This window comes from Cygnus olor, chromosome 1 (genome assembly GCF_009769625.2).
Source record: "Cygnus olor isolate bCygOlo1 chromosome 1, bCygOlo1.pri.v2, whole genome shotgun sequence".
NCBI lineage: Eukaryota > Metazoa > Chordata > Aves > Anseriformes > Anatidae > Cygnus > Cygnus olor.
Window position 1 is genome coordinate 55940774 of NC_049169.1, and position 283262 is coordinate 56224035.

The window sequence follows — 283262 nt, forward strand, 5'->3', positions numbered from 1 at the left end:
CCACCACGTTTTTGTCACCAGCCATGGGTGTCCCCTCCTGCATTTCACCCAGGAGGGTAGTGTTTTATTCTGGTTTGAAGCTACAGCCCCGCTCGCCTTCCTGCTCAGGAGGAGTAGGAGCCGGGGCTGGAAAACATGCCTAAATATGGCTGGGTTTCTGCAGCCCGCGGCGCCAGCAGCCGCAGCTGAGGTTCCCGAGGTTTGAGGAGCACCGAGAGGAGCTGCGGCTCCAGCCCCCCCGCCCCTTTTTGGGGCTTGTTTTCCCTGCAGAAATCCGCAGCCTATTGTCTGGGCTAGCAAACTTGGCACCCTTCGGCCGCCTATAAAATTGCATTAGGCGTTTATGTTTCCTGCAGTGGATTATGTGCCGTCTGGGTTTTCTGTAACTCGGGGGGAGAGGGTTAGGCTGCTGCGGTGGGGGCTCCAAATCGCATTTGAAATAATTGTGTTTTCCTGGAGATAAGAGAGCCCTGGCAATCAGCAGGGCAGGCTGGCGTGCTCGGAGCCTGCAACCCACCCGGCGCCGCACGCGAGGCACAGCCCCGGTTCAGCCCAGTATCGAAGCACCCACCTTGCCCAGAAGCCTGCCAATAACCTCACTGATTGCAATGATATTTCTTGGGTTAGGGAAGCACCTAAATGTCACGCTGAATCCCGAGAAAAGGATTTCTCTGTGCACTGACAATCGGTCCTCTTGACCCAGCTGGCTCCGTGCTCATGCACACATTAGGTTTTTATGCGAACTCTTAGGATCCGTGCAGATGTAGCACGTACAGGGGATTTTCCTTATTAAGAGGGGTTTGCCTAACTTTGAAAATATCCTTTTGGCTTGTACGCGGAGTATTTATTGTGTTTTTGTGACTCGGATACGAAGCCAAAGAGGCAGTAACTATTTCTAGTGCGGAGAAAAGACATTAAAAAAAAAAAAAAAAAAGAAGAAGAAAAATAAAGGAAAAAAAGTATGCTTTCAAATCTTATTTGAAATATGTGTTGTGCCAGCGACAAATAGCCTTATGAAAGGGTAAAATCAGATTACAAGTGCTTATTGGTGTGTCAGTACAATATTGGTGTGGTGCTATGATAAATTCACGCGGCACTTCTCTGTTCAAGGGAAAACCGATAATCTTCTCCAGAAAACACGCAATCCGAGGGTATGGGTTTGCGATGAGCGTGCGGGAAACATCTCCCAGTCCCTCTGGTAGCAATGCTGGACTGCTGAACAGCCAGCAGGTGGAGTCAGCCATAAGGCATGGGCCCCGAGCTGGAAAGTTGAGCAAGCCCGCCTGGACACGTGGAAATTTCAGTTGAAAGTTGAGACCAAGGAAAATCTGAGGAATGGAACTGGAAAAGCCTGCGAGCGCCGAGTGCACAAAGGGCTAAAACTTGAGCAGCAGCAGCAGAGGAGGGGCCTGCAAAATGTTTGGAATGGCGAAAAGCTGGAGCAAGCCTGGAGACACGGCTGCGGCTCGCGTCCCGAGGCGTAATCCGTGCTGTTGCAATTCGCACAGCCTCGAGGGAAGGCTCAGACAGCTGGGAAGCATCAGGGCGCACACGTTGCCTTATCCCGCCTCGGGAGCGGGAGGTGAGAGGGGGACTGCCGGAGGAAATACCTGTGGGCTCGTCTCGGTGCCGGGGCATCGCTCCTCTCGCTGGCTCGGCCTTGTTAAGGAGCAGCTTAGGTTGGCGTTTTGTGTCTAACAATGCGCTCCGAGGTGCTTTTCAATAAATCCATAAACCAGAAAGAATCAGCCTCGACTCCGGAGATCAGCCATGTAGCAAACTGAGTTGTAGTGAAGGGGCCCTAACAGACAGGGCGTTTCGCCGAAAACAAACAGGAGTTACACGATAAAAACCATTCTGTTCCCAGGATGGGTGTTTTGCTTTGTCCTTTGCTTTGTCTGCCTGCTCTGCTGCGAATGCAAGCTGTCCCCGGCTGGGCACTTGCCCTTCTTCAGCGGCACGGCCTCCGGCACATGTGGAAACAAGCAGTTGCAAATAATGATTAGTGCTGCCTGCTTGTTTGCCCGCATCACCCAGCACCCAGAGCAGCAGGGCAGGAGCCCCTCCAGTGCTGCAGACTGTGCAAAGGGCTGGGGGGGGTCCCAGCCGTGCCGTGCTGACACCGCACCAGGCGTTGCCCCGCCAGCCGTCACCACCAGCCTCTTGTTGTGAGCCTGAGACCCCCACAGGCTCCACTGTGCTTTTGACAGGCAGCCGGGGGAATAAATGCCAGGTATTTCCCTGCTGCACGAGCGCTGGCACCCAGAAGGCCAGGGAGAGCCAATGTTGTTTTGCTGGTCTGCGTCCCCGTGCGCTCCCTGCGGCACCTCTGCAGGTCACGCTATTTATTGGCCCCGTTGTCTCAACACGAAAGCAAAAGACCTTTTGTTTCCTAGGCATGGTCCCCACACAGTTTCCTATATGTTTTAGGGAGACCATGGCTCTCACGGAAGCAGTTATAAGGCCCCTTTGTATTAGAGGTGCTGAAGCACCTGCTTTTTTCCCTGTCTTACAAGCAGAAGCAGGGCAGGCAGAAGACATTTTTATGTTATCCGCGTGGAAGTAGATAACTGCATCTGCACTGCAGGTGTCATGCAGCTTTAGCAGCATCGGCGTACTCAAAACGACACAAACTTAGTACACGATGACACCCCACGGAAGCACAGCCCAGTCGAAGCAGGCAGGAAAACAACGAGGCTTGGCGAGGCAGGGAAGGTTTGCTTTGAGCTCCTGGCGATGGAGGTAGGTCGCTGAGGTGCTGGGTGCTCGCTGAAGCCAGGTGTCCTTAGTGCAAGCAGCGGCACTGGCAAAAGACCGGGTGCCCCGTGGGTGCTGACCTGCTGAGCGATGGCTGTGTGAGCCCGGGATCGATACTGGCCTCCCGCCACCGCTTGAGGACAGGCATCCTTCAGGCAGATGGTTTAAGTCTGGCAACAAAATGACAAAGCCTTTGCTTGCTGTTGACTTACGTTATGTATTTTTAAAAAAAAAAAAGCAACTTGTGCAAACAAAATTTCGTGCCAAAGGGCCAGCCCAGAGATAAGCAAGGAGAAACGCTCGCTGCTAGGGAAAGCTCTATCACCGCTTCCTGCGAAGCCAGGACCAAAGGGCAGGCTGGAGCTGCACCTAGGCAGCACTTCATTACCTGTGGGAGTACGGCTGTCAGGGGGAAAGTATGGCTCCCGAAGCTTGGCTGCCAGGAGAGAAACAGAAAAAATGGACAGGGTTGGGCAAGCCGCTGAATCTCCCCGACCCTCTCAGCGGAGAGGCAGACCCAGCGGGAAGGAGAGGGGCAAAGCTGCAAGGAGGCTGCAAGGGCGAGAGGGAGCCGCTGCGGTCAGCAGGACGAGACGTGATGCGTAGACCATAGCAGCAGCGAGAAACCTTTCTCAGTTGTGGTGGCGGGGAGGAGAGGCTTGCTTTGAAGTGTCTCCTAATGATTTCTATGCCTTTGGGTCAAAGACTAATAGCTGCGTTTGTGCCTCATTTCATGCCCGTGCCTTACGGCTCGCATGAGTCATCGCCTCTGCTCCATCAGAGCATGCAGTGGACCCAGCTCTTTGTACTCCATGGACCTTTCACACCCCGAGCCCTGATGGCACCTGGACTCCAGCCCAGGGGGAGCACCAGCACATACTCACTCCTTCAAGGAATTCCTTCACAGGGTGTCTTTCTGGGGAAAAAAAAGGCAAACCAAACCAAATCAGGTTTAATCTAAAATGATATGAATTTGTTCATGTAGACGCTCTTCACATCAACTTCTGAGAGGTAACATTTCTTATAGTTGCCTCTCGTTGACCTGCCAAAGTCCAGGCACTGACAAGTGCTCTGCAAACTCATGCATAAAATCATGGTGAGTAGGAGTCGTAGGCAGGAGCGCTGTGCGGCAGAGAGAAAGGGTTAAGAGAAGAGTCAGCTGTCTGTTTAGTATGTCTCAGATGTCACATACAAATACCTAAAAGGCAGCTGGGTTGTGTGAAAGGAAACCAACAGATTAAGTTTGTAGTCCCAGCTCAAAAGCTTTTTTGTGACTTCAGGAATGCCTCATATCCCTTCTGTTAAATGGAGATAATACCTACCCCACGCGCATACTGTGAAGATTAATTCATTAATCTTTTTTTTTTTTTTTTAAGTGGAAATGGAAAGAGCCAGAGAAAACAATGAGATGAAGTATCACGGCGGTCATCTCAGAGAGCAAGCAAGGCGTGCAGCAGCTGCAGGTCTGTTTGGTTGTGGGGTCGTGGCAGCTCTCCTCGGCTCTTTGTGGGCACCCCATCCCAGAGCTGGGGGCTCTGTGCGGAGAACACCAGCCGAAAACAACTCGCCGAGGGACCTGCGTGCTCTGGGCGCCCACCAGGGCTGGCGGAGGTGGGAGCAGAGGACAGAGGGAAATGCCTTCCTCCAGCGGTCCTCGAGGAGAGCATCGGGCATCACAGGGCGAGAGGAGTGCCCCTGGGTGGTGCCTCCGAGCCGTTTACTGCTGGCTTTGATCCAGGCTGGCTCCCCAGAGAGACCAGCCGAAGTTTCTGGGGGTCTCTGGGGGGTCCCCTGCAACCTCCATCTCCCACGAGGATGAGGATGGGAATGCTTTTCCCTGAACGAGCGGCACGAATAAGACATTCCCCTGCCACTGGAGGAGACGAGCCTCTGTTTTCTGTCACCCCGTGACAGGAACACCCCACTTTAAGCGCCTTTTAATGATAAACACCGCACTTTAACCGCTGCCCGCCCCCTGCCCACGCCGTGCCCGCAGCCGGCCCCCGGCGGCCATTTTCGCGGCCTCGCTCCCGGCCGCCCTGCTCCCCGCGGCGGCCCCGCCCCTTTCGTATAACCACGCCCCCTTTTCCCTATGGCCCCGCCCCTCTCGCCCCGCCCGCCTCCTCCTCCTCCTCCTCCGAAGGTTGCCGAGCGGGGGTCGCGCGGCTTCGGCTCCCCGGGCGGGCGCTTCCGGAGATTGCCGAGGGGCTTCGGCCCCTCCCCGTGCCCGAGCCGCTCCGGTGGCTCCGAGCCCGCCGCGCCCGCGCCGCCTCCGGGGCCGCGGCGCCCCCCCCCCCCCCCTCCCCGTCCCCTTCCCCGATCCTCCTCCTCCTCCTCGTCGTCGTCGTCGTCGTCGTCGTCGTCGTCCTCCGGCGGGGCCGGGCGCCGTGCTGACAGCGGGGCCACCGCGGCGGGGGGCGGCCGGGGCTCCGGCGGCGCGGATGGCGGAGGGCGGCCAGCCCCCGCAGCAGCAGCAGCAGCAGCAGCAGCCGCAGCAGCAGCCGCAGCTCCTGGCCGCCGGCGGTAACGGCGGGGCCGCCCGCGGCGTGAAGCGGGAGCCGGAGCCGGAGCAGCCCATGCCCGGCGGGGACGGCGCCGAGGGCGGCCACAGCAAGAGGCTGCGGACCGAGGCGGAGGCCGAGGGCGGCGGCATGCAGGTAGCCGGGGGTACGGGGGGAGGATCGGGCTGGGCAGCGGAGACGCAGCCCCCCCCCCCCCCCCGGGCACCCCTCGTGGGGGTCGCCTTTGTCCGCTTTCGGGGTGCTTCGCCCGCAGGGATGCGGCGTGGTTCGCCCATCCCGGCTCCTTGCACCCCTTTGGGTCAGGTCGAGGCCAGGTGCCACCCAAAAGACCTCCCGCTGGAGGTGCCAACAGGGTGGGTGTCCCCATGGCGTCGCCGCGTCCCGCCTTGGCCTCACACCCCGCGTGGAGCTCGCCCGGCTCCGACGTCCCTGGAGCCAACGCTTCTCTGACACCCCGCTCCCAGAAGGAGCCCAGGGAGCACCCACACCTTGTGCGGTTGGGAATTACGATGGGCAAAAGCACGGTGGTGTGAGGTCTGCCCAGCTCTGGGGGCACGCATCCCGCAGGAGATGCACCCATTGACCTGCGGAGGAGATGCACCCATTTATTGCAACTGGTGCTAAACCCTCTGGTATCGACACAGGCCGGTACATCCACTGGAGATCCCTACAAAGGGACTTCAGCTGGTCTTAAAATTATTATTTTTTTTTTTCCACGTAAGCTGGCACCGTTTCTATACCCAGCAAAGGCTCTGCTCAGTACTGAAACGAAGGAAAGCGTTTTGCTCTCTGCTCAGTGGATGCTACGCGGTAGTAAGATCGCAGCGTTCAGACGTGGGACTCCCACAGCAGGCACACGCAGCAGTGTGCAGCCCTGTTAGCAGTAGCAGGGATTAGTTGTGGCTCCGAGCAGAACATCAGGCTGGGTTTCCATGTCAAACGCTGGCAAACAGCAGAGAAATTATGCAGAGAAATGCGATGAATAAAGTCCAGGTTTAAAATGAAACGTTTATGGTCAATATAACCGGTCTTCAGACCAGGATCCCCATACTGTAGTTACTTGATGTTCTTGGTGTAATTGTCATCTTTCTGTATGTATGCACATGAAAAGATTCTTCAGTCTTTTCAACGTAAAGGATGAACATCTGATATGTATGTGTACATAGGCAATGGAGCACCCATGCGCTCTATTTTGGCCAGAAGTTTCACTTGACGTTTTTTAGGGCTAAGGAGAGTGGTTGGTTTGTTTGGAGAATCTGGTCCAGGTTGTAAGCACAAAACGCCGAAGTCGAAGCCAGTCGTACGAACAATTTCTGCGCCAGGAAGATGTGTTCTCTAATGTTTTGAAATCCTATATCTTTGTACCTTAAAGTCAAAGCGTAACATAAGGTGGCCTTTCATGAGGATTTCTGTTCAGATAGTGTTGACTTTAGAAGTACTTCATTTGAAAATAACGGGTTCTTTTTTAGCAAATTCTCTACGTTTAACTGTACGTAATGCTTACGAGAGGAATAAAGAGCCTATTCTTTTTTTTTTTTTTTTTCATATGTACTAGAGGCTTTCTGGAAGCTGGAAATAACACCAGCAACTGTTGTACCTTGTTTTTCCTGCAGATCCTGTCAATTTTCTACTTCCTGCTCCAGAGCCACAGGCTGCTGCTGTGTAAACTCCGTGACCTCGTGTTTCGAGGCTGATTGGGAGGAATCCCGGGGTGCCGTGCTTGCTACGGTTCCTTCCATGCATAACTCGTACATACTGATGGCTCAGGACATGTGTACGGCTTCTATTGCTGAAAGAAATCGTTTAGCTATAGCAATTAGTGATGCAACTGTAAGACTAATAGTGGTGTTTTCTTAGTCTGTTAACACGAAATATCAAACCTAGCCCGCAGGAAGACAAGATAGTAGCTGGTTACTAAGATCTTGGAGCAGAGCGTGCTTTTAAGCTTGAAGTATCCCTTAAATGTTTTGGGCTGCTTGTTTTCTGCTGTCTCAGGCGAGCGTGCTCAGACAGCTTATGCAGTTAGGGTTTCATTATCTAATCCATCTCTGATCAGGCTGGATAAACGGTGCTTGGCCAGTGCTGATCTTGTTAGGAGGGTGGTGTAAAGCTGCTTGAGTTGGGATTGGGACAAATCGGATCATGGCTGCTATCTGCTTCTGGGACATACTTTAGTTAATCGTGGCGTGGGAGGAATAGGTCCAGCGCAAGCTGCTGCTTTTTAGCTCCCTGAGGTCTGTAAGTGGCAAAAATCGAATACCACCAGCCAGGAATGTCTCCTGGAAGTATTTGGATGTGTTTGTAAGCTTTGGAAAAGAACAGCCCCAAAGGTACTGCTGCTTCTTAACTGTTTAGATACTAGCTAGGTGCTGGCTCTGTTTGCTGGCTTGGATGAGTTGAATCATTTGGATCAGCTTGCTGGTCTGGGTAAAAATAGACCCTAACAGAGGGGAAGAAAGTTATATTGGCTTAAGTCACTGCACCCAAATGCAGTTGTTGATGCAGCTGTGTTTGCTGCTTTTCGGAAGAGGTCAACTGCTGCACAGATGGAAGTACCCTTGCGAGGATCTCGTCTTTGAAAGTCTCTTAGAGGAGGAGACTTAGAGGAGGAAAGAAATGTTGTGGTTAGCTGGAACGGGTCCCTTCTTTCTCTTTGGAGCTGCAGATGAGGGTGTCATGCCTCGGTGCAGTGTTCACCTTCGCCATCAGGGTGCTGGAAGCGTACCAGCCAGCTTACGCTGCTGTAGGAAGTTGCTATTGAATTATTTTCTGGTTGTATCGCACAAGGCTGAACGAGTTGATCAACTGACCATTCAGTACCCAAGGTGAATTTTGATTTGGCTTTGTTATGAGGTCTAGTCTGGCTGGTGAATTAAAGCTGTGTCTGAGAGCAGTGTGGTAGGACTGAGATGCAAAGTGTGAGCCGATCCTTGTTCCTCTTCCAAGAATGACTTGTGTTTGGTACCCTTGAGTACCTGGGGGAAAATTGCTCTTCTGCAGTGGTAAACATGACTGGTCAGGGAAGGCTGTTAGTGCAGCTTCAGGTCTATACCTTATCTAGTCCCTGTCAACTTCTAAAGGCAGTGACGAGTGACTTTGTGTTGCCATTCAGGCAGGTCTGCGTAGGGTTCATAAAAATGACTGGTGTTGCTGAGATCAGTCCCCCGCGACTGTAAATAATGATGTAATAGACCATAAGTCTTTGCTCTGCAAGAAAATCCACGCTGTTTCTCCTCCTGCTGTGAGCCAGAAGACGCTCTTTAACACCCTCTACCAGTTTGAATCCCTCTAGGATGAAGGTGGGAAACCTTGGACTGAAGGGAGGAGCAGGGTCGTTGCCGGTGCTGTGGTGGGAGGTTGGGGAGATGGAGATTCCTGGTTGATCCCAGGATGAGAGCGAAGGCTTCTGCAGCGGGAGAGGGCAGGGATCCAGCAGCTATTGCCAATTTGACTGGGGAGAAAATTCCTGTTTGGTCTGAAATCTAGCCGTCTGCTTAACCTCAAGCAAAGCACACTAGCTACATACCCAGGAGGGATATCAATACAAGCAAGAGCACCAGCATGCTCCACTTGTTGTCCCAGTTCAAGCTATGGCCCTTTAATGGTGCTTCAGAGGAGGGCAAGAAACAAATCCGCTAATAGTTTCCAAAGATGGGTTTGGGTTTTACAAGTAAGAGGGCTGACGGGGACCATAAAGCAGAAGGGGTCTGTGAATAACAGCTTTTGCACTGCGAGTGACCCTGTGGAAATCTGTATGTTTAAATCTCACGGAGGAGAACGTCTAGTTCCAGTAAATCACGGAAACGCTGTGCAGTCAGGTTAGTTTTTCCTCCCTCTTATTATTCACAGTGTGGCCATTTTCATAAAGACATGTGGAGCCACATTTCAGAAAAGAAATGCAGTTCCAGTCTTTAAAAGCTGACCCCTGCCTCGGACCCAGGATGAGGTTTCCTGGGATGCTGTTTGGACAGACTATTGCCAGGGTGCTGAGGCATAATGAATCAATCACCTTCTAGCTTGTTGTTGCTTCTCTGTTTGCTTTTGTCTTACTTATTTTTTTTTCCTAAATATTTGAGTGTTAGGAGTTACCTGAGACAGTCTGGGAGGACTTAGAAAATCTCCGGTTCAAAGAAAACTTTTGGTGCGCAGGCTTGGAGTTGGGATTACAGAGATGCTGAGAGCACTTTAAAGTTGGCTCTTTTCCTGCCATACTCAGGAAAATGGAAAGCTCGAGTAAAGTATTCAGGATACTTTAGTACCCCTACAGGCTCTGTCGGTATTTCTCTTTGGGTTTCAGAGGTTTGTGTTCAAAGGTGATGGCCGGAGTTGAGAGGCTGGAAGCCGAACAGAGGTCTGGCTCTACAGGAGATGGTTTCCTTCTGAGCGCGTGTACCAGCTGTACACATATGCTGGTTAATTTGTCCTTTTCAGAGTTCCCGTTGAGAAACACGAGCGCGCTGGCATTGTGCAGAAAGCCTGGGCTCTCCCTGCCCTTTTTGCTGGGGCTGCCGACCTCGCTGTCGCAGCTGAGCTCAGACCGGCGTGCTGCTCTCCGGGGCACGTCCCATGAAGTACTCTCCGTCCTCTTTTCCACCCAGCGACCTCGCCAGGAGGCCTCCCACCTCGTCCTTTGTCATTTGGGGTTCACACCTCTGCTTTCAGGGGGGCAGCTGGGTGCTACGTGGTGGCTGCACCGAGGGCTGCCAGCCGCTCTCCTGCAGGGAGCCTGGTGGCAGCGGGAAAACCAGGGCGCAGGAGAGGCAAAGGAGGCAGCGGTAATAGAAATAAAATAAAACAAAAAATTAACTGCTTCATTTGCATTAGTGGGAGGGAAGCCAAAGCCAGGTTGGGCAGTGGTGGGAGACGTGTGGAAGTGATACTGAGCTGGGCTTTGCGTGTGGTCCAGGCCCCCCGGAGACCGCAGCCGAAGGACGGGTCGCTGGTAGCTTGCAAAATAAGCCTATCGCTAGCAGCTGCTGGGCTGCTGGGCAGGGACCTCTGCCCCTCGGGAGGGTGTTTGGGGTCACATCGGTTGGAAGTGCTCTAAAACCCGTCGGTGTGTGCTGCTGGCTTGTCTCCTGACGCGGGGCAAACCCAAACTTTCATACAAAGTAAAAGAGAAGGGCCGGTGTTTTGGCCGACTGGAAACCTGTTATTTGATTTGCCCGTCTTGCGTATTACTTGACCTCTCCGTGTGTGCTTTTGAAACGATGTGGATAAGGGATCAGAGGGACGTCCAGAAGTGAAGTGAGAGAAGCAATTAGAGGTAACGAGTTCCAGTTCATTGAAGCATCCTGTTGATCTACATTTTACAGTGCTATTGAATGGAGGCTGGAGTGTAGCTGTCATGAGATAATCCCGGATGTTTAGGGATTAGAGCTGCTTGACCGTGTTTTGGGCCTTAGCTGCCTTTGCTCTCCAGTAAATTTAATTTTGCCTGCAATCTTTTCTAAACTCAGGAAAGTGCTATTTTGAGAGAGACGTGATATTCTTTGAGAATACGAGCTATTCTTCCCCAGGATGCTCCCCACTGCCCCTGTTTCTCTTTCACAAGCAAGCCTCTGTTCCTGCAGGACGTTTTGGAAAGGCTGCAACACGCCAGGCCTTGGTCCTTGCGGGGTTTGGACTGTACGGCCATCCTGGCCCGCAGCGCCCCTTGTCACGCCGTTGCTGGGCTGTGCTGCAAAATCCTGCTGGGGTACCTCTGGGACCGTGTCCCTGGTTTCTCTGAGAAGGGGCCATTGCATCTTGACATTTCCAGGATGAGTTCTCGCTTCTGGATGATGCCCGGGATGTTTAGGAAGACGCTTGTGAGCCGTTCCCATTTGGCTCGTCATGCGTACGTATGGCATGTGTTGAAACCACCCGCAGCAGCTCGGAGGTTGGACCGAGGGAAACGAGACTCTACGATGTGATGCATTTAAGTAGCTGCAAAGTAGGAAAGGTTGTATAGAAAAGTCCCGTTGTTTAATGAGGGACAGCAGCTGAATTTGAGCCCGATCCAGCGTCTGTTTGGGTAGAGCAGTGCCGTTTCCGCTAGCTCACCCAGCGAGGCATTGATGTTCAATCAGCTCTACCACTGCCACCTACTAACCTTCGGAGCGTGGGCAAGGCGGGCCTGTGATTCACAGCAATTGGAAAAGAGGCCGTGAGATCTCGCGCTCGCATCTCTTGTGTAGGACAGTGGGATGTTGGTAAAGTGGCTGCGCCTTCCCGTTGCCGTTGCTTGTCGCCGCCTTTGTCTAGGAGAGTTCGCTGTGCAGGAAAATTGGATGCTTGCTTCAAAGAGTGTGGGCTAGAAGCGGTTGTTGCTTTTTTTCTTTATGACTTTCTTGGGTTTTATCTGCTCGTAATTACCTCGGCAATAATGCTAAGTATTACTTAGCATAGAAATGGGGAAAAACACGCGCCATTTAAGGGGAGGGGAAGGGGAAAAAAAAAAAAAGCGGCGGCGCTTTTTACCCTGTGGCTGTATGTAGCTAAATTTCCTTTAATAGCGAGGCTAAAGAAGCAACCTTATGTGGCGTTCCTGCGTGTTGCAAATATCAAAATATTCTCCCTTGAGGCCTTGAGGCCCTGGGATCTGGATGCAGCTCAGGTTTCTTGCAGCGCGCTCCTTTTCGCCGCGGCTTTCCACAGAGCTCTGCCCCTGCTGCTGCCGGAGGGGGGATCCTCGCGGGCACCCGGGGCGGCCCTCGCCGCGGGGTGCGATGCCCCGGAGTGAGACCCCGCCAAGGCTTCACGTGCAAGGCCTGATTTACTGCCGTGTGGGCTGGGAAGGGGCTGGAGCTGCGATCCCGGGCCTATAATTTGCTGCTGGAGGTTGCCGTTTCCGCGCTGGCGGCGGGGTGGGAAATGTCGGTTTTACGAGAGTCTCTGCTGCCCACGGCGGGCTGGCGAGGCGCTGGGAGAGCCGGGCTCTGCTGGGTGCCTTCTCCCTCCAGCCCTGGGTTTTGTAGGCGGTGTAGGCAGATGGGATGCTGCTCTTGGACGGCAGCACATGGGAGGGTGCTTCTGAGCAGTTCCTGCCCCGCTTTGGTTTTTTTTTTTTTGTTCTCTTTTGTGGCTTTGCATCCTTCTCATGGGAAGAAGAAATGAAGGGAAGAGCGTGCGTTAAAGGACTTCTCCATTTCCTTTCTTATTCTCCTATCCCAGACTAAAATTCTTTCCAAGAGGCCCCTTTCCTGTGTTTGCTTCCAGTCCAAAGCCCTGCGTAGCCTTGGAGTGAAGCTGGATGGGGATGGAGTAAGTTTGTAGGTGCTTCGCCTTGTCCTTGGGCTCTAGGCACTTGGGGAAGCTCAGCTTTTGAGGGAGCTGTGGTGGCTTCTGGGATCAAAGACAACTTTTAAGTGATGCTTCTCTTGGTCCCGTGAGTGGGACCAGGCACACAACCTGGGGTAACACGTAGGAATCCAAAAGGCTCGGCTGGGGAAGGAGCACTGGGTCGTGCTGTGGTCACAGCAGAGTCTGATTCAACCATGGGGCATCCCAAAGGACATGGAAGGTGGCTGCACAGTGTGGCAGATGTTGTCCTGGGGCTGGTGGGACATAGGAGAGGAAGCAGGAGCTTCTGTGATGTTGATCCAGATCATGGGGGAAACTGAGGCAGTGAAACATGGACCTCGCTTCTGCTGTTCTGTCAAGATCTGAATGTCTCTTGTGATGTGACAAGAAGGCACCGCGTGGGGTCTGAATCTTGCGGTCGCACGCTTTAGGTTTTTGTAGATGACTTCATCTCTAAGGGCTTCAAATGGATAGCACTCACCGAAGCGCTATTAAATCTAGCAGGAGTTTTGTTATCGCTTAAAATGGGTGTGAGTTCAGGCTTGGGATTGAGAGCTGTTCAATATTTCATTTCTTCTTTTCATCTAATGCATGACCCCGAACCGTATTTACTGCAGATAATCTAAACCATGCGCTGAATACAAAACTATTAATTTTTAATGGTCTTTTCTGTGGTACTCACCACTGTAGCGTGGGTGCTTCAGAGATACTAATGATCTTATTTTTGCTGTTTTCCTCAGAGGTAGGAAAGGTATATTATCTTTTATTGTAGGAAATGAGGAGCCGAGGTACTGGTAATGCGGCCAGTTTTGCAAAAATCCTATTGACACCTGCAACCTGATTTTTTTCATTACTATTTTTATTTGTTTTTACTGTAGCTGATGGGTTTCTTTTGATGTTTAAACACTTGATCTGCAGCTCTCTACAGCTTCCACCATTGCCACAGGCTGATCTCTAAACGTGTCATGTTAGGCAAATAAAAAGTGATGTAGTCTTCATCTGAAAAAAAAAAGTGGAAAAGCTTGAACTAAGTTACTTGGTCAGCATCGTAAAGAAACTGACCTTATAGGATGAGTGAGGTTTGAAATCAAACTTTCTAAGTAGAAGGGATGTTGCTGGCCTTTAGCTCCAAACCCCTGTGGCTCTCAGTTTCTGCAGTGATGGAGAAGCATGTTGCACAGCCACTGTTTCTTCTCAGAGCTGGGCTTGAATCAGGTGTGAGTCAGGAAAAATTACATATAATCTTATTTGCTTATAGGAAACCGAATGGAGTTGCACGGATAGCTGTAACTGGTGTTTTTAAATGCGGAGCTCTCGACTTTCGCAATTGAAATGCTATTCTAGCAGAGAATGTAGCTACCTTGCCTTTTAAGTAAACCAAATAAATAAATAAATATTTTTTGCTCTTCTAATGAGCAGCAAGCTGCTGTGCAGACAGGAGGGATGGGGACCAGCTCCCCATCCTGGCTGCGAGGAGGACCAGGACCGGCACCTCTGGTCTTCAAGGCACTTTGAGCTGGCCATGACGGGTGCCAGCAATGGGTGCTTCTTCCGTGGGGACCCAGGTCCTGGCGTGGGTGCTTGTGGGGCTAGCAGGAGGAGACGGGAGCGACCTGAAGCACGTTCAGACAGCAAAACGATTCTACTACTTGGGATTCGGATGTCTTGGGTGAGGAGTACTTGAGTGATCATGGACTTGATATCTCCCTCCTTGCTGGCGCATCCCATCAGTGCCTGCTTTTTGCTGCTCTGCGCGAGCGTTTGGTTCTGTTCTCTTCTTCTTGTTACCTGAGGATGGTACTGAGAAAATGAGGTATAGAAATGTGCCGTGCGGCTGGGACTCTGCCATCTGCAGAGAGCCCTGGAGAACAGGGTGAGGGTTTTGGACTGGATGCCTGCTCTTGTGGCCTGGATTGTCAGACTACAGCACTGAAAGTAGTATAAAGCTGCAACGGAAGAAAAACCACCCCATCCCACTGCCTTTTCCCAGGAGGAGGTAAAGACCAACCTGGCAGTGCCTTCTTTGTGCATCAACATGTGTTTCAGGAACTCTTGTTGCCTTGAAGAGAAGAGGAGAAGATGGGGCAGGAGGCCTCCCAGTGCTCATGTGTAGCCAGTGAGTGAAGATCTGGCACCTGCTAATGTCAGCAGGGGGATCTAACAGCTTTTTCTCCCCATCCCCTTTATACCTAAGCACTTCTTGGAGACTTCTGACTTCCTGGGCTAGTTCAAATCCCCTAAGAGTAAAGGCCTTCAAGCCAAGTACCTCATGTTGTGGGCTGAGATGTCACAGCCACCAGTCACAGAGGCAAGACCATCGTTTGCCAGGGTGGGATGGATTCAGCAGGAGGTGACAGCAGCGTTCGTGAATAGTGCTGGCCACGTCGTGGTTAAACATCCATTGTGGGTCAGAGGAAACTTCATAAAAGAGGAGAGGGAGAGGAAAAAAAAGTCAATTTTGATTGTTTTTTTTTTTTTTTTAAAAAAAAAAGAAGGTTATAGTGTGACTTAACTTGTCTTAACGTTCCCATCTCTCCATCCATCCTTCCAGTTCCCACTTCTGACCCACAAGTTAGTCTTGTCTGAGAACTGGGCTGTTGTGATGGGCTTGGATGTGGTGAAGAAGACCAAGGCTAACATTTGAGTGTGTGTTCCAGTTATCCATTTATGAGACGTATGTGTGTGTGTGTGGAACATGCCAGGAAGTTGAAATAATGCATATAATTAGGTCTGTGTTGTCGGTGTGTCACTATCTGCTGACTGCATCCTTCCAGAAGGGAATTCTTGCCTTTCACCACCATCTTCTCATCTCTTCTGTCTTTTTTTCAAGTTTAACAGGGGTGTCATGTGGTCGTGCTAAATATTGCAGATTTGGAAGAATAACTCTTCTCTATCTGTTGATAAATCACAAAGTTACATCACTAAAAATTGTTGGTGCTTTATTATGTTTTGGCCTGCAATCTCTCTCTCTGTTGGCTTGGGAACATATCTGAGCTTTCTTTAAATCAGACTTTTTGACGGATGTGCAGATGCTCTCAGGGATGGGTGTTCTCCATGGGGAAGGCGTTGACTAGAATAGATGGAGGCACTGTGAGGCTTTTTCTGTGTTTTTCTTTTTTTTTTTTTCCTCCTATTACTCAGGGCTGAAGCGGGTAAGTAAAGATTCCTCCTCCTCTACTGGTCAGTGAATTGCCGTGTTGATGTTGAGTAGTATCAGTTATTCCTGACTGCTTTGCTTGCCAGGAGGAGCACGGGTTGGATTCAGAGCTCAGACCACGACTGTTTTAAGGACCGGGAATTTTTTGATGAGTGACTGCAGTTAACTCTGGGCTGTTAGTTGATGGATGTCGATGGAGCATGTCCATGTTGCTTGGGAAGGTTTCCTTAAATAGGCATGACCTTTCCAGTGAAAACAGGAAGATAGTTTTTGCTTTTTTTTTTTTTTTTTTTTTGAGCTTGGCGTTTGTTTCATTTTTGGAATTCATGATTACTGCAGGCACTTACCATAGAAGAAGTAACTTCCAGTCTTGGTAGCCTCATGGGACAGGGTTTGGCAGGTTTCTTGGAGTTTGGTAGGGGGATTGGCTTGCTTTGCAGTGCAGCTTTCTGTAGTGTGTGTGCTCATCCTTCCTGCACCAGCTGCTATTTTTCACCTTTGGTCATCCGGTTCTCTTTCCTTTTCACGCTGGCATCTGAAAATCGACGTAAAAGGAAAAGACTAGCCAGCCCATATTTTAACACGTGGGCGGGGAATGCGCAGCGCTTCGCCAGGTCTTTTTTATCATCCTATGGTAAAAAAGCTCTTGTTTCTGTCGGCTTTCAGTAGCTGTCGGTGTGGGTGTTGCAGTCGAGTGGCGGTGGTCCTGTCCCCGCAGAGCGAGGATCCTCTAGTGGTGCAGTGGACGTGGTGACAACCCGCTGCCCGAAGCAGCACCAGTCCCCGGGAGCAGGCGTTACGCGAGGTGCGTGCTTTCGGGGCTCTCAGCTCCGGTGTGCGCTCAGTTTTTCCAGGATGCCAAATGTCTGCCTTTTCATCGTTGTTGCTGACGAGGTCTTAGCAAGCTCTTCTGTGATCTCTGTAGTGTGTCTGTCTCTAAATAAACGGAAAATCTCTATGCTTGGGATCCTACTGTAAGGTAGCATGTGGGGTTTCTTCTCTTGGATTTGATGCTTGGTAAGGACATGGTGCAAAAACTCTGAAAAAGATGTAGTACAGTGGAGGAATTGACCAGCCTTGATGGCACAGTGGTGTCAAGTGTTTCTATTTGGTTTGTGTGCTTTACTTGATCGTCAGGGTTTGTCTGAAATGCAGTTCATGTGGCCATCCTACTGAGCAGTTTCTTATTGCAGGTTGCTGGTTTGAATCCTGATTTCTGAGATTTTCCAATGAAGATTGAGGGGTTGCGTAATCTGTCTGCTTCGTTCTGGGATTAGCAATTTTTACTTTTGTTCCCAGAATGGGATTTTAAAGACCGTCCCTGAATCTCTGGGCCCTTTGAGCAAGAGTAAACATGTGGCATTGTTCCTCTGCTATGGGTGAATTCCTACCATTGTAAGGCTCGCTCTGGCTCTGACTTCCTGGGCAGGATTTTGATGATGAATACGGTCACACTAAGTAGTGGAGAACTTTCTAATAGGCCACTGCTCAACTTTAATTCCTAGGTAAGTATTGTTCTGTCTCGTAAGGGTGCTCCTGGGGTGCAGAGGCTGTTGGGTGAGCAGCTTCCCCCTTGGGAAGGTCTGTTTCTATGTAGTTACTGCGTAGTGCTCATCGCGGAGGCAACTCTGCACGAAGTTACTGCCGGAAAATGCAGTGATTTTCATACAGGCTGCATTCGAACAGCTGCTGTGTGGAAATAAGGCTGCACTGGGAAGCAAGGATGGGATAAGACACCTCTGATCTCCGTTCCAGCAGAAGAGGTGCTGCTTCCCTGGGGGCCTCAACGGCGACTTCCCCCTCTATTGAATTATGCCTGGGTCAGGAGTCACTGGAAGTCATCTTGTCGAATGCTAATTCAGCGTCTTACATGTGAATATAGTTGGCTGGGTAGAGCACCCGATGTGCCTGTGTGGTACTTTCCTCTCACCTGGAGGAGCTTAAACAGTAAAAAAGTAAAACATCCGGCAGGAAAATTTCCTCTTCCTTGCGCGGTTGGCAGCAGTAACCAAAAGCAAATTATACAATGGTGTGTTCAGAGCCCTCTGATAGCATTGTCATGGCTTCTGCTTCTGTTTACAGATTTCCCACGTAGCTGAATTAAATTAACAGGACTGGTCAATTCATTGTTGCTGTATTTAACCCCCTGGGCAGCAATGAATCTGGCAAGGATGCAGCATCATTTTCACGTGCTGCTCGGAAAGGGAGGATGTACAGCAAAATGAGGCAGTGTTGTTGCTTGAGGGAGAGGTTCAGTCACAGCTGGGATGTCAGGGAAAAGGGAACAGAGGACATTTCCAACAGCTCCTTTTCCTCCACCGCTTCCACGGTGGTCAGACAGTAGGTGGCCCGAGTTGTTTTTGTCATGTATTGCTAGACGGAGACTAATGTATCCACAGAGTTTATTCAAGGCAGATAGCTTTACAGGAATCAAAGCAGATCTCTTGGTTCCTGTCCATAGATTTAATCCTTTGTTTTTAGCAGTTAAACATCCCTGTATTCTTTAGCCTAGCCTCCGTTATCATAGAATGGAGCCCTTCCTAAGTCCTTGTGCATGTAATCACATAACACCGATGCTAGGAAGAGAAATTATGGTGAGAGATCACGCACAGAGGGACGAAACAACTCCGCTGGGCCGTTTGCAGAGGAGCAGAGATCTTAGAGCGCTGGTTCAGTGGGCCCTCCTTCCTCTGGTTTGAACTAGATGGCCTCCTTGCTTAATTGCCCCCTATCTCATCAAAGAGGATAGTCCTCAGAGGGTGTTTTGGGAATGCCAGATGAGCTGCTCGCTGCCACCATCTTGTGCTACAGCAGCCCCGTGCCTTAACAGGAGGGACGCTCGGCAGCATTTCAACTGCAGCATCCTTCCCTAGCCCCAGAGCTCACTGAAACACAGGTAGGGGTCTGCATCCTGTTGTTAGACGTGGCTTCATGATTTCTTGTGTAAAATAAGTGGTACAGTGGAAAAGGCGGTAGAGATTTCTCTTTTTTTTAATGCCTTCTCCCACGAGTCAGGGCTTGTGTCCATTGTGAGCTCCCACTCTGGTGTGATCTCAGAGAAGGTGTGGGGCCCCACCTGGAGCACTGTGGCCAGGTCCGGGCCCCCAGCACGAGGAGGATGTGGAGCTGGTAGAAGAGGTCCAGAGGAGGGCCACAAAGATGATCAGATGGCTGGAGCACCTCTCCTATGAAGAAAAGCTGAGAGAGCTGGGGATGTTCAGCCTGGAGAAGAGGAGGTTCCAGGGAGACCTCATTGCAGCCTTTCAGTACTTAAAGGGGGCTTATAAAAAAGATGGAGAGCGACTCTTTGCTGCGTCAGATAATGACAGGATGAGGGGGAATGGTTTTCAACTAAAAGAGGGGAGATTTAGATTAGAGGTTAGGAGGAAATTCTTTACTCCTGGTGAGGTGGTGAGGCACTGGCACAGGCTGCCCAGAGAAGCTGTGGATGCCCCATCCCTGGAGGCGTTCAAGGCCAGGTTAGATGAGGCCCTGGGCAACCTGACCTAGCGGGTGGCATCCCTGCCTATGGGACTAGGTGCTCTTCAAGGCCCCTTCCAACCCGAGACATGATTCTATGAAGATGAATTTGCCTTCAAATCCAGCTGACTCTGCTGGGGTGGGTCTTGTGGCTGCCTGCTTGCTGGGTCACCTGTAAAAAGAGGGGATGGCTCACGAACCTGCGGTTTGTTTGGGGGAGGTTGTAGGACCATGCCTTCTGGCTCCTGCTAGGTATTGGGCTAGTTTGTCTGTAACGTGAAGCTTTCCCCACACACAACTTAAGCAGACCTGAAATGGAGAAGCTGTGATGCCTCCCAGCAGAGTGCTGGGGGATGTGCTGTGCTGGGTGTGGGAGGGCTGGGCTCTGTGTGGGGAGCTGTGAGGTGACAGCGTGGGCCTGGGGAGCTGCCGTGTCCCCGGGGATGCCGTGTGGCCGGGCAGGTCCCCTGCCAGCAGGCGGGAGGAGAGGGGCTGTGAGGGGGCGAGGAGGGGGATGCGTGTTCGCCCGCCCCGACGAGCCGAGTTTTGAAGTCACCCCCTCGGCGTGAGCCGGCACGCGCGTGCCGCCCTTGAAAACGGACCGAACTTAGGAAAGTCGTCCCCGGTTGCCATGGCAGCCGATGGCGCCGCGGGCGAAGGGGAAAGGCAATTACTCGCTGTGGCCGAGGGGTGTGCGGGGCCGGGGGGAGAGAGGCCAAACATGGCTTGTAATAAGGTTTGGCCAAACACGCCGTGTTTCCACCTCCTGGGCAGGCTCACCGAGGGATTCACACCCTTCCTTTTATTGTCCGGGGAGGTGTCTCGTTTTAGATTGATGTTCTCAGCTGAAGGCAGCAGAGATCCGCGTGGTGGCTCTGAGCTGTCCCAGAAACCGAAACTGGGAGCTGGAGAACTTCCTCCACGTTGAAGAAACTCCTCTGGCCCCTTGCCAGCTGTTTCCTCTCTGTAAATATTCCTTCTCCACTCTTACCTTGCCATTTCCTGCAGGCTGAAGGTCACGGTGTAAAGTAACTCCTATTTTCTTGGAGCGAAGAGGGTTGGTTACGGAAACGGAGGCTAGCTCTGCATCAGGACGCTCACTTAATTCTTCTTCTTTGCTGTGGCGCTAGCAGAAGGCCAAAACCTTACGGTTGCTGCCTTGTGTGCAGACCTCTGTGGGTCTGCAGGTGTCGGGGTGTAATGAAGGCAGCAGATGCTGGTTTCTTGTGCTTTTCACGGTGCGTCCGAAGCTAAAGGAGAGCTGCATCCTTTATCTTTTTTCGCTCAATCAGGTAGCGTGTGCTAAAGTACAACCAGTGCAAACAGCACAATGCAAACACAATGCAAGCGTGGGGAAAATTATATAGTGAAGAGCTGCTAGGAAATCAATAAATTCCTTGAAAGGTTTCAGTCAGGAGCCTGGTGAGAGCTCTAAGTCCCCTGCTTATGTTAAAACTCAGGGATACCAAAGTGTGCGTGCCCAGATGGCATCCCTTTGTCCCTTCCAGTCTGTGTGTCTTTCCTTTCCCCATGTAATGGGATGTGGCCTGAGACCTGGCTGTGGGGCAGCTCATCCCAGGGCCTCCCCATCCAGCACGAGCACGTTGCTTCAGCTTCTCCCAGCTTTGGGAACCACCAGCAGAGCTCAAACGTGCCCTTCAGTCCCCTTCGATGGGGAGGCGGTGCTGGGGATGCAGGGAGGTGTACGGTCCTGTCGAAGTGAGAGGGGTAAACCAGCTGTCTGGGTGCTCAATGTCAGGATCTCGTCCGAACACCTCTGCCCCTTTGGGTTGATCTCAGCAGCTGTTTCCAGCTGCCCTGGGATCGTGCCCCGCTGGGACGGTGGCGGCGGCGACTCACCCGGTGGCTTCCGCAGCGCGCGGGAGCCTGGCGTCCCGGGGAGCCCAGGCACCGGTGTGTTTGATCCCTCGGTAAAGATTATTCTGCCTCTGTTTAATTGGGGACCGCTGCTATCTTTGCTGTTGTACTAAATATAAATGGAGGAGCCGGTCTAATATACTCCAGGTTGCAAATGTCAGGAGTCAATCGCTTTGTTTTCCTCTCACCAAATCCGATTTGTTTTTAAGTACTGCCGCCAAATCTAATGATGCAGTAATTCTTGTTTGTTAAAAAGGACGTGTGATTGAGGCTAAGTGAGGCTGCGTATTCTTCTCCCCTCTCTCTCTTCCCACCTTTTTACAAAGGAAGAGCCACTGGCACGCGTATGTTGGTGCACTGCCATCTGAAGTGTCAAAAGGCTTGATCTAAATATGCCCTGAACCAAGTTTGTATTCAGCTAAAATACAGTTAAAGTTTTCCCTCTGTGCATTTTTTTTTGCATGGATTTGTACATTTCAAACCTTACGCTTGCAACAGTCAGCAGAGTGCAAAAATTACAATCAGAAAAGCAGTGAGGATAATGAAGCTGCTGCTGGAGCCCCGGCTTGCAGGGATTTCCTTGCGGCTTCGTGTTGGGTTTGGGATTCTTTGTCTGCTGAGCTGCAGTCTGAGCCCTCGTGGGCCCCAGGGAGATCCGTAACGGGACAGACATCTGTGCATAAGATGCCTCGCCCTGTCCGTCTGCCCCTGCAGCAAAAAGAGTGCTAGTGAGTGAGATATCTTTTTTTTATTTCGTTTTCCACTCACCCCCCTGGTCTATACGCTTCCATGTGCCTGTCCAGCAGAACTCATGCGGTACCACAGCATGGACCAGAGCCAGCAGCAGCAGCATGGAGGGCCCGAGAGGCCCATCTCACAGAGATGGGGGTGCTGCCACTGCGGTTTCAGCACCCAGCCCTGGCTCAGACAGATGGGAAGTCCTTGGGAGCACGAGTGGTGGTGGTGGAAGGAACCGCGCTGGGTGCTGGCTGACTCAGAGCTGTTATCAGCTGCCCGGGATGTGCTGAGGCTCTGCTTCTTGCCGTCGGCTGCTGCAACTGCCGTCTGCTCGTGCCCCGGCTGATTCGGCGTGCTTTTGTTCAGCCGGCGTGGTAATGTGGGGTACCCGTTGTCGGGGCACATCTGGCCGCGGGGCTGGGGTAGGAGGGAGCTCCGGTGGTGTGCCCGAGGCATCTTTGTCGTGTTGCAGCCTGTGCTGCGGGAGTCATGCCTTAAAAACAGGAGCACCCAGCTCACCGGGTGGGTCTGCCAGGACTTCTCTAGCCTTGAGGATCACAGCCTAGCACAGCAGTTTCGACATTAGGTGTGGTTTTTTGGGGCTGGGGGAGCCTGAAGAGATTCTTGAGGTCTTTCTGTTCCTAGTGGTGGTGAGAGTAAATGTGCTTCTGGGGCATGCTGAGTTTTTGTCAGTGTCTTTTCTCAGCCTGGGTGGGGAAGACGGAGGGCTGGCCCTGCTGCCTGTGTGTCTGTGGTCATCTGTAGATGTTGCTGACCAGCACAGAGGATTTTTTCCAAAAGCTGTTTCCTCTGATGCATGACACAACGTTGAGTCAACAGCCGTGTCTCTTTGAAGGTTAACATTTTTCATGTCCCCAAGCACTTTTGTATTGTCTTTTGTTATTCCTTTTCCCCTCGTCCTCCCCAGCTTTTCCCATTTCTGATAATCCACCGCCGGCCACTCCTACAGAAGACGAGGCTGCCGGAGATCTGCCCATATCCTCGTCAGCTTCAGCCTGGGGGCCGGGCCGCTGGCGAGCACATGACGGTCCCGGCGCCGGTCCCCGTGCAGCGGCACACAGGGAGCTGTGTGCGGGAACAAGCGACCCTGTGTGGCTCCCGCTCCGCTGGTGGCACCCGCGGGGTGGCTTTGCCTTTCCTTAGCTCCATGTAAGTGATCGGGGCCTGAATTATTCACTGCTGTGGGTATCGAGTTCCCTAGGGCTGTGGGTGCCCTGGGGCATCTGCGAGCCTTGTGGCTCTGAGTCCATGAAAGCAGGTTGCCCTGCGGTCTGTCCGTCTGTGGCCTTTTTGCTGTTTAAACAGCTGTCAGCAGGTTTGCTTCGGTTTCCATCCACCTTCATGCTCCTCTCCTTCTGGAGCCTGCATGGATTCCCACGCTGTAATCGTTTTTTGACCTCTCTCTGTGTCTGGCATTTGCTGTCCTGCCTATATTTTGTCTGTGTGGCATGGGTTTCACTGTAAGCCACGTCCTTATTTTTTTACATCCAACTTAAGCCTCTCTTCGTTTGCATATCCTGCATTATCAGGGCTGTTGGTGCTAAAAAGCAATCACCTTTTTTTTTTTTTTTGAGGGGAAACATTTCCTTTATTGTCCTAATGGAAACTGTTTCCCATCTGCCTAAGATACTAGTTTTACTAATCTGAATAATTTTATTATTAAATGTTTAAAAAATCTGTACTGCTCATGTTATCTCAACTCCTAAGAGCTCATAAAGAGTGCTTTATACTTTTGGAGGAGTATTTTATACTTCTGTAAGAACTCCTGGATGGATGCTTGTTTGTTACCACCATCTTCAGTGCATTTATCCCAGCTCTGCATTGGTCTTTTCTTTTTTTTTTTTCTTTTTTTTTTTCCCCCCTAACAATTACAGCAGGTGGCGGGTCCCTGGGGAAGCTTTCTGTGACCAGAGTGCTCTTTGGTCCTGGCTGATGGTGCTGGGATGGAGTTTCAGGTCGTCCTCCTGCCTGCACAGAGCAATGTTTTTTCGCCTCTAATTGGATCATGTAAATCAGCCCTTTCTTTATCTCTTCCTCTTTGTCCAGAATCTCCTTCTGGTGATTTTGTTGAATAAATCAGCATCCTTTTTTGTTTTCCCTATTACTTCTGTTGATATTTAAAAACTAGTTTATCTGATGAGAGCAAAATAGGAGTATAGAGTTGTAGCCAATAATTTCCCTCAAAAACTGACTTATGTAGTAGAGGTGATAAATGATGGCAGATGCATTTTGTTTTTTAAATCCTGTGCTGTTACAGTCTGCTGGGATTTCAGTGTTTTATAAAGTGCCTTGAGGTCCCTTGGGCCTGACAGATGCTAGGGAAAGCGGAGCTCCCTCCCAGGGAGAAACCCGCTCCTTTCACACCAGCGCGGATGCTGGGTGCTTGCAGGGAGCCTTTCTGTGGGCGGGGGGAAATCCTTCCCTGCCAAAAATGCTCCACGCAGCCAAAGGTGAGGTCTTCCCTAGTCACTGCTTGTCTCCCCAGCTTCAGCTCATGGTACGTGGCTGTGGTGGGAGCCCAGGAAGGACATGCTGTTCCTCCTTCCCCCTTTTGAGCCGTGGGGCATGCTGAAGAGATGGTCGCAGCGTCCCTGCTGTGACTTCTCTGCAGCAAGTGGCAGAGGGGACGCAGCATGGTTCCGTGGAGCGAGAAGCAAATCACAAAGCCTGGGAAAGCCTGGATCATCGCGTGTGTCGGTGAACATTGACCGGTGATCGAATCAAAAAGGCTGGAAGCAAGGGAGCTGAGGGTGGTGATGCCCTTTATGTCCTTCATGCAGCCAGAGAGGCGATGTGTTCCCTGCCGACTGAGAAGAGCAAGAGGAGAGGGAAATGTCTGAAGCAAGCTTCCTACAAATACTTACAACACTGGGCGAGTGGAAGGGAGACAGCAAGCTGCAAAGGCTCTGTGAAGCCTGTGGTGGTGGCTGTGCAGCAGCTGACAGGAGGTGATGTGGGGCTGTGCTTCGCTGTTAGCACGCAGAGCATGGAAGCATGGTTTTGCTGAGGCCAAAAGCATTCAGTCCATCCAGAGGCAAACATAAAAGGGGGTGGACTGGGGCTCTTGGATGGCAAGGCCTAGATAAAGTGGGTTGAGAAGCTAAGTCTTGTTGTAACACTTAGCTCTCTCCTGCAGCCTGGGAGCCAGAATTTGCCATCCCCCATTTGGGTCCAGACGCTTTTATATTATCTTCCTGTTAGTAGAGATTTAAAGTTTTGGAACTTCTCATTTATATCCATTTTTGACTTTGATAACAGCAGTGAGAGAAACAGACCTTTTCTTCTTCCTTCCCTCTTTTTTTTTCTCCCCAGGAGATTTTTGACTGTTTGCAGAAAGCAGCAGATTTCCAGCTCCTTCCCTTGTGCTCCTGATCTGACTGAAGAGCAATGGGAGTGAAAAGCAAGCTCAGTCAATCTGTGATTTGCATGTGTTGAACCCTTCTGTCCCAAATATGTATAGTGCCTTTCTCTGCAGCTGACAACAGCTTTCCCATGCAGCAGCAGCAGCATCTGTGTGACATTCCAGCATCTTCTAATTTTTTTTCGCTGCCACTGCTTTAAAGCTGCAAGTAATCCTCCAGGCACCAGCGCTGTCTTTCAATAGACTCAGACTGATGCAATGCTGTCTTCGTGTTGGTTGGGATTTGGGAGGTTTGGTGTTTCACCCGGGAGGATTACAAGCTTCATTTTGACACAAACATTTATATGCTGCAAGCGGTAGTGTTGGTGCTTCAGTACTCGATTTTTGGCACTGGGAAGATGCTCTGTAAATTGGGCAGCTTTTCTAGGCCTTTCTTCTTTTCTGTGACGGCTTTAGCTGCAAATCCCCACTGGTGTTGGATGTTGCCCAGAAGGTTCATGGATCTGTTATGTTTCAGTTTTGGCCACGTTTATTTGCAGATATGTTCAATATGGGTATGCACATGTGTATTTAATGTACACAAACACTGTCTTCTGCAGTGATAGTTTGGGTATTTTCTTGTAATGCATTAAGCGATGTCACTAATACCATGAGAAGGTGTTTGTGTTTTCCTCTCCTCTCTAGGAAAAGCAGTATGTGTTCGTTCAAGATTTGTTTTTTGAAGAACTTTTGTTCACTTTTTAAGATGTGAACTCGAGGTTTCACTACATGTTTTTGTTAGAGGATGTGAAATCTGCAGGTGACTACCACTCCTGGAAAGTGATGAAGGTTGCGATGCTCCTGGGCTTCAAGAGCAGCATGTTTTGCACCACGAACTGTGTGAAAGCTCACACTGAGATGTGCTCAGCCATTTGCATGGAGAACCACAGTGTGCCAGGGGATGAAGTTGTCAGCTCCAGTTCCTTTGAGATTTGGAGTTTCCTAAAAGCTGAAGCCTTGTGCTGTCACTGTGTCACCACACTGTATGTAGTCCTGCTGGGAGGTAATGAAAGCATTAATAATTGAAGCCGGGTCGTATTCTGTGTTGAGGTTAAGTCTCTCAGCTCTAGGATGTGTGTGGCTCTTGGATGTCGCAGATCTTGTTGGAGGCTGTGGCATCAGGAAGAGATGTGGGAATACTTATAAGGATAGCTCTGGTGACTGGAGATGTGTACTTTTAGAGTGCTTAATAGTGAAATCTGCAACATGCCTCATTTTACCATCAACATCCTCCCCAGAATCAGTGTCAGCCAATGCTTCTGCAGTTGGGCTCGTCAAATCCTTGGCACCTCTTTGTGACAGTAGTGTGTGGTCCTGCTGTGAAGACCAATGACTTTGGTCTGAAAGTCACAAATAGAAGCCCTTAAAAAAATAAAGGGGCTTATGCACGTTTTTCTAAATACAACGTGGGGAAAAAAATTAGCATCTGTTTCTATATGTCCTTAGTAATTACTGATCTGAAAACTAGCTACCAAGTGGGGATGGATTTAGTTGATAGAAATGCCTTTTTTCTCCTGGATTCTCCCTGCTTTGTCAGTAACTACTGGAATGAGCACGATGGCTTGGCTTTTCATACCTGTTGCTACTATCTATGTAGCACCCCTTTGCTCATGGAAAAGTCACTTAAATGCCTCCACTCTTTGGTAGAATGGCAGCAGACTGGAGTTGCTGCCTCCTGAGGGATGAAGACAGGAGAAGAGTGTGAGTGAGCAAACATCACCATCTATCTATCTAGTTAGATAGTTGTTATCTAGTTAGGTTGTACGGTACCAGGGATGTTTTGGCATCTGGAAGAGAAGCCGTGAAATGTGACCAGAAACAAGACTTTCTGCTGCCGCCTCAGATGAGTGCTTGATGTTGCTCGTGATCAGCTTTTCATTAGCATAAAACCTCTGAGTCTTAAAGGGCTGTTAAAGATGCCTGTGTGTGAGACTGAAATGCTTGGAGGTCAGGATGGATAATTTGTAAGGAGGCAGCTCACTCTGTTGCAGTTTCATTATTGGCTTAACCTGGCCCAAGACTATGCTTCTTTCACTGAAAGAGAAGCCCTGCCTTCTCCCTGTCTCCAACCATGTGGACCTACAACCCTCTGTGTCCACTGAGGGATTACGTGGCCTTTAGCGACCACCTTTGTACATGAAGCTAATCCTTTTCCTTTTTGAGGGATTAGAGTCCAGGAGGACGTGCAAGCTGATCTGATCTGCTGTATTCTGATGTGGTCTGTATCACACGTGCAAGAGGTGAAGTGCGGATGCATGCTTGAGAGCAGGAGGAGAAAAACAGGGCGATCCCTTTTCCTGGCAGCATCATCTTGAGGTTGGCTTAATCTGGCTCTAAAAACCGTGCTCTTAGAAGAAGGTGTTTCATATCACTGTGTAGCTCAAGAGGGCCGAGGCTTAATCTCTTTACACCTGGGCCGAGCAGTTGTTACCAAGTGTGCAGCAAGAAGGAACAAGTAGAGCTGAATTCATGGGGCTGCAACGAGAGCGCTGAATACAAATGCTGGCTGTGTTTACAAAGAAACCTTGAAAGAACAAAACAAAAAAGTCAATGGTACTTTGGCACGGTTTGAAACTTTGACTAGCCCTCCTGTCTGCTTCTTGTCGTGGTTCCTTTGGTCTGCTCTGGTTCAGGAGACTGCTGCACTGACACTTTCTCTACCTAATTTAAGATGTTTGTGTGTGGTGGGAGGGTAGCTCCCTTTTTTGTTTCCTTCACATGGATGTGCCGCATAGGAAGAAATGCGATGCGGTGATTTCGGGAGCTGAGTGTTTTCAGATCTCTGCTGTTCTGCATTTCATCTCTAGACTTGGGGAGGGAGATGGAACTTCTTAATGCAAATAAGTCTCCCGGGACCGCACACGGAAGAGGTTTTTAGACTAAATTGTGAAGGAAACAAGATTTACGTGAATGTGCCGTGATAATCCCTTCCCACGCGTGCATGCTTGCGAACCAAGTGGTAATTTCCATCGCATTTACAAGTTGGTAGAATTGCAATGCTGCCACACTCCTAAAAGCTTTGTGGAAAAAATGGAGACGGGGTCGGGGAGACCTTGAGGGAAAGGCGGTCGGGATCAGGGGTTATGCTCCTGGTCCGGCTCCTGCATGAGACGTGCTGGGGGCTGTGGTTAGTGCTGCAGGCGGCCTGGCTAGTCCGAGGGCACGGGTCTGTGAGGAACTAGTTTGGGTTAGCTCCTTTGCTGGACCAGCAGCTGGCTTATGGCATTGTCTCACAGGCAGGGAGTGGATGGGGCTTTGATGCCTTTGTGTGGTGCTCGCAGGAATGTGTGGTTCCGGGGCGTTGATTCCTCTGGGGGGTGTGTGTCTCTTTCCAGTGGCTTTAGGCGATCTGTAGAGGCAATAGGGTGGAGCTGAGGCTCTCTGAGGAGACTGTCCGCTGTTTCTGAGGACTTCCTGGGCTCTAACGGACCTTTAAGCTGTTAAAATGAGAGAGAAACGCACTGCAGGATTGTGGGGTGCTGCAGGCAGGAGCTGTGTCCGTGTCCTGCCTGGTCAGCAGACGTAGGCCTCGCAGGGTGCAGCAGCCTGGTGTTTCAGCGCTGCCATGGCCACAAAGGCCTCTGACACCTGCCCTGATCTATCCAGGGCTTGATTTATTCCTATGACCTCTTGTTTAATTGCAGTCTTATTTTTGTGGTTGATGGCTGCATTTAAACTCGGGCTGTACAATAATGGTATAAGAATATCCAGTGCCTGAGACTGCTGGCAGTCTCTCACTTCATTTTTCCATTAATACATAAGGTTCTTGGCCTTTCGGGGTGGAATACAAGCAGCAGCAGCTTTTCCCTTATAAGCAGGACTCGTGCTCTGATCTGGGCCAAACGTAAGAATTCACACCCCTTACAGACACCTCTCTGGATAACTGTGCTCTCTGCAGTAACACGATCTTTCTTAGGAACGCCTTCGGAGCGGCTTGCCTCGTGTCTGCGTGCAACGAAATGGGAACAACAACTTACTGTAACTCCCTCGTTTTGTCCCTCTAGCAGGGCTGGGTTTTGTTTTGTTTTTCATCTTCCTTTCTTTGCAGAGTGCTCTCCAAACTTTTTGGATGCGGCCTTCCGAATGAAGGGCAGGTCTTTCCTCCTTTCTCTTAAAGTTTTGAAACAGAGCATCTACTGAAACTCCTCTCAGAACTAGCCTAGAGGAGGTGTCCTTCTGGGAGGGAAGGAGGCTCATGGCTTAATGTGCCCTTTCTCCTCATTTTAACCCCTTTCTCCCTCTGATTATTGTCTGCACTGTGACGCTTTGTTTTTCCCTTAAAGCAAGGACAAGCTGGGCTGGGGCATTGGCTACAGTCTGCCACACTGGGCAACTTGTCTAGGATGGGTGTTTCTGGTGACTTAGGTAGGATTTTTCTCTTTCATGTATTTGGCAGAGAGGCATGGCCACATCTACCATGCTGGCGTCTCAGGGCAGCTGTGTTTAGCTGTGTTAGTTAGCTTTGCAGGAGCAGCGAGGAGGTTTGTATAAAAAGTGGATTCCAAGGAGTCCTCGGTTAGCGGTTGCGAAAACCTGTTATTTTAAGACTTCTTATTTTTATGAATTGTCCTCTGATTATAGAGGGCCTTGGCGTGTGGCCACATCTCGTCCAGCCTGCCTGCGGCCCATAAAGAGATGGCACTGGGTTATAGGGTGGATGTGAGACGAAAAGCAAAGGCGTGTTTTCTGTAGTGCAACGGCATTGTGTTGTAGCAGGAATCAGTCATGTTACTCTTCGTATGTAATTGCTTAATTGGGATGTTGAAAGGTTAGCTTTGATTTTGTTTTGATATGTTTCTACGTTTTTGTAGGCAAGCGTGTAGCACTTGGGTGTCTAATTAGAGGAAAAACCCTGAAAAATGCTGATGTGTGGGAGAGAGGCGAATAAAGGTAAAGGCAAGGAAGGAAGGGTAGGAGCCCTGCGGGCTTTACTTGGTTGTGGAGGTGGCAGCCGCTACAAGCTGTGTGCAGGGGCGTACCTCTGTAATAAACCGTTCCTGGGTGATTTACTCTGGTAAAATTCAACAGTCCTGACCTCTCCTTTTCCCTTTTGAAATACCAGCACGTGTCATTTAGGCGACAGACAACCTCTTTGTCTCCAGAGCATGTGCTGAAGCCCGGGCGGGCTGTGGCAGCCCTTCAGGGTGGAAGCTGCTTCTCCTGTCCGGGGCCCCCACGATTCCTGGTACCCCCGAGGCAGGGGGGGAGCATTTCCCTAAGGGTGTGCTCTGCATTGGTGTCTTCCCATCCTCTTCAGAGGGGATTAAAGCTCATGCATGCCTCTCAAGTATTTGTCGGCATCCCTCCTGTTGGGGGATATTCTAGCTGCAGAGGGACTGGGTGCCCAAGCCAGTCTCGTTAGGCATGATTAGTGCCCTGGGTACTCTTTCACAGTGCTGCTCATGAAACATTGTGCTGCCCGGATGCTGGGGGGGTTGGATCTTCCCATGCCCCTTGCGATGCCACCTTGGGACACCTATAGTGAGCAGGGAGAGCTGCTGCATGTGTGTGGGTTTCCTTCTCCGTTATGGATGCCCTTTTGTTCACTGCTGTTGCAGGGAGAGGAGCTTTCCAGGAGGGGGATGAAGGGGCCAGGCTTAATGGTCTTAAGAGTGATTTTTTTTTTTTTTTTTTGAGGGAAGGCCTGGGAGTTGTTTCTCTCTAACTGTTTCCAGATGGTGCTGCTGGAACACAAAGATTACCAGTGTGTTTGGGATGGCGATGACTGAGACCCCCCCCACCCCCAGCGCTTCCTGTGCAGCTCCACAATCGTGCAGGCTTAATCAGAACCAGCCGTGGCCGCGGGGCTCGGATGAAGCCCGCCTTTTCTTCACCCTGAGTCCCACTGCCTGCATCCCCTGGGCTTTTTTTTAACCCCTCAACATTCCAGCTCTGGCCCTTCTGGCTTATGCCCTTCTCCTGGGCTGACCAGTGGCTGCAGGCACTGGTATCCGGGAGATGGAGCTGTGATTGCCTGGACAATCCTAGCAATGATGTGTGTGGGGAAGGAAAGCCGGTTTGTAAAGCAAACCTGGGAAAATCATTTCTGTAGCTATCTAGGGCAGCTTATGCAATCAGGTCAGGATGTCCAGGGCACAGAAAACTTATCTTGCACCTATTAGCCTCCAGGACTTTTGGTATACAGCATGATTTTGGCCAAATCATGTGCTGTTGTGCCACTCTTTTTCGTGCCAATTTCCCTAGAAGTAAGGCAGATTTAATTTTATGTTGCAGCCTCTTCACAGCCAACCAAAAAATTAGTTTCAGCCTTCTCTTCTGAAGGTAATATAACAACTATAATTTCTTTCTGCAAAGTAAGAGTAGACCTCTTTCCTTTTAGCCTCTGAGAAACAATCTCTGAATATCTGCAAAGTCAACCAACAAGTTTGTGATCCGCTGGCTTCTCTTCTGCATCTGAGATTTGTCTTCTCCCTTGCTCTGTTTACTTCCATATTTTCCATCCTGTGGTTCTGAGAAAGCATAGGCAGTGAAGCTGTCTGCTAAGGCAGAACTCTTTCGTTCTCTTTACCTTGCAAAAGCTTACAGCTGTCGTGTTAGAGCAAGCTGGATTTTCATGCCATGGGCGTGTTGCCTTCTAATGAGTGGCTTAGCGTGTGTGAAATGCTTCCTCAGCTGCATGTGGTAATTGTGGCATGCAAAGGTGCCCCCACTGCTGGATTTTAAAGCCTTACTAGGAGCCCTGTTCGGTTCCTGTTGAGTAAGAGTGGAAGGGAAGATGAGCTGCCATTTTAAAATGCTTCTGCCTACTAAAAGAGGGAAATCAATATTCTGTGCTATTGACTTCTGTGCATGCAGATTGTCCTTGTATTTGCTGGATCATAGACGTCACGCTGTGCACAGTATTCCCAGGGGCTTTAACTTGCACTGGATCTATTGTTGCCAGCATAGGTCATGGAGCAGCAGAGGCAGGCTGTATTTCCTTTATGCCCGGAGCAGTATGAAGATGCTGCCTTATGTCATCCAAAAAAAGTGTACACTTTCAACATTTAAATTACTTAAATTACATTAAATTACATTAAATTAATGAAATCTCATCTCTTTGAGAAGCTGAAAACACCCCTTGGCTGATCTGGAAAATGAAAACCTGGTTGGTGGAAAGCGGATTCTAACCTTCAGAAAGCCACTTCGATTATTCAAAAAGAAAAAAAGAAAAGTCAGAGGAGAATCTGAATTGTTATAAATCTCAGTAATATGCTTCGATTTTAGCTCTTCCATTTTAGCTGTGGAAGTGCTTTCTGTGTATGAAAGTCTCCATTCTGCAAAATTACAGATGTCTGTATTGTAATGTCATATAGATGCTGTCAGCTTAAAACCCGCATGTGTATTTGTAAACTTCTTGAATACTATGTTTTTAAGACTCAAAAGTTTAAATGCTGTCTTTATGTATGGTTTGGTCAAACATATGTGTGTGCATTCAGTTCTGCAGCTTCTGCTCTACCAGCTAATTGCTGTTCCTTAGTATATGCAGGATTTCTCCAATCAGAAGTGCCCCAAGGGTGGAGCTAAGAAGATATATATTTTGAATGAGTATGATTAAAAACATGACTTTAAGAAGCAGAAATCATGGGGCTGTTTTTTTTTTTTGGGGGGGGGGGCAGGGGGGGAAGAGGTGGGGGAGTTAAGCTTTTACTTTTATTTGGGATCCATCTGTAGCTGTAGGATTTGGTAAGGGAAGCTAGGAAGACAGGAGGAAATGCCGTGGTAAAGCAAGGAATAGCAAAGATGTGGTAATGCTTCCTTCTGGCCAGAAAATCGCACCAATTTTGGGTGATTTCACCATTGCTTTCTTCATTGTGCTCCCCTGAAACTCACCCTGTTTTGTCTTACTGTCTATCTCATAGGCTTGCCTGGCTAATTCCTCCAAACTATTCAAATTCTGATCAGGGCAGAAGGCTATTTTTATTAATCTGACATCACCTTCCTTTCTCGTCTACGCTATGTCACTGGGTAGCAAAACAACCTCGGGCTGGGTCTCTGCCTCGGAGAGTGCGTGTCTCTTGGCGTGCTGTTTCATAGCCTGCTTCCTGCTAGGGGAGCCCTGGCGGGACTGGGCTCCCTTCTGCTGGCCCCGACTCATGTCCTGCCTGCTGATTATGGCCGAGAAGGGAGTCTGGGAGCTCCGTGGCGAGTTACGGGCTACAGGGAACTCCGGGTTGTTGTACGGTGATCACAGAGGCGGGAGATGGGCGTGTAGGCTGCTAAAGCCTCTGCACCATGTGGGTCTGCAGCAGGGACTGTCTCCTCCTCATGCCTCTGTCTGCATCCCCCGGTTGTCCCCATGGCCATACAGTCAGACAGGATAAGGAGCAGATTCAGCTGAAAGCACACAGGCAGAAAACTATATGGTTATTATTTTTTTCTTTATCATCTGCCTCAGTTGCCTGACCCAGCTCAGCGCGCAGGGAAAGTGAGTGCTTGTACTGGCACAAGGGAACCAAGGGGGGGAGGTGAGTGGCTGGGGCTGCCTCTTTTTATTTTATTTTCTCTATTTTTCCTGGCAGCATGTCTCAGCCTACCACCTTCAGCATGCCTTGAGTTGCGTCCCGATGGGAAGTGTGTGGCGAGACGGCCGCCACGCGGGGGAAATGCACGGCCCTCATGGCGCCGCTTCCCAGCCAAGTGCCCGGGGACGAGAGGGAAGGCCAAATACCTTTTCAGGCTGTTTTGGGAATCTTGAAAAACGCCTGTCCCAGGTGGAAGACCCCAGTGCTGCTCCCCGAGGGAGCCATGGCGCTGTGAGGAGGCAGGAGACCTGCTGCAGCCTCCTCCCACAAGGGGCAGCCTCGCTGCCTGCTCTCCCTTCCCACCCACTCTGGCTCCTCCTGAAAATGCTATATTTTTAGGAAAAGGGGAAACCTTGCAGGGGGGGCCCAGCCGGAGGCTGCTGTTGCCATGGCAACGTGGCCAGAATTCCAGGAAGGAAGAGGGCCCGGATGGGCCTCCGGCCTCCAGGCCCTGGGGATGCAAGGCCAGCCTCCGGGCCCTCGCGGCTGGAGCATGGCGCTGGTGGCGGTGCCCCTGGAGGTCCGTCTGTCCCTAGAGACACGGCCTCAGTAATTTGGGCGTGGAAAGATGGGGCCGTGCCAACCAGCACGAGTTTTCCGAGCGATCACAAGGACAGCAGTGCGCAGCCTACTTGGCGTGGTGCCTTTTATCAAAATCTTTTGTCAAAATTGCTTTGAGCCCCCCAAATACGCTCTATAATAAAAGAGGATGAGCAAGGAGTAAAGACTTAAGTCCTGTTACTCGCGTCTCCGTCAGCACGGGTTGTTGATGTCGGGACGCTAACGAGGAAGTGGATAAATGGAAGTCCTCTGCTGGATGACGTCTGCGTGGTTGGAGCCCGGCCAAAGCCGAGAACCAAATTTAATTGAAAGTGAAGACAGCTGAAGGGAAGTGTCCCACACTATAGATGCAGTTATTGGAACTGCAGAGTGATTAGCGAGAGCTATATATCAAATTAGGGTAAGTATCAAGGGAGAAGGGTGACATTAAGATCCATTTAAAAACTACTTTAGTTCAGTTTTTTTTCATTAATAATCGGTAGTTCAGACGTAGATGCTGCTTTTCCCATTAATGTTATCCACAGATAATTTGAGGTAGGGAGACGGCACAAACAATCGGAGGCAAACTGACTGCATCAGATGCACTTGGGCAAAGAAACAGCTATTTTCTGTTTGCTTATATGCAGTGATCTGTACAGGGAAGGGTCTAATGAAGACATACCTGTTTTCCCAGGAGCTGGTAATAAGGTCAAGGTATTTACAGTTTTACTAGTGCACTGCCACAGGTGAAGTACTAAAATGTCTTTTTAGAGCTCGCCCTCCTCAAAGCCCAGATTTGCTGTCTTTTGTACTGTGCAAGATGTATAGCAAAAAGGACAGTGAAACCACTGAGCTGCGGAGAGGAGTGCTGGGATTTCTGCCTGGCTCACAAGCTTTACTTTTTCGCAGCTGTCACTTTCAGATTAATAGCTTAGTTGCCAGTTTTTTTGCAGCCTCTTTTTGTAAACATCTTATTCTTGGTGTTCTGGAAAAGTGGCTTCTGTTTGTCTAGCTCAAGTCTCTGATAAATGTGTAGCTTGTGCTATCTCACCACTTCAAAATCCCATTTTGCTTTCAGGAGGAACAAGTAACTTTTTGTCACCTTTATTTCGCTGCTCTGTGTAGCTCCAAGGTTTCTGGCTTCCCGGAGCTCTCCCTCTCCGTGTCTGTCCAAGACACCAGGCTGCTGTGCTGGTGGTAACTCCTGGGGGCAGCCAGAGCAGAGGGGAATGAGCTGTTCTCATCTACTGCTGTCATCGCCCAGACCCTGGGAGGTCGTTGTGAAACTTGAAAAAAATTGCATTAACTTCACTCTGAAGTTTTTCCCAGCACCGTCATGAAGCCAGGCATCCTGCAAACCCAGTGAAGAGAGATCACTTGGTCTCATTTCTGAGGCTGTCTTTGCAACCAAAAGGGCTCACTCAGTGCTTCGAGTTGAAGTTTGGATTCAACAGGAATTGATTCTCTGGCTGGAGAAATATGGATGAATTTACTGAGCTAATGGTTCCTAGTAGTGCAATTTTAACCTGCAGGCTTTAGGCTTAGTTTGGCAGTCAAGGAACAATTGCTAATCAGGCTTCTCTGATTGAGTCTAGCAAAATGACTCTGAGATGTAAAACTAATTTGTTCTGGGGTCAAGTTAGGTCAAAGAGAATTATTTCCTCTTTAAGCTAAATTTTAGCTTTACTTTTAAGGAAAGGGTGAGGAGACTTTTAGACCTCTCATTATCCATTGCAGCTATGACATTTCTTCTAGATGATTGACTATGCTCCGGTCCTCTGTGGCCTTTCATAAGCCAGCAGAACGTGCAGAGCCAGTCATTTCTTACTGCTGTCCTGGCTGATGGAAAACTCCATCTGTTTTCAAGTTTTGTTGAGTTCAGTGATTTCTAAAATTTCTCAAGTTGAGAGGAAAAAACAGACATTGTCCAACTCCCCCCCCCAGAAAAAAAAAAAAAAAAAAGCAAAACAAAACCCACCCACAACAAAAGCCAAACCCTAACAGCGTCAAAGGCCGGGTGCTCTGCAGTGCAGGATCATCTCCTTTGCTCTTGAGTGATCGGCAGTCGGCCGTGCTGATCTTACTTCATGACCCAGGGGCTTGCACTTTGTGGCAGACCCTACTATTGCAAATGCCGGTGGAATTGAACTTGTGTTAATGACGCTGGGATATTCAAAGGTGGGGAATATTTGAAGTGAAGAGAGCATTTAAGGCTTAGTGGACTTGACTGAGTTGTGACTTTTATTCCTGTTAAATCCCCTTGGCCAGCCCAGAGAGACTGTTACCAGAGTACAGCAGCAATGCTCACATGTCCTATGGAAGTGTGGAAGCACGTGTGAGGTTGTCAGTACGGTTTGAATAAAATCACAACGTGAGCTGCAGAAATCTGATCTGCTGTATTATCATCTATTTTTCTCTCCTCTCTCTAAAGCAAATTGCAAGTACCTGAGAAATGCCTTTCAGTGGTAAACAAAGTAATGAAACATCCCGGTGGCAGCTTGATTTGATTTGGCAGGCTAGCGCTGCCTAACTCAATTTCTTTATGAACGTCTGGTTGCATGTTGGTAGCGAAAGAGAAAAGTAGTTGCCGGGAGAAACGGAGTTAGCTGGAGCTTCCCTCTCCCACCAGGCCATTAGGGGAAGGGGGAGTCCCTGCGTGCTTGAGGGCAGGGTATTTATCTGTGATAAATATTCCCCCCTTCTCTTTTCACTTCCATTTTGTGAGATTAGTTTTGTGTGCGTGCAGGTGGAGGAGATGCTGCTGTATCCCCAGTCTCAGCTGCCTCAGATCCCCTTTCTCTCTGGATGTGTTGGACTGTCCTGTTCCAGTCGTGAGTTTAACTCCTTCACTTCTTGCTCCGTTTAGATTTCAACAAAAGCACGCCCCGTATGGAATAATCGTGCAGCAGGCCCCGGATTCACCATTAGTGACCTGTAAAATTGGCAGCGCTGGAGATTATTGGCGGGAGACGGTTTCCCTAGGCGCTCGCTGCCTTCTCTTGGAGAGCGAAGTTCAATTAGAGCAATGATATGCACAGCAGGGATTTTGCAAATAGCCCAGTACTTCGTGGCAGCGTTGCTGTACGAAAGGCAGAGATATCTTTGGCCCTTGTGTGACCTGACTGCTCCAGCTGCTACCCTCTTTCTAACCTCCACTTTTTCCAAGCTCTTGCTTCCTGAAGTAACCTTCTTTCACCTCTCCCTTTACCTTCTGTTGAAATGGTATCCCTCAAACATTTTTAGTTGCAGTTTGTGGGTTTTGTCTTCCAAAAAGCAAAGTAGGGTTTGCCAGCTGTGTTTTCTTTCTTCCACTTAATTTTTTTTTCTTCTTGTTTCTTTCAGACATCTTACAGAATGTCCGTACGTCTCTCTAGTCATCTTTCTCTTCCTTTTCACACTCTTGGGATTTGCTTGTACTTATAAAACCATTCTGTTTCTGGAGGTGATTTCTGTGCATCCAGGGCCTTCGGTTTCAGGAAACCCACAAAGTTTTTAGTTTTGTCTCTTTTCTGCCACTGCTTTGTGGTGACAGGTCCTTTCCTCAGTCCCTGATGTGTTGAAGACCATCATCCTCAAAATAACGATTTCTTTTTTCCTTTCTTCATTATTACTTTCTGCTTATGTTCACCGTCCATATCTTCAGCATCTGCAGTGGTACCTTCTCCATTTATTCCTTATTCACCGTGTGGAAACCTTCCTGGTTTCCAAGGTGTTGTTGAAAGAGATTGCCGGCACACGAGCATGTTTAGGGTACAGACCTTGCATACACGTGTACAACGTGCCGTTCAAACCAGACCTGGAATGATCTAGCAGGAGAAGAGAAATAGGAGGTGGACGTTTATTGCAGTCATTTAGGTTGGTAAACTGTTGTGTGTGGGAGGAACAGCAATCAAAGTGTTTTCTTACAATGTGTACTTACACTGAGGATGCGGGGGGAGTAATAGCTGTGCATTTCCATCGTGATGTTGCTTGGTTTTTAATTAGGTTCACGGGTAAAACTCAGAAGCTAGGTTACACTGTAGTACCGCAGCTGTCAGTCTCCGCTTGCTTCTTCCAGCCTGAGTGTGCTTTCTGCTGTTTCTGTGTTCGTGGAGTTTTGTGCTTTACCTGCTTGTTGGCTGTCAGTGCTTGAGAAGAATGTACTCGCAGGGTGGTCAACTTAATGACTGTTAATCCCCCAAACCGGCTGCCAGGAGTTGTGCTGTCCTTGAAGCTCTCATACCGCCTGCGCTACCCGAGCTTAGCGTGAGAGCCTGGAGATGAAGTTTGATGTTTCCTGGCAAGTTTCCGCGGAGAATCCCCTGGGCAGGTCTGAGGTAAAAAGGAAGAGAGGGGAGGACAAATACAAATTTAAAATAGCATTGCTAGGCCCTGTATAAGATTATTTGCGTCTTGCTTTTTCGAAGAAGTTGCACTTAAGTGTTCGTGTGTCAACTGAAACTATCCCCACGGTCGCATGCCCGGCAGAAGACTTCTCTCTGGTGGGAGCTGGCCACTTTGAGCTGAATAGCCCAGCAACACTAAAAGCAGAACCCAAAACATCTCAACCAAAACCCGTCGTAAGGTCTGAAGGTAGCTGGGATACATGATCGCTGTCAGCTGCAGGCCCAGCGTATCTTTGCTTTTGATCATTTGGGGTTGTTTTGCTGTGTTTTGTCAGGGTCTCTCCCCTCTGCAAGAGCTGCTGGAGAAAGCACAGGGCTGGCTTAGGAGTTCCTCCTTGTCAGCCATAACAAGAGATAGGAACGGACTTAAAAACTGATTGCGGAGGACTGCTGGCCTCCTTTCCTCCTAGCCCTCTGCAGGGAGGTGCTCACGGGTGAGGAGGGGTACCAGGGTGGAATTGAAATAGGCTTTGTCTGGTTTAGTTTAGTCTCTACCCAGGGAGGAGGATGCATGGGGCACCTGAGTGCCCTTTCCCTGTTTTGAATAGGGAGCATTGGAGGGAGAGAAACGGAGAAGAAATTAAGACGTAGAAATAAACAGAAATGAATGTTTAGAAATTATTATGAGCTGTGCTATCTTAATCTCCAACGCACTGCTAAAATAGAGGAGAATCTGGGGATTTCGTGGAGAAATTCCAGAAGTGCTGGAGGTTCACATGCTCCAAAGAGCAAGGTGACAGGGCTGCCAGTAACACAAGGAGCGTAGGCTTAGGGTCCTTTCTGGGGTGAAGGAAGAAAATCTAAAGGATTGGTTTCCTATCGTGTGAGGTATTGTTCAGGCTTGCCAGGGTAATTGAAGTTACGCTGACTGCTTTTTAAGTTCACGTTAAACAATTAGTCTAGTTTTGAAAAGGGGAAAATTAACACTTTTATGGCTAATGTTTAGGGAAACATTTCGTCAGGACTGGCGAGGTGGGCAGCAACTTCTGTAATTTCTTGTTCTATTTTGTTCAGTTTTCATGATGGTAAATGATGTTTGCATATAAAAAATTCTTTGGAAAATTACAAGAATTATACACAACTGAAATTATAGGGGGTGAGGTAGGATTAGTTTATACTTATTTTGTGGCTTTGATTTCTTTTTTTCTTTTCCTTCTGCACAACTTGGCATACGAAGGTGAAAATGAATCTTAGGTGTATTGGCTTACATGGATAATAGGAAGTTAGCAGAATGCTTTAATCTTGGCTCTTTCTTCCCCCCTTTCATGCAGGTTCTTCTTTTTGGCTGAGTTAAGACAGACCTATAATTCCTTGCTTTCCATTCCTTGTAACCACTACATTCAATCTTTGTTTTCTTGTCTTGCAGAACGAGCCTCTGACTTCAGGTTATCATGGATACCCAGCAAGAGACAATCAAGTAAGAGTCTGATTGCAGTAAATGTGTCTGCGTGAATCTTGTACGCTTAGGGATGTTTTGTCCGATAGCTTCCTGACCATCTTGTTAAGGAGTGGAAATTTTGTTCTGTTGTGCAATGCTTGTGGAGATATATATGGTGAGCGGAATGCTTTTTAATGGCCTCCAGCACTATGTGGCAATGTGCCTAGTAAGGGGTTAAAAATGTTCCACATTACCAACGGCTCAGGAAATTCTTTATTCTTAAAAAATCTTGTAACATAAAATCCCTATCCTAAGCTCCCACTATATCTCCTCAGCGTTAATGAATGTAGATGTTCAGTGCCAGTGCATGCTTGGCCCTGTTTTATTGCGGTAATTCTAGCATCTGGGGAGCAAAACAACATTTACTTTTTGTGAGAGCCTGCTTTGCTAGCTTTGCCGGTGTGGTGGGGAATGACGTGCCCCATTGGGTTGTTTCTAGTGTCTGTGAACTTCTCTTGCCTTCCTTTCAAGTCCTTCAGGGCCCCTGCCCCTTGCTCTTATCCAGGATGTTCTCATTCTACAGCAGTAAAAAATTACGCTGTTTAGTGCATTGCATCTGTAAGCATTCTCTCGCGTCCTAACAGAAGACAGAGAAATCCCAGTTGATGGATTTGTGCAAAGGAAGGAGGAGATGCTTTGGAACAAATGAAATTTAATGGATTACAAGATACAACTGTCACACATTAAATCTCCCTTCTTGGAATGGAGGTTTTTTTTTTTTTTTTTCAGTTTTATGCACTGCTACTGCGTAGCAGGATATGAGCCAGTGTAACATGAGATTAATATGCAAAGAAAATCAATAATGCGTCACGTTTCAGTAATGAACAAACAGCAAAGCTAAAATCAAATTCTTTAATACTCAGGTACTCCTGTCTAAAGAAAGGGATTTTTATTTTGTCTTGGTGAGGCCTGTGTGTGTGTAGCAACAGCTCAAAGGGAGATGTTTTTACGAAGGTAGGGCAGCGTACTGCAGCATCAGCAGTTGAAGAGCTTAAGCCTCTGGTGCTTGCAATGTGTGTATGAATTTCTGTATAGGAGGGAGTTGCTCAGAATGTGCATTGGGATATACTAAACTGTTAACCAGCAGAAACAGATAATACGTGCTGCAGTGCTATGGGAGTTGGGTTCCTACTCTGTCCAGGCTAAGTAAGAAACACAACTTTTGAGAGCCAGAGCCAGTCCCAGGTCCTTAGAAATATTCCTATCTGCTTTCAGTTTTTCCATTCTGGTAGCACCGTCTGCACCGTATTTTGTGTTTCGCTGTTCCCATTTAGGGCTGGTTTGGGGTTGTCTTGGTGTTTCGTTTTGATGTCCTGCTTCACAAGTTTCCTCTTTTTCATCCCTTAATAACTCTTCTGATGTGAAAGTCCAGAGCTGCTGTTGCTGACGGGTCACCAGAGCAGTGGCGATGGGCTCAGGAAGCTGTGCTATGAGTCCATAGCAGCTCCAGAGGGCTCTGTATGGGTGAGCAGGAAGGGATGGATGTATGTTAGCCGGTGTCCGTACGTATTTCAGGTGGCACGTAGCTTCACAGAGATTTCCCAGTGGGCAAACAGCATCAGCAACACTTGGGTGTTTTCATTTTAGCAAATATTTGTTTAAGATAAATAATTAAATCTCTTCTTGGTGACATCTTGATCTGTGGTAAAGGTTTTTTCCTTCCTTCTTGCTTTTGGCCCTGAAACGGATTAAGTTCAGGTCTGGTTTTCACTAATGAGGTTTCAAGGCTTTTAGCTAATCTGATTGGGAGCCTCTAACACGATAGCAGCAGAAAGAAGCCCTCTGTTGCTACAGATGGGCTGGTGTGGGAGAGAGAGCACTGCCTGATGCATCACCTGCTTTTCCGCACTGGGGAGGGAGGAAGGAAGTGGTGTGGGATTGTGTGCAGTAATCCTGACCCTGTAACAAAGTTAATTAAGAGATGCAGGAGCAATTGTGTCAGATTTCTCCTTTTCATCAGATTAGGAGCCGGATTTGAGTTGGAGAGTGTAAATCTGTGTATCGTGCTCTTTGCAATTGCACTTATTTATTGCAAATCCCTGTACTGTGCTTTTTACCACAATGTTTTCCTTAGCAGAAGTAGCAGAGCGGAGGTTTATTTTCAGGCACCTCATCGTTTGACCACAGCAGTCCTACTAGAAATTCTCTGGATATAACCTACCCTTTCTTTCACCTTACTTAGCATCCTACTCCTTCACTTATTTGTAAGTCCTTCTCGCTCCTTCCAGCTCTCTTTGCCACTAATTGCTGGCTGCAAACCTTTCACTATGCTGTTTTTACACCCTCTAGTGGTTAAAGCGTACCCAGATGTTCCAGATTATTACAGTTTTCTTTCTGCTAGCGGGGATATGTGATTGGTTTGAGTCCTTGCTTTGGCCGTTTGGGAGCACTTAGGTCTACAGTCCAAAGTTTATCGTGTGTGCTCTCCCAAATATTTAAGTGTTCTGTCATCATCACGCAAGGGCAGCAGCACTGAGGCAAGGGAGATGAGTTCATGTCGAGGCTGTATTTCTCTTCATTTGGTGTTGCATGATTGCTTTATGATAACGCACAGCACAGCCCCCCTGCTCCTTGCCTGTCCTGCCAGGATGCTGTCCTGCTGGGCTTTTTGTGGTGGCAGGGCTCGAGGAGCATGTGTGCTAAATCAGTATGGTAACAGTTTGCCTAAAACGAGAGAGCTTTCTGCTGCTGTTAGTGCGGCACTGCTGGGGCTGGTACAGCTGTATAAGGAGCTGCAGAGCTCTCTGGGACTGTTCTCAAGAATTCGAGGTTTGCTCTGTGGATCCGTAATGCTCATGCAGGCACAGCAGGATGTCCCTGCATTTCTGCAGTGCTAGGATGACAGCACAAATGAAGGCCTCCATAAAGGGAGAATACGGGAAGCGTTAACGTAAGGCTGTTAACCGAGATGAGAACTGAGTCTTTTGGTGAGGAGAGCTTATTCTCTGGAGGCTATTCAGTGCTGTATCCCTCTGTTGGGCCTGCTAGCAAAATGGTGTTTCTTTTTTTGTAACATGAGTGCCTGCCTGAAATGCAGTGAACCAAGACTTCTTTGCTTCATTTCCCAAGCTGTGACAAACAGCTCTGAGATCCTAGGAGTTTGTCTCCATGTGGAAAATGGCCAGTACAGCTATACTGACACAACTTTTATATACAAACTCGTCAAGAATAAATACTCTGGCTCTGGAAAGTTATTCCGTGCTAACTATGCCAGCTTGTTTTATATATAGCCAAGGTCTATGTCGTATTGCTCTAGTGCTTTTCATGTGTATTAGAAGTGATATCTAAAATTCATTTGAATTGCTGCTGAATACTGGCACTTCTGTGGCAGCGTTTGGCAGCTGCACAAAATAAATATGTTCTCCAACAGGAAATGAAATGAGCAAGAACACCTTGTTCGGCTCCCACTGAAGGGACGAGAGGAGGAGAGAGAGTTTATGCAAGCAGGAGGTAATTGCACACACCAGAACTGGGTCAGGATGTTAGAGCTGTTACACCTCTTCTGTTATGGAAAGTGATCCGCAGCTATCATAACAGGTTAGAATGTTGGTTTGAAGCCTCTTTTTAAAGCTTACACTTCTGTGAGTGCCATTCTTAAATTAAACTGGGCCATTGGCTCGGTACTAATGTGGTGGAAATGTCATTACCTGTCACAAATGACACTTCCTTCAGTGGTGTAATTTCGGTGGCTGGTTTGCCATCCGAGCACTCACCGGGCCTGACCTGTTGTTCTCATCTATGTAGATGAGCCTGCAGCCCTGGGTAGCCTGGGTGCCCATGGCAACTACTAGGAACAGCTTTATCACTAGCCCCTCAGTTCGAGTTCAGGCTTGAGGTGAAATGCTGTTAAATCCTCTCCAATTGTCAGCCTGTTCCCCTGGGCTGCTGCTCGCTTGCTGCTTTGGCCTATCTGGTGGAGCACCGCGGGAAGCAGCAGGCTGCGTGCGCTCCCTCACTGTGGCTGTGGGGCTGCTCTGGGTGAGCGGTGCCGGCAGGCTGTGACAACAGGAAGCCTCCCCTCTTGCTTTCTTTCTGTTCATTTTCCTTGTGTGGGGAGCTCAGCGAGGAGGCCCTTCATCCCAAGATGTGAGGGGTGTGCGTGAGCCCCTGTGGGAGGCAGGATGGTGGGCAAGGGGCTTCCTCTTGCAGCCGGCTGCAGGCAGGCACTGCTGCTCCCCTCCCTTGGTGCTGTCTGCCCCGAGCAGCAGGCTTTTGGCAGGGAGCTCACACAGGGAAACCTCCGTCCTCTCCTCTGGGTGGTCTGGGTCTCCTTTGTCTGTCTCCCTCCTCTCCATCACATGGATGAAGCATGAATTTGGGGATGTTGCCTCAACTTGGTTAGCAGCTTGGAGTTTCAGCATGGATTAGGGTATCCACAAAAATCTCTTGGTTTAGTGCAGTGTTAACATATCAAGCTGCCCTCGTCATAAAATAGTAACCTTCTGGAGGAAAATGGCTTGGTTACTTCTCTGCTCTTACTTGTACCATGGTTGCACCAGCCGTGGTCTCTCCAGTTATAAAGACTTCTTGTCTCAAGAGTTCAAATCTTTAAGTAGTATTCCTGAAAAGCATTTTGGTTTTTAATTTGTTTCCCTCCATGTAACTGGCCATGGAAATACACCCTCTAGTGAGTATGCTAACTTGCTGGGTAAATGGTAAGATTGTGGCAGCAGAAGTGTTGTTATTAGGGAGCTGGAAGGGAGGGTTAATGTTTGTGGGTTTTTAGTTTGTTTGCCACCTTATTTGCACTTTTGGTTTGAATGAAGTATATTTAATGCAAATCCTTAAACTGAGCGACTGAGAGAGGGAGAAAGGCCTTCAATAAAATTTTAAAACCGTTCTCTTTGAGCGAAGAGCCAGGACAAAGATCAGGAAGTGTCTGAAGTCCTCTGTATAAAATGGAGAAGGCTTGGTATTCCTGGTGCTTTTGGGGAGTATTTCTTTACCTGAAAGTAAACAACCCAAGGCTTGGGATGGAACCAAGCTAATGAGGGGGGACTGGTCTAAACATCTTTCGTATGTCTAAGATTGGGTGAATTAAGGGTAAGACTGCCAAATCTTCTGCTTCCTGGCTTCCACAACCTCTCTTCAGGCAAGCAGTGAAATATTTCCACTCTGTGCTAGACGGGACCGATGGGATGTTCTGTTATTGGCCTAACTGCAATGTCCCATAAAAAATAACAAGCTTCATTTTAAAGAATGCAGTCTGAGCAAAAATCTAAGATAATCAAGAGATGGGAAGTATCTGTGAAGCAGTTGCACACGGAGGGACCTGGTGATGTGTACTGGGGTAACTGCTGGGGGTTACTGTTTAGCACCTAGGCAGTAAGCAGTGTGGGGATAGTTTAAGGTGTGCTATAGGAAGATGGTTACCACTGCAGCAGCGGGGGACTTGCAGAGACATCTTTTACAGAATTGCATCCAACTCTAACTCTCAGTGTTCAGAGGGGAAAACGTTGATGATGGAAAGAATTTAGTGAAAAGCAATGTAAATTGAGATACTTGGGTAGGAAAAAAGAAAGCAGAGTGGAAGCAAAGTTGAAGGAGGAGTTGGTTACAGACTCAAGTTCAAGCAGATCCAATCACGGATGAGTTGGAAGAGGAAAGATGAGCTCCAAGACCACTCTAGTAACCTCTGTCCTCCGAATTCAGAACCGTCTCGGGAAGACACTTGTCTGGTCATTTGAAGTGATAAGAAATGGTTCTTTCTCAAGGTCCAACTATATCCCTATAAGAAACTTCAGGAAAGATACAGGAGTTGGGATTAGAAAAAGTTGTAGCGTGTACACTGCCAAGTACTGAGCTTGTTAAAAAACTGCTTTCTACAATTATATTCTGAACTGAGACATGATGGCCACATTCCCTAGATCTCTCCTTTCTGTACAGCTGATCTCTTACTATCAAGACCCATCCAAAGGGTTAAGTAGTACATGAAGCGTACTGTCGTGCACTTGACACAAGTCCTGTAAATGGATCACTCTGACTGTATGTTTATTTCTCCTTTCCATCATGTCTGTTGCTTTCCTAGCCTCTGAATACAAGGCAGGGAATCGTCTTCTTGTAGAACTTTGAATATCTTTCACAAACTCCTTCAGCAAGCTCCATATCAATGTGCGCCTCACTGTTACTCAATAGCGAAACAAAAACAAAGAAAGGAGAAAAGTTATATGAGAAGATGAAATTAGGAAAGGGAGTGCATCTAATTCGAATACATGGGAAGACTTCCTGACAATAAGATCCTTTAGCCCTATAAGCAGTCTCTCAAGGGAAGTAACGATTACCTTGCTGATGAATAGTCCGGCCAAATTCTGGGGTTGTAAGGCGTTGGCAGGAAATGGGCTGGATGATGTAATATAAATTCCTTTCATGTTTGAGTTGTCCGATTCAAGCGATTTCTCATCTCTTCTCGGGGTTAAAGAGAGGAGATATGAGTCATCCTTCTTGGGAGAGGACCAGGAGACCACTTTTTCGTTCTCTGATGTACTTTTTGACCGTTGAAGTGTTACCCAATGCCTGCAAGAGTCTTGGAGACTCCCGACCCCCTGAGGTATTTGCGCTAGAGGGGCAGTATTTTTTTAGATTTCCCTCTCTGAACAGTTACAGGGGTGCTAGAGCCTACGGCGCGTGTATTAGAAGCAGTCAGTAAAATGATCGGTTGGAGGACTGCACGGTAAAACCAAATGGTGTAGAGAAAACAGCTAGTTTGTGGGTATTAGATCATACTGAAGAGCATAAGCACGGCTATTCTGGGTCGGGCAGAAGGTCTCTGCGTTCCAGCGTCGTGTCTTTGACAGTGTCTAATGGCAAGTACTTAAAGCACAGGGAGCAGCGCCAAGATTCGGTGATACTTCCCCTACTATATACTCTTTAAGCAGTCTGGTGGCTTTGGGATTTCCTGGCCATAGATTCCTTTTTTATTTTTAAGGTCACCTGTGATAGATTTTTCTTTATTGAACCTGTTTAAATGATTTCTGAGGCTGTCTTTGGCATCCACAACATCCTGTGGCAACGAGTCCTGCACTTTAGGTACGTTTTATGAGGGGGGGAAAAAAAAGTCCTTCTGTGCACAGCTAATTTAAAACTGAATTGTTTGGGGAGCTGTCGGGGGGGGGGGGGGGGGGGGAGTGGAACAACCTGTGGGCTCAAGGCCTCAGTTCCTACTGCATCCACAGCTGCACTGATACCTACGGATTAGGATTTTCTTCTTAACTGGGGGAAAAAAAATCGCAGCAGAGAGCAGAAAGAAAATGTGAATAGTTTGTGTGTATTTAACACCTTTTTCTTCCTGAAAGGCTGCACTGCCTTTGCAGAAGCGACTCCCAGGTCCCCCCAGGCAGGTGTACGTGCTGATGAAGGACAGGCCAGGTTTCTGAAGCATCCTGGTGTGGTGTGGTGGTGAGCGATGGGATTTGGGGCTCTGTGGAGGGCCCAGGAGGAGCAGGGAGGGTGCCCCGGTACCTGGGCAGCCTGGCCGGGCCCAGGGCCTCTGGGTGCCCGGGTCGGGGCTGGCCCTGCAGCTCGGGCTGTGGGCTGCCAGAAGAGGGCACCCAGCGCTCAGCCAGCGCCTTTCTCCTGCCTCCGCTCGTTTTCCAGAGAGTGTCTTTGGGGTTATCTCCTGGCAGCGGTTTCCAACCCTTGCCGTGAAGCAGGAACACCTCGTGCTTCGGGGAGAGCAGGGGAGGGCAATTCGGTGCCCTGTGTCCAGCTTGGTTTTGGCCTCTCCGTGTTCCCTGGAGGCTGTCGTCCTCAGCCAGCAGGGATCCCTTGGGAGGGCCGGGGAGTGAACGTGTGGCTGAGCGCTGCGACCAGCCCTGTGTCCCATCGTGATGCTCGCCCAGTGCTCAGCTTCTGCTCGGCGTCCCGCTGAAGAGGCACAGGGGATAGGGGCTTCATAGTGCGAGTCTTCCTTCCATTCCAAAAATCTCACCTGGGGGAAATAACGGGGGGATATTTGATGAGGAGTGCAGCTTGTCTCCAGTCTCTGTTCTGCAGAGCAGGAAATCTGACAGAACCACGGGATGGCTGGGGTGGGAAGGGACATGGTGGCCCCCTGCTTCAAGGCCTGCTCCAGCTGGGCCACCCTGAGCAGGCTGCCCAGGACCACGTCCAGGTGGCTTTTGGAGGTCTCCAAGCAAGGAGAGTCCATAGCCTCTCTGGGCAAGCTGTTCAATCTCAGAGTCTTCAGGGAAACGAAGGATGTATAAGTATATAAACATTATTTCTCCATCCTTTTTTCTGTCTTTTATTTTTTTAAAGGGAGTGTAGAGACCTCAAGGAATAAAACCAGTCAGCGTAGTTACAGAACCTAGGAAGATGTTGAAAAAGATCGGATGCTTACAGTCAGATGCTTTACCAAAGGAAATTAAGGCAACAGCAGACATAGATTGCTAATTTTTAAGGACCAATCATGTCAGATGAATTTAATTTTCTCCTTTGACATGGCAGCAGGCCTGGCAGATGGAGAAAGCTACTGGCTTCGGATCTAGTCCGGCCTGACCTTTACTTAAACTAGGCAAATGAAAGGTGAAATTAAGAAGCGGCTGAGCACCTCATTGGAAAACTATGTCTGGAGTAATTATGTCATACTTTTCTGTGTGTGTGGTATCTGGAGTCTTAACATGGTCTGTCCTGGCTGCTGTGCTCTTCTGTGCTTCTCATCGAACATCAGGGTAATTCAGTGACTGAATATATACGTGTGTATACTTACACATGCATGCGTGTGTGGAGGTCTGGCAGCCTTTGGAAGGCAGCAGTAGGTGTCAAAAAGATCACGGTAAGTTGAAGAAATGGATTGAATTTCAACAAAACCAAGCTGTATTAATGAAGGGAACTGACTTCACAATGTAAAATGGAGAGTAGCTGGCTAAGCAGGAGTATTGAAGGAAACATCTGGGGTAACAGGAGATAACAAACTGAATACGCGGTGCTGTTTTTTGTGGTCTTAAGAATTTGGAATGTATTTCCAGGTGTGTCAAGTAACTACGGAAGGTAATTATTCTTCAGAGCTCAGCACGGTGCGTGGAGCACTGTACCCAGTTATAGGTGCTTCAGGAAAGATGCTGGCAGAATTTGGAAAAAGTCCAGGGAAACAGAAAAAGGAGGCTTCGATAGCATGATATATGAGGGAAAACATTTTTTTAAAAGCAGGAAAAAAATTGAAAGAAGAAAGAACAGAGAAGTGTGGAGGATGGGGACTGATTATTTACTGTGTCCATTAAAGACAGCATAGTTTGCATTAAAGAAGACCTAAATTGTATATTATGGGGTGAAACATTTTCTGTTCTGAGTGTAGTGAAGCACTGAAGCAGGGTAATTTTAGGGGACCAGAGTTCCTGCTTCTCGGAGTCTGTAATAACAAGTTAGGCAATTCCTGATGGATGCTTGTCTAAACATGCTCTGCATTGCCTCTAAGCACGGAGGACCTCTCGTCTCCCCTGCCCTGTACTCATATTATTCTGTGACAGTAAAAAAAAAAACACAACAGTTGTTACCACATGCATAATTCCACAGCTGTATGACTGCTGATATATTGGATCTTTCTCTTTTTTGTGGGGGGGTCTAAATTGTAAAATAAGGAGTCTTCTGTGCTGCTGTATGATCTTACAAGTGCCAGAGGTCCTTTCTTTGTGACATCTGTCTCATAGCTCTGTTTCTTCCTCATCTTGCTTATTACTCAAAGGGTGCAGGATGTTCAGCATCTCTGAGTCAGTCCTTCCCTCTGCCTCGCTGTAATAACAGGTATCGTGTATGAGCCTCGGAGCTGTTTGCTATCTTGATTTCTCTTTAAGTTCTCTGGCCAGATCTCCTTCTCTGGTGCTTAGAGATTTCCTGTTTTCTTTACATAAACACCTTCTTGCTACCCTACCTGCAGCTCCCGCTGCACTAAAAGAGGACCGAGAGAATTGGGCAGGAGCCTCCCTGCTGTCGGGAAGTGCTGTGGGAGGGCAGCCTGCGCGTTAACTGCTTCGCTGCCCGGCTCGTGCTGGCCGCTTCAGCGGGACCCCGAGTCAATGAATGGGATCGCTCGCTCTTCTGCCGCCTTCTCCTGCACGGTGAGTGAGCAGCTCTGCATTCGCTGCTGAAGGATGCTGCAGGCAAGCAGGCTTCCTCAGCAAGCTAAGCAGATACTCCCCGGAATAGCTGGTGGAGGGAAGATGGTTTCGTTCTCCTCAGTGTTAAGGGAGAGGTGTTTCCAGCAGTAGCATAACGTTGCTTGGAGCAGGCATTTGCCAGATGGTTTCAGCTCCCCGGAGGCTTTGGGATGTGAAAGGAGAAGGGCCAGGAACACACTTTTGATTCATTCCATTAGTAGATTAATCGGCACTGTCCTGGCTTAATAAGTCTCTTAGATTTCCCAGTGGAAATGGCACATGTAATTCTGCCCAGGTCACGCTCTGCACACCTGTGTTGAAACTTGCACAGCAAGGAGCTGCACTGCTGCAGGCGACATCTGCACGAGAAGGCTTTGCGGGAAGGGCAGGCTTGTCGGTGGGGGGAAAGGTGAGAGAAAATGTTTTTAATGAGTACTGTTAGGTAATGCTAGTGGGAGTGAGATGGCTTGTGAGAACATGCTTGAATTCTTCTGCCATTTTGGTGGGGGGTGTATTTAAAAATGTTGCAGTGCTAATACGATGATACGGAGCATTTTTTATTTTTTTTTCATTTTGTATTAATTGCTGGCTAGATTGCATTTTCCAGGAAGTCTGTGATTAGAGGACAAGGGTGCTCTTCCTGATAAAGGTCAGAGGCTGCTGTCTCCAGAGGCTGGTGGAGAAATGAAGGGACCCGACTGACAGATTTCAGCCGAAAACCTGAGCAGATGCTGTGCTGCTATTTACTTGGGGGGGTGGGGGGGCTCCCCCATGACCCGTCTCTTCCCCGCCTCTCTTTCCGCAGGCCAGCCAATTGTTGGGGAGTGGATTTAGTTGCTGCTGCCGCCCACACAGGAGAAGGTTTGTAGCTCTTGGCAGTTTTAGCAGGAATCTGCGTTTTTAACTCTTCTGGTGCCTGCGGATTGCGACGAGCCGCTCTGCGATGTCACGGCAGCTCCGAGCTGCGCTTTCCGCGATGCCTAATAAAGTTTTACTGGTAGGATTGTTTCTGATGAGACCCATTAAATTCCTTCACGGCTGGGTTTTAATGAGGAGAAACTTGAATTACTGCCAGCAAACACATCCTGTCCTTTTCTGATCCGTCATTTCCCTGTTACACCTGGGGAGCACAGGCTGCCCTTTCTCACAGGTCAACAGGACAGCAGTGACTAATGTTGGCAACAGCTTCATCATCATCTCCATTTCTGGGGCACCTGTCACCCTGGCTCCTCGCCACTGTTTCCCTAAGCTAAAACAGTGCTCCTCAATTTCAAGTGCTTGGAGAACATGTTGTTTTCCAACCATTTATGGCAACTAGCTCCAATCCTCTGCAGGGTCTGCAGAAAGACTGACGGGGCCAAAGGAGTAAATGTCATGAGACTCCGGAGCTTTCTGCTGAAAGCTGAGATAGAGATATTTTACGTCCCGCGGTATATGTAGCCGGATTTAGGCTCTCTGGTATTTCCAGTAGAATGGCATTTCAGAACTGGGAGCTGAACTCTGACAGCAGCGTTGTCCCCAGTTGCTGCCAACTTCACCCCAGACAGAGAACTGCTGTATTTCTTGAGCAGCTGTTGCTGTGGAACAGAGCAGGGGAAGAGTGCTAGTCTCTGAAATAATTTGAAATATACTGGCACAATAGACAGATAGAGCCAGCCCTCTGAATTTCACTCAAGAATTAATCTAATCACTGTGTAATATGTTCTTACTGGTCTATCCTACCTAAAGGGCAAAGTTAACTACATTAGGCACAATTTGGAGCATTTGATTTCCTTCAGACTTAGAATTAGGATACAGCTGACTATCCATGTACATATTTTGAGGTTTCTGGGCGTCTCTAATCCAGTTTGTAGTGACATTAGCATTAGATAACCATAGCAAGGCCTTTATCTGAGAGGAAACATGCATTCTTCAGGTCACACAAGGATGAAAAAAAGATTGTTCTGGTCACTGTTGCTCTCTGGGAATTTGGGAGCAGAGAGGAATTTCGTATTCTGTTGTTGCTGGTGGCTTTGATAACAAAGCAAATAGTTTCTGTGAATGGTACAGGAGTTGTCAAAGGGTATGTCTACACTTCAAAGCTTAAATTTGGATTAAGAGAAGTTGAGAATCTATTGCGTAGGACCTTTGGCACAATAATGCCATGCGTTGACTGGTCATAGTCACTTCACACCATTCATCTCATCTGAACTGAATGTGAGAGAGCTGCTACTCTTGCAATTTGTCTGCCTTAAAAAGGGATTAGAAGAGTAAGGAAGTTGTAATCAATCTGTAATGGAAGAGCCTAATTTTGCCAGGATTTCGTCAGAAAAGGCAGCAGAATGGAATTTACAGTACTTTTTTTTTTTTTTGTGATGGTAGGGAGTGGGGAAAAAGGGAAGGTGGAACAACCTTAATATGAGTTCAGCTGGAAGTGTTTGAGAGGCCCAGTATTTTTGTACCCGGCAGACTGCAATGATGCTGAAGACCAGATCAGTCTGCTCATGCAAGAGCCAAAAGCTTCCTGATGCAAGTACATTTTCTTGGCACTTGTGTCAACTATATATTTGAATATCCCATGGAATATCCTGTGTTACCAGTTCTGGGTGTTTCAAGTACCCAGTGTCTGTGAAATCTGCAGAATGGCACAATGTCCTCTTAAAAGGTACAGGTAGATGCCTAGCCAAGTGTCTTTTTGGAAGCCTCCCATATTAAATATATACACTAAAAAGACTTTGACCCGTGGAGTATCTTTTGTGGGTCTATCAGAAAACAAGTAACATAGTTAGCCTTTATACATACACACACAGATTTCTAAATCTTCTCGTGCTCATCATACAGCGAGGAGCCAGGCGGATGGCAGGAGCTGCTTTCTGCAGCCATTAGAATAATCCGGCTCGATGGTGGTGGCAGAGGTATTGTTAAGGACTGCTTTGCTCAGGATGAGATCAGAAGCAGAATTGCTTTTCTGACAACTGACCTTTTCTGATCATTCTGAATTGAAGTTTGGGATATTCTATTCTATAACATTTTTTTTCCAGTAGCATTTCTGTCCTCTAGAAATCTTCCTCTGTATTTTATATTTGTTTATGCCTTTTGTCTTAGGCCTTATTAATGCCTTTTACATTTGAGCAGCCTGCTGTTCCTTTATGTGGTTTGACAACTGCCAATACTCCCGCTGAAATATTTTGCTTTTAGTTCTGTTAATGGCGATTTCGCCTGGATTTTCTTACTGCCGTTATGTAATGGAAGTATCTGCAGTCCCCTGACACGTGTGTTTGGTCTCTTTTCACCCACCCTTATTTATCTTGCTGATGCTGTGTTCCACCAAAGTCTTTTAGCAATTTAGTTTTGTTGTTTCTCAGGAGATGTCTTTCAGTGTTTATCAGTGTTACCTCTTCATTAGTTGGAGTCATTCCTCTCTTCTTTGCTGATAATATGCTCGTGCCATTTCTCGTACTGAGACCGTACTTCAGGCATTCAGCTAACAAAAACATCATAAATTTAAGATATTTTATCTTCATTAGGTGCATAAGGCTCCTATGTAATGTTAAGGATTATTTTTCTTCTCACAGTGTCAACTGGAATAATGTTATTTGAATAAAAGAAGAAATAAAGCTCCTATGATGACAAGATTAAAAAAAAAAATTGCACGATGTATAATTTGTTAAGCTGATTCCTTCACTCTCATCGGTGTATTTGCAGTCTCCTTGTGGGGCTTATTAGTCTTTCAGTTTTTCTGAGTTGGAGAGAATGCATTTTATACTCTTTAGGAGAAAAAAGGGATGTTAAAATCTTGTCTTCAAGTGGTACAAGAGAGAATTTCATTCTTCAGGTCTCTAGCAATTTTACTATCCTAGGATTTGTAAACTGCTTTCTAAGCTGTACTAAATTAGATCCCAGCAGTACAGGGCCTATGTAGATAAATATAGTAGCCATTATACCTTGATATAGTTGTATTGTCTAGGAAATTACTACTGTTATTGAAAAGGAATTTGCTCAGGGCAAGAGAGTATCCATTACTTCCTGAATAACTCGCTAATATTGTTAACCTTCCTTTGCACAACAAGCCAAAAGGAGTCCCTTTCTGCGAGGGACTGCAGGGTTTTGTCCTTGGTTTGCATTTCCCATTATCAGCAGCAAGCCTAACCCAAAGTTTCACCATGTTAATAAGCCCCTGTGTGGTCTAGGGAAGGGAGCTATGCCCCGTCTTCTCCTTTTCCCACTGTTGCAATACTCTCACCTTCGTATTGTTTCTCAATTTGCTGGATTGTTGCAGTGCTGGTGGATCGCTCACGCGGTACAGCCACTTGACATGGTAAGCGCGGAGACAAAAAATGGCGTAACGATGCTGCAGCTCTATTGATGAGATACTTGAAGCAGTTTTTCTTGTTACTTGGAGCCTTATACTTTGAATAGGATAACACTTGGATGCCATCAGCTCATCCTTTGGTGTAACTACCACTGTGAACTGTGATGAGGCAGGAGCTGAGTTCAGGCTTTTAATTATGGCTTCCTCTTCAGAACCCACAACCAATAGGTATCCTACTTAGCACTGACATAAGTCTGGGGCACAAAGAATCTTTCTGCTCTTTATCAGTTCAATGGGATGTTGTACTCCCGCTTTGATACTAAAAAATGACTTTTTCAGAGTTTGATACTGTTTAATACTTTGTGCTATTTCATAGCGGCTGGAAAAACTGAAGGGATATGAATCTTTGATTTCTGGACCTTGCTAGTGAAGATATTAAACATTGGGGTTAAAGTTTACCTGACTAAACTTAAGATTAAGTAAGTGTTGGAGCTTATTTTGATTCCTTCTTAAGATTGCCTAAATATATTTGCCGTATGCCAGTTCAATATGGACCTCAGACTTTATCCAGGAATGAGAGAAGGGTAAAGATGTGGCTTGAAAATACAGCTGTGTTACCACCCTTGGCTTTAGAGATGCAGACCTTAAGCTTGCTAGTTTTTCTTCAGAAGGTGGTGGAGGATTGCAAATTTTAATCCTGCTCCTCCATGGTAAGACCGACAGGTGTAATCCATGGAAGTTCCCAGGTGGCTGCCCAAACTCATGTTTGCTGTATCCTGGGAGCAGTTGCATCACGACTTCATTTCTGCTGATGAATGTCCAAACCAGTATACCACAGCTTTCTGATATCTGAGAGTTTGCATGGTCTTGAACGTTTAACTTTGAATTCTCTGGCTTCTTGGTTTAGTTTTGTTGATGTGGGTGTTCTTTGTTTTAATTCAAAAGCATATTTTTGTGTGGGAACACATTCTTAGCAAAATACTTTTTATAGTTACTGAGCTCATAGGGCTTCTCTTAAAGGATTGACAGTGCCTTCCAGAATAGTGCTCTTGAACATACTTGTGAGAAGAGGAAAATCCCAAACAGAGTCTAAAAAGCTTTTCTTGGTACCCATTTCCTTTTTCTCTGCTATGTACTTGCCTGTGAATTAAGACCTTCTGAAGTTTGTTTAATGACTTAAATTTAATTACTACGTGAAGTCAGCAGCAGGACAGTCCCTGAGAATCGTTGGTTTTGTTTGCATGTCAAGGTGTTTTACTGCTTCAGGCTTTCTGCTTATTTTTTTTATCTTTTTTTTTTTTTGTGTGTGTGTGGAAGATAAACTAACCCTTGATCGTTTGCTTTTAAACAAGTAATCTCTTTTCAGGAGCCTCTTTGAGCATAGCCAAACCATACCTGCTGGAGGTGGAATAGGGAATCCAGTTTTCCAGTAAATAAGTGAGTTGCTCTGTAACAAAATGGCTTTTTTTTTCTTGTCATATGCCAATGTTGGGCTCATTTGCTTGGCAAAACATCTAAAAGGGATTGTGGTGTTTTTCTGGGTGATTTATTGTATGCATTTTGTATTTGTGTTACTTCCTTTCACAAACAGGATAGTGGAGGAAGAGGCTTCCTGGAGTCCTTTTGGATTTTGAGAGGAAATCTATGTTGCGGTTCAGCAATTCTGATAATCAGAGATAACGCCAGGATCTTGAGTGGAGGGAACCTTCACAAATGAGCAGTAGTCTGTCACAAGGGTAGTCTCCAGCAGCACCCAAAGGAGTAAACCAACCTCAAAGAAGATCCTCTTATCTCCATAGGAACTGCAAGTGTGCCCAGAGCAGCCTTCTGTGCCTCTCCCCGGGTAGTTCCCAGCCCCATCTCTAATCTTCTTTATAACAAACAAACGAAAAACCAAAACACGAGGCATGCCCAAACCCCCCAAATAGCGGGAGTCAGATTCCCATATTTTCTTGCGGGGACATTCTGCCAGAGTCAGATAAGTGGTGGAACACAGCCATTTTGTCAGAGAAATCTGCCTTTGAGCATCGCAGAGCACGTCTCCCTTCCCATCTCTAGTCAGACCTTTGTGGGTAGCCCTTGAAGTTTTTACCGTGGTGGGACAGCGAGCGAGTCTTCATCCTCAGTCTGAATTCATGTTCTGCGTACAACGCGAATGCCCAGTTTGCCTTTTGGCTGAAAACAACTGTTTTCCTTTGGTTTGAAATGAAATTTCCTTCTTCAGCCTGTCCCAACCTCAGAATACCTCCCCTCCCGCTTTTTAGCCAAGGAGAGCTGCACAATGAAGAGGAACACATGCATTCAGTAGCACTTATCGATCATAAAAGAACTTCATCTTATCTTAGAGTTCAGGCTGTTTTTAAAAGCTCTTTTACAGTTCTGTTTTATAGGACAGGTTGCCAGAAGACACATTAAACTTCAGGAGTAGATATTTTTATGATCAGTATTCTTCATTCATGTATCCGAGCGCCCTCCTAGATGTGTTCAGGTGCACAGGCCTTCAGCCTGCATCTTCGTTCTGTGAAACTCCTGCTATCAGACCCCACGTTGGTGTATTTTTTGCTTTGCTCTGCACTTGGATGTTATTTGAGATCTCATTAGAGGAAGAGTTCCCGACTGGATGCTTCTAGGAAAATTCAGATGCTGTGAAAATTTGTATTGGTGACTTCATCGGTAGCACTGCTTCCCTGATGTAGTATTCTGGAGTTGACAGAGGAGTAATCTTTTGGCCAGGCTCAGCTAACTGCAGCAGGGCTTTCACAATGCAGGTTCCAACAAACACCTGCGTTTGGGGATGTCATTGCATCATGGTTGTGCTTTTGGCCTTACAGCAAGATCAACGTTAGTACCAGAGTTAGGGCTTGTTAGTGCTGAGAATGCAGACCAAGCAATTAGACGCAGACTGCAAGCCTTTTGAAGTGTCCACACCTGAAAATGTTCACAGCTGTAGTTTGGTTAAAACCCACTTGTTATCTGGTTACATTCCTCCTGTTTGTAAGCTCTAGCTAGATAAGAGGACAACGGCGCTGTTTGTTGGGAAGCTGTTGGAACATCTTCCGTAGTTACTGCTGGAATGGAAAGCATTCTGTTATCACAGGGCCGCAACAGCTGACTTTTCTTCCAAATATAGAACAGAAATACGTATTGAACGCTTTAGCTCTTCCTTCAGTATTGGTGATGTTTCTACCTTTTTCCCATAGTAGCAGGTCAAGCTGATTGCTGGGGTTGCTGCTCCTGAGAACCCTTGACAATCTTGTTATTGTTCTTCAGCTCTGGCTGTGAATTTCTCCTCCTGTCTTTAGGGCTCCCTTGTCATTTTTTTTTTCTTGCCCTTCCTAGTTTCCTTTCTATTTCCTTGTCTCAGCTTTTCTTTTTTTTTCACTTGTTAGAATATGTAGCAGTGGTCAAGTGTGGGGATGTGACTGGGAAGCCCAATAAGTGATCTGTTTGTCCAGGAAAAAACATGCCAATGTATCTCTGGTCCCACTCGAATGCCAAGTATGTAAGTAGATGCACTGGCTTGGTCTCTATTCTCCTTCCATATATCAAAATGTGATTGTCACAATCATTTTTACCTAAGCTGCCACTAATTTCTATTTTTACAATTGATTGCTCTTTTCTGTCAAGATGAAATCTAATGCGAAATTGCTCATTTTGAATGTAACACTTCTTGAACTAAGAAATTGTTTTCTATAATTTAGAAATTTCAAGGGTGTTCTTTGGCATTAGCTCCATGACGCCTCCTGCGTGTGTCATTCCATTTGAAATTCTTGGTGATCGTATGGGTTTTTTTCCTCCGTTATGAAGAGGCGCTTAGCTAGCCACTCATCCTGCTTGCTATCTAATGTGATTTCAGTAGTGTGTAGCAGACACACTAGCTCATACCCTGTCTCGAGCTTTATCTGCTAGAATGTTAATCCACAAGCATTTGAAATCATACGCCTCTGAGACACAATCAGCTAGAAACAGATAATGTCAGTTTGAAATGGTGCCATACCTGCTCCCCGTTGGCCCACTCAGATTGTTCCTGAATAGGTTAGAACTTATTAAAATTATTATTTTTTTTAACATTTGGCTTATTTGAAACTTCTCTACCAGCAGTATCTTGGGGTTGAATGTATGCACATAATTGAGCAACCACAACTCTTCTATATGCTCAGGACTCTTGATACAGAAGGAGGTAGATTTTTTTTTGTTGTTGTTTTACCAGTGCCTCTTATTTTGCCAAATACTATAATATTAAATGTCTGGTTACTTGTTCCCTTTCTTTCTCTCTCCCCTTTTGTTATTTGCTAACACCTTCCTTACCTCCCTAGCAAGCATTAGTGTCTTTGCAGGCTGTGTTTTCCCCTTTCACTTTGATTTACACAACAGCCTTCCCTCGGAGATAGGCACATGTTTCATTAGGCTAAAGCTCTCTGAACATTCTTCTCTTAGCTCAGTCTATATTAATTTTAAAATGTTTTTCCTTCTCTTTTTAATCCTTTCTGAGACAGGAAAGATCCCCAAGAGATCATGTGTATTTCCACAGACAGCAGCCTTCCAAGTTTCCTGGCATATACATCCTGTAAAGCGCTGTCGTTAGGATTAAGACAAAGCATTTGCCAAGGATCCTAGCTACCTGTTTCTGAAGCCTGTCTTAGTGATGTCTTGCTTTGTGTTTTTCTGGAATTAGACTCATTAACATCGTGTTGTCCTCTTGCTACTTACAGAATATTTTGTGTCTTAGTATAAATTTTCCAGCCAAAAAAAAAAAAGTTTTCCGTGGGTGTCTCTTACAGACCAGCTAATATAGCTGAAATTCGGTATACTCTGGGAGAAAAAAAAAAAAGCTTAAGTTTGGCCTATTAGCTCATCCGCTCCCCCCACTCTCAGCCAAATAATGCTTTATTTTGCTTATAATCTGAAGCTAGCGTGGCTGCCCAGCTGCCACCAATGCTGTCTGCAGCAGCGGACAGCCTTGGGAGCACCCTCCGTGTTCTTAGGTATTGCTTTGAGCATCTGGGCAGCGCTGGGCTGAATCAGAGCAGCGGTGCTGCTGGAGGCATCCTGCAGCTTTGTTTCCCGACTGGTCGCTACCCTCTCATTGCTTGAGCATATTGAACGTTGAGAAACCTGCTCCTGCAGTTCATCCACAAGTGCCCCAGGTCCGGGGTATTTCATCACCAGATGAGTACTGCTCTCAGTAATCTTCTCCTGTAGCTTCCATGGAGAGGTGATGGCTCACCAGCAGTGGTGGCTGGTGAGTTCTAAGCCGGTATTTGGATGATTCGAGGAGAGTTCGTAACCCTTGCTTCACTTTGGGGAGCCCGAGTGCAACCTGTCCAGCTGTGGAGCAGCTGGGATGACTTCTAACCAGTCCCTGAAGCTGAAACTAAACTTACAGAGTAAGGCTGTTCTTTCTCTTTTCTCTCCCTTGGAAGAGCCTAAAGGATGAGAGAAAGGGGAAGGACTGTGTGTGTGTGTGTGTGCGTGTGCTAGGGAGCTTGTTGCCCACTCTTCAGCTCAGTTCTAAGCACTCATCTTTTTCAAGTCTTTTATGGAAATACACATGAAGTAAGATTAATTTGGGTTTGCTTGCCTAGTCCACGTGTCTTCTCACTTTCTTCTCTGCACACAAGGAATCTCAGCTTTCATTAAAATGATAGTAAGATCGTTTTTGAATCAGGATCCCGGATCAGAAGAAAATCTTGAAAATCTCAGAGTATATTGGGTGCAGAAGTGCCTGCCTGAGTCTGCAGGTGACCTGAACTAGGAGCTACCACTGGCGTGAGAGCTTGCTGCTGAAACGTTAACTGAAGCGTCTAGTCGTGGCGTAAACGTCAGCCCTGCTGCTGTTTCGCTCCTTTTGGAGCATTTAAGAAAAGACATGTGGGCCACATGCGTCGCTCTTTGGAGACCGTGCATCAGCTTTGGTGCAGTAAGTGATTTTTGGGAACATTGCTTTTCACCTTCCTGACCCGAGCTGCCGTGCTGAGAGGTGAGAGCAGATGGGGAGGCCTGGGAGATGCCGGCATCGCCTGCTTGTGGCTGTGCCCCAGTGGAGCCCACTGGAGCGGGGCAGGCCGCGTTGCTGCCCCCTCTGCTCGCAGCCCGCTGCCATGACGTAATCTGGGAGCAAAAGGAGTGGAGGTGAGACGTGAAAGAGCACCCTTCCTCTCTCTTTGCCGGAGATAAAAATATTGCTTCAACGTTCATTTCCAAGGAGACCAGTGCCTCAATGAAAACACGATATTTTTTTTTTTTCTTTTTCTCTCCCCACTTGAGGAGAGGCCAATTTTAACTTAGCATTCAGAGCCCAGCGAGGCAAGTCGATTCTTCATTTTGAGGCAGGGAGGGAAGGGGTCACGAAACCCGTTCCCTGAGTGTGGCAGAGCCGTGTGTGTGGCTGACGAAGGGGACGAGAGGCGACGCTTGTCCCTCGGTGTGGGCCGAGGGCTCACGGGTGCAGGGCTGGGCATGTCGGGCCTTGTCGGCCTGGGGCAGGAGCTCCTCCGGCTGCCAGCGCCTGGCAGAGCCGAAAGGGGAAAAGGGGTGGGAAGGAGAAGGGTGGGAGCGCGGCGTGGTGAGGGGGTGCTGCCTCGGGGGAGCTCGCCCGGCCGCCAACACCCGATATGCTTGGGGGGACCGGAGCCAGCTGCTGCTTTCCCTCCGGCGGTACGGAGCCTGTAAAACTCTTGCAGGCAGAGCCACCTGCAGAAGCAGGTTAACCCCTTTATCTGAAAGCCGCTTCTCCCTCCGAGCTCGCCCCGATGGCGTTCGCCTCGCCCGTGGCAGCTCGGGGGCGAGCGGCGCGCCTCAGCCTTCCCCTCAGCGCCAGGAGCGCCTCGCTCCCTGCCAGGGGCTGGTGATTAAGTGCGGCTACCGAATCGTGACGGAGCGCTGGGTGGTGGCTGCCGGTGCAGGTGAAGACGTGCAGAAGCCCCGTACCGTGCTGCACGTGGCGCCCGGCTGCGGGGACGGGGCTCGGAGAAGCGTGAGCATGGGGACGGGGTCCGTCCCCCAGCCTCAGAGGACGGCTTTCTGCCTCCTTGACGCTTAGAGAGCCCTTTCCTAAGGGAAGCGCGCTTGGGCGCCGGGAGCTGGGCTGCATTTATTGCTAACCCCACCCATCCCTGCCTCTTGCAAGAATCTTGCGAGGCCGAGATCGTGTTTTCAGAAGTAGAATGACAGAGAGAAATTCCCTGGAGGCAAATGCAGAGTGTGTGCTGTGCACGCCAGTGCAGACACACGGGCTGGGAACTCCCAGGGAGAGATTAAGTGCGAGAGCGCAGCGCAGAGCAGCCAGAGCTGGAGGAGGGGGGAGGAGGAGGTGAGACGCTTTCTAAGCCTCAAACTGAGCCGTTCGGATTTTTTTTTTTTTTTTTTTCCTAAATCTCAGTCTCGACAATTTTCCTGAAGTGCCTCTCGCGTTCCCGGATCATCTCACTGCTGGGTTTGAGCGACCCAGGCTAACATGATGTACCTCTGGGTGAGTAGAGAGCTGTGTGTGCGGGCTTGCACACTTTGCACATATAAGGAATGGAAAGCTGAAGGGCTCCGCGCTAACACGAGCGGCCTTCTCTCTTCAGCTTAGCTCTCCCCAGCCTCTACACACAGCGGGCTTTAGTTTCCCCTTTAAAAAAAAATAAAAAATAAATAGTGTGTACTGTTAACCGGGTATTGAGCAGGCTTCTCCTGCAGTAAGTTCCTCTGGAGAGAACAGCTTTGGGCAGGTGCCCCACAGACAAAATTTTCTGTATAATGCTGCTCACTGGCTACCATCCGAGACCTGTATGTATTTTTTCCCCCCATCCCCCCCCCCCGTGCATGAGACTGCACCCATACGCCTCTGCTTTCTGGGCTTTTGGTGTTGCTGAGAGACATCCCAGGTAGAGGCAGAGCCCTGCTGAAGGGGCTCTGGGATCGCCGGGTGCGAGGAGAGGAGTGGGGCACGGGTAGTTTTGTGAGCTGGGGGCCCGGGGGCGGAGGGAGAAGCTGTTTTGACAAAAGTTGGACGCAAGGTTGTTTTTCCAGAAGTGGCACGTTTGCTCGAGTTTCTGGTGGAATATGGAAAATAATGTCAGGAAAAACATGTGTAAAATGTTATATAGATCCAGCAAGCAAAGTAAAAGCATACATAGGAGCATATGTATTTTCAGCCTTTGAGCAAGGACTGGAATTTCCTCTGGAGCAGCCAGCTGTTAGGCTGCTCAGTCAGTCTCCTGCGCGTAGCTTTGTCTGCTTCTGGGCACCCTTGAGATCAGAAGGTTGCCCTTGGGCTCCTCACCTAGATACACGGGGTTACGAGTAATCAATTCCAAAGTTTTTGCTTTTTTTTAACCTGTCCATAACTCCCAAGCTGGGGGCTCTGCTAGCTGTTGCTCGCAGAGCCTCGCCTCCCAGGAACAAACAGGGATTTATTTTAACAACAAAACGAGCCCTTGGAGCGCAGGCAGAGGGATTTTTACTTCCCTCCTTTGCGTGCACACACTCTATCTTTGTTGCAGGGTAACTTGACTCTGCGCCGGGGTATGCACAGTTGCTTGTTCGTGTACAGCAGCCCTGCTGGCAGGCACGTCGCCTCTTCGACTCCCCCCCCGCCCCCGCAGCCTCGCAGGCAGGACCCCGGGTTTGGATTTGGGTTTTGATCGGGGCTGGCTGGGCAGGCCCCTGTGGCTGGGCTAAGATTTGTGCTTACTGCGGTGGGTGGGGTGAGAAGAGGAGTAATTCAGCCACGCTGCTGCTGATTTGAGATAAGCAGAGATGTTCCTCACCGGGCTGAGAAGCGGAGGATGCCGGCCGGGTGTCCTTCCTCCTACTGCTGGCAAGGGGTGTGTGAGAGCCCCGCTGTGAAGCAGAGGTGTCAGCCAGCAGAGACCCTCTTCAGTGCAAAAGATGAAGTGCTGTCCTGATTCTTAAATCGGGTTTTGGAGCACTTTCCATTGAGTAAAGGAGGGTAGCCCCCTGCTACCCCCTGCACCCTAGACTTTGGGCAGCACTTCTGCCTTGCTCGCGTTGCAGTTAAACTTCCAGGGGAGTGGGGAAAATAAGTGTTAAATACCAGAATAGCTGAACGGGTTTTAAGGGCATCATCTGGGCACTGTGCCATGATAATTAAAAAAAATTAGTAAATCCGTGCTATCTGGGTAAGATCTTTCTCTTCCCAGCACAAGTTATCCTGCTACTTTCGGGGAATCTTCCTCTCCTGGCTCTTTTCAGGAACCTTTTCCTCTGTGCCCGTTTGTGTCTCTGCTTTAAGCTCTTTTTGTCCCGATGGGCCACGTAACCATTCGTGGTGAGAACAAGGAGCCCCGAGCGGCGTATCTGGTCTGGTGTGGGGTTTGCCGTGCCTCGGCTGTGCTACTTTCTTGCTTCCACGCTCACAGGTTCCCCTTCGCGCTCCCCGTGCTGCGGTGTTCCTGCTCCGAGCCTCTTGCCCTTGGGACGTCAGGACTTCGGTAGATGCATGGAGATTTGTACTGAGTCATTCCTTAATTCAGTGCATGAAGCTACATTAATGCAATGTTAAATTTGAGGTTTTAAATATGCAAGTCCTGAAATCCAGAATTAAGGTTCCCACAGCAACCGTACTGCTTCTCCCCCCCTTAGGGGTGCAAGTTACAGAATTATCTTCCTCGAAGAGACCGTGCGATACTGAAGGCTGTCACGCTTGACAAAGACTACAATAAAAAGGAGAATGCACCTTTCTTTGCAGCTGTAGCACGTTGCGGATCCTCGACCTAAAAGTACAGACTGCCTGCAACATCGGAGCCCCTTAATTATAGCGCTTGTTCTCTAAAATGAAGCAGCTTTGCATCCTGTGCTCAGGCTGACATTCCTGCTTGCTGAACTGTATTCCCTCGAGTGAAACTCGTTGCAGGATCCTCTAAATGAGGGCCTTGGAGGCTGCAGGGGATTGTGGGCCGTGCAGACCTGGAGAGTGGGAAACTTTAAAAATCTCTGTTGCGGTGACCTAATGCTTGGCATTGTGCGTGAAGTGAAGGCGGCAGACTAGCTGTGCCATTAAATATCAAGAGAGACTATTTATCTTAACACGTTTGTCGTGTAGGATGCAGTTGTACGAAGCCTTTCTGAGGCAGAGATGGTATGAGAGTCTCTTTCTGATGTTGCAAACTGTTCAAGTGTGTACATTCGGTCATCCGTGTTGAAACTCAAGGTGGGAAGTTCTTGCATATGGCAGCTCTGGTTTTGCAGAGTGTTTTGTTTGTAGGGGACCACCTAAATCTACCAGTGTCTCTGCTTCCCCTCATCTCCCTTCGTCTGCAGCTCTCTGGGCTCCTGAGTTGCTCAAAAAGGCTCCTACTCATCAGTTGTGTGGATGGGCTTTGGGGTAATTGGGGATGGGAAGGCGAGAGGGTCCTCGCCGGGCAGGAGGCATCCTGATGAGGCAGGGGCAGGCCTTCTGCTGGCAGCAGCCAGGAGCAGGCTGGTTTGGGTGTGGGAAAAGCATTCAGCCCTTCCGTGGATAAGAAAGCCCTCTTTTTTTTTTTTTTCATTTGCGAGCAGATGAATCTTTGTGTACTGTGAGTCATAAGATACAATCTAGAGTCATATCATTCCAAGTGTTTTCTAAAGAGCATGATGTGTTCTGAGGGTTGCATGTTTGAATGTTGCCTTGCTGGAGGTCTGTTGTTACAAGAAAGGTTAAAAGGAAGGGGCAGCAGCCCTAGCAAGCAATTTATCAACCATCCTTCTCCCGTGCTCAAAGGCTGCTGAAACCATCAAAGCCAGGAGGGACCAAGGTAGGGGAGGTCCATGCTGTTGCTAGGCTTCTGATAGGAAAGCGCTGGAGTCGTCCCTCTGATCTCAGATTATAGTGGGTATAGATAATTTCCTCGTTTCTCACAGCCATGTACAGAGTACATGCTGAGTGCTTGTGAGAGGGCTGCCTGCCTATTGCAAGTAGAAGCGATTTCTTTCTCCAGAGCCCTGTGAAAGTGAAGATCTTACCTAGACCTACTAATTATCTACTGTACAAGCAAGAATAGGGCTAGTAACCTTGCCAAGCGCATTTCGAATTATTTTTGTTGGTTTTCTTCTTGACCTGCCTTTTACTTGCCGTTTTGTCACTTAAAAGCCTCCCTTTGCATTCACTGGAATAAATTTTCCCTCTAGGCCCCGAGCTCATCAGCCTTACCACCAAGGGACTGGAAACCCAACCTTGCTGCCAAACCTGGGTCTTAGCAACGTGCTCTTCCTCACGCCACGTCCTTCTGTTATTATTATTATTATTATTTTTTGTTTCATGCGAGCTAGAGGCTGCCAGTGAGAAGTCAGGTCATTATGCCGTGGCTTTCAAAGCATGCGTTTGATAGCAGCAGAGCAAGTGGCTATCTGGGAAAATGTCCTGCCTGCTCTGTTCTGGTGCCAAGCCTGGGGCAGCTATTACGAGGGAAGTCTGGCTGTGCCTGTAGGTCTTTGGCTGGAACCTGTTTGGTAGGAATGGCAAACAAATGCTCCAGCTGTAAACTGAAGCCAGGAAGGGATGGAGAACGTGCAGTGTGGTCAGCACGAAGAGGTTAAGATGTGGTGGCCCCTAGGAGACTGCACGGAGGTTTCCCTGCGTACTGCGCTCTTCAGGGGTCAAATCTGGGTGGATTTCTGTGAAGGTGGCAAAAAGCACTTCTTTTTCATACAAACGCCAGATTTAGATTCTAGCTCCAGAACAGGGAAGCCCTGGAAAACAATAAATTGGAGCTCATGCAAAGATCCCCGAGCTAGGAGCCGGTAAGCCGATTCCCCAGCCTGCAAGTCCCCGCGGTGCCATACTGTGGCATGCATATGGAGCAGCTTGAATCCAGAAGTAATATAGTTGTGTTTGTCCAGCACTGCAACTGAGATAATGAGTTCTGCTGCTCGATAAGGTTTATTAGCTTTGGTGCAGCACCTCGTGAACACGCCCATACTGCTTCCAGACCCGAGCTGCTCTGTGCACGGCTTCTTTGGGGACGTCCGCGCTGCGTTCCCCTGGGAGGTGGTGTGACAAAGCAACTTGCGTCTGTTTGCATCTAGGGTTTTATGCAGGCTTTGGGGATCTGAGAAACGGAGAAAGAAGACTGTAGGAAAGAGACAGGCGGTCGCATTATACAGTGTTATTAGGGGACTAGAGTTGATAATCCAGGCGATCTTTTCCAGTTCAGTGTTCCTGCGGGCCTGTAATCCCAGAAGATGCCAAGGTCACTACTGAGACAAGAAAGCCCAGCGCAGCTCAGAGAGAGAAGGCATTGCACATTAAGATACCGTCCTCAGAGAAGGGAGATTGGGAATCATGATGATGTGTTCTGTACACTACACCTGATTAATATTAAAACCAGGTAAAAATGTCACATTGCCATAGCATTCAGGAATTTACTTCCTTGATGAGTCTAACCAAAAGAATCGCAGGGATGTAGGCTGGTTGAGCTGGTGTGAATTTCTCCTGCAGCTCTTCTGCCTGTCTGCTCTATTCCCTCCTGTCCAAACAGCGATGAGCACGGGGGACTCTGCCGTAAAACTGCCCAGGTCTTGTGAGACTGATAGGGACTGAGTTCTGTGTGTTAGTTTTCCACAAACGGCCTGTTTATCTTGGAAGGAAGAGAGGAAACCTTAAGAGAATAAACCTCAGCCTTCTAGTTCCCAGCTGAAGGCCTGAGGAAAAGCACAGATAATAGCGACTTGAGACTGAACATCTGTGTTTCTTGCACTTCCCATGGTGCTTATTTGCAAATCTTAATTCTTGCAGCACCAGAACTTCACTCCTGTCCTAAACTGCCAAGGTTACGGTGAAGGTCTTTGAGTGGATCTAGATTTGGACGACATTTTTGCAAAGTCCCAAGCAGTCCATTTGGTTATCAGCTGCATGTGTGTGTATGCTTCCCCAAAAGATGACTTGTGTGGTTAGCTGGAGGAGATATCACAGTCCTTCAGTGAGGGCTTCTTGGTGCAGCAGGAGTCCGAGTCAGGTTGTAGGGCCAGGCAAAATATTTTCTTTAGGGAGCTGTCTGTTTGGAGGAGGATCTGCAGTCTGTGTGCAGCAGGGCGGTTCTGAGTGGTGCCCCTGTACCTAGTACAAGATGCAGTACTAGTACACCCTGCAGCTGTTCACCGGGGAGGCTGGCTGTGTGGATGGACCAGTGCAGATAGTTCCACGCTGGAAGTGAAAACAGGTTTGCCAAAAATTAAGAAATCAGTTGAGCATTTGCATTGTGTCCTCTGGTGCTAAATTCTTCTGCCGAAAGTGTTAAGGATTCCTCAAAGCTGTGAAGAAGCTTAAGCAAGTAATTAAGTTTCCCTTGTCTGTCCCTCAAATTTAGGTTTCATTGTTCTCAGAGTCCTACGTCTCATGACTAATATGCTGCCTGCACAATGCTGTTGATGATTTTTTACCAGATGGTTCTTGGGTCTGTAGCTGAATCCAGGGCAAAGGCAGTTAGTTTTTCTCCTACCCGAGTGAAACATGCTGTCCCCCACACAATGCTCTAATTGAGTCTTGGACATTAAGACAACGATTATGTGAAAATATTTTGACCAGATGACAATTATTTTTTAGATATTCTTGGGGATTATTATTCATCGTGATTTAAGGAGCTGGCATTGGATGATACTGGAACACTCTTCTGTACTTTTTTGGTTTTTTATGATTTATAAATCATCTAGTGTTGAAACAGAGTTTAAATGCATAAAAATGCTGAAGTTCAAATATGTATACGTGGCTCAAAAGTAGAAAATGCGTGCAGTGTGATCTGCCTGCTGCTGTTTTTTAACTTTTAATTTCTGTCACAACAGCCTCCTTTCTAGTCCCGTCCTCAGTCACTGCGATGATGTCTGCTTGCATCTGTGCCGTACCTTCTGGGCTGAGAGCACTTCTGAGTAAAGGCAAAGCTCCTCTTGGGAAGGTGGCAAAGCCTCTTTGGCAGCCCAGGTTGGGTGCGTAGCTCCATCAGGACCGTCTCAGTAATGCTCCCCACTTCATTACACTGGGATTTTGAGGAGCAGTGAATGATGATTACCGTTTTTGTTGAACCAGCTGAAAAGGAGCAGCACGTTCAGCATAGATGAGGCTATTGATTGTGGCATCTCTCAAGAAATGAATGGTATCGAGGCCTTAAAGTCTTGGTGTTGGAGAAATTTCTCTTCAGATGGAGCACAGTGTCCAGCGCAAAGCGGACAGACTTTGCTGGAATGTATATAGTGTGTGTATAACTACTGGTTTTAAACATCTTTAGGCCTCAGAAGCGCTGTAGAAATATGAGATGCTTTAATGCTTTTTCCTTGCATGTGGAGCATGGCTCTCCAATGCAGCTGTTGGGAACAGGTGTGTGATAAACACTCCTTCCCTCTTCAGCGGAGCAGGGTGGTGATGGATACCGCCTAATTTAAACATACGTGTTTTTCCTCTCCTACGAGAAGAAGGACTTCAAAAATAGTACACGTGTCTAGAAAGAACCGAGTGCCTTGTCCTGTCTCCCTCCTTCCCTCCCCCCCGCTACCAACTCAAATTACCGGCAAGCTTTGGAAACTTCGGGGCGGTGGAATCGAGGTGCAGCTGGCCCGCATGTGTTTCACCAGCTGTAATGCAAATGCTACGTTCTGAAAGAGGCTTTTCTCACTTTTGTAATTCTTGGATATTGTTGTGCAATGGGGACGTGCGACAATTTGTCTTTAAATGTGTTTGCTGATACGTCCCGCGGAGTATACTGCTTCCTTTGTTCCTCTTCGGCAAGAGACAATATCAAAATCCAATTGCCCGTCTGCGGCGTGTCTGGCTGCAGCTGGGACCGTCCTCCTGGCTTTCCCCTCCGCCAGTCACCGGGTGATCCCCTCGCACTCCATACCAGTTCGTGGAGAGCTGGCCGGAGCCCTGCCTTGGTAAATCCTCAGCTTTCTTGCCCATTTGGGCCATTCGTGGCACACCGAGGTTCTCACCCTTTATTTCTTGAAACGGTGATGATGCTCTGGGTGGCAGGGCTGGAGCATGGAGGTGCCCGGCTGAGCGGCACGCGGACGGCCCAGGGATCCTGGTCAGCCCTTCTGCTCCTTATCCGCAGTGGTGAAAGTGCGGGCGCTGGGGCTGAGTTGTGCAAAAACAAAAGCTGATGCTGATTTAATCCCATTACATTACGTTGATCTCTCAACCACTGGACTCTTAGTAGGATTCCAGCTTTAATCCTGTAAGGATCAATCTGGCCTGTTGCTTTTCTGTCCTGATCCTAAATCCCCCTTTAATCTTGTTAATTACACCAGGCCTTCTTTGGTTTCATTTTTTTTCCCAGTGTGGACCAGCAAAACCGCATTATACTCCACGTTGCCATCTCTGACCTGGTGTTTTTACCCTTTGCCAGTCCCGTTGAGGAGCTGATGGCTGATTTCACCGTCACAGCTGTGCCACATCAGCGCGTTGTGGGCTGCTGCTTGCTGCTTCGGGCTCCCACAAAGCGAGGTGCTCACTGTGTTGCGCCGAATCCTTCCTGGTTCCCATCAGGATTTATTTTTTTTTTCTTGGCCCCATCTGTTTTTGATATTGTGCTGTCTGAAAGAGGGGGGCAGTTGTGGAACACCAGAGCCACTTTAACCTCTAAAAAATGGAAAGGGAAAGGTTTATCTGAACGGAATACCGTTAACTGGCACCGAGGGCTTTGGGGAGAAGGGAATTTCGGGAATATAGAGCAATCCTGGGGGGATGAGGCAAAGGCTCTGGGGGGTGCTGTCTTGGGATAAGGTGGTCTCGCGGCCTCCAGATCTATTCCGAGGGTCAAGGAGGAATTCAGCTGCTTAAATCGGCCTTTTTATCCGTACGCGGGTTCAGTGGCTTAAGGAGCAAGACGATGTGCCTTCAGACCCGAGGCTCTTTATCTTCCCCTCGCACCGTCTGCAGGCCTCCAAACCCGGCGCTGCCTTTTCTGCGTAATGCACAAGGCCAATTTCTCACTGTGACAATCTGCTCTTGGCACTCGCAATAATAGAAACTAGCTGCGCGTAATGTATTCATCGCTGGTATTTCCTATGCTGCAAAGAAGAAAACCAACCCCAAATTGCACCTCCATTTGTTGTAACTCGATCGAGAGCTGACAGATCATCGCCGGGACATGCCCGCGCTGGGATCGTGACCACCCTGCCAGATTTTCTTCCTTTATCTCGCAGCCCTGCTCTGCCTCGCGCAGCAAAATCTCCTGCTTTTCCACCCTTCCGGCCAGCTCCCGGCTTCCTCCCCTCTCGCCAAAGCACCGCGGGCCTCATCTCCCTCCCCGCGGGTGGCAGTGGCAGGTCTGCGGCACGAGCAGCCGAGCTAAATCCCTTCCAAACCGGAGAGAGGGAAACGGATTTGGGATCGCGGGGGATGAGCTCTCTCCCCCAGTGCTTGGTTTTTGGAAAACACTTAGAGCCGTGACAAGAGGTGGCAGTTGTCTTTAAGCAAACGCGGGCGTTTTCCCAGCAGCTGTAGGGTTAAGGGAATTGCAGGAGGGTGACACGGTGACTGTGTTCCATATTTTTGCGGGTTGCCAGTAGCGAGAAGGGGGAAACTTTGATTTCTAATCCGCTTTGGAGGAGGCTCCGTATCAGGGCTGCACAGAAACATCCAGTCAAGCAGCTCCTTTATCATAAAGGGGATTTTAATTAAAACTGTTCTCGCATCATGAGCGGAATGAGCGTCAGTGCCAGCCAGCCCTGTACTGGGCATTTATCTCCTTCAAACCACATTACCAGTAATTGCCGCATTAAATCAAAGTCGAGGGAGATTACAGGGCTGAATTGGGCGGGCGGCTGGTGCCGGTGCAGGGAGCTCCGTGCTGCCGAGGCGCTGATATGGGAACCCCCTCGCCCCCGGCCGCGGGCGAGGGTAGGAGGGCTGTAGGATCCCCAGCAGCCCTTCTCCTCGCCGTAATCTAGGAGGAGCTGGGCGCTTCGAGCCTCTGAAGCTGCCGCCGTTTTCCTATTAACTTCCTTCTAAAACAAACAAAGCGAAACAATAACAAAACAAACCCTCTGGCTTTGCTGTCCCACCCCCGGCCCCTGTTCGGATCCACCACAGCCGTTCCCTTTTGTTCGTCCTCTGCCTCCTGTTCCAACCCTGAAGCTCCAGAATAAATCCTCTCGGCGTGTCCCTGTCTCCCTCCCCTTGTCACAGCTCCGCTGTGGAGCTTGTAACTGGGTCCCCTTCTGCCTCGAAATGGGAGAGCCTCCCCCCCCACCGAGGACTTGTATCTTCCTTGACCCGTGGCTCCTTTGCCAGCTATGGCTCATTAGTTGGTTTAATTATTTTTCGAGGTTTCTAAGCATCCTGTTGTCTCGAGTTCAGGAGCAGATGTTTGCCGCCGCCTCGTCCCTACGCTGTGACCTTGTCACGCAGCTCCAAACCCCATCTGAGCGTCACGGCGTCGCCCTCGCCTCCGCTCTCCAGACCTCTGGCGGGCCGAGGCTGAGGAACGGCCCTGCCCGTGCCAGCTTTCGGGCACGTACGGACTGGCCGAGGTAACTGGATCTCTGTGGGCATCGCCTGAACTATCACGGTGCGACAGCTGGATTCTTAGGGGCTGTTATTGGATCTGCCCTGTGATTGTAGGGAAGGTAGGTCGGGAACAGAACATGCAGATAGCATGTTTTTTTTTTTTTTTTTTTTTCATTTAACCATCATTTTCTTTGCGTCTTAGGGTGGCCACGCATTTTCCTGTTCTGTTCCAGGTACCCTGGGGCATTCGGGTGGCAGTGTCGTTTTGCCTTCCTTTTGTCCAGAGATGCCTTTGGCATTCATCCATTCTGAAATTTGCTTCCTTTAGGGTTTCTGCATCCCCCATGCTCCTCTTCTGCGGAAAAGGGTCTTGTTCTCAGGGCTGCACTGAGGACCGGGTAATGTATACGGAAAAGGACACTGCAGCTCGACCTGCCTGCTATAGCCGTTCAGTCGCAGGCAGTTGAACTGTATTAGATTTTGAAGATTCACATACGTTTCTCCGAAGCTATCTGACTCTGAGCAGTTGCAGAAGGTGTGCCTGCTGTGCCCCTTAAGAGGCTGAAGTTGCAGCTTTCGCTTCATTACAGTGTGAGCTTGAGATGCAGCTTAAGTGTTGCCCTAGTTTGACTCTGGCCCACGCACAAATCTCTAGCTTGAGATAAGTGCTTCTCTTAAATTCGAGCTAAGAGACCCGTAAGGCTGCAGCCTGAGCGCTGCCGATACCCAAGCTGATAACCCAGTGGGGCTGCAGTTAATTTCTGCGGCGGCGGTCCAGTTACTGCGAGGCACGAGCAGCCCCGCTGCGGCGTAACTGGAGAGGCGTGCGGAGAGCACGAGCCAAGTCTTTGGTGAAGATTTCTTGACAGGGACAGAAAACAGAGGTGAGGGTTTTCATGCGAGCCAGGGAACCATCCCTACACCATCCGGCTTTTGGGGGAGTGGTTGCAGATGGTGGTAAATCAGGGTGAACGAACGTGTGAGAATAGTTGTACAGGTCACGGGGAGCTGCTGAGGAGGCTGTGTCTAGGTGGTACAACCAGAGAAGGCCCTCGGTGGTGGTTGTGCGGGGACTTCAGGTGCTTTGGCTTGTTTTAGAGCTGGCTGGGAGGCAGAGCCAGCCTGTGGGGAAGTGTTTTGGGCTGAGGGGCATCAGGCTGCCTTCTGTCCTCTTGGCTATTTGGGGAGAAGCGTGTGGAACCGCCGCCTTACATGCCAATAGAAGACTGCTAAGCCCACGTCTTGGGTCATTTTGAGAAAAGAAGATATCCGGAATTTTGGGTTTTGATCGTTCCTGCTTTCTCAGGAATAAGTAGGTTTCCAAAACAAACAAACAAAATCTAGGCCTCGCTGCCTTCTGCTATTTTTGTCTTTGAGACAGAAGGTGATGTGAAGACTGCTCCTTGCCGGTGTGCTGCCGTGGCCTCAGCGTACCTCTTCTCCTCGCCGCAGCTTTCTGCTTCTCGAGTAAAACCACCAGAGCGGGGACACAACATCCACAGCAGTAACTAGCACCTCTGCCCGAGAAGAGCAGTCCCTGGGGTGACTCCCTGCATTAAGGCATGGCTTGCTGCTGTCACCATTCATTTAGCAAGTCTGACTTTCCTCTTTCAGGGTAAACTGCGTCGTTCTTGCCAAACCTCGGCTCTGCGTGCTATTTCTGGATCCTTTCTGTGCACTCAGCAAATGCACCAAACTCTTAACTGCAGCACTTTGGGTATTTTGCTCTCGAATCTCTTCTAAGCTGGCTGCAAGTTTGAAGAGGTTGGGGTTTTTTTCGCTTTTTTAAATCGGAATGGAGAAAAAGCAGGATTCATCGGGAGCTTAGCCGTCGAGCAAGATTTTAAATAGGGGCTGTCAGAAATTAATGGACGGATGTAATTCCTCTCTCATGAAATTGTCTTTGCAGATTATGCTGAAGGTGTCATATTCTATATGCTGCCATGCTGGAACCGTTTCCAAACGATTTTCTGAGATTTACTCGGGACCTGCTGTTTCAGCAGCTGAAGGACCTGCCTGCACGGTGCTCTCCAATTCCTCAGCTCCCCCCAGTATCTCACGTGCTGCCTGTTTTGTACTTCTCTTTTACTTCCACTCAATTAAGAGCTGAGCTTAAATAATATTTTTGACGTGTTTTGTCTTTTGCTTGCGTGGTTACAGAGTGTGGGCAGCTGCTCTTCTATTCTGGTTGAACCGATTTGGGTACGGAATGCCTTTGCTCCTCCAGAAAAAGAACAAAGTGCTGCCTGGGAAAACCTTTCCCCCAAATTCTGGCTTGGTGCGTGCGGTAGGGAAGCCGTGCTGATCTAAGCCAACACCAGTGCGATTTCTGGTGTGGACGCTCTTTGTTTTTGACACAAGCACCTTCTTCTATTTTAGTTTGTCACGTGGGAGCAACTTGATAAGCCGGGAGGCGACGGGGGGAGGACCGCCCGTACCAAAACCCCTCTCCGTTAGGGCGATACGAGCGAGACACCGCCGCGTACTGAAACGCTCAGCGATAACCGATCACGTGCTGCCTTCGCCCCAGGCACAGGCGAGGTGGGACGTGTTGGCTCCAGCCCGCCGCGAAAGGCGGAGGTTGATCCGGCGTGCCACCGGCGAGCGTTTGCGAGGACCGGGAAAGGGGCAGCGCCTGAGGAACCTCCAGCGTAGCCCAGACCTAGTTTGTGATTCATTCAATTAAAAATACTCGGCGAGAGTATCTCCGATATTACCATCTGGTGACTTTTAATAATATTTATTCTTAGGAAGATAGTTCTTTAATTAAGGAATTAACCTTAATTTCTGTAGGCTTAGCATAGATCTGGAGGAACACTCAGGCTTAAGCTGGCTCCTTTTGTAGAAGAGCGAGGTCTTTCTCTTCTAGATCTCCCAGTTACCGTATAGGTAAATGTTGTCCCTCGAAGGATGATCGAATTGAACTGCTGCTGCCTGCTAAGGGAGAATCCAAGTGGGAGTATGGATTTTTTGGCAAATCCGCACTCCAAATGGGCAAAGCTGTTCTCTGTTTGAGGATCTGGAGCTAGCTGGTAGATTTAACACGCCTCTACAGCGATGAAAACCTCTTTGCTGTATTCTTTCTCTGTTTCCCCTTTTTTCCCCCGCCCCAAGGAATACAGAAAGGCAGTGTAGCTGTCCTGTAATGTCTAAACTATCAGGAGAAAACTCCTTCCCTTCTTTGATGTTGAAATCCTGCATCTGGAAGCCTTTTGTTTCTCATGTAACAGGCAAAAAGCATTTTGACGGACATCTAGCATTACCAAGATCAGTGCATACACAAGTGGTCCCTAAAGAAAGCTGTGCTATGATCACCTTCTTTGCCAAATGGCTTAGCCCAAAAGTACACTTATTTTCTTCCTGAAGCAATGCCAAGCACTTAGAGTTCTCCTTGAAAGGAGGCCCGGGCCCAACACATGGGTATTTTTTTTTCTGGAAAATATGTGTATATTTTCTTTTTTCCCCTTTATACTGTGCCTCTGGTAATAACTAAGGTGATGGAGTCTGTCTGGTTTTAGAAGCTCCTTTAGGGCTTGTCGCGTGTCATGCTCAGATGTGCTGGTGTTTTCTCAAGATAGCATAATTAAAAACTGTTTTGTAATGTGCGTAAAGCAGCGGGTTGGGGTAGGAATGAAAGTTGAAGTTGCCTTATGTATGCCGCTGGTATATCCAGACTGCTGTCAGCTTTATTTTGCAATTTAATCACTAATTATATTTTTGTGAGTTATTGTTCTGTTGAAGCTGCCTTCCTTGGTAGCTGGCTCCGTTAGCTAGCGTGATGCATAAAATGTAAGTTTTGGGAGCACAGTCTTCTGGCAGAGGATTTTTCAAACTTCACCTGGGCATTCATCACTGCCTTACATTTTTCCTTTGTAATAATTTCAGAGGCGGACTTTGGGCAATCTGAATTTTGCCTGAATAGACTCTGGGTCCCTGTTTGGCAGCTGAGGTTGTGTGGGCAGGATCTGTACTTGGATGGGGTCTCACCAACTTCAGGAAGATTCTGCCTACACGGATCTAACTTCAGGATCAAGAGACTTCACTCTGCAACTTCACCAAGAGCTTTGTCTTGACAACCATAACTGCGTAGATTGGGTATGCAGAAATCCTGGTTTCTGACTGAGAAAGATCCAAGCATTTTCATGAGTCCTGTTTTAGTTTGTAGGTTTCTGGAGTTTGCTCATGCTACTGTTCCACTGGCTGGCTGCGAGAAAGCTCTCCAGAACAAACAAGCCAGTTGTCCAGTAGGCAGAGGTCTCGCAATATGCTGCTTTAGCAGGCCCACACGGTATCCTGGCTCTGCCTTCATTTTCCGTGTCCTTCCCTAAAGCAGAGTTTGTTTAGGCTTTGAAAAGAAGTGGTACTTAAGAAACAATTTTCAATTCTGACCTATCCTTTCGTGCTGTGTATTTGTAATTGTGTTTTAGAACTGTGCTAGTTTTCCAGTCTAGACAAACCATTAATATTTAATAGCTAAGCGTAGCTGATGAAGGGAAGAGCAGAGGACAGTAACAGGATGCAGCTATCTTATGACCACAGTTCAGGGTGTGCACCTTGCCTAGCTGTTAAGCTCCTTTAGATCAGTTTCAGGACCACAAAGCTTCGTTTGGGAGTGTTTAGAGTACTAGAGGCAAACAAACTCCATCATGTGTGAGTAAATGTCTCTTACTGTCCATCAAACCTTGGCTTGAATCTGTCCAGTAGTTTCTTGGCCTCGTAAGACACCCGAGTCTCCTCAGCTGTCTGACCTGCGTGCAGATGCCATGGCACGAGGAAAGATGCTGCACCGGCTGTAGGAGCAGAGTTTGTGCTCTCCCCACCTCGCCTCCCGTGTAATGGTAGAAATGAGGACGTCTGAGCAATTGGGGAGATGATTTACAGAGGTAGGCAGCAGCAAGTTGCTTCTAGCTGGGGAGAGGACGGCTGCTGGACGTGTCCACAAAGGCCTGCGGAGCACAGTGGTGGCACAATGCCTTTAGGAAGGTTGGTTGCTTGCACTGACTGCACAGATGCCTGCAAATGGTTTGAGATGAGGCGTCGACAGTTCTGCAGTCAGTGCTGGCAACGTTGGGCTGGGTTCTGGTTTCTTCCTTTAAATGCTTTTCCCATCTTTTTTCTTTTAAGTGCCCTTAGTTTGAGGTTATAGGGAAAGTGGGTTTTTATTAGTTTTAAAAACCAGGCACAGATATTAAAGTTGGTATTGTGAGGGAAGCCGAAAGTTGAACATAACACTTCCTTAGGCGCATTGCCTTGTGAATGGAGAATGTGTAGCAGAAGATGATTGAAAAGGGAAATCTCCAGTGCTTTGAGGGGAAAGGAAATGAACAGGAACTACTTCAGAGCTTCCATTTTATTAAATAAGGTCTTTGGTATTTTTCTCTTTTACATTCTCTTGAAATCTTGAATTGTGTCCATGAAAGCTGGAGGAGGTAGTGACTGAGGTCCCATTGTCTGCCTGAGATCTTTCCTTGGCAGAAGCAGTGTGTGTGATGGGGCTGTCTTCTCTGCTACCAGTAACTTGATATTCGCCTCTTTCTTTAGCTTTGGGCTTCTTAGCTCTTCTGACAGAGGGATCTTAATTTCCTTGGATTCAAAGTGTATTTTTGGTAATTTCATTTGTGCTAATGTGGTTTAGCAACATTAATCCTAATGAATGTGAGGAATCAGTAGCACTAACTAATCAGACCAGGTTCAGGGAAGCAGTGGTTCCTATGGCTTTACCAGCGCATTCAAATTCCTGCCTGTGATGCCCTCATTACGCTAATCCAGCACACTCCTCTTTGCTTCTGCTGCCACCCCTCATCTCCCAGACCTGCTGGTTGCGTTCCCGCTTACTGCATCTCCATCCTGATCTCCAGCATTAGCATGCTTAACGTGTTTCACTGGCAAAAAAAACAACACAGTGGCTTGGTGCTGAGCTGCTCACTCTCCTGAATAGCTGATCTATCACCAGCTCTTTGTTCTAGTTATTGGTTATATTAAAAACTGGAAGAAAAAAATTGCGCAGCTTTTTGAAAAAAAGTTATGCCTCTTCACACCGAACAAATAAAAGATACAGACTGGAAAATGTAGCCCTGCATAGGAGCGATGGCTTTCCAAAATAATTCTCACCTGGAGTGAGCAAAAGGCACCTTTGTGCTCAAGATGCGGGACTTGCTTTGGTGCAAAACAAGAATCTCTTGCAGCTTCAAAGATGTAATCTTGGTACCGTGTGCTGTTTGTCTAACACCGGTACGAGCTGGCTGAGCTGCTTGATCTATTTAGCTGCTATGGAAATCAGTACATACCCAGCCAGAAAATGCATCCTTGCTTGCTGGCGTGTTTCCTACATTTACATCAGTCTTTAAAAAGCGGAGACATATTGTAAGCTGCTCATCAGATCCCTGATGACCCAGTTTAGCAGATGTAGTGATTGGCTAATTGTTAAAGATGCCATTTTTGGTGGGTGAGAGGAAGAGCATCAGCCAGGCTTCTAGAGATGAAGAGTTAGAATCAGCGGAGGTAAGAGCTCTTTAGTGGGAGTAACTAGATAAGGCTTGGATTAATTTGTCTGGAGAACAGAGAATTATGCTAAAGATTTTATAAATTCAGTTTATAAAATGAAACTGTTGGTGTAATTTCCTTAGTAAAGATCAGTGTGGTATAACAACTGTGCAGCATGGAGATATCTCAGGCTCCATGCTATATGGCTGTAGCCCCCCAGTACTACGTTTTTTATCAATTTAAAAAAAAAAAGCCCTTGGAAAATGTCTGCAGCTACCATGGATGCACTTCAAGCGTGGGGAGACCGTAGCTAGCTTCTGCTCATATAGCTGTACTTGTAATTGTGACTTAGCACGCTTGCTCTAAGCAGCCCGAAGAAAGCAGGCAAAGCAAAGCCCAGGGCTGTGGTCTTGCATTTTCCAAAAGTGCTCCTCAGTCTGCAGACATCAAAGAGAGCTGTGCATGTGAAGTAAAATCCTGGGTTTGGAGAACGTTGGGAAAAAACTTGTGTAATCGCCGTGCCTTGCTCTGTACACAGAAAGAGGAAAATTAGGTAAATGCTGCGAGAGTGGCATGTAAAACGGTGTCTCCAGGCAAAGTGATGGGTTGGTAGGAGATGGAAAATACTAAAATTCAATGTTATAGGACGAATAATAAAATCCAGCAGTAACTAGATGGGCGATACCGTTAGTTGAGGGAGCTGTGTGCTGTGTGATCGGTAAATATGCAAACATACTGCGTGCTTTTTTTTTTTTTTTTCTTGGGCTCCTGGCATTAGAAATAGCAAGTAGAGGAACCAGAGCTAGTGGTGCAGAACATGAAACTGGGTATTATAGGGATAATATCAATCTGCAAGAATAGTAATCTTGACTTTAACATGTTTTCAAGATTATGTGTGGTTCAGATAGGGTAGATGTGAAAGGAGATAGGCTGTATTGTATGCAGTAGACTGTAAAGAAGAAAAAAAGAGCAATACCGATAACACAGGATCTATTTCTGGTCAAATTTGCTGTGGGGAGGAATGGTAAAAGAGGTCCCAGAGGGAGCTCCGTGAGTCTGCTGTAATCTCTCATAGGATTGGATTCAGATACAAACTTGAGTCTCTGAAATGATATTATTCCCAGCACCATTATAGAGATAAATATTAGTATGAGAAACTTTAATTTCTCAGATACAGCTGGGGGACCAAATGCTGCTAATAATAATAGGGTCAAAAGACTCCTTCACTGTAGGATCATGTATTGTTGAGACAGTGCACGTACCGCAGCCGATACGACTAGTGCGGGAAAACAAGCTGCTCAGAAGCCTCCATGTCCTCAGCTTTGTGCTGGGTGGTGATGGTGATACAACCTTTGATACAAGAAGCAATGTATTTAGTGAAGTCAGTGAACTGGATTGAAAGCTCAGACGCTGGGGTGTGCGTGGTGGGTTTTCTCTTTCCCTTTTTTTTTTTTTTTTTTTTTGTCAGAGATGCTTCGGGTGCAGATTTCTGATGATGCGAATGAAAGGGAAAAAGCTTGTAAGGAAAAACATCCTCCTAAGTAGAGGCATAATCACCTTATAAACGATGCTAGGTGCAAAAAGAATTTATAAGGGATATAATAAGGAATCAGCAGAGACTGCTGTGCCTTTACGGTCAGGAAATGTGGGGACAAATGGGGACCTGCCAAAAAACAGGCTGAGTTAAACCTTGCAAATGTTACTAAGAAAATGGGCAACAGTTTCTCAGAATACAATTGCAGAGAAGGAAGGATGTGGGACCACATAGTGTTGGGGATAGGATAGTTAAAGAGGATGCTCCTGTTGTGGTGGCAGAATTGAACAAATCCTTGTTGTTGTTGTTGTAAGTAGAGTTGATAATGGGGGTAAAGGCAGGATGGTAACGGGCATGAAATTACTGTGGAAGCAACCAAGTTAGACATTTCAAAGACCACAGCGTGTGCAGGCTGGGCTGGGAAGCGGGTTGCCTGGGGAATGATGTTTCTGTTTCTGAAAGCAAAAGAACTGCCTCATGAAACTGCAGATCTAATGCAAGTTCTGATAAATCTATCAGATCAGGAGTGGTATAGTTTGCTTGGAGAACAGGAAACATCGTAGCTCTCTCGATGATGGGGCATGACCTGAGTAAGTACAGACCTGTTGGGCCAGCCTCAGTTGGGTGCAAAATCTGAGATGAAAACAGCCATTAAAGGCTTGGACACAAATGAAAAATGGGATAAAACGCAACGCAAATTCATCAGAATAGCATTGTGTCAGGTCAGCCTATCTGTCTTTAACGATTTTCTTTTTTTCTTAACTTGCCAACGTGCGTTTTTCTTAACAGGTTGACATGCCTTACTGTAGCACAGGTCCTACAGCATCTGATGTGACGCTGCAGAGGAAAGTGCAAATGAGGCTGGAGAAGATGCAGTTTAGTGCTGGAACTGTGAAACGGATTGGGAGCAACCGTCTTGTTCTGGCTGCTATATATATATTTAAATTTTATTTTTTATTTTATTTAGAAAAGACGAACACAGGCTAGATCAGGTGGAAGAAAGGTCTTCTGGAGACTGGGGACTAGGAAGCCTGTCGTGAGAAAAGACTGGAACAGCTGCTTGTTTAAAGGGGTAGAGGGGGCATACATCAGGGAGGTTAATTGTTAGGGAAAGAGAAAAAACGTTTAAGCCAGAGGACAGCACTGGCACAAGAACAAAGAACGAGCAGAAATTGCTCAGGAATAAGGTGAAGCTGGAGACGTGCAGAGCTGGCGGGCGCTGCTCTAGAGCAGGCTCTGGGCCAGGGGAGCATAGCTGCAGGACCCGGTTCTGAGGTGTAGCTAGGTAAAATTTCTGAAAAGGTCAGATTGCGTTGTACGATAGCAGTTGAAGAGACTTTCCGACACAAAGAATCAGATTGAGACTTAATATTGCTGTAATTTTAAAATTATTTGTATGTGTGAGCATTTGCAGGAACAAGGCTATGGTTTTATAACAGTCACCCAACTTGTGTTACTGGAAATGCATGTGCAGAGCAGGTTATATGGTAATGTAATCGGGCATTTATCTCCAAATAAAATTATGGAGCGCAGCCTTCTTATATTTGACTAATATTCGTTGCAAGTCAACATGCAGTAGTAGACCAGCCACTATAGCCCCTATAACAGTGAATTTTCACTGTAGACAATTCAGTCGTTGATTGCTGGTCAATGAAGTACGTTGAGTCCTGCTGTGTCCATCTTGGCACATGCGAGTTTACAAATAGTTTGTGTAATTAAACTTCCTGCGGGGCACGGGAGGTGTGATGCTTCCTTACCGAAGTGTCACCCGGGTATCCCAACGCTGGTTAAGGCAAAGTACTTAAATCTGCATCAAAAACTTTAAAACATCACGGTTCTATCCGGATCTATCCGCTATAGCTAAAGCAACGGAGAGGTTGGGTGATCCTCCCTGCTCCCCCTCCTTGTTTTGCCCGTTTGACAGTTATTTATAGATAGTAAGATATCTGCACGAGGATTTGGAAATGCTTTATTCCCTGGAGGCCTGGTTGAAAATAACAAAAAAATTGGATTGTGAAATAAATGTGAGGTTTTTAACTTAGTTAGGGATTTGGTTTTAAAACCTGGGGCAGTAATATGAAGTAGCAAAAACAAGCAGTGGAAAAGACTTCAGGTTTTTATAAATTAATGCCTTTTCATAAACAGATGTTATTGGAGACACTAAATTGCCCGAGTGCATAATAACGAGCTGTGCAAAAGAATGAAGGGCAGACACCTATTGAACATGTAGTTGCAGAAAGGGGAAAAATAAATAAATAAGCATTGTTGTCTGTTCAGAGGAAACCAGATACAATCAGTGCCCTGTGGCGGGGCTTGCAGGGAGAGTGAGGAGGGGAAGCCACGCAATCTTCTGGAGGTGAGGAAGAGGCATGGCGTGAGCTCCAGAAAGCCAGGCTGAGTCTGGGGTGAAGTCAACTGGACAAAGGCAGAAGAAGATGGAAGTTTATTTTGGGAATCATCCTTTTTTTCCGTGGCAAAGAGGTTTAGAGGCATAGCTGCTTTCCCATTTATGGGCAATTAGCTTCTCTGTTGTCTGCGCCAATCTTCACGCAGAAACAATGGCTATAGAAACGTTTTTTGCTGTTCTTGTTTAAGAAGTAGAAAATGGCATGCTTTATACTCCCCAAATTGGCCAGGCTCCTTTTGTCAGGCAGGAGTGGCCCTAGGAAAGATGATGAGAGTGGGTGGCAGCTGCCGTCGCTGCTCACCCAGCTCGTAGCTGTCCTTTTCCGAGGCAGCTCAGCAAGAAGGGGCGGTCGGAGCAGAGGAGAAGCCAAGAGCTGACCTGCCATGTGGATAGGTCAGAGGCTGTGGGTTCTCCTTCCCTGAACTGTGGAGTGCCATGTAAAGGGTGCGAGAGAAATGATCCACGCCTTTAACCTTTGGGGGAGAATGAAAAAGTAAACTTAATTCTTTTTGAAGGGACCTAATCTGCGTGCCAAATGCAAAGCTGATAGTTTTCAGTTCTTTTTTTTTTTATTTTGGTGTCTGAAGGAAAATGGAGGTGCCGCAAGAAAACATAAGGGGGCAAAGAACAGGAAAAGGGAAAACAGCTTTCTCGTGCTGATGCTGGTAACCTGCGAAGGTCCATCGTACAGAAAATGGGCTCCAGCCGCCCACCCCAGAGCGGGTTAGCAGTGCCCAGCCACACTACGCAGAAACTAAAGATCAGACATGTTCAAAGAAGAAGAAACAAAGCAGTGCCCCCCCCTCCCAAGATGCATTTGAAGCAGTACGGGGGATTTGGGTAGCATGCCTTGGTTTTGATCAGTGTAGCAGTCTCACTTTTGAAGCCCCAGAGGGAGGGCTGTCACAGGCCTCTCCCTCTGGAGGACGGCATTTCATGTGCCTGGGGGTCAGCCAGAATTATTTGCAGTTTGGGGCCATTCGCCATTTGAGAGGCCAGGCCTAGGCCAGCGGGGACCCGACGGGGTTTGGCCCAGCAGCGGCTGCGAGCTCACGCGCCTTGCCGTGGGCGGTCGCACCCCGGCCGTGTTTTGTCTTCTAAGAATCACCCGTGGGCTCTTGGGTTTCGGGAACACGTCCGGCACGCGGGGCCGGGCCGGGTGAACCTGCCGCCCTTTGTCAGAGCAGCCCGGCATCTGTCCCCGTCGGTTATTCCTCCCTGGGAACGCGCCTGGGCCAAAGGAGAAGGTGCCGGGGAGGGGGCCGCTTCCCAAAAGGGGGAGAGCAACTGGCTCTGCCCCCCTCACCCCACTGCCCCCCGGCCTTGGGGGCAGCGTTAATCCCCCCCGGGTGGCGTGGGACAGCTGAGAGCGGGCGACCTGCTGGCCTGGGGGTCCCCAGGCCCGGCTCCCCCTGGCAGCTGCCCCGGCCCGCTGCGGAGGGAGGGCGAGGCGTCAGCCGATACGGCCGCATACCCCGTCCCGAAAGAGATCCCTTCGGCTCGAGGCATCGACGTGGCTGCTCGCCTCGGCCCCCCCCTCCACAGCACCAAAGGGTTTTTGCGACGCTAATCCCAGCACCTGTCCCTGCCTAGGACGGCAAGAAGGGTATGGGGGTGGGGGAGGAGCGGTCCCATATGTTTTTCGCTGTCCTGGATTGGGAGCGTTCCCTCTGACGCACCTAGAGCCCAGAACATATGCTCCCTTCAGATCCGAAATGCTGTTTGCTTCCTCCCATCCCCGGCGGCTGCGGCGAGGATCCTGCCGTCCCCGCTCCCTGGCAGCCGCGCCGCTCGCCGCTCGGGCGTTGCAGGACGCTCGGCACTCGAGGCTTCCAGGGCCGCTCTCCGGACGGGATTTCTAATTTTAGGAGCCCCTGCTGCGTATGGTCGAGCGCTGCCTCGCCGGATCCCAGAAGAGAGGGGCTGAGCCGAGCCGAGCCAGGCAGCTCCTTTTTATTTTCAGCTGAGCCAGTGTCAACCTGAGTGGCCCCAGAGGCCTGAGCCAAGCACTGCGCAGGGCTGCCAGAGTCCTTCCCACCAGGCTGAAAGACGGAGGCTCGGGTCTGAAGCCTCCAGTCCTGCGTCCTCTTGGCCTCTACCTGGAGGATCTTTGGCTATGTATGGTGTGTATTGTATGGATTATCAATACCCAGTTGTCCAGGTAAGCGAGAAGAGAGCGGCAACTTGACAGAGGTGTGCTGGTTGCTCCGTGCGCTCCTCAGGCGGGCTGGAGCCTGTGTGCTGGTCCTGTAGGACACTGCTGCCACTACGCTCGGCGCGTGCCAGGCCTCGGCTCCCCAGAGGCTCTGCCGAGGGCTTTGAGCCTCCCTGCATGCGAGTGGTCCTGTCTGACGCTTTAGCTCCCCGGACTGCCTTGTTTGAGACCCGTGTGCATTTGCGTTTCTGGCTTTTTATTTTTTAATTTATATTTTTTAGGGGGGTTGAGTTGACAGCAATGCCGCGCTCTGCAAACTGCTGTGTTGTCGAGTGCCTTGCTGCTTTGCCCGGGGCATGTGACTTGTAAGTGTGACTGCGACTTGTCCCTCAGGGATGGCGAGCCACCGGGAGCGGCTCCTCACCCGTTTTCCTCCTCCCTCCTCTGAAACCAGCGACAACGCCTCTAAAAGTCTCCCTCGTCACCTTTTTGCTCTTGGAGATCCAGTAGGGCGATGGGAAAGGGTGGGTTTCAGAGGGCTTTGCTCAAGGCAGGGCGTGTTGCAGCCCTTGCTGGGGAGGGGGCTATATTTGGAGCACACGTGAGCTTTCCTGGCCTGTCGTGTGGCCTTGGAGAAGCCAGGGGCTCTGGGTCAGGCTCAAATACTTTCGGAGCCAAGTGAAAGATGATGTTCTCTGCGCAATCCTTGACTATTCAGTGTCAGCATTCCTTGTCCTCAGAGGCACCAAATTCATCCAGAAAACGTGAAAGGCAGACTAACAGTTGAGGATTATCTACCCTGAGATGCTTCAGATAGCCACTAAAGAATATTTTGTTAGGTTACCTTGTACTGGGTTTTTTATTACGTACATGAATAGACTCCACCACCAGAAGTGTGTCTTTTGGTTGTTAAGATTTGTTCCTGATAAATTGGTTCTTTGCACTTGAACCTTTTTTTTTTTTTCCTCCCTCTGGCCTTGATCCAGCTGGCAGGTTTGCTCCATCTCAGCTTGAGCCAGCACAGAAATGCAGGTAATGGGATGTTAAAATCGAAGGCTGGCCTTTCTTTCTGCCCTAGCAGCACAGGGGAAGTATAGGCATGGCGAAAGAAAAAGCAAAAGTCCTGAAACTTGCTTAAAGCGGAGTGTTTGTGGCTTTCTCTTCTCTCTTCATTTCTACCAGCCTTATGAGCGTTGAACTAACCGAAGCATTTGGAAGTGTAGACCACTTAGTCCAACTACAGGTTAGTTTTTCGTTTGTGCTTTCACCAGTGTGATTTCAGCGGCCTTGCCCCATCACCTGCTGCTTGAAGAGCCTTCTCCAGCTTGTTTTCCAGTAGGATACGAATGACAGGAACTAACAAACGCCATCGTGTGTGTCCGGGTGAGCACAGAAGAGAATGTAGCGGAGGTGCCGAAGTCCTCAGGTGTGAGCAATAAGCCTTACCTGGCTTGGTAAGGATGATGAGCTCTGCGGAGGCAGACGAGGTTAATTTGCCCCGGGTTATTTCCTAGTGCTGCTTCCACAGTACGGGAAGGAAGTTTCACTGCATATGTGCCTGTGATGCACAAAAAATCATGGCAACTCCTAAGTCCTGGCATCTAGATCTGTTCTGAATATGTCGCTTTTTGAACAAACGCAGTAAGTAGGAAGCGATGATCTCATGGCTCTGAGCTGTGTGTTCTTCAGGCTTCCCGTGCTCGGCTCTGCTTGTGCGTCCCTGTCGCGTTCAGCAGTCTGCTCTGCAGTTTGAGGCTTTGGCTCTCCTGGGTGGAGGGTGGCAAGCCATGATGGTAAATTGTGCAGCGGTTCCGTGACTGGCACACAGGTGACACTAGGTGGAGGCCCACCAAGCTTATTTCACTTGACTGTTGGACAATTCCCCCAGTCCTTGGGGGGAAAGGTGAGTCGTGCAGATCAGCTGGTTAATTTTATAGGTCTTGTACATCATCAGGTGTTGCTTTGTTGGCTCCAGTGGAGCCCAAGACGAGGTGTACTATCAAGTCTGATCTTGTTCTCCATGGTATTCTTGAAGCTTTTGAATCTCTGTATCGGGTGTTCATGTCAGATGTGTTCAGGGCAATCGGAGCTCCTGCAGACCCGTGTTTCTTGTTGCCTGAGCACATCCGTTAGAAACTGGGGGGTTTCTTTGGCTAAGCAGGAGCAAAGGTGGGTGAATTCCAAGCAAGAGGGAGGAGATACTTCCACTCTACATGCAGATGAAAGAGGGAGACCAGCAGGAGATCATACCGATGGGAATTCCCACTCTTCTGGCACACAAGCAAAGCAGTTGTAGCAGCAGGGTGGTGCAGATGGGTAGGTACTTACACCTTCCTCTCTCTCCTTAGAGGGCTCCTTGGTGGCCAGTATTTCTAGAGGTTCCTGAGGTGAAGGCCAGAGCGGGTTAGAAAATAACACTGGGTGAGCAGTGGTGGGATGAATGTGGCCGGCCGTTTCTCAGCCCTAAAGGTCTGCGCTATGTCCTTTGATCAGGGACAAGAAATTGCCAACTTATGCCGTAGAGCCTGGGTGAATGCAACAGTTAATCTCCATTAACTTAAGCTGAATTACGCTGAGTGATTTGCAGAGGTCTGGTGAATGAGATGCACGTAGCTACAGCCTGGTGCTTTGCCGTGGCAAAGGTATAAGGAGGTCACCGTGTTTTCTGCCGCTTTGAAATGGAACTCACACTTGACCCAGAATTGTGCTCCAGAATCGCAGGTTTGTAATAGGGGAAAAAAATAATTCCAATTCTTTCCCTGGTTGTGCAATACCGCTGGCAGACCTGTGTAGTGTCATAAGAAGCAAGTTAGTGGAGAGGACGCAGTAACTTGGGAAAACGTGGGCTCTGCTCCGTTGGAACATCATGGCTTGCTGGCATCTTGGGCTTTTCATACTGGAGGAGCAAAGAGGAGGGCTGTGATGTGTGCTCCTGCTGCCCTCCGGCTGAATTGGTAGAGACGGGAGGGCGGGAGGCAGAGCTCAGTTTGCAGTGAAATTGGGGAGCAGTGGGGGCCAGCACAGGCTGCCTGGTATAATACGGTATCTTTTTAGTGTAAATTATAGCCGGGGATACGGGTGCAAAGGAGATTGCATGTGGATGAGAGGTGTTGCTGCGGTGTAACTTGGCTCTTCTGCCACAGAAGCCTGGTGGGTCTCTGGAGCCCCAGGCACCAAGAAGAGGTGTCGGAGGGGCAGCTGGCCTTCGCTGGCTTCATCCTCGTGTCAGGGCCCTGCAGCATCACCACAGCCCTAAGCGGGCTTCGCGGGTGCGATGCCGGGTAAACGCGCACCCCTCGTCCCCCTCTGCCAAGCGGCTCAGCGGTGCGGCCGGCCATTTTACGAGCTCCCCGGCGGAACCAGCGCCGCTCAGGTGCTGCCCCCCCTATTTGCTTTTTGGGGAAAAAAACCCAGCAAGCGGGGAAGGCTCCCGGCTCTTTGCGCTCTCTGTTATGAAAGAGCCGCAGCTCCTGGCGCTGCTAGTGCTTCCGGGTCAGCGAATGGACCGTGCAGCCCGCTCCCCTTTGTGGCAGGAGGAGGCCGGCCCGCAGCTCCCCGCCGCGCCGCTCCCTCACGGGGCTCCGGCGCGGGGGAGCCCCGGCCCCGGGCGGCCGCGGAATGGTGGGTGCGGGGGGGGGGGGGGGGGGCGGAAGGGGGTGGGGGGCACCGCTGTTTTTTGGGAGGTTGAAGGGGAGCCGGGGGGTGGTGGTCTCGGCCGAGCCGGGCGGGGCGGGCCGGGGGAGGCGGTCCCGGCTCGCATTAATTACCGCGGCCGGGCGGGGCGGCGCTTCCCGCAGCCATCTGGCCGAGCCGGGGGGGGCGGCGGCGGCGGCGGGAGGAAGGGGGAAGAAAGGGAGGAACACGGGAGAAGAAAGGGAGGAAAAAAAAAAATAAATAATTAAAAAAAAAAAAAAATTAAGGGCTCGGGGGGCACCGCGCCGGCGAGGCAGCGCAGCGCAGGCACCCGCCTCCTCGGAGCCGCGGGGGTTTTTTCTTTTTTTTTTTCTTTTTTTTTTTTTTTTAAATCTTCGCTATTTTATTTTTCTTTATTTTTTTTAATTTTTTTTTTTTCACCCCCCTCCCCGCGGCCGGGCTTTCCCCCATTTTGGTTTATGGAGAAAAAGAAAATGGTAACTCAGGTAAGGCTGCTTTGTCTGGGCGGGGGAGCTCCGGGGCTTGGGGGGGGAACCGAGCCGAGCCGAGCCGGGGCCGCCCCGCAGCCTCCCCCCGGCTCGGCGCCGCTCACCTGGGCCGGGAGGAGCCGGGGAGGGAAGGGTCGGGGCTCGGGGCGGCCTCGCAGTGCCCTCTAGGGAGAGGAGGGCAGCGGGCGGCCCCTTCCCCTGCTGGGCTGCCCGGCCCCGGCCCCGCACAAAGGTAAGCGGCCGCCCGGCGGGGCCGGCGGACCCGGAGGAGGTGGGGGGGGGGGGGGGGGAATGGTGTTCGCCCCCGGTGTCGGGGAGGTTAGCCCGGTGGAGGTCGGGCAGTGGTGGCTTTATTAAGGTCTCTACACGGTTTTTTTTTTTTTTTTTTTTTTTTTTTTTTTTTCTTCGGTGGGGTTTTTCTGGGTTTGGCATCTGCAAGGGAGGAGGAGGGAAAGCGGCATCGCCGAGCTGGAAGCCTTGGGAGTGGGGCATTATATAATGCCCTGCAGTGCCTTGCGGAGCTGGGAGCCTTCGGGGGATATTCCCGAGGCGGGTGGAGGGAAGGGCTCTCGGAAGGAACTTTTCTTCAAATCTGGGTTTTACAAGCTCTTCCCCCCCACCCCCCTCCTTTCCCCTTCTGCGGAGCTTTGCATCATTTTTCAAATGGATGCACACACACACGAGCCTTGGCTTCCCTTATCCCTCGCCGAGCCCCCGTTCGCCTGCCCGCGCTGAGGTGCTGCATGTCCCGCTGCCGGGGGCCATGCTGCCACTACTGCCTGGCTCCCCATGAATCTGCTGCGAGAAGTGACACCCGCTTTGACCCTTGCCGTCTCTCATCCCGCATTGATTGTCAGTGGCTGAAAAATAGGTCTCTGTCCACTGCGAGGTATCTTCCCCTGCTCCCAAGCCCCACCTTCTGCTCCTGCTATTTAGTCCCTTCCATTACCGATTCGTTTTCACCCGGACCAAGGCTTTCTGTTTTGAGACAGAAGAGCTCTACAGAAACCTCCCGAGGCGCTCAATACCTATATTTAGTTCCGTGAGTGATGCTGAAAAGCCGTGGCTTTGCAGGCGGGGTCCATTTGTCTAGTGCTGCCTCGCTCGGGATGCGCCCGGTTAGATGGAGGTGTATGCCCCCGAGCTGCGGCTTGGCGCGTGCACGTTTCGGAGTTTCTCCACGCAGCTTTGTATGCTGGAAGCTCCCTGCCACGGCCGCTCTGCGCATAATCCGTGCCTGTGCGGTGCAGAAGGGAGCCCGAGCCCTCGGCGCACGGGGGCGCGTAGCTGATGCGTGCCCAGGACCCAGCACCCCAAAGCCTGAGCTGCTTTGGGGCTGTGTAGAGCCGGGAAGGACGGGGTGCCCAGCTGCAGGGGCGCTGGGTGAAACACAGGAGGGCACAAACTCGCGTAAAGGTTGGGGATACCCTCGTAGGAGCACGCGTTATTAGTGTTGGTTGACCTTGAATTATTACTGTCGTAAAAGCGCGTGCTGCCCAGGATAGGTTTTTGGGGTTTGCGCTGTGTATTTACGTGCTGATGTTGAAGAAGCTGCGTATAGAGCAGTAGGGGAGGAGAGCTCAGGTTGCCCTCGGCCGGGGGGTCTCGGGGTGAGTGGCTGATGCCCCCGCGGTGGGAGATGAGGAAGACGGTGATGGTGAGCTCCGCCTCAGCGCTGCTTCTCGCAGGGGGAGCGTGTGGGTCTCTGGGGAGAGAGGCACGTCCAGGACCGTGCCCCCGGCCGCGGCACTCTGCAGTGCTGCTGGAGGCAGCGCCGTGGCCTTGCTCAGCGCCTGCAGACCCGCTTCTCGGGGGCTCCGTTTCATTTATGAGAAGTAAACGTTGCTGGTATCTTCAGCTGGTAGTTGCTGCTGAACGGATTCAGCATCGCTGAACCAAACGGAGCGAGATGCTGTCAGCAGGATCTTGCTCTGTTTGCTTCGAGCTTCGGATGCCTTGGCTGAGTTCTGTGGCATTTTAGGGAGCGAGCTCACCCGTTCTCTTTGGGAATCTGGGAGGTTAGCTGCCGTGTAGACCTGGGGGCTGGTAAAACAAAATAGATGGGAGGAAGACTAGAAATAGCGATGGGGAGAGACGGGAGGTGCTGGAAGGGAGAAACATGCTTTAAAATAGGAAACCAAAATTGCTAATGAGAGCAATAGCTCAGATTCATTAACAGAAAGTACCCTGCTCTGATCCCCCTTAATCCTAAATCAGGCAAAATGAGCGTTAAACGGGGCCCGGTACATCATGTGCTAATTGCAGATAAAAGAGAAAGTCTTGGGTGGATGGGAATTATACGGTAAAAGGCTTTTTTTTTTTTCTCTGCGCGGTGCACGGGGAGGTTGCTGGCTTGCGTGGAGCACAAAGCCCTCCCTTTCTTGGACAGCCCAGTGCCTTGCTGGCGTTTTCCTCCGAATCTGTTTCCCATCAGGGCTGGGAGAGGGGGAAGGTGTCGAGCATCTCGGAGAGTGGGAAGGGAGCCGCTGCCTCCTTAAGGAGTCCCGCCAGCCCATGTGGCAGCCGGCAGCAGCGGCAGCGCTGGAGCCTGTGTGTGTGCCTGTGTGTGGATGTACGTATGCCTTTGTAATGAATCACCCCGCCATTGTCTGCTCCCCTCCCTGCCGCCGCCGATGGAGCCTTTCACCTGGGCTGCTGCCTGCTCGCGGGCCTTCTTCCAAGACGGGAAGAGGAGGAGGAGGAGGAAGGGCTGCTGGTGGTAATGAAAGCCAGAGCAGGGAGAGCTGCTATTTTCAGGCTGCAGCACCCCGCTTTCCCTCTTTCTCTGCCTTCGCTCGCTGCCTTTTGATGTGGGTGTAGGCAGGAACATCTGAAGGTCCCCTTTTGTGCGGTCGTGGGCTCACCGGGCTCCATTTTGCGGCACCGTCCGAGGCGCCTTGGCCGCCCTGCCTGCCAGCATGCCCCCTCTCGGCCCCCCAGCACCCCCGGAGGCTGCAGCCAGCACCGTTTATCTTGGCACGTGTTTGCCTCGCTACGCTCTGCCCAGGGCTCGGGGAGGTGATGGCGTTTGTGGCTTTGAGACTAATTTATGTCCTTGTTAAAACGAACCAGCGAGCAGCCTCATTTTTTCCAGAGGTTTTCTTCCCTTCCCCTTCCCCCTTCCATAACCCTTTCCCTGCCAGAGCCAGCGTGCAGCTGGGAGACGACCGTGTGCAGCCCAAAGTTGCCGCTCGCTCAGGCAGCGGTTTAAAAAAATAAAACAACAAAAAACAAATTACAAAAAAAAAAAAAAAACACGCAGAGCTCCTTAAATGGAAATCGTATTTAAATCAGAGCAGCGTCTGACTCGTTAAAGGCCTCTCTGTCTCCGTTTCTTTCCTCTGCTTCATTCTCTTCCCTTCCCTTTCTTCATACCCAGTGACAGTTATGGATCTTTGTCTGCCCCCCACCGTGGGACCAGGAGGGGGCTGTATATTTGGGGACCTGGCGGGACAGGAGAGGGGGAGCGCCGTCACAGCGGCTACCTTGTGCTAGCTAAAGATGTACAACGCATCCTGCTGTACGAGAGCGTCCTCCTTTGTTTGAACTGCCTGCAAGGGAGCCCGAGTGCCAGGACAGCCTCCTCCTCCCGTCCCGTAGGTCTGCTTTAGGATCTCTTCCCCTCCCCTGGGTGCTCCAGGATCTCCTCCACCTTCCCCCTACCATCCCCTCCCCAAAAAAAGAAGCTTTTTTTTGTGCATTGAGGGATTCTCTCTGCAGCTATCACTATTCCCCGTCCCCTTCCCTTGCTTAGAGGATTGCAGCTCCCTTTCCTTTTGGCCAGGCGTCCTTGCTGTTTGCTCTGTGGTTTGGTGTCACCCTGCAAACTTGCATGAGCTGTCTGAGGGGGATTGCTCTTTTCTCCATCCACGGCCTCGTGCTCTTTTTCCTTTCTTTGCCGCTCCGAAAGTGGTGCTCGTTTACGCGTTACTTGACTTTCTGCCTGTGTGTATCCCCTAGTTCTTGCTTCCCTTCTGCTGTTTGTCGTAGGACTTCGTTTTAGGGCTGCAGGCACCATGTCAGCAGCAGAGGTTTGTGTGAGAGGAGTCCTGGCCAGGCCCTTTTCCAGGAGAATCTCCCCCGGAGATTGAAGGATGGATCTGCAGCTCGCTTGCCCTGATGTAAGGACATGTTTGTTTGATGTGGGCCTACGGATTGTGTCTGTAACTGTTATGATACCCAGGGATTTAACTGCTGGTTGAGAAGGGCTTATTCTTAAGGGCTTAAAAATCAATGGGGCCTGTCAGAGCCCAGTGAGGTTTTTTTTTTTTTTTTTTTCCTCTTAAATGTGCTTTTTTTTCTCTTTACCACCTCTCCTGAGCACTTTCGGACGCCTTGGAGTAGAAGCAAACTTGCAGGGCGGCCTTGGGATGGCAGAAGCTGCGTTTGCTGTTGCCTAGGCAGGATGGCAATGTAAAAGGGAACCTGATACAGCAGTGCCATTTCCTTAAGTCCCTGTCCTAGAAATAAACTCGCTGCTCCCCAGTGCCTTTCTTCTGCAGGTGACTAGGTAACGAATCCCAGGTACCTGGGAACCGAGAAATGAGGATGCCAGAATTCACGCTGTCATACTCAGATGAAAAAGCCATGTAAATGTAAAAATACCGTTCCGTTGCTATTTTAAGAGCTATTAATTTGTGGAGTATCCAGACTAGTGCAAAGGGTTGTAGTGAGCTACCAAAAATACTGTCAGCTGGAGGTTGAGAAGGATGGGGAGCCCTTAATACCAGTAATGTCTTTCCCTGCAAGTTACTCAGTTATGATGGCTCCGTTGCATTTAATTAGTATTGACCAGCCTTTTACTATAAAATGAACGCCAGTGCAAAGGGGAGTGGGGGTGAGAGGGGATTTAATTATTTATTTTAAGACCTGGGTCAGGTCTTTTTGACCTTCTTGCTGTATTCAGGTAAAATGCTTGACCCGTTTGCCTCCTAGCTGCAAAATCCCAGGATTCACTAAAGCGTATCCCTCCGAGGAGTCACGAGGAAGTGGTCAATTTGCCTCAGTATGGTTTCAAATGTGATTTGAAAGGATGTAGTCAGGTACTCTCCCTATTTGACGTGTTCCCTGGAATCTGAGTAGAGAAATGTTAGTTTTCCTACCAAATTCTGGTTTGCTCCGGCAGAGCCATGTATGATCCCGTGCTGTGCAGGATGGTTTTTGTGGGGCTGCTCGAGGTGGGTGTGCTGTGACCAGCAGAGGCTGGAGATGCGTAGGCTGCTGTTGTAGGGTTCACAGAAGCTAGAGCAATTAATGCTCAATTGAAAGCTTTTTCAAAAATAACAGTAAAAAAAAAAAAAAGTGTGCTTTGCATATGGGAAAGAAAACAGGACAAATGCTGGGCCTGTTCAACGGTGTGATTTGTTTGAAATATCCGACTGATTTATTTATATGGCTTTGCAATACTGTCCATCGATACAATTCAGCAACGTTATTCATGAACTGAACCGAGAGTATCAAGATGCTAATGCACTTCAGTTCTGGGGCACTTCCATGTTTTAAGTTGGGAAGGAAACCTCTTCTTGTTCTCTGTATTTCTATGATAGTCTTTAATCACACGATTGCCTGCTATTTTTTTTTTTCCACAAAAAAAGGAAAGAAAAACCAGACAGCCCTCTTTCCATCCCCATCGACTCCGGTCCATGTGGCACCACGATGACCTCTGCAAGTATCGGTAGCAGGGCTGGCCATCCCCGCTGCATCCCACAGACCTCTGCCACTCGCGCTGAGTGTGTAATTAGCTGTCGTTTTCTGTGCAGACCAGCTCGATCTGTGTTTGCCAGTTGGTTTTATATATTTGCTGACAGCAGACGAGTGGTGACTTTTTGCAACGTTAGGTTCAGTTTTAGGTTTTGGGAGTGTACGCTAATGGGCACGCTTTCCCTTCTCTTCCGTCCCCGCCTGACCTCTCCCATCCACCCAGCGTGGATGGCTGAGGTGAGACGGATCTTCTCCTCCTCATGATGTCCAGTCAGTAGTTTGTTCCATCCGAGTCCTTGTCTGTGTTGTCCCTGTCTCCTTTCCTTTGCATTAGCATGACATCCTAGTTTGGCATGCTACTTCTTTGCCTTGACAGCTTCAGTTCTTTCTCACCTGACTGTAAGGTCTGCTTATTCTTCCTCTGCTCTCCTCTTCCTCTTCACTGCAGTCTCCTTGTCGTATGCTTTAACTTTCCCACCTGCCTTTTTCTGCTCCTATTGCAGTCAAACTTGTCCGATTTATCCCTTTCTCCCCCAGTAACCTTGTCCTCTTGGCTTTCAGGCTCCTTGTCCCAATTTACTTTCCCTCTACTACACCTACGGGTTGGTTTCTTGGTTATTTTACTTTCTGCCTTTGCGATGGGTAACTGCTGTGCCCTGTTACTGTATCCCTACAAAGGGGATAGCTGAAAGTACAGGACGTGTGTCGTCCTCCTGCTGTTATCTCCAGACGTGGATCTGGCATGGCCTGTGTCTCCTGTGAAGCTGTGGATGAGCCCTGAACTAGAACAAGAAATCACAGATAATGGGACGTGAGTGGCACTGCCAGCAGTCCTCAAGAGTGTCTCTGTTTCCTGGCACAGTCAGCTATGTCTGAACCATTTCTGGCGGAGGTCTCGGGTGACCTGCCTTAAAAACACTCGTGGTGCCACTGCCTGCCTTGACCATCCAAGTCCTTTGCTTTCTGTGCATTACTAAGTCTTTCCTAATGCTTAATGTAAGACTCGTTGTCCCTCTTTGTTCTTTCCATGATAAACAAGAAGAACAGATTTGTTCTTCCTTTTGAGACTGTTTTTACATAGAGGAATTTTTTATTGTTTCTAGCCTTTTTTGGACCATCAAATATAGCTTTGCTGGCAAATTTACTTAATAAAATGCAGTTTTCCATAGTTTTGTTATAACATTGGTCAGATTTTGGTAGCTTTTCAGTATTATTGCTCAGTGCAGATCCCTGAAATGAAGATTTTTCTGCGAAATATGAAGCCCTAGTAGGGTTTTCAAGTAAGCTTGTTCTTTTTTTTCCCACCCAATCATAAGACAGAATATTCTCCCTACTTCTTTCTCAGGTTGGATTGATGTGGCTGAAATTAACAACAGCAACGAAAATTACCAACTGCCAAATAAAATGCAGATAGCACGAATAAAAGAGTTTGGATGTTTTTTCAGGATGGTAAACGACTGAAAACAGGGTCTTACAGTGGGAAGTATCAGCCAGCCTTAATAATAGGTGGCACTACTGGCCCTGCCTGTAATGGAGACTCTCTCCCCGAGCAGTCAGGCTCTAAATACCTAAGTGGAATTGCACTCTAAGTAGCCTGTAATCTGAGGGTGCAAGGAGACACCAAAAACGTCCGAGTAATTGCGAGGGTAATCATCTAGCTGCCTCTGAAGACTGCCCTCGGGGTGGGAGGCTTGAGGACGGTTAAAACCCTCTGAACTGTCCTCCCAGTTATCCTGCTTAAAATTCATGGGCTCTGCAGTTGTGGTCCTGGGGAGTGCAGGGTTTCTGCGTGCTTTATAAGTCCTGGTCTCACCGAGCTATCTGGCTCGGAGGGCATATTTGACTTTCACATAATCGCTTCTGATTAATCAAGATTTAGATAATCAGAGGTTGACCTATACGGCCTACAGACCGTCGTTCACCTCTTGGGGTCTTACCGAGGCCCCTTGTGCGGAGGCTTCCTTCTCCCTCCAGTCCTCAGAGCAAAATCTGCTTTAAATTCCTTAAAAAGACAGATGTAAAAACGCCCCAGAGAGGAGGTCTGATTTCTTGGATGGTGTTAGTCCTCCTTTGTCACATGTACCCTCGACGGATAGAGAAACCCTTCATTTAATTTGTTGTTCTTTGTAGCTTTTCTTATTTTTTGCTGCTGTTCAGTGTGGCACAGAAAGGAAGGTTATCAAAACTCAACGATTATGCAAAGGGCTTTGGAATATTAGGGAGCAGGAGTAAGAAAGGCTTTTGTTTTCCAGCCTGTGTCCCTTCCAGCTTTGTGAAACGTCATTTAGATAAATAGGGCAGCAGGGGAAAGGACTTGAGAATTTCAATAGGCAGAGTTTTAAATCTGTGTTATCCTGCAAAGGATCCTTCCAGCCTGAATCGGGAGGCAGAGGAGAAAAGAGCAGGGCAATTTGGTGGAATTAGTGAATTAGCCAATTTGTTAACTGTTGGTTGGACTGTAAGGCATTGTGGTGTGTTAGCTTTGTGCTCAAATATTTAACGCGCGTTAGTTTGCTTTAACTTCGTCCTTGCTTTCCTTTGTGTGCATGAAGGAACTGTTAAATTTGGTTACAATATTAGTATGCTAAACCATTCCCTGATCAGCCCCTGACCTCGTTGCAGGATGAAGCTGTTTCAAAGCGTCACAAAAGGGAGGAAAAGTACTTCTAGGAATCCCTCTTACGTTTGGTTTTGAGGATTGTGTTTTGGTGGTGGGGCTGGCTTAGTTTAGACCTGCACGATGGAGCCCGTCTGAGTTAAAGGGCATGGTGTGGAGAGAACTGGGAGCGATGAAGGCTGTGACTGGAGGCTCTGGTGGGACCTCGGGAGACTTCTGTGCTCCAGGTGCCCTTCACTGGGACCTGGGTAAGAGATTGTGAACAACAAGTGTATGGTAAAAGTGATGAAGAGGTGTTTTAAGAGTAACGCGTGCTTGGTGCTGCGTTCAGCGTTGGGTCCCATCTTCGGGAATTCAGGAAAAAAAAAAAGCAATTTCAGGATTAGCTCAAGTTGACATTAAACTTTGCTGAAAGTGGCGCTGTCCATGCTCCCTGCAGCCCATTCCCATGTGGTGGTGCTGCTCCTGGGCTGCTCAGCTAACAGACTTTGTAGTTCGGTTGTGGTAGGGTTAGTTCTCAGCTAGATCGCTGCTCTTGTGGTACGATACTGGGGGGACTGGCCGACCCTCTTGGTGGCAGAAAGAACTTTGGTCATCCGAAGCCAGCTGTGAACCCGTATCCTAAGAGGTAATTTTTGGGAGGGTCTCTTAAGTCTTCAAAGCTGTTGTTGGTTAAAATACTGTGAGGGGTGTGAGAATGCGTTTATCTGGTAACGTGAACCTCAGAAAGGTAGGAAAAAAATTACTGCTGAGATCTTGGTGCTCCGTCAGAAAGCGGGACTTCGGTGCGCTTTGTCTTGTTCAATGAGACGAATCTAAATAAAGCAGGTTAAATCAGATTAAGGGTCCCTGAGCTGTGTTTTTCATTAGTTCTGAACTCGTAGCTTCAGGCAGCCTGGTGGCAACTTCGGCCAAAATGGAAAGGCTCCTGAAATCAGCCCCTCTGTGCGGAGGTAGCAGAGGCGGTGACGTTGCCGTCCCTCTTGGCTTGCGGCTCAAACGTGATTTCTTAGGACTTTTTTTTTTTTTTTTTTTGCTGTTAGCAATGCTCTTAATTAGTTCTGACAACGAGCCGCGGGAGTTGCAGCGAGCGTGGTGCAGAGGTAAGGAGAAAGCTGCGCCGGAGGCTGCGGGCTCCAGCTCGCCTGGGAAGGTCCGTGCCGGCCCCGTTCCCTCTCTGTCGGCCCGAAGCCTCCCCGCCTGGCGTGGAACCGCACGGCCAGTAATGCATCTCCCAGCCGGTCCTCCGCTGAAAGCAGAAGTATCCAGAAGGCCAGAGGGTTGGTAGGAAACTCTGAGCTAGTTGGTATGTCACACGGAAGGGAAGAGGAACAGCTAGAGCCGAGTAATAGGAATTTCTTAATATTTTGGGGGAGCATAAAGGGAGATAAACCATATTGGGGAGAGCGTTTGCAGAGGACCGTAGTGTTTTCAAAATCCTACTAGGGCTCTAGGTTAGCTGTGAGGCTCGGTGCGTTGCCATACAATTTTTCTGAGATGCTCTCTGGCGTAAATCTCAGCAAAAAGAAGTTGGTGGGGGGAAAGACCCGCGTTAGATTGACGTGCAGAGCTGTGCTGAGCCTCCTGGGCTCGTATTCGGGTACGGTCTGTTCAGCGGATCTTCCGTGGGTCTGTTGAGCGCCTGGCTAGCCCTGGAAGATCTCAGCATTGCCTACCCTGTCGCTTCCAGCAAAGCAGGGCAGCTCGGGTGAGATAAAGTTAAAACCAAGCGCTGAGGGCTTGCGCTGAAGAAACTGCAGGATGTTTCTCAAGCTTGGCAGCGATGAAGTACGGCTGTGGGCCGTGCTGGTGCATCTGGGGGATGACTGTGTGGAGCCCATCCAGCAAGCAGAGACGTCTTTTTTTGAAGGAACACGCTCGTGAGACAGATCAACTGCCCGTCTCTATTGCGTGCAGTGCTTTCAGACCAACGAGAAGCAATCCAAGTTCTTTATGTCCTTGTTGCTTTGTCTCAAAACTTCTCCATCTTCAAAGAAACAATTCAAACCAGTGTATTTCTTGCTTTCAGCTAATTGTGCTGCTTCTAAAGCAAAGAGGATCGACATCTTGACCACTTGTGCTTCAGGATCTCCTTCCTCCCTGTCCTCAGTCAGTGTTATGCGTTTCACGCGTCGCGTCTCTTAAAGGTGGTGGTTGCACCTCTGAAAATTGGAAAAACTGGCAGAGGCAGATGAAATCTTGTGGTGTTTTAGGTCAGCTGTCAGTGATAGTAACCCGATCTGTGGCAAATCCCTCCCTCCCTCTCCCCAGGGTGCCTGCTCTGCCATTTGCGTGCCATTAGGGCTGATATGATCCAAATTAACTTCTTCATCTGTTTACATTTATTTTCTGAGTCATGAGAGGTCTGCGGGAGCCACGAGATTAAATGTTGTTTTCCTTCCTAACACTTTTCCTTTTGTATTCTAACGAACTTTATCTTTCCTTTTCTTGCCTGGGATCAGATGCCTTTTTTTTTCCACATTAGTGTGCTGGTGGGTATAGGGCCCATCATGGGAATAATCGGCAGCTGCACTGTCAGCAGAGGAGCACTCATTATTTTGATGTCTGCTGCAAAATGGTGGCTCCTGCTCTAAATTACTTGGTGAGGTAATTGCTTGTCTTCCAGTATATTTTGCTTGCGCTGTGCAGGAGGTCTCTTAATAGGATAGAAAAAGCACAAGGTGGTTTTTTGGGGCCAGGCTGAGTCTGACTTCTGAGCGGATCCTTCTTTAGCTTCAGCGATGTGAAGGACAGTTGTGGTGGTTGGGAGCGGGGATGGAAAATCCCGGCACTCGCTGCTTGCAGAGCAGCAGGATTGGTGTCGCTGTCTGAACTAGGCTGCTGTGATTGCTATTTTATATTTTTAATATAAACTGTGTCTTTTTGGTGGTGCTGCTGCTGGTCTTCCAGGAGGGACGGAGGGAGGCAGCGAGCGATTGATCTCACCGTTTGTAAGGCAGCTCCTCTTCCTTGAAATACTATCCAGAGAGAGGTTTTGCCGTTTGACAGCTCAATACTTCACTTTGGAGCCAATTCCTGCTGTAGAGCAGGGGGATGAGAGAGACGCTGAATAATACGAACCTGGCTGTCCCGAGCAGGCCGTGCAGTGGTTGGGTGCTGCCTTGGTCAAGGGGAAAGAACCACGTGAAACAGCGTGAGCTCCGGCTTGCAGTAGGAAGCTTGTTCCTGGTATCTATCAAGGCCCTTTCTTTGTGTAGGTAAGACCCAACCATCCCCTTCCAAGGCCTGAAAGGGGTGGCAGTGAGGCTGCAGGGGAATGCAGCAGTTAAACCCAAGACTGCACATCTACAGACGGCGCTGAGCAGTCGCATAACCTTGCACATACCCTGCTGATGGGGCTGAACTCTGGTGCCCAGCTTGTCCTGGGCCAGAGTCCAGATTTGAGGAGTTTCTGCTCCTTGTGCCATCTGTAGGCATCTTCCTGAGCACGTGACGTGGAAGATGGTGGTTTAGTTGCTATCATCTTTTAACGTCTGGGCACCAGGGATGGCAGAGATGTTCTTCTTTTCTTGTCACTGGAAAGGAGAGGGCTTGGTGCAGGTCAGCTGCGGCAGCCCAGCGCCTCTCTCACTTAGGGGAACCCTTTAGCTTCTCCTTGTGAGGGTGTCTTCTTCACAGAATCACAGAATGGTTTGGGTTGGAAAGGACCTTAAATACCATCTGGTTCCAACCCCCTGCCATGGGCAGGACACCTTCCACCAGCTCACGTTGTCCAAGGCCCCATCCAGCCTGGCCTTGAACACCGCCAGGGATGGGGCACCCACGGCTTCTCTGGGCAGCCTGTGCCAGTGTTCTTGGCTTCCCTCTGTGCAGGGCAGGCTTAGCTGGGTTTTCTGAAGGCTTCCCTGCCTTGTGTGACCAGTGAATGTTTTATGTCCTTTGAGTCTGGTGAGGTAAGTGGTGGAGGCTGGCACGAGAGTCCAGTTTTGAGCATGGCCGTGGATTTTATGGCCTTGTAAGTATGATCTTGAACAAGTGCCTTAAGGGAGCTTGATTTCCTTCAAAATCCACTGCAAAATTTTTGTTCCTCCCTCAAGTTTTTTTTAAAAGTTCCTTTATAGGTGCAATTAAGGGGAAAAAAAGAAAACCAAGCTTTTAGCACTGTGGTAGTCAAAATAGCCTCCCTTAATATGAATGGCATGCAAATGACAGCTGATTAAATGAAAGCATTTTCTGCTATGTCCCAAACCGGTTTTCTAGCCAATTTTCTCCATGCCAATGATGGCAAAGTTCTGTGCATCTGTTAGCATCCCAGGGAGAGCCAAGCAGAGCTGCTAGTGACGGAGAAGCACCAGCGTGAATGTACCGCTTAAATTAAGGAGAGGAGCTGCAGGGGAAAAAGATGGGCTTTCACGTCGTCTTGCTCGACCAGGCAGTGAGCTTTTGGGTTTGGTGGTTTTGGTTTTGTTGCTCTTTCAAGGTTTGCTATTAAGTGGCCTCATTTCTGCGGGGGCTTAAAGCAAATTCTCATCCCCTCATCACTACACTCCAAAGCCAGCGGCCCCAGAAGGGCTAAAGCACACCTCACTGGAAAGTAGAGCACCTTTTTACCTTTTTGCAGTGTTTTTGCCTGTTTGGATGGTAACTGGAGCTGTGCTCATGAATATTTGAGGTGCTCAGGTGCCTGTTGAGGGCTGGAGGGATGGGAGGTGGTCGGGGCAGGAGGGGCAGAGCAGGGAGTGGCCGTGGCCCTGCGTGTTTGTGTCTCCTCTCTTATTCTAATAGAGTTCTCATCGGGATGACTGTGCGCTGAAATATTTATTGCCCTCTTTAAATATTCATCGCTGCAAAGGCAGCACAGCCGGATGGCAGCAGCAGAGCCTCAAGGGACAGGGGCTGCAGCAGTCCTTGGCATTTCCTCTCAGTAATACGATAAATATATATACGTGGAAAAAAAAAATAATCGGGCATTCCCCCACTGCGGGATTGACAGGAGCAGCCAGGCGTGCATCTCGGTGTTTCCTCTCCGTGCCAGGGCCTCATGCTTTCTCCTCAACTCGTATGCCGGGGTGCTACTCTTGGTTGCCAGATGCTAACACTTTTTTCCAGACCCACGTCCTGGGGCAAGCGGCTTGGTTTAGCCTGGTGCCGTGAGCCCAAAAAGTGATGAGCAGGAGGGAGGCGGGCAGGAAGGCTTCAAGTCCTGCATAGCTTCTTCTCTCCTCTTTCTGGAGGTGAGAGGAGAACAACGGGGCCCGTAGGGGGGCCCAGAGGGAGAAGGGACGTGCTCGGACCTGCTCGCCTTCTGATGTGCCAGGTGACGGTCAGAGGGGTGAATATCACAGGAGCTCGTGTAGCAGCACGCTGATGGGGCTGCAGGTGCTGAAATCAGCTGCTCTTCTATCAATTTAGCTTTTCAGGTTTATCGATTCCGCTCCGGTAAAACAGAGCAGTTTAAAAGTCTGACTGCCAGTCATCAGCAAGAGTTCAATGAGAATATTTGTTACGTGGCTGCCGTTAAACTGAGGCGCGTGTTCAGTGACGGCGAGGCAGGCGAGCAGCTTGCTTCCAGGCGCTTGGAGGGAGGTGCTGGAGGCTTCAGCACCCGCGCGGATGCCGCCCAGCCCAGGGTTTGCTGCCCGAGCGGCCGTCAGACGCGCTGCTGACCTCGGGCTCCACCTGCGAGCGGTGCAGGTGGCCCGCGGAGGGGAGAAGTCTGTGCTGGTTCCCGGTTGCAGCAGGAATTCGGTAAATACACCTTAGCTGAAAGGCCTGGGGGCAAGCGGCTCTGTGAGAGGATTTAATAACAAAGGGGGAAGCCTCTCCTGAGATACCTGATATTCACGGTGTGTAAACCACTATTATGCTAGCTTACGCGGGGACGCTCTAAAAGTTAGGCACAAGCGAAGCAGGGTTGTGGCAATAGCATATGTTAAACGTCCACGTAGCCTCTTGTTCGGGGCTAAAGTTGCTTTCAGGTACGCTTTCACGTTGCGCTTAATCTAGCGCGACCGCGGGCTGCTGCGAGGAGAATGGCTGCCCTCGCCTGCCTGCCCTGGCCATATGCCGCAGCCTGGGCGCCCTGCTTGGGCAGATAGCAGGCGAGACGGCTCAGTTTGGGACCGAACAGAAGAGTATCGTTTGGATTAATTTTCTGGCTGTGGCCGTGGCATAACGAGATCTCGCAACAGCCAGGGGAGGAAGCAGAATCGCTTCTTCCGAGGCCGGTTGGTGGTTTATCGCATTAGCTGGTCCGCATAACTGCACCCATGCTCCTCAATAGCGTGTTTCTCTCAATAAGATTAGGTCATTTCGCTTATAAATGCGTCTACTGCTTGGTGTAATCTGCTTTCCTTTACGTTCATTGACTACCACCAGCTTCTCATAGCTTTCTAGAATATTGTCCATGGTATGGGCATTGTAGGCCATTATATCTCACCCTGACACCTCTCTTCTGAATTGTGTAATGTTTGCAGCGTAAAGGCACGAAGAGATGGAAAGGACCGAATCCTTCCCAGTAGCTGACTTAATGACTGTCATTTAGAAAATCAGTAAACAAAATAAAATGGTGTCTCTTACCAGAGCTGAATTCATCAGACTCAGCTCCTGGCTATTGGTTTTCTTGATGCTTTTGCTCATTTGATTAAATACTATTAGTGTCCAGTGTTCTTTTTCCTAACCATTAATGTACTTTCACAAAATAATGAGTTGGCACTTAATTTTTTTAATGATAAGCAAAATAGGTTGGGGTTTTCAAGTTTTTCGGTATACAGCCATGTTTTGTGTCTTCCCCCCCCAGTCTTGTGGTCACTTTTGTGGCTCTTTCCTGTTCTCTTTTGAGTTAATTCCCTTTTTAAAATGCATATGTGAAAGCGCGTATCTTATTTTTCGTCTGGCCAAGGCCACACGCTGAAGTGATATTGCTCTCATTTTCTTCTTGTTGGTAACATATCCAAATGATTTTATTCATGCTTTTTACCAGGCGCGTTGCTTCTCTGTGGCCCTCTATTCCTTTCCAGCATCCCTGCTTTCCAGGATACATAACGAAGGCTTTCTTGAAAATGGAAAACTCATCTTGGAACAAATGAATAACGAGATAGGAGAATGCATTACTGGAATGGAAAGTCATTGTGGGAAGAAATCTACGTTTCTAAACTGTCAAAATTCTGTTCTCGAGCATATGCCAAGTCACAGATTTCCTCCACCCCGCACCCCGAGAGCAGCTTGATTATAATATTGTTGCTTTGTTATCGAGTCCTGGCACTTGAGTCACAGATGAGTCTCGTTTGCCTTGGCTGAGGCTGCGTGCATCTGAGCCCGTCTGTTCGGCGCTGCATTGTGGCCGTACCCACGGTGAGGATGTGACAGGGCTGAGAGATTTAACTGCCTGCATTTAAAAAACAAAACAGAAAAAAAAAACAGCCAACAGCACAAAAGAGAACCTTAGGAGGAGCTCTGATGCTGTGTTTCGGTATGCTGCATCCATCTCGTCCCCCACCTTTGCTCCGTAGTCACGTCTGAAGGCACAGCTCCTCGCTCTGCTTTCTGCCAGCTCTGCAGTTCTTTCCGAGGCATTCAGAGCCTTCCCAATTGATTCCAGATGTGCTCGCCTTCCTGGCGTTTTCTCCCTCCCTCCTCCTCAGCTGGCAGCGGAGGCAGGGCTGCTTTTCTGTGTGAGGTGCTGGAATCAGTACGGGCAGGAGGGAGGGCTTATTGCTGGCCGGGGAGATCAGGGGGATCAAAGGGGCCTCCGTGAGTACAATATAAATGAAGCTGTCTGGGCTTTGAGGTTTTATTTTTCTCACTAGTTGTCCTTCATCCAGTAGCCAAGCCAGCTCAGAGCAGCACCTCTGTGCAGCTCATGCTGCTGGCAGCAGGGGAGAGGGGTGCAGGGAAGCCAGATGCCAAAAGTCATCTTCGAAATCCTTCCTAGGAGAGCACCAGATATAGAGAGAGATCTGGAGGAGTCTGTCACATACAGGTATGTCACGCAGTAAGGGCTTTGAGAAATTCCTGTGACTAAAGTAGATTTGAATCTTTCTAAGGGGCTGAATGAGCATCCGGAGGGTTTAACCCTCAGGAAAGAAGCATGAATTCCTGAGGCTGCGGGGATAACCCGCCCCACGGTGTGGCTTGGTGATGTGCTCGCAGGTACGAGGAGACAGCCCATTCACAGAGCAGGGATGAGGGATGAAGAACCGCTTCTCGGTCCAGCTCAGGTACCTGACTGGGTTTGAAGAGGCAGATGCTGTTTTTTTTTTTAGAAATACAGCGTCGCCTGGAAAGCTGCCATCTTCCTTGAAACAAAGCCGCCTGAAGTGAGCAATCTGACTGCAGACCTGGCTGAGGTGGCGGTAGCTGTGCCAATACCCTGCCGTCCCGCTAGAGAGCTACCGTGGGACCGGGGGGGTTTTCCTCCCTGTTACCTCCCTGTGTTGTGCGGCTCTTCTCGTACTGAGCAGCACCAGGGATCTGCAGGTTAGTGGTTGAGTCAGGCAGAAAAGCAGTGCTGGCAGGTCCTCTGCACCGCCTTGCAGTCGTGTACGTGAGCACCCGGGTACGAGGGTGCGCTTGATCTGATGCAGCCACGGGCTGCTCCCAGACAAGCCATCACCGTGCTCCTTCCCCGCTGCTGGCCTCTGGTTCCTGCTGCCTCCCTGCATGGGAATCCGCACTCGTGCGACTGTGAGTGTGATCGGTTTGCTAATCCGCCGAAAAGCTAATCGTGGTTAGCTTGGATTAAACATACGTGACACATCTGCAGTGCACTGAGTCTTAGCTGTGATTCATTTGAATTCTGGTCCAGAAGAAGAAACTTAACCCTCTTCACCCAACAGCGAAGTAATCTCACTTGTATGGGGGATGCTTCTGCCACTCCGGGTGCCTGTTGAATTAGTGTGTGACTAGATTCACTGTATTTTGAGGCTCTATTTTCATACCAATCTGGTAAAAGCTAGCTGTCTTATGGAAATCTCTCTCCCAAGAACATTTGACTATGAATGCAAAGTGGAAAATATTCACGTGGAGTATTGCAGAGCTGAGAACACCGCCAGGGTAGGTGCTAAAGATTGGTTTTGAACAGAAATTTGAGCCTGGCCTTTCATTCCTGTTGGCTTTTTTTGCTTAGGAAGCACCCATCCTGGCGACTTTTTCCTTTGTTCCCAACCCCCTTTCTCCCCAATAATTTTCAGAAGTAGTTTCATTCCTAATACGGAATAGAAACAGATGTTGAAGCCTTGATGGAGTCTTATGAAGCACAATTCTCTTTCTAATCAACCCCAGAGAGCGTGAATTGATTGAAAGCATTTGTTGGGACGCCTTAATTGCCAGTAACATTTAACTTCTGCTTTTTTTTTTTTTTTTGAAAGGGGAATAATGTAGATTTCAGGCGGAGGAAATCCGTGTTCTTAAAATCTGAGAGTGGGCAGGTACATTTCAGGCTGTGGCTCTGGGCCTTGCTAATGTTGTGCTACTCTCAGGCTTTGGCTGTATCCAGCAGGGAGCCTCTCTGCAGGTTGCCCAGGGGCTTCTTAATTACAGGAAGGCACGTTCAGCGCCGAGAGCCCGCATCTGCACGTAGGGATGGAGCAAATGTTGGTCAGTACTGGAAATAATGACAGTGTGGGGATGAGCGAGTGCTTCCTGTGTATAAGGGTAAGATAAGACTATAATTTTCTTTCTTCCTTTCCTACAAAAGAGGGGCTTGAACTTCTGTTTTTTTTTTTTTTTTTTTAAAAAAGACAGCTGTTTTCTTTTACCCAACAGTTTTCGGTGGCCTGGAGTGATAGTGCACATATTGGAAGATAACTTGTTTTTCCCTTGCTTTACATATCTAGGAGAAGGAAGGACAAGATTAGATAATCTAGTGCAAGGTTGCACCGGGAAGTTGAAGAAAACATGCCTTTAAATGGTGAGCTAGGTGCAGGTCTGTGCTTGGACATCTATTTTGGTGGAAGGGTAGCTTATTTAGGCTTAAGCTAAGCCAATTGAAAAAGCGTGTCCTCAAATGATTACATCCGGTATAAGTAACAATGAAAAAAGTGTGCCTCTAAACTTTCCCTTAACGAATCTGGCATAAAACTCCAAATTCTTGCAAAACTACCTCTAGGTAGAGCACTGCTTTTGGGGGGGGGGGGGGGGTTCAGGAAGCATTGCTGTTATGCCTGTGGTAGTAGAGTCAAAATCCCCACTGCATCATAAATCTAATGAAAAGCAAGCTCCAGGCATGGAGGTGAAATCCCAACCCCCTTATTTTTGTGATCCTCCTCAAGGTGCTTTTACGATCAACCCACATCAAGGAAAAAAATTGTTGATTTTATCAGTCTGGGTCACCAGACAGACAGACTTGCTGGCCTCTCTCTCTGGAGTCTCAGAAATGTCTTTGTAGTGCAGGCTGCAGGTGTGGGTGTCAGGTTGGGGTCGTGCACCCAGCCCAGTCCAGAGGTGAAGAATGCCAGGAGCTGGTGACGTAGTAACTGCACTCAGAAGTTACCTTGTGCTGTCCTAGGTCTTGTAATCAATAACACTTGCTGGGAAGGCATGTTGGCCTTGTAGGCCACGTGTATTTTTGCATTTTTGTCTTTGTTTTCCTTTCCTTATGTCTTTTCCCTTCCTTTTAGCTTTGTATATTCTTTTAATTCCTAACCTTCCTTTCCATAGGCTTTGTACCTATGGGGTCTGGTGCTAAAGGACTGATTTAGAATAGAAGTTCTAAGTTCTAAAGCTTTTCTCATTCAGAAGCTGGTCAATAATGAGATGGCTATGACGTGGAAAGTGTTATTACTATGTTTTGGGGTAAAGTGCTTGTATGATGTTCCCAGATACCTGAAGGGTTCATGTGGCTGAGTTTCAGCAGGACTGGGGACCTGGAACCACATCACTGCACCATCCAGTGCATCACTTTGGTGCGTGTTTGTCTGTCTTCAACACAAACTGACCCTAAAGAGCAAGGCACAGTTTAGAAAATCAAGGCAGTGGTTCCACGTGCCGTGAGGGCCACTGCTATAGGTTGGGGTTACTCCTGGTGTGACAGCCCTGCCCGTGGTTTTCTGGAAGGGATCACACTCATGTTCCTGCTGGGTCTTGCAGCATCCCTCACGCTGCGTTGTACCCATTCCCGTTCACAAAGCATTGCTCCCTGATACATTCGTTATCATCAGCGGGCAAATCTGGGATGGCCTGGGAGAGAGTTAACGTGTGCCGCAGGCTGCGGCTCACCCCAGCTCATCCCACTGCGGGTGCCCCAGCCCTTTCCTCCCGCCCCCCCCCCCCCCCCCCCCCCCCCCCATCTGGCTCCCATTCTCCTCTCGCTCTCTGCCAAGCCGTTTCAGCGCTCTTAACTGGGAACAAAACTAACCTGATAATAAAAAGTCTTTCTTATTTTTTTCCCCTCTCTTTCTGGGAAAAGAAGCTCAGCCGTGCTGACACAGCTCAGCACGGTGGATGGAGTCGGGGCAGGGTGTGCAGCTGGATGTAAGAGGGCGGCAGCTCCAGCTGGAGCCTTAGCACCCACGGAGCCCCAGGAGGCTGTTTTGGGAGGGCTGGGAAGGTGAGCCTGCTGCAGCAAGCTTAATTTGCATTCATGATGAGAAGGGGAAAAAGCAGTATGTGTTCCCTGTCACTGCTCTCTCGGTCTGCTACAGCAGGGTTGTATGGTGGCCCTTCCTCTGCTCCACGAGGACCCATGCATGGCCTCTTCGGCGGGAGCCATGTGGCACATTGGCCTCCTCAAGGGCCCCTGTGACCTGGTCAGAGGGGGACGGTGCCGTTCCCTCCTCCCCATCTTTACAACCATCCCTTCTGTGGGGCAGCCATCCCTCCTGTGGGGCAGCACGGGGCAGGTTGAGCTGTCGCGTTGGGCTCTGCAGATCTGAGCTACGAACACTTTTGCTGTTTACGAAAGGGATTAGGCTGGCGCAGAGAGCAAACAGCCGTAGCCGGGAACACACCAGTCGTCACAAACACCTTAATTGCCTTCAGCTAGCCGGGAGGCAGCTACTTCCAGCCTTAGTAACACAGGCATGGCAAAGGCTTACCCATCAACAACGGGCTGGCCCTCCCCGTGCCCTGAGCAGGCATATGCTCACGTCTATCCCAATGTTTTGGGGTTTACCAGCAGTGAAAGGTACTTTGAAGAGGTTCGTGTTTGTGGTGTAACGTTTCCTTGCACCTTTCTCTGAAGCTCATGGCTCTTCATAAGCTACCGGGCAACACAAAAATTGTGGTACTTCACGCGAAGCTGTCTATAGAAATTGTGCCAGGTCAGTTTTACCAGAATTACAATTTTATTTAGTTACACTTCGCTATCTAAGCAAATATTGACATACTGCTACAGAAGGGTTAGACGGTTGCCTTACTCTGAGGCTCCTTTCACATCCCTCTTACTCCCGTTTCTCTAGCAGGCAGAACAAAACCGGCCCCTCACAAAATAAACCGACCTTTGTTAGCTGACAGTTTTATGGAAGCAGGAGGCCTTTGTGTGTGTGGTTGTGGTACTCGCGCTCGGTGCCGCGATCTTGGATCACCACCTGCTGTCTGCTGACAGAATTCACCCTAAATCCCGCTTGCAGAGCCACGTTGCTTCTCATTGAGGCTTCCCCCCCTCTGTGAGGTGCCGCCACGCGTGCTTGCTTACTGCTCGTCTGCCTAGCTGTTCGTTAATTAAGTTAACGCCACATCACCTCTTGGAGTTGTGTCCCCGTTCGGGGGGGGGGGGGTTACTGCCTTAGCTAAATTGGTTTTCAAACAAAACGCAGGCTGAGCTGTGTAGGCCAAACCCCCACCTGGAGAAGGGAAGCTGGCACCTCGAGGGCAAGGCCTTAGCTCTGTGGGGCTGAGCACAGGGCCCTGAGCTGGGAACCCAGGCTGATATCTGTATCCTCTGTCCCTTTGGTGCCCTGGGTGGTGTGAGCTGATGGGGCAGGTGTCAGAGCTCGGCCCCAGGGAGCTGCTCTGAACCCTGCAGATAAGTGCTTTTTGTGGGAGCAGGGGAGCTGAGGCTGCCATCTACCTTGCAGCTGAAGGAAGGGTCTGTCTGCTCCTGAACAATTAGGTTCATTTCATCCTGTCACACAAGTCGCTAATAGCTGTAGTTGATGGGGGAATGTTGCTGGGCTTTCTCCATCCTGCGATGGCATCTGTGCATGCGTTTGGGAACGGTGACCGCTCTTTGGCATAGCCATCTCAGTCTGTCCATGTTGAGTCATGACGTGGGGAACTTCATGAGTTAAACCGGGCAGGACTGGCGATGCAGTGAGGTATGTTGTCGAGACAGGACAGACCAAATACTTTCAGCTCAGCTCTTCTGGTTGCTTCTCCCCCCCCCGCATACCTTCACCTAGGGTTTTCTCGCTGCTCATTAGACCTCCTGGGAAGTGGGAAAAGCAATGCATCTGACTGCAGGACTTTCCCTTGAGGGTTGGTGGTAGGGAAAGGAGTTCAGGTTCTGTGTTTGAAGATAAATGGGATTTTTTTTTTTGTTAGTTCTTGAAAATATGAAGTGTTGGGTAAATGTTGAAATTAGGTAGAGTAACAGAAGAGGAGGATATCAGTATGCCATGAAACCTGCAGAGAACACCTCAGGAGTTCTTCTTTGTAGACAGTAGTGGAGACAGGACCAGTAATTCTAAAGCACTGAAGGAAATTAAAATTTAAAAAAAAAAAAATTAGACGGGAAATGTGTACATAATCATATCAAGAGAAAATAATTTGAGATCCAGATACTCCTTCGGATGATGAAACCTGGACAAGCATAATAGTGATAGATCTACAGATAACCTGAGACATTAAATTAAAGATACATTTGTAATAAAAAATATGATTTCTGCGTGTTAGTAAGATTACTAAAAACCAAAGTGACAATGGTATTTAAACACTGCATTCTGTACCAAAAATTCCTTATATAAAAGTCTTAGGAAGGTCAGAGAGAAGTAATAAATAAAGTTGCCAGGTTATTTTGGCTTGTGAGATGTGATTAAGCTCCAAATAAATATGTATTATCAAAACACCATGAGAAGCAGGAGAGAGAGCATTTTTCATCTTTCAGACATTTGTAGATAATTGAAGAAGGGAGAGAAAATATTTAAAAGGTTGAAATGCATTTAAACCAGAAGGAGCAGTATTAACAGGGGGTGGGGTGGGGATGGAAATGTTGAGAATGAGACGATACAAGGTTTATGGGCTGGCATTTTAAGTAGCCTAGGAGTGAGATTAAACAAAACGCTAGAGTATGTCCTTCAGGGAGCAACTCTGCACTGTTGAGAAGATGGCATAATAGGTTTTGTTGGTGGCTAATTAGCATTCTCTTCCTCCAATCAGGGATACCACCGGCTTGTGAATCTGGTTTGTTCAAAGAAAATTAGAAATAGTTTCTGCTATGGCGTCTTTCCTGGGGTTATCTTACCAATTTTTGAAATTAAAAAAAAAAAAATCAGTTTCATATTTAGTTCCAATGTTAAACAAAAGAAATGGGCTGACAACGTGAGCTGTATGGAAACAGGCAGGAGGCTGGATATAACGAAACGTGGTGAGCAGAGAGCTTAGAGAGACAGCAATGTGGAGCTGGAGCTCGCCCTGCAGATCTCCAGCGGGGTTGAGGCTCTCAGCAGCCCCACACCACTAAAACTGGGAATGACGACAGAGTGAGCACAAGCAGAGGGAGCGGTCCTCGTTTTGGGGCAAAAACCCACTCCTTTGGAAAACATGCTCCCTGTGTGAGAAGCCACCACGTGCGTGCTGGGGAGGAGGAGAGGGCAGGGCGCTCAGTGCCAACGCGGAGCCTTGGCCCACACCGAACAAGGGATGGTTTCGTTAACTTGAGCCCAGCCACGCAGAGGCTCGCTGCCTGCGTGAAGGCAGCGCTCTGCAGCCTAATCTGAGGGAGACAAAGCCAAGCTACTGTGAGGCCCTGGGGCGGCAGGCCAGGTACGCTGATGTCCGAGCAGATTTGGGACTCGGACAGCATCTGAATGAGCTGGTGCTGGCCAGAGGCATGCTGTCATTGTGCCCTTTGCCAGGAAGGGAAAGTCCCAGGTAGCCTGGTAAAGGGACTGGGAAGTTTGTCCAGCTGCAGCGGAGGCCCCGCAGCCCCGGCGCACTCTCTGCTGAAGGCTGCTCGGTAATTCCCCCTCTGCCTCTCTTGTCTGCAGGACAAGCTCCTTTCGCCTTTTCCTCCATTGATTGAAGCGTGCTGGTGTCAGAATAGGCTCAAGTACCTCTGGGCTTTGTGGGGGAGGACCTGGGGTTGGAACAGCAGCCGAAATTTAAAATCAGGATTAGTCTGTTGACATGCACATAAATCAAACAGCCACGCTATCATAAATCTTGGTGGATTTCGCTGCTGCGGCGGTGAAAGCGGTAGGAGCGGTGCGGCAGGCTGGGCCTCCTAGGGTTGGGTTTCAATGCCAAGGCTGTTCTCCTTCACCCCAGGGGGCTCGGGAAGGTCGCCCCAGCTCCCCCCTCTCCCCTCCGTGAGAACCCTGTGGTGGCTGCAACCTGCAGGCTTTGGCCTTTGCTCCTGGTGGGCTTGCAGGCACGCTTAAGACAAGGTAGGGTGGGACATCCGCTCCCTCTTGGGAATGCAAGGCAGCGCTAAAAGCTGGACCCGTGCTCTGTACCCAGAGTGAGAGCGAGGGAAGAGGCTGCTGCACAGATGGGTGCCCAGATGCGTGCTTCTTTACTCTCAGTGCAACAGAAGGGAGGAGAGTGTGCCCTCAGGCACACCCTGTGCTCGAGTGCAGGGCTGCGAAGGTCAGGCTGGAGGAGATGGACTCAGATGTGGTGCTTTTAAGGGATATTAAAAGTTAGCACCTCTGTGTCCTTAGCAGTCGGTATCTGTGTTTTCCTTAGCAAGTAATGCCTTACTGTGCGCAAAACATTTTGTGAGATTACAGGGGTGTGCAAATTGCAAGCCCGATGTTCTCCATGTCACCCAGCAGCGAGGAAGTTGCCCAAAAGAGATTAAAAACCAGTGTCATAGTTCGGAGGAGCAAGGCGTGCTCTTTTTGATAGAGGAGATAATAGGAGACGGTGCAGTATTACAGCGGCAGTGGGTGGGATGTTTACATGGACTGTGCGGAGCGTGTTTGTGGATAACTTCTCAGGGTGATGTTTCCATCTGTCTTCCGTGGTGTAGTAAAGCCGCCTTCTGCTTTCCCCTTTCTCCAGGGTAACCAGGAGCCAGCAGCAACTCCTGATGCAATGGTGCAGCCATTCACCACAATCCCATTTCCGCCACCCCCACAGAACGGGATTCCCGCAGAGTACGGGGTGCCACACACTCAGGACTATGCAGGCCAGACCAGCGAGCACAATCTGACGCTCTACGGAAGCACGCAGCCGCATGGAGAGCAGAGCACGACCACGGCCAGCACGCAGAACGGATCTCTCGCAGTAAGTGCCTGGGGCAGGGTCGCAGGGCTCTCCGGCCAGGGTGGTGCTTCTGGAAGAGGCAGCCATGGAGTAGGTGGCTGACTGCTTCTGAAGCACGCAGCACATCAGTGGTGGGCTTGGAAAGGAGACAGTCACAAAAGGCCGGAGGTTCTGATGATCCATTGCTATCTTCTTGTCTTTCCCCTTGTTCATGTTCTTCTCCTTATAAATAGGTCTCTGCAAAGAGGAGTCATACCTGAGAATCGTGGTGTTTCACCATGGTGGCGTTGTCCAAAGACGGTCCTTTCTAAAAGGATTAGTTACCTTGAGTCAGTTGGCAAGTGGTTCAAATGAACGTGATGGTGGCAAATTCTGGAAGGTTGACAGTACAGAGGATTAGAGAGAGCACATGTATTGTAGGTGTAATCCCAATACATTTCTGCTTTCAGGAAGCTAACAGAGTAGAAAAACACTCTTCTTTGACTTTCTGAAGATGGCAGGAAGCTCCAGGGGCAAAGATAGGAGAGGACCTCTTAGCTACTAGGTATCCATTTACCAAACGAAGATTTTCACCTTCTTAGTTTTTTTTCTTGCTTTCTTCTTCCCATGGCCTGGAACTGGCACTGGGCAACATGCTGGCAGATTATCCCAGGAAAAGCTTTATCCACCCCTTAAGCCACTTGTTAAGACTTAACTTCCTAATAAAGAGCCTTATGGTGAGAGCCTTCGGTGCTCAGGGGCGGATTTAATCTGTTAATGCTTTCAGTTTTGCTTGTAGTTGGGTGTTTGGCTCACAGAGATTATTTTTCCCCCTGTAAGTACAGAGTGAATTTAGTGCCAACGATGTGAAGAACCGATAGTGCCAGCCCAAGTGTGCACGGTTCCCAGCGTGTGGCTCTGCTCTTTCTGCACTGGACAGTGGCTGCACGGTTGACAACGCAGGTTATGACTTTGATAAGGTCCCTTTGAGTTCATCCTGGCAACGCCACAACTTCGATGTCTCGGAGAAAAAAAGAGTACAAGCCCGGGAAAGCACGTTGGCAGTGCATAAAAGTAACTTCTTCAGCCTAAGGCAAATGTAAATGTAGAGAGGGAGAGATCAGGCTGGAAATAAAACTTAAGGCTGATGCAGCGTGCAGAAATGAAAGTCATCATTTCAGTACCAGACAGCCTTGTGTCCTTCCAGCCCATAAGATCTGGGCTGCCTGTCTCCACCCAGCGGCTAGGTTGACCAGAAGGACGGAAACGGGGAGCAAAACGTGGCGGCGGCTTTCCCCCCGCGTATTTTTGCTGCTCCCATCTTTGCCCAGAGCTTGAGAAGCGTTTCTTTCTAACGGCAACGCTGTGAGCCCTGACCCCGGCCGTAAGCTCCTGCCAAACCTCCCTCTGCTCTTCCATATTAGGAGCCATCCCCAGGGCGCTGCAGGGCCGAGCTCTGCCTTTCGTCAGCGCGCGCCGGCTCCGCGGAGCCCGCCGCATGTGCGCGCTGCCAGGGCAGTGCAGGGCAGGGTGGCACGGCGCAGTGCGGTGCATCACGGCACGGTGCATCACGGCACGGCTCGGCTCGCCTCGCCAGCCGGGGAAGGGGGAAGAGCAGCCCGTGTGCGTGGGAGGGAGTGTTGCTGGGAGACTGCAGGGAGAAGGTGGTGTTGCCAGGAGGGAGCGTGACTGGGAGAGGTTATGCGAGAAACAGGCAGGGGAGCGCGCAGCCGTCGTGCTGGCTGCCGGGAGCGGGTGGGCACGTCTGGTCCGAGCGTTTAACGCGGTTAAGGATGTGCAGGCCGAGCGTGCAAAGGCGGGCTCGCAGACCACAGCTGGCCAGGAAAGGGTAAGGGTGCAGCCTGGCTCTTGCTGCTACGGCTGGGACTGAGAGCATCCCAGATGGTGGCACGTGAAGATGTGCAGGGGGAGAGGCAAGGCGCCTCGCATGGGCATTCCCACACTTTACACGCATCGGGTTTTGGACCTTCTGGGTCCCTTTATCTGTTCTGTACAGGAATCCTACTGTATCGAGTTACTTTGATTCTGTGGGGTGCCTTGGGATGTAATTGCTCGCAACTTTTCTTTCTCAGTACGCTGATTAATGATGTAGTAACTAGGGGAAGGAAGAAGGCTCAGCAGTTGCTCAAGCTAAAGCATGCTGTTAAAATACAGCAGCACAGGATGGCTGTTTCATCTCGAACGTCAACGTCAAGCATTTCAGCTATCCCGTATGCTGGTTATTGCTTGCTCGACGCACACACCCAATCCATGTGAGCTAGGCTGCTGTGCTTTAAGGCGCCTTTTCCCTTCACCATTTTGTTGTCTTGCTTAAATGACAGCGCTAACTTTAACATAGTAAAAGCTCGTTGCAGGTGATACGTGATCCTCCCCTCCCGTTATTGCGACTGACAAGCGCAGCTGCTGTCATGTGTGCGAAGGCGATACCCCAGACTGAATAGCTGGTGGATTTTTCAGCTGCTGACTTGAAGCCTGTGCTCCCATGGGATAACTCAGAAATTCCTTCAGCCAGGCGGATTAGGTCCCTCCTCGCATTTAAGAACAAGGCCTCTGCTGCTGCCCGGCTGGCAGGAGAGAGTGAGATAGCAAAAGCTGTGCTCAGATGGCGTGGGTTTCTGCCTTTTCAGGCTGGTAGTGTTTAGGGGAAATGCAAAAGTAACAGAACATGAGGTGGCTTAAAAATCCCTCGTGGAAAGGGGAATTTCATCTGGTTGGTATCAGGTTATACAGTGGTGTAATGGGGTCTGCAGTGGGGCCCGTAACACAGGGTGGGAGCACCTTTTCATAGGAACTTGGCTGGATCCCACTGAAAAGTCAGACTGAATGACTTGAGATTAGCAGCGGTGCCTGCCGAGTTAATACACAGTGATCTGGAAGGCTGAGTCCCAAATAAACCTTGGGAGTCGAAGTCCATGCCTTCCTCAGTGCTCCCCTGGGCTGTGTAAAACCCCCAGGCGAAGGGGAATGGCTGGTTGGTGTCATCAGCTGAGGGTGAGCTCGGTTCTGGAGCTCTGAGTGTGGTGGAAAGCATTCCGAGCTCTCCGAGCTGGGGCATGGAAAAGGAACGGGCACATAGGTGGCGTAATACAAACAGCTTAATATTTTGGAATCTTTTTATTTTAGGATCAGGCCTCATCCGTGGGGCTTTGTTTCTCGTCTGGCATGTGGGTCTCCCGGTCGTCATCTCGGAGCATCTGTCCTTTCTCTTGATACTGTCCCAAAGCACAGCTGAAAGACCTGCCTTAAAAATAGACTGAGGTGTAGCGGACCATATTTGGCCTACTCTCTCTGCCCGTTGCGGCCCGTCTCTTAAACTGTTGATGCTCTGCATTTCACTTTTTATAGTGCCGGGTCGCCTGGCTTCTTCCCCCTTCTTGGTTTACATTAGTGTGCTTCTCCCTGATGGAGATGCCCGGCGCAGACAGCTCCAAGGGGAGATGCCGATGAGGCTGCGGTTCCTCCGGCAGCTGAGCTGATCTGAAGGTGCACCGCTGTCAGAAAGGAGAGATCTGGCTCCGAGCACTCCTATTTTCTGGTTCTGGCGTTCCTTACGTGAGCCACTTTAATTCACTGACCTGGCAGAAAGCTGTCTGATTCCTTTGCTGGGTTAATGAATTAGAGGGGCTCTTGGAGGACTCCAGCAAATGCTGTTGTCCCAAGGTAAGCGCACGGAGCGCGTGGCCAGGAGCCGAGAGCAATTGTCAGCTCGCTGCAGCTCCCGGTACTCTACCCACAGAGGGGAGATTAATCATCCGCTGAACTAAAAAAGCTTGCTTGATAGTAAATGCAATGCACTTAATACTGTGAGCTGATTATTCAACTCGTTTCTCTTGTTAATGTCAGAGGGAAGAATTTGTGTGTCTATATAAATTACCGAATGCAGCTGGAGCTATGGAAGTAGAGGAGTAAGTTTATGTAAATTACTTTGCATGAAAATGGCAGGTGCTGTCGCCTTGGTGTTGTTGTCGTGAACCAATATAAAGCATTATTTAATTACAGAGCAGCGTGTCTCTAGGCATTTTGACGTGCCATACCGAAGCATATTTAACTCGTCTGCTGCACCATAAAGGGCTACAGACTTCCAGATTTCTTAAAGAAGACACATCTCTGGTGGGGGACCCCTGCTTATCACGTTCAGAAGCAGGAGGGGGAAGCTGCTCGGTCATCTGGCTGTGGCCCAGGCATCTAATAAGGGTTTAGGAGGAAGGGAGCCAACAGCACCACAGGGCTTCCTCAACTTACTTTTGCAATGCATGGATGATGTTAAAAGGATGACTTTCCCTTGGGTATTTCTTTGCCTAGTCTGAGATAGCAGAATTTTCCTCTGTAATTATTTTTCATCACTTCGGTAATTAAAGCATTTGCTCATGTAAGGTATTGCAGGTGAGGAATATATTTAATGAATATCCTCGCTTATCTTTTGATACTGCTGAGCAGGTAGATGTGAGGAGGAACCAGCTCCAAATAAGTATCTAGCTGCTGATTGTTTAGATACAGCAGCTTGGAAATCACTGTCTTGGGGTAGCAAACTCTGACATCTAACATCAGAAATTTGCTTTGAGGATGAGGCGGATTATTTTGCTTGTCGGCACTTCCAGACTCATGTCTAGTGAGGCAGGTTTAAAAATGATTTCAAAAGAGAAATAGGGAATAAATCAGAAAATACCATTGTGTTAGAGTATACAGCTGTGGTAGTTCTGCATTTCTCTCAAAGGTTAGAGCAGATCTTGAAGTAGTACGGAGAAGGATAATAGTGATGATGAAAAGGATATAGCAGGTTCTTTACGAGAAGAAATGAAATCTTCAGAGGAGAAGAGCTGACAGATAAGTGAAGGAATATGATGTATATGGAATATTGAGAGGTATGGGAAACAAAATAAGGAACTTTCCCATTTTCACTTACTAGGATGCAAACAGGGAATAAGTGGCATGCATCAAAACAAAACCAAAAAAACGCAACCCCAAAACACAAAACCAGAAGACCATTTTGTTGTTGTTTTTTTTTCCCTCCATATAATGAAGATTTTAACTGTGGAAATCTTGTACACAGGATGCTTTGGAAGTTGAGAGTATAAACAGGCTCATAAAACTCACTAAACATTTCACGGGCAATAGGTTCATTGCCAGCGAGCAGCTCTGAAGAGGATGTGAACCGGCTCAATTTTCTGGAGGCTGGGAGGCTGGAGGAACATCACTGAGCGTTTGCCCTGTTTGGCCAGGTGGTCTTTGTCTTCAATAAGGAAAGGGGACAAAAAGACTAAGTTTTAGCGTGTCTGAAAACAGGTACCTCCCAGTCAGAAGAAATATGCCCTAAACTAATCTAGCTATTGGAAACAGTTAAAAGCCCAGAGAAGTGGTTTGGTACGTCCTTAGCCATTTTTTTGTGAAGCTTTTGGCATACAAAGCACTTGGGCACATTGTTAGTTGTGCCTGTACTGTAGCCCAGTTTTTTTATATAACCATGCTTGGCGTCTCTGAAAAATCAAGTGCATGGATACAATGCTAAAATAAAATTTGCTGCTGTTGAAAGGTGATTGTTATCCCTGTGTTGTGCTGTGTGATAAGCAAGTGTAGTGTAAGCAGCACAAGCTCCTGTGCCCTTTGCTCTCAGGTGTATAGATCTGTGCTACTCTGGTGGGGTGCATGGTGAGGCAGGAGAGGGGTTTTGTGCCCCAAATCCAATTCTTCACTCATTTTTCCACCAAACCTGCTTAGTGGGTATCTATTGATGGATGACTGGTTGTTTTGACACGGGCTTTTCACTGGCAAGTGCAGAGATCTTCTGTTATCACTGCACTCCTTGGCAGTGGGCAGGTTGCCTTCTGCCAGCCCCAGTTTTCAGTCCTTGTCTCCACACAGATCGTCAAGGTCTTGATCCAATCAAGGTTTTTTTTCCCTTTTTTTATGGACCTGACACTGGTCTAGAAGCAGTGAGCACAGTCTGTCTCCCAGATGCTATGAACTGCCCAGGTCCCCTTTTAAATATAGCTGTTAGTTACAGTTTGTAAATATTTCTTTTTTTGCAGTGACTTACGGATCTTAACCTCCTCGCTATGATTCACAGCCTTATGGACCACCTGGTTCGTGGGGGAGGAGGACAAGGGGGTTGGTTTGTTGTGTGTTTTGTTGTAGTTTTTCATGCGCACAGGTACATGTGCACGCCTCCCTTCGCAGCTGCCTCTCGTTGCGTGGCGTTTCTTCACTGCTGGCGGGTGCAAGGAAGTGGCACGGGGGCACGGCGAGCAAGTGGTTGAGTGAAGCAAATACCGTGCGTGTGCTGAGCTCCGATCCATTTCCCGGTGACCTTGAACAGCTCAGAGCTAGTGTGTGCAGGCGCGAACGGCATTATCGCTGCATAAGTGTGCGTTACCCAGACTACGGCGAGGAGGTAGCGGGGATCCGATGCTGTTTTCAGACGCGGGGTCTTTGCCCCGGTCGCAAGCACCGAGACCCAGGGGACAGCCGTCAGCTCCCTTCGGCGCTGTCGTAGCGAAGGGAGGAGGTCGGCCCTGAGCTGCGAGGTGCTGACGTGAGGCCAGAAAAAAGGAGCTGGAACTGGCATGGAGAGGAGATGGGGTCGGGGTGAGGAGCAGGCGCTCGGTGAATCGCGGGCTTTTATCATCGGGCTCGGGCAGGGCAGCGCTTTGCCAGTCTCCATTATGTGCTGCCGGAGAACAGGCTCCAGGCCCTTCCTTTCATCTCCTTCCTAATGAGTTGAGACAAGGAATAACTATAAAAGGAAGAGGGAAAAAAAAAAAAGGCAGCAAGACCTGAAGAGACTATTCCTATCATTTATGTTGTAGCTGAATGTGTGGCAGTGGACAAACGTATTGAGCTCGTGTTATAGTAGCTGAAAGTTCAGAGCTTACCATAGGGCCCTGGATGCTGGAAACGAGGGAGCTGCAGCATCCAGAGAGAGAGAAGGTATTTAATGTTCAACTGCTGCTGAAAAATCAGGAAATGTGGAAGGCAGCACAACATCCAGGGAGTGTTAGCGTAGTCAGAAAGGTAAGATTGGGCTGAGCCCCCCCGTTCTTTCTTTTACTTCTCCAGTTTGAAGCCTTTGTCTTATTGTACACGTCTCACATGCTGGAAAACTGACTCCCGTGTGGCGGCAGCATGCTGCCATATGCAGGAACAGCTGTGAGCGTTTTTGGGCAGGCCACTGTACATGATATATTGCACCCTTGGAAAGAAAGGAGCTCTGCCCTCTGCTCGTGAACAAATGGCTGGGAGAGGAGCGCAAGCCTTTGTCTCCTGTGGAAGCAGCAGATCCGGTCCTGGGCAGCCAATATTTGAATTTAGGGACTAACATGTTTTTGTTATCACTGTTCAGAATCTCTGCCTTTCCTCATTCCAGCAGGAGATGTGCTGGTGTGTTTGCTTAAGGATGCACCTGTGGGCATTTGCCCACTTGCCAATTCCATGCCACAGCCATAAGGAAACATAGGATTTGGCAAATCGCTCTCGCAAAGCTCCAGAATGTGCCTGAAAATGGGATGGGGCGAGTTCCCTTTGAGCAGGAGAGTTGATGATTTTGGGGAGTTGTTTTGGAGCACTCACTCCAAAAGAGGCATTGTGTGCAGTGATGGATGGGCTACCCCTGTGTTTTGTCCTGCTTGGACGGATTTGCCCTGAGGAGCAAAGGACTCTGATGGAGTAATAAAAATAAAACCACCAAATAGCATGGTGTGATTTAATCACAAGCCAGCTGCATCGATTCTTCCCCTAGGGTGCACTCTGTGTGTTTGGAGATGCATTTTGTCATAGGGGTGAGGCTAGAAGACAGGGAATTTGGGGGGGTGGGGTGGGGGGTGGGGCAACTTTTTTGATATGATCAAAGGGAAGTTTGTGAGGTGGTTCTTGAAAATTTGATATCGGGGGGGGGGAGGGGGATGAATCTTAGCCAAATAAAAAAATCTTCATCCTGCTACGCTTCTCTCGAGACTTGAGTGGCTCTGGGGAGTAGAGATAATTGCAGGGCAGTATCTCCGTTCTTCCTATCACAGCTTAATTTATATTAATCAGATCAAACATGTTTTGTGCTGCCTGCACTGCCCTACTAAAATAAAATGGAAAGCTGCCACTGCTTTGCTCAGCACGACAAGGCCCCGGTGCTTACTGTTAGCTGGCTCTTGTCAGTCCTTTATAAGCAGCGTGCAAGTTCAAGGTCATATCTGTAAGGGATGTTTCTGGCCAGAAGAAGCTCTTGATGTTGCCAGGTCAGTTTATCTGTGGAGGGAGGTTTCTTTCCAAACATTCACGAAGGGCTGTATATCAAATGAGGTGCAGAGCAGTCTGCCATGCCCAGCCGGTGGCTGGGGAGTCAGCGTGGGCAACTCCCCTGAGACTTCTTTCTGTCTTTGGTAGACAATTTATGTATATAAAAAATAAAAAGAGCACCCCCCAAACCAAATCAACCCCCCTACTCTTCAATCGTAAGTTTTAAGGCCTACATATGTTCTTGAAGGTGCCTTGAAAAGCTGACTAGCAATTATGCAGTCCTTGCCTTCTCATAGAACTTCTTTTCACTCCGTGGGTTAGGGAAGAAGTCAGGTTGGCATCTAAAGAAATGAACTGACGCTTCAAAGTGCATCTTACAAGTGTCAGAGCATTAGTCCTACAAGGCTGGGGCAAGCAACGGGAGACGGGGGTGGGTGGGTGCGTGCTCTTTGAATGCCTTCACCTGTCTGCTTGCTCTTGGAAAGGGACAGAGCATTAAAACTGACCAGATTAGTCTGTAGCTCTGAGTGTTTGAGGGCATTTTTATGGACTAAAGTACAAAAAAACACAATTATTTTCTCATCAAGGCATTTTGCAACCAGGCTGTGGCTTGCCTTTAAGTTTAGTGCCTTGCCTCAGGTATTGCCACTTCTTACTCTAAGTCCAGCATGGGTGGCTGAGGCTCTCTTCCTTTCTTCTTCCCTGCCCATTTTCTCTGTTCTGGCCCACTGACACACCTTCCTGCTGTATGTTTGCTGTGCACAAGTGCCCCAAGCCCACACCTTGCCCTGGCTTTGCTGTGCCAGTCAGTGTTTAGGAATGCCAGAATGAATTCCCTCATTTTGGTTGCGGAGCTAGTAGCAGAAAGTAGCACTTGGAGATTTTATAAACCCAGCAGTGGTAATGATTGTTTCCTGTCCCTGGGCTGACTTTTAAGTGTACTAGAAAAGTTAATCAAAGACATCCGTAAGCTGTTGCTATGTGGATTTTTCCCATTTAATTATAGACCTTCTGGGGTGGTGTTTCTCTGAAGGGAACTTGACAGAGCAGATGCCATTTTGCCTGGGGATGCATTTCTGGTATTGGCCCGGTGAAGAGCTGCCACTTCAGCTGTGGGATTTTGATGATTGCATGAACATCCTGCCACATGAGATTAGAGTGGCGGTACTACCTCCCAGCTTCAGGATGCGGAAGATCCGCCTCTTCATTAGAGCTTTCATATGGTGGCAGCTGAAGTGAGGAAGAGCAGGGGAAAAGAGAGCAATTTAAGAAAACCAAAGGCAAATCTACTAAGCTAAAAGGTGATATGAGGGGAGGGAAGCTGAGATCTTGTTAGTGTTTACTCATGGAAAGGGAGGGGAAGAACAACAGATCGATTGTTAAGCGTTACTGGCTTTATCAAAGTAATTGTCAAGTGTTCAGATACTGCAATCACAAGTGTAGTGCTAATACATGAAGAGAGATGGGCAAAGCCTGCGAAAGGAATTTGAATGGTTTCTATTCACAAACACAATTTTGCCTTTCTGATTTCAGCAGACAGAAGGAGGGGCACAGACAGATGGACAGCAATCACAGACACAGAGCAGTGAGAACACCGAGAGCAAATCCACTCCAAAACGGCTTCATGTGTCCAACATTCCCTTCCGCTTTCGAGATCCGGACCTTCGACAGATGTTTGGGGTAAGTTACTGGAGCCATTCAAGGCATGGCAGCTCTCCTTCACCACAGGAGGAACGTGTGGTGCTGGTGTATTCCTGTGGAGGAAAAGCCCTTCTCCTTCTTTTGCCCCTGCCCTAATTTACTCAGCACACTGTAAAATGTTTGCAGAAGTAAGGCAATTAGTAGTGTTTACCTCAGTCGGTAAATACACATGAAAACTGTAATTGTGTTGTTCATATCAAGATGTTGGGGTAAGCTAACGATTGGCTTGGAAAAAAACGAAACAAAACAAAACTTCACCTTATTTCCCAGTGAAGACTAGGATTAAACAGTGACTTAATATATCCCTTGCAAAGCACTGTTTTTCAGTTGCTTAGAAACTTGTTGAAATATTTATGTCTTGATCCTCATGATCTACTTTTGTGATGAAAAATTGCTGCAAGGAATTGGCCAACTAGTAATTGCATATGGAAAAGCTGGTGCAAGTCAGATGGCATTTTGCATCGTGTATGATATATATTTTGTTTCTTTTGACTGAATAGTTTGTCTCCCCTAATAGTAACCTTCGTATGCTCCTCAATTTATAAACTCTTCCCCGAAGAGTTGGTTCACATGAGTATAGATGGTGACTTGTTCCATATGGACACAGAGATGAGCTGGGTACTTCATGAGCTAACCTTCAGGTGAAGTTGGCTGTGTGTCATCGTCAGGAATCTGTGGCTTGTTGGTATGATGCTAGAGTCCTTGGCAGATGATGTGTTTTATAGCCTTTATAAATATTTCTTCTGTATAAACGAGTTAAAATGTTGCTGCCTGTTTGAGATACAGTGCAGAGCAATCAAGTCAGGAAAGACCAAAGTAAAGTATCCTTTAACCATGCTGCTTTGGATCTATGTATACCTTGGTCCTACATGCATAGCCATCTGCTCCCTCGGATTCTGCACTATTTTGTAGTTTCAACTGTTGCATCTCTTTAGACATTTGTGTGTGTCTACGCACGCACCTGCGCACGTGGGGAGTAGTGTTACGGTGCTGTAAATGTGTCAAATTCATGGACTTCAAGATTAAACTTAAAATGAAAGAAGAAGAATTGGGATTATCTATTCATTAGTTGAACAATACGAAGTGAAAAAAGTGTGCAGAGATGTTAAAACTTTCACTAATGGTCTTCAGCAAGAGTCTAAATTGTATATATTGAGAGATGTCTTTACTTCTTGCTCTTGAAAATTTTTTTTGGTTGTTTGTTTTTGTCCATAAGAAGATACTCTGTGGATGAGACCAAACTGAGAAGCTGTCAAAATACCAGAAGGCAGGGTTGATGTTCGGAGGGACCTTAGCAGGTCTCCAGACACCTCCATCTTTGGAGGTGTTTAACACTTGACTGCATACATCCCAGCCAAACTGATCTCATTAGACCTGCTCTGAGCAGGTGTTGAACTAAATGACCTCTGGAAGTAGGTCCCAGCCAAAATTAGGATTCTGTGATTCTGTTGCTGGAGGCCTGGGTTTGCATTTCTTGTTGTTCATGCATTAGATTGCTGCACTTTTGACATCTGTGGGAACGTTTTCAGGGTGAAACTCATCTCCTGGCAATCTGTGATTGCTGAATCTTCAGTCGCCTGTTCCGCTTGTGTTTTTTAGCTTGGTTTTTGCTGTTGCAGGGCCGTGCGGTAGGCAGTTCCGTCCGGTTTGGATAAACCGGTTGCTGAAATCACAGCCAGTTCTTGGACCACCTGCTACAGTCTGTATTTAGCACACCCTGCACTTTGCTGCTGCTGCTCCCCTCTCCTGGGAGCTGCATCACTTACATAAACTGTTCCACGTTGCTGCTGCCCCTTCCCTTGGGACCGGTGCTTGACAACTGGACCTTTTCACACTCATTCATATTGACACTGTTCTTCCCTGTGCTCCTGGTGTGGGGGCAGGAATGAGATGGAAATGGCAAGAACATCCCTCTCCTGGTGAATTTTATGCCTGCTTTGCAGGTGGAGAGACCCAGACATTATGAATGAACTCCCATCCTGAGATGGGATATGTAGAAAATACAGCCTAACTGCTTGCATTAAGGTTTCCCACCCTTTTTTGTGACCCAAACGTTGCCACTTATGCATTTTCCCATCCCCATCTATACACCAAACGAGTGGGTTACCATTGTTGCCCAGGTTATCTGTTGTAGCTTTACTTTTAGTCTAATCACCATCTTGAGTTCTGCCACAGTGATGTGATTTTAACTTAGGTAAATGGTATGTTCCCTGTAAAACCTTTCGCTAGTTCAACTAGCACTGTCTTTGCTGAGAAGTACACATACCAGAAGATCATTCATCTTTTGGGGCATTAAAAAAAAAGAATGTTTTTCTGTAAGGGAAAACTTTGTTGCTTTGCCAAGGAAAAAAATCAGTAGTTCTTGCAGATCTCTGTTTTTCTCTGTGCTGCTTCTCTCAGCATGTTCAGAGCCTCAAGCAGGAGAGCATTTCTATCCAATTCCCCCTTGCTCCTATTTCTCTTTCAGGATCAGGATGCTTTCCCTTGGGTGACTCTCTGAAACCAACCCTTTCTCCTACAGGGGACTCATGGTTGTCTGAGTCTTCAGCTGTGGCTGGCCTGTAACCCCCCATCGTCTCCCTTTCCCTTCTGTGTGTCAGGTCACATCTCCTCAACGTCATATCTGAGAGACTCAAAATCCTTGCCTGGAGTGATTTTCCCAAACTACTGTACAATGAGAGAAATTGGGTAGACAGCAAAGCAGCAGAGGAGGGAGAAATAAATGTGATGGTAGGGAGGGAGTAAAGAAGTCCCTTGAGGACTCAACAGCATGCGAGAGGTCAGCCCCGTCCTGGGGCGTAGAACATTAGCTGATGCTTTCATCCTGTATTGAATAGAGGTGGACTACAGATGTGTTGTTGTGTGTATGATTAAGTGGAAATTACATAATGCTTTTCAAACCATTGCCATCCAGGAGAGCTGCAGACATAAGGATTTCCTGATGAATTGAAGTTATTCAGGTTTCAAGTCATCTCTCACCTGTCACATGTTTCTAACAGGTCCCTGAAATACCCTCAGCAATGGAACAAACATTTCCTTATGTATATGCTTCTTATAGGGTGGCAAATAAAATAGGCTGCTTAAAACATGTAATATTTACCTGACATTTCATGATGCCAATAAAAAGACTTCAAGAAAGCTTCTAGAAGGAATAGGTCATTTTTTAATGCACACAGTTCTGCACCCACCATGGAATAAATCAATAGTTGACCTTGTTCTAGCAGATAAAGAAGAGTTAATAGCTGACCTGAAATCCCACGGTTGCCTAGGTACCAGTGATTGTTATTTGTCTGTATTTACTTTGTGCAAACAGAATATGGCATCAGTTGGTAATGCAAGGAGCTTTAGAAGAGTCTGTTTCTTCAAGTTTAAACAAATGGAAGGATGACCAACCAGGAAGGTGCATTTAGAAGGGGAAGTGTTAATGGAAGCTATGAAATATTTGATAAAATCATACCAGTGGCCCAAAAGGCATGATTCCACAGTCGCAGAAAGTGTGTTAATAAAACACAAAGCAATCTGCACACCAGGCAGGGAGGATGAAGTAAATGGCAGTGGATGTAATTACAAACTTAAACAAAGAAGCAGGTGAGAAAGGAAATGTACTAAATCACTGAGATATTGATGATGAAAATCCAGAGGAGAAGGTGTCAATTATTTACATGCAAAGATAAAAGGTCCTATACAGGCTTAGGTCCAATATAAAATAGTGTTCAAAATTGCATTGAAAAAACAAAGCACAAAAAATAAGCAAACCTCAAATATTTGTTTAGTACTTGCTGTGTTTCTGATGTAACAGAAGGTATTTGTACCATATGGTTTTGCATATAATTTATAACAAAGGAGGATGAGGCAGTGCTTGCTAATATTAAAACAGAAAACAAACAACCAGCAGATCTAGATAAGATATGCCCAAGGATAACAGCCAAACTAAGGAGCTTTTTTATTCATTAATGTTAATTTTTAGCCAATTTATGTAAGCTATGGGAATTGGAGAAGACTGGAATGCTGCCCATCAGGATTCAGTATTGGTGGTGGTGGGGAATGACCCAAAGAGCTACAAAGTAATTATCGATAAGTTGATCCAAGATAAAAATAATTTTGGAAAGTTTTAAAAAACATCAGAATCTGAAGAAAGAGTTCAGTGGCATTCAGTATGATTTTGTGTAAGTTAATACATCTTTCAAAGACATTTTGTCTATTTTGACAAGATTGTACAAAGCAGTATTGGGAAAGTTCAACATCCCTTAGCCAATTGAGTTAGTTTGTGTGACCAATTCTGTTTAACGTGTTCTGTTTGAGTTTTGTTTTTTAGAAGAACCTCTATTATTGTATTAAATACCTCTAATGATGGATCATGAAAAGCAGTATTTATTGGTGAGACATTAGTGATCAAGACTGCTTCTAGTGTAGATTTCCCCAGGGATCTGTTTCAGTTTCAGTATCTATCTACATCAACCCATGGAAACAGTGCTATTAAAATCTTGCCAGTAAGGTTTGCAGTCAAAAAAAAAAAAAAAAAAAGAAAAAAAAACTGTTTGAGGAGGAAGATTAGGTTAGTGTTAGAGAATGACTTGAGATGATTGGATTTATCATCAGTTCACCAACAAAGCTGTGTTTGATACAGGTAAGTGCAGAGTACTGTGAATTTGGGAACAAGCTGTGCTTGTAGGATAGAAGATTTTATTTGGAAAACGCTGATTTGGGAGAGTACTGGTGATCACTGAAGATAGTTGCTTCAGCAATGCAAAGGGCAATATTGGGTTGAAGGAGAGAGATGTGTCTTAGCTCAAAGTTGGAAAGATTGCATAGTTTTGTTCAGTTCTGAGTTCAATTTAGGACCATACAAATAATCTACAGCTTTGAAGATGAGTGGCTTTTTAGGTGTGTAAGGTGTTGGGTTCATTTATTCAGCTTCTCAAAGAGAGGTTGGGAGATGACTAGTCTGTGCTGTCCGTGTGCTTATGCATGGATGATAAGGGTTTTTTTCTAATAGGGTTTTAAATCTTGTTTACACTCGTAACAAGATTTTCCAGTTGGAAACTGAGAATTTTCGCAATTAACTTTGAAATAAAAGGTAAAAGTCATAGTAATTTAGGCTAATTTTAAACAATGGAGGATCTTACGGGGGAGTGAAAGAGTGCTCTCAGAGTTAAAAACGAGTTAGCCCATCTTTTCAAAATCTTACCCAGTTTTTGAGGGACATTCTACAACCTGTGTAAGGCCTCTCACATGATGGTAGCAGTCTTCTCCTTAACTGCTGGTAGGCTGTCTTCCTTCCTTAATGGACTATGTATGGAGGAGAAGAGCTCATTCCCCTCAGTGTGTTCCCAATCCTTTCAGCTTTGTGCTGTGATAGTGTCTGTGGTTGTATCTCATGACTGATGCCTTCGCTCTTAGGCCTCAGGAATCAATTTGCCTCCCACTATAAAACTGGCTGAGTTAATATGGTCAGTTCTGATGGCCTTCAGAGTCTCCTGAGGAAGATGAAGGCTGGGTTGGACTGCCTGCAAAAGGAAAATCTGTCTATTTGCAGGCAGAATCATGAATTACCTCCACAAAAACAACCAAAGTTTTGCTTTGGTGGTTCATATGGACAACTGTGTACTAAATCCTACTTATCTGTTGTGAGAGCAACAGCACAAGTAGTCAGAATTGATTTTTCTCAGAATTTACCTTGGTGAAACACTCTCAAGTGCTTACAAATCTTCTCTTATTTTTAAAACAGGAGAAAGTATAAGATAAAAACAAGGAATACATTGATGAAGATTGTAGATGAAGGTGGGATAGCAGTGTAGAGGGTGGGAAACTTCTCAGGCTCTGGCTTCAAAAGGAGGCCAGAAGAATTTGGTTTACAAATTTATTTCATTTTTTTTAGCAACATTTCACGTAGATCATTTCATGGCTACTACCTTTAGGCTGTTAATTGCTTCTGATGGGGAGCATCATCAGCCCCGATGATAAAGGAGTTTTGTGGGTTATCAGCTACAGCAGCAATAATGCGTAGCTGTTTTATATAAAAGTGACCATTTTGTTACTTTTAACTTTAGTTAATTAAGTTATTAATAATTTTACCTATTAAAGGTGACAGAGCAGTGACTTTTTTTTTTTAATATAAGATTTTAAGGAAGGCAATGTTATCATTTTCCTTCTCTGAGCATAATTCTTATCTCTGCCGCAAGACTCTTCATGTTTGTGGTGGACCACTGCTTTGTACGATCCAAACAACTCAGCTCTGGGAGCTCTATAATGGATATTCTTGGAAGGTCTCGTAACCTGAAGGTCTTGGCTTCTGGGGAAACAATTTGGTACATTGCATTTCGTAAAATATATCAGTGGATATAATTTCTCATCTAATTCCATTCTGGTGTCGAGAGTACCAAACACCTCTGTGAGGCCTACACTTTGAGGCTGAAGCAATAGCAAACTAGACTGCAGCTCTTCCTACCAAGATTTTGGTAGGATTTTAAGCCTGTATTTGCCAATAAATGAATGTAAATCCACGAGTAATTTATGATACACAACTATTGGAAATGTCAGAAAACTATTCGTTAGGTGTTTAAGTAAACAGGCAAATAACACGATAGGCCAAGAATAATAGGAAAGTTGTGGAAAGGGAGTGTGCTCTTCGATTGGATTGGACATGTGAAGGAGGAAATCTATCTTCGGTATATCAGGACGTGTTTTAGCTTCTTTAGTCTTTGACTAGTATTGACCACTGATCACGTGTAGCCAGTCCTACACAGCACTGTGTAGGGAACAAAAATTGAGGAACAAATTGGGGAACAAAACTTGTGACACGAGGTGTGCGTGCTCTTTGTGAGGACTCCTCTTTCCTCGCTCTTCCTGTGGTAAGGGAGAGCTCTGGCCCTGTGGCAGGGCAGGACTTTGTTCCTGCTGGTGCTGTCGAGTAGTGTCAGAAGAGGCAGTGCTGTTCTTCCAGATGTTTCACCTTCTGTGACTGAACGGTGCGCTCAGTGCTGCTTGAGCAGCCTTGCTTTGTCTGAATAGCTGGGGACCGTGGTATTTCTCTGCAAAGGTACGTGTGTCACTTCAGCTGTCACCAGCTGTTGGACCCTCTGTCTTGTGAGGGTTGTCCTCCCAAACCGAGCTTTGAGTTTATGCCATGTCTGTGGGCATGGTTCCAAGCACCTCTCACGTGGCAGCAGCGCCAGGCTGAGGTGCAGGCACATCTCCAGGGATGGCACAAGGCAGGGAGAAGTAGCTGGAAATGTGCGCTGGAAGCCAGCCCGCCGTTAAGATCTCTGGAGCAGTACCCTGTGGTACTGTTTACCTGCATCTCACTGTTTTGTTTGAAAATCTTTTGTGAGTCAGACAAAAATGAATGACTGAGGAAACCATGCTCCTTGTCACTTCGTTTGCCGCAATGGCTGCAGTCTGTAAATCCTGTTAGAAATCTGTGCTCTTTGTGTGGCTTCCTTTTAAAGCCTGGTTTCTTAGAAAACGTGTGTTGGGCAACAGGTCAATCCTAATAAGGGCTTGGTGGTGCTTGTTTACTGCCTATTCAGCTGCTAAACTGTGGTAGAGCTTTGGTTTACAAATCTTTGTTGCTTTTATCTTCCTGTCAGCAAAGCATACTGGTGCAGCTTGGCTGAAGGCACGGCAAGCTTGGCCCCACTGTTTTGAAGAGCCGTGACCCAGATGTAGGTGAGGAAGTTCATGTCTTGATAGCAGTTTAGCTCTGGCAGACCCCAGACTGTCATAACTAAGCACTGACTAATACGTCCTATGATGGAGACAGCTGTTCTCAGATGAAAGACATCCCGTGGAGCTGGGAGCTGGGGTGGTAAGGGCACTCTGCAGCAGGGACCTATCCTGCAGGCAAAGCACCATTGCTCGTGCACCTCAAGCCTGAGATCCTGAAATTATTTCTTGCATAGGCAATTCATTTCTTGGCAATCCTGAATTTCTAGTGGAATTTAGACCCTCTTTGAAAATGGACTGTTATATATCTTCTAGGTTTAGATAGTTCACTGCACTCGCCTCTAAGTGAATTGTGTAGGGCCATTGCAAAGCTGCTTGGGCATACAAAGTTCTGTTGTAGGGATGTGAGGTTGTCAGATGGTGGCTTACGTTACCTTTTATTGTTCCGTAATTTCTAGAGAATTCACCTTGTACTTCCTGTTGCTGGCATCTTTAGGGTTAAGTTATTTGTCTGGCACGTTTTAGAGCTGATTTTTGAAAGCTCTAGACAGAGAGGAGGTAGGCCAGCTGGAACGGAGCAGACAGGAGGGGCCCTATGAAACTGTCACTGCCTTGGAAGGCAAAAGCTCTCTGGTGCCAGATCTCTCAAATTTATTATATGTAATGTAGTTATGGCCTCTGCTGGAAAAGTCTGCTGCCTTCGTGTCATCTGGGTAGAAAGAAACACACAGCGTGCATGCTCTTCCTTGCACAATGCCCTTGCATCTATTATAAGGTACGTCATGTTCAAGCAAGAAAATTGGGTTCTGTTCATAGCTGATGTCTCTTAATACCTTTATGCCCCTTAAAACTGTTATTTCCAGCAGCCCCTGCTGCTATCATATAGGAGATGATTCTCATTTACGTGCTTTACAGAAAGAACAAAACAGCAAAAAACCACACGTACATACCCACCTGCCATATGATTGATATGGTTCTGGTGCACAACCAGTTCACAGAGGAGGCTTCTTGCACAACCTGACGTGTAGTGGGACGTGCTGGCTCCTTGGTCACACAGTAAGCTGTTGAAGTCACGGTGGGGAGCATTTGAGATGTGTAGCTCCACAATGCTTTCTTCAGAGGCTATGAACTCTGGTTGGGATTTTTTTCCACTGCTGCTGTGCTGCGTTGTAAATAGATGTTCATGGTAATCATTGAGTGAAAGAGTCAGGTCTGTGAGCACAGTGATTCATGTCTTCAAGGTTAGAGATTAGAGGGTTAGTCCCCATCATGGATGACCTAAGCATGGATCTTGTTTTATTTGGCTAGACCCTCTGTCTGCTGTAAAACACAAACATGCCTGTATACATGATTTAAAAAAATTACTAGGAGGGCATTTGGTGTTGACCCTTTTATTTACACGGCCTAGCGTTTTCCATACAAAATTTGTAACCTCTTGCAAAGGAGCCCTTAAAACTTCCATTGTTTGCAGTAAGCTGTTGACATTTGGTAGGGGAGAAGCACCATCGGAGAACAAAGTGCCTTTTTATGTTCCACTAAATTAGATTCAGCTTTGAAGGAGATATAAACTGCTAAAAATGAACTAGTTCTTTTTTTCCCCTGCTTTCATTCTTCAGGAAAATTCCGCTACCAAAAAATAAAAAATAAAAAAGTGCCTCCAGTCCTGGACCTGCTGTAACCGTTGCAGTAGTAAGGACAAGAGCTGTGATGTTCGGAGCTGCCAGAGCAGCTGTGGCAGCAGCCGCGGCAGAGTCTTGAAGAGTCCAGCACTCGTCCTCCTGCCTTGCAGCCACACTGCTTTCTTCCAGGGAATTTCATGGAGCAGGAAACCCCTCCCCAGCAAACCTCAGTTCAGCAGTTAGCTGCTGTTGTCCCTTCTGTCCCAAAAAGTTTCTTCCCTCCTGCCTCACAACTTCTAGGTGGAAAAGAGATGGGGCAGATTGCACAGGTGGCTGTAGCCCGTTGCAGCAGGCTTCAAATGGTGCTTGCTGCAGCAGTAGGATTTGATGGTCTTAATTATCATCAAGGAAACAACATAGATATTTCCTTCATCTTCGAGGCACAGAGACAGCCCTACCACCTGTCTCAGAGCTGGGTCAGACCGCTTACATTCAGCATTACCACCAGCTTTTTAGTGCTCCTGAGGAATTAAACACACAAGGCAGGATTTCCTGTTGGTGTGGAAACCCTGAGCAGTGAGCTTGGCCGAATGAGGCTGGCAAACAGCTCTGGCAGTAATACCCGAGTATCCAGGCCCAGCTGGGTGTGGAGAAAGGGGAAGATGGCAAGGCATAATTGTGCACCAGAAGCTGCACAGTTTGTTCTCTTTTAAGATGATTCTAATGAAGAAGAAACCGGTGATTTTTGATGGCTCTGAAGATTCTGAAAATAATTTTGGCATTTGCATTTATCAAGAGCCCGGCTGTTTCAGCGCGTGTGGCAAGGCTGGACAGCTGAGCTGATCTGGCAGGGACAGATCCTGTTCTTGGGCTGAGTGTGCAGCTTTCCATTCTCCCTTGCTTCCCAGAGCCCTAACACTCTCCTGACCCTTTGAACCAATTCAGATCAGTAAAGCGTCAAAAATGTATTATCTATTCCATTTGTTGGGCTATTTTTTTTGTGGGATTGATGAGCTGTATCAGTTTATCTGCGGGTGAGAATGAGAATGGGGGCCAGCTTTAGGAAGCTGGGGAGCCCAGGCGGGAAGGATGAAGGAGCAGGGACAGCCCTTTGGCAGCCATGAGCTGTTAAATTGGTTCAGCCCCTGTCGTGTAACTACACTGAAATAGTCTACCAAGAAAGCAATCATGACTGATTTCTTTCATGGCAGTGCCCAAACAACAAAGACAACAAAAAGCAATCAACGGCTAATCTCCTTTATAGACAAGCCCACACCAAGCGTGGGATAGAAATAGAAAATGTATTTTAGCTGTGATTGGCACAGCAGTGGTCAAAAGAGGATCCAGCATGGATCAAACCTAAGCTGTTGAGATGTTGAGGTTTCAAGGAAGATGCAATCACTGTTCACGTTTACATTAGCATTATTCAAACGTTGGGTAACGTAAGATATTGTGAATTCAATTGTTTTGAGATGAATAGAAGATCAAGTATTGTCCTTAAACAATAGAACAGTAAAAACAACATCTGTGATCCAGCATTTGTGAAAGAATACAACTATCTCCTTTTTAAGAATGGAAGATGGGAGCAGACAGAAACTATGGCTAAAATTGTGGGAAGTATTTTGTTTGCATAAAGACGATTGAAGGGACTTAATAGCTTTTTACTGCTTTACATATTCAAAGATTCTCTGCAGTCATCATAGCTTACTGTTGCAAATGTTCCACATTTGCAAATCTGGAGACAAGTCTTTCAAGCAGAGCACCCAGAAAATAAGCATTATACCTACTTGACTACATATGGAAATGTTGATTTAAAAAAACTGGCAAATATCATATTAAGAGCACCGTGGCAAAGTAGAATTCCAATGCCCAGAGGTTGTGTTCGCCATCTTTCCTAAGTGTGAAACCACTCTTTCTTCTCCTGTTGCCTCTTCCTTCATTTCCTACCTCCTTTAAAACTTCTGCAGGCTGTAAGATGAAAACCATGTTGATGAAAGCTTTTGTAAAGAATAGGGTATGAGGCACACTCAAATACATATTTCATTTGAAAGCAATAGACATTTCTGGAATGAAGGCTCCATATATGTGAGTCCCTGAGAATGAGATCTTGGAGCTGTCTTTCTGGAGAGCAAACCTCCAATTTGGAAATAAATACAACACTGATATTTCTAGCTGACAGAATATTGTGGGGCTCTGTTGAAGTGCTAATACTTTTATGTATAGAATACTGGTTTGAATCTGGCCAGATCAATATAAATACTAAAATATGTTCCCAGGCAAGGGATGTGATCAATATATGGTTCCATGGTGTGGCAAATTGCCTTTCTAGCTTGTAGCCCTCATTTCCCACTTTTTGTTCTGTGCTAAGTGGTGAGATCTTTGGAACCAGTTGTTGAAACAGCACAGAGCAGTGGGGCACTGTTCTCCCCTGGGGTCTCCAGGCTAAAGCAGAAATCAGGATCATCATACATGACAAAGTTACATGGATTTTCAGCAGCTTCCTGTATGTCACAGGTTGAAGTGATTGATCCTTTTTAGAAAAAAAAAAAAAAAAAAAAAGGACCTGTTGTGATTTGGCTGTGTTCACAGTTTCTGAATCTTCCATTAATTCTTTTGAAGGCTGAGTTTCCAAAAGTAAAGGGGAAAAACGAGGAGATTTAGAGTTTGGAATTTCTAGGGCTGGGAGTCTTTTGTGACTATCCCCTCCAGAGAAACATCCTCACCTTTCAGTTTCTTTGTGATAGCCACTTCAGAAGGAAGATGAAATGCTGAATTACATTTGAGAACTGTTGTTAGAGGTCTTAGATGAAATCATATAACTATGTCTTAGATAAAATAGCAGAATGAGGAAAGAAAGAACTGTTTAGATTAAAAGAGGCGAGGGGGAAGCCAGCAGGGGGAAACCAGCTCAAATCCCTAAAACTCTTCTGGAGATTGTTTTTCTTCCTTCAGACTTTCATGAGAAAACCTGGGGTCTGTGACCAAGAGGTTTTGTATGTCCTAACCTGAGAGAACTGGGTCATGTCACTGGGGTTTTATGCTTTTGCCTGTATGCTAGAAATGGAAGTATTCTCACCTCCCTTCTTGTGTTAAGCCAGCACCTAAAAGGTACGAAAAATTGATTGCCAAAAATAAATCTTTTTTTTTTCTTTCCCCTTGTCTCTGCAGCAATTCGGCAAAATCCTTGATGTAGAGATAATCTTTAATGAGCGCGGCTCCAAGGTAAGTCCTGTTTCTGTACCTGCTTCTCTTGTTTTGATTGCACAGAGTAAAAGGCAGTTCATTGCCTAGAGAATATACTCTGTAGAGATCAGCAGGAATTAGCGTGATGGGGGAAGGGAAAACCTATTTTGAGGACTGTCTCCTGTTCCCTCTGACTCCAGACTCTGAGCATGGTCATTTCTGGGCAGCATGTACGAATGCTCCTAGACGCTCCTGTCTGTAACATGGGATCAGGTTCCCCAGCCTTTTGAGCAAACAGGGAGTCAGTTGAGCCCTCATACCAACCGCTTCTCATTGCACTAGCAATGGGTGCCCTGTGGGGAAGGCAGAATAAGGTAAAAACAACTTCATGTGACGGGAGCTGGTAAAAACGAAGCCTAACAGCACCCCCCCCCCCCCAATCACATCTTCATTGCATTAAAATACTTCCAGAGAAAAAAGTGTAATATCTCAAATGTGGAAGGATTCTGTTTACTCTCTTTTGCAGACTTGCCTGGTATTTCTGAGATTCTGACCTTTCACGTTTGAGATAGCTGATGCTTCGTAAAAGCATCCTCATTCCCCTTGCCCTGCCCCTGTGGACCTCCCCCCACTGAATTTGCATTCGCACACCTATCTTCGTCTTTAAAACGTGTTAAGAGGGAGGTTTCATTGAGAGCTAATGGTAATTTATTTCTCTGGAGGTGAGATTTCAGATGTTGCTTAGGTCAGCTGCAGAGAGATTCAGTGATCTTTGTCCTAATTGGCAATTGGTTCTCATCACGTAACCAGTATCACCACAATGACAAATTGATGTGATTCTCTCTCTGCCCAGGAGGTTCAGCACTGGAATAGCAGGGAGTTTTGCAGGTCAGGAGCGAGGTGCATTGCCAAAGCTCTATGGGGGAAGCTTGCACAGTGCATGTCTATACTCTGCTTGACTTAATCAATGCTAAGATTCCCATTTTCAATTAAAACAAAATTTCCCTACTCCCCCCACACACGTGTGTGCACATGTGTGCATGCACACAAGAGATTTTGAAGTTGCAATTCAGCTAAGCAGTTTCTGTGTAGAGTCTATATGTCGTTCTCCTGAATTTGAGGTTCACAACCTTAAGGTGGCCTCTTTGCTTCAACATATCTTCTGGGGTCTGTTCATGTTCAGAGCCCTCTGCAAATTTCAACATGCGTTCACCAAGATGCATTCGGAACTTCTTCAGTCTCTGTGTTATCTGGAAACCAGAAAGCAGCTGATCTGCATACAAAACAAATGAGATTTAGCCCTTTCCCCATCCTTAGTTTGGATTTACTACCATGGTTTTTCTTGTTTTGTTTTGTTTTTTAATAAAACAGTCTGAACGAGTAAATGACTATGTGGCTTAGAGAGCTGTACTTCCCTTTGTGGATAAAAATCTATACGCTTTACCAGAACAATCAGCTATGCTGAGTTTGTAAATATTTATTCTGCTCTCTGCTGTTCTTCTGATATTTATAGGCCAGAGCTGTCTGCGAATTAGACCCGATTTTAGTCATTTCTATTTGGCTTTGGGAATAGCCTCTGGCCTCTATCAGATCTCTACTTTTTTGGATGTAATTGCAAAAGAAAGAGCAAAAATAACTGTCCTGACAAAGTGGTGAGCTCTATCCTCCCATCTCCCTCTGCTTGTGCTTTCCAGCACAGTGTACACGAACTTCACCCTCACTCTTCCATCCATACAGCCCTATATTAAACGCCCACGGCTGCCCTTTTCCTTCTAGGCAACACTAACATTGGAGACTTTCTGTGAAGACTTGGTTTATGACTATGAAAACTATTTTCTTCTGCAATTGTTAAAGCCCAAGGCTTCTGGTTTTCAGTTAAAACAGGAATTGTTGCTGAAGAGTTCCTTGATCAGTCTCGTCCTGAACCCTTAATAAACGTACGGAAAACGAAAGCAATCCAAAGAGATGTTCTTCGAGTCCTTGACCATGCAGTTTTCTGCTGCTTTTTTGTCATCTTAGAGCAAAAAGCAGTTGCAGAACTGATAGCCGATGTGAGGGATGGGGCAGAATCTGAACAGAATGAGAAAACGCCCAACGAACAATTTTGTGGTATCCTTGCATCCTTCTCTACCCCAAATAATTAACGTTTAAAAAAGAATGCAAGATTATTCCTGCTTAGCATGAAAATGGGAGGCCCCAGTGTTTGAGTGGGGTGTAGCTGCACGAAGCACCTGGTATTCACATAACAATGGAAAAACAACAGTTTGGTGATCTGATGGTGAAGCAAAGGAAACGGATCTTTCTGGAGGCCACTCACTCACTCTTGGGTTCTTCCTCCACCTTAGGAAAAAAAAAAATCTGAATGCATTTTCCTGCCCTGTGGTTTCCATTCTAATCTAATGATATGAAACCTCTCTCTTCTTCTCCTCCTCCTCCTCTCTTTTGGGAATCCGAAAGCAGATGCTCCTGCTGCCTGCCTTGTGCTGTGTTCTCAATGCTCCCTTCCCTCCCCTGGGTTCCTAAGGGTGTAGAGTTTTGTCTATATGTTTTGAAAACATTTAAAAGGTTACAGCGGTGAATCCCACACTGCCCTGGGCCTGCCCCCACCCAGCGTACGATGGGGTTGAGCAGCGCTTTCTCCCTGCCCGGCTGGGGCAGGAGCTTCTGTTGGAAGCGCTCCAGCGCTGGCGGGCAGGAGGGCCTGGAGGAAACCTGCGGTTTGCATTCTTCCCTCTGAATCCACCTGAGATGACCAGGCCCTGACGCTGCACCTGAGGGAACTGTAGAGGACAGGCTATGGGTTTGGGATCTCCACGCGTTTAGGAAGTTTGGTGGCCAAAGGAAGAGCAGCACACGTACGTCGTGGCCACTTCGCGCCTCAGGTTCTTGTGTTTGGCTTAGGAAGTGGTATTTGCTGGCTTTCTGTATCACAGCAGAGGAGGAGGCAGCTAATAATGAGTTTTGCTGGTACTCCTCTGAAAGCAATGTGAGTTCTTGTCTCCTAACTCGATTTCTGCCTAGATTCAATCTGTTTAGTAGGATTATGTGGGCCTTGGTAGACTTCACGCTGATACTGCTTTGCTACCTATGAAAAACAAGGTACAAACTTTAAACATCCCTTGAATTTCATTTTGTTTTATTCTTTAGCTTGTATGACAGAATGACATCTGTCTTCCCCTGATTTATTTATTATTTTTTGCTTGCTTCCTGGAAGCTAGCTGTTTGCTGCAGTTGTCCTGTTTACCGTAACAATTTGAGTTCTGACCCATGTAAATAAATGCCTTTAAATAACATCCTGCTCACGGCTGCAACTCACCGTGCACTTTGCTGAACCCTGAATAAAACACCTCCAGAGGAAGTTGAGGGATAGGATTCCTGCTCCTCTCGTCAGCGGAGAAGCATCCTGCAGATGCATATTTTGACACTGTTGTGCTGAACTGACCGGGTAGACACATTTGCAGAATTACTGCAGTCTGCCCATGTAGCACTTTAAACAAGAAGCCTGTGACATTCATAAAGCTGCAGGGGAAGGAAATACAAGCTCTCTGCTCGCCGGCCGCGTGCCAGGTGGCATTCTGAGATGTGCCCTTGGTGACATTCAGAGACCAAGAAAGAGTAAGCACACTGCAAAACCGTGGCTGAGGAAGGAGCACATTGTAGATTTCTAGATGGTAGGAGTTCATACTAGTACAGATTACAAGCTTGAGGTTTCAGGTCAGCATAAGGTTTTCCCCTCCGCTTTCCACTTGGGAAGCCCAGATCCTTAAAAAGGAGGTTGGTCTACAGGTTTTTGTATAGGACTGAAGTGTCTAGAAGTGCTTCATATTTGCTTGAAAAATTGGTTATATAGCGGCTTATGTGTAGTCTTCACAAGGAAATTCCATCGTTAGTGAGTGGAGGTCCATAAAGAAACCCAAAGTAAGTAAAAAACTTGTGCAGAAAGCTGTATGGAAGCACTGAAGTCTTCATGTTTACAGTTAACCGCAGGTTAATAATACTCATTTAGGTTTGAATAACTCTACCCAAAAGACCGTATGCTTGCCATGTGCATTTATTTCTTCTTGGAGTGGACTAGGTGCTTTGAGTGAGCCACGCTGTCCTGAACTTAGTTTCCACTCAGGGAAACAGGTACCTTCCCTTGTTACCGAGGGCTTGTTTTCACTTTAATTCTATTTTTATAATTTTTGTTCAGATGTCATCAGTTGAGCCAGAAATTCAGATAAAGTTATTAACACAAAGAGGCTTAATAACAAATTAAGTATAAAGCAGTGTCACTTTCTCAGGTCACCAAATCCCTTTATAATGCTCATGGTTTGCAAGAGACGTGACCTTTTATCCGAGTTTAGTCAAGAACGGTGAATTGCCTTGGTCACCTTCAACTCTGTGATCCTAATAAGTTAACGAGTTAAATTTGTCCATACACTGTGAACTGGTTTACTTGAATTTGAATAATTAAGGCTGAAGTTGATGGAGTGATAGTGTAAGCTGATTTGCTGCTCCTTGTGGGAAGGGGCACCCTCCTAGTGGTGCTCATGTCATTGTGCAGGGACTTGAACTTAGGGTGCCAAATTAGCAAAAAGAAAAAAGGAAAAAAAGGGAGAAAAAAAAATCCAGCAGGGAGAAGAAAAATCCAGAAGGAGAAGCGAGAGCTCATCTTCTGCTGGTCTAGCGTGTCGAACTCGCTGACCACACAGCAAGGTGAACTCCATGTCAGATGAAGGGGAGGAGGAGGAGCGCACAACCGGCAAATTGTGGGGCCGCGCGACCTCTGCTCCGAGTTGGCTGGAGCTGATCCAGAGCTGCCAGCGCTTGCAGCCCTGGCTGCAATCCCACCATTCAGCCCCGTCCTCTGCCCCCTTCTTGTTTTTTGTAGGAGGGATTGGCAGTGGAGCGACGCAACAAGCTGGATCGGGGAAGTGATCCAGCTTAAAAATAGCCCCCGCTGTTGAGTTTTCTCTTTGGCGTGTGTTGTTTTTTTTAAAAAGATGTGTTTGTTTATTTATTTGGATTTCTTTAGCCAGAGTAATTCCTGCATCTGTTTCACTAGACCGCACAGGTAGGCAGCTGGGTGGATGCTTTGTCCATCCGCGCCTAATGCCCCAGAGCAGCACAGGGGAGCTGGAAGGGCTGCTGAAGTGATGGCAGCCTCGGTTTACACCGGTTCCTTCACCAGTTTCAAGTGAGCGCGTGTGACTCTGATAACATGTGCTTCTGAATTTCGGGCAGTGTTCCCATCAGTGCACCCAGTCCTGCTCATCTCAGGTGGATTATAGCTGAAACCCTCCTCCTCTCTCAAATGCCTTGGAAACAGGTAGCCTAAACTTCTGCCCCTTGGCCATATTTTTCAGGCTCCTGAAAGTTTATTTATAAACAAAGGTGGGGGGAAAAATGGAAAAAAAAAAAAAACAACAACAAAAAACCCAAACACAACCCAACAACTAAAGAGCACAGCAGCAGAGGAAGGCAAAGCCCATTGCTGGCTGCGTGCTCTAGGGGTACAAGGCAAAAACGCTGCTGCTGAGGTGACTGTCTAAACTCCATGACAAACAAAGGGTTAACAATGCATGGATTTCAAGGGGCTCTGTTTAGTTTCCTTTGTTTTTATTTTCTGTTTGTTTTTTTGTTTTGTTTTATTTTATTTTATATTTTTGTTGTTTTTTTTTGTTTAATTTCTGTGTTCTGGCCACACCCAGGAGAACCGTCTGCTTTTGATTTCTCCCTTTACGGTTACATGGTAAATTTTCTTTCTCATTCTTCAGAGATGGAAACGTTCAAATACTCTCTCTATATACATTTATTTATTTATTTTTTACACTGCTCATCATGTTGCTTGTTATTTATTGCAGAGTCTGAGGCCAGACTAAAAGGGTGACAGTTACTCGGTCTCTTCAGGCCCTTTGAATAAACCTTTGGGTAAAAAGGGGGTTAGTCTGGCCCTGCAAATTACTCATAAGTCCTAAATTTTTTTTGCAGGGTTTATTTAGTGTTTGTGGGGTATGTTGAGGTTTAAATTTATTTTCTGCCTGGGAGAAGTTCCTGGCAGTTGGTGGAGGGGGAAATGTTGAAAAATTCAGCCTTGTTATCATAACAGCCTTATTAAACGGGAGTTATTTGTATAAACTAAACTCTAGAAACGTTAAGTCTTTTTTTTAACCCGGGATTATATCTTCCCTTCCTCTGGCTCCATACCTAGTACTGTGGGGCAAACCAGTACTTGCTATAGACCTGAGCTGGCAAATATTGGTTATCTGCCTCCTTTTTAAAATTTTTTTTTCTCTAAGGGCAAGACAACCTTGGGAGGGAAAACTGAGAATTGTTTGTTGTATATGTATTTGGGTACAAATTAATCCCTATTCTTTGCAGGTCATCTGTGAGAAGGAATTAAAAACATATGTATGTGTTGTTTTCTCTCCCACATCAAAAATATGTGTATTTAATTGCTAGTTTTTAAGCTGAGTAATAATAGAAATGTCAAGCATGGTTCACCTATTTTTCCTGATTGAAAATTTGAATGTCTAAGGGTCGCATTAAGAAGACTAACCAAGTGGACACAAATATTGACTCTTATCATAGTCAGCTATGTGAAGTGTTAATTCAGCGTTGACATTAAATGGTTTTCAACAAAGTGTTGCATAAGCCAAGGACTGATCTGTCAGTAAAACAAAACTTCTGGTTAATTAGTTAAGTTGTTCAGAATCAAGTTAACTCTGTTTTAGTTCACATTGTTAATTATTCCTGTATAGTCTGCGTGTGGATTGTGCCCTTTCTTGATTTAACTTATTAAAAATACTGAAAATTCAAAATCAGTTTCAAGGTGTTTGACAATAATCTGTTTTTAAAATCCCATACAGACTTCATTAATTGCAAACAAATGTGAATTAAAATAGTCTTAGTTTGGTTCTAGTCTGCACAGGCTAATGTCTAAAAAATTACCTTCCCTCTGCTCTCCAGCTTTCAGTTCACAGCATCACAGAAGACATAAATCTCATTCAGGCTCTACAGGATTGTCTAGAACAAACAAAAATTTTAATGTCAAAAGAGAAGAGGGAAATAGAGATTGCTGCTGCGGTCTTTACCTCCCCTCCTCCCCAAACCTTTTTAAAGATGTTTTTTCCCCATTATATCGAACAGAGGGAAACGTGTTACTCTATTTCTCAGTCTTCCCTTTCTCTGTAGGTGTTCTTTGAAGCAGATAAAATACACTGTCCCTTCATAATCAGCTTTGCTATTACACTCCCCCCCATCAGTTCCATGCAGCCTGTTTGACAGTTGCATGTGGTTGGACTGATTTATTAGACCTGGTCTCTTGTAGCACCGAATTTAATTGATTTCTGCAGAAAACATATATGTTGTTCAGAAAAAGGCAATCGTTTGTTATTTATATAGCCTTTATTTTTTAAGCTGACAAAATGAAATTATCCCAAGTTTTAGATTAGGGGGCTGGTGCCCAAAGGAGAGTTCTTGTTGATTTCAACATGACAGTAAGGTTAGCTAAGGAGTTTTTGTTCTTGCTGCTCCTGGAGAAAAAAAAATAAATAATAATTAAAAGAAAAAACACTACATTTTGCAAATATGTAATAGTTTTGTGCTGGAAACCTAGCTGTGGATGATAAAGGCCAGCATGCACAAAGGGGCTTTTCAAGACTACTATTTTACAGATTTTAAAAAAAGCACTTAGATAACGACAGCTTGCTTGTGTCTTGTTGCTAACGGTGCCTAGAAATCCAGGTGCTGTTTTTTGGGGGTCCACGCATGCCGACCCTGAGCTGCATGGAGGGGGCTGCCAGGGTAGCATGCCAGTGCTTTGGGTCGCTCACCTTACCTAGTGCTCTGCTTAACATCAGGAGTTTCCATTGCATCAAATGCAGGCTTTGTTCTCCTTCCTCCTGAGCCAACGGAGATTGCTGTCCGTGCATTAAAGTGGTATTTGCCTTGTAGCCAGGAGCCAGTTCTCCTCCTCCTGTTCTTAAGGTACCCTAAAAACAGACTGTAGCTGAGTTTTTTGGTTGGCTCCGCTCTCTGCAGTGGCATGAAGAATACCTCCTCATGGTTGTCTATAGTAAAATACCGTTTGCTGCCAGCTAATTCCTGGTTCCCTTAGTCTCGTTGACTCTGCTTGACCATCAGTGCTCTCACCTCCATGGAAGTGAGCATGATCTCTTCCCCTGCCCTCGTATGCGACCGCATGAATTGATAGCAGTATGAGCATGTGGGATGGGAGCATTGCATGTGCCGTCATGAGCTCAGTAAACCTAAATCCCTCTAATAAAGGGATGTTTTGGTAATACCCAAGCTTTTGTGGCTGCGCTGAGCAGGGCACATTATTTTTTTTTCAGACTTCATAGTGTTTCTAGGCAGAGATTTGTCATCCACAGCACATAGGTTGCCATCTCAGAACAAAGCCAAGTGAGGTGGGTGGCAGGCTCTGAGGGAGGCAGCAGTAGGGTAGAAATGTCAGGAAAAAAAAATAATTTACCAATAGATCCATATTTAGGTGTTCAGATTAACCCTCAAGACCAACATGGTGCTTATAGGTAGGAAAAATTTGAAACTAGAACAATATATAATATTGTAAATCTTCACGTTGAGTGATGTTCATCTCCTGGTGCTACCTAGAAGTCCTTACTGTCAGGGCCCCACGCGTTATTAGGGAGGTTACAGGCGTAGAAGTAGCCATGAACTGTTCCCTGAAGAGCTTGCAAGGGATGCTTTACAAACAGCCCTTCCTCTCAGCCGTTCTCCAAGGTAGGTAATTATTATTGTCTCCGTTTTACAGGTGGGAAAAGCAAGGTTCAGTCTTTGATTTGCCCAAAGCTTCGCAGAATTCCTGGTGCCAGGCCTGAACTCAGCTCGCTGCTCTCTCTCGCAGCGGTTGCTCAAGAGGACGAAGTGCTGCTCAGTGCCGATGTCCTGTACCGTGTTTGGGGGGGGCGGTGGGGGCGGCACCGCGTGCGTCTTCATGGTCAGGGAGAGAGAGGGCAGGAGCCCCGCGTGGGCCGAACCAGCTTGAAAAAGGAAAAAAAAAAAAAAAAAAAAAAACTTTTAAAAAAATTGTCTCGAGTAACTTTGTACTTCTTTTTTGGTCTGGCCTCAATTGCTTTTATGTTTTCTTTTTTTAATTACTCTTATTATTCTTATTATGATTACAGTTCCTTTATTTTATTGAATTTTAATTTCCTTCATTTACGAAACATGCATGAACCAACAATGTGACTCTAGGAGGTTATTGCTGAGTTGTGCTGATGTCGATTTCATACTGTGATATTTTTTCTCTATTTACCTAGAGATCAGTATTTCAATATATAACGATGTGCATGTTTTCCCCCCTTCTCCCGCTGCATGCAGGGATTCGGGTTCGTAACTTTCGAGAATAGTGCTGATGCAGACAGGGCCAGGGAGAAATTACACGGCACCGTGGTAGAGGGCCGTAAAATCGAGGTGCATGTCTTCAGTAATTCAATTTCTTCTTTATATTTATTCTTTTGATTTCTTTTTGTGTCTTGCCTCACTTATTTCACATTTGGATCCCAGTCTCGTGTGTGCGTGTGTGTTTGTGTCTGTGTCCTTCACCTCCCCGCACTGAAATGTATAAAAGTTTACCCCCCTTACGAAATATTTTTATTGTTGTTTTGGGTATTTTTTTCTTTTCCGTTTCCTTTTATTGAGTTGTTTTTTTTTTTTGTTTTTTTTTTTTCCCACCCACTCCAAATTTTTGCCCTTCTGCTGTCTTGATTTTTTCCTTTGCTTCAGTTTGCGAGGCTCCGATCTCCTGTTATCAGGCCTGAACGACACTAACCGAAAGAGTACTGTCCGACTTCTAACTCTGTGTCCGCACAGAAAGCAGGGGGCCAGCCAGTCTCCTCTCTTTCCTCCGAGGCCAGTTCTCCTCCACGCAAGTGTGAGACGATGCCCGCGGCGGGCGGGGAGGGCGGCGGGGCAGGAGGCGCGGGGTGGGCTGCGCTGCGCACCCCGCTCCGGTCACGGTGGGAGCCGGTACTTAAACGTTTCTAGCTCTCGCTTTGGTCCTAAAGGGGTGGCGTTGGCCACGGGGCACGCCTGGCGCTGGCCAGTTTGGTGTTCCACTGTGGTGAAGGCTAACTGGCCCTTCCCTCTCTCCCCTCTCTCTTGAAACAAACGAACAAAAAAAAAAAAGTGCAAATATTGAACGAGTATGAAAATTACGAAAAAAAAAAAGCCGCCGTTTTGAGTAAGATGTCTGCATATTTTGCTTTTTTTTTTTGTTTTGTTTTTTTTATTTCCCTTTTCGATGGTTTAGGGTTTAGGGCCCTCCACTTGACTCACTCTTTCCATGGTAACTATACACAATGCTGGCGATGGTACGAGTTGGCGGTAAGTGAAACGAAAGCGCTAGAGAAGAAGCTTTTTTTTATTTTTTCTTTTTTAATTTTTCTTAAAATTACAAAAAAAAAAAAAGAACGAAATTAAATAAGAAAGAAAAAATCCATCTGCCATCTCACATTAACACTACAAAATGTGATTTGACTTGTTGTCCCCACCCGCCTCCTTCCTCCCTCTCCCCCTTTTATTTTCAATGCTGTTGAGTAATGCCGCCTGGACTTTGGATGTACATATCGTTTTGTAGCAGTCTGAGCTGTTTGATTACTGACTTCATGGTGATTTCCCCTTGCACATCTTACTCAGAGTTACTGAACTCCAGTTTGGCTGGTTTTTATTAATGCACCCATTTCCTCTTCTCTCTCTCCTGCCCCTTCTTTCTGCCGCTCTCTCTTTCTGAGACCTGTTTGTAGCTGTTACCGCTCCTTTCCGTTCTTTCTTTCTCTCTCCCTCCCCTCCCCGGTTTATTTCTTTACTCGGTTAAATGCAGCTGTTGGTCTCTTTGCTGACTGGTGGTTTCTGATCGGTTCTGGCAATTTTTCCTTTAAGTGCTTGTGTTGCACTTTGCTGTAGCAGCTGATTTCAGGCACTCGCTCCATCTTAATGATTGTCTGTGAGACCCTATCTCCTCCCTCCTCCCTCCCCACCCCCTGAATCAATTGTGTTTTTTTTTTCTTTCTTTTATCTGTGTGTGTTTAACTGCATGCTCTCAGTCTCATCATTGTTGTTTCCCATTCTTTCTTTTTTAAATGTGTAATGTTTCTATTGTTTTGGGGCTGAAGCAAGAGTAAATGTAGTTCCAGATTCCCCACCCCGTGTATGCTCACCTTTCCGTAAGTCTCAAGGGCCTAGAGCAGCTTTTATTTTTATAGTAATTATTATTTTTTTCATCTTAACCCTAGCCTGGGTTCCCATTTGGCATGTGCTTTGATAAATTATTGATGTTGGATAAAACTTCACCCTCCTTGCAAGAACTTTGAGGCTGTCTGACACGGGGCTGCAGTAACTTGGCTTCCAAACTGGTCCATCTTTTCTTTATCAGCACCATCTCTGTGGTAACACCCCACTTGCTTGAGCAATCAAACCGCTTGGAACGATGCAGAGCTCTGTAAAGAGGGTGGAGGGCACCATAAAACAACAACAACAACAGACTCGGCTCTTCCATTATGCATTTCTTCTCTTCGCTCCGAGAGATTTGTCTCGGGGGGGGATAAAATAATTTGAAAAAGATTTGAGAGTGATGGGGAAGAAATTGGTGAACAAGGACTGTCCAAACACTTGGTGGCATTCCTAAAACCTCCTCAAACCTTGGCAGTTCAAATCTAAAGCTGATGGACTCCAGGTTTCCTGTCCAAGCAGCCAACCTGCCTGCGACCTGTGAGCCCCAGTCCAGTGGTGAGCTTGAGGAACAGGTCAGCTTGTGCAGCACCTGCTTCAATTTCCCTGTCCTGGGCTGCAGATGTGGTCGCTGCCACTCAAACAGAGCCTGGACAGAATCACCAAGGTTTTGCCCTTGAGGTCGGTGAGCTGGGAAAAACCACACGCGCCAAGGGGTGGCAGGGTGTCTGAGAATCTGCACGTTACTCTTGTTGGCCTTTTGTTTAATGCATAATTTTTAAATGCCATGTTTAGCTGTAATGTTTAAAATTAAATGGCAATTGTTAAAAGTAATTTAAATAACTGCATTTTTGTAAAATTAGTTATTTAATTTTTTTTGCTCAGAGAAGTATAGTGTGTGTGTGTGTGTGTGTGAGACAGCTGAGAGTGTTCCATCATTTTCCCTAATGTCCTTTGCTTCCTTCCCTCTCCTCCCCTTCCCCTTTCTTGCTTTTAGGTTAACAATGCCACAGCGCGAGTGATGACCAACAAGAAGATGGTCACACCATACGCAAATGGTAAGAGAGACTGTTTGTACTAGTGTTGTGCTGACAGGTTAGAAGGAAGACGAAAGCTTCCTGGTGAAGGGAATGTCATAGTATTTCATCAGGACCTCCTCAGGGGAGGAAAAAACAAAACAAAAAGCCCCCACCAAAATCAAAAAACAACTCCCAAGCCCTAATCTATGGCATTATGCTTCAGTATAACTCTAAAAGTTTATGGAGGAACACCATTTTTCAGGTGGAGAAGTTGGGGCAGAGAGGAGTAGTGACGTGCCCAGTGTGGCCAAGCTAGAAAATGAGCCCAAGGTCTGATGTGTCACCTGGCACCGCTTCAAGGTGATGCTGCGCTGGTCTGCAGAAGGATGGCCATCACCTAAATACCTAAATATAAATGGAGTATAATCCAAGGAGCTGGATATATCTCAGTTTAGGTTCTAGCAGTAAAAGTACGATTGTCCCCAAGCAGCTGTGAAAGCAGAGGCATTGGACTGTTTATGTGTTCACTTGTTGTTACAGGCTGTGTCTGGTATTCAGCCATTTTCCAGTGAACCTGAATAGAGAAAGACCAAGTTGTTTGGTTAATGAAGAATCCTGTTTCATTGGGATATCTAGGTTCTTCTGTCTGTGCAGTAATTTTATGGCATAGACACATATAGCATAAAAAAATCATTCTTCTCCTGACAGAACTGAATGCTGCTTTGATACACATTTTGAATTTGAGTCTTTGTTCTGAACCAGGCAGGAAAAATTCTTCTTGGCCTGAAAATGTTCCTGAACAGCTTCAGCAATGCAGAAAACTAAGCATAGGTAGTTGCAAGTACAAGAATCTGTTCTGATTCCGCATAAGACTCAGAAGTCAGAAGATTCAAATTTTATTTGCTGGCATGTGAGGCTCTTGGCAAATCATGTCATCGTTTTTTGGTCACAGAACTGGGGAAGTAGGGACAGGCAGAAAGACTGGGATTCTGAGTTTTAGCGTTTGAGCGGAGTTAGGAAATTTTGCAGTAAAAGGCAACACAGCTATATTACATTGTCTTGAAAACAGGGACAGAAAACTTGTATGGCTAATGGTATCAACAAATGACTTGTGATACGTGATAACAGGCAGGAGTATTTTGCTTTAGCAGCCAGCAGTGTCTGCTTTAAAACTATGTAAGGGCGCTCGGTATTAGGCCAGGCTTAAGGCACACTGATAAGCAGTGGTACAAGAGCTGTTAAATTCAGGGGCCGATCCCAGTCCTGTCATTGCCACGACTGCATCAGTATTTTGCCGTCAAGGTGGCAGTACAGGGCAGCATGCCCAGTCTTGCGGAGGAGCATGTTGCATCTCTCGGTGATGCTCTGCCAGCAGGTGAAGGGGTGGTCCTGATGGGCTGCAGCCCACAAAGTTTTTCTTTGTGGCTTCTGGGCTGGGTAGGGGTGGTAAAAGTGCAGTGAGTGTGTCAGGACTCCTTAATCAAGACAGAGAGGAAGGGTATGGATTTATTTCAGTAGAAATGCCTGTGTGATGGCTAGCTGAACAGATAAGGTCTCTCCATCCCTTTCCATGCTCTGTGGAGGCCAGCCCAGATCAAGTTGTTAGCTTTACATCCATCTTCTCTCCCCAGAGAGAAATGTGGGGGAGATGACAGGTCTCTAGATCTGACTGGGGAACATATTTCTCCTCAGACCCCTTCTACAGTGGCAGGCCAGCAATAACCTGAAGGGTTCTCTCTTGTATTTTTTGTGTTGATGATTTTCAGTTCTTGCCAATTATCCAGACGATATTAAAACCAGTTCTCTGGGAAGGCTTTCATCTGAAAAGAAGCATAAAGAAGGCAGGAAACACTAAAATAACACGGAGAGGAACAAATGTGAAACGAATAGAGTGAATTGCTTCTGTGCGATATAGTTGTGTAATTCAGTTAGCGAGGAAATCTCAATCACCGGCGCTTTTTAGATCTCTAGCAAACGTGACAGGATGGTGATTTGAGGATTTAAGGGTGTAAATTGACCTCCCTGGGATGAGAGGCTGGGCCGCTGGCTTTTAGAGAGGTTTTAGATCCACGGCGTTCCCCTGAATGCGTGGAGGAGCTGACAGCAAGGGTCACGCTGAGAATTCAGGGTCGCACGGTGCTCGTGGCAAACATGCATATAAGGTAGTTGGCATTCCCTCAACGGCGTGCATGCCCTGCTGAGGATCAGCTGACGTTTGGCTGTTCCCTCCAGTACAGCGACCCGTACCTAGAACTTGACATTAGAAAAAGGCAGTTGGCCTCCATCTACACCAAGGGGGATTGAGGTGAAGCCGAAATTGGGAAAGAGCTGCTGCTGCATGTGAAGCTGCTGGGGCGCATGCAAGAGACTGTTCCCCGTACCCATGCTGCCTGCTCTTCTCTTGGTGTAGATTTTGGCATTCACTGCAGTCTTTGTTGTTGCAGGTTGGAAGTTGAGTCCTGTGGTTGGAGCGGTGTACGGCCCTGAGTTATATGCAGGTAGAGCTTAAGTAGACACTTCCACTTCTGCCATTTAACTGCAGTGGTGTTTGTTTATGTTCTCAATTTGCTGTTTCTTTATAACCTTTTTACGTTCTTTTTTTTTTTTTTTTTTTTTTTTTTATTCTTTCTAAAATTAAATTAGCGTCCAGCTTTCAAGCAGATGTCTCGCTGGGCAATGACGCCGCAGTGCCCCTGTCAGGAAGGGGGGGTATTAACACTTACATTCCTTTAATCAGTAAGTAGCCCCCATTGGCCCCTGTATTGTTGCTGTGCTTGAGTTAACTATGACCTGTTTCCCTTCTCTCCAGTCTGTATAATATATACTTGAAAGGATGGGTCTCGCTGGGAAGGAGTTTACCTCTAGCCCAAGTCTACCGTGCAGTGGCCGTAACTTGTTCATCTGCAGTGTGTTTCTGTGCCGGTGAATGGGTCTCTGAGCGATAAGGAGGCTGCAGAACAAGGGGAGGGTGTGTGCGAGGAATAGGCCATTCCCTTGATTTCACCCCCCCCCCCCCCCCCCCCCCCCAACCCCGGCCCCTTTGAAATGAAAGAAACCAAACGGACAAATCCCTACAAAGTACATATTATACACGCTGTTAAACCACGAGTCTGCAGGGCCCCCGGTGGCATGCACCTGGACGCGCGCTGGGTTGGGTTCGTGCCTGGCGACTCGCTCCCTTCTGGGCATCTGCTCTTTACAGTATTTGCAGATGCCTCTAGGGCTTTACATCGTTTCATCATGAGCCAGTTAACGCCAGCGCAAAGCATAGTAAAGCAGGCCCCGCTAGGCGTGGGGCCGGGTCCTGGTCACGCTTTTTAAGTGAAGAGGGGCTCCCAGAAAGCTGGCACTTTATGGGAAGTTTCTGCTGCTGTTATATGGGCTATCTTGTCTTTCAGGCTTTAAAATGAACATACAGAGGATTGGGTGGCAAAGAGTGGGAGGGGAAAGGAGGGAAGAGACTGATGTAAGTTGATTGACTTTAAGGGCCTCTTGACAAATTATTTTAAAGAGCCTCTGCAGTTTTGGAAGAGCCGCCTGCTGTATTGATAGTAACTCTCTGCGCTTCTCGGACTCTAACCAGACTGCATGGCGGTGTCAGAAGGGGGGGATTTGTACCCTGTTTGTGGTGGGCAAGGCATGCCAAAGCATTAACCTCTTGCATGCCAAACCTCTCTGCAACCCCTCTTCCCCTGAAGGCCATGGTGTAGCAGGACGTATGTATCCGATGCTTGCTGGGATAGAAGCATGCCCCTCTGCAGGATTGATGCAAAACGTCCCACCGCTGTGGAGCTATTGTGTCACTTTGTTTGAAGCAGGCGGTTGTTCCCTGGGCAGGAGCTCGGATCCTTTTCACCCTCCACCTTGTCTGTCTTTACAGTTCCAGGCTTCCCCTATCCAACTGCAGCCACCACAGCAGCCGCGTTTCGGGGAGCCCACCTGAGGGGCCGAGGAAGGACGGTTTATGGGGCAGTCCGGGCAGTACCTCCCACAGCCATCCCTGCCTACCCAGGGTAAGCATTGGTCACAAGAGCAGAGTGCTCTGCACAACCGTGTCAAATAGCTGATTGGCTAACAAAAACGTAACTAAAATTGTCCGGATGGTGAGAGGCAGGATATTGCAAGTGCAAGAGCGTTCTGCACACAATGGCATCCAATGGGGGCAAATCTAAATTTTTCCTGAAACAATTTTCAGTTCTTGCAGCAGCCTAAAGTGCTGATGTACTCCTTCTCATAATTTCTCAATTTGTCTGCCTGGTATTTGTCATCGATTGACCCAATACATTGTAGTGCTGCTGAGAAGGATGCAAAGAGAGGTCTAAGATTTCTGAAAAGTTTGTACTCTCTGCGCTCCCTTGTGGTTTTCTTACCCAGGAATGAGGAATATTATCCATTACCTTCATGCCTCACCATCTGACAGTAGGATACAGAAGAGCCAGTTACCCACAATGGATTTGCTTTCTTTGTTGGAGACAGTTTAAAAAGGTTTAAAACAAAGATTAATCAAGTCCATTAATTTGAAGTTGGGAGCGTTTGGGATACAGGGAGAATGAAAGTGCAGCATTCTTCTAACTGTTGTATGAAGCGATGGTGAATGCGTGGCCTCAGAACACTTCTCTGCCCTCTGACTTTTCACTAGTAATGCAATGGAATAGATTCTGTTACAGAAGAGTATTCTGCTCTTCAGAGTACAGGGAACCAGGTTTGTATGTGGGTCTTGTTTGGGGTTTTTTGTTTGTTTGTTTAAGCGTGATGGAATGACAGATAAATCGTCAAATCCCTTCCTTTTTTGTTTCTGATTTTGTTGGTTTATTCATATTGCCTGTTGGAATTTTGTTTGCCATATTTTCCAGGCAAGTTTCTCAGAAAGAGTAGGAGTAGGGACGAATCCTCCAACACAGAAAGATGGACTGACCCTTTTATTTCCCCCGTCTTAGACTAGCCCCAAAAGGGAAGAAAATAAATGATAAATCTTTTGTTAAAAAGAGAGGAGGAAGCCACACATGATGTAAGGATCTGGCCTGATGTATGCCGGATAAGCTTGCAGTGCCTTCTGTAGCAGATGAAGTGGGGAGAGCTTCTGCAGCCCTTTCTTGTTAGAGTCCCATTTGATATCTAAAGTGGAGCTGAAGGAAGCAAGCTGCAGTGGTCACGTATCTGTCTAGCTTTGCTCTCAAACAAATCTGGCAATGTTTGTATTTAATTCACCCAGAGACTTAAAATGAAACCTCCTGTCTTAACACACAGGCCTTCTGAATGGAGCAGTTCTTCTGGACTCGTAGATCCACCTCTCTTTGCCGCTGCTCTTAGTTCATATTGTACATCCTCTAACCATAGCCTCTGACCTGCAGCTTGTCTGTCTGTTGCTCTAAAAATGACCCAGCCCTGTTTGACTGGGAAATGCTCCACAGTGAAACAGAGAAGCAAAGCTGAGCTAAGTGCTGCCGTCTAGGAGGACACGCAGCACTTGCACCGGGGAGGGGGGTCGCATGCTTCACTGGGGGCATAACAGCTAGATCATTCCTGGGAGAGGCTGTCACCAGGCTGCACCAGGAGGGACTCAAGCCCTGTCTGATTTAAAACCAGCCTGAGTCCCCTGTAAAGGGTTTATTTCTGTTTGGAATATGGGCTAGGATCCAATGATTGTCCCTTCCAAATACTGTCTTGTGACTCTATTTACTTACATTATGTTGGGTTTGTCTGACGCTGCTGACTGATTTCATGTCTTCATGGGCAGTGTGCTATCCAGTAAATATTTGCGGGACAGCAGTAAACACATTGCCTTCAGAAATGGCCCAGAGCTGCCCCTCATCCCAAACACTGGTATGCAATTAACTAATTCTGGTGTTTATTGTCATCATAGTCTGAGTCTCTACGTGCTATTTTGTAGATGGCATTTGATTCCTTATGGAATGATGTAAGTTGTGCTATTCAGTTCTATGTCGCAGTAACCTGTAGGACAGCCACAGCTCTGTGTGGGCACTGCTGACCTCTGCCGAGTCAGGGCAGTCACACATTCCTGACACCTTATCCTGCATCAGTTGCTTTCTTCCTGGCCAGTGGGAAGCTGACACCGTAAGATCAGTCAGCAGCACATGAGTGAGCGAGGTTTAGAGTCTCGTGGAAGAAGACAGTAAAGTAAGCTGCAGGTTAACTCAAACCTGGTAGAGGGAACTGATTTTCACAAAACTTTTAAAATATATTTTAATACTTTAATACGTTTTAAAATGTAACAGTATCACTGAATGTGTGAGCTTAGCAGAATTCCAAAAAAAAATATAGAATGTAGAATAATAAAAGCTTGTTGGAATTGCCATGCTGGATCAGACCTGAGGGCTGTTCAGGCTAGTGTAATATTTGACAGCATCTGTAGTGCTAGATGCTCCAGAGGAAGGTGCAAGAGATGGTATCATTCTTAATACACACTTTTTTTTCAGGATCTAAAGCTAAGATTTACTAATACATATGTGAAAGGTACGTACAGTTATGTACAGACATGGATGTTTATCCAGGGTAGGTTATTCATACGGTAGAAAGCAATTGCTCAGGCCATTTAGATAGTCACCCAAGCCTGACCTCAGAACACAAAATGCAACCTTCAGTGTATAACTGAGGCAGCATTCAATACTAGTATGGAGGCTTTATAACCTTTAGTCTATAGCGTGACTAAAGCCAGTGCTGGAATATTGCCCTGATTTGCAGTGGCCATGCTTTCTAAACGAAAGCTGACAAATTGCACTTCAGACCGAAAGCTGTAAGAATTAAATCAAAGCCTGAAAAAAAGAACCAAACCAAACATGCCTACTGTAAAATTCTTCCAACTCAATCAATTTTATTTCTCAAGCCATAGGTTGGGCATTGGTTTGTTCATGTTCATTAGGTACATCTATGAAGAGCAGGCCTGTTATAGTAAAGTGTAATTTAGTCTAGGAGTGTAAATACGTAGAAGATTCTCTGACTCAAAGAAGTAGATAAAAGTCAGACTAGACATAAGGCAGTAGTGATCTTTGTGTTTTTTTTTTTTTTTTCCTTTGGTTGGTTGGTTTTGGTTCCTTTTACAACACAGTCAATTGTTGGTACAGCTAGATTAATGATATGATGGCTGCTTTACAAAATCAGCATATGCCTGGTTCTCGTGGATATATTTTAGCTCATCTGTTGGGCTTTTCACAGATGCCACTGAGATTTGATGGGGCTGCTTTACGCCTCTGGTCAGTATACATAACCAGAATGGCCTCCGTGGTTCTCAAGCAAAGTTTTTGCCAACGTTAAGAATCACAGATGCGGATGTTTTAGCATGTAAATAAACCTTGCTAAATTTCAGTGGTGGCGGTTGGTATCAGTTAGGTCCTAACTGAAGGAGAGACAGGATGCATGTGTGCTTGGTTGCTTGAACTTAGGAAGTCTTACTCTTACATGTTACTAGTGTTCCTTGCAGTTTTCTCTGGAGAGCTGATGCTAGCATCTCTTGCTGACAGGATTCTAAGTTACACGAACAGTGGCCTGATCCAACGTGGTAATGCTTTTATTAATCCAACTGGTTGTGTTTGGAATAACTGTTAAAACTGCTAACCTGTTCATAAACCAAGTCACTTCCTCTGTCATGCATTTGCCTTTCCTGCAGGAGCAGGTGGAGTATCACTGCTAAAACACTCCAGATCCTAGATAGAGAACCCAGCAATGTAAGTCACTGCCCCAGGAGCCAAATTCTTTGTTATGTGGTTGTAAAAATTTAGCTTCAACAAACATGATCTTATGGCCTGCTTCTCCCTGCTGGAGTGGCTCCCCTCTTCCTCTAACAAGGGTCTCTATCTTCATATCTGCTCCCAGCGCTCTTGGAGACAACAGTAATTCTGTCCATTGGGAATGGAGTGTACTTTTCCTGGGGAAGACAGCGAGACTAAATTATTCAAGCAGTAGCTAACTCTGCAACAGATTTTTTTTTTTTAAGTTTTATTCTTTTTAGTAATAGCATGCAGAATTTGGCAAGATATGCTGGGCTTTTTTTGTGTGTGCGTGCCTTACAATAGGTGGGTGTCTGAGGGTGGCAGGCTCTTGGCAGCATTTCACATTCCATCTGATGAGTAAAAAATAATAATTAAAAGAGAAGCTAGCACTCCATGCCTTCTTTTTCCTTAATGCTACTGGTAAGTCATGCACATTAGATCCACAAATATCGCAGATGGTGGGGCTAACGCTTTTTAAAGCCTTGAGTGAGTTTGTGCGGAGCTGTTCAGAGGACAAAGCAAGAGGAAGTTCCTCAGTATGAAGGACACGCTTGAACGCACACGGGTGGGGGGCATACCCTGTCTTCCTTCCTCATCCTTCCCCAACCCCTATCCCCAAAGCAAGCTGCGTAGTCCTACGCCAGCAAATGCTCTGGTAAGGGTGGCTCTCTGGGAACCCCAGGCTCTGGTTTATCGATTTTTCTGCTTGAAGTTCTGAGAGAAAGAAAAACAAATGGCTTAAAACAGAAAAGGCACCATCCCATGGAAACCCTCCCAGTTGCTCCTCTCTGCTCTGGAATATGTCGTTACTACCAGGGACTCCCACTGCACCTTCCAATTCTCGGACCTTGGACCAGTCACCTAACCTTTTTAGCTCATTATCTCTGCTTGTGAAAGCAATGCATTGTGGGTATTTTTGGTTTTTTCTTTTCAATTACATTTCTCTGTGTTTACTTTGATCAGAATTGATTGACTTGTTTTCCTGAGGTGTTGCATCGGTTCTTTAAGATGCTGAATAATAATACTTTGCATGCTTGTGTGATCAGCCAAATCTTATCGCATGTCTAATGTGCAGGGTAAAAGCAGGTGATGTATGGATGTCAGAAACAAAGTCAAGCAGCCCCGTGGAGCTCAAATAAATCATTGTACACAACTCTCTGAAACGTGCTTCTGATATAGGTGATTCCGGCCCCTGTGGGATGCCTTCTGAGGGGCTTCTCGATTTCCAAGCCCACTTCATGAAGCCAATGTCTCCATGTGTATAGGGGGTAACTTAATTCCAGGAGAAAAAAACAAAACAAAACAAAAAAACAGAGTGGAGGTTTCTAAACCCTTGTTTCTCTTCTTCAGGACATCAGATCTTTTTGAGTCTATTTTTATTGTACGACATGGTTGTTCCCCTCCCTCTCTCCTTCGCATACTGTCTCCCCTTCTGCCCGCCCCTTCCCCTTTGCATGCCATGGAAGATGACTTGGAGCCGTCTAGCGTGCGTGCGCACACATTCTCTTGCTGATTTGCTCCTGCCAAAAGCCCAGGTTGTGGATTCATACATCACCTGCCTGTGTAAAACGCATGTGCATGCTGCCGTCCTCAATAACCGGAATGTGTTTTCTGTTCTTTTGTTTTTTGTTTTTTGTTTTTTTGTTTTTGTGTGGATTTTCTGCAGTGTGGTTTACCAGGACGGATTTTACGGTGCTGACCTCTATGTAAGTACACACACCGGAGCCTTCTCATCCCCAACCCCTGACAAGCCAGCCTTTTTTTTTTTTTTTTTGGTTTGTTTGTTTGGTTTGGTTTGGTTTGTTTTTTTTTTAAATATCATTTACTTTAATTTTCTTCTTCCTTGTGGATATATATATTTATATATTTAGGAATGCAAGCATGCTTCTCTGTCACTGCGCTTGCCCCTGGGTGCAAGACCTAAGCCTTTGGGTTTCCTGATCATTGCCAGGGTCAGTTTACTGGGTGTCCTCTCCCCCACATGCACACTGCTACTAATCAACCTGAGAGATGATTAGCAAATTAAAATTTCTCTCAACACTTCTCTCGTTTACATAATTCGGATATAAAAATAACAGGACTGGTTTAGCCTCAGACCTTCCCTTTCCTTCTCCCCCTCCACCCTCCCCTTTCTCTCCCCTCTTGGGGCCCTTTCAGGTTTGATTTGTGCAGCCCACACTAAACAGTGCAAGCTGTATGTTTAAAAATGTTCATGTGCCACTGGGACGTGGAGATTATCCCTTTGGGGAAGACACTGGGACTGATTAAAAATGGAGACCGAGATGCTAGAGTGAAAACTGACATCTCATTTTGCTAGTCAAAATGGTACCTAAATAGGCTAGATTCTCTTTACCTCTTCAGGGAATTGTAAAGTACAAATACATGGAGGTGTTCGGTTAGAGAAGTCAGCAGCCTCCTCCTGTTTGGGAATTAGCTCTGATACCCCAGGAGACGTTGTCTGTCATTGCCTTTGTCCTACCCAGCCAGTCGGTATTGCAGATCTCCAGGGCATCTGTATATGCAGCTGAGTTGTGGCTGTCGTGGATCAAGGGACTCTGGCCAGTAAGAAAAGCAGTTTCCTCTCCAATGGAGAGCTGTTGCAGAGCAGCTGTGATAGGAGCGTGCCCTTCATAGCCAAAATATTCAGGTCCACTACTGCCATCACAACCTGTGGCCTTGTCTGGCTCTGGCAAAGCTCCCAAAGTTATAGGTAATAGCTCTCTGGAGCTGGGGATGCTTTGTATTGGTAGTGGCATGGTTGTCAGCATGGATTTCACGTCCCTGCTCCTTTGAAGTTGCTACTACTGACATTTATGAAGAGGACCCTGAGGGGTTAGACTGAAGATAATGGATGGAATTAGCTTTTGGATTTTCTTGGCTTATATGGAGGGTCAGGTCTTATAAAGGCACTTTGCCCAACGTAGTTTACAGCAGTCAGAAACATACTCTTTAAGCATAGAGATCTTGGGTGTATTTCTTCATTCTTACGTATGTTAGTGTCTGCACATCCCTCAAAATTTGATCTGCATAATCAAGTGTTCCTTTATTAAATGGTGTCAAGGACTACACAAGAGTTCTGGGTTTTCTCATCTCACTGCTAGAACACTAGCTCAACAGCCCACTGAATTTTCTACAGCAGGCAAGCAAACGAGCAATACCTTCTCCTTAGTGCCTCTTCCCTCGGAGTATGGTGTATAAGAGGTTGTCATGTTGAAATGGAAAACTGGCTGGGGTTACTCCCTGTTCCTTTTCAGAAAGCTCCTTCAGAGCTTCCATTGCTGATGGGGAGGAGATGCTTATCTAGCATGTTTTAAGGACAGAGACTTCAGCAATGAAGAAGCCCCATAATCCACCATAAAACTTGGTGCTGCAGTGTGGTAGCATCACGTAACGCAGGACCAAACCTCCAAGTCAGCTTAGGACCGCTTGGTGAACTTCTGGCAACTTTGCTTTCAGTGGCTTAGTTCTCGCTGTGAGAAAGCAGTACGGCAGAACAGGGTGCTCATCCAGGGAGATGGTGCTGTGTTTTCCTGTTTTGTTACTGCCCTCCAACAGAGCTCAGAAAAACAAAAATTGTAATCCTGATGTGAAGTTACCCTTCCAAGCAATTTGCTAATTGGCACACGTAGAATGAGTGCAGCATCCCCGTGCCCCACTGATGTGCAGTGCTGATCCCTGGAGTGCTTACGTCTGTCTGGTTGGACGTGTGGAAGGGAAGGCAGAGGGGTCTTCTGTTAGGTTTAGCCCTTCCTGGCCGGATTAGGGGGAAAATTAAACTGAGGTTCCCCTAGGGCTTCTGAGTCAAGGCAGGGTGGAAAGGACCCTGAGCTAGGAAGGAGTAGCTAGCGGTAGGCAAGACGAAGGGGAAATGTCCCGAGTTTGGGCTGCTTTTTCTGCATAAGTACTACGCACCGATTTCTCGTTTTCCTCCTTCTCCTCTTCCTCACTCCTTTTTTCTTTCCTGGGGCAACCATCCTGCTAGCCATGCCTTCTCTGAAGAAGGCATTCCATCTCTTTTTGGATGCATCCCACTCTGGCAGGACACCGGAATCCATAAAACAACCAGCCCCAGGCTGCAGAGGGCTTCATTTCGGATCCTAAGAAAGGTTATCATTCCTCTACAATGGGGTCAATCTGGGGGGGGCGGGGGAGAAAAAAACAACCAAAAAACCAAAACAAACGCAAACCACCCCACCTGTGTGAAGACCACTCCTGCCTGTGAAAAGCGTGCTTGCATCCACCGGAAAGAAAAGGCTGGTGAGCCCCGCCGCGGGCTGTTTGTATGATTGTTTCTTTCCACAGCTGTGTTTTTTTGAACTGCTCTTCCTGTGTTCTGTTATAGAATAGTCTTACAGGAACCAATCATTAGCGCTAAAATACCTCAGGTAGGAGTGCCAGTGTGACCTGCCAACCAATCAGATTGTGGATTGCAGTGGAAAAAACTGAATTATACTAACCATTCCAGCACCACATTAGAGATGGGAACAGAGGCTTTTTTAGGGCAGCGCAGACTCCCGTGTGATCCAAGCCCCCGCCGTAGCAGGGCGGCGTGCGTCCAGATTTCACACCGAGTGGCATTTCATTCGAAAACTATATGTGTGTAAATTCAACGGAAGGGTTAACAAGGTCATGCTTGTCCCATTACCATGTAGAAGCACCTGCTGCAATGGACGCTGTTGTCCTGTCACCTCTTTTAATTCATTCATGCTCATTCCTGGTGCACGTATGCCACCCTTCTAATACAAAAATACTGGAAACGGTTCTGGCCCTTTCTGCTTCTTAACTTCTGCTCTAGGGCACTTTGGGGGTGGAGAAGACACGCTCAAGTTACGACAAATTAAAGATCCCCAAACTGGGCTCTCCGTCTAAACTGGCAGGTGGTCAAATGTGTCCAACTGGTACCATGAGTTGCACATTTCTCTGAGGGTATGGGGATGCTCGTGGCATCGAGTAAAGAGTGCCAGCAACACGCTTTGTGCACCTGCCTAAGGCAGAAAGGAAAGAAGAAAAGGAAGGCTTATGATCATAGGATACACTGACATAGTAAGCTGTAGGTTTGGATTTCCTCATGTTCCCATTGCATTGTCAGCTAATATGGACCCAAAGAGTGGAAGAGAAGATGGGACTTGTTTTGTGCTGAACTGTATAGCCTTTACATGCTCATTTATTTCCATTAACACGTTCAGTAATTGGAATGCTGCTCTAAATTGGGATTGCAGCTTCCTATATCTTGTTTTCCCAGGTTTGTTTCATACGCCCTGAAATAACACAATATTGAGAATGCTATCATCTAATGTTATAGAAGGGATTAAAAAAATGTTTTCTTGCTTCACTGATGAGCCAAGGATGATAATATCACAGAAGAGTCATTTGAAATTTGGGCTCTGTGAACACCTGAGCAAATCCGGTTGTTTGCCAATTGAGTTCTATAGGCTCAGGCTCTCTACACGTTCTCATGGGAAAAGGGGTTCAGCACAGCCCCAGCAACACTGGCAGGTTAACAAGAGAAAGAGAACTTGAGTTAAGATAAGCAGCATTTAGAATTATGTTCACCTCTCTCACATGTTCCCCATACAATCCAAAAGACTGTACCAGAAAGAGCCAGTCTTGATTTAGACAGTCCTTTTGGTTGTTGACTGGCCCAGTAAAAATGCATAAGCCTGTTCCATAGTCAAGGCTGTTTTTAAACTGTCCCATTGACAGAAATGTCTCTGAGCTAACGTCTTCACAAGAAGCTCAGACACATCCATCTCCTTTGAGACAAGGCTAAAGATTTTAGACTGAGCCTAGACGGGTAAACCTGTCCCTGTGGGATGGCTTCACTTAAATAGATGGAGTGGGAAGGTTGCGTAGCTGTCCTGGGTTTCATGCACAATGCCACTCGATGGTGTCTTCTGTTGCAGTGTGGAGGAGTGTGGTGCAGCTAGCCAAGGGCCTTTTAAAAATGATTTCTTCTTTTATTGGGAAACACAATTGCTCATGTTTGGTGAAGATGCTCTACTCTAATACAGTTTATACTTATGAGAGTACCCGAAGTGAGTGGCATCAGAAATCGCTAGGGATGGTAGGATCTTGTAGCTGAGGTTACGGACGAGCTTTGCATACAAGTTACAGTTTTGTGTGAGCAGGAAGGGCAGGAGAAAACACCTGGTGCGTTGGACAAGCTGAGTAGGGCTTTAGATGCATTGAAGGAAGTCCATGTGGGTCCCGGGTTAAGGAGAACAGGAGCGTCAGCTGGGTGAGGTGACCTGCACAGCATCTCCTTCGTTCTGTACTGCTCCCAGAGCTTGGCAAAAGCGTTTGTGAAATCAGAAGGAGTACTAGCTGCAACTTTCCTCCTCTTGCCTTCACCCTGTTTCGGTGGACCTGCTGGTCATGCTAAACACATTGCTGTGTCAGAAACCCCCAGCTGTCCACACTCATTGCTCCTATGACAGGAATGTACCATGGCCATTATAATCCCCATTTTTGGTTTTATTTGAAGTACACACGAGTAAACTTTGCAGACCGCTTTGAGCTGAGCAGTCCTGCCCGGGAGTGTGTACCTGTATCCTGTGACATTTTTTAAAATTAACAGTAGCTTCAATTTTGCATCAGTGCATGGTTAAAAAGCAATACACATGTCAGCTATTTCTTAACTTCATTTCTCCAATGAATTATTTCTCCTGTTTTTTTTTTTGTTTTGTTTTGTTTTTTTTGTTTGTTGTGCAGTCGACTGAAGAAATGTTAACATCCCGCTCTAAATCTCTCAGTGGAGTCTCTGTTCCCTTCTCTGATATAACAGATGGGTTATTGCTTGTTATAATTATTAACATCGTGGTGTGGGACAGGGCTAGGGTGGGAGCCATTCCGGGGGGCGAGGGCGGGAGGCTGCGGGGAGTCGTCGAGGTTGGAATGTTAACTCCAGTGGTGACTGACTGTTTCCGTAATAGCAGGTTGTTGTGGCTGCACGCTCTAGTACTTGAGGCTGTGTACTTCACTGAGCTTGTGGTAGAGCCTAGGGCGAACTGCTGTCCCAAGAGAATGCTGGGATGGATAGAACTAGCCAATATGAGTCTGAACGTGGTGACTTTGCTGGTTGTTCTAGCTCCAGATGTCAGCATGCTTAGTTTTTAATTTTGATTAATAAATGTTACGCCATCCCTCCCCCCCTTCCCACACCTGATTCCAACCCTTCTTTTCTTTTTTTCTTTTTTTTTTTTTTGTTTCGGTTTGGTTTTGTTTTCCTTTACAAGAGATGTGAGTTAAAAGAGAATTACATGATAACCCTTTTCTGGTTTCAAACTGCATCTTGCTGCCATGTGTAGAGCATGTGCCAGTCACATTTGAAACGGCTTTGGATGTGAAATGTGGCTGGTAGGTGGGAGGGAGGGTGGGAATCGGGGTGGGCTGCAGCAGCCTGCCCTGCCAAAGGACAGTGCCAAGTGGAAATGTCTTCCACGCCATGTCCAAGTGACAGACCATGCCAAGAGTTCAGGAAGGTCACAAGCTTAAGGAAATGCCACAAGCTCCTAACTTGGTGAGGTTGGTAAAGGTTTAATTTGGATTGCCCCTTCCCCTTGTCTCTGTCATGTTCTGGAGGTGGAGGTAGTGGTGGCGCAACGATAGCATGCCAGAAAGAAGCCAAACCTCCCCAGACCATCAATCTGAAGTGCAGGGATTGAAACCACTAGGTAAGAGGGACAAAACCATGACAACGTTTCTTTCAAGCAGTGTGGTGATGTTTCACAGGTGATTATTTGCATGACTCTCTTCTATTAACTAGAAGATTAAAGGGTCTGCAAGTCTCTCTCCTCCAGAGTAAGAGACCATCCCCAGGAATGTTTGGGGTAGCACGCAAGCCATCGTGGGGGCAGTTCCACAAGGGCAACCAAAATGAAGTTAAAATCATGACTTCTATTTTAAAGGATGTCTAGACCAAAACAGCACTGCTGAGCAAAGACAGAGCGTGTCCTGCAGTAGAGCTGATCTTGTACTCTTAGTTACATACAGCCATAAGATTTATAGGGGAAAAAGTGTTAGAGATATTTTGAGCTGATTCTGGAGGTAAAGAGCATAAGTCTGCCTTCTGGTCCTTCCAACTTTGAAATGTCACTTAAAAGGAAAAAAAAAAAAAAAGCCAGAAGCAATCTGGAGTTTTCTGATGTTATTTATGGCTCATTGTGTTTCTGGCAAATCAAAGCCACGGTTCATTTACCATTGCTCCCCCATAGAGTTTACAGAAACGTGTTCAGAAGCATACAGTCAGAAAAGATCTAACCTGGGCTTCAGAGCTCTTTCGTGACTGCCACACAGCCTTAGCCTCTGGTCTGAGAGGTGGCAGGTGTCCGTCCCTCGTTACTGCGAGGTGCGCGGAGCAGTGGGGCTGAGCCCGGGCTTCCTCTGCCCTGAGAGCTGTTGGTGGGAATTCTGGTAGGACACTTGCAAGTCTTCCTCTGGGCCAGGATTTATGTTTTGCCAGCTCAGCTGTAACTACATATTTAGGATCTATCTCTTACCACTGTAAGCATTTTAAAGATCTTTACTACAGATGTGTAACATAGGTGTAAATGCAGCAGCAGTACAGTCTGTTCAGACGTAATTTCCCCCAACCTGTTTCTTTCTTACTCTGAGGGAGAGGAGAATGCTCTGGTTGGTATCTGTGTCAATTTGCTTGTTGGCAGCCCTTTAGACCACCAGAGATTGACTTCTCTGACCTTCTTTTACTGATTGCTTTTTGGCTTCTCTGGCTATTGATGCTTTTATGCATCTGAACCAAAAGAAATTCTAGCCTTTGGGGTCTCCCAGGCTTAGAAAAGAGACAAAGGAGAAAAAAAAAACAGGAGCTCCTCTGAATGATGCCCTTTCTAAAATACATGCTTCACAGAAAGTGCCCACCTCTGATTTCCCTAGCGTAAAAGGAAGGGGACATAGAAATTACATTGCATACAGTATTTCAGCTCTCTTCTGATTTTCCGTTCCTCCGTGCCAAATTTAGTTTCCTACAGGGATATCACCATTCTCAGGCTCACTTCAGTTTATTCCTTCTGCTAAACTGGGAAATGGAAGAGTCTCCCTAGTCCTTCTGAGCAAAAGAAGGTAGGAGTTAATGGGCAACGCTTGTGCTAGATAAGACATGGGAGCTGATGCAGTTTGAAACACTTCCTCTCTTTGTGATGTGTGTGATTCCTTTTTTTCTTTCTTTTTTTTTCTTTTTTTTTTTTTTTTGGCTCTGCGTGGGTGGACAGGTATCTGTAAAGTCAGTTCTCTTCTCTCCTGCAGGGTGGATACGCAGCCTACAGATATGCACAGCCTGCTACTGCAACAGCAGCCACGGCCGCTGCAGCCGCTGCAGCAGCTTACAGCGATGGGTATGTAAAGGGGGAGGCATCCCCGGGGGCTAGCTTGCTGTGCTTGGAGATTCGAGGAGCATTGGTCCATTACAGTACTTCTACTTTCCCCGTTTCTTTGTCTTACTTGCACTCGCACGTGCACACTTGCATGCACAACCCAACATGAAAGATTCGAGTGCACGACTTGTCTCTCTGCTCCTGGGGCAGTATTGCCCTCCGGTGTGTGTGGGCTGGCACAAATCCTGGCCTCTTCCTTATCCTGGTGGTTCTCTGGGCAAAGGAGGCAGTGTGCTTATGGCCTCAGAGTTGAGAGATCTGGTTTGCATTGCTGGCTCCTTGCTCTGTGACTCTGAGCAGGTTGTTCCATCGCTGGGTGCATTTCTCTCCCCATCCATAAAGTAAGAATGGTTCAGCTCGTACAGTACTCTCGGGCGCTTTAACATGCTTTTCTGTGTAAATGCAAAGGGTTATCATCATCAGAGTGCTTGCCTTAAGATTTTTTATCTCGTGTGCAGTAAGGCTGTGTTTTAATCTTAGCGCATGTCAGAGCTTTAAAGTTCAGACTCCCTCCTCATTCTGGAGAACCCCTTGCTGCTTTCCACTTAGCAGCTGCTACCGTGCCAGTAGCACTAGCACCAGCAGCCACTCTCCTCCCAAATTGCATCACTCGAGGTAAGGGATGCACTAACTGTCTTGTCAAGGTGCTGACCTCTTTCCTACAGGTTGAGCTCATGGCTTCTGCCACGTTCCTCCTCACAGGCCGGTCCCTCGCCCATCTCATACGGTGCATGGCAGCATGCCCATAGGCTCTCTGCGGAGAGGGGCTGCGTGCATGTGTGTGCATGTATGCATACATGTGTGTAGAAGGGCATGTTGCTTCTTCCATCACCTGTGGTCAGAAGGCTGTTTCTCTGCCCCTCCAAAGTGACTTTTTTTTTTCATATTTTCTCCCTCTCTTCAGTTATGGCAGGGTGTACACAGCAGATCCTTACCATGCCCTTGCCCCTGCCGCTAGCTACGGAGTTGGCGCTGTGGTAAGTGAGATTTTCTTCTTTGTGCTGTTTCTCATTCCTAGCACGGGCATCAGCTGTTCACTGTGTGTATCAGGTACTGAAACTTTATCCAGAAATACCTTTCCGCTGAGGGAGGAGGTCCTTAGCTGCAGTGCTGGCTCCCCAGCCATTCCGCATTCGTGTGTCTGTCTGTGTGCTCTAGGAAAGGAGCCAGGTTGTAGAAGACCAGTTATCACTCAGTCTTGTACATCTCCCTGTACAAAAGAGGTGGTTGAAGGATGACCAGAAACATCAGGAGCCAGAATGTCGTTGCTGAATCAGTATAACCGTATCAAGGAGATGGATAGAGCAAGAACCAGCAATGGCTGGAGATGCAGGACATCCTTTCTTGCCTTTTTCATTAACTTAGTTAAGAGCCCTTTAGAGCTCTGTTACACGATGAGAAATCAGCCCTACGAAAAGTGAGGGAATAAGTTGTTCATGTGACATCTTGCAGCAAAGCTGCTCCACTTGGTTCCCTCTTCCACCAGCAGAAGGATGCGGCATCCTGCCTGCCAGCAGGAGTTACACAAGGGCAGGGATGAGGTATATTGGCATTGGACGGGAGCGGCACAGCTTGCTGAAAACACATGCTTGCCCATCTGCTTCCAGGCAGTGCAGTATTTGTGTTGCTGCAAAGGCTGCAACGCAAACGTGCGCAGAGGAAAAGACACCTAAATATAGATGGCTGCAGTGGAGCACCTCGCTTTGAGCCTCAGCGCATCATGCGGATTCCCTTTAGGGTCAGTGGAGGAAAAACAGGTATTTCAAGGATACCAGGTCATCGTGTCTATTTTAGATCTCCACCTTAAGGTGAGGTGAAGAGCATCCTGGAAGTACGTGTCTGCTATCCAAAAAGTCAGTCTAGACAGCCGGCCCAGAGGTTGAGACTCGTGAGTCCCACCTCTGGTACTGAACTTCTGTGACTTGGGCTTGCCAAAGTTCATTTCCAGCTGTGAGCATGTCCTCCTGAGCTACATTTTTTGTTTTTTGCAGGCAAGGTTCTCCTCTCTTACTTCTTAGAGGGACTGATGGTCGCGGGTCAGTGCCAGGACACATCCATTAATCCTTCTGAGAGCACTTGGGCACTGTCCCTGAAGGTTTCTTCCACGTTCGCTTCCTAACAACCTCTTCTCTTCTCCTTTAATTTCTACAGGCGAGTTTATACCGAGGTGGCTACAGCCGATTTGCCCCCTACTGAAGTGACGTGAGCCCCCTGCAAGTGGGACAGCCCCCCCAGTTCATGAGGCCTGGCTATTGCAATATTTACTAGTAGAGGAACTCTATAGCAAGATGAGGAGGAAAAACAAAAAACAAAAGAGAAAATACTTTTTTATACCTCACTATGTTCTTTGAATATGTATTTTTTTTCCTTTAAATTTCTGCCTTTAATTCTTTTGTTCCAAAGATTGTGCTTTTTTGGTTGTTTTATTTTTTGTTTTTCTTTTTTTTTTTTTTAACTGTGGTAAAAATAATGCATTTCCGTGTCTGTATGTTGGTGCATAGCTTATCCTACCAATCACGGAAAAGGCGATTAGCATTAAGGAAAGCTGTTAGAAACCGAATATCATGCAATTAATCAGGAACACACAGACAGAGTTACTTCCCTGGGTCTGGTGCTTGGTGCCTGGGAGACAGGAGGACGTGAGGGAGAAGTCTCCACCTGCTGTGTTTCTGGTCTGCAGAAGGAAGCACTCTCTGGCTGTGGCTGGGACCTAAATGCTGGTGGGAAATAGTCATTTACGTGTGGAAAAGGGGGAAATGCAGAGACTTTCCTCGTTTTTTATCACCATCTGACGCGCACAGGTTTGGGACAGTTTCAGCAGTGTCAGGACTTTAGACTTGGCAAGAGAAGATTTCCTCAACCTGCCCAAAGACTTTGGCTGTTACCCGCTGTATAGGGGACAAGACTTTGAAAGGAGTTTTTGAGGAGGATGATCTTCCCCCTACACACAACTTATTCTAGCTGATTGTTGTCCATTGCTGGTGGCTGTAATTACCTTAGTTTCACATCCTCCTTTTCAAGATCTTTCTCCCTTGCTGTCCCTTTCCTCCCTCTCTTCCTCGAGGAGTGGCAGATGCAATGCACCATCACACAGAGTACCTCTGTTGCGGACAGCAAGCGGTTACAATTGCGGCGGCGAAGCCTTGATGACGAAGAAAGCTGTGGCTGAAGACTCAACCATCAGAGCCGCGCTCGGGCACGCCGAGGTCCAGCCTGCAAGGTCTCTCTCCTCCTGCTCATCCTGAGCTGCTTAGGCACTACTGCAAGTAATCTGTTCCAAATAACACGAGTGAGACAAACGAGTCATGTATAAGCTGCTGAGGTGAGGGTCACGCATGTGGGTTCGTGGGGGCGAAGAGTGTTCTTTATATCCAAACGTGATCCTGAAGTAGTTTTGTTTAGGTCAGGAGTTTGAGGGGAGGCAGAAGGAGCTTGTACAAGCTCTGAATTCATAGGAACTTCCCACCACAAGCTGTATCTAAGGCCCTTACAGAGCCACGTTGGAGACCTGGGGCCGTTTTGCCCAGCCTGCCATAGAAAGCTAACGCACCTGGGCTGCTGGGGCCGTATTGACACTACATATGATAAAATTTGGAAGTGGGGAGACTGTTCAGGGGAGGACTCCACGACTCCCAAGACCGTCCCCCTTCTGCTCTCACCAGCAGCGATCTGGCTGGGTTACAGAGCTGGCTTTTTTAGCTGACTGCAGGAGCAGTGCTGTGGCAGGGAGCTGCTGCTCTCCAGCCCTCCCCGCTCAGCCGCTGGCCCCGAGTGCTCCCAGCAACCCCGATGCTCAGAGGCAGGTGCTCTTGTGCTATCTCTAACCCTGCGTTAGCCTAACAAAACCGCACTTCTCTGCCTCAACTCTCTCAATTGGTACTGGGGTGAGCTTTTCACCCCCAGAAGGGCTGCTTGGAGCATGGGTTCGTTGGTGGAGCCTCTCCCAACTCCTGCCGTACACCTTCTTCTCCACCCACTGCTGATACCAGAATAGGAAACCTCCTGCATTTAACACTAAGCGGTGTCGGCAAGCAGAGCTCCCCGAGGAGGTGTCCTGGCCCAGCCATGCACAACCACGCATTTTTTGCTCTTCCCCGGCGAAACACATAGCCTCTCTGGGCGCAGCAGAGAGGAGGCACCTAAATGAGAAGGATGGGGAAGCCATGAGTTAAGCTAGAGACCCTAAAGCTATTGATTCTCTGGAGGAATAGCTAGAAAAAGGGGACACCAAACTGCCAGCCTGTTGGCCACCTTTTGTTGTTGTTGTTTTTTTTTTTTCTGGTTTTGTTGTTGGTTTTTATTTTTTTTTTTCCAAGCCAAAGTTTGGTTTGTTGCTGTTATGACAATTTTTTTGTTGTTTGTATATAAATATTTTAGTTAGATTGAAAACAGGGAGGGGGGAACAGGGTGTTGGGGCTTTCACAAAATCTAGGAAATGAGGGGAAATCCGGGCACGCGGGGGCTTTTGCTGAGCTGAGGGAGGGGAGGGAGGATCTGTGGTAGAAACGGTCACGCTCGCCCTCTCTGCCCCCGTCCTGCGGTTCAGTTCAGCTGGTTCTGACTGCGGCTCCCCAAAAAGCTGGGCTCGCCCTCCCCGCGTGCCCTCCCTTGCCCTGGCGGTGCAATCGTCCCCCTCCCCAGCTCTGCCTCTCTCGGGCGCAGGGCGGCCGGCCCCCTCCCTGCCTCCCAGCCGAGTCTATGCACGGCAGCTTCAGCCCACCCGCGGCTACTGAGAGTCGGAGGGCTTGCGTGCGGAAGCGCCCACCCTTTGGGGGGCTGCAGTCGGTCAGTCCTCTGCTGTAGGATCTCCGAGTGATACCTGCTCCACACCATCCAGCCTGGGGCCTCCCAGAGCCCGGCCAACTCCCGTCGTGCCCCGCAGTTCATGCCACCACGTCCCCGGCCACCCGCTCGTGGTGCCGAAGCCGGGCTGCTTGCACGGCCGGGCGCTGGAGGCGGCTCGCTCTGCGGAGCGCGGTGCCTCCCAAAAGCTTGCCCGCCAGCTGAGGCTTTGCAGCGAGGTTTCTGGAGGAGATGCTGTGCCACGGCGGCAGCGCTGCGCTTTCTTCTTGGCAAACAGCAGCTCTGGGTTCACTCAGACGCGTAGCGAACTGGCTTGAGATGGGTTCAGAGCAGCCAAGCCTTGGTTATATACCTGTCTTCTGGAGAAGCGAGGACAAAGCCTATATCTCCCTATGCAAAATGATTGACTCTTCACGAGTTAACCTGGGCCCAGACAGCAGCTAGTGCTTGTCCCGGAGATGGATCTGCAGGCGCGAGTCCCCAGGGCTTGGCTTTCAAAGGGAAAAACTGCACAGGCGGGCTGGCAAATAGCTTGCTGCTTGTGACCTTGTCTGGTGGCACCGGGATTCCTCTTGATGTGGAGGAAAAGATGTTCCTCTAAGTGTTGCTGTCTGTACTGTCTTGCAGTAGGTCTGGCCAGCACACCGTATTATACCGGTATAATTTTGGATTGAAGTGCTAATTTTTTATTTTTCTTTTTAATATGCTGGTCCGTCTTTCCTTGTGGATATAGTTGTGCTGGTACAAAGGTGAACTCTACTGGCGTAGCACGTCCTCTGCTAGGAACGCGTTACAGCAGCGCCCAGCGCCCCTGCACCCCGTTGTGACCGTCCCCGCGCTGGGCAGGCTGCCCCATGGGGTCCGGGACCTGGGGACACCAGGGAGCCCAGGCCGAGCCTCCTGCAGCCCTCTGCTCCCAGGCAAAGCAGTTGTGCAGATCCCGTGAGGTGAGCTCGGGTAGACAAAGCCACGTTTTCAAGCAGCCACCGCTCAGCTGCTGAAATGCCTGAGAGCTGCAGGCTTTGCCCGGCGAGGGCTTGCTCAGGAGCTGGAGGGCTGTGGGTTGCTCAGGGCTCTGTCGGTGATCCTCAAGGATGATGTGGGAGCAGTCGGGTCACTCCTTGAGGCTTGTTTCCCCACCCCTAAAGCGAGAGGCAGTCGTTTGTCTCCTGCCCTTGCCTCTTCTGAGATCTGTGGGTGGGAAGTGCACGGCGAGAGCTGAGGAGGGTTGTCTGGCATAGCGGAGCGCAAAGCAGAGCCTCCCAGCCCCTGCCCCGTTCGTCCCCAGCCCGTCCCCATCCACATCATCCTGACCCGGCCCTGAAGGAGTAGAGCAGAGGAGATCACGTCTGGGGGAGCACTTAGAAATGGGATAAAGGGAAAACCGAGGGCGAGCTGGGTGAGCTCTGGGTCTGGCTCCAAAGGGGAAGGAAGCCCGCAGGCAGCTGCCGGCCTGGCAGGGTCGGGGGATGCTGTCCTCGGTGCAGAGGGGTGATGTGTGAAGTGTGTTACCTGTTTGCACTGTTTTAATATAGGAGGGGGGCGGAAAAACAAGCAGCAACCCAACCTAGTGAACGCGACGAACATCCAATGTAGACTTCTTTGTGTTTTTATTTTGTCATGCTCTTGGAAAATGTCAAACATTTTGTAGTACACACCAGTGAGACTTGATTCTTTGTTGCATAAAACACTATTTTTGGTGATGTTAATGTCTGAAAAGCCTCTTCCCTCCACCCCCACCTTACTGGTTGCCCTCTCCACCCTCCAACCCCAGTAAAACTTCTCTTCTGCAAGGAAAACTCCAGTCACCGAGGCAAGCAGGAGTCTGATGGCCAGAGTGCGAAATGGGGCCCTTTCCAAGCAGGCTCTGGGGTTTCTCCCTGGTACGCGTTCCTCTAGCCAGGAGTTTGCAGGACAGCCCCCGTCCCTCTGCAGCACACGCATCAGCGGCAGACTCAACGGGACCGGGGACACCCAACTCCCGTCTCCGTTGCTGCTGCTGACCCTGGAAGGCAATTTTTTGTGGTGTCAGAAAGCTCTGGCAGCGATGGTCCTCTGGGCGCTGGGCTGAGCGCCTGCAGGGACCGGCAGCGCAGACCCGCGTCCCCCGCCGCCTCTTGGCGCCTGGTGGAACAAGGGCCCGCCAGCCAAGAGCCTCGCCTGATTACTCCAGGAGATTGCTGGTGTCTGAAGCCGTCCACCCCAATAGTGATTTGGCTGGTAGTCAGCAAAATGCCAGTTAATCTTGATTTTTTTTTTTAGTTTTAATTTTTTTCCTTCCCTGAAGTGGGTCAATAATAAGTCTCTTGCCAGGTTGCCAGCTCTTCGCTGGTGGAGGGGCTTGTTGTTTCCCCGAGGAGCGAATTGCTTACAGAAGTCAGAAATCAGGCCTCCCACAGGAGCAGTCTCGGTTTGGTCATGTTTTTCTATTTTTCTGTTCACAGTATTTTGTGTGCGCGCATGTTGTAGTTTTGGCAGCTTGGTTCGGCTGCGTTATCAAGTGACGAAATAATCCTCTCTTACCCCAGGGGATATGATTTGTTTTGGTTTCTTTTGGTTGTTTTTTTTTTTTTTTTTTCTTTTTTTTTTTTTTTTAGTATGATAAATCCTGCTTGTAAATAGCTGGAGCTAAAACCTGGGGCTGACAGCAAACGAGAACCAGGGCTGTAGAGCAACGTGGAGCTGGCGGAGCATTTTACTGACCTCACAGGCTGATCTACTTGAGACTTGGAGATTGTCCGTGCGAGGCTGAGATGCCGCAGCACCTCCAAAGGCAGCGACAGACTTGCCCCTTCACGCGGTCTCCCCAGCACCTCCCATTGCCAGGTACCGCCCGGGAGCAGGACGTGTCCCCCCGCGGGACGCGGTTCCTTCCCCTGGATCATTTCCTAGGACGCCCGAGCCGCTTGCCCAGGGTCCCATTTCCCTGCCGACTCTGGAGAAGCAGTATCTGCATCCCAGGGCTTTGTGACAGCCTCTAACTTCCCGCCCTCCCTCGTTAAGTATCATATTGTATAGTAGCTTTCAGACCATACAGTATTCATTGGGTTATTCCTATTATTATCAAGTAGCTGGAATTGTGAAGGTCGGAGTAGTTAGATCTTTAGCTTTTATTCCTTTTTTTTGTATTACTATCCATGTGTATAAATTATTGATCATGTTGCTGGCTTTTATAAACTCTAAGCAAGGGGGGGAAACCCTTCCTAACCCTTTGCAAATGGTAATGAAGCACTGTTTTTAAATAAAAGAGAGAAACACCACTCTGCTGCCTCCTGCCTCTTGTCTGTGTTGCTGTGCCCCAGGTGAGTTTCGCTGGTGCATCCGTCTCCCTGCCGGCCACCACGCGAAGAAAGGGGGGAGCTGGTTTGAGGAACGAGCCCGGAGATGTTGTAGCAGCAAGAAAGGGTGAAGCCTTGGCAAGCTACACCAGCAAAATCTCAGCCTGGTGCATTTGTGCCCCCAGCTCTCAGTAACCCCACTCTTATCCCTGCTGCCCGTTAGCAGAAAGCGCCATGTGTTTGCCGTGTGATAGGGAGCCTTTTTTTCCCTCCCCCCCCCCCCCCCAAGCCTAATCTGTGTTTGGACCTGTTAGCTTGGAAGGACACACGGCCATTTCAAATGGCAGTATCAGTGTTTTCTTTCATGCCTGTGTAGCCGGGCTCCCGCTGTTGGCGTTAGCACGGGTTTAATAGTTAACGCGCACGGCTGGAAGCCGCCGTTCTTGTGTTGGGCAGAAATCTCCTCCGGGAGCTCGGACGTGGCTTTTAATCACCGCTCCCGTTGTCCTGCCTGAAAAAGGAGCATCGGGGCAGATGAGCGGAGCTTCATTCATATTCCGTGGAGTGCTCAGAGATCCTCAAGTGAGAGATGTCGTGCAAATATATATACAAATAATCAGATGCCTTTTCCGCTGAAACGATCCTAAAAATAACAAATAATAAATCCCTGTGGGCAATTTGCAAGTAATTATGGAACCACAGCCGAGTGAAATGATACAGCGGAATAGGCCGAATACAGTTGAGGGCAGCGGAGGATTATTATTTTTTTATTTTTTATTTTTTGGAGATGCGAGACACCAGGCGCAAAGGGAAGGGGATAACGCATGCCCCCGGGTGGCAGGACTGTGGGTAACGCTGCGGGGAGGCGCGCGCTCCTTAAGCATTCCTCCTTGGTGTTTACCGAGGAGCTGCAATGTGTTCCTGTCAGATGATGCTCATTTCGTTCTAACAATAACTCGAGAGGATGTTCAACAGTAACTGCTAAAATTAGACGCCTGGAAGTCAGGGCTGGGTAATTGTCATGAAGGAGCTGGTTCAGGGACTCTGCGTCGGGGGAGCTGGGAGAGGTCTCGAAACGAAGCCCCTCTGTGCTGGGACAAAGGTGTAAGGCAGGGGTGATCTTAAAAAGTGAAGTAAAGGCATTGCAGGTCTCAGCGTACCTTCATTTCAAGGCAAAGCAATAAAATGGCTGATCCTGGAATCGACTAATAAGTCCTTAAAGGTGTCGCATTGCTCAAGGCGGGCTTATTGGGAACGGAGCTCGCCCAAGGAGGCTGACACCGGTTCTTTGAACAGACTGCAGGTTGGTTGAGGAAAGGAGTGCTGCCCGTTTAAAGCGTTTCCCTTCTGCAAGTGTAAATAACAATAAATAATAGATGATTCACGAGGCAGTTTTGGCTGAGCGCAAGCCGAAGCGTGCGTTTTCACGTGCGTGGGCAGCGTCTGCAAAGGCTGGAGGTACCGCGGTCCCGGCGGTCACAAGATTGCTCAGTGAAAAGATTTAAGCCCAAAATCCTAATGCCCAGGGAGGAGCCCTGATCCCCAGGCCAGCGGCAGGGCTGACCTGTGCTCGGTGGGTCTGCTGCTGGCCTCCTGTTGCCTGCACTGCCTCGGGGTTGAGAGCCCGAGCATCCCTCTGATGGGAGACCTTAGCAGCTGCTGTGGGAGGGAGGGTTACTTGCACGCTTCCTTTCTGTCCTTATAAAAAGAGCTATCTGTTTATTCCCCCAAAAGAAGGATAATTAACTGCTCTCTGGAAGCACCTTACAAGGCGCAAAGATCTGACTTTCCTAGGGTTGTAACACACCCTGGCGTTCGGGACTCGAGGCGAGAAAAACTCCAGCCCCATGCATGGACTGAGGGACTCGCTGCGATGAGTTATTGCCGAAGAATTCCTAAATGTCATCCTGCTCCGGGAGCTCCAGTGACTCAGGCTGGCCAGCCCTCGACCTTCACTGCGGGTGAACCACCCGCGGTCCTGGCTCCGGCTCCAGGCCTTCGCCCTGGGCTCGCAGCGACCCTCCAGCCCCCAGCCCTGGAGCGCTGCCGGTCCTTTTTCTGCTGCTTGGTGGAGGCAGCCCCACAAACGGAGCCCTCCTTTGCAGCCTGGCCTTGGCGTGCTGCAGCCAGCGAGCCCTCGCCTGGTTCCTTGCAGCAGAGGGAAGAAGCCCCTCGGTGCTCGGCTCCCTCGCTGCAGCCTGCGGGCGGGCGAGGAGCCCTGCGGGGCCGGCACCCGGAGCAGCTGTCCCACTTTGCGGAAACTTTCTTGCCTTTTTAAGGACATGCCGAGTGCCGTGCTCTAACTTTAGCACAAAGGTATGGTTGACTTGGCTTTTTTTTTTTCTTTATTAATGGATGGATATAAATACATCTGCTCTCGGTGCCTGTCTTGTTCTTCCATGTGTAAACACCAAGCTCTGCCCCGGCTCTTTTTGATGATAAATTCCTCGTCTTTTGAATCACAAATCACTTTGTGTGTGTGTGTGTGTGTGTGTGTGTGTGTGTCGGGAGGAAGCGTCGAAGCGCAAAGTCACTTTGCTTTTTATAGCAGCAGCGCTCTCCAGCTGAACTCGGCTCAGAAATCACCAATTTCACGGAGCCCTGCAGCAGCAGCAGCAGCAGCAGCCCCTGCGTGTTTCCATCGCTGCTAAAATAGCCTTCGCGCTCAGCCGGAGCCCTCGTGCCGCGGAGCACTGCCCTCCTCCGTTATTTGCCAAGGGTGCCCCCGTCCTCCCCGGCCCGCAGGCTGGGAAACCTCGCCGCGTGGTGCAAACACCAGGGCTTTGCTTTTCCCCTTCGGTGCACCCCGTTTGTGCTGCCGTTGCTGGCGGGGACGGCGCTCTCCAGAAATAGCTCGTGGTTTTGGCCAGGCTCATGTTGGCGAGAGCGAAGGGCTGCTGCAGCGCTTGGGGCTGGGGGCTTTCTGCTTGCCCCGGGGGAGGAAAGGGAAAACCTGGCCTGATCCCATCCCTATTCCTTCAGGCGGTGGGAGGCACCGGGCTGTTAATGCCATGGCACGAGTGGTGCTGGGGAGAGGAGCCTGGAGGTGTCCAGGGGGCCAAACTGAGCGATGCGCAGCCCTGGTGCAGGTCCTGGGGTTGGGACCCACCACCACCCCCAGCCTGGGGAACTGTCCTGCCAGTCCTCACTGCCCGAGTGCTGTGGGGCTGGGGGAAGCTCTCCTGGGTGTCTTTGTGCCACGTGGGACACAAACCCCACACAAAGAGCCACGAGAGCCTTCCCCAGCCCCCAGGCAGCGCTCCCTGTGCATCACCACCAGCCCCCGGGGCAGGGGGTCTCAGGGGGACATTCCCCTGCAGCGGGGAGCGGGGAGGGTTTCTCCCAACAGCGGTGAATCACCCACTGGCACACAGAGAGCTTTCTTCGCTGTTTTTCATTCTGTGCCCACACTTCTAAATGTTTCTCGTTTCAGGGGGGGAAACATTTGGAAGGTTTTCGTTGCGGCTGGGGGTGAGCGGCAGGCAGGCCTCCCCCGGGCTCTCTTAATGGCAAAAAAAGACAATCAACCCCCTTCCCCACCAAGTGGGCAACAAAACCACTTTTAGAAAAATAAATGAACGCTCTGGAACCTTCCCCACTCTTGGTGAGCGGGGTGTGTGTGCCTCCACGTCCTGCTTGCAAGCCCCTGATGGAGGCTTTTCACGGAGCATCCCCACGTCCTCTTCGCTGCCTCCCATCGAGGAGAAGGGCTGTGGGAGAGGTTTTGATGATTCACTTCCCACCCTGATGGGATTTTGGCTGTTCCTGCCTGCAGGTCTCTCCCCACTGATGGCACCTGGGGACGGTCCTAAGCAGCCATGGTGCAGAGCCAGGTTGTCCCTGCGAGGCAGCAGGGACTTGAAGGTGGGCAGGTGCATGGTGGGCCTACACTTGGGTTTCCTTCAGAAGAGGAGAGAGGCTTATTGTCCACACAGTGCCCTTGTGTGGATTCCTGCGGCTTTGTGTGCCCTTGTGCTTTTAGCGGGGATCCTGAGAGGCCCCAAAGGTAGGGAGGAAGCAGGGTGCCAGCATCCTTAAAGACACCACCACGGCCAACGGGCTGCGTGCCCATGGTGTGCCTGGGCTCCTCTCGGATTGATGACCACGTGCAGCCACCCCCTTGCCTCCCTGTGGCTACAGCTGCACAGCTCCCCTGGGGCCATGTAGTTCTCAATTACCCCGCTCTGAGCACCCCTGCCCAAAATACAAGGCATTTGGTGTGGGGACAGCAGAGGGGAGGGGTGAATCTCCTCTCTTGTGCACTGCCCACGGCCATTTCCCAAGCACGGAGCTCTGCTACATTGCCCTGACTGCCTGGGGCTGCAGAGCGGGAGCTGTCCTTGCCAACCCTTCACGTGCACCCTCCAGCAGCCAGGCTGTCCCCACGGGACACAGTCCTGTCATGCCCAGAGCCATCAGCGGTGTTTCCATCAGCTTCGTTCTGGCCCTGACTTCACTCCAGACGTACTTTTAAAGGTTATTTCACAGTCCAAGCCAGAGAAAGTGCACACTGTGAGTGTGCCCAAAGGAATGACCCATGGGAACGATGGGGTGTGGGAAGACCTGGTGATCTGAGGTAGGAGCAGCACAAAGGCAGGAGATTTTGGTGGTATTTGAATAGTCTCTTCTTTAATAGTTTGCAAATAGTTTGGAAATGTCCCAGAGCTTGGTGTTATCAGCCCTCATCTCTCCACACCATGGTAAGGTGCCTGGGGCTGCGGTATCCCAGGATCTCCTGGCTCTCCAGGTGCAGGATGGCCATTTCCAGAGCCAGAGCTGTGCCACATCGCTGGGGGCCTGTGGTGATACTGGGAACAGGACCTGCTTCTCCTCTTCAGCCTTACAAGAGTCACCGACTAGCAAAGAGCGGCAAGCCCAGGACCTGAGGAACAGGGCTAAGACCTGGCTGCTGGTGGCCTGGTCACAGCTGCTTCGTGCAAACAGAACAAGCCCTCAGGTGGGAAATCTGGAGGCCTGAAGGGCTGCCAGCATGGTCCTAACACTGAGAGTAGAGTCAAAAGGTGACTGAAAGATGCAGGGATGGTGTAGCATGGCAGGGTGGCACTGGGGAGGCACCTGGGTCCCCTCTGCTGGAAGGGCTGATGGGTGACCAGCTGTGGGCTCCGTTTGGGGACATCACCTCCTGCCCACAACCCCACACGGTGCCTCCTGCTCCTCACCTCCATCTGAAGAATCACAGCTAGTACCTCGCGCTGGAAGTCGGCTTCAGCAATATTTGTGCTCCGGAGATCACTTCTGCAAGGAGCCATTCACATTCACGTTTTCATTGCCATCACTGTGGTTTTACCTATTTCTGATATCAAAACGTGGGGGTCGTTCAACATCAGGATGACCTGAGGAGATGCTGCGTTGCTCAGTTATCGAATTCCCCAGCCCCGCCAGTGGGTGCTGTTGCGGTGCCGTTCGCACAGGTCCATCACAGAGTTGGGGACGCTGTCCCCTGGGCCGGCTGCCACCCAGATCCCCGACGGCGTTTTACAGGAGATGTTTGTCTGAGCGGCGATGTTTGCGCTGAGGGTCGTGTCTATTTTTGCTGCCACGCCGTGTATTTTTAAATCGGGTTTGAGGAGCGTACAATGCCCGCGGCGCGGCTCCTCTCAGATCATCTGTCATGTCAGAAAGTGGTTTTGAATGACTGTCTGCTCGTTTCAAGCTAAATATTTTTTCTGTAATTAGATTGTTTTGTTTCAAATGTTATTTATTTATTTATTTACTATTTATGAACAAGAAGTCAGTATTTGGTTGCCTAAGCATGGCGTGACTACACGGGTGGCGAGCAAACCACGTCTGCGGAGCTGGTGTGGGTAGCTAGCCTTCACAAAATGCCCTCTCTTCTTTCCTTCCCTGGGTCCCTCGCTGTGACAATCATCTCCATCAGTTTCTAAGCCAGGATGTGCTGGGATATCGCAGCTGTGTGCACGGCGGTGAGGGAAAAGGCTTCAGCCCTACGTGGCCGGGCTGCTCAGCGCTGTGTCCCCGGCCGGACCTCGCCCCGCGGACCCTGTGTGGTGTCAGGCCACGAGGAGCCGTCGATCCCCATCCAGGTCCCCCCGACATGGGTACAACTGGGACGCTGCCAGAGCATCCCTGTGGCAGAGCCCTGGTCCACGCAGCTGTGGAAAATGATGAAGGTCTGGGGCAAATGTGGGTTAATGCTTTTCTGCCGCCAGGGCGCCTGAAGTCATGCTCTGGCAGAGGTGGGGGGAGGCTGATACATGCATGCGTGGGCAAAGATAGAAAGGAAGGAGCAAGTTTCATACTTCACTGAGGCACTTGTAAAGCATTTGCTGCTGTTGTAATTTCACTCCTGAGCAGACATGGCAAAAACCACGGCTTCTGGTTTGCTTGTGAGTTCATAGGTGGAAAAAAAAATAGAGAGAGCAAAATAAAACATTGGTGTCAATCTCATTCAGCCTGAAAATATTTCTTTTTGGCTCCTGGCAAGCCCAAACCCCCCTGACCCCTTTGTCTGCTCCCTAAATGAGAGGTGTGGGCAGGCAGTGAGCAACCAGCCAACATCCTGGTGGCACAACGGGGGGGTCCCTTTGCCCCCAGCTGGGTGGGAGAGGCACTGGGATGGCAACTGGTGAAACTGGGCACTCGGCGGTGTGCGGGGAGAGACGGAGCAGGAGTGGTCACAGACTGACAGGGTGAGCAGTCGTGGAACTCGTGGCTGCATGGATAATGGGAGAGACACTAAAGGTAAGAAAGGAGGACAAGGATTTAAATTAAAATTTTACTTCAAAGGGCATGGCGGGTAGCTGAGCTGCTAGGGAAAATGCTCTGAAGTTTGGGGATTTGGTTTTGGGAGCCTCTATGAGTGCGAGCTTCCACATGGACCTCAATGTGGTGCCAGGGGAGCTCCGCCTCAGAGCACAACCTTTTAAAAATTATTTCTACCCTAATCTGTATGAAGTAATTGTATAATATGAAACCATGCCACTCAACATACGATAACTTTGTCTTAGCAGCAGGTGCTTTCATTTTTCTTATCCTGCGTATGCTAGGCACACATCCGCCGGCTGTTCTGTAAATAAGCTCGCTTTCCTGTCTCAGCCATGCCAAGGAGTGCGTTGGGTGCACCCATAGCTTTTCTCCTCAGGCTCTCCCCAGAGACCCAGCCAGCTCTGCTTGGCATTGCCTCTCTGCCAGCAGCTCCCCTGCTTTGTCCCTTTCTCCTCCGGAGCTGATTTTCTCCTGTGTGCTTGCAGAAGAACCGGTGGCTGCTGCCACCACGTCGCAACAAGCAAAGGGCTGGGAGCCACGCTTGGGGGCTTCGTGGTGGTGCTGGCCACGTGGGTCTTATGGATCTACTTGGTCCTGTCTGACGTCTCTCTGGACATGTTTTCCAAACTTGCAGGTTAGGAGCCCCAGGAATGCTGGAAGCTGCATTAGAAGTTTCTGCTAAATCCCTAGCCAAACTCCTTGAAACATATCTTGAAAGGTTTCAGAGCTGGTGGCTTAGGGACGCTGTTCGTGGAGTTGTTGGGATGAGTTTGCTGGTGCTTGCGCTGCACCAGCACTAAGGAGACCACCAACTGCAGAGGCTGCTGTGGGGAAAAGGTCTCACGAACCTCCTGCTGGATGGAGCAGGGAAAAAAAGGAGTTGGATGGGGGACTGACCCTTCAGGCTGGAGGTTCACCCCGGGACGGGCTGCACAGTGCAGGGGAGAGGAGCACATCCCTACCGCACGTGGTCGGCCACCAGTTCATGTCCTCGCTGTTGGTTTGTGGGGGTGCTTCACTGTGCTCTGACTCTTCCTCAGAGCTCCAGTCGTTACTAGAGAGGTGGGGAGAAAAGATCAAAAGGGCAAGGCAACGAAACCAGGAGAAAAACACACGTGGAGGAGCAACGAGGGGAGAGAGAAAATGACTGTTCTACTTGATCTGAGGTTGAGACCACAAAATATTCCTAAACATGAATGTTTGACCAGGATAGCTTTTGGAAAAAAACAAATGAAGAGAAGATAAGAACAGCTCCAAAAAGGGATCACTTGCTGCTTGGGCTCCTTATAGATAAAGCTGATGCTGCCTTCCGAAATGTTTATGGACCACAGGGGAACCTGATAAAAAAAAATCCCACCAGCTCCAAACCATACAGTGGCTTCCAGGACTCTGGAGTTTCCCACATCAGCTCCCTGCTGGTTTTCTTGCCCTTTTTTTCTTTTTTTCCCCTGGAAAATAAGCCGCTGTACAATAAATTTCACATTACTGTGAATTTCTTGTGATCTTGGTGCTTGCTCCCTCTCTCTTTGGATGTGGCTGCATACACGGGCCTGGATCCAGGAAGACAAATCAGTGTGTATGTGGGAACAACTTCTGGCCATTGGGTGTCTTGGCTTCACCCCTCCTGCTCCATCCCTCCTGCATCATTGCCGCATCACTGGTGTCTTCTGGGGCTTCCTCCTTGTATGCTTTGTCCTGCAGAAGTCCCAAGACCTCTAGGCCCTTGTTGCTGGTAGCCATCAACTATTTTTGGAAAATGGACTGAAAATCCCATGTCCTGGTGGCATCTGAGGACTGGCGAGCGCAGATCCCAGCAGGGATGGCTGCTAGGAACGGGAAGAGGAGCAGAGCAGCAGTGAGGGCAGAGGAACCACCGCAATCACAGCACCTTTCCAATAACACCGTCTAGTGCCGGCGTGTCGTGGTCCTGCGGCACGTCCCACGCAAGCAAGACAAAATACTGTTCGGCTGGAGAGAGAGGAGGAGGGAAAACGATGTGGAAAGTCTAATTGTCAGGGGAAGGAAGTACTTCTGCTTGGGGAAATGAAGCATGAGGAATGGCTCTCCTACGATCAGGAGGCCAAGTGCCGATTCCGTGATATCAGGGCCGAGGCTGGCACCAACTCTCCCTCTTGTGGACATTCCCCTGCATGGTGAGCAGCCCTCAGCCCCCGATGGCTTTATTGCAGGCTGCGGTGGGCTGGTGGGATGTGCTGGCTCTCCAGAACTCCTGGATTCACCAGAAAGCCTCGGAAGATGCCAGTGCCAAACCCAGAGGAGCATGGATTGCCTTGGAGCAGAGAGCTGCCATGTCTGGCGAGACCTCTGCTGCACCCAACGGGGAAGGAATGAAAAGGACCTAGGCTTCGATAAGCAATTTCCGGGCAGATCCTGCTGCAGACTAGCTGGATCCGATCAGCTGAGTCTCCAGCACCAGGGCATGTGGATGAAGGAGAATGATGAAAAACAAAAGCCTGGTGCCTGGGGAACCTGCAATTAAAAAGGCACAAAAGATGGGGAAAGATGGGGAAAGATGGGGAACTTTGCCTGGTACTGTTCTTTCTTTTTCTCTTTCTTTTCCTTTTTCTCTTTTCTTTTTCTCTTTCTTTTCTTTTTCTTTCTTTTTTTTTTTTTTTTTCTCTTTCCATTTTCATTATTGCTTTTGAAATGGGCATGCCTTGAAACTGTTTGTGAAGGGTTGGAAAGCGAGTAGCAAATTTTGGGGTTTACGCATTGGCTAATCTGTTGCAGAGTCACCAAGTCTCTGGTGGTTTTTTTAACATCTTCTCCCAGTAGGGCTGCAACCACGTCTGAAATACGTTTTGGGGGAGCACATATAAGAGGATTAAAAAATTATGAACCCATGGAGAATTCTGCCTAAGGCTGTTGAACACAGGGATGCAAATACGGCCCTGGGAAATCCCTTAGTCTCGGGTTGCTGTGATAGAGTAGGGCTGTTCCCGCTCCTTACACTCTGCCTCTGCCTCTGGATGCTGTTGGGGGAAGAGGCAAGATGAGCTTCTAGCTGTCCACTGATCCTGTGTGTGTGTAAGATGTTTAGAGGTGAGCTTTCCAAAAGCCTGGGACACCCACCTGTGACCCCAAAGAGCCGAACTGTCTCAGCAGACTGAGCATTTCACAGGGATGCTGTGTTACACCACGACCACGGGACCAGGCTGCTCAGCACGGGTGAGATGCTTTAGTGCTTGGTTGGTTGGGCAAGGCTTGTGGTCAGTACCAAGCCCCTCTGTGGACACTAAAAATCAAAAGATCTGCAGGAAATGAAGACAGGTGAAACTGCAAGAATGACAGTAACAGGAAGAAGCTGCAGAACAAAGCCCATCCCAAATCCAGTCATAAATGCCCTGCTCCTGCAGCCAGGCCACCAGTGCTGTGCTCAGGGTGTTCACTGCCACCAGGTGTTGATCTGCTTGAAGAAAACATTTAATTTTTTTGCCCAGGATTTTCTGCAGAGGGAGCGGTTCCCCCCTGTAAGAGCACTGGATCGCAGAAAGCACTGCTGGATTAGGGACTGCTTACGTGGGTGCTCTTCCCAAGAAGGAGAAAAAGATCTTGTGGTCGCTCTCCTCATGTGGGAGTGATAATGCAGAATGGGGCACAAACTTTGGAAGTGGCCAAGGGCAGCTGGAAGCAAGGGCTCATTAAAAGGCAAGTGCAAGCATCAGCACAAAAACGTGCATCTGGACCTCCCCATGGGCTCTCATCTTGCAGAAGCGCCGTGCTCAGGGGATTAGAAGCAAGGGGAATGAATAAGTGGGTCTGATTCCTCCCACAATCTATGCTGTATCCTGGTTAGTTCCCCTACCTCAAGAGGCAGCTCTGGCGTTGGAAGTTTTCACCATTTCGCTCATTTGCAGGTGCCTGAGCCCTCTTGCAAAGTGAGGCACCCTGCAAGGTGCCCTCGCACATGTTTTCTGGCCCTTGCCCCTTTCCAGCTGTCCCTCAGCGGGCTGTAGCTGCCAGTATGGTGTTGAGTGTCGGTAGAGAGGAGCGAGGGAGGAATTCCCCTCTTGCTTTATTATTTCTGTACATAGTGCAGAAATCCCTGGGTGTCACTATGGTGTTATGAGTTTTAATCCACCTGATTCCTAGAGGTCTCCTGGCTCCTGCTGGTATAACCCATGCTCTTACCTAAAAAAACATTTCTTCCCTTTGCTCCCGGAACAGGCAATGCTTTACAAGCTGCTTGTTGCCTTCTAATCCTCCTCCTCCTTCCTTTAATGGCACCTGCATTTTCCCACATACATCCTCAGCCCTTTTGGACTCTGGTATCCCAGCCCCAAAGGAGAGCCTTGCAGCTCCACAGGAGCAGAAGTAGCTTCCACTGTTGGCTCCTACTTCGCAGCCCAAATATTCTGGTCCTGGACTGCCCTGCTGCCTTCCTGCTCGCTCTTCCACCAGATCCAAGTGCCAGCCTGCAATGAGCACCCCACTTAGCCCAGCTCAGTGGTTCATCCAGGCACTGCCCAGCTGCCCAGGTGAGGGCATGGGAGCTGTGGATCAGTCGTGCCATGGCTCTGTGCCACCCTGCGCTCCCTCTGAGGACAGAAAATGACTGTGTCATGCAGTTGCCTGTCTGATAGTCACCAGAGGTCAGATCCTGCCTGTACTGAAGTGAAGGTAAAGCGCCCTCTGACTTGGTGGTACAGGGCCTGACCCCATATTGAGATGCTCCATGCACAGCACAGCTCTGCAAACCTACAGCCCAAACCTTGCCCCTGTGCTGCCATCTCCTCCTAATCATTCCTCTTCCTTTCAAGCAGGCGCTGGGGTCACCTCCCAGCTGCTGAAATCCATCAGTGTGCAGGAGCCCTGCCTGGAGGCACTGCTAAGAATAGGGCTTAAGGGCGAGGGGCAGAGAGGAGAGAGCCTGGAAGGGATTTGGCTGCTGCCAGCACCAGTCAGCCCCCACCAGGTCTCCTGCAAGAGGCAGAGGACATGCAATGCATGCAGCGCCCTTCTTTGACAGCCTTCTGATCCTGAAAATAAAACAAACAATGCTATTGCCTTGCTATGTCTATAGGATTTGCTATTGCTCTTCTCTCTCTGGCTAGTGCTGCTGGGAGTGCAGTATCCCACCTGTCTGTCCGTCCGTCCGTCTGTCTGCACAGCCTGCGCCGCAGGCTCCGAAAGCAAAGCGCAGGCGCACCGTCCTAGAAGAAGCCATGTATCAGCAAAATGCCATAGAAACCGAAGCTGGGCTGCAGAGGGCCTTTTCCCCAGCATTATGCAATACCTAATTATGTAGTTGGGAGTTACATAACGCACCTGGCTTCTTCGGCGTGCCAGCCTCCCCCCGACCTCTCCCCTGGCAGAGCAGCACGTGCCAGGCTGGCATCAGGCTGCGCGTTGTGCAGCGCAGGGGCATGGCACGGCCGGGGCTGTGGCCGTCATCCCAAGCCGTCCCCTGCTCCCAGGTGGGGTTTTTATTTTTAATTATGTCATGGGGAAAAGGTTCATTGAAAAGGAAAAAAAAAAAAAAAGGGGGGGGGGGGGGCTGTCAAAAAAAAACCCTGTTCACCTCTCTGAGTTGTTTTGCTGTGCAAACACAGATGGTCTGGGGTGTTAAAATTGAATGGTTTTGGAGCATCCTTCTCTCCCTCCCGCTGGAAAGTGCATTTCATAAACGTATTTAAAATGAAAATAACCGTCACTATGATTCTTACCAGTGCCTGTCTCTCAGGCATGCATTTCCCTCCTTGCAGCAGCCCTGGCTGCAGAGAAGACAGAGCTGGAAATTATTGCAGCATTGCTACATTACCTGCCAAGGCAGCGTGGGGGACTGCTGGGCTCTCTGGCATTCGTTTTACAGGCCGCGGCTGGCTTTCTCTCTCTCTCTGCAACAGTGATACTCTAAGAAAAACTGAATTTGGCCAAAAAGACTGGGAACTGGTGCCTCCCTGCTGCCAGCGTGCAATTCCCGCCAGGGTACTCCGACCCTCCCTGTGCCCTGTGTTAGGAACTGGCACCGGCTGCTGCTCCTAGCGCCGTGCCCTGCAGCCAGACCTCGTTCTTCCCCTGGCTGTCCCAGGGGCTGAACCTCTCTGATTGCTCACAAAAGGGGAAATAAGCAGCTTTTCCCTTTGCAGGGATGCTGCATGGTCTAAATTCACTGATACCTATGGCAAGGTTTGCCGTCCGTCAAGAAGGAGGTGTTTTGCCAGAAAAGACTCTTCCCCTGCCCTTTAGGGAGGGGGGATCCTTTGCTAAGCACCTTTTGGATAGACACCAGCCCCTGCAGCCCCTAGGAAAGGCAACAGGCCCCCTCCAGCCTGTGGATCCTGCATGGGGACAGGGATGTGGCCTCCCCTCCGCGTGGCTCTGTCGCCCGTGGCCACTAGATGGTAGCAAGCCCTGGCCGACAGCTCCGGGCTGCTGCAGCGCGACCGGGGGCTCCCCCAGCAGCACCGCGGGGTTTTGGGGTCTGGGCCTGGTCATCGCCATCGTCCCCTTTGCGGACCTCACAGCACAGCCAGAGCATTGCGAGACCCCTGGTGATGGTGGCACGTCGGCTGCTGGTGCTTCGCTTCACTGCGCCCCCAAATATTAACGATTTAATGCTCGTTTAACAAGAGCGCTTTATGTACGAACACGGGCACGCAGGTGTGGCATGGCCATATGAAAAGGCCACCCGATTGCCCATGTGAAGGTGACGGCCGACGTCGGCTCTCGGCACTTGGCGTTTGCCTGGATGGTGGTGCCAGCTGTAGGCCTTGCCCTAGGGGATGAGCAGAGGGCTGAGGCACGTGCTGCATCCGCACGGCTGCTGTAAGGCTTGTAGTCACTTTGCAAGCTGTATTTATTTATGCTCCGCGGGGAAGAGCTTACGATTTCATTTCATTGCCGTTTCACTTGTGGAAAAACCAATATGGGCTCCCCTGCCCTTTTTAAGGCCTCTGTCCATTCACTGTTAATGTCTGTACGGAGACTGTTGGCTTCACGGCCCTGGGGATAGCTACAGAGCGACAAGAGTCAACCAAACTCAAATGAGGTTATTATGGCGACTGAGCAGTTTCAGCACGGGGAATACAACAGAGCTCAGTGCATAAGCAGCTGCCTCTCGTGTACCAGGAGCACACATTTCTCTCGCGTCTGAAGTGCATGTAAGCCTGTAAGGTCAGCATTCAGGATCCTACCCAAGGCTGAGCATGGGGCGGCGCAAATGCTTGTTTAGTGTGATAAGGACTTGAGGAGCGAGGCTGCGGGGATGTGATCTCTGCTGGAGGGCTCCCAAGCGCTCCTCCATCACTTCAGCCTAGTTTGGGTAACTGATAGTGCCCTGGTGTTTGCATGGGGAAATCAGGATGAAATCTTGGCCTGGAAGAGTTTAGGAGGCAGGTTTTTGGATGTGAGGCAAACTGGTGCATAGAGGAGAGAAGCAGAGAACTGCAGGTTGGCTTGGCTGACAGGCACTTGCTAAGCACAGTGGGAGAAATTCTCCTGCCTCTGGGTTTGGAGGCCAGCCGACACCTCCACCTGCCTCTGGCCACCCTTCCTACCCTTAGGAAAGGCCGCAGGGTGCTGCACATCTGGGCAGTGCTGCTGGCTGGGCTTCGCTATCGGGCCGTGCTCTGACTGCACTCACCCCTTGGAAGGGATTAATCATCCTGCTGGCATGCCTGGCTGCTATCGGTCCTGAGGGAGGCTGAGGAGATAGACTGGGAGGTGTCCAAAATCATATCCACGGTGGCTCGTGGTGGCTTTTCCTCCTGATGCTGATACTTGGCATGAGAGACCTCAACCCCTGCAGGGGAAAGGAGAGGCCTCTGGAGGGGAGGAGCAATGCTACCAGCCATCCCGGCCTTGCTTCTCCCTGCCTTTGGCAGGCAGGGGCGTGGGAGGCGGGCTGGCCTTGCGGATGACAGTGCTCTTCAGGAATCTCCCGCTGCACAGTTTGACACCACATCTTTGGACGCCTGTCCTTGGGAAGCCGGGACAGGCTCCTGGCAGTGCGTTTGGGCAGTGCCCTTTCTGTCGAGAGTGGGACGTGTGCCAGTCCAATACGAAAAGCAGAAATGATGCCATCAGTAGCACCCACAATACCACCCGACCCGAAATAGCTTCCTAGAAAAAAAGAGAGAGGCTGATTAGGTTAGACAAGCCTGAAAGAGAGCAAGATGTCCAGCTGACGATTAACAGGTGTAGGTCTGTGAGGAGGGACTATAAATCCCGCGGGTGAGCTCTCCAGCCACCCTTTTGGGGAAAGGCAACTGCTGCAGGCAGCGCTCAGGACCCGTCTGCCCCCATCTTCCCCTGCCTCCAGTGAACCATGGGACTCAGCGACCAGGAATGGCAGCACGTCCTCACCATCTGGGGGAAAGTGGAGGCCGACCTCGCCGGCCATGGGCATGCAGTTTTGATGAGGTAGGCAAGAAGTGTTGGTCCTAAGAGCAAAGCTGAGAGACTGAGGAACGCTGCGTACGGGGACTCGTGTTCAGCAGTGTGCATTTCAGCAGGCTGTTTTCGTTTAATGTAGGGCGGTGGCATTCCATGGCTATGGTTTCTGGCTAAAAAGTTGCTCACTGTGTGAAGGGGCCGTGATTCTGTCTTTCCATCTGTGAGTGCAGGAGGAGGCCTGCGCTGCTTTCAAAGGATGGAGGCACTTTGTTGCTCCCTCTACCTGACCTGCAGGTGAAGCTCTGCTTTCGATGCTCACTGCCCAGGCACTGCGGTGAGAAATGCTGGAGCAAACTGTGTGTCCTGGGCCTTCAGGTGCTCTGCAGCAATGGTGTGGGGAGGAGGGGATGGAGAGGGGAAGAAAATCAGCTCTGGCAATTCTCTTGAAATCTCTGATTTCAGTAAAATTGACTATAAATTACCTGAGTGTTTCCCTCTCTCCACCCTGATGTCACCTGGCAGAGTCCTGCCCATCCTGCTTTTTGGCCAGACCCCCCAGAAATCCAGGCAGTAAAACTTGTCCATTCCCTGCTGATGAATTTGGGGTCTGGGTGTCAAATGAGACACATCCTTCCCTGTGCTTCCCTCCTTCCAAGGTCAGAGAAGGCATGCTCGTGATGTCCCCATATGAGAGGACCCCTGTCCCTACACTGTCCTTGCACTCCTGATCCCCCGAGAGAGGAACACCCCGGGAAACAAGCAAATCACAGAAATGCAGCCTGCAAGGGGTCTGAGGGCTGTGGAGGGGGAAACAGCATCGTATCCTATCCTGTCCTTAAAGACCAGAAGGGTTGGAGATGTCAAGGAGACCCTCTCCAGATGTCCCCTCAGCTTGTGCTCAGCACCATATGCTAGGAGGGTACGGACGCTGTGGACAGCAGTGGGGATGTGGCTCTCACACAGGGGGTTTCTTATCTCAAGCACAGCTAAAGGGAGGACCCCACACCAATGGTCAAATCCACAGTCCATTCAAAGCTTTTCCAAAAGTGAGCCAAACCAGGGGGCTGTTTTATTTATTCTGAACAGTTCAGCTGATATGATCCAGAGCAGGTATACTGGGGTGGTGGGCAGCAGAAGGCTGAGCCCTCCCCACCTGATCACCTCTGTGAGGTGGCTCTGAAAGTGCCACAAGACAACAAAAGCAGTTCCCAAACTGCACAGGTAATACTGCTTTTCCTCCAGGTATTGAAGGCTGAGCATTGGCATTAAATGCCAATCCATGGCATTAAAGGTGATACTCCTCTCCCGTGTGACTTGGTGCTCGCCAGCACACTGGCAGGTCATTTCTTGCTCCTTCAAGGGGTTTCTGAGGGAGGGGAGAGGCAGGGGAAGCCCAGCAGGCTTCTCTTAGTTTAGAAATGTGCCTGCTTTTGCCTTGTTAAAGGCTTCTTAGGTAGATGACATATCCTGGAATATGTTTAGAAAATACCGATCCAAGTGGATGTTTTCCAAAGGAAACAAACAAACAAACAAAACATTCCTTGGAAGAATATTCAAGGGTCTCGGGAGTATCTTGCTTTTGGCAAACATGATTCAGCCATAGCCAGACACGATGGAGGGAGGCTTTTAGAAATAACTCCATCCCATTGCATAGGGCAACCTCATCTCCCCGGGTGAGAGACAACCCATGTCATAGAAAGATACAGGAAAAAAAAGAGAAGGCGTGTGTTGTGCTCAGCACTTGGTAGAGTACAGAAGTCCTTAGGAGATGTTTGAAGGGAAATGTTGGCAAAGTCTGGTCACTCATTTATAGAAGCTTTTTGCTGCAGGACAGCTTCTGTTTTGCATATGGCTGAGGTATTTGTTAATGTAGCCTAACCTATGCTTACATGATATGTCAGAGAGTCTGGCCCTCACCCAAATGGCCACTTAATAGGAGGCATGTTTGGTTCCAGATGGGACCAATCCCTAGGAAATCACAGGACCAGCACCTTCCCAAGGGCAGAGCAAGTGAGTAACCACGGTCCTGCGAGAGGAGGCTGGTTTGGTGGCTGCAAGCTCCGGGCCAAGGGTCCAGACCCTGCAGTGGGCAGCCTGAGTGAGCTACTTCATGGATGTGAGCCACTGCCCTTCTGGTGCTTCAGCTAGTTGGGTTATGCCCATCAGAGCGCATAATACCTGAAAATAAACTTGTGCAAGGGAGCCGATGTCTCTCAACACCTCATTATTAGACTGCTCCTAATAACCAGGACAGCCTGCGTCCCCCTTTCACCCTGACTCTAGGACTCTGGCAGGGAAAAGAATGAACTTTCCTACCAGTTTGGTTGCCAGCGATGTCAGCATCCTGTCTCCTGGGAAATGCGGCAGGGAGGAAGTGGGGGACAGCACTAGCCTGGCTTTTAGCCACCTATCTGCCTTCCTGATTTCATTTCCATTTTGGGATCAGAGTGCCTATGTATAGCACTGAATGGCAGGGCACCGCATGCCTGATGCCCTGTGCTCTTCTTACCCACTTGCTACCAAGGACTCTCATAGATGCCATGGTTCCAGATGGAGGAGCCACACTGCCAGCACCACGCTGAGCTGGGGCATGCAAGAAAAGGGCAGAAACTCAAACCCTCTGCCTGTGTTCACAGGGTGGGGGCACTGTAACGTCTCCCACTGAGCTGATGTTCAAACACACCCGAGCCTGAAAGTGAGGGACGTGAGGCTGGGACCTCTTTCCTGGTCATTGCAGAGATGGGCTCGGAAGAGGGTCCTGGTGAGAGTCTGGGGTCTACAGTACCTCGCAGGGAGACAGGCTGGGGGAAATACAGGCTAGCTCCTCGGTGAGAAAGTGAACCAGGGAGGACAGGTGTTTTTGTTTGGTTTTGTTTTGCCTTCAGATGAATGCAAGAACACAGCTCTCATTGCCATGACCAGTCTTGGCCCTTGTCTCTGTCCTAATGCAGTTGACATAGCCCAGGGACTGGTGCCAAAGAGTTAGAACAGCTATAAAAATAAAACATAATAATAATTTTAAAAGGGATTTTTTTTTGGATACCAATTGTACATGGTTAGGGCAGTGTCTCTGTCTCAGCCAGAGGGAATGGAAAAGAGATGGGGTGATCACCTTAGGACATGTGTAAAAGGATGGGATTAAAGTAGATCCAATATTCAAAGAGAGGTACATCAGGACCTTCTGCCCTCCAAAGACAAGAGGCATTTTATCATTTGCTAATGATAAAAAACAGCCTGGGTAAAACAGATGGTAGAAGAAACTTCTGCACACAGAATGTCATCTGGCTGTGGAACAACCTACCAGAGGAAGAACAACCTACACAGATTTAGAATAGGGTCAACTGCTTTTCTGGCTTTCTATACACGCTAAATGGAATGACTGTGAATGGTGACAATTCGGAAAGGGTCTAAAGCATCACAATTGCCAGGTGAAAGCACCCGCTTCCAGCAGGGACTAGCTAAGAGCTTTCTCTGTGGGGGGAAGCAGGTTATCATACATTTTCCTGTCCATATACACCTGGAGCAGCTGGACCTCAGCTCTGTTCTGGATGACAGCTCTGTCAAGTCTCACAAGTCCCTCTGCTTCTGTCCACAGACTCTTTCAGGACCACCCTGAGACTTTGGATCGCTTTGAAAAGTTCAAAGGCCTGAAGACCCCTGATCAGATGAAGGGCTCTGAAGATCTGAAGAAACACGGAGTTACCGTCCTCACCCAGCTGGGCAAAATCCTGAAGCAGAAGGGTAATCATGAAGCAGAGTTGAAGCCCCTGGCTCAAACCCATGCTACAAAGCACAAAATCCCTGTCAAATATCTGGAGGTATGCAAAAGGGCAGGGAATCTTGGTGTCTGATGTGTAATGAATGTGTGCAGGACAGCTACGTGAGAGCTGCACTTTTAGTTAGTGATGTCTAGTTGGACTTCAGTGAACTCTCAAGTCCAAGGTCTCTGTGTACAGGCAAAAAGAGGCACAGAAAGGGCTCAGCTCATGGTATGTGAATCTCCAAGTTTAGATTTCCCATTCCAAACACCATATGCAGTCTGAGACACTCTTGACAATAATAAACCAGCCCATGCAGCCCCTGCATGCCTGGGAAACTACATGACATAAGAACTGTCAGTGGCTGGACACGAGGGATGTACAATTTTAGAGTAAGCCCTGGAGAATCCACTGGAGACCAAGACCCACAAAACTAAGTGTTGCACAAACACAGGCATGAATTTGGGCCTGAATGGACAAGGCAAAGAGTGGGAAGGGCCATGGTCTACTCAAGGTCACAAAGCAGATCAGTGTCCGAGCTAGGAACAGAGCCCAGTTCTTCTGCCCAGCCCAGGCTCCTTGCATGCTAGACCACAGTGTCTCTCCAGAGACTGCAGGAAGGGCTACTGAATTAGCTCGGAGATATTTCCAGGCTCTGCAACCTATTTCTTAGTCTGGATTTTCCGAAAATAAACCCTGAGCGTCCCTTCTGTTTTTTTTTTTCTTTTTTTTTTTTCTCTCTCTCTCTCCTTCCTCACAGTTCATTTCTGAAGTTATTATCAAGGTCATTGCTGAAAAGCACTCTGCAGACTTTGGGGCTGATTCCCAGGCTGCGATGAAGAAGGCCCTGGAGCTGTTCCGAAATGACATGGCCAGCAAGTACAAGGAGTTCGGTTTCCAGGGTTAGCGTATACGCACAGAGGGACACCACGACGGAGGCCTGGCCGTGCATCTTAGAGAAGCTTCCCCAGCACTGTTTTGGACATCTCATGATTGACCATCCAAGACGTGTGGGAATGCTTTGACAAGAGGCCGAGAGTCACCACAGGCAGAGCAGAGGCACTCAGAGTGATGTCCATGATAAACCGTTGTCCTTTCCTGGCTTCACGTATACAAGAGAAATAATCTGTTTTCTTAGGAAAAATAATATAAGGGGTTATCTGTCAGCTTCTGCCTATCCCTATGCCCTTTTTCTTCCCCCCTCCCCAAAACCCAGTCTCATCTGAGAGGAGAATGTCACGGCAGGACATGAAGGGATGTGGAGGAACAAGGGGTGTACTGAGGAGTGCAGTGAACAGAAGGGTGAAGGAATGACTCAAGTGGTGCAAAAGGGATGTCAGGGTGGGAAGTGGGGACACCACGTTCCTTTCCTCCTCCAGGTGAGACTGTTAGCAGGTTGTGGTGGAGAGCTTTCAGCGCCGTCACTGGTGTTACCTTGTTTCGTGGGGGTGGGAGCATGTCAGTCTCCGGGGTCTGCCAGCTTGGCAACTCGCTGAACTCACATTAGCAAAACTATAAAGAGTAGTACACCCTGTGATCCGTAGGTTTCTGGCAGCTGCTGCTATGCATGTGAAGTTGTGTTGCACTGGGAAGTAAAGTATGCGTTTCTCAGAAAATAAAAAATTCCCGCACTGGCGTCGTGTGTTCGCTCCTTGCTCCGTAGGAGCCCCAGCGAGAAGTGGGGGAGATGGAGGAAGTGGAGGAGGTGTTTTGCGTACGTACCCGGCCACCAGCGCTGATGCTGCGGTGCCAGCCCACAACTTGAGTGGCATGGGGGGACCTGGGCACTTGTGTGTCACCACGGGGTCACGACCTGGTTACTGGACTTCAAGGTGCCAAAACAGCATCCTTCGTTCTGCACGAGAAGCGCTCCCTGACTCAACGCCGTGGCTGCTGCTGAGCGGAGGGGATGTGGAGGGGGTGGCCTTGGCCACCTACGTGCTCTGCCTTTTTCTGTGTGCAGGAGGGAGTCGGTTGCTGTGTCCTGCTAATGACGGGGAGGTTGCACACACAAGCAGCCTCAGATCCGAGCCACAGCACTCTGCATTGCTCTCTCCAGGAGATAAGAAGCAATAGAGTTGCTTAGCCTGGGAGGAAGCTGCCCACAGCAGTGGGTGCCCTTAAGACCCAAGCTTTGGTCTCCCTAGCATTATGGGATGCTACAGAGGTGAGCAGCTGGGTCCTGGCTAGGGGGAAATGCATGGGGTCGACACTGCTGCTCTTCTCTGCTATGGAGAAAGTAATGTGGTTTATCTCACAGAGACAGCATGAGGGCAAGCATGAGAAAGAAAAATGAGGTGCACAAAATGAGGAGCTACCAGCAGGGTCTGGTTCAAAGCATTCCCCGCTGGACTGCATGCATTGGAGACAGAGCAGGAGCTGCCAGCTCCCTTAAAAATCAATCCTGAACCAGCATGATCCGCTGGGTCTTTGGTCAGGGCAAAGGCCACAAAATTTCAGTCTCTGAAAGGAGAAGGAATGAATTCCTTCCCAGAACAGAGCATCTCTGATTTCTTGCTCTTTATAAATCCTCCCTTTACCTCTGGGAGCTTGCTTGGGGTTTCAACCTTTCAGAGCGGGTCACAAAAGCATACGGTGTCACATAGATGAAGTTACAGCCAGGTGGCCCCTGGCTTAAGCAACTTGCTCCTCCTGACTCCAGTCTAGCCTGTCTGGCTTCGCAGGAAGGGCAACCTATTTAATTAAGGTCTAGGATTGCCTGTCCAACACAATAAGATTTCCTGCCAGTGACAACAGGCTCTGCTTTGGGATTAAAAGCTCTGCTATGGCAGCTGCCTCTGTCAGTCCAAGCGGGACTGTAGTCATCTCTAGATATTTTTATGTAGGGCAGCATGGTGGAGGAGGGAGGGTTTGCACACATGTTGTGCCTAGCTACTGGTTATTTGGTACCCGGAATGTTTGTTGGGCCTTTGGGAGCACTGACCCTTTGCTCAGTCTGCCTTATCCACTCTGCCAATCTGCTAGGGACCATCCTAAAACTTGTGCTGGTCAGACATGGGGCCTGACGTCTTGTGCCTATGGCCCCGTAAAGATAAGCAAGTTCAGATAACAGTAAACGTGGGTCAGTGCAAACTTGCATGGTGGCTGAACAAGCCCAGCCTACCTCTGGCAGGCTCCATAGGTTGGGATGCTTGCAGTGAAATCCAGGCACCTGCAGCTTTGCTGCTCAGGGTCCTGAGCATGCCCTTGGCTGCAGTCCCGGCATCACGCAGAGATGTATGTATATGTATACAGTGAGTCTGCAAAGCTCCTGTGACAGCCCCTGCTTTAGGGGCAGGGGAAGTTTCCTAGAGGAAAGGGGTTGATGGAGATCTTTTGGCTCCATGCTGTATTGATTGAGCGTCTGCGCTGGAGTCACCCTTTCCATGGTGCTACTAGGAAATGTAGCTTTTCTGGTCCATGTGTGGGACAAAGCCCCTCAGTGGAGATAAACCATATCAGCGTAAGCTCAGAAATTCTCCTGCCTCCTTTCCAGGAATAGCTTCACACGAGGAGGATGGGTCCCAGGGGCTTGTGCCCAGCCCCCTCCCCGTTAGCACCCTGTGGTGTCACATACACATTCCTGGTCACAGGACGGGATGCAGATTGTGCGGCTGCCAGCCTCCTTGCCCCGGCACATACACATCAACTGCAGCCAGGTCAGCCTTGTGGCTGTCCTACACTTTCCATGCACTCCCGCCATTTCCTTTATGCTAATAAAGCTGTTTCTGGCAGTAAACGGGCTACGCACCCAACCTGGGTTGAAAAACATCCCTGTTGTTTTGCACTTGACAAGCTATTCTTCTCCCAGTGCGTTTCCATCGCCAGACACAGCTCCCCGTGGCACCCAGCCAGTGACCTGAGCTATCTCGGGCCATGGTGTCAGACACCGGAGACACAACAGGGCTTCAGACGCGGGGAGCAGGACCTCACAAACAGGTCAGCCTGCCCCAAATGCACTGCAGCAATACTGAGGCTGCGCTGCCTGTCCCCCTTGTCTTTACTGCTGCTGCTGATCCTGCCTGGCTCCAAGTGGCATCAAGGAGCAAGTGCCAGGGACCACGCAATTAATCCTGTGGTCTGTCTCTAGGTCATCTCGGTGGGAGAAAGGGATTGGGCTCCAGCAGCAAATTGTGTTGAATATTCAGCACATTCGCATGAAGTTTGTGGCACTCTTCATGCTTGCATCTCCCTGTGGGGATAGTGTGAGGAAGGAGACGAGAAGTTTCCAGTCCTGTCATGGTCACGGAACAGGTATCTCTGCTTTCTGGGGACTGGCTGAAGCACAGACAGCGTCTTAAGTATGTAATGTCTGTGTGGCACTGTAGCTTAATAAGGACACTCAAATAGTCACACCACATGCTTTCAGACCAGGGGTATTTTTGTCACGAGTCCCATTTATTCTGCCAGCTAACCAAAACCTGTCCCGTAGGTTATGAGGAACAGAAAGCAGTGGAGCCAGTGTTTCTTTGATGTGGACTTGCCTGCCTTATAATGTCTTTTTCCTGAAGGTGCATGGGATCCGAGCATGTCCTCCTTCTTCCTGGACTCATTGTTTTCAGTTTTGCTCAAGGGTGCATCCTTGATCGTTTGGGTTGTGCAGGGCTCAGTGCTCACCGTCTGTGCTTCTTTTCGTACTGAGCATACACATGCACACAGACACACACACACATCTATACACAAGCACCAAGCTCACAACACACATCATCAGCAAAGCTCCTCTGGCCAAATCCTTCAGATGCCTGCGTGCTTGTGCACTGGTTCTTCATTTAAGAGGATGATATATGTTAGCTCTCACCTTGTGCTTAAATGAAATATGGCAGCAAGACCAAGGTTTGCTAAGGTCTGAGCAAGAAAAGTGAGAAGACAGACTGTGCAAGGGCACGGCACCTGGAGAGTACAGGTAAGTGGGAGGACTGTTAAATTTCATGCAGGTGTGCTGGCAAAGTCAGGAAAGCCAGCTGGAACTAAGTAAAAGAGAAGAGAAATCCCAATCAGCCCCTTATATCCAAGAAACTAATAAATGAGCATTAATGAACACGACAGTCACAACAATGCAACCTCCTCAGCCAGCACACAGATCTCTCCCTCCCCTGTGATCAGAGGCATGACAAGTCCATCTCCAGTCCTGTGACTTCTATAAAATCCTTATCCAAATGTCAGTAAAGGTGACCTTGTGGCTTTTTAAAGCGCTATTTTATAGTCACTTGGCTGCACTGTACCGAGGTCCTTTCCCAGCTTGGCTTCCATTCCCTGTAAACAAACAGACAGAAGAGACAGCTTCTGCCTTACCCCCAGCCCCGCAGAGGCCAAGCTGTGGCACACAGGGGCACCTTGGGGGCTCTCTTGGGCAAGGAAGACCCTGCTCCAGGGCATACCAGTGTGGTTGGAAGCTGGGTGGACAAGGCAATGTGTATTTGGGACGAGGAGGGTATTGGAGTATCTGTCCCTTCTGCCATGCCCCCAGAAAAGCAGCTCGTGCTAAGACAAGCAGCAGTTCAGTGGCCCTGAGCTGCCTGCAGGCTCACTTGGGTTTTGCCTGCCCAAATGCAAGCACAATTGCTGCGAGGTCAGTGGGGCCAGCCTAGGTGCAAAGCTATTCCACTTCATCTGAGGCCCTGGCTCGGGTAAGTGCCATGGGGCTGTGGGACTGGCCTGATGAATTTGGTGAGAGGAGGCTATTGCTGGTACCGCTGCCCTGCGACCCAGCAGCAGACATGGCTCCAAACCAGTTTTACAGTAACGACCTCAGGTATTAAAAATGAGCACAACATAGACAGCCTTGTCTAGGAATTCGTGAATTTATCCGGGCTATAGGGCTGAGAAGGGGGCTGTGACCACATAGCTATGCTGTTATTAGTATCCAAGACAGCTTCTTTAAAGCCGATCCTGGCATGTATATCATAGCTGCAGCCTTATGTCTGGAGAACAGCATAAAGAAAATGAAGCCTGTTCCTCTTCTGTGAGGAAAGCTCGGTATGAATGCAGCCTCTGAGTGCCTGATCCTATTTTAGATTCTCCTTACAGCAGATTCAAATGTTCCAGTGATAGAATAGCTTTGGCTGGAAGAGCTTCTAGATTACTAGCATTTAATTGTCTGTATCTCCATGCTTAACTTGTGGATCTCCTGTGGCTTTTCAGTGTGTGTAAGTAATGGTGCTTTAATTCAATGAAGTTTTTCTGTCTTCCCCTAACATGTCCATCTGTTTCTGTCTTCAAGCTAAATTCCAGCACCCAAACCCTCACCAAAAGGGTGGAAAATTCCTGGAGCTGATACCCTCACTAAGATCTGGCATTGCTCTGCCCAGGGCTTGCATGACGGCAGTCTTGTCCTCTTGACTCTTGGTGAGCTTTGGGGTTATCTGGAGAGATAACTGATATGGTGTCAAAGCGGGTCTGCATCTTCTCACTCACCTCTCAGCTGGATACACACATACAGGAATAGTCTGGTGCCCTTTGAGGGATGTAGTGTGTCATGGATTAACTGTGAGTTGGTTGGGGAGAAAGGAGGAAAAAAAAAAAAACAAACAAACCAGCCGTCCAGTGTCCCTGCAGAGTCTGTGGGAGAGCCTGCACTGAGCTAAGGGCTTGTGCCAGACACGCTCAGGCAAGCTGTGCAGCGACAGAGGCAAAGCAGGCAGTGTGTGCCGTGTGCCACTCCTCTCTGCGGGCAGATGGGTCTGCGGGGTCTGCGAGGAGGAATGGCAAATGAAACGCAGGTGGGAAGATGGAGGCACAACCCCCTGCCCAGACACCTAATCCCCAAGGCTGCTTATGGCCGTCAGTGCCTTCCGAAGAGTAATAGCATCATTCTGACAACTGCTTTGCTGTAGTGGGATGGAGGGAGTTTCCTAACACGAGCTGGTAATTGTGTGTTTTTGTATGGGAAGAAAGAGGGGCTCACAGTTTTCTCATGGTGCTAGCGCAGGATGCTTTCTCAGAGCTGGCCCATAAATCCCGGGGAAAAAACTTCTTGAGCACTTTGTTTTTGCCTTGATAATGGCACGTACTGCTAACCCAGCTAATCCCCCAGCTAATTTCAGCATGTCACGTTTAAGCTTTTGTCCCTGTGTCTTCTGGCATGTTCCCTCTACAGCTGAAATGATCCCTCAGTGCATAAAACCATTCCTTTCCAGTTGAAATCCTTTCTCCCATAATGGAGTTCTTTGTAACAGTCACAAATTGCAAGCTCATAACAACATGAATGATTAGAAAATAATCTTCAACATATTTCCTCCTACGTTTTTTTTTTTCTAGTTCAGCCATCCTGTATCTTCCTTGTCTGTTTTAGATCAGAAACTTGTTGGTTGTTTGCGAGTGTCATCCGGGACAAACTCTATTCTGATGTTCAATGCTAATTAAGAACTGTTTCATCCAGTTTAAAACTACCACTCTATAAAATGTCCTGTATGAAAGAACACTCTTCTAACAATATGTCGGTGTTATTTTCTATACTGACTTCACCCTAGACTTTAGATAGAGACCCACCTGTGCTTTCTATCTATGGTGCTGTGCAATTATTCCCATTTTACAGAGGGTAAACTGAGGCAGAGCTGGGCACCAGCACATCCCCTATTTCATGCTTTGGTCATTCAGCTGTCCTTTAGGCCAGGCTGCAGACTACAAGACAGGATGTTGGTGAGCTTCTTGTGTAGGAAGAGATGTGAAGTTGTGCCATATGCCAGAAAGCAGTTCTTGCTTTGATGTGGTGTCTTTTCAGCAGTTGACAAAGGACATCCTGTATGTAGATGTTCAGCTGAAACGGTGGTGTGGTGCAAACACCCAGATAGATTGCAGATGCTGTATACAAAGCAAAGCAGTGTAAAGTCCTTTGGGCTGAACTTGGAATGAAGTGCTCTGGAGGTTAACGCACTATGGTATCACTTGGGGCACTGCTAATCTTCTCACTTCCACAGCGAAAGGCCCTGGACCAAGATCATAAAGGAATTAAATATCTGAAACAGGTTACTGGCAGAAATGAGGCCCCTAAATCCAAGTGTATGAACCTTAAATCCTCCCACATAATTCTTTACATGCTTACATTTTCATCAGTAAAAACCCTGTTGGTTTCTGACATTCTGCTTCTGCTATGTCCTGATCTTCTACCAGCTTGGGTGGGGCTAAGCCAGTGTTCCTCTGCCTAAATTCATTTATGATCCTCAGATGTGACCTTCCTCTGCCTAATCTAGCAGAATCCAGTCATACTTTGCCTACATCTGACCTCCAAAAAAAAACGCTGTTCCAGCCACTCCCATCCAGCAGTGTGGTCAGTGAAGAAGGCTGAGGTGTGTGCCTTTCATCACACAGAGCACTCTGCCAGCTCTGGTCTTTTAAGAATGAGCTGTGCCTCACAGTCGATGTTGGAAAGGGCTTGCCTTTGGGAGAGCAGGTATGGGTGATGAATTCCAGCCCAGGGATGCTCAGGCTCTGAGGGAGTAGCCTTCGGAGAGGTTTTGTTTGTTTGTTTGTTTGAGCTACGTTGCAACTTCTCCTCCTACCTCATTGACGGTAACATCTGGATCTACCCGCACTCACAGTTCTCTATGGAAGAGAGCAACAGGAGAAGAGTGTTTTCTTTCTTTACTGCTTTGCTCGGAGCCTTGCTTGCAGCTGTGCCTGCCTGGAAGGAAGTCACAGATCTCATGCACAATGGTCAAGAAACATTTCCTCTCATAACATCACCATGCCCACGTTCATTCACACAGTGGCTCAGAACAGAGACAATTTCAGTACCAATCCTGCTGGCAGCATGCAGTAGGGAAAAACAGATGGAAATGGAAGTAACGCTTTTTTCTTTTCCACCTACAGTAAGCTTGGAGATAGACAAACCTTTTGTCTCGATACTGCAGCCATCTCACCAGTAAAGGGGTTAATTACTTCTGTGGGGGAAAAAAAGTGCATTAGAGCCTCTCAACGTTAGAAATAGACCAAAACAGAGTAAGTGAATGCTGCAGAGTACATCATCCTTTCAAGCACTGGAGTTGGTGAGATAAGAGATAATATTTACTTGAGAGTATATATTAAGAGAGAGAGAGAGAGCATACATCTCTTGTATCTTGAGGGCAGAGCATCTTAGAAATAAATTTAAAGTATTATCTTTCTTCGGACATTTGATTTTATTCCTGTTGGGAGTGCTTAGCTTACAATTAATTCTGTGATGAGAGAGTGCGTGTGGGGGTGTGTGTATGTATGTACGGCACAAAGCCTATAGTTAGTACACAGAACTAAATGTTTTGTTCTGCAGCCCCAAAGGTACACAGCCTCTCAACATTCATTAATTTCAGTGGGTGTGAGACCTTTCAGAGACCAGGATGCTAACAGCAAATTCTTTGCCACAGGCTTGGGACCACTCATTTCATTCTGCTCATGATGCAGTAGAAAGCTGGAAACCGGCTCTGCATCTATTCATCAGCTGCAGTATGAACCCCTTTTATTACTGCCTTTTGTGGCGATAGCAGTGATCTATTTAAAGTGCTAAGCCTTCACACTGCAATTCCCTGCAGCAGATGTAGTAGAAGCAGATACCCATGGAAAGGAGGCAAAATGAACTCGTCGTCTTGCTGCTCAAAGGCCAGGCTCCATCGCAGTCACTGACAGTTGCCCAGCTCCTGGCACTTGAAGATGGGTTTTGGTTCCTTCTCTGGTGGTTTGGGGCTTGGAGGGAGGGAAGGTTTCTTGGGGAACTTATGCTGCAATTTATATTCCCTGCTCCATATTCATTCACTCTCTTTCACTTCCCCCCCTTAGAGGGCATTCAAGGAGAAAGAGACGCTTCTGGTCTTGTGACCTATCTCTGCATCCTCGGAGATGGATCGTCATGGCTAAATCCACGTGGCATGACTGCCAGCCTCAGCCCTAAGTTAACACCAGCAAACTCATTCTCAGCTCAGCAGTTGGTCCTTAAGCATGAACTTTAAAGCTGCACGGGTGGGTAAATACTGCAAGAAACCAAGGGCCTCAGACAGATCCTTTTATAGGAGAAACTGCTGAGACGTTTCATTGTTTTTTTCTTTACCAACCATTTTGTTAACTTTGGTCCTCTGCACTAGACTGATCGCTGTCAGAGCTTGCCAAGTGCAGGGTTTCTCTGCTTGGACAATAGCCTGGCAGAATACCATGGAGAGCTATTAAGAACTCTGGATAGTAAAGGCTTGGCTACGAATTCCCATTTAAACCAAGGCTCATGTTCATCAGAATTGTTGCCTGCTAAGCTTTTCTCATTGGGGTGGGAATGGAGCAAATGGAGGAAAGAGCAAAAGTGGCACCAGGTATGTGCTCTGTGAAGGCAGAGTGGTGTCCTCAGTGGTTTGTCCTTACCGTGTCTCCTCTCCCCACTGTCTTGTCACTCTGCTTTTCTACTCTGCCCATCTTACCAGGGCCTGCATGAATGAAATGATCTCACTCTCAAACAGGAAACAAGAAATAAAGAATTAAAACACCATACACACTACTATAAAGTACCACCGCATCACGTCTGCAGTCTTGTTCCTGTAGACCACATAGTGACATGGCTGTTATAAAAACAAACAAAATTTATGCTCGCTAAGAAAAGGTTCCTGAAAGGCACATCCACCCCATGAAGACCTTTTTACATTTTCAAAGGGAAAAAAAAAAGCATGGCTGAGAATCAACTATTTAAGCCCATAGCAACAGCAGGGTATTTTTGTTTGGGAGAGGTGTAGGCGACAGGGAAGAAGCATAGCTATTTTCCTCCCAGGGTATATTCTGTATCTGGGTTTTGCTAGTCCAAAGGGGCTTCTGCAGTCTTTTACCAAGCTTTATCAGGCTAATGCCTGGAGATATGAGCTCCTGTTAGTATGATGCAACCAGACTGAAGTGCCACCCTGGGCCAGCTGTCCTGTTGCTGCCACATTGTTGGATATGATGCCCACCATGGTATTAGAGGGGGCCATGCAGTTCCCAAACAACAGGTTAACATCGTGGGGTGCTCAGAGGGGAGGCTGAGGTCACACGATGCCCAGTGTTGCTCCACTTCTTGAGTTGCAGACTGTTGTCTCCTAAGAAAATTCCTTTTTACTGAGTAATTAATACGATGCCTCAGTACAGCCTGAACTAGTTGTCATGGCATCACTTGTTTGTTGTTGTTTTTTGTTTGTTTGTTTGTTTTTCTCCCCCTTCTCCCCCAGAATATATCTGAATAATTGGGATTTGGCCTATGACAGAGACAGGAATGGGAAACATATTTGCCCACCCAAGCTTCAGAGAAAGCTTATGAATGATGTACCAAACATTAGTCAAGTAGCAGTTTGAGTCACACCTGGCACCACAGCACAGCTGACTCAAGAAGCAGTCCTCTGGGACACTAAGCAAGGATAAATGAAAATAGAAAGAACTCTGGCAGTGAAATCTCCTTTCTTCTCTTTGTTTCTTTGGGATGTTGTCAGCTGCATTACTGGAGGAGATACTGTTTGGCCTAAGTACAAGGGACCTCTTGCTCCCGACCCCCCAGGTAAATCCCAAAGTCCTTTTCAAACCAAGACAGCTATTAAGATGGGACTTCTGGTTCATATTCTTGCTCCCACTGTTATTGTCCAACGTCCCAAGACAGCTGCTAGCACAAAAACATCAAACCAGAACTTACGCTGGAATGAGAAGCGGGGTGAGGGGAAGGAAGTTTGGATCTTCCGTTTCAACCTTCTCCTTGACCACAGACATAGCAGAGGGCTATGCAGGTCCGCGTTCAGATGACTGGCTGCATAATTTCATTATACAGCATCTTTTCTAGCCTCCCACAAGGCATCATTTGTCTGTCAAGGAAAGAAACATCATCCCTCCTCAATGAAGGGCCTTTGATTTGTTTGAAGAATTGCTTTTATTATATACAATTAGTGGAGGGCTGACAGTGTGTTTGGACAAGGTACAAGACACAAAGGATAAACAGTCCGTGCTCCACAGAGACCAAGACAACTTTGTTGAGCCAGCTTGTTCTTGCCAGTGAGGCCTGCACCATGACCTTTTCCCAATGAGGTAAGAGTAATCTGCTAGTAATGCTCCAGGGGCTTCACTCCACACAAACGAGAAAAAAGGTAAAATTAAATGAGATGAGCATGACTGTCATTCCCTAAGCTATCCTTCTGCTTTCTGCTGGGCATTCACTTTTGCATGGACAAAACTGCTGCAGAAGGCCATGTGCAGTTTTGAAAAGCAACTTCTAATGTTCCTTAGGAAAGTTGGGTGTAAGCACGGACTGCCTGAAATGCAGGTGTTGGTTTCCACCATTTCTCTTGTAGGTGTAATGTGCTCCAGGAAAGGCCATTCACTTCAGCGACAGACAGACTTTGGCTCATTTCCTTCCAAATGCTATGTCCTGTTGCTCAAGGTAATGTGACTTTATTTCATTACATTACCACATATACTTGTCATTGCTTTAAACTATAGAGAAGCAACACCATTCAGACACAAAATACACTCAAATGGATCTGCCCATCCTTCATGCAACTCCTTTGAGTGGTCATAAAAGACAACACTATCTGTAGGAATAGGCACCATAACACAAAGGACTTCAAAGACTGATTCAGCTAGGTAGGTGTCAGAAGAGGCAGCCTGAAGTGGTTAGAAGAAGCAGCCAAAGAAGGGACGTGAAGATTGCAATAATACTGAATTCAGGTATTCAGTTGCTGATAAAAAGTAAAAAACAACCAAACAAAAAAAACCAAGCATAGCACATTGAACATTAGTTTATTAAGGGCTCAACTCAATGTTTGTGGAGGAAAATTCTTTAGCCACACTGTACTGAAGGACAGACAAGATGACCTCAGACTTTACAGATGATCTCTACTGCTTTCTAAAGAAAGCAAAACAAAACAAAACAACCTGTTTGTTCTAGTTTAAGACACGAAGTGCCACTATAGCACTTAGTGACTGGCATTTGAGTTATCCTAAAGGGGACAAAGCATCGGATTTAGACAAAGCAGGATATGTGGAGCAGCTCCTTATGTTTTCAAAACATGATAATGTGACTATGAGATGTGGGATGCAGGAATATAAACATGTCCAAAGAGATGTGATATACTAAGACATGAGGTTCATACCTAGCTATGCCAGAATGTGCATGTATGTCCACTATGCAGCACAAAGCACAAGCGTTTGTATAAAAGATCCTACCAAGATTTGTCCAGGATGTGTTTGCACTGATGTGAACCCAGACTTGGATGATGGTTTGATAGCAAGCTGCTTTCCAGTACAAGGTAGTATTTTCTTAGACAGAAACAGCAGCACCACCTGAGGAACATATAGACAGGAGGGAATTTGCCTTCCCTTAAGAATTTGAAACAAACTTCTAAGGAGAACAGATGAAAGAAAACTGAATGCAAGAGTTTATTTTCCGTAGGTCATTACCCCTCTCATGTTCATTTCGGAGTCACAATAAATTTGTTTGCCAAATCTGGCTTAACTACATTGGCATCTTTGAAGAAAAGGACTAGAAAGGAAATCCAAAGAAGACACCCGCGCTTGTAAGGTACACCAAAGGTGCCAGGGCATGGCTGCTTAGTCATACATAGCGTTCTTGGTTGATACCATCACAGCTGACTTGCTTCCACTCAGTAGATACGATGGGTTGAATTGCCACATTCCTAGAGAAGTCAAACAGAATTAAACCACTCCCTAGGAAGAAAAACTTTCAAACACAGGCAGTCCCACTCTCAGCCTTAATTCATTGCACCGAGTCCAATGACTAAGATCGTCAAGAACAATTCATTCAGAAATGGATGTACTGGACCTATCTTTCAGTTCTGCTCCTGCACTTCAGGACTGTTTAGAACAAAGCCTGAGAGTTCATTTTCACGAGGAGAGAGAGGGACGAGACGGACAGAGCCTGCCGGCCGCCCGAGGTGGGGAGGTGCCGCAAGATGGCGTCCTGCCGCCTCGCCGCCCGCCACAGCCTCAGCCGCTGAGGGGGGGAGCCGTGGCAGCCTCGGGGGGGCCTGCAGCGGGCCCAGGCAAGAGCTCGACCCGGAGACCCGCAGCACCCAGCGGGCTTCACAGCCTGTCATCACATTTTTTATTTTATTACTTTTTTTTTTTTTTTTCTTTTTCCAGAGGCAGATTGTGAGAGATGTCATCTGAGCTGCCACGCCGATATTCGGCTTGGTGAAGCTGCACTGAATTTCCCGTCCTGCCACACACTTGCCCTGTGGCTGGGTCTCTTCCTGGTCTTTTGCAACACTGGTGATGCTTCTGTGCAGTGTAAAGCTGTCTTGACTGTGTGATGTCATGTAGTGAAATAATGTCACATTTCCGTGTGCAACAGGACATGGTGTTTGGGAGAAAATGAGCTAAAGTCCGTGCCCGTCTCTCACCCTAGTCAGCTGCAGCTGCCTAAATGTGGCATGTCATGCTCGAGGGCTAGAAAGGATGGGGATCATCACTTCAGCACTCACTGCAGAATAGTAACACAGGTATTTGGGATGGACAAGCCCAGAAGAAAGATGTGGCACCCGAACGCCCCAGCCATCCAGACCTACCCAGCACACATCTGCTCCCAGCACCTTTGCCTTTCTCTCTCCATGCATCCTGTTGCCTTTACCACCTCCAAGTAATGCTCATGTGTGAGGTATATGGGTATCTCTGCTGGGAAAAAAGATCTGCTTTGCAAACTCAGCTTTTTTTCCTCGTTAGAAGTCATTTAAATTTGATGCAGGGACTGTACTTTCTAAGTGGTATAAATTACATCATTGCACTATCTCCTCCTATCTTAAAATTTTTGCTTATCTCATCTTTTGGCTTATCTTTAGCATCCTTAACAGCACTGGAAAGCTTGCAGGGCCTGCTTTTGAGGTTTTCTGAACCTCTGCAGGTTTCCTTAAAAATAGATCTCACGTCCACTGAATTACAATAGCACAAAAGGCTTGTGGACAAGAGATAAAGTAGAAAAAAAAATGGTAGCTTTTCTGCTACTAGAAGCAACAAAACCAAATAGTGGAGACGGCTCTTTCTAAGTAGAGGCTTTGGTGTATAGGAGTTTACTAACTCAGTTAAGAATAAAACAATTGACTGACAGAAGAAGTCAATAGAATAGTAATAAAAAAAAGTTTATAAACTGCAGGAGACAAAATGATTTTGGAAACATTTTCCCTTAATTGGACATCTATTTCTGCATGGAGTCATTTGTGTACAGAATCCAGCCGTATGGCTTTTGTTTGACAGTGAAATGATCAGTTCCTCAAAGTGTGAATCTCACGTGGGAGAGCCTTATCACAGCTTTGAAAAGGACTCCTGCCCTAGCAAGGCTTTGTCAGCAATTTCAGAATGTGAAGATATAATCTCTGTTGTAATGCTTAATTTTATATCATCAGATAATAGCCTTTTAATGGTAGCAGAGGTTTTGTGGGTTGTAGTGAGAGCCCCAAGGAGGGGGTGGACTCCCATGTGCCAGGTGCTGCAAAGGGATCTATAGCAGAGGATCTGTTGCTTTTACAGATGTTACAGGAAAGTCAAGTTGAGGTGGATCTGGGTACAGGCATAACAGAGCTGCCTTGAGCAGCAGTCTGATGGAGAGATGTCAGGCAGCACCACCTCTGCTGCTGACCGTGAGGGTGAGGCTGGCTGGGACTCCCCCAAAGTTTGGTGTGGGCGGTGATGGCTGATGGTAGGAAGAACAGCTCCTGCCCCTACTGCTTTTTTTTTTTTTTTTTTTTTTTTTTCCCTGACTGACTGTAGGAGCATCTACCCCGACCCTTAAGAGCTCTCTCTCCCAACCTTCCTTCTCATTTTACTGCCTCTCTCCTTAATTCTTCCCTTTCCACAGTGAAATTGACCTGTCCAGGCTCCCCATCCCACAGATGGCAAAGTTCAGGAGGCTCAAGTGACAGGGATCTTTTAAAAGTCCTGTCCAACACAATCATAGGGTTCTTAACACCAGGCATAACCCCTGTTGTCTGACATCTAGGTATCTCTTGGGACTGGTGTTTGGGGTCCCCTGTACCCTTTTGTAAACATTTCTAAGCCTTTCAGTGACTATCTCAGCAATATTAATAGCCTAGTTTTGCAGAAGATGGAACTCATACCATACAATTGATCTCTGTCCTGTTGCAGACAGGACGTTCCCCTTCTTGCTGCAAAAGTCCTGTCTCAAGTGCACTGAATAACCACTAAGCAACACAGATGTTTCTGACACACCCCGGTCTGAGGCATAAAATCCTGTTTTTTGTCTTCAACCAGGTTTCTTTTGGAACTCCCCACAGCCCACCTCCCAACTCTACAGTAACTAAATAAGCCCTTTCACAGGACGGTGACCACAGCTCCTACCCCAGGCATACTCAAGCTTTGGAGAGATTCTAGTTCAGATCTTTGCAGCTCAGCACCATTTCTAGCCATGGGATGTCACCTCTCCTTAGACCAACTTTCAGCAAAATCCTCTTGCATTGAGTTTCCGAGATGTTGGCTGTCAACACACAGACATGAAAATCAGCCTCCCCCCTCCCTTCTCCTTCCTTCCCTGCCTCACTGTTCTACTGCAGAGTCTCTTGGACTCCTGCCACGTGGAGCTAATCCCATAAAGACAACCAAGCTCTCTCTGCCACACTGATATTGATCACCTGCCTTCACAGGGACCCCCCTCAAGTAACATAATTTCCCAGTATATATCCCCACCCCCTGACCCTGAACCATTTCATTGCCAAGACATCACACAGTGCTCCTAAAGTCATCCTATGTTCTCTCTTTCCCTTTAGTAAATTAGACCATTTCTTTTTTACAAGCGCTATAAGCAGCTATGAGTCTAAGATGTTTTTGTCTCCTCCCCCCACCTCCACCTACGTGGCACGAATTCTCAGGCTGTATTTCGCAGACTTGATTTGAAGTAAGTTTCTTACTGCTGGCAGAATCTGCCTCCGCGCCCTTCCTGCTCATTTGGTGAGTGACACTAATCAGTGGTGTGGGAGGTAGGGACAATATCAAGCACTGAGGGGATTGACAAGCCTCACTCAGAATTTACACGTACCCCAATAGGTATGTGAGTGTGAAATAAAGTGGTTCTATCAGTCTGTTTGTATCACTGCCTATTGCTGGCTGCAGTTCTTCATTGAAATTAGTGGTACACTGAGTGGAGAGGAGTAAACAAGGAAAAATTTTCCCCCAAAGCCCTATTTGGTGAGGGTTTTAGTTGTGTCAGCCTCCCCCCCCCCCCAGCAAATGCCTCTATATTATTAACAATATGTAATCGACATGAAATATCAGGCCCTGCTGGGCAGGGAAAGATACTTTGAATTATCTCAGCAGGAGGGCTGGCACTAATTTATTGCTGTTGTGCTTCAAGTACTTCTGATGCAAAAGATGAATGGAGCTGAAAGTTTGTAACTCGACTTGTTCAACTACATTTAGTCTTCTTGGGTAGCATCAGTAAGGTAATGTGAATTGGCATGAGACCCTTGAAGCATGGTTAGAGTCAGCAGCCTAGTCCTTCACTCCTCGTTTTCTTTTTAAGCATTCTTCCTTCCGTCCTCCCTACCACTTTTCTTTTCCCAGTCAAAAGACCTAGATGTAGAAACGTACTTGCTGGTTCTCCGCAGTCCCTTCCAAAAGGATGAGTTTCATGCCTATTCTAGTATTTTTTTTTGCTGTTGTTTTTGTTTTTGTCTTTTTTTTTTTTTTTTTCCTGTGAATTTGCCAGTGGACCATTCTGTAAAGAGAGGTAGAGCTGAAGAAAGCATCCACAGCTCTGTTTGCTGAAGAGGTGTGAAGGAAGATGGTGTTTCACATGATGGGCAGATTAAAGCAGAGGTATTTACAGACTTGCTCTTTCTCTGGCAGTGAAACCAAGTGGAATGGGAAGGTCTGCAGACTCTCTATTAAACCTCATTACCCTCCGGAAGTGGGTGGCTGCCTGTAAGCTCCTTATAAAGAATTGTTCCTTGCCTGGGCTAAACTCCAGATGGCTTGAGGAAATTGTCTGGGGGAACCCTCTTGGTGTGGGCCAAAACTGTGACAGTGAATTTGCAGTTTAACAGAATGGGTGATTCAGTTCCAGAACCTAGGAACCATTTAATTTATTAATATAGTCATGTCCAAGATGCCTCTTGCCTTTGAGCATTTGATTTTGTAAACCCTCTAACACAACCTCTACCTCAAAGCCCTGTGTTGGGGTGAGAGGTGACAGTGGACCAGGGAAGGAAGATAGAGGTAGGATATGCCCTGCTGGAGGGCAGTAAAAACCATCAGCAGCCAGAAGTTTCCCAAACAGTCTGTCTCTGTCTGCCAGTCTGAGGCTTGTGTTGCTTCACCTCCTTGCAGGAGGACACTCAAGAGATTGCAACTGCCCATGTGGGAACCTCTCCAGCTTTCTTTGTGGCTTCTCTTTCTTAGTCTCCTCCTGTGTGAAGGGGCATTTGCTGTTTCTGTGAGGAGGCACGAGCTGGGAAGCTGTGCTCTCCAGGCTAAGGGGAGAAGTCAAGACATCTAGCCAATGCTGAGACCTGTACTTCAAACAGTTAATGTGTCACTTTAACCATTACTCCCTTTATTTTTTATTTATTTTATTTTAATTTTTGATCAGATATAAAAGAGCTATTCTTTGGAGTATTAGTTTCCAGTGTCTTTGGTTGACACTCAAAGATTACTACCTCCAGCTTTTTGGGCTTGCATCATATTACATGCTAGTATGGGCTCACCTTGTCAACATGTTCTTACAGCTAGTTTGGAGGCACAGGCTTCTGTGATACTTAGCGTGGGCTGTTGCTTTCATGTCAACCCAACAAGTCATAAGTCACAGGTGCCCAACTACTACTGCTGGCAGGGTGTCAACTCCCAAGCCTCAGGAACAGCAATACCAGTCAGTCTGTTAAAGGAGACGTCTGACATCCTCATCTCTTCTAACACTTTGTTAATCTGGGTTTGCTTCCCCAGGCCTCCTGGTTTCCTCAGGAGTGAGGCTGGGTCGAAACTAAAGGCTTTCTTTTCTTTTTTCCTATTTCCTCCTGAAAAAAAGCAGTGAAGCCTGCAGACGGCTAGAGTCCAAGCTCAGGAGCGCAGCGCTGGAATGCCTCCCCTGGGTCAGGGTGTCCATTTCCTGACTATAGCAGCCTATCATGTCACACAAGCTCTTTCCTAGTGCGTCAGGCTTATCTTTAAAAATAGTCAAGCTCCTTGTCTCTGGCCTCTGGAGCAGAGGCAGAAAATGGAACTTTTAAAACAATCTCAAAGGAACATTTCCTGTCCACAGGACAGACTTCACCCAGTGACGGCTCTGTCTTTTTTTGTTTTTGCTTGTTCCTTCAAATATCTCTTCTCTGCCCCTTCCAGGCTCCAGAATATATATGGACTCTATGTGTTTTGGGGGAACCTAGAGATTGACTCCTGCCATCCCTTGGCTTTACCTTGTTTGATATAATCCTTCGCTCCCTCTCTGGCCCTCCTGGCAAGCAGGCAAGCAGCACGTCCCACCACAGAGCAGCTTCTGGCTATGTGCCCATGTTCAGCTGGAGTCATGTCAAGCCATAGGCCACTTCGACGTCTCCTGTCACAGCAGACATCTGTTGGACGGGTTATCAAGAGTCGGGCCTTTTTGAGGTTGCTGGCTTGCTGGCGTGATGTCAAAGAACGGGACTGTGCGAGGTCACTGGATGTCTCCCTCCAGCGGGCCAACGCAGACAGCAGCGTGTCCTTAAAGTCACCTTGCTAGCTTCATAGTGTGGTGCCAACACGCTGTGTTGTCTCTGAGGCTACTGACCCCAAGCTCTGGATTCAGATGGGCTTTTCTGTAAGTACCCCGGGATCAAGCTGTTTGAATGCGGCACAATTTATTCAGTGAGCCTTGCACAACAGACCTGGCATAGCACCACAAAGCTTCCAGGTTGCTCTCATTTTGACTTCTTGTTTCTGAAAGTGAGGTCATTCTGGCTGGTTGTACATGTATTTATGGGATGGGCTGTGGCTGTGGCTCATAACACACTTGTTGGACACAGCAAGCATCCCTTGAAGCGTACTACAAATCCCTTTTAGGGTATTCTCACAGGTCTCCTGTCTCTGCAGACCAAAACAGTCTGGATGACTGGCACGTGCCTGATGTGAAGATGGGACACAGATAGGAGAAGCACCTTGGCATGGAAATTCAGAAAAAATCCTGTAATCTCAATTTACATCTTTACAGTACAGTTTCTAATGCTTTGCCTGTCACCGGTACTTACAAGGAGGAAAACCAGGGCAAGAAACTCAGTTCTGGCAATCTTTTGTCATTCTGTGTGTTGCTGTCGTGGAGTGAAATGACATTTGATGGCATTGTGAGATGGGACACAATAGGTTGCAGAGAAGAGCGAGAGTGACAATAGGAGTCACTGTGTCCTACTTGTGGAGTCAAAAAGTCTTTGTCACCACAGCCACCTCCCTAGAAGTGCCAGAAGGGAATAGGCTCTGGAAACTACATCCATGCAGCCTCTGGTAGAAGCCTTGAATGAGATGTGCTAAAAGCCACCAAGAAGGCACCAATGTGGCACTGCATTTTTGCAGGTTTCGACAACAGTCAGAGGATGAGGGCTGATGTGCAACATGGGGAATATCTGGCAGTATTGACACAACTCAAAAGAGGATTATTTTTTTTTTGTTGACTCTGGGTAAGGGCAAGGAACAGCAAGTTTTCATCTGAAGTTTTGGAGGGCTAGAAATAGCAGATGCTCTCTCTCCCTGTTTGGACTTTCTGTGAAAGGCAGGAGGAGGGCAGAAGACAACAGGACCTTTTCTAGAGGAGAATAGCAGCTGACCAAAGACTTAGAGCTTGGACAATTTTTGCCACCCAGTTAGTAATGCTGTTCTTCCTACTGCCTGGAAGTCTTGGAGCCCACCACATGCCTTTAGTCTGAAACAAACCATCTCTTTTATCTGTTCTTGCTTCAAAATTGCATTTAGCCAGTGAGGGAAAAACAGAGGATGCAGAGAGGACAGAGCCAGGCTCTTCTTGATGGTGCCCAGTGCCAGGACAAGAGGTGAAGGGCACAAACTTGAACACTTTCTCACTGTGCAGGTGACTGAGCACTGCCCCAGGTTGCCCAAAGAGCATATGAAGTCTCTGTCCTTGGAGATCTTCAAAATTTGCCTGAACATGGACTTGGGCAGCCTGCTCTGGGTGTCTCCGCTTGAGCAGGGTGGTTGGACCAGGTGGCCTCCAGAGGTTCCTTCTGACCTCAGCCATTCTGTGATTCTGTATTACCATGGGAAATAAACTGCAAAAACATTTCACTATGTGGCAGTACATCACTGGAATATGTTCCTTTTCTCAGTTCTTTTAAGAAACATCAAATTCCTCTTTTTTCTAATGCAAATTAGTGGGAAAGCAGAAGGGCCTCTCAGACAGTTCTTGTTTTACTTAGGAAACCTTCCCAATTCAAGCACCTCTCATGCAAAATTACTTATTTTTCAGTTTTCTTTCAGTGGCATTTTGGTTCAGAACAACGCTTCCTCCTGATAAATCTCAGTCCTTAAATGATCCCTCTTCAGGCAACCAATTTGGATAAAGTTGAGAAAGTGCTTAAGTGAGCCTAAGCTTATCTCCTTTTTAACAGTCAATTCATAGTCTAAAGTCTTATGAAAATTCAGCAAAACTCAAGACTCCTTAATTAATGAGGTGCTTTCATAAATCTTCCTCTTTGGCAGAATTCTTGTCTGACAAGAGAAAATGCAGTGTGGAAGATGTCTCCAGTCCCATGAAGAAGGGATAAAACCATCCTTAAGGCTGTTCCCACTATTAAGGGTGTTCACTTCTTTTCATCTGCTCACTGTCTAGTACAGTGAAGTGTCCTGCTACAGCAGGGGGTCCTCTGCATCAGCATGGCTTTGTATCTTTTGGAAAGGTTTTACCATCCTTTTGAGAGTAAAACTTTCTCCAGCCACCATGTTACGGAGGGAGGAAAGGATGTTTTAGGATACTGCAAAATGTTTTGCCAAAGCCTGTGCCAGAGTTATTGCTGTCTTAGAGATGAAGGGCAAGTAAATGTTCTTGCATGGGCTACAGCAGTAGAAAGGGCTCACTGAGGAAAGTCTCCATCCTCTCCAGGCTTTTTCATTGCTTTCAACTTTAAAACTCATGAGTGGCAAAAATGCCTCCTGTTCTACAGGCTATAGATCGATTTGTATTTCAGAGGTGGGTAGATACCCTGCCCCTAGGAGTATATGACCCATTTATTTCTTCTGAGAGTTATCAGAAGTCCTACAGTAGCTCACAGGCAGGAGAGAAGCAGATGTTCTGTGGAGCATCACCTGGTCACTAAAGGACAGGCAATGGCTAAAGGACTTGGCAATGCCAGCACAGCTACCTCACTTCCTCACCCTGCCCAGATCCAAATTTCATTACAGCAGTGTTTCAGGCAGCCCCACTGACTGTCACAGGACACAACTTGGAGCCAGGTCTCAACCGCCCATGAGCCATGGCTGGCTTGGCGCTTGAACAACCACAGGACCACCTACACGGCACAAAGAATCTGCCTCTACCTAAGACATCTCTCCTCACCAGGATGACAAAGAATCACCTCTTAGTGCAAGAATAATGAAGAATGTTCCCATCCCTTGAACATTTTGGAAACAGTGCATAACCCTTACATCTGCTTTCTGTTTCATTGCATCCAGCTGAAGGAAGAGCGCAGCTAACTTATACTAGGTCTTGGTGCTTCTACTACCACAAAGTAGTAGTTACAAGGTCTCTACAGAGGTAGTTAGCTCTCAGATGGTAATCAAGAAAGTGATGGGTTAGCAGTCCATACAGCAGCTCCTTTTCACTTTGGCTTACTGGTAGGATGCGGGTAGATAGCCATGATAAGACAGATGCTGTGAAGCACAGGATGGATATGACAGATGCAAGTAATGACTAAGATTCTGCCCTTGCTTTTGTGTACATCAGGACTTTCTTTTTGTTGTGTGTTTGTATGTTGTCTGGCATAATTAGGTCCTGTCCTGTGGGCAGGGCTCCGTAACACCAATAAATACCACCCTGACTAATGACAGACCTTGTGTAACTGCCCCAGACTTGATGAAAGTTGCAAGCAGTCTGAGTCAGTGCCATTGTGTAAGGGGATAATTTCTGCTTTGGCAGTGTTGTGACCAGCTGGAATTGTTCTCTCTGATAATTGCCAATCTGGATTTCTCCCAGATGGCAACATCTCATAAAGAGTATCTATGAAGAGCTCTGGTCTGCTCTCTAATAAGGCACCGCAAGAGAGCTCTTCGTCCCTGTCACCCCTTATCCATTGCCTCAGGCAGGTCTCCTGTCAATTTGCAGAACAAGTCATTGCTCTGTCTTTATTTTTCCTTTTTATTTTATTTCTTTTTAGAATCTTATATTTATTACCTTGGCAGCGAGCCACCCGGCAAGGAACAAACTGTTTTGTGGCAGAAAAGATGAGACATTCTGCCCTGGACCAGCCAAAAGCAATGCCACTGATCTTCCCTGTGCTGTCCTCTAACCCCCCAGGCTGTATTTAACAAGGCTGCGTGTCCCTGAGGCACTCATTTCTCCAGCAGCGAGAGGGTGAAAGGGGAGCTTATGCCGTGCATCCATCCGAGGCTCCCTCAACCAAAGTGTTTCTGCAGCATGCTACTGTTTAGCACACAGGTGGGAAGTGATTGAAGAGCAGAGGGTGGCCAGCATGTGATTTTAATCCTGGGGCTCCCGGGACTCACCGGCTCAGTGGATGCTGAGCAGAACAAGACCGTAGGTAGTGCAGAAATCAGGGATTATGCAAAACGTAATTGCTCCCCTGTGTAGCTGGCACTGCCACGGCTCAGCTCCTGATTGAGGTGATATTTGTTTCTGGTCTGCCTCTTCAGCCTTTAACGTGTTTATCCATCACTGCAGTACCCAAGTGCCTCGCAATCTAGAAGGTGTTTATCCTCTCTCAGCTCTCCCACGAGTGCTGTTGGCCCCGTGTCAGGGATGGGAAACCAAGATGCTGAATTGTGTAAAGAGATTGGAAATTGGTAGGGCTGTTCCTCTGGGCTGTTAGGTCTCCGGCCAAAAGAGCAGAACACAAACCTTCGGTACCTAACACCCAGGTATTTTAGCAACTTGAGCTTATTTAACACTTGAGCTTTTGAGAGCTTTGCAAAGATGTTGAGGAACTAGGTGGGATCTGTCACAGCCCTGACTGTAATGGGATCTGAAATGCAAGCTCTGGCCCCACTGCTGGGAGCGTGTATCTTATTTTTCTGTGTTGCTTTGGTTCCTAGTCTAACCCAGAAAGACCACCAGTCCCAGTTCAATACAATTGTGTGGTGTTCCAGATAAGCACTCAGTGTGTGAAGGAATTGTTTCTTGGAGCCAGAAATTTCCTTTTTTTTTAATTTTCTTTTTTTTTTTTTTTATTTTATTCACCACAACTGTAGAGCTTATTTTTCTTCCTTTTTTTTCTCTTTTCTTTTCTTTTTAATGTAATATAAAAATATGGGCTTGACATTACTGAAATCAATCTAAAATATTCAGTGCTCTCAGCTGTGAGCTGTTTTATATTAACTGCTGAAAGTCAAAAGCGTGTGAGAGGACACTCTTGAATAATTATGCTCTATGTGAAATCCCTCCTTCAAGAGCCTGAAAGGCAGGAAGAATGGGTTAGAAAGGAAGCTTGCTTCCCTCTAGGTCAAAGTGATGTGAGGACACATATTCCAGTTGGATTTTTTTTTCATTTATTCTTTTACTTTGCTACAAAATGTCCTGAAACACAGTGACCTCATTCCTCCTTGTTTCCGTGTTTAATCTGAACTAATCTCAGTTATCCATCCCAGCCACAGCACGGCACACGTTTGCATAAATCATTCATCAAACACATCTGAACCATAAACAAGCGCACAAGAAACTGTTCAGGGATAATTTGCCGAAGGAGCTCTTTGCTGCAAGCAGCTCGGGATCTTTGTGGAAATGGTCTAAAAAGCTGGGTCTGACGTAAGAAGCCCTGTGTCTATTGTCAGTGGTCTGTCTGGCGGGGACCAGCGACCTACCCATCCTCCACCTGGGGGGTCGGGAGAGTGCAGTGAGGATGGGCAGGCTGGGGAAATTGCTTTGAAGGAGACTTTGGATCTGTCTCCATTAAAGAAGTGAATTGTGGGGGTCAAAATAGCCTTCTGTCTCAGCCAGTCCACCCCACTGACAACACCGAGCTACCCACATTGGCTATGTAGATTTCAGTGTTTTTTCTCCCAGTGTTTTCCTAACGGGACTTCCATGACATCCCTTAGAAAATTTGCCAATAGATTCCTCCGCTCTAAAGTCTGCCCTGCTCTTTCGCCTATGACTTCCTACTTAATACTCTTGTTCCCACTGAGATATCCCACTGTCCAACTCTAAACATCGTGCTGTCTCAGTTGTCATCTCCACCTTTCCAGCACATCTCAGGGTCTCCAGCCAGCCTCTCTCAGACTTTGTTTACCTACGTGGCGCAGAATTTCAGACTTATCCTTAAGGCTTACTCAAGTCGATCCCCCTAGGCTCATAAAATGCTTATTCTTTCTGGTCCTCGGCCTCCTGCCAAACAGTTGATAACTTTCTAGGAACGTGGTGCCTGGGACTCAGGGCAGCTCTGCATGCTGAGGATGGCTGATGATGGTTGGGGCAGGGAAAGGTCTTTGGCTGATGTTGTCATGAGAGCAAAAAGAAATATTTCTCTGGAAAGTCTCAGGCTCTGACTCTACCAGATGGCAGTCTGTAAAGACACAGGAAAGAGAAAAGTTGAGCAAGGCTCATAGTCACCAAACCTGAGTACAGAAGGTGGGTTTATAGCAGTTTGTGATGTGTATTCCCCACGTCAGGTACTGTACCGTAAGCAATGCTCCAGTTTGCAATAATATCATGGAAATTACTTAAATGTGGTAGCATATCCTTCCCACAGCTTTACCAGGCATGATGAGTGGCCTACAGTGTGGGTCTGGCTGGTGGTTTTTGTTTCTCCACATCACAGAAACTGAAGGGAGGAGAACTTCCTGTGGGGACTCAGAGGTGGAGGAGAGAAGGATCTAGGGCAGCTCCGCTGCTACTCATCTCCCCCCTGCAAATTCTCTGATCTTTCTGAGTGCAGAGAGAAGACTGTTGCTATAGAAACCAGTGGGGAAAATGTACATTTTATCACGTTTTATATCTTGTTCCAAGGAGACCCTTTAATCTGAGCCTGCCACCGTGTATTTTTACAGAAACAATAATGCTAATAAAAACCCTAAAAGCAGTAGCAATGATATGAAATAAAATGCAATCATCATCACTTATTTCAAAAACACTTCTGCCCATAACCCTCCACCCTAGCCAAGACACTGGGACAGAGCTAGCAAGATTGTCTGAGGTATGGAACATAGCAGGAGGATGAACCTAAGGCAGCAAAAGGTGTGATTGGAGGTGGGGCTGTGTGTCCTACATGACACTGAAGGACAAAACTCTAAGTAAAATGTCTTCAGATTTCATTTATGTGCAGAGAAAGATGAAATAAGGGTAAAAGCTACATTTCGTAGCATACAGCATAACTTTTCTCTTCTTACTTACCCAACCTCCTATTTCCATCCTGGGGTCTCGAGAACATTATGCTGTTTGTGAGACTGCACCCTGAAAGCCTTTCTCTAGCATCAGGCTGGCCTGGTGGCAGCAGTCCTCCTGGGGATCCTTCAGAACAGAAGCCTAATTTAGTCCTCTGGATGTCAAAACAGGCTTTCACTCTGCCCTTCCAACCCTCAATTTATTTTTTACTTAATTCACCATGGCCACTATTTCCTTCCTGATTTGTGCTGACCCTGTAGCTTAATTAGATTTTCCTCATTATTTATGGGAGCTCCTATAATGTGTTGAGTTGTAATTTCTTCAGGACAAGGACTTTCTTGCTGTGTAGAGCAATGTACAAAATAAATCTCAGTCCTGTCTCGTTCCAGGGCTGTGATTGATCCTAAGTCAGGTATATGTCCCTGCTCCTTGCCCTGAAAGTGAGCACACAAAAAAAGCATCAGCGAGGCTTTGGATCACTAATGCTGGTTTTTATAGACAGTAATGTAGAACAAGGTAGGCGTTGAAATAAAGCAACTGAATTATGCTAGGTGAGACCAATTAAGGGTAGATGGTTTATGAACAAACTTCTCCACCTGCTTGCAGCATCTTTGCAGGATGAATCTCTTCCTCCAGAGTTGCCCTTAGTCCAGTGCATTTGGTGACTTCTTGGGTTACTCTAAGTTCTGTGCGGGTTTCCTGAATCCCAAGGGGAAAAAAAAACATCTCTCTTTTAAATGCCTTCACGGCCTGGCTGTGGGTCTGCTCTTTGCTAATTCCTGGCTCTCACAGTCTCTGCACATACTTAATAGAGCTTGCCATATCTATCTTACAGCCAGGTACAAACAGCTAGCACAGATGAAACAATTTGCCTTTCCTCTTCGTGCCTTACTTGTGCCCTCTGTGCACAGGTAGCCCTGCTTCCAGCCCCAGCCCTTTTCACAGAACATAATGGCTGCTAACTGTGAATAAACAACTGAGACACATTCTGCCTGTCTTAGGGGCAGTAAGCACTTCTAGAGCCCAAATAATATATGAATATTAATAGGATGACTGTAATGATATAATAAAAGCAAAACAATAAATGTCCTCAGGAGCATGATAATCTAACTTCAAAAGCAATTACCATCAGTAACAAAATGCAGAGGGAAGACTGGGATTACTTTAATAAGATTACCTGATTTTTGTCATTCGTTTCTGTTGGTGAGTGTAATGCAGTTTCACCTTCATTCCCAATGAGTTTCAGAGATGATTCTCACTCTGAGCATTGGTGGACTGAGCTGGACACTGAAGCTGGGGCTCACCAGCCATCCTGTGGGATCCAGCATATCTCTGTCAGTTGCCTCTCCTTGGCCTTTGCCTCCCTTACTCTTGTGCTTTTGCTGTCCCCACAAATTTTTTTTTCATGCCCAGTGGCTTCATAAATATGCCAGAAAAGACAGGAATGGGAAAACATGGAAGAGTTAGAAAAGCAGGGGTCTTTGTGAAGGTGGAAGGACAGTAGGGAAAATAATAGTAAGACAGGGACAGAGACTTGATGATTATGAAGGCTCTTACAAAACTCAGCTTTATCCAGCAGGTGAAGGAGAACAGACGTAGGCTCAATAACACAGCACGTGGGCTATAGTCCAATGAGTTCTCCTCTCGTTCCCTGGAGTCTCAGACAGTTTCCAGTGCTCATGCCTTTCTCACTCCATCTTCAACCCTTCCCCCATGTCCCTGCAGCACATCAGTCCCAGAGCTTGATCACTGGCATGTTCAGTAGTCATGCCCTTGGGTGGAGAGACTGTAGGGAGGCAGGCAAGTGCTCAGGGGACCTGAGACTCATACAGTGGAGAGATGCAGATGGTGAGATGGGGAAACGGCTGGGAGAAAAGGTGATGTCTCTGCAGAGACCACATTAAGTCACACCAGGGATGAGCATGCCAGCTCCATGCACGAAAAAGTGTTTGTGCTCTAGTGCTACACTGGGAAGACTGTCTGCTTTTGCTTGAGGGGATATCTGTATAGGTGTTGGTGAGAATGAGAGAAAGAGAAGGAAGAAAGAAAGAAGAAGGGAATGAAAGAAGGAAAGAAGGAAAGAGAAAGAAAGAAGGAAAGAAAAGGAAAGAAAGAAGGAAGGAAAGAAGGAAAGAAGGAAAGAAGGAAAGAAGGAAAGAAGGAAAGAAGGAAAGAAAGAAAGAGAAAGAAAGAAAGAGAAAGAAAGAAAGAGAAAGAAAGAAAGAGAAGGAAGAAAGAGAAGGAAGGAAAGAGAAGGAAAGAAGATAAGAAAAAGAAAACAGATATAGATACACATCTGTTCCAGACAGACTAGTGTCATTCCCCTGGTGGTGGAGGTGGAGGATGTAAAAGGCTTCTCCAGAACTTACTGGAGATCTCATCAGGGCTCTCAACCCACTCCTCACTTGCTCAGCTGCACCTGCACAAGAAAAAAATAGGGCCTTCCTCGTTCTTGGTGAAAGTAAAAATGGACTTGGACGCAACTAATAAATAAAAACAGGTTTAATCATAAACATTGTACATATTTAGAGATGGAGGGGAGACATGGTCAGAAAGTTGCTGTCCTGGCAATGGGGATAAAAGAACAGTGTATTTTACCACTTAATATACAGTACCAGTGAAGGGTGGAGCTGATAAATGAATATGGGATTTTGAGTCCCAGCGGCTAATTTTCACAGACAACCATCATTCCTGGTTTTCTGTCAAATTACAGCATGAGCTAGCTCACAGCTCTGACCAGGGCACAGCAAGGCAGACACAGCCAAGAACAGAATTTGAGGGGGAGGGAACGACCAGGTACCTGAAAGCGATTCTGAGGTATACAAACCATACATACGCTGCTGTTGTGTACACTCCTGGGGCCGTGTTTGCCCACAGTTATGCATGCACACCTCTTGTTCCAGTCAGAGAGAGTGGCCCTGCCATCTAAGGAATACACGTGGCTATGAGGGCATACAGAAACATGTCAAACAACAAAGCCAGAAGCAGGACAGGGAGAGAGCTGAAGACATGGAAGCCTGGACTGGGCTGAGGAAGGGAAGAAGTGAATGATGGCCTCAGATTTATCCAGTTCAGCTCTGTTTGGACAGCCAGCACAAAGCTTCACTTCTGGAGGACTTCTGCAGTGCAAAGGTTTCCATCAAGGCAACCTTTATCAGACAACAGGGAAAAACAATGATCAAAATGATTAGAGGTATGTTAACAGAAGAAATGTGACGGAGCTGGTCCCAGACCAAGAGCCTACAATTCAGTTCCTAATTCTGGAGGAAAACCAAGTCCTGCCTTTAAAGTGGTATAAGCCAACGTATGGATCTGGTCACTCTTGGCTGATAGAGGCAGAGGGAAGGAGCCATTGCTCTGGTGGCCAGCAGGAGAAGGGTGCCGTCTGTACTACAATACTCGGAGTCGGTGTGGCTGCCTTGAGAAACTATCACACCAGGCTTGCAAAGCAGTCAAATGTATTGGCTTTTTGCAGAACAATTTCACTTTCAATCAATGTACAGATTACATAGCTTTACAGATGGGAAACAACTTTCACTTCTAAAAAGTAGACACTGTTTTGATATCAAGCACACTTGCCACCTGATTTTGCTAAGAACCCACCCCCAGACAATAAAAAAAGCAAATCCCAAATAAAATCTATAATACAAAAACAACATTCATGTCAATGTCAAATGGTAGCTGTCCCAGCAAACGTAAAATCAAGACTCTCTTAATGCAGGTCCCCTCAGAAGCACAGTAAAGTGTCCATACATAGAGTCCGCTCCCAATCTGGGAAACCTTGGTAAGACTGTTGTCCTTTGAAATGCAAGTCCCATTTTTTAAAAGGAGTGCTCCTCACATGCATGCACACAGACACACGCACAAAAACACACACACACAGACGTAACCTCCTTTCTCTTAGCAAGTGCTGCACACTGGGTAATTGCTAATGTCTTCTGTGCATTTTTGACCTACTTCCTTTGTGAAGATGAAGTTGAAATTTCTTTACTTTTCAAGTCTCTGTTCTTTAGACCAAAAGGGGAATGCAGATGAACTACCTCACAAAGACGGAGAAATGCACTCTCAGACATACATTTTTTTCCCAGTTGTTTACGAGGACGATGTTATTTACATTCATGACTCAGCAGAATCCACAGGAAGAGTTGTCCTTGTTCTGTGTTGGGTGTTCTCCACGAGCCCCGTGAGCCCATCTTGTGCTTCCACAGACCATTTTCTTTAAGGCACTGCATGCGGATGATGACTTCTGCCAGAAGGGGCAAACCTTCTTCACTGGATAGTGCATTTCTCCCTCTCCCTTGACTGACCTTCCCTGAGAACTTTCGATTTGATGTACTTCAGATCGCTGTTGACACTTGGCCGGCGAGCAAAGGGAGAGATCATACCGTAAGCATCCATGTCCTTGACTCGTCGCATCCGGAAGGACTTCTGTTGGAAGGTGTCGCCATACTGGATGGAGATTTTCCTGTGCAGGGCAGGGCTCATCTCATGAGGTAGCTTGGCCATGCTGAAGAGAACATAGAACATCTCATCCACGTTGGTGTTCTTCTTGGCTGAAACTTCAAAGTAAGCACAGTTTTCATCACTGGAGACAAGGTTCTCGCCTTCATCTGAACGCACTTTGCGGTAGATTTCACTGTGGTCATTTTTGTTGCCACAGATCACCATGGGGAGGTCAGCTGATTCCTTAGTCTTGTTCTTTAGGCAGGATTTCACCTCCAGGATCTGCTTCTGGAGTCTCTTGACCTCATCAAAGGATTCCCTGTTATCCAAGCTGAATACCAGGATGAAAACGTCCCCTGCAATTGAAAAATGAAAATGTAAATGTTTGTTCATCACAACCTGTGTTGGAGGAGAAAATTTTAAAAAGCAGTAGGTTTATTTGCCATCTCCTCCCTGTATTTTTTTTTTTTTTGGTGCAGTCCTTTTGAATCTGTTCACTCTGCTGTACTTTAGTTCCAGTTCTTCTAATCCAACTCCCCACTCCTTTCTGTAGTGCTATGGAAAAGGCTTATGGCTTTGATGCTACTTCAGCCATATCTGATTATGTGCTCCTTGGTTCCACTGGACTTGCAGGTTATTGCCCATTTGTACTCTCTTTTGTAAACAAGTTTCTATCCAGCTCTGCTGCATTGTTTTCCTTTTTCTTCCTTTCATCTATATGTGTAAAACATAGCCTTTTCTGACACCAGGAAGAGTGGAGAACTAGTAACCACTCAACCTTGGCCTTTTGATTATACAATACAGAAGCAACACCTGAACAGAAGATTTATAGCTACCCAGTCCCAAATGACTAAGAGAGGAATGAGAAGTTTCCCAGTGTTCACTACTCTGCTGCCATTTCAGTTGCACAAGAGAAATAGACCATGGAAAAAAAAGAAATATATAAATGACACAGATCCCCTGGCATTTCCTTTTGACATTTCCTGACTTAAAATTCCTTTTGCAAAATATAAAATAACACAAATCATTGCCTGTTGAATGACAGTCATGTCAAAAGTGCTAAGAGAGATTTCAGGGACAAAAGCTCACATCTGCATCCCTGAAACTGGCCCTAGGACCTCAGCGAATGAAAATGCTAGCCTGGTCTGATGTGAACATCATGTTTCACTGGCTAGCTAGAAGGTGAGATAGCAGATCCAGGAGGTAGGTTTATTGTGAGCTGTGGCTGAACTGTCACTTTCATAGGTTAAGAACACATCTTAGCTCACAAATGGAACTGCTTGACAATGAGGACGTATAAAATGAGTCCACCATTTTCTCTCTTTAACTCATTTGATTAACCATAGACTTAGGAGAAAGGGTAAGAGAGATTTTTTACTGGAATATCAAATCAAGAAAATCAGGCTGGAACTTTTAGGGGAAAAAAAAAAAAGAGCTTTTCTTGGTTTGAATTCCCTGCCTATACATTTTACATTTGCTTTTCACCGCTTGTGTCTTATAATGACACTCTTGTTTTGTCCCTTGCTGCTCTTTATTGCCCACGAGGTTTTATTCAACCATTCATTTGTGACTGCAGTAAGAAAATATGTTGTAGGAGGGGGAGGTAGCAGAGGAGAGAAATAAACTAGGGGGAAATCTTGATTTCAGACCTTCACCCAGTGGACTTCTCCTCTGTGGCTAATGCACTCCCTATAGCGTAAGAAGCATACCATCCAGGAAATATCTCTCTAGAGAAGTGCATCTTGCAATAAAACCCCACAGTCCATTTAGCTACCTCCCAAATGCATCTTATCCCCAAGAAACTGTCAAATCCAGGCTACAGTTTCCAAGCTACTGCCTGTCATGATGATCTTTCACCCACTGTTCCCTCTCTGCAAACTTCCCCCCCACTTTCTCACCTGTCAGGATGGAAAGCCTCCTCATAGCAGGGAAAGGGTGATTCCCTGAGGTGTCCAGGATGTCCAGCTGGTACATATCTCCCCGGATGTTGTAGACCTTGCGGTGAAAATCCTCTATGGTGGGAGTGTACTGGTCCTCAAACCGGCCATTCAGAAAGCGTGAGACAATGGAGCTTTTCCCCACCCTGGAGGCTCCCAGCACTACCATGCGGTATGAGTTCTTGGCTGGCACATTTAGGTTGCAGTTTCCAGTGGACATAGTCTTCATCATTGCTTGGACCTGGAAGAGGGAATGGCAGAGTTGGAGGAAAGACCAGAAACTAGATGAAGGACGTTGAAGCACAACTCTGTGCCACACGTTGGTCAGAGTGCTCTGGATGAGTCTGTGATATAAAGCAGAATATCTGGTCCTGGCTGGCAGATCAACAGCCTGAACAGAAATCTTCTCACTGGAAATGGCTTCATTTCTTCAGTCTCATTTCCAGGGAGTGATTTTTATTTTATTTTTTTTCTTTTAAAGTCATATCAAAATGAAAGCATTTATACTGCAGATAGCATATTTTTGAACTGTAATTTGCTATTTCACTTAAACATTACGGGTTAATTTTGTCAGCTGTACTTCAACTTGGACACCAGGTTCCTTCCCACCATCTGCGTCACTTACACATTACCAGATTTTTCAGCAGAGCTTGGTTCTCTGTCAGATGCATAAACATAGAGATCAGAGGTCAGATTTCCCAATATACTGCACCCACTGAGGCTACCATCAGATTTCCCAATATACTGTATCCATTGCAGCTACCAATTAGGATCTAGACCACTTCATTTGGTTGCCTAAATAGGAGCATCTCACAGTATTCATTTTCTGAGATCAGCCGAAAGTCAGAGAGAAATAGGAACCGTGCTTGACACCCGTGGAAGATAGACATCTCAGTAATTTTAAATAGCTTGTTCCATACAGCCTACAGTGCTGATGCAGGGAGTTTGTGCTACAAAATAACATCAAGTAGTGATAAATTCTAAGATCTGTGCCTTCGGTGACCTTTTAGAAACCAGAATTTATTCTAGCTAGTTGGACTGGTGGCTTGTGAACTCCCTACCAACAAGCTATCAGCACTGCAGTTATCACTGCCTTGCAGCAGCATGGCCAGCAATGCAGATTTCGTGGGAGTTTTGCACATACACAGCTGTTATGGGTATCACAGTCATTGAGGATGTAAGTACAGGCTGGGAAAAGGATGAAGGACAGCCATCTTAAATAACTGTCTGACAGGATTTCCAACCCCTGACAAGTAAAATGAGTCTTAAGACCTTGGCGATCCCATTTTGACGTAGCACCCAGATGCAAGAAACTTTGATAGGAAAAAAAAAAAAAAAGAGGGTTGCACAGACATTTTACACGTACCGGTTCAAATACATTGTGCGCTGAAAGGAAAAACACAACCCCAGTGTGGGGAAAGCTAGCCATTAAAGCAAAGAAAGCACATTTTGGACAGAGTTTATTTTGGTTACTAGGATCTTATTAAAGAATAATCAAGTTCCCACTGTGCCGTTTATTTAACTTAGGTGTTGTTTATTTAATATTACAATTCGAGTACTTTATGTACACTGAAAGATCATTTCTGGGTCCAGATCTGGATTCCTATCTTTCCCTTGAGTGAATTTTATCTCCCAAGCTTTTATGCAGCTGACACTTATCTCAGTCAAGAGCTTAAAATCTTTTACTTTGTTTAACATGCACTAAGCACCAAAGCAGAAGTGAAGATACGGCCACTGCTAAATAAAGAAGTCTCTGGAATTCAGATCCAGCATCATTACAAGCTCTGTGTTATAGCCTGAGGCAACAGCAAAACACGGCTATTTATTATTATTGCTCTCATTTGCTGCACGCTAACAGCACATTCATCCCTATATAAAGCATGGAGGAAAACACAGTGCTTTCCTCAGAGTGTGTTAGGCTGAATTATATACAGAGGGCAGGGATGGACAACATTAGAGGCAGACAGTAATGTCAGATTATAACTTTGGATGGGCACACATACACACACATAGAGGTACAGTGCTGTTGGGATCGCTGTGGCACGAGTGACAGCAAGGAGCACACTGTTTTGGACCAGACTTTTCTTTAGAACGGGACCCATCTCCAATATTGCAGGAACGCCAGGTTTCATCTCTGAAATAACAGTGCCACATACAGTGGCTCTGTCCTCTCCTACATAGCACTCCAACGCTGTCCTGCATCCATGGGCCAGACAAACGGAAACAGAGCTGCCTTGGGGCAATCCCTTTCACCCTCTCAGGCTATATTTAGCTGACAGAGAAAAGCAAGGAGATGGATTTTTTGGGAAAAACCACAAAGCTCTCTACAGCCCGGGCTCAGGACTTAGGAGTCAGCTCCTTGAACTGGGGTGAACTGGTGTGGAGGGCAGGCAGGCTGTGGTGGGTCGCACCTGCTGGAGAGACGTCTCACCCAGCATTGTGGGGCGGCATCAGGGGTGAGCATGGTCTTGCCTTTTAAGCAAGTGCCTTTCACATCCAGACGTGCACGCCGGGGGACCCGATCCTGTGTGAATCCCTCCTGTCTGACAGGTAACCACCGAGCTGCTGGTGATCGGAGAAACTCCCATCGTGCAGCAAGGGAGCGGGACTGGGTCCCTGCAGCTACTTGGAGGGCTGGTTTGGCACTTTGAGGGCAAAAGGCACTTCTGTCCGCCTCTTGGAAATGAACACTACCGCCTTGGACCTCAGCTAATGCCACTGGACACCGAATGCCTTGGAGGAGGGATTGTCACCATGGCATCTCTGGTCCCTAAATCACACTGCCTCCCTCCCGCATCAACGGCAAAACCCTAACTGCAGACATGCTCGTTTCAGGACGCTCTGCCCCAAGGATGTGTATGCACTGAGGAGGAGGAAGGGGTGTAAGAACATGCAAATTTTAATGATTAAATAGTCACTCTATGCTGTCCTCGCTCTGCCTGTCAAGGCATTCGGTCAAGAGGACTCCTGTGCTTTCCTGGCTGCCTTTTATTTGACAAGGAGTCTAAAGATGCTTTTCAGCACTTTGATTCTTGGAGTTTCTACTCATCTCAGCCCCTCTGCTGCAAATCTGACTCAGAGCATGCTGTTGAGCCGGGAGCTTATGTTTGTGTTTCGTGCTCTCTTCTTATCCCCCCACTCCACTTTGACCCTGGTTCAGTGCAATTTTTCTTCTTTCCTCCTCAGGAAGGAAAGAAACTTCAGCCCTCACTCCCAGCACAGGCACTCATACATTGAAAAAAGATTAAAGACACAAGAAAAGAAATAGAAAGGGACCACATGTTCATGTACTAAATAAAGCAAAATCAATCAGAAGAGAATGAAGAGACAAACAACCTCCAGCTGGCTTTAATCTACATCTTTTCCTTCCAGTTTATTAAATGCTTAAGCATAGATTAATTCCCAGTGGTACCTTTTGCTTTATGCACTGGCTTGATGGCAGAAACTTTGCATTAGTATTTTATAGTGGTACAGAGCATAGGGATTTCAAAACGTCATAGAAATGCAGGCAGCGTTATCTCCACTTAATAAAGGGAAAGGCTCATACGCCCATAGAGAGCTGAAACAGCTGTCCAATATCAGCATTAAACCCCATTTCTTTGGATTCCCTATATCTTCTTCTAACTGCTCACCACTGCTGCCTATTTCGCGGGCACACATCAGAACTAATGACAAGGCACCTGCTTTTGCACGCTCTGAAGAGCGCTTGTCTGAATTCCAGCGAGGTGCTGACAGATTTGGTCCTGAGCACCTGGAGAGGGCTATCTGAGGAAGACTGTCTTCGTTCAACCTGCCTACAGCTTTTCCACCTTAGCTCTCCAGCTTCCCATCAGGGGATGCATGACATCTGGTTAGCCTTCCTACAACTCCCCATCCATGAACAGACTTCCCAAGTACCTCTCTTGCACTCCGTGGTCTTTAGCTATGGTCTGTGTTTCTGTTTGCCATCCAAATATAATTCACTGCATCCAGCTAAAAAGAACACAGGCAGATGCAAGCTGTATCGTGCATAACAGACCTGTCACTTCTTAGTCACTGCTAAGTGCACCCCCTCAGTTCTCATGCACACCAAAACCACTCCTGCGGGATGTTTGTTTCCTACTTTCATCCCAAACTCTGTGCTGCTTTCTTACCTCTCTGTCCTTGGAGGAGCAGTCCTGGGTCTTGGTGAAGTCCAATGAAGTTGATAGTTTTAATCAGAGGCGGCTGCTGCTGTAAAAGGCTGTGGTTCTCTGGATCCCACGTCGCTTGCTCAGAGCTCACTTCTTCACCCGTATTTCCTGGGAACTTAGCAGGAGTGGGAGGGACCGCAGGGCTCCAGAGGACGTCCCCCCATGGATAGCAATGACTAGATCAGGCGACCGACGAGGACTAAAGAAGAGTCTCCAAACCAGTGGCAGCTTTTCCCCTTGCTGAGATGAGCACTTCTCCTCCCAGCCTCAGTTGAAGAAAAGGAAAGGCAGGGTCTCTCCCTCTCCCACTGGCTCTTCTGGCCAGGTGTGCTTCGCAGGCTCTGCTGTGGGCAGGGGTTCTCTGGAGAGACACTTGGTCATGCAGGGGCGTGGGGGCATCCACCTGGATCACCCTGCTGCAGTGCCACCTCTGACCCTATGGGGAAAATGAATGAGGACAGGGAAGTTGTCTATGGCGAGCCTACGTTTCCCCAGGTCTTGCCTGGCACAACCCCTCTCCCCCCACAAGCTTCTTTTCTTCTGACCTGAGATCGGTTTTACAACGTTCTCTTTCCAGGACGGAAGGGGCTTTTCTTTACGTTTGCCAATTAAAGTCTTCCCTCTTCCCTCCCTGCCTTTCTCTCCCTGGCTCTCGCAACTACTGGCAAATTGCAGATTTTCCTTCTGTAGGACTCACAGATAATTGGCTCAACTCCTCCCTTGAAGTCGGTGTCAGACACAGGGGAAGGAGGGGTGCTGAGGGGGTGGGATTTTGTGCCTATTGAAAAAATCTTTTTTTTTTTTTTCCTTCTTTCAGCAGAAAGTTCGCATGCATTCCAGACTGCACATTCCCCTTCTTCCCACCAGAGACCTGTATGTATGCTTGTGTGGGGAGCAAGTTAGTGTACGTGTACGAGATGCACAGACTTCAGTTACTTTGCAAGCTGTAAATTCATAAGCTGTTTCTAAAGGCTGCTTCTGTACTTCAGAGCTGATATTTTCTGCTAGGCAGAAGTGGACTGACTCATTTCCCAAGTAGGGGCTTTCTGTCCAGCACTCCTGTAATTATTTTGCTGTATGGAATACAGTCCCCTGTTCCCTCAACCTTGATGACGTTGTGTTGGGATTGCTGGTTTGATTAAGAAATAGGGATAATGTGCAACTGCTGCTGTTTCATTAATATTTAAATAAGCTGTGGCTAATAAAAATGTAAAAAAAAAAAGGTCAAGCACATTGAAAGTGTGGGGGACTGGGGCAGACAAACAAGAGAAACAAAGAGAAGATAGGTTGAATTCAGGCAGTTTGCTCTACCCTCAGTGAAAAATGGTGTTTGCAATTTATATGATCATTCATTGACTCTAATTTTTCTCCTTTTTTGAGCTTAAGTAATAGTTTAGATCTGCAAGTCTATTTCAAAAGATTTCAGAAAGATTTGAAATGAAGTAGTTTTGCATTGCCCACTTAAAACTCCTAATCAGAAAAAAAAAAAAAAAGAAAAACACGCTAAGATTTTCGAGATATTTTGACAATTAAAAAAAAAAAAATCAGAAGGGATGCATGATCTCCCAAATCTGAATATAGTTTCAAGTCTCTCAAAATTCGTTCTCACTTTTTCTTTAAGCATATTTGCTCTTTGAAGAAAAAAAATCTCCAACTACATTGTCTATTTTTTCTTAAGACCCCCCACCACAAGAATTCCTGCAGTTTTGGTGGAATTCTTTAAATTCTTTACTTCTGGGAAACAGCAGCTCCTGGCTTCCTTCTTGTATAGACAGCTTTAAATTTGGGAAGGAAGAGCACTTCTTGGCACAGCATGGCTGAAATACTGCCGGCTTCTTCCAAGAGGCAGTGAACTGGTAACGGGGCATGACCTGAACCCAGCTCTTTTTAGACCACAGCACCAGGACTCTTTAGTCAGCTCCTGAGTCTTTTCTTTTTGGTACAAAGTAGAGGAGAATTTTTATGGCTCAGACAATTTTTTTGAAGTGAAATATGATGCTTTTCATCCCTAAATCATTTGTTCACATCAAACCTGGACCAAAAGCTGTCGTCTTTGGTGGCCGGTCAACAGTTTGCATAGCTTAGATCCAAACAAAATGATCAGCATGCTGGTATCTTTGCCATGGGAGGAATTGCTGCTGGCAAAATTAGCATAGAAGTCAAATCCCGTAGTGTTACAGAAAATAAACTCTTTCATCCCTATATCTTACACAAATGTATCAGTTCTCTGCCAAAAAGAAAGAAGAGTAGTCATCCTAGAGACCATCTCATCAGCCTGGAATCTCAGCCTACTCAAGCTCTTTTGTAAACCAAATGCAAAACTCTTGCCTAGCTGGCTTCACCAAGCCCATACGCCCACTCAGCTGTCTTCTCCAGCATTTAAACTAGCCAATTGATTTCCTCAAATTGTATCAAAAAAGAATGGGAACATTCTTACCTCGGCACCTTGGCTTTATTTGATCTCTCAGCAATCGGCTAGTGAAATAATAAATTACTTTTGAAGTAAGCCTTTGAAAGATAATTGCTTACTATGAGCCTTCAGAGGCTTGAGATGTTGCTGTAGCTTTGTTGTTGGGTATTTTTTCTTCCTGCTGTGCTCAGGAACTGACAAAAGGCCAGGACTTCCTTTGGGGCTCAAAAATCCATGCTTTTCCCATGACTTCCTGAGGGTCCCTGATGGAGAAGTCAGGCTAATTCTCTGTACCTGCCCCCACTGGAGAAGCAGGGATGGCAGCAAATCATTGCTTCTAGGGTTGTAAAGGGAACTAATGAATCAGTGTCAAAGCCATTGCCAAAACAAGAGAAAAAGTTCCCAATCTCAGTGGTTTTCTCTGCTTAGTCAGGGACCATCAGCCTTTCTTAGGGCTTACAGATATTTACCAATTTAAAAGTCAGGCACACAATGAATTATGCTCTGGAGGCATTTCTCCCTCCTACACCTCCAGTACATAAAGAAAGCCTAGATGAGTTTTTTTATGCGGCTAATGCCATCTCAGAGAGTTGCAGGCTGTGGCTGTGGAGAACCACCATGACTACTGGGGGCTGCATCTGCCTGGCTGGGTGGCATGGGGCATGGCAGTGGTGTGGTCCTCCCATCTGTGTGATGGGCAAGAGAAGCAGAAAGTGTAGCAGATGAGTTATGTCAACTGGATATCACGAAATAACTCAAAGCAAATGGCCTTGCTGGTGCAGCTACAGCTCCCTCCCCTCTGATGAGAAGTGAGCTCCTGGGGGCACACACGCTGACCACCCAGCACCAGGATCTGGGGCAACGTGGGCTCCTGGGGCTGAGATGTCACCATCCAGAGTCATTTACAACTTCTGCAGCTCCAGGTGCTGGCCGCAGCTGGCGGTGGAGACTGCTGTGATGGGCTGATGCAGCAGGACCAATCTGTTTCTCTCCACCTTAAGGAAAATGACAGAAGTGACAATCACATGCCATTCGGCTCTGGTCAGAATTAGTTCAAGACAAAAGATGTTCTCCGGCTTTTGTCTCCTCTTCAAAAGCAAATGCAACAGAGATTAAATATTTAAACCAGCTTTTCTCTCTCTTTTCCCATTCATTTTCACTCTGCTCATTATTCAGTAAAGCAGGCTCATTTTTCCACCCCCTCACCTTCCCTCCCTCCCTCCCACATTCATTTCTCCTGCGTGGTGCTCCTCCCTTCAAGAGATGCTGGAAAGTTAGTGTTCGGGAGCCTGTAAGCTGCAGGTACCAAGTCATATTCTGAACAGCACGTAGATGGGCAGACAAAAATATTACTGCCCCTGCATTACCTGTACCCCCCTGGGCATTTAAACTCAGCGAAGTGCTCTCCGGGGGAATTATGGGGACAAGGAAAATAAGTAATGATCATCAGTTGTGAGTGAGAGCAGTAACACTTAGGAGAATACAGCTGGAGGAGGCATGCATTTGAGAAAATGGTGGTCTGGCTAGTATTATTGTTCCCTTCACAGCATCTGTGTTTGACTCTGTAATTTCTCAGCATCCCAGGGTGCAAAATGGGTTAATAATATTTACTGAGATCCCTGCAAAATGGAAAAGCATTGCTTAGCTGGTGACATCCAAGTCACCTCTTATTTGCTGCATTTGCTATGAATCATTTTTTTAATTACATTTTAATGAAATATTTTTCAGAAAAGACTTCTGGGCTTCCTTCTTTCCTTTTGCCACTAAGGACCCAGCACGTCCAGATTTGCTCACCAGACATGCACACACCCTTTCAATTTCATTCTGCCATTGAAACTTTTTAAAACTCCCCATCTTTAAGAAATGTGCTTTTAAAAAAGCAAGATTAGAGGTGGGAAAAAACAAAAGCAAACAACAAAACAGGATTCAGTATTATTTGTAACACAGGGAAAAATAATGATGAGTGTAATAATTCATTTCTGTATGCTCAGCAAGTACCAAGGGGGTTGGCGTGCAGTCTCCCAGGCCCAGCTGGAGGAAGAGCCACCCCACAACACCTGCCCGTGCTGGAGGACAAGTCATGCACTCACCTGACGATGACTACAGGGTGCCGTGTCAGCCTTCTGGGAAGCAGTGGGCGTAGGGAGAAATCACGATGTCAGTCCCCGTTCAGCACCCTGTCTCACCGGGTGCTGCTGGACCCTGTGTCCGGGCAGATAACAGCACAACTGGGAGCCAGCCCGTTCACATCTCTCCTGCTGAATGATGCTAGTAGGAAGGGGTCATTCAGCAGGACCCCAAGGCTCTCCTCTGGATGACACCATCACCGTGCTTCCAAAATATATAGAGAAAGGATCCTTTGGGGCACTTTTCTATGGCTGTGCCCTCACTGCTGCTATTTGGCACCCTGAGAAATACCCTTATTTCTCCCTCGTCTGTCCTGACCCTCTTACCAGGGCTGATGATTGTCTCCAGAAGACTTTTACCTGTGGTGGGAATACAAAATACAAAAGAAAGCAGAGGGGGAGGAGGAGTTGGGGAAGATGAAGAGGCCCGGGGAGGAGAGCCCTGCATGCCTTCACAGCAAACCCTCTGATCAGAAGCACAGCGAAGGCTTATTAGATACAGCTGAAAACAAGGACAAAACAAATGGCACAGAAACAAGAGGAGATGCATGAAAAATGCATGAAATGGAGACCGACAAGCCTGAGCCCTCTGCAGCACACGTGATGCTACCTGTGACCAGTTATTCTGTTTTGGTCTGCATTCAGAAATGGCAGTTACAAGTCTGGCTCTGGCCCCTGTACCTGGGATCAACTGGGTCCATATAAACACTCCAATTCAGAAGCCCTCCTCGCTTTGCAATCTGTGGCACGCAAAAATCACTTCTCTAAGGATCTGGTTTCTTACATCTGTTCATATTGCACCATCCCCTCCACCTACACCTGCCCCTTGAGGAACTATGGGGACATGCTTCTGCAAGTATGAAGAGGTCTTCTTTAGTTGCCTCCCCTGGAGCTTCATGGTGGAAGCAGCTTTATATCTTCTGTGCAGGTTTTGTTTGGCTCTGGGCTTCACTGGGGTTACTTGCAGAAGAACAACAGCAACCTGCTTATGACCAGTATGAATTCGGGCACTGTGTCCCCTGTACAGGATTAATTGTTGCTCTGCCCTCCTCTATCTAGCAGGCCAGTCCTGTGCTAGAGCCTGAGCAATTACAGTAGTCATTCTTTTTTTACTACAGCTTTCATTAAAAAAAAAAAAAAAAAAAAAAAAAAGGAAGTTTGGGGGATTGAAAAATGTCTTATTCCTTTGATCTAAGAGATATTATACACCTTTATTTATAATCAAAGGAAGCCAGTGAATGAGAATAATTCCATAGTGAAGAACAGGTGAGAATGACAGGTTGTTCTTTTATATTTCTTTTTGTTCTTGTTCAGTTTTCCTCTCTCAGAGGACTTCAATCATGTACTCAAGATCCAAAGTGAAATCCATTATAATAATAATAATGCTAATACTACGTACTCTTGGTGTAAGTTCTGCTAATACCTCCACACACTCTGCAAATACCAAGGAAGCGAGGCTCTGTCCCTCCCATGGAGCAGGAACATAAATATTTCAGCAGTTTACAGATGAGAAAACTGAACATGCACGCAGGATTTTAGCAACGAGTCCCAGGTGACCCAGGTGAGCATCTCCAGACGTGAGCTCTCTCTGCCCATACTCCGAACGAGCTGGAAACTGAGCAGCCACCGTTAATGAGCTGCTGAGCCTAATCAGCTCTGCTGAGAGACCGCATGGCTTTGGGCCAGCCCGGAGCATGAGCAGAATGAGTTGTGGCTGTCTACAAAGGGCCATGCAGATAACAGCCTCCAGGCTGGAAATAGAGCCCTCATCTCCTCCTCCCGGGCACCAGCGGTAGGGCTGGGAGGTGGCATGGCACACATGGACATGTGCATAGCCAGCGCTGGCTGCGGAACACCAAAACCTCCCCGGGAGGTGTAGTTAATGGATACGCTGATAACCTCGTCCGTGCCCTTGGAGGGAACCAGAGCAAAAGCTGCTTTGGCCTGGCTTTTAGAAGGTGGTGTTGCCTGCTGCAATCTCGCCATGAATGGATATCAGGTCCTCAAAACCAGGAAACGGACTGAAAAAACTGCAAGATTAAAACAAAATAAGAAAAAGGAACGAAGCCCTCAGGGTGCTGCAGGGTCAGGTTTTTCTCTGCAGCGGAAAGGAGCGGTATCTTACTTGTTAACTAAAAAAATCAGAGCTTGGACTAAACTTGCGTATTTTCACGGGGGTCGAGAGGCCAGGGCGATGCCCTGCCCCATGGGTGCTGTGGGGTGGCACCAGCCTGGCCCTGCCGCAAGCACGCTCAGGCTGCAGACTATATGAGCCTGGCACGCCACTTTTAGTGATGTAAAAAGCTATCCTTTTGACATGGAAGCCTATCAAAGTCGCTTTTACTCCGGTGCAAATGACTAAGCAAGCTGCTGAGGCATAGGAAATCAGGCCCAAGGCATTTTCTATGTGTTTGTTCTGGCTGAGAGCTCCGAGGACGTGTGCAGGAGTATAAATATGCCCATTACCTTCACCACAACTCCGTGTGCTCCCAGCCTTCCTCTGTCCAGAGGAGCTTGTTCCTCCTCAGATAATCGCACAACAATCCAATTAGCAAGAAAACTTTCCGCCTTCAGCACCGGATGAGACGACCAGATTATTAAAGGCTCCCATTGGCTCTGACCTGCACTTTGCTTCAAAGCAGAGGGCAACTACATCTGTGAAACGAACAGAAGGGACAAATTTAATTACTGGCAAACTCACCCATCAGGATTCCCACTCCTGATAGTGCCGGAGTGCAAAGAAAATGGCTTGTGATTTATGTGGCAGGTTGAACAAAGGCAGGGAAGGGAAGTGGATAACTACAAGAATTCGTTCACTGCTGGAAATCACTGCTAATTAGGATCGGATGCAAAACCTCAGAGCTGCTTCGTTTGCCAGCTTCTTCCATGCAGTACAGACCTAAGCCACCTTGCGTTTTTGTTCTGCCTTGAGGGTTTGACCCTTTTAACATACAGTAAAATTCTGTATAGTTACCCTTGTAAGGGAGGGGGCAGAGGAAGAACATAAGGAGCTTGCTTTTTTTTTCATCTTCGCACTTGAAGACAGTTTACATAAGCACCCCAAAATAGCAATCCCTCCTTGTCTCTGATAGACACTTTACACTATTTTAATGCTGCAGAAAGGAAACCAGGCACACAGATTGATGCCATGCTTGTGATTCCTTTGGTGAGTGAGAGCACAGTGCTGCCGGTGAGGATGGCAAACTCAGTTCGGCAGCACAGGTGAGACGCTTGAGATAACGAAGCAGAACTGCTGCCAGCTGGCCTTGACATGGACACACACCTCCCTGGTCCTGTCCCACCGATGGGGCAAGGTGTCTGGATCGTTCGAGGGTGGGCACCTGCTCCTTCAGAAGGGGAGATGGATGGGAGGAATTCGGGATGCCAGTTGGCATGGCAACCTCAGGCTCTGTGGTTTCAGCCTTATGCAACCGCGTGCAGGTTGGGAAGGTGAGCTTCATCAGCCAGTGCTTCACATCCTGGGCAGCTAAGTGGGTATCAGCAACCTGCCAGGGCTTTGTGCTTCCCCAAAAGTCTTGCCCTTGCTGTGTGTTTTCTTCTGGGGGCTTCACAAGCCTTTGGGCAACATCAGGAACCTCCAAAGCCCCCTTCAGCCCATCTGTCGCCCATCAGAGTCCAGCCAGACCTGGGAAACTTTTGTTACCAGCTTTGTGTTCTTGCCCACTTCCAGCAGCCCACCGAGGGTGCTTCAGATGCACAGGGCACTCCTAAATAGGATTTATGACAGGACCCCGATTGCTCTGCTGCAGCACTTGGTGGGCCACGGCACACCCACCCTTATAAATCCCAGCACTCCAATTTTCCCCCCAAAAATTCAATTTTGCAGCTCCAAGGGCGTATGTGCAAAGACGAAGAGTGTGCATGACAGCTTTTTGCTCCCGTGGCCATCAGGAAGCATGGAGGTTTTAGGCACTAAGCATTTGCAGGTGAAGAGCTAAAAACCTTTTCTCTCCTCCCATGTACGAAAGGTGGCAGGAAGCCAGGGCTTTTATTTGTGGAATGAATTGCCGAGTGGCTCTTCCATCATATAGCTGTTTCTGGCGTTGATTGGAGATCTTCCTTCATCAGCTGCCTTTGCTCATTGCATCCTCAGTTATGAGTTTTTTAGACACCACTAGCAACTGTATCTATCATGCTTGTTTGAGAATGCTGAAAAGGGCACATGCAGAATAAATTTGATGTCCTCACTCTGTCTGAACTAGTGTAAACCCTTGCCAGCAGGGAGAGGCTTAAAGTGGACAAATAGGCAGCTTGGCCAGAGGTGCAAAAGGGCACTGCTCTGAGCCTAGCATATGGCTGCTCAGTAACCAGTGCAAATCCCTGTGATTTCATGGTAAATCTCCTAACAGCTGATGGGATGCAAGTCCTCCCAGATTTGGGTCTGTGTGATGAGAAAGAGAAATCTCAGCTTTCATTTAAAGCTGGAAAAGCAATAGAAAGACAACAAACCAAAGTCTCCGTGCTTACAGAAACATCACTCTGTAAGTGTCATTTAAGTTAACCCTGCAAACTCGAACATTTGGAATTAAAGATCGGTTCTTCTAATTTTCAATTGGAAAATAAATATTAATAACTTGCAAGCAGGTCTCATGATTCTGGGAGAGGTGACTCATGCTTCAAAATGCTTGGCAAGGTAGTACCAACGTGGCTGCAGACACCCCCCGTGTCCCATTAGCACCTAGTCAGAGGTGCTAGGACTTCCTACGTAGCCACCACATAAGCATAAAGACTTGGTTGCTCAGATAGTACTGTTTTGCTATCCCTCGGTGCCTTCACCTGCCAAACATGCCCTGCTACGTTTTGCAATGAACCTGGCTGAGCTTCTTTAAGCAGTGGATCATCAGAGGGCATGAGGAGCATTTGGTTGGGCCAAGCTTAGCCTGTTCTCTACCTCCTCTCTGGCTGGACAGCTTTTTTTCTTTATGAAAATTACCTGCAGCTAGCGTGCAGTTTTCTAGCACTCCAGACACTGAGCTTCAGGGCATATGTTATATAGTTGGTGGTGTAAAGCTAATGCATACTCTTGTTTTGTGTGGTATGTCTAGGCATTTCTCATCCTTTGGAGAGGAGGGGGTAGGGAGAGGTGACAGAAGGAGTCGGCAAGCTCATCCCAGCTATTCTGACAGTATAAATCCATATGAGCCTGTGGAAGGGGAACGGTTACACAAGCTACCTTGGATGTCCTTTAACAGCTGTCAGAAATGCAGACCACGAATCCAGCAGAGATTTCAGCTGAAGAGGCTCTTGAGATGCAATGCAAGGAATACTATCACAAACAGGTTGCTGTGATGGGCTGGAGCCAATCTCTTGTCTCACAAAAGCAAGATGCTCCAGGCCCTGGGACACGCTCTGCCCAACTCCTGTCTCACGGCCAGCCTGCTTGGGGCACACAGGACTCCTAAAAAGGGATCTGGGTGAGGTAATACTCGCATGCAGGCCAGCCTGCACCAAAAGGTTCCTCAGATTTAGTAGTTTGGGTCTGTAAGCTTCATTCAGCTCGCTTTTTCGATCAAGCCCGTGTTATGACACAAAGAAGAAAACTGCAGATAGCCATAGGAGTGAGATGGCAGGCACTGTCACCTCCCCTCTGCTTGTTGCTGAAGGAAGCTAAGCAGACCGAAGGCTGAAGCACGTCACTCCCAACTCCCCTGAGATCACACAAGTCATAAATAGCCAAGAAATATGTAGCAACCCAGTTTTTAACTCTTGCTTAAGCTACACATTTTGCATTCTCTAACTGTCCCCCTGGAACATCACCTGTATGGCGATGGAGGCATCCAGGACAGACTCTTGTAAAGAGGAGGTGTGGCTTTTCACGGGGCTGTGACAGGCACTGATGCATAACGTAGGCCAAGTTTACGTTTAGTTTTCTGGCTGGCAGACATGGACCACACAGCCAAGCCTGGTTTGCGACTAGGAAGCCAAATCCCAGGCATTCAGAGGAGTTACAGGAGGCCCTGTCGGTGCCTTCATGGTGCGTCATTGCTGCTGGAGAGAGCTCCAGTTCTGAGGAAGAAGCCATCAGTGGATATATCTAAAAAAGGGATGAATAGCTTCTGGAGGGGGGAAGGCACCGGAGACATTGTTCTGCTCCCCGCCAGCTGCCTCCCCGAGGCCTCTCTGCTTGTGCTGTGGTTTACAAGCACTCTGTGCCAGCCATTTTCTTGAGCCTAGCCTGATTGCCAAGGCTGCCCTCAGATGAGAGGACGGCCAAATTCCTTCACATCTCTGCTGCTTTCTGTAGCCTGCCATTGTCAGGGGGAGTAAAAGACGGTCATACATTCAGCGCCCAAGCACAACAGAGCTGGAGTCAGTGGATGTGGGGAATGGCTGGCATTCCTGCCATGAGAACTTTAAGGGCCTCTGTAAGACAAGCAGATCCTAATCTGTGGTCTGTGTAGCATTTGTGTTCTGGAAAACCACTAAACCACTCTTCATGGTCCCTCTTTTGTCAGCGGGATGCAAGTGAGCGTGCACTTAACAGTTTGATAGTACACCCCGAGCACAGCACCGTACCTTTGTAGGTTTTGTCTCCTGTGGGATTTGGGGGTGAGGATGGGGAAAATTACAAATACTTGCCCTAATTCATGATCTTCTGCCACTTTCCTTCCCCCTAAACTTTCCTCTCATGCCCCAGAGCTGGCTCTGGCCAGTCTCATTCAAAGTTAGGCACTGGTTCGCTTGGTGCAAGGCTCCCCTTTTCTCCCAAGACTCATTGTACCAACCTGGGTGCTGCAGACAGCAAGCGTCAGAAGAAAAACAACCTCATTAACAGAAATGGATTTTTGTCTCCACACAGATGGGCAGCGAATATTTTTAAACACAGTCTCAACAAGATGTGCTAATTGGTACCACTGTAACCCCACGATCCTTTCTCGTAAGCAAGCTGAAGAACAGATGGGTATTATTATGAAACTCTGGGGAGATGGATGGCTGCACGGTGAAGTGGACACACCTGGCCCTTCTCCAGTTCTCAGAAAGGACCCCAACAAAGCATTTGATTCTGAAGCCCAGCCTGCAGTCACAAGTAGCCCCGAGATGTGCACAGCGACCCAGGTTCGAAAGCATCAGCCACGATTACATCAGCAGCCTAGAGAGGGGAGGTATGTGTAAGAGAGGACAGTAAGATCACATTGTGTAAAATGTTAGCTGTTGGAAACAGCAAAAAGCATAGATGAGCCCTGGGAGAGAGAAATGCAAGGCATCAGTGGCTAAAGAGCCACTTGAGAGAAATAAAGGGCAGCAAATTGATCTTGGCTATGCAGGCCATGTATGTTAGCCAGAAAACAAAACACAAGCAATTTGGCCTACATTGGTTTCTGTCACAGCCTTGAAAGGCAATACCTTCTCTTTACATGACTCTGGCCAGCCATCCGTTGGAAAAATGAGCTCATGTGTGGTCTTTCCCTTACCAAAAAGGTCCTGGGGAATGATGGAGTGCCTTGTGACTCCTTGCCTGGAGCCCAACTGAGATCACCCTCTTCTCACAGAGGGCCACATCTCCTTGTCCTTTCAGCTACACCCTGCCAGAATCCACCACAAGAAGCTGCAAAGGGAGAAACCCCCATTTGAGATCCCCATTTTGCCCTGTTTAGAGCACGGACTGAACCCAAACTTCTGACTGTGACCTGACTTTCACATCCCTGATAATTCAAGAGTTGAAGACCACCAGGTCCCGCTGAGGCTACTCCTCTCTGAAAAATCTGGTACTGCTGAGAGCAGTGCAGCTCTTCAGCAGACCCTGGAACAATTCCTTTTGCTTTTTCTCTCTGGCCAGCTCTTGAGCTGCTCATGTGGATCCAATGAAGGTCTTTGTGATACCTCAGCAAATCAAGGAATTATGCAGCTTTATATATGAGGCACCCATAAAGCCTATAAGATAGTAGATAAGCTCCTTTATGAAGTCAGTAATTAAAAAAAATAGCATCCACTACCTCAGATACAGATAGGTGCTTCTGTCCAAATCAAAGACAGATGCCAGCAGGGAGGCTTTTGACTGTTACTGTTTTGTGCAAGTCTGCGTGCCAGTGAAAAACAGGCAGCAATATTTGAAGGCATTAGCCTAAACAAATGGAGGGGAGAATGGCCGTGAAGAAAGCCTGGAGAAAGAGGCTCCTGTGTTACATGCTCTTTAAAAGATTTTTTGGACCCAGGAGGAAAGAAGCTCTCCTCACCCATCTGATAATGCCTGCTGTGGGTGCAGAAGCAGGATTTCATACCTTGTTGGTAAACATACAGGACCGTGTCAAAAAGCCTCGACTACATTAACAATTTCTTTGCCTGATGCCAGATTAACCAGCCCCTTTGGTTCAAAAAGACATAACAGCTCTAAATCTGTCCCTTTGTAAGTGGCAAGACCTTCACACATGGGACGTGTCTGAGAGAGACAGATTAATAGAGGATATAACCACAGTCCAAAAACACCCCAAGAATGCAGACATCAGGGAAAAATGAGAACTCTTTGCCATGAATCTGAAAGCAGGACATTTAGTCTGATGTTATGACAGTCTCTGGGAGCTGGGAGCTGGCTGGCTTCAGACTAATCTCCAGGGGAAGTGGCGAGAGACAAATCGCTTTTTGTCACTTATGCATCTTGACTGACTGAGACGCTGGGACATACAGTCCTCTTCTGGCATGGAGTTACCATCTCAGCACCTCTTCCATTTCTAGGACTCTGAAAGAACACGCCATTGCCATGAACTCATTCCTGACCCCTAAACAACCAGGGAGCGTGCACAGCTCTGCCTCTGATGGACAGCCCCACGATGGGGACCCAGCAGATCTCCCAGGGCAGCCTGCAGCACACCTCAGCCCACAGACGCAGCACTGCGGGTGGATCTCCAGTACAGGTTTCCAGGTTTGGTCCGTGGTGGTGAGGATAAATAAATAAGGAATGTGCAGCTCAAAATGGAAGGCTGCCCATCTGACTGTCTTGGAAGAATTTTCTTTGCTTCTAAAACCTGACCCTGTGCAGCTCCCTGCCCGCTCCAAAGTCTGGAGCTATTCTCGTTGGTGTCATGAGATGAATATTGCAGGAGGATAAGTTTTGCTGAGCGATGACGTGTGATGCTGTCAGCATGGACACAGGGGTGCATGCCCTTCTCCCCAGGAAGGAGGCAGCAGCCAGGTGAGGGTGGGAAGGAGTCAGCCAACGTTTGTGTCCCTCGATGACACTGACCTCGCGCCCTTCCAGCAGCAGGAAGGCAAATCATCCTGGCCAAGCTGGCTGTCCTGCTGCTCACTGGCTGGCTGATAGAAGCAATTCAAACCGCATATATTTATGGGGAAGCTTGGTGTTCCTGTTGCATCTCAGGGGCTGGAGTATTTTGGAGGCAGAGTGGGCTGTCAGCTGGGGAGGCTGGCGAGGCCACACTGGCAATGAAGTGGGGACAGACAGCACCCACATGGCACACACCATCCCACCATGCAAACTCAGTTAGGGTTGGTCTGTTTTCTTTTTTTTTTTTTTTCTTTTTTTTTTTTTTTTCTGTCTTGTGTTTTTATGCTGCAGATCAATTAATTTTCATGGTCCAATTAGAGTTGCAGCTGTTAAAGCCTAGAGCATGACTGGCTGATTGGGCTTTGAGAAATGTGACATTTCACAGCTAAAAGCTTTATCAGGCATAAGCAGCGTTAACACAGATGCAGTAGAAGCTCCCCTAAATGCCTCCTATCCACTTTGGAGGGTGGGTGACAGCCCTCTCCTGCCCACCCATCTACTTCTCCAACCAAACGGGGACATCCTCAAACAAAAATCTTTGTTAGACAGCAAAAATTAAGAAATGCTAAGAGACTGTCCATGCAGACAGGGGTGGCAGAACTCTGGAGGATGTTTAGGCAAATGCCACCTTAATAAAGAGACAGATTTAACTCAAGCCACCAACACTGCCAGAATGGCCGCAAGCCCAGCTCCGATGTGTCTCTAGAAAGGGCACGAGAGCATGGCTGACTGATCCACGGCCTCCGCAGCTTCTAGAAAATGAAACACTGTAATACAGAGAAACAGGCATCCTTGTACCAGAGCTAATCCAGGCCAGGCATGCAACGCCTGTCCTAAGCCTCCCTCTGTGTGATTCATCTGAGAAATAATATCTTGCAAGCTTTTGGTCACAGGTTCACATCCGAACTGGCAACATCCCTTTGCACTCTGCTACCTGCTGAAAGGATTTTCGTCTCTCATCCAACCCAGGTGGATTTTTATGTTACTGGAAAGTCACAGATCAGTATTTGATAGCAGGCAGCTGTCAATTTACCCCTGGGTATGCATCTTCTTATGAACAGTCTCAGGCCTCTTCCTTTTCCTCTTCTGATACCATCTCCCTCTGACTTTCCTCCATCACTGTTGGAGTAGGCACTGGCAGGTTGTCTGGTACAGCAGGCTGGAGAGCGTAGCCAAGTAGGTTGCTCGTTTGCAAGCTGCTCGAAGATATCAGGTCTCTGAATGACCACAGGGCTCCTAGTACCAGCTTTCAGGGTAACATCCACTAAAGAAAAGGAGGTTCCACATATGCAGGCATTGTGTAAGGTCTCACAGACTTTCTCTCTCTGCTCCTTTAAAGGATCGAGGCACAAAACCAAACTGGACATATAGAGGCACCACAGAATGTAGAGAGGCATCACTGTCTGTGGCCAAGGAGAGCTGTGTTTTAAATAATCACAGTCTGCTCTGCATTATACTCAACCCAGTAATATCATCCCTTTTACTTCCAGGTCTAGCTCAGGTCCAGGGTCTGGATCTTGAAGTCTTCCTGCTGGTTCTTCCATTCTCTGTGACAGTTTGTCTTACAGTTGATGGGCCAATACTGCCTCTATGATCCAGAGGGGTGCAATAGGGCTAGCTGAATTTTATTAAAAAATAAATCTGTACATGCTCATCTGTTAACACAGCACATGTACTACTGCAATGACATAGTTTTTCCCATCATGACCAGCAAGAGGGAACATCATTACAGCCACTGGTAAGTGTCTTTCCTTAGCTGGAGGCGAGTCTGGTTTATGCTCCTGGTCCTGGGTAGATATTTAGTGAGATATGGAATAAAATTGCCCAACAAGCTCCTCTGAGATCCTCCCATTTTTTATTAGGTCCTTGAGACAGAGACTGCTCCATTCTCTGGCTGGTATGGGTTGTGGTACTCCCTAAGCCAAAGGAAGGGCTAAAGGAAGGGCTAATGGATGCCTGCAAACAGCCTCTTTCTGTAGATACAGGCTCAGAGCAAGAGTTTGACTTTTAGAAAGGAAAGGAAATCAAATCCTTCAAAATGTGTCTGCTTTGAAGATTAAATCATATTCGATTCAGCCTATTTGTATATTTAGCACATTTTCTTGGCACAGATATGGATGCAGTTCTCATTTCATTTACACAGCTGCAAATCCCCATCTGAATTAGAAGAAGGTAGAGTCAGAGCCTGCTAATCTACCCTGGAAGACATATGCAGTCTTGTAATTCACAGTTTACACTAGATGTTAATTGCAAGGGACTAAGAGGCTTTCATTTTACTCTTAGAGTCAGGATGCAGGACTTATGGACAGACTGACACAGTTTATGTACAGAAGCCAGTTCTGACCTCAAAAGTACCTGTGAAACATCCCAATATACTGTGGGGAATTAGCTACCCACTGGTGAAAGATTGCTGTGGAAACATCAGGACAAGCAATGTCCATGATGCAAGCCTTGTATGAACCTTGCAGCCTGGCACCACTGCCAGGGCCTGGCTCATAAGCTTTTGGGAAGAGACATATCACGGATACATGGAAACACTTCTTATAGTCCTTTCTGGTAGGCTATCTTTTACACTTTGAATTTGGAGGTGATTGAATCCTGCCACCAGTCCTAAACAGGACATGGGGATCAGGCAGTCCTCCCCAGTTTGTATCTCTTCCTCACTGGTAAAGCCTGTTAACTGTAATTCCTTCTCTCTGTACTCATCACTAATAGATCAGACTATTCTTTCAGGACTGTTTTTTTGTTTGTTTGTTTGTTTGTTTGTTTTTTTAACTGAAAGGGCCTTTTCTAACACCAGGACCAAAAAAAAAGAGCAAAGCACATTAAATAGCCTGAACTTGAACACAAATGCAGAGTTAAACACTAAAGATACAGTAAAAAACTGCTGGATGTTTGATACTTCTGGCTTCCTTAAAATGTTTTCCACATGCACAAAACTGTGGATGTTAATATAAATACCTGTGAGTTCTACTCCTTCTGATCACACCCTGGATCCGGATTCCAGGATCTTCCTGGGAGCCTTCAGGCTCGGATATGGTTTTTGACAGATGAAAATAAATACATGGGGCTGATGGATGGAACAGCTCTGCTCGGCGCTGGCGTGGTTCTGAGCGCTGCCTATGTGTGTGCGGGGAAACAGGACTCGGCATCTCCCAGTCAGTGTTGTGCAGAGGGTGCTTCAATGTGCAGCTTTCCTGGGAGAGATTTAATATTTAATATTAAGATTTAAGTTTTAATATTAAGCTGCATTTCAGGAAGCTGCAAGATCTGAGCAGAGGAACTGTCTGCTGCTTTGGCCATCAACCCTTTTGCAGCACAGAGCAGCTGTGGGACAGGGCTGGTTTGATTCTGGGTCAGGTCCCTCCACCCCGCTGGACAGGACATCAGAGAGCGTCTGCACTGGCAGTAACTCAGCTCCCAGCTTTGCTTCAGAGTCCTGGCCATGGGATCCTCCACACTGCACGTACGTTAGCTCGCTCCTGGCCTCTCTTTTGCAATGGATAAACCAGCTGCTTCTGAGGCAAAAGCTGGGTGTCCTTCTAAGGACATTTAGCTCTGCCCTTTAGGCAGCGTGGTGGTGTCTGCACCACACTTGGCTTCCTCAAGGGCATTGTCCCCACAGGCGCTACGTGCTTACATGTCCCTTATCCTAATTTCCAAGGCATGCAACATATGCACCCAGCATGGATCTATAAAAAAAAAGAAAAAACTGTGGTGGGACGCAGCACAGCTCTCGTATAATTTCAGACTCCAAAGCTCAGGGGTTGGCTGGGGAAGAGGGAACACAAGAGGAGTAATAAATGTGTCTTTAATGCACATGGGTGCCTGAGGATGCTCAAGGCCAAGCACCATGCCATGTAGATGCAGCCAGGCCGCTCTCATATGGGCAGCTCCCTTTCTCTGGCCAGAGAGTTGAACGTTTGCTATGAGCCTGGGGGTGATCCCTGGGCACTCTTGCCAGTCCCCATAGCAGTTTTATCCATCTTCCAAATCTGCAGGAGCTGCTTTTGATCCAATGTCCTCAGCAGCTGACAGTCAGTGCTTTCCCAGCATCTGACATTTGGTAGTGAGACACCATGTAATTTGCACTTAAGATTTACTTGCCAGAGGAAATCAGAGAGATGGGGAGTTCCCAAGCCAAACTTCCTCCTGTAGGAGTTTAATAGTGCCTGTAAAGACCTGAAGTAGCCTCTGAGTAGGACCTCCTAACTGTTACTTACTTTCCTGGAGAATTTGGCTGTTTGCATCTCTGCTTGTTCTGCTCATACTCTCACTTCCAACCAACTGGAGGTTGTTATTTTGGGGCTGTGTTCAAAAACACCCATATGGGAAGAACATAAGTTGCTTTCAGAACAAAAATAAGTCATGGTTACGTACACGCTTTAGAATGCAGTGAGACCATGTCTGCTTCTTGCAGTGGTATTTGAGCACCTTGATCTTTGCAGCATTTCGCCAGCCCCTTTGTCAGCATAGCATCTGACAGGGGTTGGATTTATCCGTACCTCAATTTTCAGGCACGTATGGGCTAGTTCAGGCACTATCTTGCTCAGTGTATGAGGAAACCAGTTGCAAACCCTAATTCTCCCAATGAATTGCTTGGGAATCACACTCAGGGTGGGCCAGCTGAGCAGCTGTCCCCTCCTCTCCTACAGCATCTGCCCATAGCATCTTCTGCCTCCTTCCCCTCCCCTCTGCATGTACAAGAGGTGCCAGCAATACGTGGGGGATGCAGATGGGATGGGCTGCAAAGGCTGCTGTTGGCCTGGGAGACCTGGGCTGTTTCCTCTTGGGGCTAAGAGGGGTGAAGGGCCAAGGTTTAAAAGTGGTAGTTGTCAAGGGATATGAGCAACAATAACTTTTGAAAAAAAAAAAAAAAAAAAAAGGAAAAAAAAGCTGAACTGGCTAACTGCCAGGAATGAGAATTTACCAAAGTGGTGGATCACTTTAACAACTGAGATCCCCTTTGCAGCTGACTAACATTTTCTCTGTTTTGTTTCCAGTTTACTTCAGTCCAGCAGTCAGTGCTTTTGAAGGTAAGAGACAGAATAGACATCAGAAAAAGGGAGTTTGCTTTTTCTTCCAAGCTAGGACCAACAACCAGACTGCAATCTACTAACTCTACAGCCATGGTGAAACCCAAGAGGAAGCTGATTCTCATTAGCATGTTTCCTTTGCAGAACAAACCGTATGTTTTAATGTAAAATATTTTGATAAGTGACTTTTATGTAGTCCATGCAATGCTGTTTGACTTAGCTAATAATATCAATTTAAATGTCAGTTTTCTGGATTCTCAGCTGTTTCTTAATCTGTATCCAAAATGATCTTTACATAGATTATGAATAATAATAATAAAAAAGTAACTATTCAGACAATTATGAATGGCAGTTCCAATATATTAACATGTTTAAACATGCATACGGGTTATTCTCTTGATTAGCAAAAGTAAATATCCTGTTTATTCTCCCGGTTGTAATGAGATGCAAATCTGACTGTCTAGTAGCCAAAGGGAAGGAACTTCTTTTTTTTTTTTTTTTTCCAGAGAAGCAATTTAACAGTAAAAAAGCAAAAAAAACCACAACTAATAGTAATAGTAATAAATTACATATTTTTGTTTGTTAGCTTTAATCCCAGCTAAAGGTGGTGATTTGAAAATAACGTTCATTTCACCCAGCTGCCCTTGTGAGTGGCGACCTGACATTTCTGTGGGTAGCTGTCAAATATGATCCTGTTATTTGGTCTTCCACCTGTTACAAAGCAGGGACAGACAGGTCCTTGTGCTGAAGCGAGATTGAGTTCCCGTGTCCTCTGGCTCAGCCATCTCTAACCTTGTGTGCACCAAGCTGTCTTTGGGCTCTGTGGTGTTGCATTCTTGCCAGAGAAATTCAGATGTGTTTCACTGCCTGGGGCATGATTAAACGGGCATATAAGAGCTGCATAGGTCGTGTGCGTGATCTTTATGTGTGGTCCTTTCTTGCTGCACCGAAGAGGTAGCTGTCTCTGTAAGAAGCACTCAATAATCTCCCACCCAGCCTTGCTCAGTACACTGTGGACTTGAAATACCTTTCCAAGTACAGCAACCTTATGATGTGGTGCTTAATGTTCCTCGATCGTGTAGCCAAGTAAGTTAGAAAGATTGATTGTCTTGTCTCTTTGCGTTGCTATAGCTCTGGGCTGAGTGATGAGCGGATCCTGGCTCTCCTGGTCTAGCTTCCCTCCCGCAGCCTCTCCGTGTCAACCTGCCTGCTGACCTCTTGCTGCCTCCTCCAGCTTTGGCTGCTGATGGGTCTGCCTGCATGGTCAGCTCACGGGCTCCTAAAAAGGCCTTGGCTACAAGTCCCTGGGCCTGTCCCAAGCACGGAGATATTTTAGGCTGAGGAAGCAACTGCTTGAGTTGAATTTTCCCATCCCTGAGGGCTTTGCAGCCCTGTCTCCTCATCTCAGCTGTGACCAGTGGTTTTGGCAGCCCCCAGCAAACCTATCTCAGCAGCAGTGTGGACATGGGGACCTCATGATCTGTAAGGTTGCCTCCTTAGAGCTGCCATGCAGATAGACACAGAGCCCTGGGCTGGAAATACTCTTTGGGGCACTGTGAAGGGAATGTAAATGGAAGCATTTACACCCACTCAAGAGCTCTCTAGTCCTCCCCTCCTACACACGCTGCTGGAGAAAAGTAAAGTGCCGAGAATCAGAGTTAAGTCAAACCAGTATTTTAGAACATACGGTACAAGCATACCTCTGGGTGATGCCCTAGCAGGGAAATCAGATCTGCAATATCACAGACACAGCTTTCTTGGATGTGCCGTTCAGTTCAGCCCTCAGAGCAGCATCCAGATGACACCTGTGAGCGAGGGCAAAGCATCCAGGGCTTTGTCACCCCTAGGAAAGTCAGGAAAAGGGGTGATACCTGCAAGCTGTGGAGGCAGGGAGCCCTGGGAGGCAGGTGTAAGGCTGGGGAGGTCAGCATCTCCCATCTGTGCAGGAGCACTGGGAGCGAAACCCCCAGGAGACCGTCAAGTCTTCAGATGCCTCAGAAAGGGGAGCTACAGAAATCCCTCAGAAACATAGATACACGCAAATTAGTCAGCATCTATATATAGTGGCTCAACCCTTGCTGAATGACAAGTAATCAGACCCCTACCTTAATGCTGCATTGTATTGTTGAGCTGTATTATCAAGAATAATCATCACATACGTGTGATTAATATACCAGTATAACACATTGTATTATAGAGGTATGTTTTTTTCTTCGAGAGGCAACGGATATGGGTGTATGCGGTAGTGAAAATATCCTTTAAAGGCAGGCTTCAAACTTTCTCCAAAAAAAAATGAATCATCTTGAGGGGGGGTCAAAAGATTGCTATAAATATGTCTATTACAAACTCTGGGATAACTGTGGTTCACCGGCTTGCTTTTCAGTTGGGGATAGTTGTTCGTTCAGCTTCCTGCACTTGGGGAAAAGTTGGTGGTGTGTTTTTTGGCCAAAAGGATTCAGGATTTAAAAGTATAACTCTTGAAAATGTGAAAGGTCTGGTTGAAGAAAAAAAAAAAAAAGAAAGACTGTCTTCATGATAACAAGAGCCTCTCAAAGACTTTATCAGATACTCCCAGATATATCAGACACACCTTTCAAAGAAAGGGAGCATCTTCTAAGAAAAAAAGGCCTGGGAGGACCAGCTAGCTCCGTTTCCTTTTCCATAGAAAGTACATCAAATACCCATTTCACAAGCTGTCCTAGCTCCATTTTTAAAAACAGTAGTAGCTTTAGCCCTACTAGTCCTATCAGTGGGTATGGCTATAAGGTTAAACTCATTTGTGGAAAACTTCTACTCATTTGCTGCTTTGTTAACATTATCCTTCAGCTTTAACAGCTGCTCTCCCAACCCAGTTCTTTCCTCCTGCTGTGTTTAGCTGGAGCCAGGCTAAACAGATAGGCTCTTCTGCTCTCTTCTGACATGACAGGATTTCCATTTCCCTAACCTTCCCCCAAAACTCCTCTCTATACACGTTGAATTCATCTTCCCTGAACATGGCTTGACTAGGGTTGCATGCAGCCTGCCAGCTCCGGTTTCACCACAGCTGATACCCACCATCCTTCAGCTGTTTGAGCATCTGCAATGCAATTTTAATTTCCTGAAGAGATGCCCACATGTATGCTAGGATGGCTTGGACTCAAACCCTATTCCCTTAGGAATGCCTTTTGTTCCAAAAGGCTTTATCATTTCAGAGGTGAAAGCCTCACATGTAATTAATCCAGGGGATTTACCTTATCACGGTGGCTGCCATTTCCCTCCCCTTTTCTGCCAAGGTTAAGTCTCATCATGATGAGATCTCTTTAATGTAAAATGTGAATGCTCGGTGGGAGACAGCTTTGGGAGAGGCTTGGCTGTAGCAGGTGGAACACTAGGACCCAGTATTGCATTTTTGGCCCTGACACTGATTTGTTATGAAGCATTAGGCAGATCATCTCTTCTCTGTGTCCCCTCCAACCATATGTCTGCTTTCTCTGTTTACACATCCATCCTTGGGGTGATTGCTGTGCATTATAATGTATGGAATAAAGCCTAGCACAATGTAGCTTGGATTCAGTGACTCCAGTTGCTGCTGTGTTTTAAATACTAATAATCCCAATTCAACAAAAAATGCTTTCGAAGTAGGAATTCTCCTCCCATCCCAGTGGCTGATTGCTCTGACGTTATCAGTGCACAGCTCTACTTTAGCCATTTCAGCCCAAAGCTGAAATAATGCATCATGGGAGCTCGGGGCTTTAAGAATAGCATCTTTCCTATTCACATCAGATCATTCAGCATGTAATCTTTTTATCTCCTGCTGCAATTGCTTCTTGTGGCGAGTCCGATTTTCTATTGCAGCATTATTTGAAGTGATTAGCTTTGACAGATTCTTAAATTCTGACTCCCAAAGTTGATTTTTGGAGGTATTGAACCGCAGTGCTTCATGATACATTTCCCCCCAGATTACGATCAAAAATGGAGCGGTGATTATTGTTTGTTTGAAGTTGAATTTTATTTCCCTTTAGGCATCTGAATCCTTTATCATAAGGCAGTTTCCTGGAGCTTGATACCCACGGAGGAAATACAAGATTAAGAGCTTAATCAAACCGAGAAACAATGCCTAGCAGGAGCCAAATACCTCCGAGTCTCCTTCTCAGTAGTCACTTCTACTCAGAACTGTCTGTAAACAAAACTTCTGGTCAGGAATTTTCCAAAAAAGCATTTGTCTTTTTATCTTGCCTTGTCCATTCACCAAAATGAGGGAATTGTTTCAGGAATATGCTGTTTGGGATGAAACTGTCCTTGGGGTCAGTTAGCTGTCGTCCAGCACCTCGCTGAATATTTGTTTTTGACACTATGTCCTGCTGGCTCTGGCACCAGATTTATCAGGAAAAGCAAGGCAGAAAAGCCTGCGTGTTGGCAAAGGGGCTCCTGTTCGGCTGTCCCTCATGTTGGGACATACACATTCTCCTCAGAAGCTTTTGAAATGCCTTTGATTTATATCAGTGCAGGAGAAGAACATTCGCAACTCCAAAAACTTTTCAGGGTGGAAAACTACATGTACTCTCCAGATTTAGTCTGAAATATATCTCCCATTGAAGAGACCAGGCAGGAGATTCTCATTTTAAATGAATCACAGACTCTTCTACAGGCCTGTAGCAATGTTCAGCATCTACGTGGCCTTCTTATTACAGCCCATAGTTATGTGATCCAAAGTCAACAGCAGGTCTTACTATTTACTTCAAAGGCTTTAGATTCAGCTTCTCTGTATACAGCAGGAACTACTTGAGGCAATTCACATCTGGTATGAAATGTGGCATCTGCTTCACAGCCTGCAGAAAGCTTTAGGGTTGGGAGTGAAAAAGAATATTCCAGCCCAAGCTGTAATTCAAGTTTACCAGACTGGGATCTGGTCAGGATATGAGCAGGCAGCTACTCTTTGAGAAAGTGCTTTTTGTTTGTAAATGACCATAAATACTTTTTTTATTTTATTTTATTTTTTTGGTCAGAATTTAGAAGGTCTTTTGATACCTGTACGTCAGTTTCCAATTTAAGATATCATTGCATTTCTGAGAACTGAAAATTGTACAGTTACAATGAGTAACGGGAAAAGAAATGACTTTTGTGGGTTAGAACTAGGCTAAAACTGTGCTAATACTGTGAGTGGAGGTACAGGAAGAAGGGAAAACGGTCAAATAAAAATGCCAGAGGTCATACAAAGAAGAGAAGCAGTTTCTTTAAATGGGAGACAAGAATTGTGAAAAATCAATATATATCTCTAACATTTTGAAAGTTATTCTATTCCATCGTTCAGTTTGCAGGAAGAGGGAGAAGTCTCTAGTCTCACACTGAACGGCTGCTTGTTCCTTTTGCAAAGAACAGGACAAAAGGCTGCACTTCATTTTAAGCGTTCCTCTGGCTCTAGCTGTTAGCGAAAACCACCTAATTGGCAGCCCAGAAGAGTGAAATCCTCCATTTATCCACAAAAAAAGCTACAGCTGCGGTAGCAGTGATGCAAGCTACTCACCACCAGGAGAGGACCCTGGAGGAAAATATTTAGACCGAGTGGAAAAGGTGCTGTTCATAATCCATTTGATCTATTCAGCTTTGCTGAAAACGGCATCAGGGGCTGTGATGTTGGCATCTGGCCATCGGGCTAAGGATCCTCTCCATTCCACCTCTTTTCATGTAGCTCGATGAAAAATCCCTCAAACAGGAACCAGTTCCAGTTGCTAATGACCAAGGCTGGGTTTGAATGAGTGGCTGGCAGAGGAAAGTATTAGCAGTCCCCAAATTCAATCCTTTTTTTTTTGTAAGGGCTCTCTTAAACCTGTAATCTCTTGCATTGTTGAGGGTTTGATTATTACTGTTCTCAAAAGACAGATCTTCAGTTTTAATATGATTGTTTTTGCTGAATATCTATAGAGAGGGAAGAAAGATGTCAGAGAACCTCAGCAGTTTCTGGCAAATGGGAGAGACTAGCTGTTCAGCATTTTGAAAAAAAAAATATTTATTATATATATATATATATTAGTTCTCCACTGCTTTTGGTCTCTAATTCAGCATACTGAAGGATCAGATGAGCCCCAGTCCCATTGGGAAGGAGGGGAGAGGAGATGGTAGCTGTTGGTGGAGAGAAAGAGAGAAACACAGCATGGTATCCTCAGATGGTACTTGAGAAAGACCAGACTGTGGCCAGGGAAATGACTGCAAAACACCTTATTTTTTAACCTCCTCCCACTCACCATTCTCCTGCTGTAGGAGCTGGAAAATACACACAGAGCTGGACTAAACAAAGCTAACAGAAGCAATTGTAATGGTTTAATTGTTCCTGGATCGTGACTGAAAACCACTGGTGGCACACAGCATAAGATGTCCTTGGAGCCCTTTCAGAAAGGAAAGGTGGTCCTTGGGTTTAAAAGCTTGTGTAACTGCTCTAAGGGCATTTCTGTTTGAGAAGCTTTGTCCTGGTGTCTCTACGCAATAGGCGGGGGAGAAGCACCTCTTTGTTACTCCAGGGAAAGCGAGACTGTCAAGGAGATGCACGAGCAGGATGAATGGGAAGCACCACGTCAAGGTCTCGAGTCAACTGCACATGGGCAGTTTGGGGCTGACAGAAAAATCCTCCCAGTCCGCCAGAGAGAATAGGGCTTAATGCTTGCCAGTAACCTTATTGACAGAAAAACCCCAGCATGACAAGGAGGGGGCACGACAAGGAGGGGACATGACCAAGCCAAGCAGAATAGCGTGAAGTCAAGCACTGCAGCCTGAGGAGGAAGGCATGTGTGAAGGACAGCAGTGGTCTTGTGCTGAACGGGAAGGGAGCATTGAATATATGTCCTTCATACAGATGAAGGTCCTGTATGGAACCTCAGCAGCAGATTGACCATTTTTATTTTGTGGCTGAAACAATTTTCTGCCAATTTATTGAGTCAGGTTAGCAAACCAGGAAGTTCAATGCATGCCAGAACTGTATGGGACAGGCTGCAGAGGATCATGACTTCCCCCTCAGTGGAAGGCATTCCTTGCATACACCACACCACAATGCTGGGCTTGTGTGCCTGTAGCTGCTGTCATGACAGAAAACTCTTTTGTGAATTTAACCAAAGGGATTAGCCCAGGCAATTAGCTAGCTTGGATTGCATCATTGCTTTTTCAGAAACAAAACTTTTCTACCTTTTTCTACCAGATCTCTGTACTTTGTTTACAAACACATCACTCAGATATTTCATTTTAACCTTGACATGCTTCTACCAGTCTTTTTTTTTTTTTTTTTTTTTTTTCCTGGTGTTCCCTACTCATAAATACAGAATGCAGCATGATTTAGTCTTTCTTCAATTCTACATTTCCAGACAATTGTAGTTCAGGTTGGGCTCCCTACTGTCTCTTTCTCCTACTGAGGCCATCGTGTTCTGTGCTCACCCTAAGCCAAGCATATGGCCAAGCATCTCCTCCTTAAGAGATGAGCATTGTGCAACATGAATCTCTGCACAGCCTAGCTCCTTATTCCAGCTGGTGCTGGTGAGAGTCTTCAAAAGGTGCATTGCCTTTACCTGTGCATGAAGCACCATGCAGCCAGGGCAGAACGGCACTTAAATACTTGTAGGATGAGGTGGCAACTCAGTGAAGATACTGAGACTCTCCAGTGTACCACAGCACTGGGCTTTTGTGCTTCCAGCTGCTGTTTTTCAGGAGGTTATTTTCTTGGAATAAAAGCTTTGCCTGGGGAGTTTACAGCAGAAACTTAAGTGTGGTGTGGCCAAACTGTAGCCCTCACCATGGGGTCATTCTTCCCTTCTGAGCATTCCCGAGAGCTCTTTGTTTACTTGTTTTGTTGTTTTCACTGGAAAGGCTTTCATATAATGAAAAGTGACCTGTGAGGACCAGGGAAATGAGGACATTGTACATAGGACATATGGATACCATATGGAGCTGGAGCAATGGCACCATTGGGGATTTAAAGATTTAATTGTATGTTGAACCGAGAAGGGTGCTTTGGGTTTACTGGCAGAGGAGGCTCTGCATGAAAACAACTCACCGCACATGGTGCGGGATGCTCATTTGGCTGTGTGGCAATGCTGATTCACTCCAGCTGAGGATCTGCCCCATTATTCCTCTATACAGAGAGGAAACTGTAGCTTGCAAAAACTCTCTCCAATTAACCCCGAAGAGACAAATAGCATTTTTCCCCTCCTTTCGGTAAAAGCTCTATCTTCCTTGCCCAGATCTCTCGAGCATCGTCCTGTGTAATGCTTGATGGATCACGTTATGTGATTAGGCACATATCCAGTGTGTCAGTGAGGATGGGGAGGGGGCTGTGAAGATGCTGTACTCCCTGCAGCAGTGCTGCACTGCAGTGCCTCTCCCATCCTAAGCACCATGGACCAGAAGCAACCCAGGATGTCCAGCTCCACCTGGCACAAAGAGGGATGTGATGAAGGAGAAGTCAGAGTGTCATGCGCTATGCATGGTACATGGGATACCTGTCCTGCAGCAAGGGAAAGTGAGGCAGCTGTGAATTTCATGGTTTCAGGACTTTGGTGACCTGCTTTGCTCCACCTCTTCTCTTACAAATCCAAAGCTGCCAGGCTTTCTTTATCCCTGGATATCTTCTGTATCCTTGAAGAATACTTAAAATATGTGGGCTTCCCCCTGCCCTGTGGCTGAGTCCTTTTTCCCATGGATAAATCTCTTCTGCTTAAATATCACAGAACAACACCGATGTGAAGAGAAACAGATTCGGTCATTTACCATGGAAGCCAGCCCAATGCATAAATAAGAGGAGGGAGGACAGGTCCCAAGGGCCTGGAGGACTTACCCGTCTCTAGCTGCTGTGACATTCCAGCACCATGTAGTCTCAGCAGATGCTCCCATCACGACCCTTCAGCTCGACCGCAGGCTTAGATGGATGAGTGGCCAGAAAAAAAGGAAGGGGGTGAAACTCATCGCCTGTTTTTTAAGATACCTTTTCCTGGAACTCTTTACTAGATTTTCTACTCCTTATGTTTTTCAGATGTCCTGCCCCTCTTTCATTTACCACCGTCAAAGACAGCTGTTCTTGTCCTCCCCGAGCCTGCTCTGCTGCATGCCATGGGGCTGGCACTGCCTCCTCACTGCAGAAGGCTGGCCCAAGACCCAGGGTCAGAAGAAACCCAGCTGGTATCTGAATACAAGGACTTTACCTTCAGGAAGCACGGTGTTACCCGAGGGGAGGAAGATTTGAGTGGTGCCGTCTACATGTCTTCTTCTGGCACCACAAAGAGGGCACAGCTTTTCTCATTGCCTGCATCCCTGAGCATCCCTGAGCCTGCAATTCTGACTTCACCCTGTCCCCTTGCCCATTTGGGCTAGCTCAGGTGAAGATACTGTTCCACAGGCTGAGCCTAACCCTTTGTGTGAACCATCTTAATAGACCCTGAGTCTGCTTTAGATCAGTTCTGCTGCATTCAGTTCCTTGCTGAGCTGGGACAAATTATCACAGCTTTACTGTCACTGGAGAATACACTCACTGTTTGTGTTGGTTGTTCCCAGTTAACTCACTCTTTTCCCTCATTTCTTCCCCAGGCACCTTCTGCCCTCCGGGTTCTCCTCCTAGTTCTTTGTCCCCAAGAGGTGTCCGTGCTGTGACACACCCTTGGCTGAACTTGAGCACCCACAGTGAGGACGGTGGCCAGGGCCCTTAGCAGTGGTCAACCCTTGGTCAACCACCCAGGCTGCTCACCCTTTATCACACAGCCCTTGTTATTCCAACCCATGGCATCTTCTGGTCGCCGGAACAACCAGATCATCTGGAAAAATTCTGGCAAATACTAAATGGAACTGCTTGCAAATTTGGGTCAAATCCAGCAAATAAGTTTGGCTGGGAAAGGAAAAGCGTGAAGAGAAGGAGGAATTTTGAAAATGTCAGGCGATGTCACTTAGATATGTGAAAAATGAGATGTTCCATTTTGGAAAAGTCTAAATTGCATCAACATTTTTCAGACTGACTTCAGACATTCAAATAGCATTCCAGCCATTGAATTTCAAAGCTGTTTTTGATTGAATTGTTGACTCGCTTCTCTGTCAATTACAAAAATAAAAAAATAAAAAAAAATAAGAAAATGAAGAAGAAAGAAAAAAGAAAGGAAGAGTTTCAGAAGACACAACACAGAAGTGAAGTGTTTCCTCCAGGGCTCAGCAGAAAGCCTGCAGAATGATCTGAAACACCATTTTTAATCTTCCTACATCTTGTTTGTTAAGAAAAATATATGTAAAACTTTCTCCTTCAGTTTGGCCCGGACAATTCTCTTTACTTCTCCTCCTCCTTAATACTGTGAAAAGTCAGTACTTATCTCGTTGAAAGCGTACACTAAGAAGGATGTTCTTTCACCCAGTCTCTGTCAGAGCCTTGATTTCCACCATTTTAAACAGAGCTTTTGTCCTTTGGCTATAAGGGCAGTTCCTTGTGAGGGATAGTCTTTGCTAGTCTGACACTAGACTTTGCAAATCCACCCAGTAGGCACACTTAGAGATTGGTAGAAGTTTAGTTATACCATGAATAGATTTGAAGTTAGTTCAATGCACTTCTTAGTACAGGCAAAACTACAGACAACAGCTTTCAGCAAATGGTGGCTCATTCAGAGAAAAAAGTGGGAGCCCCACTCCATTGCAGTTTAATATTAAAATGAAAATGAGCTTCCCCGTTTATTCATCATGACATTCTTACCTTAAAAAAATGCAGTGAGCAAAAAAAAAATCCTCTAGATTCTGAGGGGGGGAGAGGTGAAAGATATAATGTACTTTTTAATTTTTGTTTCCATTATGCTGTGAGTTAGTTTTCATGGAAATTCTGAGGAAGCATTTGGGAGAGAGCCCAGAAAACAGAAGAAATTAAAAGAAAGGGCAAGTTTTGTGTGGTTTATGGGAACATGAATTGTGAATCATTTCCAAAGCCAAGTTCCTTGTCCACCAGCCAGGAGCTTCCTGGCATTCCCAGGAGCCAGGTTTCCAACGGGGACCTGTCGTGTGTGCCTGACCTGGCTTGCCCAAGGACATCCTTGCTCAAAGCTACTCTGAAAGGCCAGCAGCACAGCCACAGCAGCACTGCAGGGGTCTGCTCTGCTCTGCCACAGGTATGGTTCGTGTGAGCCTATCTGCAGCCATTTCTGCCACATCAGAGATCGCAGCATGGGTGCATCCGCAAGCACACAAGGATGTCAAGAGAAAATGTTACTTCAAAGGCTAGCAACCTCACCTCACAAAGCCTGGAGACCAACCGCAGTGCCTGGGTTTGGCTGAGAACAGTGATGCCCAGTCCTGTGAGATATTTGCAGCATTTTTTTTTTCTCCAGCTCCTCTTCAGTGTTTCTTATCAGCACTCCCTGCTAATTAGCATGCTGATTGTGGGTTGCTTGCTTCTTCTGAAATGTGCTAAGATACAGTTCTGGAAGAAGCATACTGATAAAATTGCAACACCTGTAATTATCTGCAGTAATTGCTACAACTTAGGTCCAATGGCGGAGAGTAGCGCTATTATATCACATCCTCTGCCTACCAGCTCGTGGGCATCCTCTGCCTCCCAAAGCACCTTCTCCACAACCCAGCTGCAGCATCTGGCCCTCAGCAGCCGCAGAGCCTTCCTCCCAGCCAGGCAGCAGCAGTGTTTCCACCCCATGCTCAGAAACGTGGCTTTTGCCTCAGGGGAATATTGAGCACAGATGGGAATCCATATCCAATCACCAGGGAATCCATAAGCGCCACAGTTAAGATCATTTCACTGTCTTCTTTGTCATCTCCTTTTTTGTGTCTAACTCTGCTGTTCACGTAGGACTAGGTCAAATCCCACCCCACCTTCCTCACCAGGACATGCCTGGCACTCACTGACGAAATCAAGTGATAATGCTGTGAAACCTGGATCACCTCGTATCTCATGAAGCAGATCACAAACCTGGGGGCACAGGCAGTGAGAAGGGGAGAAGCCACTGGGCTTGAGAAACCAACCGTCTTTTAATCAGCACCCTTGTCCTGACCTGACAGGGAGGATACCAGTTTGCAGGTTCTCCCACTTTCTTCTGACCTACGCAGCAGCCCCTGCATCCCAGCGCTCATCGCACGGCATCTGAGCGATGTGAATCATACAGCCAGGGTTTATTCACCATCACATGACAGGAGCACACCCACGTTCATCACTTGAGATAACTGCATCTTCACCCAGGACAAGGAGGACTCCGCCACTTTAGGCAGCAGCAGTTGGAAGCTCCTTCTCCTCAGGCTGCTATGGGACGTAGGGACCTGATGAAGCTGGTCAGATCTCTGGGCAATGAGTGCACCAGCCACATCAGCAAGAAACCAGGTGTCTTCAAGAGAGCTTTATGTCAAGCCCACACTGAAGAGGAACAAGACAGCTGACCCCAATGAGCTACAAGCCTTCTGTTCTCCTTTGAGATGGACAGTGACATTCAATGATCGGTCTAGAAGTCTACCTGGTTTTCAGGTACTGGCATGCCACTTACTCTGTTAGGTGCTGCTTTCTGTGACCCCACGGAGCAGTTCTGGCACTCCCTCTCTTGAATCCAAAGCCCTGTGGCAGCAGATACCCTGGAGGACCTTGCAGGCCCTGGTCTCGTAGAAGTAAGATGGGCCACGGAGGTGGTTGGAGATCCCTTGGCCTCGCAGCCCATCAGGTTGGGGCTGACCTGAGAACCTGTGCTGGACCCGATGCCTCTCTCTGACAGCTCCTGGCAAAGCCACTGCCCTCGGCCCTGCTGCAAACCTCGACACTGGGTCTTTGACCACAGCGAGAGATGCATCCTTTCAGCCAAAACCCTTTTGGAACACAAACATTTAAGCACCTGGCAAAAATAGGCTCCAGAAAGGATGGCATCATGACACCTTTCCTCTTAATCTAATTATATGTATGCTGTGCTTACAGACAATGGCCCCAACTCGCTCATTTTTACCAAAATAAACAGAGATAGCAGACATTTGACAGCTGTTTCTGCAGATGGCACAACTAAATTTTATTATTCTTTTATGTTTGACTTCAACAGAAAAATGTGATTTAATTGCACCGCTATTTGCAAGGCAGCTTTAATTCATTTTATAAAATAAGCAGAGTAAAATTCTTTTACCTAATTTATATCTGTAGATTATTTTTGATTCTTCATCTCAATTTCTCTTCAGTTGCTTTTTTCTCTCTTCTCATGTTGGCATCAAATGTAGTTTTTCCTTCATTTCCTGTATTTGTGCCTCTCTTTCTCTCTTCCTCCCTCCATTGTTTCTTTGTTTCTTTAGCTAATTTAAATAATAATAATAAAAAAAGAAAGGTGGTTTTATTTTTTATTCATCCATTTTCATCTAGCTGTCCTAAGGAAATAAGGCATGAGACAAAGCTGTCTGTCCAGAAGTTTCTACTTTATACAGTGAAAGTCACAAAGACAACAAATTCTTCCAAGTTTCATGAAAATCAGTGACCAAACAAAGGCATCCAAGCTAGGAACTTGCTGAGGAAAATGCCACAGTGTGCATTTAACAGCTTTTTTTCCAGTTTGGTATACCATCACATCAAACTGTGAGCGGATGTTCAGTGTCTGTGTTGTCTGGGCTCTGAGTGGAAATAACTACTAGGACAGTGGGTACAAATTTATAGGAACTCTCATTACATGCCTTCTGCTGTTCATAGGACAGCTTGCTTCCTAAATTTCCTGGAAGATGTTTTTGTTTTTAAGTAAAAGTAAACAAAACTTCCACTTTTATCTGGTTTATGAAAAAACAGATAGTGCTAAGGGAAAACACAAGAATGAAAGAACATAAGAGAAAAAGATTTCGGACTAAATGCTAACTCAGAATTGTGAACAAAGGAGCTGTTTCCTGCTGTTTCATTCCTGCTTTGTCCAAGGACACAGGGTTTCATGTACCTTCGTTGTAAATAAAGCAGGGCTGCAGTAAGGAAATACAGGGCTCAATTATCAGCTTTTTTTCTCCTAAATGAAACAGTCCACAGGACATTTTAAATTGGCTTACCGTGCAAGTCAAAAAGGGATAATAGTTTTGTGAAGTGAACCAAAATGATCCCGACATTGCACAGACCTGGTGCATGTGCATTATCTTAGCACTCCATGTCTGTTTATTTTATATGTGTTGACACGTCAGAGCTCTGACAAGGCTGGAGCTGAGTTTCCATTCCCCTGGAAACATTTAACCCTCCCCAGACTGACAGCCTTCTTAAAGTGAACAGAGATGAGCCTAAACATCCTCCCATCCTCTCAGCCCTTTCCCGTGCCCACTGTCTCCTCCACCCCACATTACACCTGCTAAGCTCGTTTGTTGCCCAACAGCATCCAAATTGCAGTACCAACTTTGAACCAAACCAACTTTGGGTTCATTTTCTTCTCTTTCTGATTTTGAACTGCCAAGTAAGTTGGTCTTTGTCAGATTTGTCTCTCCTATCTAACACAATCTGTTTTTCTTATTTTTTTTAATTGAAGTTGAGATGGTCATCTAGCTCCTGGTTTCTGGGGGTATATTTTAGAAAAGCAGCATCCCAGACCACAAGACTCATGATAATGATCGAGCAGTACTGGTATCTGCTTTAGGGCACTTATTCTGAGATTTTTCGGCTTGTCTTTTCTTGAGTTGCCAAAGAGCTTTCTTGACTCCCAACATGGGGCCCTCTACCCTCATTGTGATGGAGAGGATTTCTGATGCCAAAAAAGAAAATCATATGGATCGAATGCATCATGACTCGCTCGAAATGGAGTCACAGATTGTTTTGCTTTCCACATTAGTCTCAATAACCATACTCAAACTTCTAGCTCTGTAATGCTGATGTCCCCATTTCTCAGACTTCAGACATCCCTTGCCTGACATTGTCCAGTGCCTTAAGTGTTAAGAAGTTTCCTTTATTGAATTGTATTTTCATTCTGTCTCTTCCATTCCCCTTCCCACACCCCCTCAGGATTTTATAACCTCCATGCTCTATTTTGGCTAGTGATGTCAAAGACAGCGCAGTTACCATGGAGAAGTAGGGGACAGACTCCACTGAGACGGACACAAACATAGCCTAAATCTACAGCAAACTTGTGATTCATCAGCCAAATTGCATGTCATCATTAAAGGCTTGCAAAAGGGGTCATCGATAATTTTTCATTTTAATGCATGCAGTGGTGGATAAGTTTATTAAAAACTTCATGAAAGCTTTGCTAATGTTTACATCATAAGAAGCCACAACACATGTTATTAATGAATAAGTGGAACAATATCAGGCACCATCTCAAGAGTGGTTACAAGAACAAGGCTGTAGTAACCAAGCTAGGGGGCTGGAGGTTTTCACTGAAAGCAAACAAAATTACTCATTGCATACTAGGATCAATGTTGCAATGATGCACAGATAATGCAAAGAGCTCCTTAAATGGTGACTGAAGAGCAAAACCAATGGCACTACGTTGTATAAAGGGCATCTCCATGAGGATGCACTTATTTGTTTCAAAATATTTCTTGTTTTTCTTTCTGTTGCTTTGTTCATTTCTAATGTTTGGTTTATTATTTTGATTTTGCTTATCCTGTGAAACATTTCATTCCCACATGACCCTCTTTCCTCAACACTGTTTAAAGCTTTCCTTCTTCCATCTCTCTAGGAATATTTTCTAAGATGAAAGCTCCACAGCTGCCTTCATGGGCATTCATGGCTAAGCTCAGTACCAGGCAAAGCTGTAGGAATGTCATATGGCTCCATAACACTGGCATCCCATGCACTTACTGGCCAAATAAATGTTTATGACCACTTGAAAATCCTGTGTTACCTGGATTTGGGAAAAGCACTTCAGAAGCACCAAGAAACACCTTTTTTGGTAACAAACTTAAGGACTGATGTGCTATGCAAAACCACCCTATGAAAATATCTTTGCATGTTGTTTCTTAGAAATATTCTAATATTCTATTTCTATCTTAGAAAATATTCTAATTTATGAGTAACAATAACAGGATTTGAAGTTACTTGCTTTCTCTGTTTCCTTGATGTTTGTGAGGCTTTTTTGCTCATCACCAGGCTTCTGGGTGGTAATTCAGCCTGGCATATTTTTGTCTCTAGCAATAAAGTGTCTAAGCTGAAACCCTGATTTCAGTTCACAATCCGACACATGCAGAACAGCTTCCAGTTTGCTCTCCTATAGTTTTACAATGTTTTCAAGACTGTCAAGTATAAAATCATAGTTAAAATGATGTCAGCAAGAATCCTCTGAGTCTTGGCAAAAAATGCTCACTATTTCACAGTGGAACTTCTTGCTGAGGTGTTGTGGAAGCTATAGGGTTCTCCAGTGATTATTAAATGTGGTCACCCAGAAGCACCTCTCAGCTCAGGATGTAAATGTACATGTAAAACTGCCCAATGGTAAAGACGAAGGAAAGTTGGGTCTTCAGTTTGCACCACTACAGCTGTTGGTGCAATCTTACATTCACATCAACTCTTCTAATACAAATAACATTAACTTGCTTTCGAAATCCTGGCTCTGACTTCTGTCACCACACTGGATGCATAGAGAGAGAAGAATGGGTCTGCTAAAAGGTGTTCTTTTCATCTTGAAGCTCACTTCTTTGAATGCAACCACTCTTTATCAGTTTATGTAGTTTTAATCATTAATTGCTCTCATGTCTTCAGAATGTAGGATCTCAGAGAACACTGTTCTGTGAGTATGGCTGTGCTGAGTTTGTTGTGTGAGCCGTACCATTCATAGAGCCAGAGCAAACACAGTGGACCAGCAAAAAGGGCTGGAAACCATTGTCTGGAGGTTGCTACAACATCAGCATCAATCTTCAGAACAGTTCCTAAACAGTCTGACTCCATTTAATAGTCAAGACCTGTGTTTTTTAAAATCTTTGATATTTATATTTGAGAACGTTCATTTAGACGGTCAGTTCTGATGTTAACCATCCCTCTGCTAAGTCTGGGTTTTCTGCTGTCTGGTAACATGACCCTTTTCCCTAAAGGTCCCAGATCCACCCAACTGGACTTACTCTCTACAATGAAACAGAGAGTCCTGATCAGACAAGAAAGGGGTACAGTAAACTTCAGAATGCACCCCATACAGCTAGGGTAAGAATAAATAAATAAATAAATAAAAATAACAAAAGGCTCCCCATTGTGCTGCAGCGCACAAGGAATATCTTGTTCTTTTCGAGATCCATGTGGGAAGCTTAAAATGAATTAGTTTGTTTTATGGATTTTAACTCTGCAGTCAAACAGCTCCATGTATAACAAATTTGCGGAATGGGGGATGCTGCTACAAATCTGCAGTTCAAAGAGAAGAAGAAATACATCTCTTCTTTCTCTATTTATTTCCTTTCCTCACCCCCCGTCTCCCAGCTAAGGGAGCTGTTCCGCGGAGTGCTTTTCATTAAGCAAAACCCATTTGTTTGACGGCTGGAACTCAGGGAAGCAGGAGTAAACACTCCCCATGAAGCACGAAAGTAATTTTTTTTTGTTTTTAAGGATGGGAGTTTGCAATGACCAAACCACATTTTGTACTCAAAAGCCACTTATATAACCAGGCTGAGAGTGCCCAGAGACTGTCTGAGAGCTGTTTTTAGAAGAAATGTTTTGTTCTGTTATCTGGGCTGTCCTGGGAAGACCCTACTGGGAGGATGTTGTTAACAAAGGGTGTCCTAAGTGGGTCTTCACGGAATGACCCTTCGTGCAAGCTGAGAGACCCGGGACTCAGCATGGTAAAACACTGTTGTGAAAAGCCACCTGAGTTTTCCTTTAAAATGCTTAGAGATGAGCTGTTTTCTTCCTGCCAAGATGGATAGCCATCTTCACCAATTTTCATTCCTGGTTTTGGTGGAAAATGTGATATTGAAAATTACAAAGGGTTGTTGTTTTTTGTTTTGCTTTGTTTTGTTTTGTTTTGTTTTGTTTTCTGAAGTCCTAGCATTTTTCTCTTCTCTGTTACAAAGCGAAGATTAGGAATGTGAAGGTTTGGGGGAAAAAAAAATTCTTTTTACATTCAGTGAAATTTTTCATTTGCTGACCAGGGTCACCTACCAACAAGACAAAGGCCTCTGCCTGTGCTCCCTCCACCCCATTTGTACTGAAATTCACTCTCCTCACAGTTAGACGTCACTGCCTGAAAGCCTCTCAGGGCAATGGTTCCCAAGACAATAAATTCACAGTTGCCTCAAAACGAATCATCTGAAAGTGGTCACTGCTGTGTGTCACAGCCTACAAATTGGCTCTGGCAAATCAAGTATGACTGACCTTTTTCTGAGTCATTTATTTTAGTATACCTGCCGTAACTTGTTCCACTCTGCTGTACTCCAGGTCCATTGTGATGGCTTAGGTACTTAGCAGTAATGCTTCCCTCCTCCTGTCTGATTTCAGGTCTTCCTGCAGGTTAACTTCATCAGCACGCCTCGGTCTTTTCCTGCCATGTTCTGCAAGTTCTCCTGGATGTGGAGAGCTATGGTGCCACCACCTCTGCACAGTGTTTTTGGGCTCAGTGCTGGATGCAAACCAGTCCCAAGAGGAGATGCTGGCCTCTCTGCTGGGATGAGAGCTCTTGAGGAAATGGTTGCTGGAAACCCCCCTTTATCACTGCATCTCACACTGGCCTTTAGCACATGGTTGCAAATGAAGCACAGATCAGTGCAGTGCCAAATGAGAGGCCCTCAGGAACATAAGCAAGCAGCAGGAATCATAGAATCAGTAAGGTTGGAAAAGACTTCCAAGATCGTCTGGTCCAACCCATAAAGGCTGTGCCCTAGATGCAAGGAGCTGTTCTGTATGTAGCCCTACTACCTCATGGCATTGCATCCTGCCTTGCTGGAGCATAGACACATTTTGGGTGGAGAGCAAATGTCCAGTGGGATCCCATATATCCTGGCAGCCAGAGTGTGCCTGTGTTTAAGGACTAATGAACCCAGTGATGTAGAGGAGGCCAGGGACTAGGCATGCTGTTCGGTGGTGTGCTTATTATAGTGCATGCTGGCACTTTTTCTAACTCAGCCATCCATGCGGCTGGCCAAAATTGGCATCTGTTTAGTGGAGTGTGCAGCTGCATTTCTTATAATGGTTGCAAGCTGTGTTTGGCCCCAACCCAGCCCTGCTCACACTGCTCTGTCACTGCTTGTGTCTTCTAGTTCTACCTCCCCAGCCTGGATACCAAGCCCTACCAGATACCTCCTGCTGCTCCAAGGCAGTCCGTGACCCGTGGCTCCAAATATATGTCTGCCTGCACTGGCCCTATGTCCTGACATCTGTCCTAGGACTGCTGGAGTGTCCACAGCTGGGATAACCCTGCAGTAGCCTACTGGCACATGGTAATGACCCCTGCCTTAGTCTGCTGGGCATGCCTCACCCCTCACCCAAAACCTGCACTGGCTGCTTCCTCCACTACAACCCTGGTCTTGTTCCCTTATCTACCACCTTTTGCTCTGACATCTCTGCAATGTCCTTTTCCTGATCTTCCTTCTTGACTTAGGTTTCCTATGACCTTTCTCATATTTCCTCCTGCATAATTTTTGGCAACCACTAACAAACACCTAATGTTTGAATCTGCCCTTCCTTCTTTTTGGCATTATCAGCGATGCCACTCTCCCCTTCGTCCCACAGGTGCCAAAATCTGGTGTGACCTTCAGCCTCCCTCTCTGCCTTCCCTGACTTTACAATTAATTTCTACAGCTCCAGCTTAGCAGCAGTCCAGGAGTTGCAAGAGTCTGTGGGCTGGCTGACAGCTGGTTCTGCACATCTGTACACACACTATAAATAAAGGTTTGTGCCAGCTGCTGAGACCAGAAAGCAGGGTTTCATTCAGCCATGGGCACTTTTTTTTAAAAAAAAAAATTAAGATTAAAATTAAGGATGGTGAGAAATTGTAGCCATATTCCTATGTTGGGATGTGGGAAACTGAAAGTCATGGTTATTTATGCTGGTAGTGTTCTTTTCAGCTGGCAGATCTCAGGGGTATTTGGGAACGAGGAGTTACAGTTTCCTTTGGCTGAGGGGCATGATGATTTATGACTTAAATATGAGTGCAAGCATGCACACGCACGCGCTCTTGCACATGCTAGATGCATCAAACCACAGCCAATGAAACAATGCACCAAAACTGCAGGAAACTGCTTAGGAACACAACACCTCCTACCTGTAAAAGCCTTGCTTCCAGGTCCTGTGAGGAGCTGTCAAAGGCAATGGCACATGGCCATCTCCATCATCCCAGAAAAAAAACACGTCACCAGGCTCTGTCCTGCAAGGCAAACTCTGCCACCGCTGATCAGGTCCACTCTGGACAGAATGAGTCAACTCTGAGCAATAAAATATTAGCAAAGTAACCACCACGGATCCACTGGGACTTTTCTAGGAAACCGTTTCTGCTTCATTCCCACCAATTCAGATTTACTCATCCCTTTTAAACCAGAGAGAAACTACAACCTCAGGAAAAACACCAACATGAAACTGACCTTCACTCCTTATCTGAAAGCCCTGCATGAATTCTGCTCCCTGCAAGCTTCCACTGCTGGGGCAGGGTGACCTGCTCAGGCCATGGTCCACACCATCTACTTTTAATGCCCTGTCCTTCATACTGTCCTTCAAACTGTGATGCTCTTATACAAACCTGTTGTATGTAAAATAACAAAAAACAGTGGGAAAAATCATGGGCAGGGTGATACTTTAATTTCAGTAAATGAAGTTTGCCAAAAGTAGGTTTTTTCTTTTTTCTTCTGTAGATTGAGAAATGGTTTCTGTCCCTCTAAATCTGTACAGTATGGGTCTCAGAAACATATTTTACCCTTATGGCACAAAATAAGCCTCCTGAATGGAATTACTCTAGGCTTGAGCATAAGTGAGTGCTCTTCTTGTAAAGTGGCACAATCCGAAATGTGCTGGTGATTATGGATTTTATACAGTTTTTATGGTATAACTGTGGAATTAATCTCCAGGAAAACTGCCATGGACATCAAGCAAGCTCAGATCAAGGGCTCCATTTCAAGTAAATATTTAAAGTGACCCCACTTTCCATTTCTCCTCCTACCCTTGCCTGGAGCCCATCGTCATCTGCCCAGTCACTACCACATCTTTCCAGCCATTTGCATGGCTCTGCACAAACAGTAGGTAAGAAGCAGAAACTAGCACAGCTCTGAAAGCTGACGTGTCCTCCCTGCCAGCAGCCAGGCATTGCTAGGAGGAGGCTCAGCATACTGCGGTGCTGGTGGGTATGGCTCTGGAGAAGCCCTTAGGGCTCAGATCCAGACTCATACCCACAGGGCATTCCCACGAGGGATGAAGGTCATAGCCCCATGGTCCCAAATAGCATGGGGAGGGCACGGCTGTGAAGAGAGACCTGGCACAGAGCACAGGACTGGTCCTTTCCCTTGAGTCTGCTGCTGGCATCAGGGCCAAGAGAAGAAAAGGAAGGTGTGGGGACTGAATGCTGGGGTGCTGGAGCTGAGCACAGCATGTATCTATGAAACAGTCGGCATTTCTCCGTTCCTCTCCTCTGAGCCAGCTGCGTGTTTTGTCGGAAACCGATCTCTCATTTGAGCTACTTGAAAACAAGCACTGAGAAGACCCTATTGTAAACGCCATAGAGAAACAAAAAGGAGAGAGCCCAGAGTAAAAAATATTTCCATAATAAAACTGTCAAGGGGGAAAGAGAGACTAGAAACCTTTGTAGCGCCAAATAATTAAGTTAAGAACAGAGACGTCCCCTCCAAAGTGCTTGACATAAACTGTCTCCTTAATGCTCTAATTGGAGAGGAGCAGCGCGGGGTGAGATGTGCGTGTGGACCAGGGGAGTGGGAATTTCAGCGTGGTGGCCTGGGGAAGAGAGCCCAGGAGATGCAGGCGTTGGGCACGTGGTTTGAGCTCCTGCCAAGTTGCACAGAAATCCCTGCTCTCTTATGGGCCTCCCGATGCTCCTTACACAGCCTCTCCAAATTAGACCCCTCCTGCACAGCCTGCAAGTGAGAGCAGCCAACACCAGACCACCCAGGGCAACGGGGAGGAGGCTAGCACAGATAAAGAGAGAACAAGAGATGATGCAAGGCCAGGGTGGATTGGGCAATAGAAACGTACTCTCCAGTAGACAAGGGAAAACAAAAAGACCTCACTGATGATGGTGGAATGTTACCTCTGAGCTGTGGTCCAGCCTGGAGTGGGAAGTCCCCATGGCATGGTTCTCTGTGCACGTACCCAACCCGGGATGGCACGCAGTGGGCCATTGCTGGCCTCTTGGCACCCGCAGCATGGTGAGTCCTCAGCCAGGCTGTTTTCCAGCCAACAGCAGAGGGTTGGCTCTGCCAAAGGCATTTTCCCTGCTGGGAGAACTGCCCCCATGCCCAACTCTCAGTAAGGGTCTACCAGCAAGGAACAAATTGAGGTGTCAGGGTCCCAGGTTGTTTCTCAGTTAGATGCTGAGAACCCCTCCCTTTCCTGTGAATCATGTAGGATTTAAACTTCTCAGTACTGGATCAGTGGCTGGTCCATGTAATATCAGCCCTTTTCTGGTTCTGCATCACACAGAACTTTTCTCACTTGCACTGCTTTTACCAGAGGGCTGTCTTCCTGAGACAGTGAAAAACAATATGGTTTAGTGAAGGACTTGTTAGTGTTAGGTCAGAGGTTGGACTAGGTGATCTTGGAGGTCTCTTCCAACCTAGACGATTCTGTGATTCTGTAATAGCAAGGGGTCACTAAAACGCAGTTTCCCTCTCTCTTTCTGCTCTTCCCAGGCCATAGGGAGTCCTACCAAGTAGATGTCAAATGCCAGGAGATTCAAGCCTATCTAGAGATAGGTGATGAGCTCCAGATCTGGATGGTCCTCCAGACTTGCAGAACTTCAGGTGACCTTCATTCCCTCCTTTGGGTTTGCAAAGACCATCCATCCAACAGGCACTGGAATACAGTCTAGGCTACTTATTCCTCTTCCTCCCTGCAGACAGGGGAAGAAACCTGTCCAACAGAGAAAAATCACTTCTGCTCTAGGAGCTGGATGAGGCAGACTGTGGCCCCTTGTTGTGGTTTAGCCCGGCTGGCAGCTAAACACCACACAGCCGTTCGCTCACCCTCCCCCCTCCCTCTCCGGGATGGGGGAGAGAAACGGGAAAGTGAAGTCTGTGAGTTGAGATAAAGACAGTTTATTAAGACAGGGAAAAGAATAACAACAATAATAATAATAATAATAATAGTATTAATAGTAATAATGTGTACAAAATAAGTGATGCACAATGCAATTGCTCACCACCCGTTGACCGATGCCCAGCCTATCCCCGAGGAGCCGGCCCCCCCCTCCACCCCGGCTAGCCACCCCTATATATTGTTCAGCATGACGTCAGATGGTATGGAATACCCCTTTGGCCAGTTTGGGTCAGCTGTCCTGGCTCTGTCCCCTCCCAGCTCCTGCTGCATCCCTAGCCTGCTCACTAGCAGGACAGAGAGAGGCTGAAAAGTCCTTGGCTTGGTGTAAGCACTGCTCTACAACAATTAAAACATCAGCATGTTATCAGCGCTCTTCTCATTCTAATCCAAAACATAGCACCCTGCCAGCTACTAGGAGGAAAATTAACTCTGTCCTAACTGAAACCAGGACACCCCTGAAAGCCTCTCATGCACCTCATGGCCCAGAGGCAAGGCATGGATTATTGCAGGACTAGGAAGAAGATCCGTGTTTTTGAACAATTCACCTGCTGTTTTTTTTTTTGCCCAGATGTTGTCGGATAAGTGCATCAAATGAAATAACAGATAAAACACAGACATGGAAACCAAGACAACCAAGAACCGATGGACTTCAAACAACAGAAATAACCCCAACAGATCAATACCAGGCCAGGCAACCCAGCAAAGCCTGCAGTCTGAAATAGTCCTCCAACGAATTGAGAGCAGAAGTCGCTCCCATTTCAGAAGCAATAGAGTCATTCGCACACCAGGTATAAAATATAAACACCAGACACTTGGCATTGTGCAGCTACCTGACAAAGGCATTAAGTTACTTGGACTCACTTGAAGCACAGTCTTTTTATATTTTCAAAACACCAAGTTCCATGCAAGTATTCAGGCTGCCATGGCAACGTCATACATTTGTTCCTGAGTGTCATTTCCCATCGCAATTGTTGTTTTTTGGTGTATTTTTTTTTTTCAGAACTTTGCCTGACTTCAAAACTTTGGTTGCTGAGGCAACATCTCTTTTTGAAGGGAAGTGATAGGCTGTGCCCCTCTGTGCCAAGGCAAGGGCTGTTCTTTGAAGACCAGCAGGCTACAGAAAGAGAGGAGGTGTTAGGGAGGCTAAAAAGATACCAGGAAAAGCAGAGCGAGAGGAAGCAACAGTGCTGTGAAGTGGCTACAGAGGGGCAACACACGCCTTCGCACGAGGCAGGTGAGACAGGCTCTGAGTGGGAGGCTCCAGGCTTAGCACAGGCGAGCTGATGTGCCGCATTACATCAGGGGGAATATTAAATGCAGTCCTGGTGAAGTAACGCTTTGTCTCTGATGTATCCCTCGAGGATCTTGTGGAGATGCATAGTCCTCACAAGACCTCCCCAAGGAAGGAATCTGTCACTGGGATGGTTTGACACAAGAAGAGACTGAGGCAGAGAGAGTTTGGATGAACTGTTGAAGGTCACACAGTAAATTAGTGGCTCATATAGGAATAAGCCCCTGGAGGTGTTGTGTTTCATTTGTAAGATCATCATTCCTCTGATATTTAACTTACGCTTAAATAGAAACCCATTTACCTTCAACAGAGAAGCACTGCAATCACTTTTTCTCTAGCTAACACATTACAGTCCTCACCTCTGCTATTTGTCAACGTATTTGGCCTGAAATGCACCGAAGCAGGGACTCCTTTCTTTCCAGGCAGCAGGGCCCCGATCCACACTCTTCCTGAAATTGAAAAACAAGTAGTGGAGGAGGCCCCAAAGGGGGTGGCAAGGTGAATGATGAGCAAATGCACGGGATAAGGCCATGTATGTGCCACGGGAATGGAGGCAGCATAGGGAGTACAAGAAGTGATGAAAACAGACAAGAGATGGCAGTAAGACAACAGCATGGGAGGTGTGCATAGCTGATACAGGAACTGAAAGCGGAACCTGGGACACCACGCTGTCACAAACTGGTATCAATGGCACAGGCAGGAAAAGTAGCTTTAATTTCATTAAATCTGCTCAGAAGACATAATTGAAGCAGCAGCAAATGCAGATTAGCCAGGCAAAACTCTTCAGAGCATCTTTAAGAGAGAAGACCTTACGAGTAATCTTTGCTGTACAGAATTCACCTACCTCTTGTTGTGGGGCCCAGAACTGAACCCTTTACACCCTTTCTTACTCAACAGCAGCTGGCTTACATGCTAAAAACAAATTATCGCTTCAATAGGGGTTCTCCCAGGCCCTCAGTTCATTCATGGCCTGTGAGCCAGCATCTTCCCTGACCTGCAGATTCACACTGTAGGTGCTGCTGAAAAGCAAAGTCAGCGAGTACAGTCAGGGTTGGTACCAGTTATCGCTTTTCCAGAGGGCATGGCTGATTCATTGGGCGCTCTCACCATGTCTCCACTTTGCAGCCCATGTCTCAGTGCCCCATTTCCAGACTAATGATGGCTCTGATGCCCGTGTATGGGTCACTGGAGATTAGGTTTTGATTTCTATCCATTTCAGCAATTCATAGCTGACTGCATGAGCAGAGTCAAATAGAAACCTGCTGCCTGGATCACCACTTGCCTGTTTCAAATCTGGGTCATTGTAGCATTTAAAAATACAAACAGCCAACACAGCCCTGCCAGGCAGAAGCAAAAATGGTAAGCAAAGATGAGAAGTACTCCTGATGTCAAAAGTGAAACATATGGACGCAGGAGGCAGCAGGCTTTGTCTTTCTCCTGCATTTGTCTTTGATGCTTCTTGCCCAAGGGCACTGAAATTTAATTGCCCCTTCCATGTTGATGGAGAAGACCAGAAATGGCCTATGGCAATCGTACGTCTGGCAAGGACCTCCCCAGGGGCTGTATCCTCTGCATCCTGGGACACTTTCTTTTTCCAAGTGACTGCAAAAGCAGCTTGCAGAGGGACTCCCATGGTGATAATATTTCTCTGATGATTTCCAGGGATTGCTTATGTCCACAGATTTCTTTTGCCCAGGCACAAGAGAACTTGACTACAGGAGGTTTTCCTCACCAGTCCTGGATGTCCCACTGCTTTGGGCATCTCAGCTCATTACTAGCAGCTTTGGCCAAGGTTATGAGATCCTGGGACAGTGCACTGTGTTCTCCCCTGGGAGATGCAGAATATCCCTGGAGCACAGCTGCACCAGGTGCAGAAGGAGAGGGAGACCCTATAGCTCCTGACATACGGTAGCACACGACATTTGCTGCAGGGGCTGAGGAAACCCTCAGAACCTCTTCCCTGCTTGCCCATGCCAGTATGGGGAGATCGAGTCCTCTCCCATGTTCAGGCATCTGAGAATTGCCTGGGAGTCTCCTGCTCTCGAAGGCATGACTTTCAGCTGTTGGATGGCCCAGAAGAAAAAAAAAGAAAAAAAAAAAAAGCAACTTCTGTAAAATGTGTCTGGACCTAAGCCATGTTAACCATGAACGCTGCTCTCCCCTGTGGATACAACAGCTGCCCATTGGAATAAACAGGAAACCATTTTATCCTCTGAGGAGCAAGAAAGGTGAAGGGGTCACAACTGTAAATCGTGTGTCTCTGGGTTTGGGGCATGCAGAAAGAGCTACAAACAAATAGGTTTTCTGTTTTTTTCTCATAGAGCAGGGACTTAAATGCTGGGCTTCTCCCTCTGAGCTGGTCTTCTGACCTAATCTTACCCTTTTGTCCAGTGCAAAAGACAAAAGAGCAGACGTCCTGGCTTCCCCACTGAGATTGGATAGCATGCCATGGAGAGTCACTGTGGCAACATGCCTGCCAGGTCACATGAAATACAGATGTGGATCTGCCTTGTCTGATTCTGCAGGACCACACACGGCTGTGTTGTGGTGACCTGTCCACAAATAGGCAGACTTCTGCTACTTCGCCTCCCTGCCAATTGGTGATGTTCATCAGGAAAAACTCCGAGCTCTGTTGTCATCAACCTTTATTGGCCATTTCAGAGTCTTTATTTTTCACCCTCTTGGAAAGCAAACTAAGAAGGCTGTACATTAGATGAAGGCAGCCAGTGAGGATTTGCATTTGCCCATGGGGTGCCCTGAAGTTGCTGGACTCCTTGGCCAGACCTCTGGGGCCTGTGTCTTGCAGGAGGTCAGGTGAGCTGGGCCTAAAGAAGCTTTTTACCCCCAATACCTCAAGTTTCAGTTCATCTCAGTGCTGGGAAAGCTTCACCCTCTTTCCCTGTGATACGCCTATTACTGTAAGTTGCATCTGCACCTGAACACAGTGCAGTAAAATATTGGTGCAGCGTGGCGGTAGCAATGTTGCTGTGGAAACCATGATATTTTAATTGCCTGATTCAGGAGAAGCCAGGTATTCGGGCATTGTGTTTCCCCCATAACAACAGCTCTGCTGCCAAAAGATCTGGCATGCAGGACTCCGCCACAGACCAGTCTGTGAGAGCCGTGTGGCACTGGGCAAGCTGTTCCCCCTTCATACCCTTTATTTCTTCCCAGCCCAGGCCATCACCCTTCACCGTCTGGGCCCATACAGATGGCAAAGCAAACCTCCAGACTGGTGACAGCCTCTTGCACTGCATTTGGGTATGGCATCCTGGTCAGACCATCAGACACCTCCTCAGCATGAAACACAAGTAGGTGGTAACTGAATCTTGATTGTGCTCCTTATTCTGACATGATGGTCTAGGATGGTGATATTGCCTGTATGCTAGATGACCTATCAACAGTTGCTCTAAAAAAATGAAAAATATCTCAAGCAGTGTGCATTTAACTGCTTATTTCTATTGACTAAGGAGTCAATAGAGAGAATATTGACTGAGAACTCTTTAGTCAATAGAACTTTATTCTATGAAGTTCAACTTCAAGATCAGTTGAAGCCCACAAAGTACCAGGTGCAGCTTGAGACTTGACAGATTCCATCAGGTGAAGGTTTCCAGACAGGAAAGATGCCTACACATCTATTTATAGGTGTCTATTTATACCGCAGAGGTACTGGTTGCTGATGAGCGCACAGCATGTGGCCAGCTGTGGATAGACCTGCTTTCCACTGAGCAAGCATTTCACGGGTACTTTGATCAAGACAGGCAGATAATTCTGAGAGCCCAAAATTGTGGTGCAAAAGGCACATAAATCAGGTATTTCCTGGCCTTTCTGCCCAGAGATTTGTGTGCTTTCTTACTAAATTTCCCACGCGGCAGTCAGAGAAAAGAAAAAAGAAAAAAAAAAAAAAAGATTACTAACAAATAGGGCTGGTGAAGTGAGGTAAAGATCATGACCAGGGAGAGGACATGGAACAGTTTGGCCAGATGAAAGCTGAAGGGCAGGAGGAAAGCAATGGCCAAGAAGCAGCAGATGGTCCAGGGGACATTCTCTGATGCATGTCCCTTGGTGTCCCATTTCTACCAGAACGCCCTGAGAGCTGATCCAGGACATTCTTACCCTAGTGTCCTGCCTGCCTTTGAAGCTGGCAGACCTGAAAACAGAAGCAGGAGACACACTGGGAGCTCTGCAAGGTGGCCCGGGACAGATTACAATGGCCAGAAAGGTGAATGGGGTGGATGGCCATGGAGAAGAAAAGTGGGAGCAAGCATGAGGCATGAGGTGGGGTGGAGGAGGAGAAAAAGGAGTAACTGGCATTGCTGGGAGAGATTCGGAGCAGAGGTGTGCAGGAGGGAGTGGGGCATATGTTGCAAATGGATAGGCAAAATGGGATGAAGTGCAGTAGCAGGTACTTGTACATTGTGGCTGTGGGACAATGGTTTGGGATTTTGAGGGAACCCAGCCCAGCATTAGAGGATCACAGACTTGCTCAGACCTCCAAAAGGGACTGAAACGTAGCACGATACACTCCCCATCAGACCACATTGCAGGCACCCCAAGGTACAACACGCCTGTGCCTTTCCATGGGGTCTTTGCTTGCCTGCGGTCAGTGCCTGGTAGACCAGGTCAGGTTGCTTCTCACGTTGCCCATATCAGCATATTGTGCTTGCCACTGTTTATCTCACATCCCTGAGCAATGGCCCCTAGGACTCTGCAGTTGGGTTTTGTTTTATTTTGTGGAGGAAGTGACACTCACTTAGAGGTTATGTGGCTGCATTGCAACAGCTCTCATCTCACGCGGAGATGGAGCAGATCTGAGTGGTGCAGATGTGATGACTCAGCTGTGCTGGATTTTACAGTAGTGGAGCTCAACAATTTCCCCAGAAATGTTCTGATTAGCCTAGTGCAAGACAAAAGGGAATCAAGCCTAGCAAAGCTGCCCCAGAGCCAGGAGCCCAAAGCAAGCCTTCAACAAAGCCCTTCTCTGATACCGCATTGCAGCACAGGAGAGGGAGGATCTGCACACCTCCCGTTTGGTGCCTATGATGCAGAAACACCCACCCGAGCTGGTTGCCCTGGCCTCCTCTCATAGTCAGCAGAGAGGAAACATGCTGTTAGGGCACAGCTCCTCTGGCCCAAAGAGGGGGACAAAGGGGACAAAGTCAGCTCTGTAGGCTAGGTGAAGGAACACTGCACTGCTGAGACATGAGGTGGCTAAGTTTGTCTGGTTTTACTCGCTCTGTTGGCCTTGGTGTAGAGGACAGGGATTTTGGTCATCCAAGGACACCCAATGACTTTGTCCCAAGTCTCGGTGCACCAGAACATCAGGGATGACCACGAAAAATCACTTTCACCAGGAGCATGACTAGTCCTTTATCAAGTAGCTAACAGTCGAGGAAAGGTCTGGTCTTCTTCACCAGGGGGACCACCGATCCCTTATCAAGGTAGATACTTCCAAGAATTACCACTCTACCTAAATGAGAACTGGTATTCCTCCCCCCCACCCCCAAAGTTTCCATCTGCAGTGTGAATTCAAAACAAGCCTTTACTAATCAGCAATCCTGAGTTTTAAGATAATGCCAAAGTTGTGCGTAGCCCAGCTCCACTTCTTGTGATGGAGCTGCATACATTAATTGCTAAATAGTGTTGTTTCAAGCTGTATGTACACTTACATAACCTCGTACCATATAATCAACACATTTCGTAGCACGAAGAGATCAATCATTCTGATCCCCATCACAGAAATAATCTCCCGCTCCATATCACGTCATGAAAACAACAAAAAAAAAACCAACAAAAAAGATTTATATACGATCAACCTCCGCACCTGCCAACACCAAAGAATTGGTGGTGGTACTGGGGAGGGGTGGCAGGGGCTGCAGGATGTGTAGGACACACCTGCTACAGTGTTGCATGGGCTACATAGCGAACATAGCTGGAAAATAACCATGACACTACGTTGTTTTGGGGCTGTGTTGGCTATTTGAGGGGAGACATTGCTTCAAAAGGGCCATGGGAGCTTGTGCGGGAGGCAGAATGCTTTCAACTGGACAGTGGCAGTTTGGGGAACGTTGGGCTCCAGGAAAGGATGCAGCCCTGTTATTCCCACTTCCAGCTCCCTCCTCCATGAGGGATTGAAGCTCAGGATTTCTTCCACGTGAGCTGTGTTTGGATGCAAAGCAAGGTGAAACATAGGTGGCTGGGAGCATTGTGCCCCCCTTGGCCCTACAGCAAGGAATTGGGACAGCCTGGATGAGCTTTCCCTAGGCCCCTCACTGCATGGAGCCTTTAGGACACTCTCCTCTCCCATCCCATCCTCTGCAAGAGTCAGACCCATCTGAAAAAACAGAGGATAGAGAGCAGCAGCAGACTGTTGCTCCAGGGCACAGCCAGCCCCACAAAGGCCACTACAGCCTCGGAAGGGACACCTGGCTCCCCAGCCAGCTCTGGCCCCATCCCAAGCACATGATGTGCCTCTCCCAGCACACACACCAAAGAGCACAAGGCTGCTGTCAAGCCCCTGAAGGGCGCAGCCCAGCATCCTCAAGGCACGAGTTCCCTCTGCTGGTTCTGAACATTTATTCCACTAAGGAAGCCTGTGTTGCGTGCTCCTGGGGTTGGATTTTTGTTTTGTGTTTTTTTTCTCTGCAGGCTCAAGGGCTGTACAAAAGGCCCCAGTGCAGAGTAATGCATTTTGCCTCCTGAAACACTTAGACAGTAAGGAGGGATGAGCAAACTGCAGCTTTGAAGCACAAAAGAACAGCTCATAAACTACCCACCCCCTATTTCACACCTCCCACAAAGGGCTGAGGATACATTTATTTCCTCTCTCCCTCCAGGCAATGAAGCGAGGGTACCAATACCAGCTTTTATTTTAATACAAACTAAAAGCTTTTGGAGATTAAAGAAACACTGAAGTGACACAACAGTGAGGCATCCAAGGGGAAGCCTGGCTGCCCCAAACCGTGGTTAAAGGGGCCCCAGGCTGTCTGGCTCCCCAAGGAAAAGCTTCTTCCAGGCACCAGCACCAACCCCACAGGGCTCTTGTCAGGCAGCCACCACTGTCTCTTCCCTCCTGTGTGTGGGACTCAGGGTCAGGTCACTTGATGCGGTAGAGGACCTTGCGCTGCATGCGGTGCTGGATCTCCCCCCGCCGCATCATCAGCTGCAGCACCTTGTAGATGGCATGCTCAGGGTATTTCTGCAGAGGGAGAGAGCAGGGTGAGAGAAAGTGGCAGGGAAAAGCTCACTGCAGCCCAGCAGGAAGCTGCCACAGTCGCTAATGCGGGGCTGTGGTCTTCCCCAGGGCAGCAGCCTGGGGAGCCTGGTTTCACGGCCCAGCCCTGTCCCACCTGCCGCATGAAGTCCTGGACGATGCTGTGCTCCGACACCTGCGAGCCGATGGCAAAGCGGCGCTTGAGCTGCTTTTCAATGCGGGACAGCATCTCTTGGTCCTCCTGCGTCGTGAAGCCTTCCGCCCCTGGGGGGAGAGGTTGTGTGAGCTCTCTGCGCCACCCAGACATCATTCTCCAAGTCAGAGCGCCTGTCTCCCACCACACATGCACGTCTCAGAGATCTTTAGGGAAACTGTAAATAAAGGCAGCATCACCCATCCTCACCTGACAGGCTGCCCGACATGGCTGCATCAAGCGTGGACACCTGGAAGAGCCTCAAGGCCTCCTCAACATCTGCCTCAGTGGCAAAGGGCTGCAGCTTCATCTTGCTGAGGGACTCCGCAATGCGCACGATGGCCTCCAGCTGCCTGCAAGATGACGGGGATGTTCCTTGCTTTCTACCGGGGCTACAGGGGGTCTTCTTCCCACCACCACCCACCCCACTCAAAGCACCTCCAGTGCTGCCCCATTCACAGGGGGCTCTCACGAGCACCCCGCTAACACCCCCCAGCGTTATCCTAGGTGACAGTGACTTGATCCCAACCCCGACGGTTTGGGTGGATGATGGCAGCTCTCCCCTCCCCGGGTAGGGCCGGGCCCCGGGGCGCTCACCGGACGGTGATGGGGATGCTGGAGCGACGGTCGCTCTCCTGCTCGTGCTGGCGGCTGCCGCTCCGCATCAGGATGTAGCGGTTCTTCAGCTTCTCTGCCGCTGCCGCTGACAGCCGGGGGCCACATTTCCTGCGGGAAGGGACAGGGGACGTGGCACAGCTGGGAAGGTGCCCCGCACAGGGTGTCCCTCGTGTGCCCAGAGCCAGGAGCTTGGCTGCCCCGCTGCGAGGCAGGGCTCGAGCAGCACGGTGTGACCCAGTCACTCACGTGCGGCAGAAGGAGATGAGCTTCTTCAGCTTGTTCAGTTCGATTTCACCCTCCACAGCCTGGGTCTGCGTCAAGGCACTGACGTGTAAGGACATCACGTGCTTGGCCAACGTCTACGAGCGCAGGGGGTAGTCAGACAGCAGACAACCTTCTTCTGACCCGACCACGGCATGCCACCCTCCCAAAAAACAGGGTGGCAGCTTGGCTTGGCTTGTCACAGGGCCAGGGCAGCAGCCCTGTGAGCACAGCTGCTCAGAAGCTCTGTCCCCATGAGGTGGAGGTAACAGTGCTTCAGAGGAGCAAGGGGGACCAAGCTTTGCTGGCACTGAATAAAGCATCCCCATGACCCAACCCAACAACTGTGCCCAGTTCTGGTGGCGGAGAGACACAAGGCAGGCTGAAGGCTTGCCTTGCTGGCATCAGACAAGGCAGAGACTTTGCTTTGCTTCTTCCCAAGGTTCTCAGCCCCACACTACAGCTATGTAAGTTCCCACGTACTTGCCCTGCTGCTGATCCCATTACACCGATGGCACCACAAGAGCCAGCACTCCCCAACCCACCACATCTCGCTCCTCGTTGTGCTCATCCTTGACAATGAAGATCATGTCAAATCGGGACAGGATGGTAGGCATAAAGTCAATGTTCTCCTCGCCTTTGGTCTCATCCCAACGCCCAAAGACAGAGTTGGCAGCTGCAAGCACCGAGCAGCGGGAGTTCAGTGTAGTTGTGATGCCTGCCTGCAGGGAAAGAGAAATGGACAGGGTCAAGGTCACGTCCACAAAACAGCAGGGCTAGAAGGCTATTAACTCATAGGAAGAGCTCCGAAGCAGTTCGCAAGGACTCATCCTCAAGCATTTAAATAAAGCCCTTTTAAGCAGGGCCCAATTGTTCTGCAATGGTTCCACGTTGAAGAGGGTAATCGCAGGAGCTGCATGGGGCTGGACCCACAGCTGGAGGAAGACTGGCTTCTGCTGAGACCCAAGCACCGAGTCACTTCATTTAAAACCTCACGTCAAGGGTAAAGACATACAAGACTACCCTCAAGTTTGCAAGTGGAGCCAGAAACTGAGGTTGAGTGCCCTTGGGCACTGAGGGGCAGTGCCCAGGTCATTGCTGCCACAAGACTTGCAGAAGTGATGCTGGAAAGAAGAGCTGTAGGAGTGTGCCTGAGATATAAAACGGTCTCACAAAGGGAAGATCTGATGGATGAGGTGGCTGGAGATCCAGCAGTTGAACATCTCTTTGTGGTAAGTAAGCGTGACCAGCAAGAACAAGTTGTGGTGGCTGTTCTCTTACAAGGGACTGAACAGCTCAGGGGTGAGCCAGAGGGAAGAGGAGGGAGGGATGCTGCAAGAAAACAAGTTGGACAGTGGAAATGAACTGAAACCCCGATTTAAGAGAGGACCTGGCACCAGGATGCCAGGCAATTTCTGTAGAAGGCTTCTCACCTTGGCAATGGAGATGGTCTGCTGCTCCATGGCTTCGTGGATGGCCACGCGGTCATCCTCCCGCATCTTCTCACCCAAGGTGGAAAATGAGGCAGGGGGAGAAAATAAAAATAAGAGCCACTGTCAGTTACCTCTGGTGAACTTCAACTGAGCGCTGGGCCCCACACACCCCACGTTACCTTGTCAAACTCATCGATGCACACCACTCCGCCGTCTGCCAGCACCATGGCTCCTCCCTCCATGAAGAAGCTCCTTGAGGACGGGTCGCGGATGACCGAGGCTGTCAGGCCAGCAGCACTGCTGCCTTTCCCCGAGGTGTACACCTGGGTGTGTGGGACGAGGAAGGGGACAGCACATCAGCCACCACAGCACCTGGGAGCCCACGACCGCAGCTGGGGAGCGAGACAGCCCCGCACCATGGCCAGAGCTGCTGGAGGAAGGGCAAAGCCCTGGGGGAAAACCCCTCAGGGCATGCCAAAAGCACGCAGAACAAGATTACTGTGCAGTCCCAAGCCTCAGACTAAGGAGTTGTGATGCACTCGAGGGCTTGTAGACACACAAATACAGGTATTAAGCACAGAGTGATTCATTGTTTGGTGGGCTGCTGCATTAGCTGTGTTTTCCCCCCCGAGGAAACAACGCAGTCAGAGGCTGACTTTAATGGAGGTTACAAGAAAACAGCTGAAAATATAATTTCATGCCTGAGCTCAGGCTGGAGCTCCGTGCCCGAGATGCAGGCAGCGTCATTTGTCCTGGCCAGCCAGCCTCTCTGCTGATCAAGGCTCAAAAACAAACAGCAGCATCGGTCACATTTTTGGACGTCTGCAAAGAGCCCGGCTCACATCGTTATGAAAGGCATTACTTGTTTCCCCTTCCCTCCCTCATGTCCTGTCCTGTACCCCACCTTCTGCTAGCACCAGAGGCTGCAGTTCACACCTCCACCAGCTGCTCTAGCTGGAGACGCATGGACAGGTATCTGCTGGGACCATGGTCTTCAGTGCTACGTGGGGAGGAGAAGGAAGAAGTGAGCTACACCATGAGCAGAGACCTCAAATCACCTACCCCAATAGGTGAACACTTCTCTACAAACTTCAGCAGCTGGGATTTGGCCGTACCAGGGTCACCCAGCATCAGCAAGTTGATGTCTCCTCGGCGGGTCAGCCCATCTGGGAGCCTAGAGCAGCAGGGTGCAGGGAAGAGATGGTGGAAACATGGTGAGCCTTTATTTCATTAAAAACACATTGTGACAAGTTGCGAGATGCTGATAGCACTGCCTGAAGACTGAGCAAGGGCTCTGTGCCCTGAATGACTTTTTTCTCCCCACCTCTTGCGAGAGCCTCCAAACAAGAGGCAAGCAATGGCCTTCTTGATGTCAGCGCTGCCATAGA

General features: G+C 47.7%; 4 protein-coding genes and 1 long non-coding RNA gene across 36 annotated transcripts in view; 3 read left to right on the forward strand and 2 right to left on the reverse strand.

Moving 5' to 3' along the window:
* Window positions 1–5110: 5110 nt before the first annotated feature.
* RBFOX2 (RNA binding fox-1 homolog 2) lies at window positions 5111–173084 on the forward strand. 29 transcript variants are annotated; one of them, XM_040544888.1, is made up of 14 exons: window positions 5117–5414; window positions 40054–40104; window positions 113099–113323; window positions 123059–123205; window positions 135679–135732; window positions 145039–145131; window positions 147884–147944; window positions 150350–150403; window positions 150549–150641; window positions 151786–151918; window positions 159975–160017; window positions 164894–164982; window positions 165926–165998; window positions 167173–173084. In XM_040544888.1, the coding sequence occupies exons 1-14, from the start codon at window positions 5199–5201 to the stop codon at window positions 167215–167217; spliced, it is 1377 nt and encodes a 458-aa protein (XP_040400822.1). In that variant the 5' UTR covers window positions 5117–5198; the 3' UTR covers window positions 167218–173084. The 29 variants fall into 29 exon arrangements, 23 of the variants coding, with proteins under 23 accessions (XP_040400833.1, XP_040400829.1, XP_040400828.1 ...); XR_005816232.1 differs by lacking the exon at window positions 167173–173084 and adding an exon at window positions 157299–157338 and having other exon boundaries at window positions 5118–5414; window positions 165926–165941; XM_040544889.1 differs by lacking the exon at window positions 159975–160017 and adding an exon at window positions 157299–157338 and having other exon boundaries at window positions 5120–5414.
* On the forward strand, window positions 21618–32387 carry LOC121063938. The gene is made up of 2 exons (XR_005816238.1): window positions 21618–22986; window positions 32306–32387. It is a non-coding gene; the product is annotated as an uncharacterized LOC121063938 (long non-coding RNA).
* Window positions 173085–174184: 1100 nt separating the features above from the next.
* On the forward strand, window positions 174185–193600 carry MB (myoglobin). Of its 3 annotated transcripts, none has more exons than XM_040544915.1 (3): window positions 174185–175418; window positions 191803–192025; window positions 192726–193600. In XM_040544915.1, exons 2-3 carry the CDS (start codon window positions 191873–191875, stop codon window positions 192870–192872), a joined length of 300 nt encoding a protein of 99 aa, XP_040400849.1. In that variant the 5' UTR covers window positions 174185–175418; window positions 191803–191872; the 3' UTR covers window positions 192873–193600. The 3 variants fall into 3 exon arrangements, with proteins under 3 accessions (XP_040400849.1, XP_040400850.1, XP_040400848.1); XM_040544916.1 differs by lacking the exon at window positions 174185–175418 and adding an exon at window positions 183104–185287; XM_040544914.1 differs by lacking the exon at window positions 174185–175418 and adding an exon at window positions 188003–188234.
* A 27304-nt stretch (window positions 193601–220904) lies between these two features.
* On the reverse strand, window positions 220905–231514 carry RASD2 (RASD family member 2). Of its 2 annotated transcripts, none has more exons than XM_040544918.1 (4): window positions 231499–231514; window positions 228931–229405; window positions 224759–225038; window positions 220905–223216 (listed from the first exon to the last, which is right to left on the reverse strand). In XM_040544918.1, the coding sequence occupies exons 3-4, from the start codon at window positions 225027–225029 to the stop codon at window positions 222687–222689; spliced, it is 801 nt and encodes a 266-aa protein (XP_040400852.1). In that variant the 5' UTR covers window positions 225030–225038; window positions 228931–229405; window positions 231499–231514; the 3' UTR covers window positions 220905–222686. The 2 variants fall into 2 exon arrangements, with proteins under 2 accessions (XP_040400852.1, XP_040400851.1); XM_040544917.1 differs by lacking the exon at window positions 231499–231514 and adding an exon at window positions 229515–229642.
* A 47493-nt stretch (window positions 231515–279007) lies between these two features.
* Window positions 279008–283262, reverse strand: part of MCM5 (minichromosome maintenance complex component 5) — a 9063-nt gene continuing 4808 nt past the window's right edge. The window contains exons 7-16 of the mRNA XM_040544920.1: window positions 283199–283262; window positions 282937–283048; window positions 282054–282197; window positions 281875–281940; window positions 280987–281163; window positions 280427–280539; window positions 280160–280288; window positions 279773–279915; window positions 279506–279633; window positions 279008–279354 (exon numbers count right to left, since the gene is read on the reverse strand). The exon at window positions 283199–283262 is cut by the window's right edge and continues 108 nt beyond it. Of these exons, the coding sequence (XP_040400854.1) occupies window positions 279253–279354; window positions 279506–279633; window positions 279773–279915; window positions 280160–280288; window positions 280427–280539; window positions 280987–281163; window positions 281875–281940; window positions 282054–282197; window positions 282937–283048; window positions 283199–283262 (1178 nt within the window). The 3' untranslated portion in view covers window positions 279008–279252. The remainder of the gene's footprint in view (window positions 279355–279505; window positions 279634–279772; window positions 279916–280159; window positions 280289–280426; window positions 280540–280986; window positions 281164–281874; window positions 281941–282053; window positions 282198–282936; window positions 283049–283198) is intronic.

What these genes read in the sequence shown, in the direction of transcription:
- RBFOX2 (XM_040544888.1), top strand. Translation starts at nt 5,199, where the DNA reads ATGGCGGAGGGCGGCCAGCCCCCGCAGCAGCAGCAGCAGCAGCAGCAG. An exon ending in ACCTTCGACAGATGTTTGGG is followed by an intron (nt 123,206 to 135,678) that starts GTAAGTTACTGG and finishes TTGTCTCTGCAG; the next exon opens with CAATTCGGCAAAATCCTTGA. An exon ending in GGTCACACCATACGCAAATG is followed by an intron (nt 147,945 to 150,349) that starts GTAAGAGAGACT and finishes TTGTTGTTGCAG; the next exon opens with GTTGGAAGTTGAGTCCTGTG.
- MB (XM_040544914.1), top strand. Translation starts at nt 188,140, where the DNA reads ATGGGACTCAGCGACCAGGAATGGCAGCACGTCCTCACCATCTGGGGG. An exon ending in GGGCATGCAGTTTTGATGAG is followed by an intron (nt 188,235 to 191,802) that starts GTAGGCAAGAAG and finishes TTCTGTCCACAG; the next exon opens with ACTCTTTCAGGACCACCCTG. An exon ending in TCCCTGTCAAATATCTGGAG is followed by an intron (nt 192,026 to 192,725) that starts GTATGCAAAAGG and finishes CCTTCCTCACAG; the next exon opens with TTCATTTCTGAAGTTATTAT.
- RASD2 (XM_040544918.1), bottom strand. Translation starts at nt 225,029, where the DNA reads ATGATGAAGACTATGTCCACTGGAAACTGCAACCTAAATGTGCCAGCC. An exon ending in GAGGCTTTCCATCCTGACAG is followed by an intron (nt 223,217 to 224,758) that starts GTGAGAAAGTGG and finishes TTTCAATTGCAG; the next exon opens with GGGACGTTTTCATCCTGGTA.